This window comes from Equus przewalskii, unplaced genomic scaffold, assembly GCF_037783145.1.
Source record: "Equus przewalskii isolate Varuska unplaced genomic scaffold, EquPr2 ChrUn-3, whole genome shotgun sequence".
Taxonomy (NCBI): domain Eukaryota; kingdom Metazoa; phylum Chordata; class Mammalia; order Perissodactyla; family Equidae; genus Equus; species Equus przewalskii.
Window position 1 is genome coordinate 1,041,509 of NW_027228751.1, and position 288,358 is coordinate 1,329,866.

At 44.2% G+C, this 288,358-nt stretch overlaps 1 protein-coding gene and 1 long non-coding RNA gene across 2 annotated transcripts; both read left to right on the forward strand.

Annotated features, from left to right (window-relative positions):
* The first annotated feature begins 13,551 nt into the window (after positions 1 to 13,551).
* Positions 13,552 to 26,937, forward strand: LOC139081666 (uncharacterized). Its single transcript, XR_011536857.1, has 4 exons — positions 13,552 to 13,928; positions 15,753 to 15,787; positions 24,139 to 24,311; positions 24,543 to 26,937. It is a non-coding gene; the product is annotated as an uncharacterized lncRNA (long non-coding RNA).
* A 6,673-nt stretch (positions 26,938 to 33,610) lies between these two features.
* LMX1A (LIM homeobox transcription factor 1 alpha) lies at positions 33,611 to 187,436 on the forward strand. Its single transcript, XM_070608172.1, has 9 exons — positions 33,611 to 33,840; positions 34,620 to 34,717; positions 36,905 to 37,091; positions 141,688 to 141,920; positions 176,025 to 176,197; positions 179,099 to 179,176; positions 180,597 to 180,666; positions 183,194 to 183,364; positions 185,249 to 187,436. The coding sequence occupies exons 2-9, from the start codon at positions 34,642 to 34,644 to the stop codon at positions 185,407 to 185,409; spliced, it is 1,149 nt and encodes a 382-aa protein (XP_070464273.1). The 5' UTR covers positions 33,611 to 33,840; positions 34,620 to 34,641; the 3' UTR covers positions 185,410 to 187,436.
* The last annotated feature ends 100,922 nt before the right edge of the window (positions 187,437 to 288,358 follow it).

A 288,358-nucleotide genomic window follows, 5' to 3' on the forward strand; every position in this document is an offset into this window, starting at 1 on the left:
TGTTGGAGCTTCAGTGGCTACTTCTCCTAGTGGCCAGATCTTACTGCTGAGAACCTAGAGACCTAGAGAGCAAAGGGATTTGTCCAAAGCTGCCAGTGAGTTAGAGGCAGAGAAGGTGTATCTTCCAAAGGTGTGATGAAGAGTTGTGACTTGTTGCTGGATGCTTTCAGCCTGAGCTTCTGTTTCGAAGAGGACCAATGTAAACAGCAGAGATTCAACTCAAACTGGCTTAAGCGAAAAGGGGAATGTATTGTCTCACAAAACAGAAAAGTCTAAAGGCTGGGCGAGCTCCAGCACAGCATGGTCAAGGCACCCAGATGGTGCCTCCAGGACTCCTTGTGCCGTCTCTTCGGTCTGCTTTTCTGTCTCTTGGAACCATTTTTGGAAAGCTTGACCAAAAATGACTAATACAAAAATGCATTAAGTTGGCATCCTTGCAGGCCAGTGACCTATGCCAAAAGAGGGAGAGAGCTTCTCTCTCCCCAAATTCCAGCAGAAAGCCCGGAGCAGGTTTTCACAACCTCCAGTTGGTTGGAATTGAGTCCCAGGTACACCTGTGGGGATGATGGTGGGAACAGCAACATCTGAATCACATGGGCTGAGAATGGGATGGGGGAGTTTCCTAAAATGAAAATTGGGGCATGGTCAATAGAAGAGGTAGGAATGGATGCTGGAGGGAAAAAAGCAAGATGTCAACACAACTGGCAAATTCAACATGCAGTCACATGTGTGTTTTTCTCCATTATGCATCTACTCTACTTTTACGTGACCTATTTTGCACGCACACGGTGTGCCAGACACTGCGGCAGACATTTTATGCACCTCATTTGATCCTTAATGCACTTCTATGAGGTGGAACGCCATGATCCCTACTTGAATGATGAAGATACCAAATCTCAGGGAAGTTATATAACTAATTCAAGGTTATATACTTAGTAAGGGACAGATCCCAAACTCAAACTCAGGAACGCCTTAACTTAAATCACATACCTTTCACCACTACCCTCGGTGGCAAATAAGACAGATAATCCCAGGGAAGGAAGACTGCCTGCATTTTGCAGATAATGTAACATAAGACCCCTTCCTACCACCGCCAAGTTGTAGAACAGAAAGCACAAACCCATACTTTCATTGCCTGTGATTTCTTTATTGAAATTCTGGATTTCCACTCTGTTCACAGATACTTCCTCCCTAGGAAAGAACTGGCCACCCACATGAGAGCTGATGTTATAAGGGGACAGCTGTTTGGGGGTTGTCCACAGCCAGAGATACACTTTACTTGTTTTTCAGCTGAAGAAGGATATTCTCCCCCAAGTTGTCTGATTCCAAGCTGGCCAAACCACTTTTGTTCGAACTTTCCAAGCAATTTCATCCCTGGGGTGGAAACAGAGCATGGAATGATTTGGAGCAAAAGGACAATTTTTGGACAATTAGAAGTGAGTGAAAACAGGAGGTTATAATGGATGTTGTCTTTCAACCCTTAACTCCAGCATTTTGTAACCAAGAATTCTGTCTCTCAGGTTTTGGTGGTGGGAAAGTAACGCTGAGCAGTCGTCTGGTCCTGCTTCTAGATGTTCAATAATTAGAAACAGTGACACTGACTCAGGAGCCCATCAGCTGGGTTACAGAGCACCGACTTACATAAGAAAAAATTGGAAATACGTAAAGATAAAAATTGTACAAAAATTAACAAATATTCCATATATACTTTAAAAGTGACTTATAGTCCTTTCAAAATTGCATTGTCAAGTGACTAATATAAATAAGTCCTATACGAAGAACGAGCTGGAAGCAAAGCTGAAAATTTTTCAGTAATGACGAAAAGGCAAAAATCTCCCACTTGAAGCCGTGCGGTTGATGGAAGGAGACAGTGTGGTTTATTCGTAAGTCAGGTGACACTACTAGGAAGTTAATTTGTCTGCAAAAATGTCTTTTGAAATTTGGTCCAGCATGGGATCAGACATGTTCCAATATTCTCGGAGAGCTTTAAAAGCTGGAAGGCACCCAGCTATTGTCCGTGACTTAGACACAGGCTTCCTGGAGGCAGAGAAAGGGTTTTTGGAGTCCCTTCCAGCTCAGTGATTTCTCAGGGCCTTTCCATCTTACAATGGATGCATAACATGGAGCATGCGGAGAGTGTTGCACACACTCTCACTCCTATACACATGAACACATGCACGTGCGCATGCATGCACACACACACAGAGAATGTCATGTAACCATTTAGGTAGTGAGGCTGCCATTAGGATACAATAGAAGAGAGAATAGAAGGCATACATGGAAACAGCAAATCTCCCCACAGCATGGAACAAGGCTGCATTTGATAGACAAGTAGAAGGGTTTTCTACTCATCTGTGAATGTGTCTATCACAGCATCTGTGAACATCACAGCCACTGTTTTCTTTCCTGGGTCTGTCCAGGGCAGATGAAGCCAGGGGGCAAGTAGGATGCAGACCTCTGGACCTGCCTATGCCACTCTGCTCCATTCTTGGGATTATTCTGCAGGCAGACATGGCTGAGGCCTGGGCACACTGTCTGGCACATAACCTACTCTGTAAGTGACTGTTGCGGGAATAAATGACGCCTCTCAGACCAGGGTGAAGGGCTCTGACCTGGGGTTGTCTCAGGTCTTCAACAGGGAGTCTGAAGTGGGTCTGCTTCCCCAGGGAGTATTGAAGGATGGAGTGCTGGAGCTGGGGGCAAAAAGACTGTCTACACATTGAACTCCGGGTGCCCCAGGGAAGGTGCCACCCAACCTTCCCTCAGGTGGCTGACAAATGTTGCCTTGATCACACCTATTCTTTGTCCCCCAGGGGCTCACCAAAGCACATGCTGTTAACAAAGGGGGCCAGAAGGACCAAGTGCTGACCTTGGACCTTGTCCTGATGCTCAGCGTTAGGTGGGCCTTTCGAGAAGTTTAAGAAATCAGTATTCATCGAACATCTACTATATGTAGAACAGACATTTACTCTGTGTGAAATTCTATGCCAAGTTGCAGAGTGATGCACAAAGTATAATACTATTTATGCAAAGCCTAACTGTAAATGGGGTTATATGGTATATATAAATGCATAGAAAAAGACAGGAAGGATGCCCTTGGTTACTGACGGTTACTTCTGGGAGCGGAGTAGAATTAGAGGTGGGTGCACTCTGACATTTTACTCATTTTTTCTACCTTTTTTCACAAAGAGCATGTATTCATATATCACTTCTGAAATTCTTCAGAGCATCTATCATTTCGTGCCATTAAACACATATAAATGTATATATATTTGTTTGTTTTCTGTCTCCCTCATGAGGACAAGGATGATTTGGGGGAGATCCAGGATGGGGGTGGGAGGGCATCTACGTTGTTTGCCATTGTATCCCCAGAAACTACAACAGGGTCTGGCACAGAGTAAGGGTTCACTATATGTTCACTGATTTCATGAACAAATTATTTATAAAATAAAAAATTGAAAAAATGTATGTGTTCCAAATGGAGGGCTTCTGTTTCTAGAACAGAGTCTGACTTATGCTAAATGCTTAACGTGTGGATTTAAATCAAATACTTGGGTGTAAAAGGCTTGGTGTCTGCATGTAGAGGTTTTAAAATCCGGACACCCACACTTATAACCATGTCACAGAACAGATTTTGGAAAATGGTATAAGGAAGTATAAGCAAAGAGTGAAGGGGCTTAGAAAATGGAGCTGTAGTTTTCATCAGAGGTAATCAGAGCAGACTTCATGGAGGAGGTGAGGTTTGAGAAGGACTTTGAAAGCTGATAGAATAGTCTCCTGGGGCTGCCATAACAAATTACTACAATCTTGGGGCTTAAACCAACAGAAAGCTATTTTCTCACAGTTCTGGAGGCTCGAAGTCCCAAACCAAGGTGTTGGTAGGGCTGTGTTTCCTCGAGGCTCTGGGGAGGAATCTGCTCGTTGCCTCTTCTAGCTTCTCATGGCTGCCCAGCAATCCTTGGAGTTTCTTGGCTTGTGGCTGCATCACTCCAGTATCTGCCTCTGTCTTCGCATCACCTTCTCCTCTGCGCATGTCTGTCTAATCTGCCTCTGTCTCTCTCTTATAAGGTTACATGTAATTGCATTCAGGGCCCACCTAGGTAGTCCATGATAAACTGTTTCTCTCCAGATTCTTAACTTAATCACTCTTTTGCCATATAAGATAATATCCACAGGTTCTGAGAATTAGGAAATGAATATATCTTTGGGGTGGGGAGGCGTTTTTTCTGCCTAACATAGATGGAGAGGACTTCGAGGTGTGGAGAAGAGAAAAAAGATGTTCTAGGTGGAGAGATTAGCGTATATTGGGCACTGGGGGCAGGAAATAACGAGTCATGCTCAAGGACTGGAAGATGGTTTGTTCAGTGGAAACCTGTGTGTTTAAATGGGAGGAGTGGGCAAATCCACTTTCATTCCACCAGTGGAATTGCAAACGGGCTCAAATAGATATTTGTGTGCTAATGTTCATTGCAGCATTATTCACAATAGCCAAAAGGTGGAAACAACCCAAGTGTCCACTAACAAATGAATAAATAAAACATGGCATATCCGTACCAGGAAAGAATGAAGTCCTGATACATGCTACGACATGGATGAACCTTGAAAATATTATGCTAAGGGAAAGAAGCCAGCCGCAAAAGGACAAATATTATATGATTCTGCATATATGAAATATCTAGAATAGGAAAATTCATAGAGACAGTAGATTAGAGTTACAGGGGCTAGGGAAATTGGGGAAAGCTATTGTTTAATGATTACAGAGTTTCTGTTTGGAGTGATGAAAAAGTTTTGGAAATAGTGGTGATGGTTGCACAACAGTGTGAATGTAGTTAATGCCACTGCATTGTACACTTAAAAGCGATTACAATGTCCATGTCATTACCCATTTGTCCAAACCCATAGAATGTACAACATCAAGAATGAAGCCTAATGTGAACTATGGACTCTAGGCGGTGACGATGTTCCAGTGTAGTATCAATCATAACAAATGTACCACTCTGGTAGGGGATGTCAATAATGGGGGAGGTGAAGCATGTTTTGGGGAGCAGGGTGCATATGGCAACTCCCTGTACTTTCTACTCAATTTTTCTGTGAACCAAAAACTCTAAAAGATAAAGTCTATTGGAAAAAAAAAGAAGCTTACAGTGGCAAATTTTATGTTATGTATATTTTACTGCAGTAAAAAAACAGAAAGAAAAAGAAAAAAAGGAGTGGGTTTTATGGTTGAGTGGGAGTTGGGTATTGAGTGCCAAGCTGAGGGAAGTAGAGTGGATAACAGGGTCTCTGCCTAGACCCCTACCCAAGGTCCACACAGCCATCTCCCGGCAGCTGCTGGGGATGTCAGCTGCCAATGTCTCAGAGCGGCGTCCCTCACTGGGCATTGCCCCCCGGCTGCAGGGAGGTGCCCTACCCAAGGTCAGGTCCCCTTCCAGAGGGCAGACTGCAACCAATGACTGGCTGATGTCTGGACTCTTGCCTCAGTTCAGGAACACTCTACAGAGCCATCCCAGCTCCAGGACTCCCCATAAGATCAGCAGAGGTCTCAGTTACCATCACATATGGGCCAGCTGCTCCCTCTGGCCCAGCCTGCCTTCCTCACTCCTTACAGGTCTGTCTCGCGAGAGTATGCCCCAGTAAACCTCTGCATGTAGTTCTCCCACCTAAGGTCTGTTTGCAGAGGCCCCAGCCTACAATAGGAACAATTGGGAATTTTGTTTTGCTTTTTAACTTACGGCAGCAGGGTGAGCGTTGTGACTTAGGGAGATCATCTTGGTAGAACCACCTATGACTGTTGGAGGAGGAGAGAGCAGAGGCAGGAAGAGATCCCATCAGAGCAGGAGGAAGTAAGAACCTGAAGTAGGACATTGGCAGGAAAAGGGGGAGAATGCACAGAAGAATAGAAGCAGAATTGGCAGGCAAGGGCAGTTAGCTGGATGGAGGCTGTGAGGTGGCGTTGAGATTCCAAGCCTGGGCCACTGGCAGTGTTGGTTTTGAGAGACACGAGATATGCAGGGCAGGACAAGGTTTGGAGTGAGAGGATAGTGAGTTTCAGATGCTGGTGGGGCATCCGGGTACACTGGCAAGGAGAAGAGAGGCCACCACAGTGGGAGGGCTCCCTCAGGATGAGCATGGAGGCTCAGGACAGATCTCTGGGGAATGTCCCCATCTGAGGAGAAGTAACCAGTGAAGGAGGTGATGAAAGAGTGTATCCACCCAGAGAAACCCAAAGGAGAAGCTGAGCCAGAGTGTCAGATGCTGCGGTGAGAACCAGGGAGATTGTAGGCGTGTTTCTGCATATGCTTGTGCGTTAACAAATTTTCTGATGTAGAACAAAGATGGCATGCCCCTGGTTGGAGTAGAACGTGGCTCCTGAACATTTATCCCTTAACAACTCTCAGCTATTCTCCTATACTCCACCCAACCACACCCCCAGCTCTTGGAGGTTTGTGCAATTTGAAACCCACATTACCATCATTGGTTTGACTCCATAGAAGTCATTCCAGTCCCCATAAAAATATATCCATCATAATAAATATCCAGCCCAATCACTACAAACTATAATCCTAAAATATATGCTCTTGCTTCCTGTAGAAATATCACCGGAAAATCATAATTTATCATTATTCTTTCTAGACAGGGCCATTTTGGTGAAACTACTTCTGGAGATACTGTTTTATTGTTCAGTGATATTTATGCAAAGATATTTAAAATAAAATGTTCTTATCCTTTCATATCTAGGAAGTATTTGCCTTTCTACACCATCTGATGTATTTTCTTGTATAGGCAACTAAAGGCATTGTAATATAGCCTAGTTCCTATTTTTACTTTGGCAACCAGGATGCTCAGGGTCAAGTTTTGCACCACATTGCAGGAAGATGTTTCATCTGGTTTTCTGGTACAATCATTCTTATTCTTCACCTTCACCCTAGTCTTTTTCAATACCTGCCCCTTGGTCTCTTTCCTTTCTCTTGATAGTTTCATGGGTAACAGCATCATTTATTGTATGTCTTTTCAAATTCCCTTTGGAAGTTGGCAAGACGTAGAAACTAAATAAGTGGCATGGTGAAGGTGGATTTTAGTTCCACAGTGGGCAGATGATTGAGTTATTTGGGGACTTGGGCTTCCTCAATGCTTCTCAAATCACATCACAGAGGTAGTGGCCAAAATATGGATGTGGCTCATGGTACCGGGACTGTGTGCAAAACCTGAACCTCCTTTACATTGTGTAGCACGGAGAAGTTGGAGGTTGCAAGAGGTTGATATGCCAACAAGAGGAGCAAATGCAGCTGATGGGTACCAAAGTAACTCCAGGCAAGAGAGACTGGTCTTGTAGAGAAAGACCACGCTGCTGCCACCCGTGGATGTTCCTTGTCTGGCTCAGGATCCACAAAGAGGGATGTAGGAGCTGGGTGAGGCTTTATCTCTATTATATTAAGCAATCCTGCCTCTGTTGATGACAAGGATATTAGTCTTTGATTGCCTTAATTGGATGGCTAATTTGCAGTGATTCAGCTAGCCTCCTAGGAACCGGAATGTGCTCACCCACCAAAGCAGCCACACGCCTTGCCTTTGGCTGTGGAGTCTGGCACTAGGGCCAGGCAAGTACCTAGCAGCCTGGCTGCAGCATGGCAGCCAAGAGGCCTCCCTGAGTTCTGCCAGGATGCTGCGAGGAAGCTGGAGGTCTTCTCTGCTGGCTGCCTGGCATTGCTGCAGTTTCTCCTCAAACCAAGCCCACAGCTAATGCCACTGGTGTCAGGATGACAGATGCAAAGGGGATGGAGGTCATGGAGCAGGGCTCTATTGAGAGCCAGATCTGAAGAAGTTTTGGAGGTTGGCTGACTAGTTCTCTGTAGGCCAGGAAAGCACTGCCTGGTAGATGGGATCTGAGAGTGAGGGCAACGTCCAAGGTGGGAGTACAGGGATCCTCTTCATGATGAAACCTCTCTGGCCTAGAAGCACCACCTTCCATGCAAGTTTAGGTGCTGTTTACTAACTGCTTGCTAATCTTCCCAGCCCCACTAGCTCTTTGTACCCAGAGAGGGAGGCCTTATTCACAATGGCATCACTTAAGAAGTGGGTTTGGAACCCCTAGGAATCCCACCATCCCTCTGGAGTCTCTGACTTTGAGTGGCTACTGGAGTTCTGGCAGACACCTCAGATATGTTTCTCTCAGAGGGCTGAGGTGGTCTCTGGAAATGGCTCAAACACCCTTGACAAAAACAGACCCCAACAGTACTCATCTGGTGGCCACTGAAATAACAGAAAGGTGTCCTAGAATGATCTAGTCCAGTGACACCCAACTCTGCTGGTGCCTCAAAGTCCTTTCAAAAGACTTTGAAAACTATGGAGTCCTATGCACTGCCCCCGATCCACTGAATCAGAATCTCTGAGGGTGGCTGGATATTTCTCTTCTTAAAACTCCCCAGGTGATGCTCATGTGCAGGCAGGGTCGAAGTCCAAGATGCTTATCCTACATCTGGGCAGTGGGCCCAGAATGGTGACTCACCACGGCTGGTCCAGCCAGGCCTGGAACCCCAGTCTCCTAGGACCCAGTCCAACTTTTCATCCCCCATGACTGTCAGGCTGCCCCAGGCAAGGCTTGCATGCCACGGCATCCTCAGGGACCTCCTGACCTTGCTCAGCCGCACAGTGCTGCTCTTCCACATGTCATGCTGTGCCTGCTCTTTAATCTGCTTTTTAGGGGGAAAAAAAAAGTGTTTACATGTCTCTCTGATTCCCTCGTTAAATCATAAAGCTTATGAAGCCACAGACCACAACAAATCAAACTCTAACTCATAGTTCCAGCACAAGGGCTTCGGGCCCCACGGAGTCTGGAGACACGTGACAGCTGAGTCTCTTCCAGGGTAGGAGACATCATAGTATAGTGGGGAGGGAATCAGCTTGGGAATCAGGCAAGTCGGCTTTGGAATCACAGTTTTTGAATCTAAGCTTTGAATCCTGGCCCCGCTGAGCTTCAGTTTCTTCAAGCGTAAAATGTGACTCACAAGGCTATGGTGTGATGACGTGGGTTAACGTATGTGAAACCACCTGCTTTATTGGGCATATGATATTAGTCAGGATAGGCTAAGTTTGCCGCTGTAACAAACAATCTCAAAAATCTCAGTGTACAAAATAAAGTTTTATTTCTCCTACACACTACATGCTCAAGGCAGGCATGGTGGAAGGTGGGACTCTGGATGGTAAACACTCCGGGACCCAAGCTGACAGAATCTGCACTACCATCTCAACATCAGACTTCAGGGTTCACGGTGGTGGGCAAAGTAAACCTGGAGAATCCCATGCTGGTTCTAAAATAATCTCCCCAGAGGTAATGTACATCATCCCACTCACATTTCATTAGCCAAAGCACGTTGCAAGGACACATCTAAATCTGAGGAATGCTCAGAAGGAGAAGAGAATCAGAAACTTTGGTGAGTAATGTCCAACACTAGATGTAAGGATTTATTGTTGTCTAGGTGGCAGAAAGGGACGTTACCACATTAAGACTAGAGCCCGGGTTTCTGGGCTCCCTTCTGAGGTCAAATCTTGTTCCTTGTAATCTACAACTGCCAATGGACAGTTTTCTGTTGCATAAACTCTTTTCCCTTCTGAATCATTTGCCTCTCTTCTAGTCAAATACTGGAGAGAAACATTTCCAGTGGGTTACAGAAATGTCTGAGCAAATAGAATGAAATTCCACTGTCAAGCCTTCCAGTTCAAGGATTGTTCCTTCTCTCAGGGTTCATAACTCCTGTCATATTTCTAAATGGCTTATGCCTGTCAGCAATAGTACTTCCTCCGTAAACAGTGGAATTTGAGGTATGACTTGCAAAAGATATATCATGCTTTTGGCTTGGGGGTGTAAGTTTACATTCTGGGTCCCTGGGCAGTCATTTGCAAAGAGTTCTGTTTCAGCCAACCTCCTCCAGAAGCATCTTCACCATTCTCACTGGGGGAGCCCTGGATTTTGGGGGTGTCCCAGCTCTGCAGAAGCTGCTCAGGCAACAGGTCCACTGAAACACTGATCCATTAAAATAAAATCAAAGAGCTCAGGGGGAAGAGGGGAGAGATTCAGCAACTGAGCCTCTCCCAGTTTACATAAAATCCTCCCCTAGGAACCAGAAACACACCTGGAAGTTCTTTAAGTGACTGATTATATATGCAAATTACATTCACCTCCTGCTATGAGTCAGGTTTGATTCTAGGTTTCAAGATTCAGCCATGAGTAAAACCATTTCCTGCGCTCATGGAGTTTACATTCCGGGGAAGGAATTGAAAAACAAGCAAGGAAACCCATGAGTAAAGAATTCTATTTTAGGTGGAGTATATGATGAAAATAACGCCAGGTAAGGAGAGAGGGGATGAAGTGCGTCGGAGAGGGGGATTGCTATTTTAGATAATGGTCAGGAAAGAATTTTCTGAAGAGGAAACAACTATTCAGAAACATGAATGAAGAGAAGGGGTAAGTTATGCTAAGATATGCCAGAATATTCCATTCAGAGGATGTGTACGTGTGTGTGTGCATGTGTGTGTATGTAAGTAGCAATGTCCACGGGCAGGGCTGGTTATAGACCATCCTGTTTTGTGCGTGTTGATACATATTTGAGGAGCCAGGTTAAGCATGCTATACAGACAAGGGTAACAGCAAGTGTAAAGGCCCTGAGGCAGGAAGGAACTTGGCTTGTTTGAGGAGCAGTGAGAAAGTGGCAGTGACCTGGGGACCTGGTGAGCAAGAGGATGAGAGGCAGGAGACGAAGGGCCACATCAAGATGGGCCTTGTCATCCAAGGTAAGGGTCAAATTCTGACGCACCACAGTACAGCCCTTTTCAAAGCCCACACTGGTCTTCATCACCTATACCACCACGCTGCTGTACAAAGGAGCATGGTTGCACTAATCCGTTCTGTAACTGGGGAGATGCTGGTTATCCCAGGCTCTGGGGGTCTGGGCAGGACAGAACCGAGCTCCATGATGAGGCTCCGAGGGAACTGAGCATCACTCTGTAGCTGGCCTGGGAAGAGGGTAGATCCTCCTTCCCAACCTACTCACTTCTATGCACCCCACCTCACCAGCCAGCCTTACAATTCTTAGGAGTTTTGAATCGACTTCATTTTTGGGAAGTTTCTGGGGCTCTTAATGATTCCTGCTAAGAGCCTGAGGGATTTGAGAGAAAGAAAGGACCCTCTCCCTGTTTGGAATGGATTGTGGGACCCTGGAACTTGGTATGTGGAGGGGGCTCTGGGAAATTCCAGCAAAAATTCCTACTGGTCAGCCCTGAGGTGGAACAGGAGTTCAGAAAACACACCCCTCCTTGCCCAGCTCATCCACGTCCACCATCTGCTCGCTGCACACCCTCGCCCCAGTAATTGTTTTTCTTGGCATTCCAGGGGAGTAGGTCACATTAGACTCTTTTCTTTTAAGTATTCTCCTGACATCAAAGCAGAAGGGATGTAAGGTAAAAAGAAAGAAATCGGGGAGGATTCTGCATGTTTCACAACTGCTTTCATGTCGGGATGTGCAGGAATGCCGGGGTGGGCACAGATTCTGTTATCTCCCCCAGTTCAAGGAAGCGTGGTGGGTGGGAGTGTGGGGTCCAAATGCAGAAATGATCTGGATAGATAACAGGGCAGCGGGCTGCGTGAAAGCAAGAGTCAAGGGCAAGATTTTTCAAATTGAGATAGCGTGGTGGATAACACTGGGCTTAGACTGAGCAATAAAACATGCAAACTGGTGGGGGGCGGCTCAATGGCAGGAGGAACGTGGAGTGACAGGGAGTGTCAATAGAGAGGGCTCTATTGCAGGGCCACAGCCCCTGCTGGAGTCCCAGTTTTCTCACCTGCAAAGTGGCATCTTTCAGCACGGCGTTCCCATGTCTCAGATCTGCCTGGAAACTTCTGACCTGAGGACAGCTTATTGTCTTACAAAATAGCAAACGGCTAACGAAGGAACTAAAAGCCATTTTAACTTCATGGCTTAGCCTTGGTCCTCGACCTTCAGAAGTTTACCGGTTGATGGAGGGGATGGTGGGAGCATGTGGCAGAGATTGCAAAAGCCTGAAGCAATGCAAAGGGAAGAGGCACCTGAAGTTTTCAGTAGAGAAGGGTTTCAAAGAGAGGTTCCCAGGATTAAGTTGTAGAGGATCGCTCTGGACATACTCCATGGAGGAGACACTTTTAGAAGAGGGAGGGACTGGCTCTGGTGGAAAGATGGCTGGTGAACAGTTGGATTATCACATCTGAGGGTAGGGAGGGTATCGCCCACATCTGTGGCCCTGAATGAGCCCCTTACAGCATTGGCACATCGGGCTCAATGCAAGTTTGATTTTTACAAATTTCTCTGTCTCCTTTTAAACGAAATTTACGCACCTTTTCTTTTAAAAGTGCAATTTGGCAATATGCCTCAAAATACTTCAAAATGGTCAAACCCTTTCATCCAAAAGTCCTACTTCTAGGAATATATTCCAAGTACATAGTCAGGGCTAACAACTACCATTAGTTGAGTTCTATGTGCCAGGCATGGCCAGAACAGTTTCAACGTATTGTGGTATTTTGTTCTCACAATACCCTTCTATGGAAAATACTTTTATCACCATGTTGTGTGTGAGAAAAAAGGACCTAGGAAAATGTAGTAAATTTGCTTAGTTATCATAAGCAAGTGGTATAGCCAGGATTTGAATCCAGATTTGAGTGATTCAAAAGCTGATTCCCAACCTCCACAAGTTTCTCCCTCTTTAGGGACAAACACAATGATTTCTGTATATGGGTTGATTAAACCAATTACGATTCATAAGCCAAAGATTATGGAGACATGAAAAATGATGTTATAGAATACTTTGATGCCATGGAAAACCATTTATCATATATTAAGTAAAAAATAGGTTATGAAATATTGTGTGCAATGTGAGCCTAATTTCATGAAAAAATATGGCAGTGGTTAGGTGCTTATAAAATAAAATGATATGTGTTGCGTGTTAATATTGAAATTGTAGATGATGTTTGTTTTTTTATTCATGCTTTCCGTAGTCTCAAACTTTCCTTAAAAGAAATGGCATGGCTTTTTAAATCAGAAAAATGTAAGAAATATTATGAAACAGTTTGCTTTTTATTATAAAATTAATCCCTGACCAGTAGTGAAATTTTAGAAACAACCTAAAAGTAGTAGGAAGGAAAGAGTTATCCTGATATCTCAATACTTAGCTGTCCAGGGACAACCATTCTAGTGTATTTCCTTTCAGTCTTTCATCTGTGCGTGGTCTGTTTATTGGTTTATTTTGCATAGTTGGGTTCAGGTTTAAATATGAGCTATGATGTTTCAGTGGCAATTGGGAACAGGAAAATTTCATTTCCTGTCTAACTGTCTTCCTCACTTGACAGTACAGTCTGTGAGGGTGGAGATGATTTTCTTCTCCTTCCTTACTGTATCTGCAGCCCAGAGTCCAGGGCCTGGCGCTTTACAGATGCTCAACGAATATTTGCTGAATGACTAAGAGGTGGGGGAGGGGAGGGAGTGGCTATTAAGCTTTGCATAATCTGAGCAGAAGTTTTGCATTGGAAGAATTTAGAGAGAAGGCCGCTGAGCTGGGGCTGGCAAGACTTGGGGGGGGGAGGGGTGCGTGCCGGAGGGTGGGCATGGAGGAGGATCTGAATGCTCACGGTGAGAAATTGACATCTGACACATAAGGGCACTTGGGACTCACTCCGGTCTTCGGGAGTGGGGATGTTACAGGATCAAAACCAGGGACCAGAAACGCCATTCTGGCAGCTGTGCCAATGGATGGCTGGGGCAGGGGAGCAGCAGAGGGAGGAGGCTGGAGACAGGGAGGCAGGGAGGCTGCCCTCGCTTGTTCCAGCCAGAAGACACTTCACTGATCTCTGCCTGGGGAGGCTGGGCTTGCACGGAGGCTGTGACAGCGCACATTTGAGAGGAAAGGTAAATGCGAGCTCTGCTTCCAGGGAGCACCGGGGCGGGCGAGCAGGGAAAGGAAGTAGAGTCAAAGACGATGCGGGAGGGCGGTGTGAGAGCGGGGGAGGCGCCGGTGCCAGCAGCAGAGTTGAGGCTGCAGTTGAAGCACACCCCAATCCCCCCACCTCTTTTGGCTTCTTGGTTGCCTGGGTGTACAGAGGAACAAATTTGTGGTGTGGAAGGATTCCAGGCCAGTCATCCATCATCCACAATGAATTCTCACTAAGCACTCATCGCGCACTCGGCAGCCTCACCCTTTCCAAGAGAGAGTTCTGGAAGCGGTCCAGGGGTCTGCCCAAGGTGACGTACCAGATTCTCCCTTGAACTTTGCTCCCTCCCTCGCTCTGTTCCTCTGTTTTCTTTTAATTCAGAAAAAGCAACAACAAACAGTTCCCAGCCCCCTCCCTCCGCCGGCCTCGTCCCTCCCTGTGGTTTGGCAGGCAAAGCGCCTTGGCTGTCCCTGAGATTATCTAACGCCGCGTGCTAAGGGCTGGGCGGGCCGCGCGCCCTCCGAGCGCCCAGCCCCGCCAGCGCCTGCCCTCTGCGGGAGGGGCTCCTCCCTGCAGCCTTCGGAGGAGCTGGGCTGCCGGCACCGGAGCCCTACAAACGGGCCACGGTGGGCAAAAGGGAGCGGGCCGGGCTGGCCTCAGCCGACCAAAGGCAATCAACCTCTCCAAGCCTTAGTTTCCAGATCTGTAAAATCTGAGTCATAGAATCCACCCTACTTACTGGGTCTTTGTCAAACTCACGTGCAGAAAGACTTTTCAGCAGAATGAGTACTGTAATATGTCTTAAACAAGTACTAGCATTTAATGTTATTAATTATTAGTATGAATGTGCTCAAGTACTACCTTTAAAGCTAACAGGAGGCATGCAACTGGCGGTTTTCTTGTCATGGGTTCTTGGAATGCTGTGCTGCTTCTCCTGACCATGGGCTATGTTCTGATGTCTTAGAATGTTTTATGATGGTGTTTTCCACTGATTATTTATGCCATCAATATTATGGGCCAGCAGAAATAAATTATTTCATGTTTTAAAAAACAAGAAAATGCAAAGCACCATAAAAAACCCATAAAATTATAAATCCTTGCCTAATAGGCTTATAAAATTTAGTTCAATTGACATATAGGACAATTGAAAAATGGAGATATAATACCAAGGAAAAATTCTAGCAAAATGCTAGAAGGCAAAGCCACGTTTCACTTTCTTTTTTGTGAGGAAGATTGGCCCTGCGCTAACATCTGTTGCTGATCTTCCTCCACTTTATGTGGGATGTCGCCCCAGCATGGCTTGAGGAGGGGTGGTATGTCCACCTGGGATCCAAACCCATGAACCTTGGCCACTGAACTGGAGTATATGAACTGAACTACCGGCCACAGGGCTGGCCCCTCACAACCACTTTTTTTGAGGGTGTCATTCCATGCTGCTTTGGAATGACTTGAAAACATACCTGGCTGGGTCTTACTTAAAGGCGTCGCCCTGTGCTCCCACCACACCTGTGTCTATCTCAAAGCACCCACTGCACTGTCCTGAAACCTCTGCTTTCCTTGGCTGTCTCCCCCAGCAGTCTCTGGCTGCTGGAGGGCAGCGGCTGGCATGAGGCAATCTTGCAGTCCTTTGGGCAGCAGCATTCGGAGCCACAGAAAGTGCCCCAGGACCATCTGATACAGAAGGGGCGGGTGGGCATGGCCAGTGATTACAGTGAGGGTGTGGCTCACCGCGGAGGTGGGTGGATGAGAGGACCTTTTACCTAAATGATACCCTCGCCTGTCCTTTCTTCTCTCCTTTCAGCCCCCTGGATGGCTGCAACATCTCAGCAACTTCAGGTAAGAACAACAATAGTGAGATTTTTACTAGTGGGGTTGACTCCAAAGGAAATAAAATCTAACTGTTGCCAGGCTTATCTTGTGATGAATTTGAGTGACTTCATTTTGGAAGGTGATTAACTGGTAAGAATTCATGAAATATGTTTTTCATCCCTCTCCTGTCAGGCTGATGGAGGTCGCCCAGGATGACTCTAGAGGGAGTTGGGGAAATCTATCAGATGATCACAGCCCAGGGGATCTGTCTTAAAAGATAGAACATGAAATGCGCTGTCAGTACTTCATGTAACTGGGAAATCCAAGGGGATTTCACTCCCAGTAGCTGGGTTTTCTCACCTGAAAAACCAAAACGACTGTGTCTGGCCTTTGTGCATCTCTCAGGGTGAGGGAAAATGTGAATTTATAAAATTTCCCACCAGGAGCTTTGCTGAGGGAACACGCTGAGTCTGAGGGCTGTGTGCTTTGCCCTGACTGACAGCCAGCCCGGAAGGGAGAGATGGTGCTCCTCTCCCTCTCAGGTGGACGGAGGGGAGCAAGTCTGATGACAGACGTGCACAGAGCTGGATCATGTATCATCCAAGTACATGAGTTAATTTTGTCAAATATGAATAACTCAAACAACACAAACTTGGAATGAGCTATTAAAAACTTTTAAACTTTAAAATAGAAAATCTGTTGATATCAAATCTAAGCTCTATATCTTTCTTTTGATTAAGGAAAGACTTTTTTCTTTCTGAAAGTAATGGATGTACATGAACAATTCTCATTCGCAGAAAAGTAAATGGAAGGGGGAAAAAATCCATCCTAAGTTGTGCTACTCAAAGTTTAACCCTTGTTAACCTGAAGTGATCAAGATCATTGGCAAAAGTATTGGAGGGGTGCAAAACCTCACCAACGTGAGCTCTAAACCGACACTTCAATACGAGACTTCATTTGGCTCTGCCTTTTGGAGGTTGAAATAATTTGGGGGTCCACAGTGGAGTCAGCAGTGCTCTGGGGTGTGAACTAGGTTCCCTGGACTCTGCTGGGTCACCTGCAGAGTACCAGAAGATTTGAGGGAGAAGGTCAGCTGCCACTGGAAGGGGCAGTGACACCCCAAGTTCCATCCTTGAAGGGGAATAGGGTTGGAAAAAGGAATACAAACCTCTAGAAAACGTTAGTGCCTATGGGGACCATGAAGCCACCAAGACTTTGAATATCCATGACTAGATTGAGCTCCACTGGAGTGGTGATGGTGGAGGACCCATCCCAAGTCCTGGCTTATGACCCTCTCCAGTGCCCCTGAAATAGCTGAGGCTGAGCCGGGCTCCTGCAGCGTTAGAGACCTGGTCCTACCACAGACATCACTTGCTCTGACCATGTCCTCCAGGAGCAAATGGATGCATTTTAGGCTTGGGTTCTGCCCTGAGGTTGAAGTCCCTGTGGCATGTGTGAATGTGGGTCTTGGCTTACGTGGGGTACTTTGGGACCACACTATAAATTAGCGGAACAAGTGAGACCAATTTGTAAATGGAAATAATTACTGAGAGCTGCCTCATAAGTTACTCAATGAAACCTGGAGGAAAAATCAGTCCTGGGCAAGAATGTCCAATATCCCGTGGACCAGAAGAGAGCTTCTTTTAGGGGTAAGTTAGGACATTTCCCAGGAATTATAGCTTGGGCATCCCACTGGCTCTGCATGAACAGCTTGGAGAGAACCATGGCAACCTAGAAATTTCACTCGTCCTGCTTATGATTCCAGGCTGAGCATTGACAGATTTCACATACCCTCTAAATGACCACCTGCTCCTGCCCCTTCTTTCTCCAGAGCCAAGAGGAAACTCACTTTTGTGTGTGGTTCCTGCTTGCAGACCAGATATCAGCCATTGTCAGAGGATTACAGTCGGCCCAGGTTTGAAGGAGAAATATACACTTACACAGGCGCAGGGTCTACTGCATTCAGACTTGGTGATCATGCAGGAATGTTCCAGTGTGAAATCCACATTCACACTGAAAAAAGAGAACGAAATGTAGGTGAATAGTGAGAACGAAATCATGGGGGTTTGCTTAAAGTACTTGAGAACAAGCAACATTCAAGGCATTTAAAAAATATTCTTTGCAAAGTATGAATGTGCTGGTTACAACAATGCAAAAATTTAAAGGAGCTCCTACAATAACTTGATTTGTTAACACATCTAGATGAGGAATTCTAGACAAGTGATGTTCTGGATAATTGCTTTACGAAAATCCAAACAAACTGAACCCTCTTGTTTTAGTAATCACTCTTGAGGGTTTATGGGAGAGGGTTCTCTTAGAGACACGTTACTGACCTGTCCAACAGAACGGTGGTCCCCTCAGAGTCACCGAGGAGTCCCGACGCTGAGCTTTCTGTAGTTGATATATTTGATTTCTCTTCCCTCTTGGCCACCTCTGTGCTCCATCATCCTGTCCTTTGATCGACATTGTATTTGCTGTCATTTCTACTTCTGTCATCATAGCTGTCTAAAATTTGATTCCTTGTTCTCTGTTTTTCTCCTTCATTATTTTAGTCTCCGTGCCTCAGTGTCCTTATCTGTAAAATGGGAATAATAACAGTACCGACCTGATTAGATTGTTACATGGATTACGTAAGTCATTATCATCATGCATCATGTAAAGCAGTCGAGGTCAGGCCTGCCATGTAGTAAATGCTCAATAAATATTAGCTGTTACTGTGATGTTTGATATTATTATTATTACTCTTATTATATGTGTTTCCTCCTGTTCTCCTTGACTTGGATGTTGGCAGAGTTTCACTTTTATAGTCATTGACAGTCAACTAGAGTCCCACTCTCTTTTGGTTAACAAAATAAACAAATTTCAGCAAATTTCCTGCTTTTGGCTATTTTGGGATATTTTCATTGCTGCTGATGCCTGAAGGACTCTTTGATTACTTCTGGGTTTGTGGCTTTTCTTGGCAGTTGAACTGAATTGAGATATTGAGTGTCCGAATGCTGAATAAGGAGAATGCCGCTCAATTTGAAAATAATAAAAGTGTATTTTATTAACAATTTTAATAGTCTGGACTTTCCAGTCATTCACTTTTATCTTATTTCCAATTAGTCTGAGTTAGTGAGGAATTTCTACGTGTTGAGGATGTACTTTTTGTATGTTTGTATATACAGTTCATCTTGGTGTTTGTTTCAGTAAAAGGGAATAGGAATATTTATATTTACAATTAAATTGTCCAAAGTAAATGGTAATGCAGTGCAGGGACGTCCACTTTCTGCCTCTTGCTTCTGTTGCAAGCCACTCCATGCGGAGAGCAGCTGGTTCCCTTTCAGAGTGAATTTCCCCTTTATGAACTTCTTCATTCATTTATTAATGGACTCATTTATTCATTCATGAAGCAGGTACTTATCAATGGCCCACTGGGGGCATTGTGGAAACAGCAATAAGCAAAACAGCTCCTGCTGTCATGGATCTTACCTTCTAGCAGGAGAAACAGACAGTCGACTCGTAAATAACCAAATAATAAATCCGGTGGGGATAAATGCTATGAAGAAAAACTGGGTAAGCGGACACAGAGGGAGGAGGGAGGTAGAGAATGCCTGTTTATCTAGAGAGGTCTGGGGACGCCTTCTCTGACAAAGCAATAATTGAACAGAGACCTAAAGAAGAAAAGGCCTAAGACACAGTGGTAATAGGGGAAGAGCAGAAGCTGCAATAGGGAAGCAAGCGCAAAGGCCCTGAGGTGAGGTCATGTTCAAGAACACATTGAAGGAACTAAGATACCCAAATTTTTAAAAGGCAGGGAGGGATTTGAGATATTTACAAGGCCGTGGTTAAGCAGATTTGGAACTCAGCCTTGGAATAGCGAATATTCCAGATGACAATAAATCACATATTTATGTTTACATTTTTGTTTTAAAATAGGCCAGGATTGGCAAGAAGGTTTTATCTCATGTGTCAAATCCAACTGATTTGAAGTGGCTTTTTGGAGCTCGCTGTGGAGCAGGAATCTGAACTGCCTCTCAGCTCACTGCTGTGATCAATCGTGTCATCCATGGGAGTGCATGTGTGTGGGGGGTGGGGCAGGATGACATGGGGTCCTCATATTTGCCATCGTGGAAGTAGGACCATCTCGAGAGAAGGCATTTGTCTTACATTCAGGTTTCCAAGAGGTCTCCTTGTTAGTGACCCTGGAACAAGAGCTGGGGAGATAGTATCAATAATGATTCCTGCCCTTTTGCCCTGACCGTGTCCACCCGACCTTGATCTGGCCTCCTCACGCACCTGCACCCGGCTTTGACAGCTGGAGTGAAGAGCGAGGAAAGATGGCAGAGGAAGGTCAGAGAGGCACTGGAAACCTACTTGCATTCCCCCAAATTTCTTGAGAAGGAGGCTAAAGCAAGGGATTTAAATTCTTATTGTTCATTAGGAAATGAAGTGAATTCTTGAAACAGCAATCCATTTCTAAGTTGGCTAGGAGTGGGCTGTGTTTATCCAGGGACACAGCCCTTCAGAGCCATATTCCCTGGTCCCCAGAAGAGGTGGTTCCTCTGGCCCTGGGCTCTGGGAGCCTGAGGTCAGCAGGAAGAGTGGGCCTGGAATGACTGGCGCAATGTAGTTTCCATGCTGTAGTCCCTGGGGGTGGTTCTCTTACACGCCTCCAAAACCAGAAAGCCTGCAAGCTGGAAGAGATTCGCCTTCCCCATCCCACCCCACCCCTCAAATGAATACAGTCACTTCCACCAGCGACCCAGGAGCTACTTCTGGTTGTTTGAGAAGCCGAGGCTTGGCTGGGTTGAGTAGGTAGCCTTCAAACTAAAAGGGGGCTGAGGGGGGTCAAGCAGGGCAGCGGCCAAATGGAGAAAGAGCTGGATAGAAAAATCAGAAAGGAGACAGAGATGAGGATGCTGAAATTTGTTGAACCCCATAGGAGTGTGGAAAGAGAACATAAAGATTTGGGTAATGTAACTTTGAAGGCTGGGGGGGCACTCAAGTGGGCATGGAGGCTGGGAACCTGGCCTTCATGCCTTTGCAGCGACCTGCCACCAGAGGGCGCTCGAGCTCACCGCAATGGTCGGTGGCCTTCTGGGAAAGGATGGGCAAAGACTTCATCAAAAGGAGCTCCAGTGAAGAAACTGGTTGTGTTTGTGCTTCCCAGTGATGACTGCTGAAGAGTTTCTGTTTTCTAAATGCCATAGACAGCATCGTTTGTCCTTTCAGTGGCTCCTGAAGAGACGGTTTGACTGCGTGGTGGTGCTGGTCTGCAGCCTCCAGCTTGGTTTTGAGCAGACACGTGGACCATCGACCTCCCTGTGTCCCTCCGCAGCCCTTGCCACCCTTCTCTTCCCACTCTTCCCCTCCCTCTGATCCACATCTACCGATGAGCATTTTTAATTTTTATTCACCGGAAAAGAATTTTTATTGAGATCCCACCAGCTGCACATTCTGCTCCTGTCGTTAAGCCCCTTCTTTCTTGCAATTCGGTCTTTCTTAAGTGGTAACTACCAGGCATTTTTATCAGGTTCCAGCCGCGTAGGGAGCTCTATGCCCCCTTCTCTTGTGCCCAAGGGGGCTTCTTTCTCTTTTCCCTATTTTGGCACTGCCTGGAAGGAGTCATGTCTGAGAATTAGGACTGTCTACCAGAGCAGAAACAGTTTCAAAGATCTGTGAGACTTTGACCATCTCACCAGGCCATTGTGGGGCATTGGGTACTTTTATTTTTCTGGGTTACTTTGGATGGTGGGGTTGGGTGGGCTTGGTGAGAGTTGGCAAGAGGGACAAAGGCAGGCTAGGCTGCATTCTTCATCCCTCGCCTCCAACGGGCAGTCTTGGAGCTGCCCTGCTGGACAAGGCCAGAGAGAGCTAGGGTCAGAGGCCGAGCAGAGGGCCTCAAGAATATGAGACCTGAGACCGTGGTGGTGCCCGTCCTCAGCTTCAATCCCAGTGTCTTTAGCATGTAGGTGCACAGTAGGCATTTGTAGACATGAAAAGAGTTAAGTTTTAGTCTGAGTCTAGTTAGGAAGCAGAAGCCACCCTCGTTAATTGAACAGAGAGAATTTAATATAAAGCCTCGTTAAGTAGGCATAACATTGTTAATTAGGTCACTGAAAAGGCAAGAAGACAACACTAAGTTTTCATAAATTGCAGGAGACCTACCATTGTTGGCTCGGGGGAACAAAGGGAAGCAGTTGGAATTATAAAAATGAGGACTTTGGAGGAGAGCCTGGTGGCCCTGGGACCCAGCCCTCTGAGCGTGGCGCATGGCCAGCTCGTGCAAGTGTCTCTGAGGTGGGCACCTGAGAGCCAGCTCTGCAGTGATGGGGAAGATGCAGACTGGGTTCAGCTGCTATCAGGAAAGGCCTTGCTACGACTGGGGTCAAGAAGCATTGCTGGGGTGTCCCTCAGAGCAACAGGTAGCAGTAAGGAAGCCCAAAGAAGCGAACTTCTAGGAGGAACTTAGTCCCTTCTTCCTCCACTCTGATCTCGCAGAGCCTGACGTGGAATCACCAGGAAAAACAATAATTCGGCTTGCAGGGTTCTAGCCCCAGCATCACTAGGGTGTGTTTAGAACTGAGAGACCACAGCTTAAAAACTGGGACAGTATGCATGACTGGAATAGCAGAACGGGCGTTCGGAGTGGGCAAGGAGAGGTGAGAGGGACTCAACCAGTATTTTTTTCATTTCCTTTTTCTATTGCTGACACTTCAAGACTAACAGTTTGATGATCAACCGCTAAGATATCAGACTGACTGCTAGGGACCAGGAGACTTATGTGGGTTCCTGTAGAGTAAGAGGGCTCCAATCTAGAGAAAGTTCTGTGGAGGCTGGCAAGGCACTGAGGTCTCTGGGGGCTGCCCTCCAAGGCTGGGAACTGCAAACAGGGGAGCTGCTGCCCTCTTGTGGAAACCTGCAGTTCTGCAGGAAGGTAATATGACCTGTAGTTGGCCAGCTGACTGCACCTGCCCTCCTTGAACTCCAGGAATGACCGGCTGGGAAAGGTCAATTTGATCCTCTGATGCAGATAAGGGAGCTCTCAGCACTGGGTCAGGGAGATGATGCTTTTCTTCAAATGGAATAAATGTCTCATCGCTGAGGTCTAGATCTGCCACTCGAAGAACCTAAAGGCCTATTTGAGGTACAGACAGTCAAGGCTGAAAGAGACAAACTCATCTCATCTAGACATCTGCTTCAGGTCTTGGCGTATCCTTTAGAACAGAGGTCAGCAAACTTTTTCTGTAAAGGGCTGGATAGTAAATACTTTGGGCTTGTGACCAAACCACCTCTGTCTCAAGTACTCAACTCTGCTGTTGCAAGGCGAAGGCCACCATAGATAGTAATCAAATGAAAGAGCAGGTTGTGTTCTGATACAACTTTATGAGGGACACTGAAATTGGAATTTCATGTCATGAAATATTATTCTCCTTTTAATTTTTTGAAATTATTTAAAAATGTAAAAACCATTCTTAGCTAGCAGGCCTTATAAAAACAAGCAATGGGCTGGGTTGGACCCATGGCTAGAGTTGATGGACCCTTGACTGACAGCCTTCAACAGTTCAAGTCATTGGGTGGTGCCATTGTGAGCTAAAGTCATTGAAGCGGCTTCTGCACGGCCTTGTGATTCCCTGGAAGTAACTGTGTACCCACAGGCTCTGGCTCCTGGGATCCCACAGGCCATGGGGTCAGCCTGAGCTCTCAGCTCTCTGTTTTACACGTTTGGGGGTGGTTTCTGTGGGAGAGACTCTGGCTCTAAATATCACCCTTTTCCTAACTAAACAGAGAACCTCATTCTAATTTAAATCTGTTTTACTGGGTTCTGACAAATTGAGGTGTGTTAATTAACAAAGCTGAAGCTAATAGATGGTTTGAGGAGCAGCGTAGTGTACCATTTCCTCATTGATGAGAAGAATCTCTCGTGGATATCTTTAAACAACGTGCCCCTTCAATGCACCGAAAATATGACAGGTTTAATGACAATGTGATTGTCACGTGGTTTCCAGGAACTCAATTCTGTGTACCTGTCCTGTAACTTATGTTAAATGTGTGATTTTGTTTCATGGATATTTAAACCTACTAGTTGGAGATTTAGATGGAGACAGGATGAAATATGAGGAACTTTGAAGGACTTAAAATGGCTTTTTGTGGAAAAAAAAGTTTAGAGAGGTGTTACCTTTTGGGTTACAAAGAGAGGAGTTAAGGATCCATATTTGTGTTTTCTTCAATGTGCGTAAAGAAACTCTGGAAGGATACGCAAGAACCGAATACCTGATCGATGTCGGGGAGAAGCGGAGGCTGGAGGGTGATTCCACTGCATCCGTTTTTATTCCCCGGCTTTTGAACCCTATCAGCATCTGTCTTTTCCCTTCTTTCCTCCCACCTGTCAGCAGGGCTGACCCTGCCAGGCTTTGAGGACACAAAGCTCCGTAAGACACAGATGTGTGTGTTTCCAGTGAAGGAGGCAGGCATCGAAAGAAAAGCTGGTAATATCATGTGATAAATGCTGAACAGCCTGCGAAGAGACCTAGAGGAAGTGCTAATTACCTGTCTGAGAGCATAAGAGGTAGGTATTCAACAGGCCAGAGAAGAAAGAGGACTCCTGGCTGAGGACACAGGCTGTCCTCAAGCCCAGGGGGTGTATGGGGGGGGCGGGGGGGGGAATGGCTGGGCAATGTCTGAGTCATGGGCGAGAGGAGCTGAGGGGGAGAGGGAGAGGAGAGAACGGGAGTAGGGGAGACGAGGCTAGAAAAGTCGGTTTGGGCCAGTTTGTGAGGAGAAATTTGGACTTTTCTAGGGACAGGGGAATCCATCAGAGGACCCAACATGTATGTCTGAAAACCAGTGGTGACAGCATGGAGCAGCAGAGGCTACAGACTGGAGGCCCCGTCCTCTATGCATTGCGAGCTTGGACGAGCTGAGCCCCTGGGGTCCCTTCTAGGGCTGACTTTTCAAGACTAGGTTAGTGTTTCTTCTCTCTACACAGTGGATTGCTAGACCCATCCAGCTGAGGCTCAGCCAGGTGCACTCTGAGCCCTCTCATTAACTCCCTGCCCTCCAAGGAGGTGAGAAGTTCTATCTGCCCTGTCGCTCAGGGGAGGAGATGCAGCCTGGGTGAAACCAGTTGCCTGTGCCTGGGAGTGAGTCAGTGGTGGAACCAAAGCTGGCTACCCAGCGGGAAGAAAGAGGAGACACTAAAGAAAACTCCGATGGATGTGCTCCTCCCTCCCCACCCTGCCCAGATGTTCTGGGAGACTCTGGCTGAACTCTGGGGCACACCCATCCGTGTTCCTGGCAAGCATGGCAGGCCGGAGTGTTTGCGCTACCCGGCTTTGAGCTGCTGCTGGCGCAGAACCAGGACAGGGTGGCTTAGCCCTTGTGAAGACTCCGGGCTGCCTGGAGTGGGTAAGGCAACTGCAGGTGGGTGCCCTGCTGTCACCAGATCTCAGGCAAAGATTTGGTCATTGAAACTTGGCAGCTCCAAATAGGGGCAGAGTACTTTTCAGGCTGACGTTCAGGGTGGGTCTTGCTCCACTTGCATGTGAAATCAATGAGATAATGGATGTGCAAACATTTTGAAAAGTCACCAAGCTTCTTATTGCACCCCATCCCGCTGCTCTTCCTCCTACATTTTCTGCTTCTCTTACTGTCCCACCATTCCCCCAAACCTCTTGGATTCTGTTTCTCTTTCCTTTCTCTCACCTCACAACCAAACAGACACTGAGCTTTGTTGACTTGGTTTCTGGCATGTCTTTTACGTTCATCCCTCTTGATTTCATTTCTGCTGTGCCTGCCCTGGTCCAAGCCCTGGACTTCTTATTTATACTAGAGTAATAAAGTTTATCTGTTCCACCTCCCCTTTCTTCTTCCTTTGAATTATCAGCCACACTGCTACCAGATTTAGTCATCTTAGACCATGCTCCTGATTATTTCACTCCTCCAGGTCCAAAGCTTTCAAAGGCTTTCTGTTGCCTACAGAGTAATAAACTCTCAGGTCTGGTATTGAAACCTCCTGGCTTGCCCTCCTTCCCCATGCTCACAGAGATGCTCCAACTCGCCTTGGCTTTCTGCCCTTCGTGCTTCCCCTCAAGCCCTGCCATCTGCCTGGAATGCCTTCGCTTTCAATAACCTCCTGGCAATTTTGTCTCCATTCTTCAAGGTTCAAAAAGGGTTGTAGATAAATTATTTGTGGGATAAGAAATGTGGAAATGATTATATTTTAGGCGCATCGAAGAATCTTTCTTTTTAATGATCTCATTAATGTATTCATGCAGCAAATATTCATTTTGTGCAGGACACTGTGCTGAGGATTGGGGTGGCAAGGCTCCCTGTTTACCACTTGGGCACAGGGATCTAGAGCTATGAGGATTAAGGAGATACTTTATTTTTTGCTTACTCAAACAAATCCACAACCACAACTCTAATACTGCTGCAAAAATATCTGTAGAGTGGCTGTTTCCCTTTTTGCTCTAGCTACCAGAAAGCTCAAAAGCAAATGTGACTGGCAGTCACAGTATTCATTTACTCATTCAAACATTCACAGGGAACAGGTGCCAAGTGTATATCATAACTATATTCGATCAAACTGTGGTGAGCAAGACAATGATGTAGTTCCTGCCCTCAAAAGGCAACTATGAACTCTTATATTTAGTATATCTGCATTATTGGTTTGCTCTAGTTCTGAGCTTGTAGTTCTATTTTATTAGCTTGTTTACACATCTTTAGTTTTATGGTAACTAAAATTTTTTTCAGAAGGGAAGAGATACAGTCAATATATGAAAGTAAAAATGTTAACACCGTTAATGAGGTCACTGATTTGATCTCTGTTGTCATGAGTTATATATTTTTGTTCTTTTATTATAGATTCTCTCTTAAAGCCGACTAGACATAGAAATATAACTGATACATAGTTTGATGTGATCACAGCAATTTTGTAGGGCTTTACTTTTCTCTGTTTCATCTCAAAGTGACATTTAACATTCTATCACAATTAAAATATTAGCTGCAGGTTATTATTTGGGGGAGTTATTTGCTTCTCTGTTCCCAGTAGATAATTTTAATTTTTTAAAAAACCCATTTCAATATCAATCGTATTTGTATGTTACCTCAAATCCTTTTTGGAAAGTAGGTGGGCTATATTATGTAAATAATTAACAAATGAATAAACATGGCATATATCCATCAGGAGAAATGAGAATGTGTGTAGGTTCGTGGATAAGGGGTGTGCTCACAGCAGCCACCTTGGTTTCATGTCCTTGGTGGGTGGAGATGCAGGTGGGGTCCTTTCTTTCCCAAAAAATACCTGTAAGTAGCTGGGGTCTTGATGCTAGGTTGGTGGAGGTGGTCTCTGCACCTGCTCAGCACAGAGCTGCCTCTGCGTTGGGCATCGCCTGCCCAGGGAGCTTGTTCAGAGCTGCCGTGAGCCAGCACTGGACACCCCAATGCTGCAAAAGGCTTTAGCCAGGCCCCCCCAGTGTTCCTCTGGGCATTGTGTCCAGGGACCTCTTCCTAATCCCCACACACGTTCACCGCATGTCAACTGAGGTGTGGTGGGCACATGAATCAGTGAATCGGGCCCAGGATGTTAACAGACCTCACCTCTTCACAGATCTCTCTCTGTTTTAGTGGCTGGTGAGTTCACTCCTTGTGTCCTTCACCCCCAATATTTCCAGGTTCTTGGTATTTAGTGTGAAATATCACATGTATATGTCAAAGATGGGGCTTTTCAGGGCCCAGGAGTGAGACATTCATGCAGGAAGCTTGCAGTTTGGGGACTTGTTATGGAGCATGTGGGATTGTTCCAAAAGAAATCCCTTCTCAGGTGTGGGTGGAATCAAGAACCAGACACCATCTGACCTCACTCAGTGCCAGTCACTGTCTTCAATTTGATTCAGTTCAGTTTAATTCAAATCACATTCTCTGGACACCTATGGCCCATGTTAGCTACTAGGGCTACCGATGTAACTACAACATGGTCTTAGAGGTGCTTATTGTCTGATGACGATGATGAAGCAACTACAGTTCATTGAACTCTTTCTATGTGCCTAACACTGTGCTAGGTATTTTGTATGTATTATTTCATTTAACACACACAAAAACAGCCCAGTTATTCCCTCAATTTATTAAATGGGCCAAGAAAATTAATTTTAAATTAGTAAATTTATTAAATGAACTGAGGCTTGGAGAGATTAAGGAACTTGCCCAACCACAGTATTCATTTGCTCATTCAAACATTCACACATAATAGGTGCCAAGTATATATCACAACTGTGTTAGATCATACTGTGGCGAGCAAGACAATATGGTGCCATCATAAGTGGCAGAGTCAACGATCAGTCCCGGGGTCTACGGGATCCCAAGACCCATCCTCTAGCCACCCTGCAGTACCACCCTCCCCGCCAGTGAGCACAGTCCATCCTGGGCACAGAAACATCTCAGTTACCCAGTGACAACTGCTACCATTAGACACACGGACTCTGAGTGCTGCTGTGGCTCCTCTTTGCTCAGTAGAACAGGGCAAAGCCAAGGTGATTTTCCTTGAACTTGTTCCTTGAATGAGCTATATCTGCTCATTCATGGGGAGGTTAGAGGGAGATTTACAGGCTATTTGAACATTAGGTTACCTAGAGAGATTATTAGATGTTTCATATCCATCATCTCTATTAACTCTTGAGGAATATTTTTTTCCTTTCTTTGTACAGACACGGAGACTGGACCATGGAGAGGTTGAGTGATTTACGATTAAACAGCTTACAAATGTCACAGCTGGGATTTGAACTCAAGCCTCTGTTTCCAAAGGTGGAGCATGCTCTTTCCAAGACACCCAGTGACGCCTTGAAGTAGACTAAAACTTTAGGGCATTCTCTATGGAGGCAACAAATGCTTGTTGGGTCTCTGGTATGTGAAGCCTTGTGCTGGACACAGGAGAAATACAGATGAATCCGACCTGGATCCTTTTCTGAAGGAGCTCCAATAGGGAGATAAAGTGGGCTTGTAGATGATTCTACTACAAGATCCAAAAAATGTGCTTTAAATGGTGCTTTTGTTAGCCTGAATGACTCTCCTCCGAGCCTAGGGTCCTCCTTGCCATGTTGGCGGGAGAATCTGGCTTATGCTTAGAGAGCGATCCACATCTGTATCGCCTGGTTTCTCTCCTATTCCAGCAGCTGGTTTGGGGTGCCCCCTTTCACCCTAGAAAGTACTGAGGCACCTGGTCTTCCAGCTCCTTTGAGAGATCTGAATGTTAGGAGCAGGAGATTCCTGGGAAAAGAATCCAGAGGTCAGGAGAGTTTGTAGTTCCAGTGTGTCCCCCACCACACTCATCTCTGGCTGCCCCCGTTAGAGTACCGCCTTCTCTGTCTAGGCAGTAACGTGTCTGCTTTTTTTCCTCTCGCTTGAAATGCACTTTGACATTTTTTAACAAATAACACAATTTTCCCTTTGTGTTTCCCTTAATAAAACACAGAAATGAGAGCAAGAAAAGGAAAGTAAAAAAACATGTTCCTGTCATCTCCACTCTGCAGCAGGATGTCCTTCTCCCTCCCTTTCTGTCTCCCTCCCACCAAGCATGGGTCTCTGACTCGCCTGTCCTCGCTCCTCTCCCCACATCTCAGCCGCAAAGATTCATGAGTCTGATAGTGTTGCTTCTATGTTTTCTGCATAGAAAGGGCAGCTCCAGACTGGTCTGCACATCTCACCCGCCTCTTCCACAGATTGCTACTTGACTGAAGACAGATCATGGGAGAGAAGTGGAACAGGATCAGGGGCACCTCCCACTTGAAGAAGTACCCCCAGGTTACGAGGTCCCTCCACAGCCTCTTTGGGTCCCACAATTACTCCTTATTCATTAGTCCTTTCCTGTTTTCCTCCAATAGTGGCAGCTTCCAAACCAGCCTGGCAAAGGCCCCGCATTTCCTCCCCAAAGCAAAGTACTAGGCTTAAGACATAGTCCCTGGATCTCTTGGAATCTGCTTGAAGTTGTAAGAGTCCTGATGTTTGCAGCAGCTGCCTATCTCTTAGCAGGAATCAATGTAACTTTCCACACTTGGGGCCAAATGCCAATCATACAATTGCAATTTGGGGAAGATGTGGCCTACCAGCAGCTCATGTGGAAAAGGACTGAGGAGGTTTTGTTAACAACATATACAGTATGAGTCAAAAGCAGCCCCTGAAAATGCTAACACAAAAGCAGACCACATTAATGGGTGATGAGGCTCTGAACACGCTATCACTGGAAAGTTGCGACAGGTCTGGGTGCCATAATTTATGGGACAAAGAGAAAAACTGCCGCAGGTCCAGAGAAAAGTGAACAGGATGGAGAGGGTAGCTCTGCCCACATCTGGTAGGTCTGGGAAGTAGGATTTCACATTTTGAACGGCCAGCCCTGAGCAATCAATAGACCAGAGGTGGCAGCTCTGGAGAAATGAATTTTGACTCAATATAAACTAAATAGTTGGACCAGATAAGCTTTAAGGTTACTTCCAACTCTAAAAGTCTGTAATTTGCGGGGGAGGTCTCTTCTAAAGTCGGGGGAGTGTTTACCTCACTTCCACAAATTCTCAGGAAAAAAATACTTCTTTCTGATAAAATGGAGAATATGGCTAATTCTTCATGAAGCGTTTCTGGGCAGTGGCTTGGTGGCAACTTCTTTCATTAAGAAGGTGAAATAATCGCATTTGAGTTTAAACTGGAAAACCATGAGGCATGATCAGGAGGCTCTTTCACAGATGGGAAGATGTCTGTCCACCTATCCACATCACTGAGTTGGCTAAAGACAAAATTAAATGATACCAGGGTATGAGCAGGATTCATGATCCCCAGTTCACTGGGAGACGTAAAACAAATCATAAAAGACAAAACTCCAAATAAGCAAAACAAGGTGTATCTTTACTGGTTTAGACACATCAGCCAGTCACACCTAGACGAATTCTGCAAAGCATTTGATAAGGGTCCACTGGTTCTACTGCCCAGCCTACTGTCCGAAGCCAGTCTGATTTCACAAACTTCGGGCCATGAGGGCCTTACAGACTATAGTATATAGCCTCTTCGTTTCAGAGAGGAAGTGTTGTTGCCCAGAGAGGTGAACTGATGGCCCAGCTGACTCAGTGGCTGAGCTAGGAATGGAACTGAGGTCTTTTGACGGCCTACCCAAACTGTTTTCACCTTTACTGCAGGGCTCCCCCACCACAGTGAGCCCATCACTCGTCCATCAGTTCAGTAAGTGGTATTTGTTAATCACGTATATGTGCCTGGCTCTGCACCAAGGACCCTAGGGCTTCTAATGTGACTATGAGACACAGTCTCCATCCTGAAGGTGCCCAAGGACCTGCTGGGGAAAGACGTTCCCACCGATCGCTTGTGCAATCTACACAGATCAGGCAGCCTTCCAGATGCAAGGACCATCTGAAACATTTGGGTCCAAGATCAGATGAGAGTCTACCCACTTTCAAGATACTCTCTAAAAGGAATATTCTTACTGCTAGGGAAACATATTTCATAAATTCAAGAGCTTCAGTGAAACCAAAACTCTGCTGGACATTTAAAAATATTCCTCATGATTCTATTTGCCCCACTCAGTTTTTTTTCTTGTGTAACTTCTATTTTATATATTATCCTAAGAATACTTGTAATTCTTTTTTTTTTCACACCCTGGTCTACCTAGGGTGGCAGAAAGGACCAAAGACAGGTGTCAGGGGACAGGCCACATCTGGGCAACATCAGAGAAATCTCTCAGCCCTGCTAAGCCCCAAAGATTCATCAGAAAAAAATGGATAAAACTATTTGTTCTGTCTACTGCACAGGTTTGTCGTAAAGATCAAGCAGAAACATATATGTGAAAGCACCCTGAAAAGTATAAAGTAGCATTCACATGTAAAGTATAAAACTCTTTGCCCTTTTTCTCTTGTTTCTCTGAAGTCGTATTTGGTGTTTGGCTTGTGCCTACTGGCAGAAAGCACTTTTAATTGCAAGTGGGGTCACCACCCCTAAGCACACTGGATCAAGTGCTGCCAGCACTTTTTCTTTCTTTCTTTCTTTCCTTTTTTTTGGCGAGGAAGATTGTCCCGGAGCTAACATCTGTGCCATTCCTCCTCTCCATTCCTCCTCTATTTTGTATGTAGGATGCTGCTAAGGCATGGTTTGATGAGTGGTGTGTAGGTCCGCACCCAGGATCTGAACCTGTGAACCCTGGGCCATGGATGCGGAGCACTGGAACTTAACCACTATGCCACTGGGGGGGGGGGGGGCCCAAGTAGATACTCAATAAATAAATCATTTATTTTGCACCAGGCTTGGTTATGTAGTTAACTCATTTAATCTTTGCAACACCCTATGAAGTGGAGATAATTATTACCCCAATATTCCAGGTGAGGAAAACGTAGCACAGAATGCACCCACATACCACGGGAAGGCTCCATTCAATGGGTTCTCTGGGGACCCCTAGGTTCCTGAATTAAACAGAACTGAGTCAGAATTGCAGGTTCTTTGGCAAAGCGAATCTGAGTAGGCAAGATGCGAGCATTTAAAGAAAAATAAGGAAGTGATCCTGTCTTTAAAGAAAAAGTTAAAAATATTTATTTTTAAATATTTATTTTTAAAGAAAAATAAGGAAGTGGTCCTGTCTTTAAAGAAAAAGTTAGAAATAAGGAAGTGATCCTGTCCTTGGAGAAGGTAATAGAAAATGTTTGCATCTCGCCTGCTCAAATTCACTTTGCCAAAGATCCTGTAATTCCAATTCAGTTCTGTTTAGTTCAGAAATGGAGGGGTCCCCAGAGAATCCAGTGGATGGAACTTTCCCGTGGTTTTCGGGTGCACTTTGCGATCCGTTTGCCTCACCTGGAATATTGTCTCCACCTCATAGGGTGTTGCAAAGATTAAATGAGTTAACTAAGTAACCAAACCTGGTGCAAAATAAATGATTTATTTATTGAGTATCCACTCGGGGCCGGGCACCGTGCTAAACTCCAGGGCTGCACGGGAGACCCTGTTTCTGCTCCTGCAGGGGCTACAGTTCTGTCACGGTAAGCTAAGGTTAGGAGGTGTAGTGAGTTAACATTTCCCCCCAGACATTTCACCCCTCCAAGAATGCCCCCGTAACTGACTGCCTGTCAGTGTCATTCCGGGCTTATCGTCTGGGGGTCGGATCCCACCTAGTCTCTACCAGGAGCCTGATTCAAGCTTTTGCCATGGGTCCTGTAGTATCTGCATACCCCATCGGTGAACTAGTTTCCATCTGAAACGGTGAAGGGGTTTCCAGCCCAACGGAAGCTGGGAAGTTGCAGGAGCCCCGGGGTGACGAAGAAGGGGTTCGAGGAGCTCGGAGCTGCAGGGGCCCGCAACCACACGTGGCAAATAGCTTCTTGGCGTTTCCGCGGCCCGGGTGAGGATTGCGGCGCTTTTGTCTCTTGCCGTGGTTGAATAGCGGCTGGGGAACCAGCGTGCGGGCGCGCGGTCCAGGTGGCGCGGAGATGTCCGCGAAGGCCCAGCGGGGCCGCGGGTGGCGGCCGGGCCAGCGCGCCCTGAGGGAGCAGTTACACGTGGAGGGGTGGAAACCTTGCGCGCCCGGGAGGTCGCAGCGGCGGAGGGGCGCACCCGGCGGTGACCGCGAAGTGGGCTGCGCAGGCGGGATCCGGAGGAGAGCACCGTGGCCCCTCCACGGGACGCGCTGCCAGTCCCCCTCCCTGCGAACCCCACCCCCTTCGCTCCGTCGCGCACGCAGCGCCGCGGCCCCTGTCGGAAGCGGCCGGATCCGCCCCAGCGAAGCAGGGCCCGACTCGCACTCAGGACCCTGGGCCTCTGCCTTCCCTGCTAGCCTTGGAGTAGCATCTGGCCCTCCCCTCCCCCTGAGGAGCGACGCGGGCGGGCAGGACGTCCCGAGAAGGCCGGCCACCCGCAGCCACGTCCCGGCCCGGCCCGGGCGCGCCAAGGAGCGGAGCCAGGGGCCGGCGCTCGCTCGGGCTCCCTCCCGGGCGCGCCGGAGCCGGGGGCGGCCGCTCCGGCTGCAGCTTCGAGGGCCTACCCCTCCCCCGGCCGAAGCTTCCCGCGGCGTCCGGCCGCTTCATTCCGCTCCTGCCACGAGGCGCGAGCTCGCCCATCAGGTAAGGAAGGCTGCCCGTTCCTAGGCTCCAGCTCGGGCGGGCGTGTTTCTGAAAGTTGATTTGAAATGCGTCCAAGAGTGAGCAGGGCCAGCCACGGCTCCTCCCCGAGGCGACTTCTTTGCTCCTGCAGACATTCCCGGCACCGGCCGACCGGCGGGAGGACCTCCCCGCGCGCCCCGCACGCCGGCTCCCGCGCGCCCCCCAGCAGATCTCAGCGCCCCGAGTCCGAGAGCAGGCGGGACGCTCTCTGGGTCGCTTGCTCTGCCTCGGCCAGGGCAGGTGAGGGACGCAACGGGGCCTGTCGGAGCGCGGGCTGTAGACCTCGGAGTCCCGCGTGCCTGGGCCCGGCCCCGCGAGGAAAAACACCCACTCCTTTTATCCTCATCTTATCCCAGTAGCTGGGTTCCTGCGGAGACGTCCCTAGGGCCCACTTTAGTATAGCTTGGGGCGGAGTCGGACTCGGGATGGGAAACCTGGGACTGGGGATGGAGTGGGGGTAGGGACTTGGGGGGGGGAGCAGGGGAAGGAGAAACGCAGTTGGGGGGCGGAGGCCTAAGTACATAACGCGCTGACTTCGAGTGAAATCAGATCAGTCAGAGCAGTTCGCTGTGACTGTCTTTCTCCTCCCACCCCACAGTTCCCTTGGTTGGACTCTACCCTCCTGGCTCATTCTGGTCACCCCGGACACTCCCTCTGTCCTTTCCCAAGAGTGCAGTGGCTGTGGGCGCCGCGTCCCAGAGGGCACGGACGCCAGAAGCGTCGTTTCCTCTCCTCTACAGGTCCTCCCGGCCCGGCCCGAACATGCTGGACGGCCTGAAGATGGAGGAGAGCTTCCAAGGCGCCATCGAGACCTCGGCCTCCTTCTCTTCGCTACTGGGTGAGTGTTCAGGCCGTGAGCCTCGGGCGCACCCTCCTTCTGCCAGGCCCCAGCTCTGGAGCCCAGCTCTCTGAGACCGGGTGGGCAACAGGGGAGCTAAAGCCCCGCTTCCTGCACTCAACTGAGCCCACTCTCTGTCCTTCCTACCCCCAAAGGACAAGCCGCCCCAGGCCTCACGCGCCCGGGCACTGAATTCCCCAAAGCCACGAGGGGCGGGCAAGCTTGCTTACAGGCGGCTGAGTGGCAAGTGATTAAAAATACCCAGGGCTGGATTTTTAATCACGGAGCTGATCGACATCTCTTAAAAGCCGCCTTCTTCTTGGCGGCCTAGGGGCGAGCATACGAAACCCGAGGTCCGGAGCGCCCAGACTCGAGGCGGCTTCTCGCGCCCACCTACCCCAGCCCCAATCTCAGCCTCCGGCACGACCGAGAGGCTTTTCCGGGCCGGTGGGCAGCGCAGCGCGGGGATTAGCCCGCGCGGCGGGGCCCTCGCCTCGGCTTTAATTAACTGGAGCCGGCTCTTGGGTCCGGCGGGTTCCCCCCGCCTCCCCAATCCCTTCGCAGCGATCTCGGAGGAGCGGTGAGCCAAGGGCCTCGAGAGAGGATCCACACGCGGATCTTCCAGAGCTGAGGCCAGGGATTCCCACCCCCAGCCCCCACCCTGGTCTTGGTGCTTTTCAAGTTTGGGGAGCGGGTGCTTTAATTTTTTTAGCGGGAAGAATTTTCGTTTTATTTGAACCTCTTGCCTCTTTCCCTCACTCGGAACCGCTAGAGCGGGGTGAAGGCGGAGGATGAGACAGTCCCACTGGAGAAACCGTATCCAGAGAGGAATCCCACCTCCCCCATTCCCTAGATGAAACGAAATCACGCGCACTGCGTTCGCCTCTTTCACCTGCCCTGTCGGAAACTTCCCGACTCGGTCCATCCTCGGAAGAGCGCTGGGGCCGGAGCCGGCGCTGGCCTGGCGCAGCGCGCGGACATCTGCGTTCAGCGGACGTCGCGGCTGGCTGGGGTGCGCTCTGCCCGGCCCACGTCCGCTCCCTACGCCCGGGTCGCGACCCTGGACGCTGAGGCAGGGCAGAAAGAAGAGAGGATTTTTAAACTGAGAACTCTCTCACTACTTTTCCTAGCCCAACCTGCCCGTGCCTCGAGGTGACTGGACTTGCTCACGAGCCGGTGGCCGGAGCCCCCAAGGGGAAAGCGACAGGAGGGTAGCAGGGAAACGGGGAAGGGTCAGGCCCTTTGGGACGCCACGAGCAAGGGTATTGTTACCAGGGGACAAGGCCGTCTTTAAATAGCTGTGAAATGTGCCTACAAAGGCGGCCAAGCGTCCCCCCACCCTGAAAAAAAAAAAGCACTCCTACCCTGCAAACCAAAGGAACAAGACAGACAAAAGTCTACGGGGTAGGAAAGAGGATTCCCTGTTTGCGCTGAGTCGGTTTGGGGTCGGTTTCGCCCTCATGCCTGGCTGCTGAGCGCGCCTGATTCCCGGAAGCCTGGCCAGGACGCTCCGCGGAGGCTCCGCGCCCTGCTTCTTTTCTTTATTTTTTTCTTCTATTCTGATGTTTCTTAATTATGAGGAACCCATCTGCAATTTGCACGCCAGCCAAGACACAGCAATTTGGGGTTCATTGGGTTGAACAATACTGAGTTTGCCTGGGGCGAGACGGTATTTTTCTGTATGCACGGGACCTTTTAGGAGGAAAAAAAAATTGTTTTCCCTAAAAAAATAGAACAGAATTGCGTTTTAGCAAAAGACAAAACCAAACAAAAAAATTTTTTACACACAGTTCTAATAGTAATCAACAGACAAGCATAGTGAATGATTTAATGATTACGTGATAAATCGGGGAGCACAAATTTATTTGTAGTCTCATTTTTCAGGATGCGCTTACGTTTGCGCTCATACCTAGGCAAGTTTGACTAAGGCTTCTTATTGATTTGCGCCCTCTCCCCCGGTGGAATTTAAACCTTCCCACATGGTCCCTGTTTATTAGAAACGACACTTGGTTTGATTTTTCCCTGCCCTCCAAACCTCAGCTTGGTTGATTGGCAGGGGGCTTTCCCTGGTGGGGGGCGCGAGGGAAATCCGTGGGTGTGGAGTGGTCCAGAGCGCGTCCCGCGGCCGGGTTTGGCCGGGATGCTGGGCCGGCGCAGCTCACCCGCGAACGTCTGTTGCTGCCGTAGGCAGAGCGGTGAGCCCCAAGTCTGTCTGCGAGGGCTGTCAACGGGTCATCTCGGACAGGTTTCTGCTGCGGCTCAACGACAGCTTCTGGCATGAGCAGTGCGTGCAGTGCGCCTCCTGCAAAGAGCCCCTGGAGACCACCTGCTTCTACCGGGACAAGAAGCTCTACTGCAAATATGACTACGAGAAGTAAGTGTCGGCGCCTCCGGAGCGAGCCCCACACACAGGCATCAGCGGGCGCGGGAGACTTTGTCTTCCTTTACTCCTGTCCGCTTCTGGAAGGCGCAAGGGGCATCCGCGTGCCCAGAGACGCATGATGCCTGTTCACCCTCATCCTATATACTCCCCTGGGCGGCGGAGAACTGCGCGGGTGCGCGCAATCACGGCCCGGGGCCCTCAGAGCGCAAGCGGTGGCTCCCCTCTGTGGTCTGCTCGCCTAGTTTTCACTCCTCCCAGGCCCCCACCCCGACGTGGCCATTCCCAGAGGACATTCCTCTGTCGGGGCTCCGACCCCATCAAGCTTGTCCCCGTCCTTCACTGGGGTGCCCCACGGGCTGCCAGTGGCCCTTGTCTCCTCGCCGGTTCACACTCCACCTTACCCACATGTCCGCGCCACCCGCGCGCTTATCCCCAGCGGTGAGGCTGTATTGCTCCCACGACTTCTGTCCCTTGTGAGTGTTTCCCACTTGGCTTTGTCCACTGGAGTCCCAGCAGATTGGGCTCAGGAACGGCGCTGGTGCCCCTCTGAGTTCCTCGCACACCCTGTTTGCCTTTTCTCTCACCGTACTCTCCACCTCCCCATTTCTCCAAAACCCTTGGACAAGGGGCTATTAGGCCAGAAGTTGGGGCCTGATTTGAGGCCCCGTCGTCCATCCTCCACTTCCTCCCTAATTCCGGCCTGGGTATGCGTTTCTGCTATGCAGCAGGTTCAGTTCCTTCCTGTCGACATGAACGTTCTGGTGTGATTTGAGAAGAATTAGGAGGCAGATCTTTAAGAAAATGGATTCTTTCGAATCTAGGGTTCTGTAATGTCTAAAGCCTGGATGAGGCCAGGGAGCGGGAGTGAGAAGGATTTGCTGGTTCTCGTCAGGCAGGGCCTGAGTTGCTTAGTGGACCTAAGGAGAGGGAACTGCTTTTCCTTGTCAGAATGGCTAGTTAGTGGGCACACTGTGCAAGGCATTGAATGAAAGAAAAGTGGCTGAAAAAGGCCTCTGTTTTTGTAGACCAGGAGTCGTGTATGTGACTGAGCGGGCGTGCGTATACGCGCAGAATCCCGCATTTGTTACAGGCGAATAAAAGGGACAAGACTATATGTCAATAATCGAGGAAGGGCCCGTGTGTGAGAAAAGCAGTTTCTCTCACGTTATTAAAAGCACCAGGAAAGGAGGTGTGCAAGAGAAGTCTCAATATAACAAAAAGCTCCGAGAAGGAACAGAAATATCTTCTCTTTCATGCTGCCTGGGTTACTAAAAAGTGACAAAGCGATTAGACCTAGTGACCACACACATAAAATTCTTTCTGCCACTCAGTGCTCCTTTGCCATAGTATACTTGATTTTTACCCCATATGGAAACAGTATGGGGCATTTTTGTTGTTGTTTTGAAAAGACAACTTTACGTTTTCAGCACTAAAAAAAATACATGTTCAATTTTGGATGAGTTGCGCAATACAGAAATATATATATAAAGAAGTAAAAAATGCATGACCGCTTCCCCAGGTGGTAATTATGGTTAACATTTTTAAAAGAAGATGTGCCTCTGTCTGTTCTTGGCTGGCTGTTTATTGTCACAGTATCTGAGTCAAAGTGCAATTTTTAGGTAATTAAGCAGATTTTGCCCACACCACTTCAAGTAACACCAAAGCTTCTGGTTGATTGCTCGCTTTTTTTCCTCTTGCTTTTTATCTGAAGGTTTTGGGATTGTGGAGACCCAATCTTCATCTTTCTGCTTATAGGTTACTGAAATGTCCACATCCTTCAGGCACAACACTAGCAAATTCAAAAGTATTGGAGCTTAGGAAAGGATTTGGGTTGTGAATTTCGATTCTGTTTGTTAAAAAAAAAAAAATCACGAATCAAAGAAGGCTTAAGGGTCAACACAGCTGTCTGGCCAGTCAGATCTTCTTTAAGGAAGTCAGGCTGTGTCAAGAGGAGAAGAAACAGTTGTTGTAAAGTACTTAACACAACAATGTCCCTTCCATTTCAGCCTCCAGGTTTGGCGCGGTCTGGGCTTATTAGCCCAATAGGTCAGTTCTCCCCTCACAAAGCTGTTTCTGCGAAGGGAAAATTGCAGGGATCAACTTGCCAGCTGTTGGCCAGAACCAGAAGATTTTATAGACCGAATGTGAGCTTCATTGTTCAGAGAGGTGTTGATGTTACAATGAGGGTTTTTAATTTGAATTTTAACATATATTTAGGAAACACAGATGTCCAAAATGGAGTTGCTTCTCCTCTTTAGCTAATGGCACACGATCAGCACTGGTCTGTGCCTAGCCCCTCTATTGTCTCTTTAAGATTAATTTCTTTTCTCTTCTCTCTCTCATCCCAATCCCATTTTTCTAACAAAACGGGGTTTCAATATATTTAATACTTTTAACGATATTAGTCTGCATGGTAGGTACTTTAGGCGAGAAAGGAGAGGTTTGCTTTCCTGTTTGTTTGTTTGTTTTAAATTAAGCTCAAGACAAAATGCTGTTATTTGAAAGCTTTTATGGAGCTTCTACATGTAAGGCGCTTGGCTAGGTGATGAGAGGACATTGAGCAAAAGTCTCAGAGCCTGCCTTCAGGAGGCTTATAGCCTAGCACTTTTTCCATCCGTTTTATCCTAACTATCAAGTATTTCTCGAAAGCCTCTTCTGCTTAGAGTGCTAGACTAGGTGTTGAATAGAAACTATGCAGAATGACCAGATAGTTATCCTTCAGAGGGATTCACTTCCGTTTTAGATAATAGTCATGAAACAGTTACAGAGAGCACTTTTGCTCTTTAAGAAATATATTTGTAAACATAATTTTTCCCTTTCTGGTGGATATTTTTAAAATTGGAGGCCCAACCAACGCAAATGGAGAGGAAAATAAGATGGAAGTTAAATTGGTTGGACGATGCTGGTGGTAAATTATGGAGAACTTCATACAAAAATACGTATTCAGGTGGGACGCTTGTCTCCAAATTCATAGAGTTTAAATGCTATTTCTACACGTTACAATGGAAGAACATATAGCTAATGTGCAGGCTTCACTGTAGGTCATAAACATAATATTAACAAAGTGAGTTTGTCATATTTATTTTAGCCATTTGTATGTGCATTTCTGGCTGTTGGGCAGTTCTGCATTTGAATTATTAGATGCCTGTTCATGGTGTCAGGCAGCTAGTTAAAAAGTGAAAATTCTATGCTATCAAATACTTGTTACACCTTCTTGATGTCAAACACCAAATTTGTCTAAGTAAAAAAAGTTGAATTGACAGTGGCATCTTAGACACAGCCCTTCATTTGAAGACCTCGGGGTGTTTTGTTAAATATTTACCTCATGCACTATGACACCCTTAGGAAAAATTTATCTTCTGATCATCCAAAACAAATAAGCATTTAAGGCTGAAGTGTAGAAAAGTGATTTATGGATGTCTAGAAAATAAGAACTAGAGGTGATCTTTATTGTTCATGACATGTCATCAAAGAAGGATGACTAGTTAGGTGGGATGATGCATTTACAGAATTGATGAAGCTGTATCATGTCATAGAAGACATCAAGATGCTATAGGTATGGGTGTTTTAAAACGGGACTCAACTGTCTTCAACGTTCTTGAAAGTTAGCAGACAACCGAAATATTTTCTAGCCTAGGAGACTTCTATGTATTATAACTGTGTTCCCTATTTAACTGAGTCCTGTATGACTGGGTCGGTTGGTTTGGAGTTTTCCCTGAATTTGTTCCAAACAAATACTGTAGTTGGACTTACATCGGAGACAGAAGAGGCTGCTGAATAACAGGAATGTGGTAATACAATAGATAATTAAGCCTTCTGGAAGGGATCCCACATTTAAATCAAGTTTATATTGTTTCTTTCATGTGCCTGGCAGCTGGTTGTGTCAGGCGGGGCCCTCTCCCCTCCCGTATGAAGTTTATCATTATCCCTTAGATTGTTCTGGACATCCTAGGAGCGGTGTGGGATAGTATCGCTGTCATCAGGGCTGTTCTCATAACATCATAACTCCCCACATGTCAGCAAATCACTGGCCTTGGGAAACCTTTCCTCAGAGGACCCGTCCATGTTTTCTCCTTTTCTTTTGGAGCAAACCAATTTTCTGAAGAAAGGGACTGAAATGGGGCAAAGTGCCTAACACACTTTGAGCTTTCTCTGTCTTTCTTTGGACCTACTGATTGGCAGCCCTGTGGAGAAAATGGCTGAGGTAATGATCTCTATTAGGATCAGTAATGAACTAATTCTGCATTTTATCAGGTGGTGTAGGATATGTGTGTGTAGGGAGGAGAGTTCGTTTGGTTTTTATTACTGTGACATTACTTGGAGATCAAAACTGAGCATGCGGTTACTCATAAAAGGAGCCCAGAGATGAAATTACAGAGGCAATTGTTAGAGTTTTGCTGTACTTTATCTTTTGTTGGCCCCACTTCTGGCATAGTAAAATTTAAGGAATATAAAAATCAAACCCAGCTAGGTAATAAATTGATGTTGGCGTTAAATTGAAGGGGGCCTTAGCTTGGGATAAGCCCCATCCATGGGCTGTGGCTGTGTTTGTGCAGGCCGATTTATCTGCTTTTTTATTTATTTAGAGGTTGATTGGAAACAGTCCTTGCTTAGAGGTGTTTTCTCTTTTTTATATGTATTGGTCCCTGGATAGGACTTTCTTGGAATCTAAGACAAAATTTTGAAATACAATTAGATAGCAGGAGCAGATATTAATAGTATTCTGGGAATTAGATATGAACATTGCTTTTCAGAATAAGCTTGTGGGATTCTTTTGATCCTTACATAAATGGAGCACATTAAAAATAGTTATTTATCCAATCCAGTTTTACATACTGTAGAGTTCTGGGACTTTTGTCACTTACCCGGCTAAGGAGTTGTTTTTGCCATTCACATTTCAGCGACAAGAGCTTTTCTGAAAGTTCATTGTTTGTCTTGCTTTTTAGTTTCATTTTTCTTAATGTATAACTTTTGTATTAACCAAAATACTCTTACTAATTTTAGAGAGGCCTCTTTGTTGTTGCTTTTTAATTCTGGAAAATTTTGGGGGAATAATGAGCAGATACTGTTTCTCTAATGAGAACAATTCCATTTATTAAATTATCAGCTAATTGTTTTTTCTGGTCAAAGCAATTATTTTGGATCAGTGTTTGGACGTGAGAAAATAGACAAGGATTTAAAATATTCGTTGTCTTGCCAGAAATTTATTAAAGCTTCTTAGAGTAAATGCATCTATACAATGTCGTTGTTGAATTATATCAAGTTCAAAATAACCAATATTGAATCATGTTAACTTGATTATTAAGTACAGTTGTCCAACGCTGGGAAATGAACTATGGGGGAAAAAGTGCAGTCACATCTACCATAGAGAGGTTTAAAAATAATTTCTGCCTTAACTATGAAATCTTAGCTCTACTTTAGTGCTTTTCAATTTTTTTTTTTTACATCTTTCTAATATGGATTTTTAAAGGCCCTTTCACATCTCCAGAGGGGAATTCTTAGCAAGCTATTTTTGGGGATAGATAAGGAGGTTTGGGGGCAGCTGGGGACAGGGAGTGCCTCTCCCACAGAGCAGAAAGGTCCCTATGTGCAAACACCCTGTCCTGTTTCCAGCATGCCTGACCTTCCTGCTAGGAATACCATATATGTTTTTCTGAAAGCGTCTTAGGCACAAGTAGAACAGTGTTGTTGCCAGCAGCATTTTCAGATTTGGTTTGGGGATGTTGGTAATTTTAGGAGCAAAGCGTAGAGAAGGTTCTGGAGAAAATATCAATTGAGGACAGAGAAAAGAAGCCCTTTCCTCCTTTGTGCCTGTTTTCTGGAACTGCCAGAGAAACTGGCTTGGTGTTCAGAAGGATTTACATTTTCTCCATAGTCTCCTTGACTAGCATGATGTGGGACATTTTAGTCAATTTATCACAATTAGAATTAGTTCTGTTATCATTGACCAATGTCGGCTGCAGCTTTGTGTCTCTTTGTCATAGATTACAGGAAACCTGGCCAGCCAGCCGTCTTGCTGAAATGAAGCGAACACCTTCCAAATGTCAGATTGTTATTTTAGTCGAGCATGATTATCTGTCTCTATATTTTTAACCAAGATGAAATTAATAAAATCGCTATGGCCCTGGCATTAATTAGTGGGAGGATTAGAGCTCTATCAGCTAAAAAGGAGGTGTAAACACTGTAATCTTGCTACATGTTTGTTTTCACACTACTGAAAATAAATAAAATGAGACTTAGGATAGGGATTAAGTTTCTTTTGGCATTAGACAGCAGATGCAATTGGAATGCAGCAGAAACACTGAAGGGTTGGTGAAGACATCATGGAAGGAATAAAACTATGGCGCCACGTCAGTTTCTCACCTTGAGGGTATACTTGGTCTCATCATGAATAGCCCCAGCTGGGTAGTTAAAAAAGGATTTTTAAAACCTACTTCTGTGCTGTTCTTTTCAGTGGTGAACCAAGGCAACTGGGTCATCTGTAGAGCTTGTCACCTGGCTGCCATGCTTGGATTAGCTAGAATTTAATGAAACCATTGCCAGATTCCCCATTATTGCACCATAATGTCATAACGACTAAAAATACAAAATGGACTGTGTTTTTCCTAGTCCTTTAACTGAAGTCACATGAAAGAGTTTGGTCTCTTCCAGCCTTTCAAGATTCCAGTTTGGGGATCCTATTTTTGGGTAACAGTAAATATGTCTGGCTTTTTTGATTCTCTAGGCCTCCAGTGTCTCCCCACCCTACTAGGCTTGTGTTTCATCATTATTATCATATAATGAACAAGCCCTGATAGATCTCTGGCCACTATGGATTGAACTACCTTGTCTGACAGGCCCAATTAAACTCTGTTCATATGACAAATATCTTTAGCATCCAGCATGGCTGGGAATGACCTGTGCTATATCTAGATTTCACATGGTCCCATCCCCTTCTGCCACCCCCTCACACCCCCCTGCCCTGTGGAATTCTATTAACTTGACTCTTGAGCATCAGCTATTACTTAAACACCATCTCATCAACTGCCTCATTTTTTTTTCCCCAGGCCGTCCTTACAGACTGTTAGTCTTCTTTTGATTTACTCACTTGGAGGAAACAAATTCATCTTTTAGATGCACAAAATAACAGTCCTGCCACATGGCCACCTAGTTATGGAGCAGGCTCAGCTCCATAGTTGGCAAGGGGTGTTACTCTCAGGTTTGCATGATTCCGTGACCTTTAGTCTTTGGGTGACCATTTAGGGACCCCTGAACATCAAGCTGAGTGTGCCTGGCACCTTAGTGGGTGCTGGGTCGTGTCCTGCCGCTATCGGTGTGTGTTTTTGGTGGGTCAGAGAAGTGCCTGAGTCTGATGCGATCACCAGTAAACCAGGAGAAGGAGTCATTTGGTGAGAAGCCTGGCTAACATTCTGATAGGATGTAAATGCTTTACTCACTTTCGACTTTTTTTGCTGCTTCTCTAGACATCAGGCTTCTCCAGCTTGGAAAGAACCATCCCTTATCGCTGGAGCCTCAGGTTCTGCGGCTGCAAGGAGAAAGGCTCTTCGGAGCAGCCTCCTCCCCTACTTCTACCCCGCCCCTTCAGTTACAGGCAGGCAGGCAGCCACTCCTTGACTCACAGTTCTGTTGCCTCCTCCTTATCAAGCCTCAGGAACTTTTAAAAGGATTTTTCAAAACAAAACAAAACAAAACACCCCCTCCTGAACTCCAGATTAGCCTCTTAAGCTCATTAAAGTTCCTTTAAATACCCAAATGTTGGGCTCCTGGGGACTATCCCCCCAAACCATATTTTCATTCTTCACATTGTTGTCATTCACTGTGCAGCAGATTAACGCCAGCTCCCTCCGTGCCCAGAAGCGGTCCCCTCTCTCTCCGCAGGAGGGTCCGAATATGGCTTTGTTTGAGTCCTGGATAGCCTGAACCTGAGTGGGAGTGGATGCCAGCTTGGCCTGGGGCCCCCAGCTCCAGGATGGAGAAGAGGTTGATGTCTTTGGGGACAGGAGGGGGCCCGGGAAAGGGAATGGGCGGTTGAACGGAGAAGGTGAGGTGTGTCCAGTTTTCAGGAGCTTGGTCGTCTTTGGGCCTCCTCCCAGTGACTGGGGAGAACCAGAGAGGGCGAGTGCTCTGATGGCCGGGATTTAAAGGACTGTCCTTGCCCTAGAGTGTCAGGGTGGTTTTGGGAGCCCTTTTGTTTGGAACCCAGCAGAAACCCTAGAGCCCAGTTTCTATTCATCCCTAGGCATTGCTGGCTCGTCACAGTCCAGGGGTGGAGTTTTATGGCCATACCTTCCTTTTGCCTTTACTTCAGTCTCCTTTCCAAAGAGCCTCCTTAATACATCCCACCCCCTCTCTGTCATTTCAGGCTTCCTTCCCTAAAGCTGGCTCTTGGGGAGAGCTTTCTGGTTTTGACAGTGGAACAAATCCTTTTTAACATAACCATCGAGAGTTTCCTCCCCTGCTGCTGGCTCCCCTCACATTTCTCCTGCTGCCCCTCCTCGCATTGTGTCAGGGATTCCTTTGTGCATGTGTTCCTGCTACACACACGCTCATGTGCGCGCGTGTACACACACACACACTTACATGCACTCACGCACAGTGACAGCCACTGCCTTTGCAGGAAGACAGGCATGGCTCTTCAGAGATGAAAACCAATTGGCAGTGCCCAGAGGTAGACTTGGCATTCCAGAGGGGAAGAACACCCCAGGAGACCCCTCCCTGCATCTTTTTGGCTGGAGTGTTCCTTGGTCCCTGCACCTCTCTTCCCCCTGGGGCTCTGTGCACCTGGAGTCCCTGGGTTCAACTACAGCACTGGTCTTCCAACCCCATTTTCAGGATCTCAGCTCAGCCTTGCCTTCTTGCTTGTCTTATGCTCTGAACCCATCTTGTGACCTTTTAAATTTCAGTTTACCCTGTGTGCAGGCTAGAGCCCGCTTTTAACTAGCTGTCAAATTGGACAACATATTATGAAATAATTCACATTTGGATGTACATGATAATATGGTATACTTCCAAAGATACTTTTTAACTTGAAAGGTGTTTCGTCAAAGGAATAATTATCTTATGGTAGAATTTTGAGCCCTAGAGTGGGGCCAGTAAAGGAGATAATTTTGGACGGAATGCAAATAACACTTCGTAGGGAGCTTCCCTGTTTGTGTCTATGTAGAGCTGGCTGTGGTTATACACCGACTCCTTTTCTTCTGAGTTTTACTTTCTCTGTGCTCTGTTATTGGTTGGGGTCTTTCATTTCAAGAGTCCATGTCTATAGATGGACGGGGCTTGGACAGGTGGAAATGAATGGTTTGGGCACTGCACAGCTCTCTCCAGGACTGGAAAAATAATTTGAAACACGTATCCTGCTGTCAAGAGATGTCCAAGCCACAGTTTCCTCTTCTATACAGAGGAATATAATAGTAACAACCTCATAGGGTTGTTGTGAGAATTAAATAAGATAATGAACATGAAAGGCTTTTGGTAAAATATGGAGAGCTATGCAGGCTTGGGTATTATTATTGTTGACTTTTTTTTTTTAAGATTTTATTTTTTTCCTTTTTCTCCCCAAAGCCCCCCAGTACATGGTTGTATAGTCTTCATTGTGGGTCCTTCTAGTTGTGGCATGTGGGACACTGCCTCAGCGTGGTTTGATGAGCAGTGCCATGTCCACGCCCAGGATTTGAACCAACGAAACACTGGGCCGCCTGCAGCGGAGGCTGTGAACTTAACCACTCAGCCACGGGGCCAGCCCCGTGGCTTTTTTTATATAAGTAAAAGAATACATATTCTCATATTCTTAGAAGCTGTGTATGATAACCCAACACAGTGTAGTGGTTATGAGCATAGACTCTGGACCCAGCATGTCTGGGATCAAATCCTTGCTCTGATGTTCACTAGCTGTGTTACCTTGGGCAAGGGTCGTGCTTTCTCTGTGCCTGTTTCCTCTCTCTGAAATGGCGATAATAATAGTACCAACCTCATAGCATCATTTTGGGTTAATATTTGTAAAGCATACAGATCAATGCTTGTTTTATAGAAAATGCCAGAAAAGGAGATGTGGAAAAAAAAGTATCCTTTTCAATTTTCAAAGAGCCTTCACATATATTCTCTCTTTTGGACCTCACAACAATTTTAAAAGTTCAATAAGGAGAGTTTTGTTTCCCCCCTGCATTTTATAGTTGAGGAAACTGAGGCTCAGAGAGGTTAAGAACATGTCCAAGGTCATGCTGTTGGTAAAAAGAGAAGCTGGGATGCTGTCCCCAGCCGCTGACTCCTGGTCCAATGGCCTTTTCTCTAAATCACCCCATCTGCTGCTTGAATTCTGGTGTTCACACCCCAGTGAGATCACAATTCTCAGTTTGTCCTGTTGAACCAGCATTTGGAAAACAAGTCCCCACCTGCTAGATACTTGAGCTTTCAGGCAGCCTTCTGACGGTCAGCTGTTTATATATTCTGTGGGTTTAGAGGAAGTGTTTTGGATTTGGGGATTGCCTGAGTGTTTGTGTGTGTGTGAAAGCTGCTAGTGTACACTCATCCCTCCTGTTTGTCCAGCGCCTCCACCGGTGCAAAGCCATCCTATTCGATCCTTTCCTGTCCCATCCCATCTGTACTGGTGTCCATCGTCCCTCTACCATAGCTGTTCTTCCCCACAGGAAGAGTGACAAAAAGGCAGACAAGCATCCATTTTCCTTCTCTCCAGCTCCCAGAGTTCACTATTGGTGGATTGTTCTGGGAGCCTGTCTGCACATTTGGCAGCAGAACTGTTAAATATCAGATATGGAGCCTTCCAGACATAACTTCCATTGGGACTAGCCAGCAGCTGTCCATCCATTTCTTGGATAACCCTTTCCAACTTTTCTTCTGAACTGTGCTGTATTTTCAAACAAGCCCCAGCCTCAGCTAGAAAAGATCCCACTGTGTCCCATATGAGGCTGATTTCCAGAACTGTTGACTCCCTCTTGTTTATTACTTGGCCTGGCTGGATTGAAAAAGGGATAACAGAATCTTGGCTTTAAGGAAGTCAAGTATTCTTGTATGGTATTATTTCTCTCACGACTGCTGACACTTGATTCTCTTAAAACTAGTTTCAGTCAATTGTATTTTTATTTTTTACTGAGGAAGATTTGCCCTGAGCTGACACCCATGCCAATCTTCCTCTACTTTTTAGTATGTGGGCTGCCAGCACAGCATGGCTGCTAAGAGAGCAGTGTAGGTCTGTGCCCAGGAACCAAACCCAGGCTGCCAAAGTGGAATGAGTCAAACTTAACCACTAGGTCACTGGGACTGACCCCGGCCAATGTTAAAGAGGTGAAATGTACATCTGAATTTAATCTCTGTAAACTGATATTTAATGAAACTAGATATTTCAGGTAATACCCGAGCAACTAGAATACACTTTACCTAGTTGTATGTGGATTTCCAAAATTTAGAATTAAGTGAAATCTTCTAAACACTGGTTTATTAATTAAATCACTCCTTCCTTCATTTAATCATCAAACAGACTTATTAAATTCCTGTATGTGCCAAGTATGTAGAAATGAATAAAACAAAGCACTGATGTATTAACAATCTAGCGGAGATTGCTTAGAGATATAAATTAAACGAAGCTTGAAGGAAGAGTAAAATTGTTTTAAGACAGGCATGGCTGGTGGGATAGAGAATCAGCTTATCTAAATCCCTTGATTCTGTATTACTATGTGCTATTCATTATCTTCACAGTGCTTATCACAATTTGAATTATATATTTATTTGTTGGTTTGTTGTCTGTGTCACTAGATCAGAAGCTCTTTGAAGGCAGGGACCTTCCTGTTTTTTGTTTGAACTCCTGCATCTCTAGCATCTTGCATGGTTCTTGACCAATAGTAGGCATGAGACAAATACATGTTGGTTGAATGGATAAATTAATCAATGAGTGGGTTGGTTGGAAAAGCTTCAGGGAAGAGGTAATATGTTAACTGGCTCTTGGAGAATGAATAAGAAGGTGTGACACCCAGGTGGAGATGTCCAGGAGGCAGTTGTACGAGAAGATCTGGAAACTAGGCTGGACACAAAGCTTTAGGATATATTATCATCTAAGTATGAGAAGAGGAGTATGCCCAAGGGGATACTATGTAGAATGAGAAGAGGGCCAAGGATGGAGCTATGGGAAGCACCAGCATTCAAGGAGCCCTGGGAGTGTCTGATGGAATGACACAGAGGCAGGAGAGACAGGGCAGTGGTGAGGAATTTCAAGAAGTAGGGCCACCTATTTGCCCACGGAATTGGCAGTTAGTCATTGGTAATCTTGTCAAGAGTAGTTTTGTTAGAGGCATGGAGGGGACAGGATAGCATTTTAATGGGTTGTACAGTAAAAAGAAATTGAAGAAGTAGAGGCAGTGATGTGTCCAACTCTTTTGAGAAGATGGATAATGGAAGAAGGATGAGAAGGGAAAAAGATAGTGCCTACGGTAGAGATAGAATGAAGGGAAGATGTTTTAGGATGGGGTAGTTTTGAGCCTATTTGATAGCTAAGGTGAGTTTAGCCAGGAAAGGGAGGAGGGGGAGGATCCAGGAGAGAGAGGGGCATCCAATTGATAGAAATGCCTCAGGGTCACATCTAGGGCACAGGTTCTGCCTCTGCTTTGATCTTTCCCAGCCATTCATTCCCTTTGTTCTTTTGTGCATTTCTCTGTGGATTAGCCAGAATTGATCGCCACAGGACAGAGGCTGGCAGAAGGTGGGTTTATTTTCAACCACTCTTCAGGAGTCTCTCCACTGCAGCTTCCCACGTAGCTTCTTTCCCAAGGTCACCCTGGCTATGGGCCTGAGGATGACAGTAGAGTGAGGCTCCAACCTATATCCTTCTTCAGATACCGGCTGTTCTTAGTGTAAACCTCACTCGTCTGTCATCTTCCTGTTTCCGCTTCTCATCCATGCAGAATTCTGTTTGGTTATAGCATGGTCCAAGGTGTACACTCTGTGGCTGATTCCCCAGGACAGGTGTGCAAGCCTCCCCAGACCAGGAACTAGTCAGTAGTCCTTGACAACTAGATCATCCACATGCCTGCCAGTTGAAGGGTTTTTGCTTCCTGTTGTACTCAGGAGAATTCTCAAGAGAAGGGAGTCTAGCATGGGGACACTGTCTTCTGAGTTGACCAGACCACAGTGGCCGGGTCTCTGTACCTGGCTGTCACTATGTTTTACAGTCGTCTTCACATGGTTGGTTCATATGTTTACTTCCCCAGACTGGAGGCTACAGTGATCTAATGGATAGCAGTGGGTTTTTCAGACTTCCTGAGCTTTAGTCCTGCCTTTGCCTCTGCTTTGGCTGGATGGACCTGGGCAAATCGTTTAACCTCTTTGAGATTAGCTCATTATCCCCTCAGTGCCTCTACCTTGAGCTCTTGGAGGCATGGAGCATGATCACAAACTGCCTGATGTGTGCAGTGGGGGAGTGTTAATGTTTTTGACAGGGAGTGGGAGAGCAGTGTGTGGTCAGGTGAGAATCCTTCCTTAGGTCTAAGGCTGTCAGATCCATATGACCCTAGAATAGAAAAGGTGACAGAGACATAAAGGCAGATCTCTTAACATAGAAGGGAATTAAACTGAAATTGGTGCTGCCAAGGAAGCTGAGTATTTTCCAATGGCTCCGCCTCTGTGGCCAGTAAATTCGGTGGAAAATACATCAGTGATAGGTTATTTGGTATCATAGACACTCACCTGATTCATGGAATGAAATTTTTCTACTCATCAAATGGTGTAGGGGCCTAGTATAGATTGAGTCAATAGTACTATAAGGGAGAATTGGGTGGAGAACTGTTAATACAAACTGTGATACTTAACGATGTATTATTTTTCAATTTCCCTGTTGACAGTTAAAGAGGAAGGGCCAAATGGACTGCACTCTTTTAAATGGCAACATGGGCACAGTGGGATTGTTGGAAAGCCATTAGTAGCCAAACCTAGTTAATATCAGCTCAGGTAAATGCTCTCCATCACTGGCCCCTTTCCCCCAACTCAATTATTGAAGGATTAAAGGACTTCCCCAATGAACTCCCTTAAAAGTTTAATGATGTGCAGTATTGCAGAGGTCGAACTCTTACAATGAAGTGATTTCAGCTTTGGCCTGACACTGCTGGTTAATCAGAGAGGAACAAGGGTTCCGAAGCTCACATTACCTGTAATATGGTGAGACCCACCGTCAATAAAGTCACATGGCGTGGAATCCACGGAGCTCATATTCCTGACTTTTACCACATTGAGCTAATTTCTGGGGGCAAGATGGAAGGAGAACTTGTCTTGCCTGTGGCCCTCCGATCGGTTGTGGCTTCCATATAGATAGTACTTATTCTTTCTTAGAATTGAATAGTGTTTTTAGGAGAAGCTAATGGAGAGATATGTGTCCAGGGCTTTGGTCTGATGTTGTAATTGTGCCTAAAGTGGTCGGTTGGTCCTCAGTGGCCATTGCAGCATCTTGAATATGAAGCGTGTTTTTGTTTGGAGTTGCCCTTTTTTTGGGTAATAGTGCACACACACACACACACACACACACACGGACACATTCTGTCCCTTTATGTAACTGAGGATGTGCATATGTGGGATCATGGCTGAGGTCAGAGGTGTAACCTGTGGCCAGAGAACCAAGTCGACACCTCTTGGTTTTTGTGGAGACCTAACCCAAGTCCTCAAAATCACCGGCACCAAGGGGTAAGTAACTGAGCTAATCAGCCACAAACAAGCTTACGATCCACAGGCATCAGGACACAGTGAGTGTTATGGATATGTAGGTGTGTAACAGAGAGTGCATTGAGGGATGAGGATGTCATCACACAGTGACTGGCACTTTCTAGGCTGGTGGCATCTATCTTACTTGCCAGGTCTCCATGCACCTCACTGACATCCTAATTAATGAATCATTCAGTATTCAGAAGTCCAAGGGTCAGTATTTCAAGGGTCATTTCTAATTTTAAAACCCTATCTGGTATAGGATTTCCTAGGTTGGTTTGTTTGTTTGTTTTGTGTTTTAAAGCCCATTGCTTATTTGGTTGTTCTAAAGTTGGAGTTTGGATGACTACCATTTTTCATGTATAATTGTTTTCAATTTTCTCTTCTAAAAAGTGAACATATCTTGCCACAATTTCTTTCTTTCTCTGCTCCAAATTTACCATTTAATTGAGAATATTGTTATATTTAGGATAAGATTTAGAATTGTGCCTCTAGCCCTCACTTTTAGCCAGCCTGAAAGGTACATTTTAATTACATTCACTTATTTACCTATTCAGCTAATATTTACTGAGCACCTGCCATGTGCAGGGCATTGCTGTAGGTACTTGGGATGGAGCCGTGAACAACAACAAAGACAGAATCCCTGACTTCATGGAGCTTACGTTCTAGAGGGGAAGAAAGACAATAAAGAAAGAAAATATATCTTCTCCTAGATATCCACAAGTTTCCTTTCTCCTCCTACTTAAATATCCATTTATTTAACATTGCAACCCACCCCTACAGTTGCCATTCCCCCATAGCTTCTATTTTCTCTTTTCCTAGCCACTAATCACCTTTTACTATATGCTGTAATTTACTTCTTTATTATGCCAGTATCTTGTTTCCCCCTTAGAATGGAAGCCTCATGAGAACAGATCTTTATTTTGTTCATTAACAAAAGCCTGGAACATAATTTTGTTCACTAGTCTAATGCCTGGAACATAATAGGTAGGCAGTGATCCCTTTGGGAGGCCCGGAGTGACTGATTCACTGATAACGCTGTCTCACCCTAGTGGTGAATGGAAGTGATGGGAGGGTGATTCGAAGGTATTCCACCTGAGCTGGGTACCCTTTACTGAGATGGCGAAGAGGTGAAGGGAGCGGCGGCAGTGGAGGCAGCAAGACTTGGATGTGGACAAGATAATAGATCTGCTTCTTAGCACCATTATTTTAGTCCTTAAAAATTTCCCTAGAAGCCCAAAGGAGGGGGAAGTATAAAGGAGGCAAGTGAGTGAAAAATCCAGCAGTGTTGATATTTGGAGACTCTGGAATAAAGGTTTTAAACCTGGGCTTTGCTTCAGGATATCCATGAATCCCTTGAATTACTTTTCCAGAAGTATGTGTGTATGTTTTTCTGGGAGAGCGGTTCCATAGATTTTACCAGATCTTGGGAGCTCCCTATGGTCCCAGAATGGTTGAGTTAGTGATCTGGAGGAAAGGGAAAGCATTAGGCACATTCTCACATGAAGATAATAACATTATAAGAATGGACAGCAGGAAGACGAACATACCCTCCCACCCCGACACGGACCAGGGTTCAAATCCCAGCTCTGTCGCTCTGCAGATTAACCTCTGAGGAATCCACCTCCTTATTTCTAAAAGGCAGAAACTCTCTTTACATACGTGATAGGGAGTAAAGATTATGTGTATTTATACAGCATCTAGTAAAGATCCTTAATAGATGGCAGCTAATTATACTAATAATTTACTCACTAATGTTCAGCAATGCCAGCCAACTGTAGACTGTGCCTGTATGAGCAGTTTTATTTTCATACCAGTGGTTTATTTCTTTCACTACTTTTAAACCTCAGCATTACTTTTCTAGGAATTCTCCGTAGATACACCTAATATTTTAAAGGATGTAAAGGCAGACGGATTGCCTTGTGAAGTTGAAACACACATCAGATTCAAGAAAGAAAAATCAAGAGCAAGGAATACTTGGTTTGAGAACAGGAGATTTAAAACAGATAAAATCTACTTCCTATTGTTGGTTTATATGAACTGAGTGATAAACTTAAGCTGCAGGCATCCAGTATTTATTTGTTTCATAAACCCTAAACTGAAAGATAAGTAGCAAATTTGTTAAGCAGGTTTATGTTTACCCTTCTTTGCCAACGTTATGATCACTCCTTGGCAACTGAAGGTTGAGTTGAGTTTTAGAAATTTGATTACAGCCATCAGGAGAAAAGAATGTATTTGAATTCCACAAATGTGTGAACTTTCCAGGTCTCATATATTTAACAGAAGCTCGTCTCTCTCAGAAGGTACCAAAATGACAGGACTTATTAAAGTTATTGATCATTCTTTATAAAGAAGGCTGTAGAATGGACCCTAGTTAACCAGTTTGCTAATAGTAATTTAGTGAATGGGTGAACACTCCAATTTTCAAATGTATCTATGACACTAATTAATTTGTGCATACATTGTGTGAGTGTTTTAGCTTTTATGAGGAGATTCAAAATCTTTGAATTTGTGTTTTCTTTCTAAAATCACATACAGTTTCTCTCAACCTTTCTAATATTCACTTTGAGGCTTCCAGGCAAATCTACTGGCAGTGGGCATTGAGAGCCTAAAAGAGAGAAACACTTAGAGAGTCTGCGATAACAGATGCTATAATCACATAATCATCACCACAGTCTCATTCGAACTGAGGAAATTGATGTTCAAAAAGGCTAAGTGACGGTCCCGATGTCACATGGTTTCTAAGTGGTGTAGATGGGAATCAGGCTCAGGCTTTCTAATGGCAAGTCCAGCACTCTTTGCACTGTGTCACAGCTGCTTTGTCTGGATGGCAAAGCCCTGGAGATGCTGCCTGTTCTAATCAGCAGGCTGTGTGGAAAGGTCATGCTCACCCCTTCCATGGAAATTTAAATTCAAGCAGTACTGGGACTATTGCTGAGTACATAGTTTTAAGTCACTCTCTAAGAATCACTGAAGTGATCTTCCTGGACTCAATTACACAAAACTCCATCTGATTACCCAACAGAATGAACATTGATTGAGAAACAGAATCAGCAATGATGGATGGGTTAACTTGGTAAATTGTCCCTTTCACCATTTCTTCTGGGTTTGGGCACATGTAATCTCGACCATTAATTATTGTAATTATATCCTGAGCACAAGAAATATTTGTATATTATATATATTTTTTGTGTATGTGTGCATATACAACATACATGTGGAATCATTGGATTTTAGAGATGGAAGGTACTTCATGGGTCATGGATAGTATAAGAGTTAAGAACACAGGGTATATTGCCTGATTTCTAATCTTTATTTTTAAAACACATCTCCTGTAGATAGTGTCTAGCTAAGTCTTGCTTTTTTCTCCATTCTGATAATCTTTTTCTTTTAATTAAAGTGTTTAGTCCATTAGCATTTAATGTAATTATTAATACAGTTGGACTTTGGTCTACCATTTTGCTATTTGTATGCTATTTTATTTTCTATTTTGTTTTTACTTGCTATTTATGCACTCTACTTGTGTTTTGCATTTCTCCATTCATGCCTTCTTTTGGTGAGTGGGATTTTTTTTTTTAGAATGTCATTTTAATTTACTTATTGGTTTTTTAACTAATCTCTTTAGACTATTATTAATTTTTTTTTTAGTGTTTGCTCCCAGGATTACAATATGCATCCTTAAGTATTCACAGTATACTTAGAATTAATATTGTATTATTGCATACAACGTGTAAGAACCTTGGAACTACGTGCATCTATTTACTCCCTCTGTTTTTGCTATAGCTGTCAGAGTTTATATCTCTGCTCTTCAGATTGGGTAATTTCTATTGATCTATATCTAAGTTAATCAATGCTTTGTCATCTCCAATCTGCTGGTAAGCCAATCCAGTGAATTTTTTATTTCAGATATTGTACTTTTTAGTTGTAGAGCTGCTCTGCCCAGTACAGTAGCCATGAGCAACATGTGGCTATTTATATCTAAATGAATTAAAATTGAATGCAATTAAAAATTCAGTTCCTCAATTGCACTAACCATACTGTAAGCTTTCAATGGCCACATGTTCCTAGTGGCACTGTATTGGACAACAAAGATATAAAACATTTCCATCATGGCAGAAAGTTGTATTGGACAGTTTTGTTACAGAATCTCTATTTGATTCTTTATTACAGTTTGAATTTCTTGGATAATATTTCTTATCTTTTCATTCTTTTTGAGCCTTTTTTTTTTCTTTTTTCACATCCTTGAGCATAGTTATAATAGATGTTTCAAAATCCTTATCAGCTAATTCCAACATCTGGGTCATTTTGGGGTTGGCATCTGTTGATTCTCTTTTCTCTTGAGTATGTGTCATGTTACTGATTTTAGATTATTTCCTGGACACGATGCATTATAGATAACCTGAATTCTTATGTTCCTTCAAAAAGTGTTTGTGTTTTATTTTAAGAAATTTCCAGTGGGCGTTTAACTTGGCTGGACTCAAGCTGCAACCTCTGTCTTCCCTGTGGTGGGAAGCATCCCAGTTTAGTCCTTTGATCCTGAATCGGGCTGCTTGGAGTCACCTAGTGCACATGGGGTTCAGGGGGCAGCTAAAAATTTGGGCAGAGCTCCTCTGTAGAATTTGGGGCTCCCCCTCTCTGGGTCTTTCCAGGTTTCTTCTCTCACTTTTAGCAGCTGTGGTTGCCCTGAATTCTGTCCTCTGGTCCTCCCAGCCAGGAAGACTGTGGCTTTTCCAACTAAGAGTTTCTTAGTCATTCTGTGTGACTAAAACCTATACAAACAGGAAAATCCCTCAGTTCTAGTCCCTTCTGCCACATGCTGACTGCCCTTCAATGTCTGTCTGCTTTTGGTCATTGTCTGGTGTCTTCACATAGTTGTTTTCTATATTTTGTCTAGTGTTTCTAGTTATCTGTGGAAGGATTTGTCTGATAGGAGCTACTCAGCCATTGCTGGAAGAGGAACCTTGCTTCAGATCTTGACTTGGCCACTTAACTGTGTGACCACGTTACTACCTCCTGTGCCTCAGTTCCCTCCTCTGTAAAATGGGAATAATGATACCCAGCTTACAAGATTGTTGTGAAGATGAAATAAGTGCACTTAGAGTTATTCCTGACAGAGTAATTGCGCTGTGTTAGCTGTTGTTAATATTATTAGGAGTTCAATCTTCTCATTTTGCATAAGTGGAAGTCACATAGCTGATTGGTGGCAGAGCTGGCACTGGTACCCTAACCCCTAGCTGGGCTGCACATACACTCCGTACGCATACGCAAGAAGTATGTTAGCCTTAGAGATAGTTGTTTGCCTATCAATAACATTTTTGATTATTCAATGTGCTATAACTCTTTATAAATTATTTTTTGTTTCCATGGGACTTTTTGAGAAGTAGGTGAGAGGGCAATCTGACAGATTCTACTAATAACAGCCTTTTTTGTCAGACTCCATCAAAGTTTTTTGTTTCTTCCATTTTGTTACCTTTTATTCATCCACATCACCGAAAGGCTTTTTGGGAGGAGTTATTTTGGCATGTGGGCACTTACCGCCTTCAACCACATCGCTCTGTTCTCTTTCCCCGTTTAGTGAGACTGTTCAGTTTCACTCCCTTTACTATATGCTTGAATTAGCCTTCCCAGACTCACGTCATGATATTTGCCCTTCACTCAGCAGTCTTCTGGGTGCTGACATGTTTTGGGGACAGAGAGGCCCAGCCTTGCTTAGAGATCAAGCCAGGTACCTCAGCTCTTTGCACATCTGCAAAGGTGTGGGTGGGAGACCCCTACAGTTCTCAGCTCGGACGGCTCTCTCTCACCATGGGGTGAGGTGTACCCTGATGCACATTGATACAATCATAAGCATCATTTTGTGTTTTGAGATTTCTGCCCCAGAGAAACAAGTTGCTTCTTCTCTCTTGACAATTGCCTTGTGAGCCAAGATTGTCTCAGGAAGGCATGTTCTTTCCATGTGCATTTGAGATAAGACAGGAGACCCAGGAGTGCGAGGGAATAGGACATGCATTTCCCTTTGTTATTCAGCAGGAAACCTAGAACTCATTGGAAAATTAAGGTCTGCCTTAATTGTCTCTGTGAGTATGGCTGAATTGCGTAAAGCTGAATCTCTCCATCGGTCCACTTCCCTGGAGACTCATCCACACAGTTGTGCTTCTAGCAGGATGCCCACCATCATGGGCACAGGTGCACAAGCCCTAAAGGTGGCCGCACCAGGTGAATCATCCCTCTCAGTCTTTGCTGGGTTCCTGGCCAGCTGCTGGAACAGACTTGTAGGTGGGTGCGAACACTGCAGAGGTATAATAGGAAGCTTGCTTTCCAGACCCATGGGGCTTGTATTGGGCTCCCTTGTCGCCACATGTTAACTGTCCACACCAGGAAGGTCTCACTGTGGGGCTGCCTTTGTGCCCACCGACAGAATGAGAAACATGCAATCTACCTGTGCCCTGCTTCAGTCACATGCTGACAGGTTGTTGCTGGAGCTGGGACTGACATCTAACAAGTGAACACTGTCCCCAACACTAATCACAGGAACAGATTCTTGGCCCAGTGGGCAACTGATCAAAATACAGAGGTTTCTGTGTGACATCGTGAGAAAGAGCTAAACAAGACACAGCTTGGTGTTTTTGTTAATGAGTTTTTGTTTCTCCCAGTTTGTGTCTTAGGCTCTTCTCCTCTCTCCTTCCACCCTCATTGCTCTCTCTTTCCCCCCAGACTCGACCCGAGAGCCAGAGTGAATGAAGCCATGCAATTTCCAGGCCTCCATACGAGATGGAAATATTTTTCCATTAAAGCTCCTTGTTGGACTCTCTAAGGAGAGGTGGTGGCTGTGGCAGCTTTGCCCTCTACCCACCTTTGAGAATTCCCCAGTAAAGGCCTCTCAGGGAGAAGGATTTACAATTGAGACAATGCCGCTTTCACAGCTTTTAATTACACTTGACTCCTTCCAAAGCCTCCTGCTGGCAATAGCTACCTTGTTGAAAAGGGCCTGGATTTGGGCTGAGAGCAATGTGGGAGGCACTCCCTGGCTGGGCAGTGTGTCCAGACCCGGAGTGGCTCCTGCAGTCCAGCAGGAGTTTCTCTCCCTGGCGGTGGAGTGCTGGGGGGACAGAAACCTGAAACTGCCAGCGGGGAGGTGGCTCCTAAGTGTAGAGTATTCAGAGCAACAGGGAATGGCTGCCCCGTGTCTGATGTCTTTTTTGTGGGTGCCGGGATGGGATTTGGGGTTCAGTGCTAGGCCCCAGGACTCAGCAGCGGTCCTGCTCTTGCCTCCTGGCTGTCCTGCTTACCCAGAGGGCTGGCAGTCTCTCTCACAAGTCAGGCTTGACTGTGTTGAGGTCAGGATGACCTGGGGCTTTTTCTGGGTGTCCACATCTGCTGCAGCAGCCCCTTGAAACATGGCCTGCACCTGTGGTTGGTTCTGGACGATGTGCAGGTAGAGTTAGCCCATGTTTGGCTTGGATTGAGATCTTTTCTCTCCTTGAGGTACTGCTGTTCCTCCTTTTGGTGCCTCTGTGGTCCTTTCTCATAGTCCTCTCCTTATCTCTCTTTTGCCTTCTCCCACCCAAGGAGTGCATCCGCTCCCCTAACTTCAAGTGGCATCCTGAGGAGAGTGAATGTTTAATCTTACACGTAGCAAGCTCACCTCTACCCTAGTCTCTAGACTCATGTTTTCAACTGCCTAGCAAGGAGATTTGAAGCTAACTGAGTTGTTGAGCCAGAGTAGGTAGAGTAGGCTTTCTCCATCTCAGCACTGTTGACATTTTGGGCTGGATAATTCTTTGTTGGGAAGGGGCTGCTCTGTGCGCCATAGGACGTTTAGCAGCTTCCCTGACCTCTACCCCCTAGATGCCAGTCTCAGTTGTGACAATCAAGAATATCTCTTAACATTGCCAGATCTCCCCTGAGGGGCAAAATCTCCCCCAGTGGAGAACCACTGGGGTACAGTGATGTTAGTAACTTAAATAGGAACTGCATGCAACTGAGCACGTTTTGGGGAAATAGATGAGTTAGGTTTTAGAGATTTGTTACCAAGGGTGTTGGCAGAAGACAGAGTGAGGAGGGCCTGGGAAGAGGTGGGAAGGAAAAGATGCAATCACTTGCAGAAAGAAGTGCTGGAGATCAAAAGGTCAGCGGTCCAGTCTAGGTTCACCTCTTGACTAGCCAGCCCAGTCTCTTGACTTAGCAGGCTGTTTCTTTATCCATAAAATGAGAAGTTGGCCTGGATGAATTGTAAGGCTTTGTTGCCCTGTGACTCTTTCTCTACTAGTTTCATACCCTTGACCAGTTCTAAAAGGCTGCTTTCTTCATGGATGGAGCTGTTCCTTCAAAGGGAAAGAAAGCAGGTGGAGGAGGAACACACTTTCTGGGAGTCTGGAAAGCAGTGGTGGTTCATATTGCCCTTTTTTGCAGATATTCCTAGCTGATCCTCAGAGAACCATTCATTTGCCTAGAGGGTGCAGAGAAATACTGATCCTCAGAAGGCATCATATGGAAATCGGACTCACTGACAGCTCAGGCATGTCCAGAAACCAAATATCTTCCCTCTCATCTCATCTGCCCGCTCCCCCTCCTCCCTCTCACCAGCTCCTTTAATCATCATTTCCATCCAGCCTATTGGAAAGATCTGGGAGGCCAGTGATGGATTTGACTGAACAGTGTGTAATATAAAAGGGCAGAGCTGAGCCTGAAGGGACTGGGGGCTGCAGGAGCTCCAATATTGCTTCCTCCAAGAGGGCAGTGCTGGGGAGCCCCGCTGGGATTACTCACACAATATTACTGCCACCGGTGAGGGTGGAGGGAGGAAGGGGAGGCGGGCAGACACGGGGGAGGGTCTTAGGATAGCTGCGGATGAGGCCCAGAATAACAACAATAATAATGGCAATATTTTCATAATAGTAAAAATAGTAATAATTGTGTTTTCCAGGTTTATTAACTTTGGGAAGTCTGGTTTATTAACTCTCTTGGCTTATTAACTTTGAGAAGTATTTGCTCGTCGCAGCATATGCCTGAGGCTGGCTGGTGTGTTTGAGTTCATCAGTCTCAGGCTCTCCAAGAGAAAGAGGGGCACAGGAGGGGGGAGGAGGGGGGGCAGTGATATTTGAAGTAATTAGAAAGACTTTATTGAAATCAAATGCACAGGCAAGAAATGGTAATTAACTGAGAGAAGAGGATGCTCTGTTCTCTCTCACCCAAGGACCGAGGGGCTGTCACAGATAATCCTCATTTGGGGACACTGGAGAGCTTGTGAAAATGCAGTGGTGGAAAGAATATTTTTTTAAAATAGAGATCTAAATTGAATAGTGCAGAAAGGAAGCATACCTTTCCTCCTATAGTTACCATTGGTACAAAATACAAAAAGGAAATAAAATAACCAAGATAGAATGGTTTAATTGGAAATTCAAGTTCTGTCTCTGAAGTTATTCACCAGGACAGATAATCCAAGATTTCGCCAAGTAAGGGAAGAAACTGATTATACCGGTCTGGGGAGGTCAGATAAAGAACTTTTAATGAGAATTATGGTGGGGAGCAGGATCTCAGGGGCAAATTTCAGTGTTTTGAAACTGACATCATGGTATTGGGATTAGGAATCCAGTAGGTTGGGTTCCCGTTGGGGGTTGTGCAGTCACTCTGGAGGTTTTTGGAGATGAGGGTGTGGTGGCCATTTGGGGCTAAGGAGTGGGATGGGCTCCATGGAGAGATGGTCAGCTCAATTTAAGGAAGACTAGCTAACACTGCTTTTAAATTTAGAGAGTCCTTTATTATGATGATGTCGTAAAAGACATACAAAAATCCTTATATTAAACATTTATTTACTATCTACTATGTTTCAATACAAAGAAGAAAATTGGCTTAACTAGATGACTTTGAAATCAAAAGAACATTGGATTTGAAGGCAGAAAACCGAGGTTTAAGACACTTTAAACCTCAGTTTCTTCATGTGTAAAAATAGGGCAAATAACGTCTCTGACAGGGTTGGTATAAGGGTCCAATAAGATGATAAAATCTGAGTAACACTTGGTAGACTGTTAAGAACTGTATATCTTTAAGGTTAAAAACTATTGTTGTTATTAATATGTATTGTTGCTTTATGAATACGAGGCTGCACGGTTCTGCAGTTGCAAACATTCTTTTTCTCCCAGCATCTCTGGTGGTTTGGCTTTATGTTGCCTCCCGGAGCTGGACGATAAAGAGCTGCTCTGTCAACATTGACACAGGGATTGCTCTGTGTCTGGATGTATTCAATCAGTAATTTCACTTGCAGCTTCTTTTGTCAGTGCTCTGAGACTCATGGCCAAAATGCACTGTAGACATGCAAAGGCTCTCCCGTATTACAGGGATTTACTTCTAATTAGGAGAGTGTCAAATTGAGAACCGGGTGCCTCATCAGGGTAGAGCCACTCTTGGGCTGGAGAAAGGATGCTTAGTTTGGAGCCCTGAGTTGAACTGTGTGGTCCAGGCCCTGATAAAGCCCAGACGTGCAGGTCCAGGTGGGCCTTGGTCTTCCGCATGCTGACTCGTCTGTGCTCATCCCTCTCACCTTCTTCAGATCGTAGGTCCAAGAAGGCAGGGCTTTCTAAGTAATTATCCTACTTATTCAACATTCTGTCTCCCAGATCTACTGAATGCCTGCTATGTGCCAGGCTGTAGTCTTATTTTAACAAACCATTCTTCTCACCGATTGGTATCTGAATTAGATGGTTAATACAGCTACCCTATATATTAGGGAATGATGTAGGTGAATTTTGCTCTATCTTTAGGACACCGATGATAAAAAGATAACTATAAGCATTTGATGGGCACTTTTCATTCATTTAAACTTTTGTCCATTCAACAAATGTTTGCTGTACTATAGTTGGGCCTATGGGAGGGAATAAAAGAAATAAGACAAGATCTTGGCCTTTTGGTGTTTTATGATTTAGTGCAGGAGTTGAAAGCACAGATGAGAAAGTATCCAGAACAGTGAAATCAACACGTGCAAAAGTGATGGAGAGTAAATTAAACACACGGGGGCTTATCGTGAAGGAACAAAGGGGGCTCCAAAATAGGCCAAAAAGTAAATGAGAGAAGGTTTTCTAGAGAAGGTAAGTTAAAAAAAATTGTTTTTATTGAGGTAACGTTGCTTTATTTAATTAATTAATTTTTAATTTTTTAATTGCAGTAACATTGGATTATAACATTATATAACTTTCAGGTGTGCACTGTAATATATTTCTAGTTCTCTGTAGATTATATCATGTTCACCACCCAAAGACGAATTATGGTCCATCACCATACACATGTGCCTAATCACCCCCTTCCCTTCTCCATCCCCCCTTCCCCTCTGGTAACCATCAATCCAGTCTCTGTCTCTGTGTGACTGTTGTTTTTATTTTCTACTTATAAATGAGATCATATGGTGTTTGACTTTCTCCCTCTGACTTATTCACTTGGCATCTTACCCTCGAGGTCCATCCGTGTTGTCACAAATGGCCAGATTTCATCATTTCTTATGGCTGAGTAGTATTGTATTGTGTATATATACTACATCTTCTTTATCCATTTGTCCCTCGATGGGCGCTTAGGTTGCTTCCAAGTCTTGACTATTGTGAATAATGCTGCAATGAACATAGGGCTGCATATGTTTATGCATTCATGTTTTCATGTTCTTTGGATAAATACCGAGCAGTGGAATAGCTGGATCATATGGTAGTTCTATTAATTTTTCGAGGAATCTCCATACTGTTTTCTATAGTGGCTGCAGCAGTTTGCATTCCCACCAGCAGTGTATGAGAGTTCCCTTCTCTCTACATCCTCTCCAACACTTGCTTTTCCATTCTTGTTAATTATAGCTATTCTGATGGGAGTGAGGTGATATCTCATTGTAGTTTTGATTTTCATTTCCCTGATAGTTAAGGATGTTGAACATCTTTTCATATGCCTGTTGGCCATCTGTATATCTTCTTTGGAGAAATGTCTGTTCAGATCTTTTGCTCATTTTCTAATTGGGTTGTTAGTTTTCTGTTGTTGAGGTGTATGATTTCTTTATATATTTTATATGTTAACCCATTGTCGGATATATGGCTTGCAAATAGCTTCTCCCAATTGTTAGGTTGTCTTTTCATTTTGTTGATAGCTGCATTTACTGTGAGGAAGCTTTTTAGTTTGATGTAGTCCCATTTGTGTATTTTTTCTATTGTTTCCCTTGCCTGGTCAGACATGGTACTTGAAAATGTGCTGCTAAGACTGATGTCAAAGAATGTACTGCCTATGTTTTCTCGTAGAATTTTCATGGTTTCAGGTTTTCCATTCAAGTCTCTAATCCATTTTGAGTTAATGCTGTAAGATACTGGTCTATTTTCATTCTTTTGTGTGTGGCTGTCCAGTTTTCCCAACACCATTTATTGAAGAGACTTTCCTTTCTCCATTGTATGTTCTTGGCTCCCTTGTTGAAAATTAGCTGTCCATAGATGTGTGGGTTTATTTCTGGGCTCTTGATTCTGTTCCATTGATCTGTGTGTCTGTTTTTGTGCCAGTACCATGCTGTTTTGGTTACTATGGCTTTGTAGTATATGTTGAAATCAGGGAGTGTGATACCTCCAACTTTGTTCTTTTTTCTCAGGATTCCTTTGGCTATTAAAGGTCTTCTATTGTTCCATATAAATTTTAGGATTCTTTGTTTTATATTTGTGAAAAATGTTGGAACTTTGATAGGGCTTGCATTGTATCTGTAGATTGCTTTAGGAAGTATGAACATTTTAACTATGTTAATTCTTCCAATCCAAGAGCACAGAATATCTTTCCATTTCATTGTGTCTTCTTCAATTTCTTTCAGCAATGTTTTATAGTTTTCAGTGTACAGAGCTTTCACCTCTTAGGTTAAGTTTATTCCTAGGTACTTTATTCTTTTGATTGCAATTGTAAGTGGGTTTGTATTCTTAATTTCTCTTTCTGCTACTTCCTTGTTAGTGTATAGAAACTGATTTTTGTATGTTGATTTTGTATCCTGCAACTTTACCATATTCATTTATTCTAAAAGTTTTCTCATGAATTCTTTAGGGTTTTCTATATATAAAATCATGTCATCTGAAAATAGCGACACTTTCACTTCTTCCTTTCCAATTTGGATCCCCTTTATGTCTTTTTCTTGCCTGGTTGCTCTGGCTAGGACTTCCAATACTCTGTTAAATAAGAGTGGTGAAAGTGGGCATCCTTGTCTGATTCCTGTTCTTAGAGGGGTAGCTTTCAGTTTTTCTCCAGTGAGAATGATATTAGCTGTGGGTTTATCATATATGGCCTTTATTATGTTGAGGCACTTTCCTTCTTCCCATTTTATTCAGTATTTTTTTAATCACAAATGGATGTTGTATCTTGTCAAATGCTTTCTCTGCATCTGTTGAGAGGGTCATGTGATTTTTATTCCTCATTTTGTTAATGTGGTGTATCACGTTGATTGATTTGCAGATGTTCAACCATCTCTGTATCCCTGGAATAAATCCTACTGATCATGGTGTGTGATCTATTTAATGTATTGTTGTATTCAGTTTACTAGTATTTTGTTGAGGATTTTTGCATTGATGTTCATCAGTGATATTGGCCTGTAATTTTCTTTTTTTGTGTTGTACGTGTCTAGTTTTGGTATCAGGGTGATATTGGCTTCCTAGAATGTGTTAGGAAGCCTCCCCTCCTCTTCAGTTTTTCGGAAGAGTTTGAGAAGGATAGGTATTAAGTCCTCTTTGAATATTAGGTAGAATTCACTAGGGAAGCCATCTATTCCTGGACTTTTATGTTTTGGGAGCTTTTGATGACTGTTTCAATCTCCTTACTTGTGATTGATCTATTCAAATTCCCTGTTTGGTCTTGATTCAGTTTTGGAAGGTTGTATGATGCTAAGAATTTATCCGTTTCTTTTGGATCCTCCAATTTGTTGGTATAGAGCTTTTGGTAGTATTCTCTTATAATCCTTTGTATTTCTGAGGTGTCCATTCTAATTTCTCCTCTTTCGTTTCTGATTTTATTTATTTGAGCCTTCTTTCTTTTTTCTTGGTGAGTCTAGCTTAAGGTTTGTTAATTTTGTTTATCTTTTCAAAGAACCAGCTCTTAGTTTCATTGATTTTTTTTCTATTTTTTTTTTTTTAAAGATTTTACTTTTCCTTCTTCTCCCCAAAGACCCCTGGTACATAGTTATATATTTTTAGTTGTGGGTCCTTCTAGTTGTGGTATGTGGGATGCCACATCAGCGTGGCTTTATGACCAGAGCTAGGTCCATGCCCAGGATCCGAACCGGTGAAACCCTGGGCTACTCAAGCAGAGTGTTCAAATTTCACCACTCGGCCATGGGGCTGGCCCCCTCTATTGTTTTTTTAGTCTCTATTTCATTTATTTCTGCTGTGATTTTTATTATTTACTTCCTTCTCCTGATTTTGGGCTTTGTTTGTTCTTCTCTTTCCAGTTCCTTTGGGTACACTGTTTGATTGTTTGTTTGAGATTTTTCTTGTTTGTTGAGGTAGATCTGTATTGCTGTAAACTTCTGTCTTAGAACTGCTTTTGCTGTATCCCATACATTTTGGCATGTTGTATTTTCATTTTCATTTGTCTCCAGGTATTTTTTGATTTCTCCTTTGATTTCTTCTTTGATCCAGTCATTGTTCAGTAGCATTTTGTGTTATCTCCACATATTTGTGGCTTTTCTTATTTTCTTCCTGTAGTTGATTTCTAATTTCATACCATTGTAGTCAGAAAAGATGCTTGATATTATTTCAGTCTTCTTAAATTTATTGAGACTTGTTTTGTGGACTAATATGTGATCAATCCTGGAGAATGTTTTCCATGTACATTTGAAAAGAATGTCTATTCTATGGTTTTTGGATGGAATATTCTGTATATATCTAAGTCCATCTGGTATATGTGTCATTTAAGGTCAATATTTCCTTCAATTGATCTTCTGTTTGAATGATGTATCCATTGGTGTAAGTGGAGTGTTAAAGTTCCCTACTATGATTGTGTTACTGTCTATTTCTCCTTTTCTGTCTGTTAATAATTGTTTTATATATTTAGCTGCTGCTATGTTGGGTACATAGAAGTTTACAAGTATTATATCCTCTTGTTGGATTGTTCCCTTTATCATTATGTAGTGCCCTTCTTGGTCTCTTGTTACAGTTTTTGTTTTCAAGTCTATTTTGTGTGATATAAGTATTGCTACCCCAGCTTTCTTTTATTTGCCATTTACATGGAGTATCTTTTTCCATCCTTCACTTTCAGTTTGTGAGTGTCTTTAGGTCTGACGTGTGTATGTAGCATACATATGGGTCTTGTTTTTTTATCCAATCGACCATTCTATGCCTTTTGATTGGAGCATTTATTCCACTGACATTTAAAGTAGCTATTGTTAAGTATATACTTACTGCCATTTTGTTACTTTTTTCTGGGTGTTTTAGTTCTTCTCTGTTCATTTCTTCTCTTGCTCTCTTCCCTTGTGGTTTGATGGCTTTCTTTAGTATTATGTTTGAGTATTATGTTGAATTTTTTGTGTGTTTATTATGGGTTTCTGGTTTGTGATTACCATGAGGTTCATATATAATAACCTATGTATGTAGCAATCTATATTAAGTTGATGGTCTCTTTATTCTGACCTCTTTCTAAAAGCTGTATTCTTTTATTTCCCTCCTCCCACATTTTATATTTTTGATATCATATCTAACCTCTGTTTTTGTGTGTGTTTATCTGTTACCCTCTTGTCATGGAAATAGGTAATTTTATTACTTTTGTCTTTTGACCTTCATATTATCTTCAGAGGTGGTTGATCTGCTACCTTTACTGTATTTTTGCTTTTACCCGTGATTATATTGGGGTTTTTTGTGTGTATGTGATACTTTTCTTATTCCTCTTTGTGGTCTTCTCTTTCCCACTTAAATAAATCCCTTTAGCATTTCTTGTAATACTGGTTTCTTGGTGATAAATTCCTTTAGTTTTTGCTTGTCTGAGAAACTCTTTATCTCTCCTTCCATTCTGAATGATAACCTTGCCAGGTAGAGTATTCTTGGCTGTAGGTTTTTTTCCTTTCAGCATTTTAAATATGTCATGCCACTCCTTTCTAGACTGTAAGGTTTCTGCTGCGAAGTCAGCTGATAGCCTTATGGGGTTTCCTTTGTATGTGACTTATTGCCTTTCTCTTGCAGCTTTTAGGATTCTCTCTTTATCTTTAATTCTTGGCATTTTAATTATAATGTTTCTGGGCATGGGCCTCTTTGAGTTTATCTTGTTTGGTGCTCTCTCTGCTTCCTGTACCTGGATGTCTGTTTCTTTCCTTAGGTTATGAAAGTTTTCAGCTATTATTTCTTCAAATAGATTCTCTGCCTCTTTGTCTTTCTCTTCTCCTTCTGGGACAACTATAATACAAATGTTAGTATGCTTGATGTTTGTCCCAGAGGTCCCTTAGACTGTTCTCATTCTTTTTAATTCTTTTTTTCTTTTATCTTTTCAGCTTACGTGATTTCCTATAGTCTTTTTCTAGCTTGCTAATCTGTTCTTCTGTATCATCTACTCTGCTATCGAGTCCCTCTTGTGAATTTTTCATTTCCAGTATTGTATTCTTCATTTTTAATTGGTTCTTTTTTATATTTTCCAGTTCTTTGTTTGTGTTATCACTGAGTTTATCTGTTCTTCTACCAAGATCAGTGAGCATCCTTATGACTTTTTGTTTGAACTCTTTGTCAGGGAGATTGTTTATTTCTGTTTCATTTAGTTCTTTTTCTGACGTTTTGTCCTGTTCCCTTACTTGGAACATCTTCCTTTGCCTCGTCATTTTAATTCTTTTTCTGTGCTTATATCTATGTATTAGGTGGGTCAGCTATGTCTCCTGATCTTGGAGAGGTGGCCTTATCTAAGAGATGCCTCATGAGGCCCAGCAGTGTGCTTCCCACTCGACACCAGTTCCAAATGTTCCAGGAGTGACCCCTATGTGGGCTAAATGTGTCCTTCTGTTGTGGCAGCGTTGCTCTTGCTGAAGGTGCCTAGGGAGGCTAGGCTGTCCCTCTTCCTGGCTGGTTGTCACACTTAGTTGCATGTGGCTGCTATGGATCCCTCAGTCACTTTATCAGGCATGGGGAGCCCCAGCACAGTTGGCTAGGGCCTAATAGCACATTCCTGTTGCAGTTTTTCTGTTAAGTGAGTGGGCCCCCAGTGTGACTCAGGGGCTTATAATTGCTGTAGGCTCTTGTCAGCACTCTGAGGATTGAAGGTGAGTGGGAATGACCCCAGGCATGGGAGCATCCAGTTGTTTCAGTCTTTGGAAGGTGGGGCAGATCTCCTATGTGGCTGTTTGAGAAGCACAAGTCTGCTGCACCTGACAAGCCCCACCATGCACAGGGCCACACACACCGTCAACACAGTCCTGCCCTGTGCATGCACCCTGATCCCTTGAAGCAGACCCATTCGCCCCACTACAGAGGCCTCACACACTCCACCAACACCCCAAACATTCCACCTGCTCCTCACACACACCCTGCCCCACAGAGGCTGACCTACTTGCCCAGTTGCATTGGTTCCAGGCACTCAGCCTATGCAGGCCCACAAGTTGCCCAAGCACTTGCTTTTGGGTGGGGCCAGTTCCTAGGGCAGGCTGCCTGCCCTGGCTGAGGTGGATTAAATCAGTGCTCTAGAGGGTGGGGCAGACCCTGGGCTAACTGGCTAGGGGAAGAACTCCAATGGTGTCTGCCAGTGTCTGTGTCAGCACACCTGTACTATGGAATAGTAATGGCTGCTGCCAATGTCTCAGTCCCTGGAGAGGTCTCACCTCTCACTGAGATGCACCAGAGCCCATCAGGTATGTGTCTTTTCATCAAAGGACTATGCTCCTTTCTTTCTGGTGATTTTAGGTTGCTTTCCAAAAACGGGTGAATTTGTGCCTGGCCCTTTAAGAGCTGGCTTTTTCCCCCTTATGTCCAATAGCTTTTCTGGGGGTATTCCCCATTGTTGTTAGTAGTCAGCAAAGCCAGACACTATGACACTTGTCTCGGTTGTGCTGAGTCCAAAAGATGCTTGTAGTGGTAACACTACCCTACTCAGGTCCCCAGCTCCTCCAGGGAAGGCTTCATACCTTAGTATTGCTCCCAGCCAGCTATGAAGCACCACGGCTTGTGAAGGTGGCTTTTTTCCTCTCCAGAGAAGAATTTCTGCCTCCTCCACCTCAGTTAGGACTGACCCTTGTTGCAGGGGTTCTTTTTTATCCAGTTTTCAGTTCTCTCTCAGGGATAATTGTTCCAAGAGTAGTTGTAAATTTGTGTGTCCATGTGAAGAAGAGAGTTCAGAGTCTGCCTGCACCGCCATTTTGATACCAACCTCTAGAGAAGGTAAGTTTTGATTCAGGTCCTTAAGAAGGCTGTTGGCAGAAATCAGCATTTCCCAGGTGTGCTGCTGGTGGTGGTACAGAAGTGACTTTACATGACATGTAGGCACACATTTTTTATTGTAATGGCTGTGTCATTACTTCTAAAATGTATAGAAAAATAACATATATAGTTTCTATATTAAAATAAATGTGTGTAAGTTAAATAAGTGAATTGATTATGAATAATAGGTTACAGTTTTGCAGGTGGTGAGACACTTGGCATAAACCATGAAAATTCCTAAAGCTTAGAAAACACTGGCATAGAGGGTATTATCACCTTACATAGGTGTGGTGCTTTGTACTTCACAAGACATTTTCATATTTTTTTTGTGGCTTATCATCATAACTGCTCTATATAGTAGACTGGGAAGGTATGTTACGCTGGCACAAGTTAAAATTTTAACATATATATTTATTGGATTTAAAAAAAAATCTTTTCTTTTTTTAAAGATTGGCACCTGCACTATGATCTGTTGCCAATCCTTTTTGTTTTTTTTCTTCTTCTCCCCAAAGCCCTGCCCACCCTGGTACATAGTTGTATATTCTAGTTGTGAGTGCCTCTGGTTGTGCTATGTGGGATGCTGCCTCAGCATGGCCTGACAAGTGGTGCCATGTCTGTGCCCAGGATCTGAACCCTGAGCTGCTGAAGCGGAGTGCATGAACTTAACCACTTGGCCATGGGGCTGGCCCCTATTAATTGGATTTTGACTACCCATTTTACATATAAGAAAATGAGGTTTGGAGAAGTTGAGTTACCCAGAGTGAGACAAGTACTAAGTAGTGGACTGGGATTAGATCCTGGGCCTTTTGATTCTGAAATAATTATTCCATGGTAGAGGAGTAAGGGAGGTGTTCCAGGAAAGGAAATGGCATTTGAAGAAATGGAGTTGCAATTATCAAATTGTGTTCTGACCTAAGGGGTACAGCAAGAAGCTCGTGTACTGAATTAGAACGCGATTACACATGAATTGAAAAACCAGGAAAGACAAAGGTGGGAATAATTGGAAGAGGGTTTTCAAAGTCTAGATGATAAAGAAACATGGTAGATTATTATTATTATTACTGAGGTAAAAGTCACAGAATATGAAATTTACCATTTTAACCATTTTAAAGTGTACAGTTCAGTGGCTGTCAGTACATTCACGATGTTGTGCAACCATCACCACTATCTAATTCCAGAACATTTCTATCATCCCCAAAAGAAACCCTATACCCTTTAAGCAGATGCTCCTTTCTTCCCTTTCCCCAGCCCCTGGCAAATACTGCTCTGCATTCTGTTTCTATGGGTTTGCCTATTCTGGATATTTTATATAAATTGAATCTTACACTATATGGCTTTTCATGTCTGGTTTCTTTCACTTAGCATGTTTTCAAGGTTCATCCATGCTGTAGTATATATCAATACTTCATTCCTTTTTATGGATGAACAGTATTCTCTTGCATGGATATGCCACATTTTGTTCATAATTCATCAGTTGATAGACATTTGGGTTGTTTCCAGCTTTTGGCTGCTATAAGTAATGCTGCTGTGAATATTCATGTACGAGTTTTTTTGAACATCATTTTCAATTCTTTTAAGTATATACCTGGAGTGGAATTGCTAGGTCATATGATAATTTTATATTTAACTTTTTGAAGAATTATCAAACTATTTTCCATGGCAGCTACACCATTTTTCATTTCCACTCACAATGTAAAATGTTTCAATTTCTCCAGGTCCTCACCAACACTTGTTATTTTCCATTTTCTTTTGATTATAGCCATCCTAGTGGGTGTGAAGTGGTATGTCATTGTGGTTTTGATTTGTATTTTCCTGATGACTACCATGTTGAGTATCTTTTCATATGCTTATTAGCCATTTCTATATCATCTTTGGAGAAATGTCTAAATGTCTACTCAAGTCCTTTGCTCTTTTTTTTTTTTTTTTTTTCTCTGAGGAAGATTTGCCCTGAGCTAACGTTTGTTGCCAATCTTCCTTTTTGCTTGAAGGTGATTGTCCCTGAGCTAACATCTGTGCCATTCTTCCTCTACTTTTGTATGTGAGTTGCTGTTCCAGTTTTCCTTTATTTTTGTATGTGGGTTGCTGCCACAGCATGGCCACTGACGAGTAGTGTAGGTTGGTGCCAGGGAACTGAATCCCAGCTGCCAAAGGGAACTGAACCTGGGCCACCAAGCTGGTGAGTGCCAAACTTTAACCTCTCGGCCATCAGGGCTAGCTTAAAACGTTCTTAATTTTGATGAAGTCCAATTATCTATTTCTTCTTTTGTTTTAACTTTAAAACAAGGGGGTCCATGTGGTTGCGTGTTACAATGTTGTAATGGTTAGAGACGCTGAATTATAAGGTAATTAAATGCTTAGTGGGGAACATTTGGAAAATATTAAAAATATAAAGAAAATGAAAATCATCTATGATCCCACTATTCACAGATTACCTTCTTAGTATTTTAGTGTCTTTCTTTCTAGTCTTTTTTCCCCCCTTAATTCATGTGTGTTTATGTGCTTCTGCCTGTATGATTGCTATTTGTCTGTTTATTCATACTGTATGTACAATCTTATAACCATCTATTTTCATTTGACACTATGTTGTGAATATTTTACCATATCATTAGTCTTTGAAAGTATGGTTTTTATTGGTTATGAAACTTAATTATAGCATTATTTGTTTAACTATTTATAGTATTATAGTTAACACTTATGTTACTTTCCTGATAATACATTTTAATATATCTTGGATCATTTTCTTAGATTACTGAAGGGAGAATTATAGCATAAGGCATATTAGCATTTTTTAAGGTTCTTGAGATCTATTTCTTCTTCCCTTTTTTCTGGCCTTGAAAGGGGCCTAGGCAGGTTCAGATGTCAGTGAAAATCAGTTTGGAAACAGTGTTCAGCTCGGGCCGAGCCTGGGCATTTGTTGGTGAGGGGTCAAGTGCATGAAAAAGGGGACATACTTGAACTGTCTTCTTTACCTGCCTCAAGGTGTGATCCCAGAGTGTTTCAATACATTGCTTTCTTTTCTCTCTTCTCACCACAGTTTACCTGCCCTTGATATGAGCTATTTTTGGAGAATCTACTCAGGAAGGCAATCACTTTTCTCCCTGCCAGTTCTAGGTCTGAATAATAGGATCAGTGTGGTTTTCTTCACCTGCCTGTCCCTTTTGTCTCAACCATGGCCTATATTAAAATGACGACTGCATATTGTAGGTTCTGTTCCTGAAATGTCTCTTGGATTTGCTCCAATTTTTTCTGTCCCAGAGAAATAGCTACTAAATTGCTGACCTTGCTCATTGCCTCCTGCAATTCTCTAGTCCTTCCTCTACCAGTTTTGGCTAGTTACTGTAGTAAAACTAATCCATTCTACTCACTCACTTGTTTAAAATGCCTGTGCTGCCTCTCTATTACTTTCCAAATGGAGTCCCTTGCTCATAAGTGGATATTCACGGTCTGGTTTCTGTTGGGACGTTAGGGAAAGATTCTATATTCTATTTTTTCAATGTTAGGATGTCATGGATATTAAGTTGCCCTATCTATTTAATGCAACCTTTTCAAGGAGAAATGATAAACAATAAATAAAAGGGCAGGCTTTGTTTTGTTTTTGAAACAGAGGTCTGCTTCTCAGTTACATTCCAGAAAGTTTCTACCAGCTTGTACTCCCATTAGCAGTGTGCAGAGGTGTCAGACTCTTCTCATCTTTCCCTCACTGATTCTTTTTTTAAAATAGATTTTATTTTTTAGAGCAGTTTTAGGTTCACAGAAAAGTTGAGAGAAAGGTACAGAGATTTCCCACATCCCCCTGCCTTCTCACATGCATAGCCTCTTCTGTTATCAACATCCCCCACCAGAGTGGTACACTTGTTACAATCGATGAACCTACATTGAGACATCATTATCCCCCAAAGTCTATAGTTCATGTTCACTCTTGGTGTTGTAAATTCTGTGGTTTTGGACAAATTTACAATGACATGTATCCACCATCACACAGAGTATTTTCTGCCCTAAAAGCTTTTCTGCTCCGCCTATCGTCCCTTCCTCCCCACAACCCTCTGGCCACTACTAATGTTTTTACTGTCTCCATAGTTTTGCCTTTTCTAGAATGTCATATAGTTGGAATCATACCATATGTAGTCTTTACGTTTGGCTTCTCTCATTTAGTAATATGCATTTAAGCTTCCTCCATGTCTTTCCATGACTTGATACCCAATCATTTTCAGCACTGAATAATATTCCATTGTCTGGGAGTACCACGTTTATTTACGCATTCACTTACTGAAAGATATCTTGGTTGCTTTTAAGTTTTGGCAGTTATGAATAAAGCTGCTATAAGCATATGTGTGCAGGTTTTTGTGTGGAAATAAGTTTTTAACACCTTTGAGTAATACCATGGAGCACAATTGCTGGATCAGATGGTAGGAGTATGTTTCATTTTGTAAGAAACTGACAAAGTGTCTTCTAAAGTAGCTGTAGCATTTTGCATTTTGCATTCCCACCAGCAATGAATGAGAGTTCCTGTTGCTCACTTCCTCGCCAGCGTTTGAGTGCTGTCAGTGTTTGGATTTTGGGCATTCTAATAGGTGTGTAGTGGTATCTCGTTACTTTTCATTGACCAATTTTTATTTACACATATTTGCTGAATGATGGCGTTAAATTGCATTTTAGATTATGTATGAATTTGAGTAATTTTTCAAATGTTTAATGGTCATTTGTATTTTTTGTGCTTTGTATTTTTCCTTCTTTTATAACATACTTTTTCTTCTCTTTCATGTGTATATATGAATTAGCCCTTTATCATATTTATTGCATATGTTTTTCCTAGGTTGTTATTTGCTTTGTAATTTTTTATCATGTACGTGCATTTTATTTTACAATGAAACGTTCCCTTTTTTTGATGGTTTCTTCCCTGGCATTAATGCCAGTTAGTAAATAAATATGTGTGGTAGCCTTTCTCTTTGCCAGGAACTGCGCCAAGCACTGGAGAAATAGGAGCAAAAGGCACACACAGTGTCTTGTCTTCGTGGAGTTTGGAATTCCTTAGATGACCTAGACTTTGTTCTTGCTTTTAAGCTTTCATTTTTTACATTTAACTCTTCCATCCATCCAGAATTTATATTACTGTATATTGTCAAGTGAGGAAATAATTATTTTCCAATATCCAATTTTCCTGATTTCTCTTGTAGAATAGCTTTCTTTGTAGAATAGCCAGTGCCATACTATTTTAACTTTTTAAATTTTATAATGTATGTCTTAATATCTCAATAGAGCAAGGCCTCCCTCGACACAATGTTTTTTAATAAAGACTTTTTTATTCTCAATTCATTCTTCATGCTGTACTTTTCATTTATTTTGTCAAATTAGGAAAAAACGATGAGGATTTTGACTGGGATTGTGTTAAACTTTGGGGAAGGATTGCTTTTCATTAATGAACAGGACATGTCCCTCCATTTATTCAAACCTTTTTCTCTTTCTCGGTGAAACTGCATTTTTATCATAATGGTCCCACATATTACTTTTTAGGGTTATTCCTGGAAATTGTTTATTTTCTTGCTGCTGTGAATAAAATCCCCCTTTCTCTCTATTGTAAATTTTGTTTGTTACTAACACCATAGAAAAATTATTAATGTTTACATATTGTCGTGTGTCTATATTTTACCACATCTATTAATTTTAAGAGTTTTTCATTGCTTTCTTGGTTTTATTCATTTTCAGATAATGACTATTGTATCTCATTTTTTCCAGCAGTTTGATGTCTATATGTCTGTTTTGTCTGTTGTTTTAGACAGAATTTCTTAAGTATTTAAATAGTGGAGGTAATAGGGAACATTCTTGTCTTTTGCCTGGAGTTTAAGGGGACATGAATGCCTTTTGATATTTTGAGTACGATGTTGGCTGTAGGTTTCGAGTTGATATTCTTTATCATGTTAAGGAATAGCTCTATTGCCTGCTAAGAGGTTGGTGGGCGTTGGTATGTGTGTATATAAGGTGAAGAGAGAGAGGGGGATGGAGAGAGATCTTAGCTGAATTACATTCAGCTCCAAATAACAGAAATCCCAATTAACGCTGGCTTAAATGGAAGGGGAGTTTGTTTTTCCCACATTACAGGAAGTCTGGAGGTAGGCAGTACAGAGATGGTGCGGCAGGTCAGCAACACCATGCGCAGTCAGGCTCTTTCCGTATTTCTTCTTTCTAGCCTTAGCACACAGGCCTTTTATCCTCATGGCCATAAGAAGACTGTGCAGATCCAGCCTCACAGGCAGGAAGAGGAGGGGAGGGCCAAGGTGAAGGGTAAAAGGCCAGGGTCACACCAGCGAAGTCTTTTCTCCTTTAAAAAGCTCTCCTATGAGCCACCCAGGGGCTTCCCCTTACATCTCATCAAGTCAGATGGACAATCCCTAACAGCGGAAATTGTCTAGGAGAGGGGGCATGAGGATGTGGTTTGGGTCAGCCAGCTAACAGCAGCTGCCCCAGCTTGGAAGCAAATGGCTTGGAGCCCCTGGAGAAGAGAAATAATATAATGCCTTAGCCAGTGCTCTGAACAGGGAGCCGGCGCATTTTGTTTGAATTCAGACTTCTTTTTCAACCCTTAACCTCTCTGTTCATGGGGTGATAGCTGCCTGGGCTGCCTCGGAGGGTTCTTATGGAGTGCAGATGAAGTTAGATCTTGAAAGAGCTCCTATTTTCATTTCATGTTTGCATTATAATAATTTTTTTTTTTTGGTTAATGAGCAAACTGCTCTTTCTCTCTGATTTTTATGGTGTTATTATTAAATTACTTTTGCCTGAACAGAACCGTAAGGTGAACAGGATGTCAAAAAGGTAGCATGAACAGCTGTTAGCAACGGGGATGATTCCTATGAAAGGGAGTAGAAATAAGGTGCTAAGAGAAAAAGCCAGAAAGTCATCTCAGTTTGTCCCCAACCAGGGGAAGAGAGATAGAACATGTCACAAAGTCATTTTGTACTTTTCCCAGGTCTGCTTGGCTTCTCTTCTCTGCCTTGGGGTAAGAGGAGTACTTTGCTTCGCAGTTTTGTTGGGGAAAGCACCCTCGATCATGTTGCTTTTGTGGCAACTATTAATTGCTTCCTGAATTTATACAGCATAAATAAAGTAGGTTGCCAGGGAGTGAATTACCCAGTGGATAAATGGTGGGTCATTAATGTAGTGTTGACCCTGAACCCAGAGGATGACGCGAGATCTGCGAGAGCACTCAAGAAATTTACCAGAACCCATTTCAGCTGGAGGTGATGTGTTTTAAATCCCCCTGTAATGCAATGAGGGGAATCAAATTAGATAATCGTTTGCAGAAATCTTGTGGCCTGGAGCCCCACTCTGAGGATTTTAGCCTCTCATAGGATCATGCTTCACATTTAGGGGCTATACCTGTGTCCCACTGGTTCTAGAATGGCTTTATTTTTCCCCATGGGGAAAGACCAAACTGGCCCATGTGAAATGCCTTGGTGTGCAGGCATTGTCTGTGTCCCTATTTTTTTATAGTAATTTTGTATTAATAAGTAAATTCCAATTTTGCTTTATTCTGAAGCCCAAGGTACAATAGGAAGGGTAAGTTCAATATGTCAGTTTATCCATCCTGCTACCTTCTTTACAATTTTCCGCTCTGAGAATATTCAGGGTGTCATTCCTCGGGTACCCCGTGGTTGGAGGAGTTGGAGCGTATGTGTTAATCGTATTTGTCAATAGTTGCATTTTTGTGGGCTTTAAAAAGTAGAATTGGAACGATTTGAGAATCTCATCTCTTTACTCTTCTCACTCTGACTGGGTTCTACAAATTCAGATCACCTCTTGATGAACAGAGTAATTAACCCTGGTTGAGGGCTGTGTGTCATGTACATGCTAGGTACTGTGGTGTGGGTGGGCTGGGGTCCAGAAATGTATGAAAGTTCACTTTCTTCTTGGGCATTTATAAGTATCAAATCCATAAATGATCGTATCAAGGTAGGTTTATTTTTCTAGTTTTTACAAACTCATTGTCACTGAACCAGATCCTGATCAGAATTGTAACTAGACCAAAAGGGCAAGGAAACCTCAATCCTGATGAGGGGAGAAGCCTTGCCCAGGCCCAGTGCACTGTGGGACCCAGGTAGGAATGTGCTGACTTGTGCTGGCTGCTGGGCTTCCCTCAGGCTCTCCCTCTCCAGCACATCGATTTTTTCTTGTGCTATGAAAGACAAATATATCTGAGTCCACTGCCAGCTTCACACGTGTAACTCAGGTGTCCCTGGGGGCCCCACCTCCCTGTGCATGCAAACGAGAGCATATTGACATTAAAGATGTCACCACCACCTTCTGGCTCCACCACCTATACAGGACCTTTAGGACTCTGCAAAGACCTTGACCCCCAAGTATTTCTGTCTGTGGCTCTACAGCAGCCCGTCAGCTCCAGTCTCCAAGTGGACTTCCTCTGACCTTTCTCTTCTGTCCCAGCTCCTGGCCGCAGTGCTCCGTACTCATGAAGCAGCTTGAGGGAGAGTCACAGACCCTACGCCGAGGGCATCTACCTGCCATGAGGCCACTAGTGTAGGTACCGAGGGGGGCCATGCTCCCCAGGACCTGTAGTGCTGGTTCCACCAGGAAGCTGGTGTTGTGCTCTGTCCCTGGGCCCTGAAGCAGCAATGCTTGTGTTCCTGGGCTTCTCCACTCTGCCCTTGCCCATCAGCTCTCAGAACAGTCCCTGAGGCTGGGAGGGGGACACCCCCTCCATTGCCCTGCATGTACCTATCTCTCTCTCAGACCTGTGTGTACACTCTCTCTTTCTCTCTCTCTCTCTCTCTCTCCACACACACACACACACTTGCACATGCACAGCACAAAAACCACCATAACTGACTAAGTCACCCAACTGAAAAAGAAAAACCTTCCTCCTTCTATCAAAAAATGAAATGCCCCCCATGCCACCGCATCACGCCTTGGGGAGGGTTAACTCTCAGCTGCTGGAGTCAGGGTTTTCTAGGAGAGGCGCAGAGGTATTTGGTGGGTCACACGTGTCAGAAGATGTGTCAGGAATGGATGGGACTCACCAAAGCCTCTCTTGCCACTTTAGTGGTTTTGAGGTTCTGCCAAGGGCCCGAGCCGGGGAGAGGGGCCACATCTCAAGGTTGTGGGCCTGAGTGCAGGATTGCGAAACCCTGTGCTGCGCTTCAGACTAACACGGAGTCAGGGTGACGAGGATTGCATTCTACAGTGTTGGATTAAGGACCAAATACAAGATGACTTGGATAATTTTCTCTTTGCTGGCTCCTTAGCTACAAGTAATTTATTCTAACCTTCTTCCATAATGCCAATTACAGCTGTTAGCACATACTTCAAACCGGGATTCCAAGTACAGAGCTACGGTTAGGATTTCCTGTGCTGATGTCCCAGGAGGCTTTAAATCCAGGTTGGAGTTGGTGGAGATGAAAGGAAGTGGGGCTTTTCCTGAGTGTTCTTTGCTTAGTGTGGATGTTGGGGGGAGTTTTGGGAGGGTGGGTGGAGCCAGCCCAAAGAAGGGCATGGCTGGCCGGAGGGAGGACCCGTCAGGAGTTGTGGGTGTGGCCTGCGGTGAAATCACCTCCACAAACATGAAGGCCGTGCCTTACTGGAACCCTGATTTTCACTAAACGGGGAGGGGTGGAGAACAGAACGAAAGGAAAAGATGGAGGAGGAGGACAGGCCTATGAAGAGACAGAATTAATTGACAGACATGTCTTGTTGGCCGTGTCAAGAGGGACAGACGGTGGGACTGCCGATTGCCCTTTCTTGTGCAGGGTATCTGATCAGTCACTTAACCTGGGGGGTGGGTGACAGAAAAAGGAGCTATGTAGCCAGTCCACCAGAAGCCTCTGGGGTGTTGATATCCAGGGCTTCTGTCTGGGAGGAAGAGGTGCTGCCTGTGAACTCGGGGCTCCTACTGTGAAATGGACACCATTGTCTGTTACCTGCTGGCTGTGCCCTTAGTTCGTCCAGTAATTCTCATAATTATTGGGTGCTTCTTGTGAGGAAAGACAGCATGCTAGGCCACTAGAGAAAAGGGAAAGTGCCAGTTTTGCATAAAGGGAGAAGGTCCTAGAAGTCATGTGGGTCTGGAAACCACGAACATCTGTGCTCTCTGTTCAAGCACTGAGAGACGAAAGAAAAGAGAAAAGGGAATAAATCCTTAGAATGAGAGTTAAAAAAGAAAAATGAAGATATTGGAAGAAGATATAATTTTAAAATGTAGAGGAAAAACTAGCAGAAATAAAATGAGAAAGCGAAGCTAAGAGGCAAGGAAGAAAAGCAAGATGCAGGACGAGCTAGAAGGGGGCCAGCCTGTTCACTGACGTTAGGGCTACTTCACCCTGTGTCTTGTCAGATCTTACCATCAGGAGAGGGTCAAAATGCTGACCTGGACCTGGTGACCACACACCTGGAGGAACCCCACATTTAAAATGCAAGCACAGGGGCCGGCCCGGTAGTGCAGCGGTTAAGTTCGCACGTTCCGCTTCTCGGTGACCCAGGGTTCACCGGTTCAGATCCCGGGTGCGGACATGGCACCTCTTGGCACACCATGCTGTGGTAGGTGTCCCACATATAAAGTAGAGGAAGATGGGCACAGATGTTAGCTCAGGGCCAGGCTTCCTCAGCAGAAAAAGAGGAGGACTGGCAGTAGTTAGCTCAGGGCTAATCTTCCTCAAAACAACAACAACAACAAAAATAAATAAAATAAAATGCAAGCACAAAAAGTGGCTTGAGCCCATTTTGAAGCATCCTGGGAAGTTTGGCTTTTAAAGGCCAATTTGGTGAACTTCTGCATCCCTTCTGCCACGCTCACTGCTTTGGCCTCCAAGGGACAAGCTAACATTGTGTTCTGAAGCTCAGGAAACTCACATGTGGTGACTGTTCCCCGTGCCCCCCCCCCTCGCCCGACATCTCCCACACAAATGGCCGAGACAGCAGTTACTGCTCAAGGAGGTGTCAGCTTGTGGAGCTGTTGGCTGCGTCTCTTAGGGAGCCGGCTTCATGGCCTCTCTCTGTTCACTGTTAACCCTCCTTCTTGGGGATGTGGGGTGAGGGCTGGCCCTGGCCAGTTCTAGCATAACCACTTGCCGCCTTCATCACTTCAGGGACCCAGTCCAGCCCTGGTTTCTGAGGGCAGCTGAGGAAATGGTAAACAAGGGTTCCCTCCTCCTGTGGCGCTGAGCTTGTATCTTCAGAGGAAAAAGCGGAACATGTTGAGATTTTCTAAAAAGGGCTTTTCCAACTTCCTTAAAAATAAGCTTGGTTTTCATGTATGTTCCTATGAGACTGACTTACATGCTTTGGTTCAGTGGACTCACTTGGTCTCTGGCTTCTCTTGGGTTCGACCAGTAAGAGGCACTGGTAGGAGAGCTGAGGGCAGAAGGAGAATGATGCTGAGTATCGATTCGCCTGGCTCCTTCCTTGTGCGGTGCCGACATGTTGGTTTTGTCCTTTCAGGAGAAGCCATAGCTGCTGTCAGGTGTCCTTTCCACACTGCTCTCTCTCTGGGTTCTGGTAACTGTTCCCTGCCCTTGCCCCCTCAGGCCTAGGGATGGAGAGCCCTGGGGTTCTATGCCCTCCATGGTTGCTTTCCTTAAACCCTTCCCACACCTTTGTAAACAGTGCCTTTTAAAAACTCTTCTCTGTTACCTAAGTCAACAACAACCAAAAGGATAGGATGTGTGTGTGTGTGACTAGGTATGAGGTTGGTTGGTCGTTTCTGAAATGGTTCGTGACACTAGGCATCTTTTCTGCTCTTTTGCCTCGTTTGTTCTAAGTGGAAATGCCAGAATGGGTTCGCGTAAGAAGACAAGGAGATGGGTTTCTGGGGTTTGGGATACGCATGCCCACGATGTGAGTCAGCTCGGCCATTAACCTGGGATGCAGTGTGGCTTCATGGGTGTGACCTGTGCTCAGAAGGGCCTCATGCTTGGTTTACTTCTCTTCTGTCCCATCTTAATAATTTTTAAAGTATTAGTTCTAAATTAATTAAACTTAATTAAAATGATTAAGAATGACATTCTTAATAATTTTATATAATTAGAAAATTATGATTCTCAATTTTTGAACAAAGGGCTCTGCATTTTCACCTGGTCACTGGGCTCCATAAATTATGCTGGTCCCGCTGGGATGAACATGCTCATGGACTCTATTTTGTTTCCAATGGGCACAAGTTGAGGAAAACTAATCCTCTGTCAGTGGTGGAGATATAAGGCCATTGACTAGAATGTTACTTCTTCAGGGCCCTTTTTTCCCCTGCTGTACAGCCTCTTTGAGGTAGAGAGCAACAGTTGAAAGATAATTCCTCTATATTTTGTTCAGTCCTCTTTTCTCCACCCAAAAGTCTGAATATAAGTTTCCATTATTGCTGCCTAACAAACCAGCCCAAAAGTTAGGGGCTTGAAGCGACAGCAGCCATTCATTTTGCTAATGAATCTGCAGTTTGGGCAGGGCTCAGCAAGGATGGCTTGTTGCTGTTTGCCGTGTCAGCTGGGGTGCCTGAGCTGGAGGCAGAGGATCTGTTTCCTAGATGGCTCATGTGTATGACTGGCAAGTTGATTCTGGCTCTTGTCTGAGAGCTCACCTGGGGCCGTTGGCTGGGGGTCTTGGTTCCTCTTCATGTGGGCCTCTTCACAGGGTTGCTTGGGCTTTCTTACAGTGTGGTGGCTGGTTTCAAAGAGTGAATGATCCAAGAGACAGGAAGTTGAAGCTGCCCGTCTTAAAATCTGGGCTTGGAATCTGGTGCAGTGTGACGTTCACTGTCACAGTGCCCACCCAGATTCACAGTGAGGGGACATAGTCCCAGTTCTTGATGGGAAGAGACTCAAAGAATTTACAATCAGATATCTTTAATCTGCCACATAAGCATATCTGTTTTATATATAAAAAAATTCAAGGCAACAATGCGATTAAATCTTTCTCAGAGCAACCACAAATATGGAGCAGAGCTGGACTTAGGGCCTATAAGCTCCTGATTTCCCGGACTTGCTCTGTCTAGCATATCATACTGCTATTTTGCATAATCTCATAAACAGCAATTACTCTTCTCTGTCCTCATGGCCCCAGTTTTCAACCTCAAAGCACATTAGAATAAGTAATAAGGGAGATAGTCCAGTACATTTTTTTAAAACAGCCGAAATAGATTCTAGGCATTTAGAAAACAAAGGAAAACAACCAAATCATAAAAAGAGAAACGGTTCTCAATTGTTTTAATTGATTAGGTGATGTGGGAATATAACAGGACAGGGTAGCCTATTGTTCTAGAGGCAGAGTGGGTAGCTCAGGACCCACCTGCCTGAATGGCTGTGATGGCCCTGGGAGTCTTTTAGGTCACTTTGAGGCTATGAGTTAAGATTGAAGGCTCTTAGGGAGCTCTCAGCCATCCTGAGTGGCACACAGTGATCCAGTGATTTCTGAGAAGCTCCTGGGGGAATTGGGCCTTATTGCAATAGGTATCCCCAATCCTTTTACAAAAAGCTTGAATGCCTTTCTGCGAGGGAGCCCAAAGATGAAGAGCTCACTTTCCCAGGAGCCTCTGGGGCAAGCATACCCTTCTCTTCTCCCTCAGCGCAGTGTTTGCAAATTAGCACTTGCTCAACAATTGATGACAATTCTTGGAAGGAGGTTGATGATCTCCAGAGTTTGGAGCATATGGCCCTTTGGTGTGGCACTTGGGATGTATTTCCTATCTTCCTGCATGTCTCTGCAGTAACTCCCGGGACATGAATATGTTATGAGCCAACCAGTGACCTCCACATCTGTCAGGTGTAGTCCCTGGGGTTCTGAGGAGCAGGATACTCCTGTCATGCCATCTCTTAGGTGGAAGCAGAATGGGCTTGGGACTTCAATGGTTTCAGAATCCAGTTGAGTAGAGGTTTCTCGCCACACAAACGCACATGAAGCTGGGAATGTGATATAAGGACGACTGGGCCCAAGACTCTTTTTACACACAGGATATATTTTTCATGTGATTATGAACCTCTAATAAGGTATTTATCACTTCAGGCCTGTACGCCCGTCATCTTGAGAAACTCAGATGAATAGATGCAGTCTATGCTGACCACTCTGATTCCAGCCAGGCATTCCTAGGGAAGAGTAAGGGGCCCCGGGGAAAGAAAAAATGTGAATCCTGTTGATGGAAACGCTTAGTTCTTGGGATTCCGTTACATCTGCAGATGAGAGTCCAGATAAGTCTTAAACTCCTTGAATGTTAGAACTAAAAGAAGTGGAAAAGTCAGAATAGAAATAGACACTCAGACTTGGGGGACAAATACTATCATAATGGTAGCTTTTGTACAAAAAGTGCTTTCATTGTCCTGTGGATGATCAGATTTACCCAAGATTATTCTAGGAGTCATAATCAAATACAATATCCTTTCCCAGGTCCTCATCCACACAGCGTCCCCTCTGTATTGCAAGTACCTGAGTGAGTGCAGATGAAAGAAGAGCTGAGTTCTACAAACTCTTGGTTCTGTCATTCAGGTGTAATTGCTTTCCCACAGCCCTCAGTGACCCACTCCTCACACATCCCAGGGATTTCTGACAGAAGTACCTGCATAGCTCCCCAAATCATTCACTAAGATAAGACAAGATCAAAAATACAGGAGCAGAGAGAAGGGAAGTGGGGAGAGGAAGGTGTGTGGGCCACATCTCCACCTCTGGGATGTTGGATGCAGGACCCCTCTGTTAATTGTTCATTCTGCACAGAGACTGATCTGCTTTGTCTCCAGTTCCCTCAGGGGTTGTGATGATGTCCAGCTACCCCTGATAACTCATTTTTACTTACTGCTCCATCTTGGGTGCCCTGTGGATTTTGATGGAGGCAACTTTGACTTTGTAATGCTTCATCTGACGCCTTTCTAAAATTGAGGAAGAAACAAAAGGACCAGGCAAAGGAGGTGCTTCTGATATCCTCATACTACGCATTTATTTTATACTTTGAAGCATGCCAAAACCTCCCATCAAGTAAGAGAGCTTGGGCGGAGGGGAACAGAAAGTTAGGAAGGTGGCAAGAGACCAAGTCTGGGTTGGAGAGCAAGTATCATAGTCACCCATCACTGATGAGAAATCCAAGTTTATACTGCATAAAGCTAGGATGAATTGGTGGGATGCTAAGGGTCCCTGCCTTCAAGAAACTATCAGGCCACTGTAAGGGACAGAATCGAGAGAGCCTGAAACTCTGTGAAACGAAGCAGAGAGCAGTATAGCCTTTAGTCCCCAAACCTGGATTCGAATGATGTCTGCCACTTACTGGCAATAGAGCGTTGCACAACATTTTGCATTCCTGAGGCTTTTATTCATTTGTAAAATGGGGACAATATTTGTGCTATGAGATTGTTGTGAATCTCTAATGACACAGCTTTGAGGAAATGACCATTCAGATAGGTGGACGAGTATTTTCCTCATTTCTATTTTTTTCATGGAGGCAGTGGGATGGGATGTCTTCTCTCTGGACCCATAACACACAGTGATTTTTGCAGAGGTTGAATGCTGTGATTTGGTTTGCCAAGACCAGCCTACCAATAAGCTTCTGGCTCCAGACACAAGAAGGTGATGGTTTTCATGGGTCATGGGAAAGATGGGTGGTTCACTGATCTTCTTGAGCACCTGGCAATGTCAGGTACCCCAATAGTTTTGGATTCCTCCCTGGGGAAGCTGCTGAGAGCCATGCAGGGAATGCAAATTACCCCAAGAGTTTATAGCATGAGCTGAATCTACAAGAAGGATTGGGTGGAACTTGGCTGGAGGTGGGGGGTGGGGAAGAGTTCCTCCAGGAAAAGGGGAAGAAGCCACCTTGCAGACAGTTGCTGCTGTTATTAGATCTGAGGCAGAAGGCCTGGGAGAAGGTCACAGGATGCCCTTACATCTTGGGTGAGAGGTAACAAATGAGCTGACAGTCTGCCCTCCAGCCCTCCACCAGGACTTCCTCAGTTTTGCCACTGGGGGCTCTTGCTAGGCAGAGGTGCCTTCCCTGCCAGGTTTTTGTTATTAAAGCTGATCCCATGTATCAGAGAGTGGGAAGTGAGCCTTGGAAATCGGCATCCAAGTGGGATTCGAGGCTCTCTATAGCAGTGTGTGCCAAGGGCTGGGGGTGGGGATATGCGGTGAGCTCTTCGCTCAGCATTCAGGAGCAAGCCCTCAGCATCATTCACTCTGTCAGGGTATCTCGGTGGTAATCACTTCCAAATGGTGGTGGGGTGGGGAGGGGGCTCCCCTCCAATCACCCAAGGAATGTCTTGACTTAGGACGGAAAAGGAGGTTTTCCATAAGCAGCTCCTCTTTCCAAACGGGGCTGATGGTAGAATATGAGACGCCCATGAGCCTCTCTTAGCATCATCTATAATAATATCCATGTCAACAAAACAGAGGGGAGGGAAAAATAACCCAGGGTAGAGGCAAGGTCCCATCGTCTGACCTGGAAAGTGCTTTTAGGATGAGTGGCTCATTCCTCCAGAAATGACACATTACCCTTCAAGCGTCGTCTGAGGCAGAGATTGTAAGAATGTACCCAGGTACAGATTCTGTCTCTACATGGATAGACTGGCACAGTAAAAGTCACTCATTACACATGCACAGACCCCAGTTGCAGAACGTAGTGCAAGGGGATCCACCTCACAAGTGCAGGGGACCAAACCTGCATTGCCACTAACTAGATGTGTCATTTTAATTAAGTCAACCTTTCTGAACCTTGATTTTCTTACCTGTGAAATGAAGATTATAATGTCTATTTTATAGAATCGTTGTGAGGACAAAGTGATACAACTTTTGAGAAAGTGTGAATCACCAAGTAGGTGCTCAGTAAAATTTTAAAAAATTATATCAAAGAGATTGTGTATTTCCTATTGTTTTATCTTAGAGGCTTTGCTTTCTTCTGTTCCTACCAGACAATTTGCAGAGTCACACGTAAACATTGTATCCAAAATTTGTATAGAGCTTGATTGCATTAAAAACTATTTCATCTGTTTCTCACTGCAACTCTCCTTGCTTTTATTTGCAAGGAAATTGCAAGTTGAGGAACCTGAGACTGAGAGCTGGAGTGACTTGGCCATGTGGCTCGTATGTAGGGTGTCTTAGGCATTCTCGGCTCTCCTCCGGGGTGTCTCGTTCTCAGAGGGCTGACCGTGGGGTCTGTGGAGTCCAGTGAGAACCCACCAGTGGCCCCTGGACCAGCCTCCTGCACTGTGGATGCACTGAATACCATAGTATTGATGCATCTATTTCAGACTTGGACTAATCATTTCCTTATGAATATGCTGACTGGTTTTTCTTCGAAACTATTTCTTCCATGGGTGATTCCTTCCCTTCTTTTTTCCTTACATTGGCAAGCAGACTCCTCTGGCTACTCGACCTCCAAAACTGGTTCTGTGTCTCAGCCTTTATGGAACCAAAGAGGAACGGGGAAAGAGCATTTGTAACCATGGTTAGTGGCCTTCACAGTTATTCTTTAAACTTAAAATTTAAAGTGTGCTGTTGCTCAGGGACTATTTTCGTTTAAGACGTGAGCCCAAATGTCAGTTCAGATATAGATGGCTGAATGGGGGTCATGCTATTAACTCATTGTAGTCCTTCTCAGTCCTGCTATCTGTGGGCCAGGCTCCTATGGATGGAAATTCCCTCGAGCTGTGTGCAGAGTGTCAGGACCAGCTGACTTAGGTCAGCGTGGCTGTGTAGTTGCAAACTCGGATGGATTTGGTGTAAAGTATTATTGAGGTCTGGATCACAGGTGAATTAACTAGCATCTAACAGTATCTTTATTAAATATGTTCACAATGCACACCACCCAGAATTTCTTTGGTGTGCATGATCCTGAGGATGGAGGTCCTGACAGCCTTCTGTATTCTGTCTATGGCATGGGCACGTTTGTGGCTAAGTACTATCTCAGGTTGTGCTGTGGTCTTGGGCTTGCTCAAACCAGCCCCGCCCTGCCTCTCTCCCCCCCTTTTCTATCTGGCACCTTGGCTATCCAGAATTCTTGTGGAATGGCAGTCAAGTTTTCTGGATAGCAGGAATCTATAAGAGTTAAGCCTTTTTGGAACTGGATTCAGTGAGGTTTGGATGGTTCGAGTTCTGAGGGCCAATGAAGTAATATAGATTGATTTTCACACAGAAGTTGGAGTCTTTCCCTCACTTTCTTTGTCTCTTGCTCCCTATTATCTTTCCTCTTGCTTTCTTTCCACTTCCAGAGCTGTGCCCTGGCATTGCTTCCTGTGTTGGTCAGCAGAATGAATTTCCTGCCATTTGTTTCACTGTCTTTTCTGGAACGAGAAGGGAAGTTTGGCCTGCCTTGCGTACACCGCCTGATTCCCTTGCATGAAGCCACAGGGAGTTCTCATTACCACTGCCCATATGCACAGACACAGCATCTGTCTTCTGCCCGGGAGGAGACAGGGCAAGTTGTTGCCAGCAGCTCAGGGCTGAGCCCTATCTCCTGCTGACCCCTTCACTGTGTGTGCTGCCTGGGCAGGGGAGGAGAAGGAGGAGGGTGGTATGGCACACACACCTTCCAATAAGGACTGGAGTAGAGATCTTGCTGATGGTGGGAAGTCAGGCAGAGGAGGCCAAACCACCAGCCATCTTATCTCTGGGAAGTATCGGGGACTGTGTACTGGATGTGTGATGGTGCGAGAGCCACCAACAGGTTAGCAGTGAGATTCGGAGACCATCTGCACTGACTGCATTTGGGAAGGAACGGTCACCATGTGATCCAGACAAAGAGAGAAAGAACAAGCTGCAGTCAAGGTTAGCCTTTACACAGTGTATTGGTTAGCTATTGCCATGGGAATGCTGCATAAGAAAGCATTCGGAAACGGAAGAACTTAAAAACCCAAACATTTATTTTTCTCACCCATGGATCACTGCATTGGTAGGGACAACTCTCCTTTAGTCTGTGGGTCCCCTGGACTTGGATTCAGGCTGGGTTCAGGTCTTGTCTACATTCCCTTTGGATCAGCAGCCACTTAATCATGTTTTCTTGGAGGATGATAGAAGCCAACCACACACGCACATTTTACTCACATTCCATTAGCCAAACAAGTCACACGGCGCAGTCCAAATCAATGGCGGAGGGAAATTTACTCTATCTCAAAGGGAAGTGTTGGGAGGGAGTGAATATTTATTGAAGGAAATCTAAAGTATCACACAAAGTTATACATTCATAAATTCCATCAACCCAAGTTGTGAAGATTGAAAATGGACAGGTGGGAGGAAGGAGGAAGAGGTTGAAGGAGTGAAGGATGTCTGATGGGTGAGTGTGGGTTTACCTGGGAGTGGCAGGGGGACAGGCCCAGGCAGGGGTTGGGCAGTGAGACAGCTGGCTTCTTTGTATGCACATCTGGGTGAGAGGGCTGTGCTGGTTTCTCATAGGTTGGTCGCTGTCCTACTTTCTATACCTTATCACTGGCCATAGCTCTGGAGTCTTGGTATTGTCTCTGCTGTCGTTTTTAAGGAGCTGTGAATATGGGCTTTAAGCCTGTCAGTGAGACCAATAATAAAGATAGAGAGAAACCAGGTTCGAGTTGGATGCTGCCAACACTTGGATTAGATTTCTGTATCTCTGTATTTCTTTTGAGCAACCAAGGGATATCCAATTTGACTTTCCTGCTGTGGAATGTGTAGTTGGCCGGCTCTACCCAGGAGCCGTGTCAGGAAGAACAGTTGTTATAGGGACTTCTCTGCTTCCTGACACTTACACAGCTCCCTGCTCTTGCCTCAGCCCTGAAGGGAGAGGTTCATTTTTTATATGCAATATTTGGCCTGCTAGGTCCTTTCAAACTTAGGCTTCACAGTTTTCCTCTTGATGTCTTTTTCCCCTTGTGCTAGTTTTCCAGAACACTCCAGCCCAGATAGCATCATGTGCCAGAAGTTTTCCCCTTCTTCTCTCTTCTTCCTCTCCCCCTTGCTCAGTCATGAATTTCAAGTAGAGGGACCCTTCCTCCAGGACGCTGTCACTCCTGGGTGGCAATGTGTGTCAATGAGTCAATCAGACTCCAAGTCTGATACTTGGGCGGTGTGCTATTTGGCTAAGTCACCCTACCTGTAGACCAATCTAACTACGCACTTCTGCCTCCTCCCTTCCTGTCATCCCCTCCACAAACACCTGTGTGCTGGGCACCTGAGACCACACACATAAAAGAAAGAAAGGCATATTCTTTGCTGTCAGGGGGCCTACAGTCTGGAGGGCCTAAGAGACAAGGGGTAGAGATCAATATAATGTGAAGTGGTATATTAGTGGTGAAATGATGTGCAGGTTATAACCGGAGCATGAAGTAGCTGCACTCCAGCCTGCTGGTGGGGTTGGGGGATGGTGGCTGTGCATAGAAGGTGTCTAGGAGGACGTGATGCCTAAGAATTGGCAGGAAGAGAGAGGAGAAACTTTCCAGGCTGCTGGGACAGTACAAGTAAAGGCACCAGGCAAGGAAGAGTATTCTGTGCACCAGAGAGAAAGATGGAGTTTAGCATTGCTGGATTATAGATGTCACAATGGGGACTGGCAGGTGATGAGGCAGGGAAGGTTGACTGGGCTCAGATCATGGAGATCCTGGATGTCGTGCAAGGACCTTGGGTTTGGGGACCCATTGAAAGTCTCATCTGAAGCAGGGGAGTGACATGATGAGATTTGCATTGGGTTCATATAAGAACATTAACCATGTATAGTTAATTCTTAATTATCTGGGTTGAGGGAATAGAAATAAGACATAGACCCAATAACAAACAATTTCCATCTTTCACTGCACATCCAAACCCGCCCTGGATGCCCCTGTTGACCAAGTTTAGAGGAGGCATATCTTGGGTGAGATGGTCCCCAAACAGGAAATGTAATGTTTTTGCACACAGTTGAGAGAAGGCTGAACTAATTCTTATGGCTGTAGAGTTCCTTTTTCTTTCTGAGACTGGACAATAATCTTGGGGAACAAGACTTTTTTTGGGAGGGAGAGGCAAAGTTTATATGGTCCTCCCAATCGCATGATGTGGGTTCCATTTTTGTTCCCACTTTACAGATGAGGAAACTGAGGCCTGGAGAGGTTAAGTAGCTTTCCCAGAGTGACCCAGTTGGTAAAGAGTGGAGCCTGTCTTCACCAACTCAGTTCTGAGCACTTCCAGAATCAAGCTTTAAACCAGTATGTCACACAGTGTCTACCTGTGACCCCCTCCTCCCTCGAGGCCCAGGGTCTGTACACTTTGGTTGGAGGGAGCGATAAGCTCTGCATTTTCAGAAAAAAACAGCATCTGGTCTGGAATGATCCTACCCCTGTACCAGACAGGACATCCTTTGTGGGAGACGTGGCAAGTTTTATGCTCTGTTCCTACTGTCTTGAAATCCACCCTGAGCTCCCTAACTTGGACCAAGGCTACTTAGAGAGAGAATTGTTAGGCAGAGGGGACTTAGAATCCAGCAGGGCACCGAGTATGGGGAAAGTGGCTTCCTTCTCAATCCTACCTTGACCCCTTACATTCCCATCTGGTACCTGTCTGCTCCCCATCAGGCTTTGCCTCCTCGGGACTCAGAGGGCTGGTGGTCTGAGGGAAGAAGGCGTAGGCGTAGGCGCTGTCTGGAGGAACAAGTCATTGGGCTGCCGAAGCCAAGTCCGTGACCAGCATGATCCCAAGAGGGCCAGCAGTTCGTGGTTACTTGGCCACTCTTCCAGCTGAGGAATGCGCTTCCCCTTCTCATCTGTCTTGTGCTTTTGTAAATTTTGATGAGGATCCATGAACAACCCACCAGAGTGGGTACAAGGTCAGCCAACCACAAAGCATTCCCAGCCCCCAGTACATTTGGAATAAGTCCGATGCCGCTGGTGAGCCATGAGGGAGGTGATCATTTGTGGATAAATGCAGCAGGAATGCTGTAGGCTGTGGAGAGGTGGAGGCACAGGGACCCCGGCCCAGATTTATCTTCACATTTGGGAGCATCTTGGAGTTCTCTGTCTGCTTGGTGTTGTAATCTTGGCACAAAAGGAGTGTTCTCACCAGCTCTATGTTCCTGGTTTTGGCTCAAGATGTATGAAAATTATACCTTATCTTTCTCCTCAAAGCTTGAGCATTTCATTATTATTATTTATACTATACCCTTCCAAAGAAGATTTGAAGCAATTTACGATAACAACAAATGCTATGGACTCAATGTCTTTGTCCCCACTGCCCCCTAAATTCTTTGTTGAACCCTACTCCCCAATATGATGGCATTTGGAAATGGGGCCTTTGGCAGGTAATTAGGGTTAGATGAGGTCTTGAGGGTGGAGACGTCATGATGGGACTAATGCCCTTAGAAGAAGGGGAAGAGACCTGAGCTAGCTCATGCTCTGCCATGTGAGGACACAGCAAGAAGGCGCCATCTACAAACCGGGAAGCAGGTGCTCACCAGGAATCAAATCTGCCAGCACCTTGATCTTGGACTTTTGAAAGAAATAAATGTTATTGGTTGTTTAAGCCACCCAGGCTATGATGTTCATTACAGTCGCCTGAAATAAGACAACAGAGATACAATAGAATGAAAGGATGAGAATAAAGTCATGAAGGGGGTGGTGTGGAACAAGAGGTGTTCCAAAAAACACAGGCTCAGAGAAGTCATTCAAGTGAACATATGAAACTTAGTTCTGAGCTTCCTAGAAGCCAGGGGGAAAAGCGGCTGTGCTGAATTACAGGTGCTCAGTTGCTACCTACTGGCAGCCTCCCCATGCATCTGGGGAGAAAAGCCTTCCCCTGGCGCTTTTCTCTAAGGAGGAGGAATCAGAGGGATGATCAAGGGTCACTGGGCAATTGAGTGGACAGTGATTTTGTAAAAGTGACTTTACCAAAAATTCAGTGAGAATTTCTATCTCGTTTATCTTCATGGTACTCAGGTGAAGTAAAAAACGATTGGGCACAGATATTTTTCTTGGACAGTAGGGGACACTGAGGGCAAGGACATGGAACATTGTTGTCACAGGTCATGAGAGAGTGAGGAGGAAAGGTTTGACCAGCATCACCAACATCTCAGAACATTCTCTTCTTTCAGTGGTACAGTGTGGGGGGAAGGCGGGGGAGGGTTTCCTATTGTCTCTGCTGCTCCACTGTCTGTCTGTGTGGCCTTGGGAAAATCACTTAACTGTGTTTGAGCAAAATGTGGGCCTTGCCATTTCCTCTTCTACAAAATGAGAAGACGAATGATGTTTTGAAGATCCTTTGTACTCCAGCATTCTCCGATTTGGTATTTTCCCCTCTTCCCTGAGAGCCATAAACTTAAGTGGAACCAAGTGAAATAAGTCCTCTCACAAAGAAATACTTCACCTTGAACAAGTAAGTGGCTTTCCAGGGATAAATAACTTGGCAACACTTGAAAACAAAGGAAAAAGTCAAAGAACTGATTTACTCTGTTTTCTTTATTTTTTGGTTCTTTCTGTGTTCACCACTCCATTACTGTTGCTCCTGATTTTGTTTTCTTCTTAAAGTACATTGTCGAACCTGGCTGTCATTTTTGACACTGGAGGATCATATTTAGCAAAGCGTTCTCACCTTTTTTTTTTTTTTTTTTTTGGCTTTGAATTCCATCAGGTTGGAAGCTGCTTGTCTGTGTAAACAGAGAGGAGGGCGCTTCACAGAATGGGTGTTGACTAAGCAGAGAACAGTGTGGTATGAAGCAGTGCATTTCCTGGCTCCTTCTTCTCCTGTGTGTGTGCATGTTTTAAGTAAACTTCAGGTCTTAGCAAAATCATAGTGTGTTAGAGTATTGCACTGGCAGAAGAGTGTGTGTTTGGGGGAAATGCGTCTTGGACTCAGACTAGTTTTAGGATGAGCCAGTGCTGTGTAAGTGTGTGTGTATGGGGGTGGGCATCTGGGGTTGCAGTACTCAATCATACAAGTGCCAGGTGGGATGATAGGCAGGTGGGCGTAACACCCAATAGAACTGGAGGTGTAGAAAGTTCACTTGTTAAAGGGGAAGGGATATTACATGGACCATCAGGGGTTTCTGCAGATGGCACAAGGAAGCTGTCCCACGGCTTCTCACCAGGTTTGGAATTGTGTTAAGCCAGTCCTGAGACTTGGCGGTTTTGAGTCAGCATCGTGCGTATTTGCACAGTGGGCAGTGAGAAGAATTTTACTCTGATTTCATGTGTAAGGAAAACAGATATCTGGGCTCTAATTCATTCTGGATGAGAACCTACTGTGGTCAAACTCCTGCCCCTCGGATTCCGTCACCATTAGATACCACCCAAGAGCTTCTCCAGTTTCGGTCCACAGGGTGCTAAGTCCCTCTGTTCCTGGGATTCGTGGATGAAGAGAAGCAGGCGGGGTGGGAAGGGGGAAGGGAGAATTCTGGGCATTTCTGCAATATTATATGCAAGTGCTGTGCAAATAAAATGCAAATTAAAACAGAGCGCTCCAGCACTGAGCAAAGGTGATGCAAATTTGCTTTTAATTTCTCTTCTGTGCAGTTGCAAGCACTGTGGAAGCATCCAGGGAGCTGCTGGGGGGAGTGGGAAAGCAGGGAACAGCAGGGAGAAGCTAAGGCCGCTTTGTGGTCAGCTATGGACTTGAATGCGGGTCTTCCTGTTTGATGCGTGCGTAAAGTGCAGGTCTTCTGAGAAGAGCTGATGAGAACCGCTCTCACTGCGGAGTTTTCTCTGCACTTAGAAACGAGGGAGGCTTGGGAGGAGGAGAAGAGTGCTTCATTGGGGTCAGGTCAAGGTTCTGATGCAGAAGAAGGATGTGTTGGCACTTTCTTGCCTGTTTGGGGAACTCTGTCGAGGAAAGCCCTGGAAGCTACCCCAATCCGAGTGAATGTTAGTGATGAGAGAGCCCTTTGAGAAGGTCAATAGGAGAGTCAAGTAGACATTCATGCATCAGGCCTAAGGTTGTGAGCACGTTTTAGTTGTTGGCAGGCTCTGGTCAGCTCTGAGCTCAGAATGATTTGGTGAGAACTCAGGATGTCAGCTGAGGATTGTATGAGTTCAGAAGATAGGATTGGTGAAGGTGCTGGCCTGCTGCTGCCTGTCGGTGTCATGCTCAGCAAGGCTTCTGGTGAACCAGAATCACCATGTGACTCTTCCCAAGGGACTCTGAGGTCCAATCGTTCTTGTGCCACAGAAGGTTCTTGGGCACTCAGTCCTAGGTGTCTGAACCAGTGACCTGACAGTCCTGCCAGGTCAAGGCTAGGCCTCAAAGCAGGGCTTAAAATTTCCCTGCCTGTGAGAAGGTCTGACGGGGAAAAGAAAGGGTTTGGGAGATGAAGTCAGGAGTCAGTAAGAGCTAACTGCCATCTCTTGAAAGTTGCTAATAGTGTAGCTTCTTAAGAAACACTTTTCTTTGTTTTTTTTGCTCCCCCAGTGTGTTTCTTGGTTGCCCTGTTAACAGTCATACATGCAGAAGCTCCAAGAGAAATATGTTTTAACATCTTGAAACTGAATTATTAAACGGAGATTAACTTGGTGTTGACTTTTCTTCATGGCTGATTTGTAGTATAAACTGGGTTTAAGGCATCTTTTGCTAAACCTTCTGGATTTCAGTAGATCACATTGGATGAGCCATTCATTAAAGATTTCATGCTGATGTTATTTGTTTAGGCTTTGATGCCCCTTTTCTGTTTTCCCTCCCCTTTTATTCAATAATGATATCTTTGAGGCAGAGAATACCTTCCAGCCTGTGGTATTAAGGGCTTTCCATGATACAGAGCATGGCCCTATGGACAGCAGCTAGGCAGGAAATCAGAGGACTTGGTGCTCCCACTGCTTGATCCCCAGATAGCCATATACCAGGACTGGCTGCAAGGATGGAATGGGTACCAGATTCTGTCTTTGGCAAATGCCTCCTCTAACTGCTCTTTGAAACCTCAGATCCATTAGCAAGGGAACTCACCTTTTCATTTTACCGCTAAATACCCAGAGACAAGTAAAGGCTTAAATTCATATGGCTATGTAAATGTCCATTACCACATTCTTCTCAGAGAGTAGATTTTGAAGGGAAGAGGAAGGATGCGGTGCCTGGGGCTGAGATATACCAGAAGGACACTGGCTTTTTAAAATCATGGGTCTGAAATATACGACCCTTGGACAAGTTATTCAGCCTCTTTGAGTCCCATTGTTTTCTTCTACAAAATGGAAAAAGTAAAAAATAACTGGGATTTGTTGTAAGGATTAAGTAAAATTATTCTTGTAATGTTCTCAGCTTATCATAGATGCTCAATATCCCTCCCCACATGCAGACACACTTCATAGAGCTGAAATCCTAGTGCTGGTATCGTCTTAATATGTGAACCGTATAGAATAAGCACCTTCTTTGATTCTGCAGTCTCTCTTTTTCATCATTGTTTCATCAGTGGTTGCCCAAAATTATGTGTAGTAATTTGCTCCATTTATTATTGTTGGTTATATTGATCATTTCCAGAAGCTACAGCCCCTTCCATGGGCCTTGGAGCCTCTTCTTTCAGGAGCGATTAGACCTCATGGAGATCCAGAACAGAGAGTACTGCCTCGGTTTCTTTTGGAACACCATGATGAGAGATGATCTCAGATGGCATGGCAGCATTTCACATGGACCAGCCACCTTGCCCTGGCTAGAGGTCAGCTGCCAAAGTCCAGAATGGCACCTAGAATATCATTCCCAACCTTTGGGCCCCATGTAAATCTGTACATCCTGGCAGCTGCGCCTCCTGACTGTGTGTGTCTGAGGCCTGGCCTGCAGCACCATGGATGTCCTGCACTCTATTTGTGCAGAATTCCTCCCTTTGACCCTGCTGACAGCAGCCTCAGCCCTGCCTGTGCTTTCCCACTGACTGGGCCACACGCCTTTCAGCTAAAAGTCGCACTTAGTCTCCAGAGTCATTTCAGTCTTCAAGTGACAGAGGTCCTCGCCAGCAATAAATCCACTTTCATCTCCCCAAATGACTGCATAAAAACCAGCCCTGGCAGGGAAAAGCACGCCTGCACTGAGGCACATGTGTCCCTAATGAAAGGCAAGGAGGTCAGCCAAGCTCTTTCGTACCTGCACCCGAAAGATGCCTCTCTGGAACATTTTGGGTTTCAACCCTTATCTCAAGTTTAACTCTTTCAAGTTGACACCTTGAATTGTCTTCATCCCATACATCTTTGCTTTCCTGGCTTAGGAAACAGGAGTTAGCTTTTAAGAAGGTAGACACTTGACATGCATTGTCACATGGAAGCCTTTTCACAGCTCGACGCAGTTATGGGTTTCATTCTCCCCATTTTACAGATGGAGGAATTTTATAGATGAGGAGTCAGACTCTGAGAGGCTGAGTGATTTGCCTGAGTTCCCATGGCTATAAAGCATTGGTGCTGATCATGGTACTCAGTTTGGCTAACTCCAAGGCTTGGAGGTGGTAGAGCAAGGTGAGCCTTCTCCCTGGCTTCATGGGCTGCCCTGGAGACTGGTTGTGCAGGGTCTCAGAAAGGGTCATGTGGGACCCAGCCCTGGAGGTCACAATAAGAGCCTGAGTTGGGGCCTGGAGTCTGCTGGGAATCCCTTTCTATTTCTGCCAGTGTCCAGCCACTAGCCCACCCTGACCCCCACTGTCTCCATCTAGAATGTAGAGGCCATAGGACCTTTGCCCACTATCTTGCTTTTCAATGTTGACTGTTCTTTTGCTTAGTGCAAACTAGGAATATCCAGAGACTTTATTTTAGATCACTTTAGTCTCCCTGGGAGGCCAGGCTTTCAGGGCTGCTTTTAGCCCCATGTTTGCTTACTGAGATAAAGGACACAACATTCTCTCCTTGGGAAGCTTTAGAAAATACTGATGCCCAGATCCTACCAGACCAATGACACCAGCATCACTAGGGATGTGACTTGAGCATCTGAGTTTTTTAAATTCCCCTGGTGATTCTAGTGTGCAGCTGGGATAGAGAGCCTTTATTTTCATCTCTGAAGGAATGAGATTTCCAGTACCTGGGCAGACACAAGAGCACAAGTGGGAAGGGTCTGAGTGAGCAGAGGTAGAGAGAGAGTTTACATGTTCATTCATGCAGGACCTAGTGTTCAAGCATGTGCTAGACACTGGGGCTCTAGAGATACCTAAGACACCCCATCTTCACAGTCTAATGAGGGGGACAGACACACAGAGAATTAACTGGGTTAGCCCAGACCAGGGCCCCTGTCTGTGATTTGCAGGCTTCCATGCATGTCTGAGTCACCCGAGGAGCTTGTTACAAACGTGGAAGCCCTTTGGCCAACACGCATGCACTCTGGGTTTACCCTCCTGCTTAATGAAGCTAAGTCAAACCCCACAGCCGTTCTTGGAACCCGCAGAATAATGGAAAGGAAATGCACATTCTTTAAGAGCATGGAGATACATTGCTTGCAACACCAGCCAATTCAGGAAGCCCTGTCCTTTGAGATGTTTACTCATTCATACAAGAAAAAGCATGTGTGAGAGGGAAAAATGTCAGAGGCCTGGACCCCACTGTACGAGATCTCACTTAGGAACTTTGTGGTGGGGCCCAGGCATCTGTTGTTTATACTACACTCCTACACTCAGGTGCTCGAAGGGAGCACAAGGAAGAAGCAGTTAATTCTGAACAGAGACAGTGAAGAAGCCTTCACAGTCAGGTGATACTTTGGACCTGGCTGTCTAAGAACGGGCCCTTCTCCAGAGCCACACCCCTCCCTTGTGGCACTCCAACACTACGATTGCATTTTACAGGGTGTGCTGGTACCTCTGCTCTGAGTTGGTCAACTCCAGCGTGTCCTGCAGGCCCTTCCTGGTCTCCTCTCCTGCCATTCCCTACCTTGCTTCTCATGCTCTCAATGCATCTCTGTGCCTTGCATATGCTCTTCCCCATCTATAATCCCCTTCCCACTTGTCCTCAACTGATTGCCTCCCACTTGTTTGACTCAGGTCAGGCCCTTTCTTTGGCAGGAAGATTTTGCTACAGGTGAGCCTTGGACTTTGAGGAATATCCTACATATGTTTGATGCTCACTGTTTCACCATACCTTTTGAAGAGAAAAGTGTTAAGGACATACAGAATTTGATAGGAGGAGGGAGGGGAAGGTTGGGAAATGGCATTCCACAAAGAGGAGAGTGTAAGCAACACAGGACAGAGAGTTCTCAAGGACCAGCAAGCCCCGGCAGGCCTTGGGCACAGGGTTTGGTCAGGGTGTGGGGCATGAGGCTGGGAGGGGGTTAGCACGCTCTTGTGCGGATTTTTCAGCTGTTCTGTGATATGGTCAAATCTGTTTTAAAAGAAAAAAAATGCACTTTTGATGATAAAGTGGAGCATCTGGTTGCTTCAGCAAATCTCTATAGACTGGAAAGACATTTTGGAGTTAATTTATAAGTAAGGAGAAGAGGCCGTGCCTTTCACATGTATGTTCCTTAGGAATATGTTGTGTGTGTTTATTTAAGCAACTTAAAAGGACTCACAAGCAAGTTCGATTTATCAGTTTCCATTTATGTATGTATTTTGAGTGGATTGCTAAACTGGATCTTTAACCAGCTCTCTAAAGGTGTCAACTGTTTCCAACCAAGCTTTTCTGGCCAAAGAAATACTTAGAAAGAGAGCAGAATAAATGTGCAATATCCTTTCCTGTTGTTCGGCATGGCGCCGCAGACCCAGGGCGCAGATTCCAGGCCCATCTGTTCATTTGCTCCACCAGCGACGTGAGCGTTATGTTTATCCTGGTTCTCCTCCTGTCTGCCTCTGGGGAGGTAGTTTTCTCCTGGGCATACGGCTGAGAACTGGCACTTGAGGGTCCTCTCCTTAAAGTGGAGGGTCCCCTCGCCTTTCTGGTTGTGGGTTTGATACCCACTGTTTTATCCTCTCTTGAGGAGGAAAGTATCTCTACTTTTCCACACAAGTGGGTGGCATTTATTGTTATCCACTGATCATGCACTTTGGTTTCGGTTAGATGGCTGTGACACGAATGCCCTTGTCCTGGGAGGGCTGGGAGCTTATATCTGGGAGTGGGAAAAAATGAAACTTCAAGCTTGTCAAGGTGATGTCATTACGTTATTTCTCTTTAAAAAATAATTACATCTGATTATAAAAGGACTACGTATTTGTTATAGAGAATTTGGAACACACAAAAACATCATAAAGAAGAAATGAAAATCATCGATCATCTCACCAGAAATAATCACCATTAATGTTTTGGTATCTAACCTCCCATGCTTTTGTTTCTTCTTTTTCCTGCCTATATATTTTTGTAGGGATCATGTTATATATATTATTTTATAAGCTGCTTTTGCATTTAACAATTTATCACGAACACTTTCCCATGTCATTAGACGTTCTTTTACATTTCCAGAATCCATTTAAATGACTGCATAATATTAAACTGAATTTATGTATCATATTATCCAGGTGTTAGACATTGCTGATTTTTTTTTCTTTAGGGATTTACAGCTGAAACCATAGATAGGCTTCAGATCGACATCCATGCATCCTCTGTAATTGCATGCAAACATTCACGTGCATTTGATTTTTATGGGGAGATGGACCATAGCTTTTATTAGATACTCAAAGGCTTAACTGCTGAAGGTTCAGAAATGGATAAGAAATTTACTTAAGTTAAATTCCTAGAAGAGAAAGTGCTGGGTCTAAATGGTCTGTATATTTTTGAGGCTTTTGATAACATAGCCAGATTGTCCTCCCAGAGGGGCCATGGCAGTTTACACTACCACCAGCAGTAGCTAAGTGTGCCTGTTTCCCTGCCCCTTGGTCAACCTTGGCCAACCCTGGGAATTAGCCCTTTTGAATTTTATCATTAAGTTATTACTGGCTGTACCAGCTCTTTACTTATAATTTACCTTCAAACATGGTAGAGTTAGTGTTACTGTTGGAGTCATAGCCACCCAAAAATACTGTGGAGGTTGCTGAAGTTCAACTGAAAGAGCCTGGGTTTGTATCTAGGTCTGCGTTTGTGCCCTAAGTCATCATGGCCACTTCCCTTGCTGGCCTGACCAGACAGTGTGGCGGTTGGGAACTTAATTGCTAAGCTCAGACGTGTTGTGTTTCCACCTTGGTCCCTCTGTGTTACCTTGCACAAGGTGCATAAGCACTCTGTGTCTCAGTTCTCTCGTTGTGGAATAGGGATGTAACAGTAGTGCCTGTCTCATTTGTAGGGCTCTAATGAAGACCAGGGGACACTTAGCTTGTATGGGACTTAGTGTCTAGCACATAGAACATGCTCAACAATAGTTACCATCATTATCAGGTAGATAATATTCTTCAGGTCACTTCCTGTCTCCAGTCTTAGTTGTATTGCTGAGAATCACAGCATTTTACAGCTGGAAAAGGTCTTCATGCTCTTCCAGCCCAAGTCGCTTCCTCTACAGTTGAGAAGACTGAGGTAAGAGTGGTGATGTAACTTGCCCGCACTCAGACAGGAATAATCAGATCTCCTAGTTCAGAGGGTTGTTTTGAGGACCAAATAGTGTATGTAAAGCTCTTTTAAACTCCTACATGTTATCAATGTTAATTAATTGTGCACTGTCTGTATGGCCCATGAAAAACAAAATAAAACTGAAATAGAAATTGGCTACCTAGAAACCTTGGTTATCTGGACTCTTCTTTTTTTTTTGAGGAAGATTAACCCTGAGCTAACATCTGCTGCCAATCCTCCTCTTTTTACTGAGGAAGATTGGCCCTGAGCTAACATCCATCCCATCTTCCTCTACTTTATATGTGGGACTTCTGCCACAGCATGGCTTGACAAGCAGTGCATGGGTCCGCACCCGAGATCTGAACCAGTGAACCCTGGGCTGCCGAACTGGAACGTGTGAACTTCACTGTGCCACCAGGCTGGCTCCTAACTGGACTCTTCTTAAGTCCTGTTTCCCTGAGGGCATCTGGTCCAGTGTCTCGCATGTGGCTTTAACCCAGTAAGTGTCTTTGATGTTGACAATGAGTATGACAAGGGCATAAATCCCTAGACACCAGGCTCGGGTGGAGGATCATCAATAGCCCTGGTTGTATTTGTTTCTCTGTTCCAGTTCCCTGGGTCTTGTTCATCTCTGAGCCCCAACATCTTGGACACATTTTGAGGGATGGGCAAATGAATGCTCTCTACCAGAAGAATTAAAGAGGAATAATTTTCATCATCAGGTGCTTTAAAGTACAAAATACTCAAAGTCCATTGAGTACTCTAGATGCACAGGTGGCCCTCCAGGTGAGAGGCTGCCCGTTCTGCTCTGAATGGGCTACATAACCGCCTCATTTGTCTAACTGTCTTTTCCTTCCCTCTCTGCCTCTTGATATGTAACAACTACTCCTACAGCTGACTTGCCCCAGCTTTGCTTGCAGCCTTTATCACACACCTCTCTGTGTGATTCTCAGAGCTTTTGAAATGAAAACAATGTTTCCAGAATGGGCAACTATGAGTCTAATGCTGCTATGAAAGATATGTTCCCAGTAGCTGTGCTCGTTTTTATATACTTGTTAAAAAAAGAAACCCCGCAGAATCCTGTAGAAAGATCATATCAAATTATGCTTTTTGCAGCTGGTTTATGTTGGCTGTCTTTCATAGCCAAACGTAAGTGTGACCTTTTTTGTGAGGCATTCCTGCTCATCTTAGTCTACTATGAGCAGCCGTATAGCATAGTGGTTAAGAGTACAGGTTCAAATCCCAGCTCGACCACTTACTAGTATGATATTGGGAAAGTCACTTCACCTCGCTAACAGTTTCTCATGTATAAAATGGAGAGGATGACAGAACCTACCTCGGGGGGTTGAAATGAGAGTGAAATGAAATGAAATGTTTGAAACAGCACTTGCTGCAGGCAAGCATTCAGGATTAGACATCGTCATTATTTTGAATTCAGGTAGCACTCATGGCCACACTAAGAGTCATAGATGATTAGACACTGTCCAGTTCACAAGCCTCGTTTTCTAGATGAAGGAACTGAGGCACAGAGAGGTAACATGATGGGCCCAGCTGGTACCTCACGTGGATGGAAAGAGGTAGGCCCAGCCCTTGACCCCTCCTCTTTACCTCTAAGACAGGGATAGGTATCTGCTGCTATTTTATGTCAGTGCTTCACACACCTTTGATCGCTTTCTCCATTCTGATGGTCACATCCTTTAAGTCAGCACCTGTATGTTATATCCCTTTCTATCCCCTTCAGTGCCCAGAACAGCACTGCTAGGAGACCAGAAGCTGGCATTCATCATTAAATGCTGAGTTACTCAGCCACTGGGCTGCACAAATCAGAGCTGTTGCTAAGGTGGAGAGTGCTGGCGATGTCTGGAGTTTGTAGGATAACTGTAATAATTCTTAGATCTTATATTAGTAACTTTAAGCCACTTCTAACCATTTTAACTGTGAACGCTGGAATGGCAGGTATATAAAGTGGTGATATTTAAGTGGAAGCTGGTTATAAGTTTAGCAGAGATTTGGGGGAAGGAATGCTCGAATAAAGGAACTCCATAACCTCTAGTCCAGTGCTTCTCAAACATTAGCATGCATTGGAATCACCATGTGAAAGCAGGATTGTTAAAACAAAGATTGTGGGGCTGGCCTAGTGGCGCAGCAGTTAAGTGCACACGTTCTGCTTCGGCGGCCTGGGGTTCGCCAGTTCGGATCCCGGGTGTGGATGTGGCACTGCTCATCAAGCCATGCTGTGGCAGGCATCCCACATATAAAGTAGAGGAAGATGGGCACAGATTTTAGCTCAGGGCTGATCTTCCTCAAAAAAAAAAAAAAAAACATTGCTAGACTCCACCCCCTGAGTTTCTTATTCAGGTGAGGGGAAGGGATGAGAATTTACCTTTCTGACAAGTTCCCAGGTGATGCTGATGGTCCAGGGACCACACTTTGAGAACCACTGCTCTGATGTCTCTTCCAAGTCTGCATGTCTGTAATTTTTAGCGTTCCTCATGAATACAATAGGATCTTGTTTTCTGCGGTGTTTTCAGCACTTAGCACAGTGTCTGACCCACAGTAGGTGTAGTGGACTGAAAACGTCCCCTAAAGGTATCAGGTCTTAATTCCTGCAACCTGTAAATGTGACCTTATCTGGAAAAAGGGTCTTTGCAGATGCGACTAAGGATCTGAGATGAGGAGATTATCCTGGATGTTCCAGCTGGGCCCTGAATGCCATCACAAGTGTCCTTATAAGAGAGAGGCAGAGGGAAGTTACACACACACTCACTCACAAAGGAGATGTGAAGACAGAGGCAGAGATTGGGGTGATGCAGCCACAAGCCAAGGAATGTCAGCAGCCGCCAGAAGCTGGAAGAGACAAAGCATGGATTTTTCTCTTGAGCCTCTGGAGTGAGCATGGCCCTGATGATACTTTCATTTCAGCCTAGTGAAATGGATTCCAGACTTCTGGCCTCCTAACTGTGTGAGAAAAAATTTCTGTTTTTTTAAGCCACCAAGTTTCTGGTGCTTTTTACAGCAGCCATAGAAAATGAGCAGAGCAAGTATTAAGTCAACATCAGTGAAATGAGCAGGGGAGCTAGATGTAGGTCTTAGGATGTCCATTTCACTGATACATAAAGCGAGGGCTTCATGAATCTGGTCCAAGTGTTCTATGTATGTTTACTGAATGAAGACCCAGGTCTGTCATTTACCTCCGTTTTCCTTGCACTAGCCTGGTGGCTTTCACTCCCAACTGCACATTAGGACAATTAAATTAGAATCCCTAGTTGTGGGGCCTATGCTTTATTTTTAAAAAGCTCCTCAGGTGATTCTAATGTGCAGCCAGGGTTGAAAACTGCCTGGACCAGGTTCTTCATAGAAACTGCGGATGCTTAGCATGACTCTAGGAGCTTAAGTGTGTGAGCAGCTTCAGTGTGTGCCAGCTACTCCTATCAAATTTAACCCCACAGTGGCCCTCTGGCCCCGCCAGGGTGGGTGCTGTCCTCTTTTTCCAGATGAGTGATGAGGTCTAGGAGAAGTTAGATGACTCAGTGTGGCCGATCCTCACCCCAGACTCAGCACTCTGACCCACACCCAGTGCTGCTTGTACTACATGGCACGGTCACCACCCTGGGCAGTTATTTGTGACTCTGTGCACCTAAGGACATTCACGTTGGATTGTCAGTCCCGAGATTTTGGACACTGGAAACAGGAACACTTTTATATATTGAATCACTTAAAATGTCTGATGGTAGAAGAGGTAGATGAGATTTGAGGCCAGGGAGGCTTAGCGACATTTCTTCAGAAGGAATTTCAAATTCATTCCCATATCAGTTCCTGGAGCACTTTGCATCTGACTCTTTGGCCAAGCTTAGGTGACAAATGGCCCCAAACACATGTGAGAGTGCTCTCTGGGACACGGATCCCCCTCTGGAGATAACTAGATCTGCAGTGCCATTTTGCTTGTGTGAAGATCAGGGCAGCTGGCTCTCATTTTTCATCAACAATCAGAGAAAAGCAGTTGAGCACACATTTCAGTGACTTTGAGTCAGTGGTTTTAAAAATGTATCAGCAATGCCCCTCCCCCTTCCAACTCCAGATGGACACAAAACCATAATTTCATAAATGTGACCACAAAAGATGAGATGAAGGCACAGGGCAAGGAGGCCAGAGGCTCTGGCGTGGGTGTTTTTTAAGACACCCTCCGTGGGGGCCAGAAGTCTGTTTGTTCTGTCCGCTGGGCCAGCTGCTAGCTCCAATGATTTGCTCTGCCAATCGGATATTACCTAGTGATTTTTATGGAGTTAAATCTAAAGGAAATTTGAGGAGGAGAACACTTCCTCTATTTTAATTAGAGTTCTGAGACTGTTTGCCTCAAACGCAACTGCACCACCGCACATCTGTAGCAGCCTGGCTGCTGGGGCCGCAATAAGGCATCGTGAATTTTAAATATCTGGAGAGGGTTATTTGAAGAGCTGGGTCGTGATGGCTGCTGCCGCCTGAGCGTGTGTGAGCACAGTCGTACACACGCACACACACACACACACACACACATGGTGTACCTCATACAGATGTTTGAACAGTCCCTGGAGAACACACGTTTTCTGTTGTAATAAAGGAAAACACAGTCCTCAGCTGTAACCTAGGAGACATGGGATCCCACCAGAATTGGAATCTTTAACCACATCTTGGCTGTGTGCAGGACCGGCCCAGGAGGGCCTTTCCTAGCGCGGACTTCACGTTGCCTTGTAGTTCCCGGTGGCAGGCACAGCGGAGGAGACAGCTGCCTGCTGTTCGCTTGCACATCAGTCCCTGGGGAGAAATAAGAGCTAAGTGGTTGTTACAAAGGGGCGAAGGGTTTGACTCCCACAGCTCGTCACAGAAACGTTTCTGGCTCTTCCTCACGACACTTCTCATCCCGAGACACCTTTCTGCCCCTGATCTCTGCGCATGTTTTGGAATCACAGAGCTAGAAGGGGACCCCAGGGGCCACCTACCCGTTCCTCCACTGCCTGTCAATTCTTCCTCCATGCTGGCCTGGCTGGGAGAGCTGTCCGTCCAGTCACCCCCTGGGATGGGCATAAATATTGTTATCTCCATTTAATAACGTGGTGCTGGAGCAAGGTAGAGCGTGTTTGTTCCAGGGGAAATGACAGCGGTTTTAAGCTTAGTGACTTGAAGGTGATTTAAACCCCCTCATCTGGATTTGTTTAACACACTTCAGTTTTATTATTTGGTTTTCATACAGGAAGTTAATGAATAACTCCGTCCGGCTCTATAGCTATACAACCAAACAAGGGACCCTGGCTGGGAGTTCATTCTCAGGACAGGCGTACCTCGTTTTACACAATAGCTGCAGTCCTGGGAAGTGGTCTGTACATCACATTTTTGAAAAAAAAGAGTCTTTAGAAGAATATAATGGTCAGTGGATTTGTTGTTGTTGTTATTGTTTTTTAGTTTGAGTTTTGTTTGTTGTTTTTTTAGCAAAGCCAAAATGCATTTTGGAACATAGATAGCTTTCCCCTAATTGACTTTTTATAGATTTGTTGGGAATAGAGTATTCCTCAACAAGACTCTGTTTTAGGCCTGGGGATGACAGCTTAGGAGGCAGGTGTGGCCCTTGTAGGAGGTGTTGCCTGGGAGTTGAATGAAGCAATGCTGGTAGATCCTAGGATGTTTGGGATGGGAGACCTGGGCAGAGGGACCCACCTTCACCCTTCTCTGATGAATCATGGGAGCATCCCAGGGCTCTGGAACACAAAGGACCAAAAGAATTCAGAGTAACCCACTCTGAGGGCCCAGTTCCAACCACATCTTTTCACTGCCCCCTTCTTGGCAAATTGCTTCCTGAATTTGGGCTTCTTTCATTTAGCAGAGGTGTAGTCTGTGCTCCAGTTTTCCCTCCAGGAGTGGAATGGGAAAAGTAGTGCTTCAAGCCCTTAGAGAAATGGACTTTCTCGTGTGTGAGGAGGGTTCCTAAAGTTGCTGATCATGTTCTGCCCCCAGAATCATCTTCAGGGTATGATAAATTGGGCTGGGTCAGATGGCTTTTATGGCAGGAAGTCCACCCCACACTACCCAAGGCAGCTGGCTAGGCAGTGGAGTAAGAGGTCATTCAGAAATTACTGGTTTGCATTTTTAAAGATCTTATACTTCCTATTATCAAGACAGATACAATCGGACTGTCTTCATTTATTTTTCCTATTAACCTTGTCTTAATATTAATTCTTATTGTATTTACCTCCTGGATTTTAACCTAGTTTTGTGATAGGAGGGGGCAGAGAGGTAGAGATTTAAGGTAGATACACCTGGGCCTCTTCAGTACTTAAGAATTGTCAGCTCCCTTCCAGCACCAAACATTCTTTATAGTGCAGTATTATCATTTACTTTTCTCTAATTATTTCTAGACACAGTTTTGCAAATGCTCAGGGCACCTCTTAGAGGTGTGTAAAAATTGGAAAAGGTCTTGTCTTTAGAACTGGGTAGGTTGAATTTGAATCCTGGTGCCACATGTGATCTGTGTGGTCTCCAGCAGTTTACTATTCTGAATCTCAGTTTCCTCAGCTGTAAAATGGCTCAATGGTAATAACTCTGGAGGGTTCTTGGGAGGATTAAAGGAGAGAAAGTATGGAAAGGGCTAAGTTTAGTGCCGGTACATGGTGGGCACTCTCTCCTCCACCCTGGATGTTCTCATTCCATCTTTACTGAGTTGGGGGAAACTGAGGCACAGAGAAATTAGACACTTGATCAAGGCAAAACCAAGTGTGGAATCCTCAGATTCTGGTATTTTTCCGAAGCCGTGCACTTTCATCATCCGGGTGTACAGAGTTGAGGCAATTTAGACTGGTCAAGGGTCCATCGTACAGTCAAAGGAACTAGCAGGTCAGGCCCACTCTGGCTCTTCCCTGGCTCCTGCCCTCCAGCCGTGATTTCTGCAGTCTGTCAGGGCTGCAGATCCAGGGCCTTCCAGGAATAAAAGGACACTTAGATTTATTGAGTGTCCACATAGCAGTTGCTTTTACATGAGTTATCTCATCTGATACAAGAACCTTCCAAGGTTGGAATTATTGAACCTGTTTTACAGATGAGGAAATTAAGGTTCAGGGGTCTTAAGTGGTTTGTCCACCGTCACAGATAGTGAAAGTGGTGAAGGCAGGAGTCAATGCAGACCCCTGGACCCTAGAGATGGGGAATCCTGCCACCTCCACCTCCTTCTGTACAGCGACTGCTCAGGGGTCCTGCTTCCTCCTAGATTTTAGCCATTGAGTCTGGACAAGTCCTGGCCTCTGTTTTCTTTACTGGCCAAAGGGAGGGGCTGCCATTTTTCCAATTAGCTAGTCCATACTCTGACTAACTCCAGTGAGCAGTGTTACACAGCTGGCAAAGGTGGGCTGTCTTGCAGCCCCTGCTCTTCTGCCTACTTCCATTCCCAGACAACTGAGCTACTTCAGATAGACCAGGGCCCATCAGGCCAATGAAGACATTTGGAAAAGAAGCTTATACTGCTTCTCTTAATAGCCCGTCCCTGTGTTAACAACCCATCCTGGTTAGCAACACTTCCCTACTTCTGGCCTAAGCCCTAGTCCATCAGGCAGAGGCCATACCTTTTCATTTGGTCCTCAGTGGAGATGGCAAACAGCTGGTCCTCATGGGCTCTGTACTAATCCTCATGAAGAAGTCCTTGTGCATGCATTTGCCTTGGAAATTGAAGCCTTCTCTTGTGTTTTGGACAAGAGGACTGTGCTCCCAGGCAGCCATGACACACAGAGCAGCTCTTAGACCAGAAAAGATCTGCAGCATCTCTGAGCTGTCCCTGATTTATTTTCAGAATGGTCCCTGATTTTGTGGGTGTCATGACAAGGCACAAGAAATCAGAGCTTTTAGAACTGGAGGGAATGTGAAGCACAGTCTCCTCCAAACTCTCATTTGATAGATGAAGCTGTTCCACAGGGTCCAGATTGACCCAGCGTGGGTAGGTAAGTAGGGTCTCGAGTTCCTGCAGAAATTTCTCTACCTGAGGCTTTCCTTCCAGGTGCATGATGGGCTGTAACAGTGCAGTGGAGGCAAGAATTCTTTTATTTTCCTCAGGGATCCTTGCATCCAGGCCAGAGATCCTGCTTCCTGCTTCACATTAACATTTAAATCAGAGAAACACATTTATTCTTTTTAAGAATAGCCCTGTGGATGTATCGCCAAGGTATGAATGACATTCTTCCAAACATCAAGCACTTCCTGTGTGTCAGAGCTTAGCAAGGTCAGCCTCCATTTTTCCTGTCACCCAGTTTACAGACAGAGGGACTGAGGCACCCTGGCTCTCCTAAAGGCAACAGCCCTGGGTGCTTTCCCACGTCTGTGGCTCTTGGTTCTGGTGGCCATCGCAGGCTGGTCAGAAACTTGAAAACTTCCTACCATCTCTCCACACACCCTTCCCTGTGGGAAAGAAGAACACCCAGATGGAGTCTGCTTTTCTTCCCACTTGGGTGCTCAGGCGGGTGCTAGGCGGCCAAGGCTTTGTAAACGGAAGGACTTCCGTGCTGGCAAACCCGCTTGCGCTCAGCAGACGCGCCTATAAATCTTGCTGAAAACAAACGCTTTAACTAGAGAAGGAAAGTTTAAAAGGCCCTGTGGGCATATTCTAATCACTACTCACTAATATCAGCCAGCTTGGATTTAGAATGTGGTGTTCCCAGTGGAGGGGGCCTGGGTAGGCACCATGTAATATGCCGCTGGCTGTAATTAACTCTGACCTCCGCTGCCTGCCTGCTCACACGCTCTTAGTATTAGCTTTGACTCCCAGAATGAGACCTCGGCGTTTGTTGTTGAGATGTGTTCTTTAAAATTCTTCCTTAGCAGCCTTTCTTTAGCTCCTGTTCCAACCCCAAACACACACACACTGAGCCAAGGTGATCAGATGATATCAAATGAAATCAACAACCAGATAGATTTTTTGCAGTCATTGAAAATTCTGTTTATTTCAATAATGCTAGGAATCCCTACATTTACAACTCACACTTTACCATGTGCAAAGAGCTTTCATATACTTATCTGTTCCTCATTAGAACCCTGTCATGTGGGCAGGGCTGAGATTATATTCATCTAATAGCTGAGGAAAAGCAAAGCTCAGAGAGGGGGCGGCTTGCTTGGCATCCCCTGTGTAGTAAGTGGCTGAGCCCCTGATTCTGCCTTAGGTCTTTTGATCTCAGCTCTGTTTCTTAAATACTGTTGTATGAATGGACCATAGAGATGGTTTGTAGTGATGGAGGTTGGGGTGAGGGAGAGCGAATTTGGATCTTTTTTTTACTTCCCACCAATGGAGGTGATGATTCTTCAGCAATTTCTTTCTTGTGCCTCCTGGCAACAAAGGGTTATTAGATATAAAGTAAAGCATAGGCTTATGGTGCATGATGGATTGTGGATGATGGGAAGGATGAGGGGAATCCCACCTAAATGTTTGTGCCTATGAGTGTGTATTTTATTTGTTAGAAAATATTTTTTGAAAAATATTTTGAAACCTGCTGCCTGCTGGGCTTTGTTCTAGCCACTCAGACATGATTTCTCTACTCATGGAGTTACATTAGAGTTGGAGGAGACAAATCGGGAATAAAGATGCAAATAAGAAAAGCAGTGCTATGTAGGTGATGTATAAAGTGACCAGATGGGTACTTTAAGGTGGGTGACCCGGGGGCCTATTTGAGTTAAGATCTGAATGCCAGAGGAGCCATCCATGTAAAGGAGAACGAGGAGGAGGAAGAGGCGGTTTTTCCAGGCAGAAAACATGGGCCAGTGAAAACGCCCTATGTTGGGAACAAGCGTGAGATGTTTGAGGCACAGAAAGAAGTCAGTGTGGCTGGAGCTAAATGAAGGAGGGGAGAGTGGCGTGACTTGGGGCTGGAAATGGTGGGAAGATCAGCCTGGATGTTTGGCAAATTAGAATAGCGATTTTGTATTTTCTTCTAAATTCATTGGGGAACCACTGGAGAGCTTTATGCAGGGGAGTGAGATCTGATTTACATTTTCAAAAGATCCCTCTGGCTGCTGTGTGGCAGAGTTTAGGAAGGCAAGAGATGTAGGTATCAGCAGAGGTGGGGAGAAATGGAAGAACTCTGGACATGATTCGGGCCTCACATGACAAGTTGACTTAGATTGTGGGGGGTGAGGGATGGACTAGAGCCAAAGATGACTCCTAGGTAGATGGTACAAACTGCCATGTGGATGACATGTGGCCTGGCAAAGAGTTCTTTTGGCCGTGTAGAGTTTAAGATGTCTGTATCCAAGTGGAGATGTCAAACAGGCAATTGCACATGAGTTTGGCATTTGGAGGAGTGGCTAGAGGTAGAGATTTGGGATGCATCAGCCTGTAGATGGTATTTAAAACCATGGGGTTGGATGGATGACCTGGGCAGAGTGTGTGGAGAGGGAAGAAGCAGAGGCCTAGCACCCAGGGTTCAGTTTCCAGCAGGAAGTAGAAATGTCACGGCTGTGGGCTGGGGGTTGGAACATGCCATGTGCTTCCTTCTATATCTGTTGCCTGAGGTGTCTGTGCTCCTAACCCTAGGCAGCTGTTTCTCAACTGTGGGCCGTTAATCACAATGGTCTGAGAGAGAGGTTGATTTATCAGTGAAAACCCATTGCCTTCTCCAGGGAAAAAAAACCCCTTAAATCATAAGGATAATCTAAAAGTCAGCAGAATTGCTGATCAGTCAATAGGTATCTTACTGAACATTTACTATTGGTTAGGCAATATTCTAGGCAACAGAGCTTCATTTTCAGAGGACAGTGCATTGTGGCTTTACACACGTACATACACACACACACACAAGCGTGTGGACATGGTTACCTGTGGGTGCATGTGGCTGAGTGGGCCGTCCTTAGCAAACAGTCACTGTATACACATAAATGCACACATCCATCTCCCATGCACAGTTGTAGCCATTTGTAAAGCCTCCTTCCCGCTCTGTCTGTGGTCAGCAAGTTCCCTCATCCACACCGCCAGCAATCCTGGAGTCTTGCAGATAGAAATGGACTCTATTGCCAAGCTCTTGTATTTGACATGTTTCCTGGCCTCCATGCTGGCTGTGGCCACCACTTAAATCTGTCAGACCTTAATCCATGAACATTTAGGTTTTAACTCCAAGCAGACTTCAGCTCCCAGGCCTGTCAGAGGCCCTGGTCTGTGCTTTTGGGTTGGGTATACTTTCTCAGCTGTAACTTTTCAGTAGAGACAAGGGGTTCAGGGAAGTCACATACAAGAATCTTCAAGAACTAGCAAGTCCTAGAGATTTTTTTTTAGAAAGCTTAATATCTTGTATTTCTGCATCTTCTTTCTCAGAGGCACTAAAAGTGTTTTCTGCTCCTTATCCTGTGCATCCCTGGGAGAGCTCTGGGAGTTCAGTGAAAGGTAGGAATTGCTATTCTTGTTTTGTGGAGAAGGCCCCTAACAGAGAATCTTGCCTGAGGTCACAGAGTTAGCAAGGGGTGTTGGTGGGACTCCAGCCACCGGGGCCAGTTCTCCACATCCTGGAGTGGAGAGGTGCCTTCTTCTGCAGGAAAAATGTTTATCTCATTAAATTTGCAGATGGTACATGTGTAAGGAACCAATCTAGTCTCTAGATCTTAAGTTCTTGCTCTCCACCAAGTGTTAAAAGGGCCCATTTCATACAGAGATGCAGGAATTTGGGTAGGGGATAAATGGGATGCCCCCCTGGGGTGGAGGGGGCGGGAGGGGGAGTGAAACGGAGTGAAAGCTACATTTCGTCATAATGAAGGTCGATAATGTTTGTGTTGGATCTCAGATAGAGAAGCCTGCTTCCACACCTTTTGCCATTTCCACCGAACCCTATAAATTCTACAGTAGAAAAACAAACTGAACCACAAAATCGTGCCTCCCAGTGTATTAACTTGGTTTTCTATGTGGGTGTGCAAATACTAATAATACTAACTATAGCACTGGTTTTAAAGGTAACAGTGACAATGGCATAGCCAGAAAAAAAATAACATCAAGTTCACACTTTCAGGATCATGGTAATAAACAGCCTATTATAGCGTTGAATAAATATGAGAGGTGTCGTTTGAGGTGGAATGGCGAGACATGGAGGTGAATCCCAGAACTCCACACCCTTCATCTTTAAGAAGTCAGCCTTCAAACCACTGAGGAGTGGCCTCAGATGATGGCTCATTAGGATGGGGGGCTTTGGGGTGGAGGGCCGTTGTTTTAAGGGTTAGGATCAAATTTAAAAGCACCATCATTTTCCTTGGTTGCTAAGCCCCCCTGAGCCTGAGGTGAGGAATTCTGATTGGCAGAATCTGTAGGAATTTAGACAAGGAGAACAGCACGGAAAACCGAGAAGCTTAGGACGGGGACCCTGGCTGCAGAGCAACTCAGTGCTTCAATAAAGCCCGAATCTGCTGAGAATACATTTTACGAACATGCAGCTAAGTTGGCTGCCTTTGTTTGGGGGTTTGTTAAGCATTATCTAAAGAATGCCATGGTTCAGCCTGCTCGGTGTGAAGCCTAATTCTTCCCCTTTCTGGAGCCACGGCCTGGTGTGTTCAATTTTTCTCTCTCCATAGGGCTGCAGGCTCTCTGGTACTCCAGCCAAAAAAACACTCATATTTTAGCAAGCTTAGTCCCAGTCTGGTTGCCAGGCAGTAAAACGAGCACTTGCCTGCCCCAGGGAGAGGGGACCGCGAGATGGAAAGGGGTCATGTAAACGGCTCACTCAAGCCCTCCCCACAAATGTCCACTTGAGAGTCTTTGGGGCAGTTGATATGTTTATTGATATGGAGAGACGCTGCCACATAGGCCCAAACTGTGGTCATTTGTCGGCACTAATGATGCAAATTATTTGTGTTATTATAGAGATGCTAATAGTAGGATAAGTTTGCCCTATGCCACTTCTAGAGAGTGTTAGAGATACTTCTTTGACTAATGCTCTGGACAGATGGCATTGACCCTGTTTAACTGAAGGGGAAACTGAGGCATGAAGTAGTTGAGCTTCTTGCATGGAGAGAACGTATGAGCCAAGCATCAGCACCCCCCTTTCCCTCGAGGGAGGACAGCATTGCAGATGGGGTTAATTCTGGCTTCTCTCTTAGATCTTCTCTCCAGTTCCTTTGTGGTAGAATAGCCTGCAAGAGAGAGAACTAATGTGCACTTCAGTTCTGGAAATACTTAACTGTGACCGTTATTATGAATAGAGCACAGAGCTGGGCACGCTGGTGCATCTTCCAAAGCTCAGCTGGAACAGGAAGCAAACTCGGGCCAATGATGCTGACCGCAGTGGTGGTTTTCAGGGACAAGGCCTCATCCTGCTGGATGGAATCTCCACCCGCTTATTTCTCACAGATTACAGAGTCCTTGTCAGGGAATAACTGATTTCAGCCTCTTTTGGACAGGTTTGGTGAGTTTGCAATCCACAGTGGAAAGGCTCCTAATTTTGCTCTGGAACTCACTGACAAATCAAAATGCATTGAATGCCCGCAGGATATGCAGCTGATGGTGGAAGTTTAACTTCTCAGGCGCTCAAGCTGAAATTCCAGAAAAGGCTCTCACAGAGAGGAGCTTGCCTCCTGTGATGCAGGGTAGCTTCTATCTGGTACCCTCCTGGGCTGAGGTTCCCTGTGGGGCCATATAACAAGGCTCGCCCCTCAGCCTGGGGCTGTTGCCCTCAGAGCCCTCAGCACTAGGTCCAGGGTTAATGCTCTGGGGCCTCCCTTGTGGCCTCTGCTCTGCTGCCTGGCAGGTGAATTTTCTCTGGGTGAGAACCAGGCTTTTGTTAGGCTGTGCTTGAGACACTGCTCTCCCCAGAGGGCCTGTGTGCTGAATTTTGTCCAGTCCTGCCACCTCCCATCCGCCTGTCAGTTAGACCAGGAGGTAAGTCCAAAAGTGGGTGATGTGGACTGTCCCTGGGGTTTATGGAGCCAGTGAGGTTTGGAGAGACTGCACATGAAGAGGGAGGATCAGGAAGAGAGAAGAGAAAGAATGCAGCAGGCAGGCAGAGAGAAAGACACCTGTGACAGTGAAAATCCAATGTTTGATGAAGGACTTGGCATTATGGAGGTGCCAAGAAGAAGTGGGCGAATGTGAGAAAGAGGTTACTCCGAAAGGAAGAAGAAAACTGCCAAAGAGAGAGCCTGGATTATAGTCTCTATTCGTTCTTTCGTAGAGTAACTGCTGAGTGTCTACTGGATGCCAGGCATGGTGCTAGATTCTCACTGTACAAAGATGAATAAGTCATAGCCGTGTGTTAGATGTTGATAGCTAGATGCTTTTAAGACCAAGATGGTTGAGCTTGGTGAGGTCATGGACCTCTCTGAGATTGCAAAATAAACTGGGGATGGTACACCAGGGTGATTTTGTGAGCGGGGGCCCTGAAGTCAGATGGCCTGGGTTTGAACCCCAGCTCCACCACTGATTAGCTCTGTGACCTTGGCAAGTTATTTAGCCACTTGGTACCTCCATCTCCCCATCTTTAGATGGAGGGTAAAACCAGTTTATATCTGTGATGTGAGGATTAAATTAGCTGATATGTGTTAAACCCTTAGAATAGTGACTGGCATGTAGTAACTGACATTATTAGCTATTGTAGTTATTCTCAGAAATTGACATGAGCACTTACATACAGAGCCATACAATTTCTGGGTGTTCATAGAGCTCTTGATGCCCAACCATAGACCCCTGAATAAGAATCCCACTTTATTTCTTCATTTATGTCCCCTAGCCAATTGGAAGAAGCTGAATTCTTGCCCCCCTTTCTCTGCCATTCTAGCAGAAAGCATTTTAAGTGCTGCCAGGTGCCGTGGTGGGGTGGAGCTGGGGTGCACCCATCCGAGAGTCATGCCTGCCTGTGGCCACAGTGGATGGAGTGAGGGATTCCAGGAATCTGAAGCCTAGAGAGGGCTAGTGGAGCAAGGGAGGATTTGGGTTTTCCTGGCAGCCAGGTACTTTGCAGGATTCCCATGGAGCAGTGACGACCTGGAATAAATTCATCTCTGAAACGAACATACTTTCATACATGGTAAGAGAGAATGTGAGATGAAGGAAGACCCAATGAATGACCTTATCCCCAGGGCTGATTTGTGGCCCCTGAGCAGTCTCCCAGACCCTGGCACGGTCCTGGAATGCTCCTTCCTGAGCGGAGGATTTGGCAGAGATGCCCTCTTGGAGCTGGTGCTCCTGTTATTGAGTGCTGGCGGAGAGTGGAGGGGTGGGCAGATGCCAGGACAGCTTCATCGAGGGGCATGCCACCCAGAGCCTTTCTGACCCCCTCCTCCTTCTGTCCCCAGTGTCTTCCCACTCTGGCCTGCCCTGCATTCCAGATTCCTCCAGCCCCAGCAAACTTGCCACACCTTCTCCACTTTCACCAATGAACCCATACAAATCCCTTCCTCAGGCATTCACCATTCCTGTCCCAAATAGTCAAATTTAAGTCCCCAGAGCTGTTGGACTATTGTACCCTACTTGCAACTTTTAATGCTTGCTCATTCATTTACTGCTTAATGTCCTGTTTCTCCTCCTAGAAGCTGGCATTGTGAACAAGATAACAGTATCAAGTTTCATGTCTGGAGGCCCTGTGTACTTCATAAAACACGCTCACCTTCGTTATCTTACTAATATTGGCCTCCTTCTTCACTTCATGTGCATATTCGTTTTTCCAACCACTCTTTTAAGAACTGAGGAATTTATTCCAACCAAAGAAGATTGCCATCAGTCACATTAAAAAAAATTTGGCTTTTCTATACAAATACTGCATGATATAGAATAACATGGTCTAAGGGGATTTTAGTGGCCGACTCAGGACAGGGTGATTATAACCTCAAGTTTTGAGTCCTGTGTTCACCCTGGGTTAGAGTGTAAGGTGATGGGACTGCTGGCTGTTGATCCTCATAAGTTATCCATCAAGTTATGTGGGCTGATTCTTCCTGGGACCCACAGCTTCACGCTTGGGGCTGGGCTTTGCCAAAGATGGCGACAGTGAGGGTAGAGGGGCGGCTGCCTCTTGGGCAGGGCTGTCTGGCTGGAATCTTTTTATGTTAAAAGAGCTCTTCATTGGCAGAGTCTGATTTAAAAATCCTAGCAGGCTCTCGTTATCAGAGAAGGAGGAGCTTATCCCAGTATTAAAGACCTCTTGATGGGCAGGAAAAGGCAGAGAGGGTTTCCAAAATATGCTGTGAGCCAGGAGTTTAAGTTTGGCAAGGAGAATCAGAAAATGCCTTCTCAGGACTGTAGTTGGGGATGACTCGCTCTGAAGGATCGCCCTTTTGATTTTTCCTCTCTCCTTCCTGGCATCCCTTGTGCCCCTCCCCCTTCTCATCCCCCTTCCTCCTCCCAGCCTCTCTGATGTGTGCATCCCATCACTCACGCTTGGCTCCCCTTTGTGAAACCTCAGTGACATTCCCAACACAGTTGTGGTTATCTCCTGGCCTGGCCCCAGTCTGCTCTTGTTCTCTGAGTTGGCTGGTGTTCAAACTCACAGGGAGGAACTCGCTCTCGCACACACACGCCCAGCACCATGAATGTACTGGAGCACAGTTCTCCCTGTTGTCTTTCCTGAATACTGTACTGTCTCATTTCTGCTCTTTTCCTTCCCTTTCTATCTGCTCCCCTTCCCACCACCCCCTTCGCCCCGCCCCAACCCACCCATCCCAAGAGCGTTGACCTAGCTGCCTGCATAGCAGCTCTTCTTTTCCTGGAGAAGGATGACTTGATGTTGGATGTCTGGGTTTGTTATATAAAGGGAAGGAGGGAGTTTTGCTGGGGAGCTGGACATTGGGACAGGGAGATGATATGGAGTGTGAAGGACGGGGGCCCAGCAGGGGTATATGTGAAGGAAGGTATTGTGAGGTGACTAGACATCACCTGGAAGTGAGTAGACCTCTGTCACCCTAGTCAGGTTTAGTGTGACATCCTTTGGCATTTTTACTGGGGTGTTCCTCCCTAATGCTAATGAGCACTTGCATTGGGCTCTCCAGCAGAGCCCAAACTGCTGCTTGTTGGGGGGTGTTATTCACACTTGCTAATGAATAACTGACATTAGTGTATTAACCAGCAAGGTCAAACAAATGACTACAGGGACCCAGAAGCAAGTTACTTGCGTGGTAAAGGCCCAGCCTAGGACTTGGGTCTGTCGGTGCTGTGAAGTTGGGAGGAGTTGAGCTCTGTAGCTCTTCAGTGGCAATTTCAGATGTCAATCTGGCTGTGTTTGATCAATGAGAAGCCTCATTTGTTGGAAACCATAGGGTTTCTTCCATCATTAACCCTAGAGTTCCTACAAATCCTATGCTAGTATATTTAAATGAAAAATCAAAACAAGACCAACAAATCCTCACTCTGACAAGATGAAATAATACTAGAACTCGTATTCCTAAAAACAGGTAAGGAAATAGGAATTGCTGTCAGTTATCAAGGGCCTACAAGGTTGCAGCCACTGTGCTTTGTGTATATTACTGTAGTTAATCCTCCCAATGACCTTATTCGGTGTTATTATCTCCATGTTACAACGGGGAAACTGAGGCTCAGCGAGGTGAAGTAACTCACTTTTGCCTGTGAATGGGTTTCATCTCTAGGGGAATTTCATTTTTTGCCTCCCTGGTGTTTTACATCCGTGACCACCATGGCAACAATGCCATAAAGTTTCAAGGGACTTAGCAGCCCCGAGGCTGTGGCTGGAGACTGTGTCCCACAGCTCTTTATGAGGGGGGTGGCCATCCATCAGTCCCGCTGCCACTTCTGATTTCCGCAGTAAATACTCACCCCTGGAGTCCAGCGCTGGGAAGGTGGATTAGCTAAGGGCACTTTGGTCATTCCTCAGTTCTTCGAATCAGCAATGAGCCCTGACTTCCCTGCCCTAAAACCTAAATCCCAAATTAGTTCAATTCACTTCAATTTCATTCAATCTGACCAACAGTTGTTAAGTACCTACTGTATACTGAGTACTATGCTATGTGCCAGGTGTACAAAAATGAATGTTGTTCCTCTAGGGGTACAATGTGGTGAAGGAGACAAATAAACCAGTATTGATAAATACAGTGATATAAGCCAAAGTAGATGTATAAACTGTTCCTAGAAAATGAAGATGAAAGTGCAAATATATGTGTGTAGAGGTGCTGAGGATGGGAATGGTCAATGTCCAGGGAAGGCCATAACTGTACCTGAAAGGTAGAGAAGAGAGAAAAAGTCATTCCAGGAGCCCAGGCAGGTGTGCAGTGCCCAAGACCCAGGGCAGATACATCACAGTCCAGCTAGGATGAACGTATATGGTCACGTAACATCTCTGTGCCCAATTTCCTAATCTGTAAAATGGGAATGATAATTCTGTCTGACTCAGGGTGGTTATAAAGAATAAATGACTTACTCTAGTGTCTTGAGGAGTGTCTTGGTCATGTAAGGCTTCAGCAGGTGTGATGATGCTAGTGTTGGTTGTCTCGTGTCTCCATTCAGCACTACTTTGTGCCATCTCTCTGTGGTCCTGTGTGTTCTCCCAGTGGTGCCACATTTGTGATTGGCTTTCAGCTGAATATTCTTTTGCACCCTCATTTGCACTCTCACTTAACTCTTGTTTTGTCTCTTAACTTTTCTCATGTATATGCTCTGAACCTCCAACTAGATGTTAGACTTCTCCTGATAAGGGACCATATGTGTTTTTGTGATGCTCATAGCATGAGGTGACTCAATACAGTGAGTGCTTATAAGTATTTGTTTATTCAAATAAAAAAATATATAACAAAGTGCTGCAATGTGTTTTGTAGGGGCAGCATTCATATTAAAAGAGAAAAGAGAGTGAGGCAGGTAAGTGCTCATTATACAGGAGCCCAAACTGGAAGGTGAGGTCTGCCTTGGGGGACAGGCTCCAAGGGACCCCTGACGGACTGACCTGACTTTCTCGACAGATTTCTCCTCTTCGAGTCAATTGTATATTTGCATCTGCTGGATAAATGGTCTTCGTAGGGATGTGGATTGAATGTCTCTAGATTTGCTGTTAGGAGGTGCCCACTGGATGGTGTTGGGTTCCCTGTGGAGCTGGTCAAGCAGGCTCCCCTCTATAGACCACAGACCCTACTCCCTCTTTGGAAATGGCTGGGAATGAGGCCTTTGGCAGGACAGGTCACGCAGTGATCACGATGGCTTCTCACATCCCTCCTCCAAGAGCTTGCTCAGAAAGAGTTCTCTGACCACCAGACAGAGCACATTTGGCCCTGCCTGAATGGCAAATGCAAGGACTGCTCCTTTCACACCCTCCATTGTGTTCTTACCTGAGCCAGAGCACCTAGTGCTGTGGCTCCTTCCAGCTTGTGTCTCCAGCTGGGTTAGTGCAAATCCAAACCATGAAATGTTTCTCTTGGGACAGATGGGAAGGTGGGTGCAGTGAATAGGCTGAGCCATAGAAAGTTTTCCTATTTCCTCTTCATGCTGCCAGGGATGTGCTTATAAATGCCTCTCTGTGGCCCATCGAAGAATGTTCACGGAAGATGTTAAGTCCCGCCTTCTTCCCAGCCATCCACTCTGTTCGGGGATTTTCCCAGGCTGCATTCTAAGCTGAGGGCCTTGTCAGCCCCAGGTTTACCCTCACTGATCTCTTCCTAAACCACACTATCAATAATTATTGCTCATAGATCCCATGCAGACCCCTAGCAAACTAGCCTGACTGCTCTGGGCCTCCTGGGGGCTCCTGGGTTTCTCTGTGCCTCTTATTTCAACATTCACCAGACAATGGAACACAGCCAGCTGACTTCCCAGTCCATCCTCAGCCTTCCACCCCTTCCTGCCATCATCTCTCCCCGCCCCCACAGCCCTGGCCCTTCCAACTCCCCTACAGTGGTTTTTGGTCTGTGTTGATGGAGGGGTTGCTTACTCTTGGACGTGGGATTTGCACTTGTTTGAGCCCTGTGGGGGTGGGGACAGACTGGATGGGAGGGGAGGGAGGGATGAGTCAGGGTCCCTTCTATAATTTGATTGCCACCGTCACATTGGCCCTGCTGCTTTCAATGAGCGAATGAGGCTGGTTGATGCTTCAGCCACTGGTGTAACCAGATCTCTGTGGGCTCTTGAAAAATGGAGCTCTCTTCAGCAGCAAATGTTTGCAATTAACTTTAACATATGGTGGAATTTGTTTTTGTGTCCATAAAGCATGATAGGCAGCGAGGATCTGGCAGGGAATGCACCCGGCTTGTCACGCCCTGGGCCTAGCTGGTGGGCGGGATGTTTCCCCTCAGTTGGGAGTACTGAGATGCTCAGTGAACTAAGTGGCCATTGATGGGTCAGCCGGGGCCCGGAGGCCCCCATTTGGCTTGCCACATCCTCCTCCTGCCAGGTGTTTCTACCTGCCCAGCAGCAGGGTGAAGTGTGGTTCCCTTCCTTTTATGATGGGGCTCAGCAGCCTCTGGCTTTAGTAACCCTTCCTTCTTAGTTTTGGCCATTGCCCAGCTGTTTGCTCTTGGTACACTGCGCCTTCTATTGTAGGGATGTCCTACAGCATCCACAGGATTGCCCCAACCGGAAGTTCCCTGAGTGTCCTATGAATTTCTTTAGCCTTGTTATCAGTGTACCTACATGAGCCACGGAGAGAGCTGGATGGGCATAGATGACGTTATAGCAGGGTACAAGATTTGAGCTGACCGTTGAAGGCTGGGGCAGATTTGGATTGGTGGAGAGGACAGAAGCCATGCCAGGTTACTGGGGGGGCATGATGAAACTGTCGATAAGAATCATCAGGGTCTTCACTGTCCTACTTTTGCTTTACCTTCAGGCATCTTAATGCTGTTCCTCTGGGAGCATGTAAAATTGGCTCATGGTTACCATATTGGACGGCACAGAGAGAGAACATTTGTATCATCACATCAAGTTCTGCTGGACAATGCTGCTCTGGTGGGTCACCTGGGGAGGTGTCTAGTGGGGCTGAAATCCTGATGCCCTTTGGTGCAGGGGGAACTCCCACGTTTAGTTTATTGGTTCCCTGAACTCTGACTCGGTGATCTCTATTGTAGGGCTGGAAATGTAGAGCTGTGCAAACAGGCCTTTGGGGAGCTGGTTCTCAGCAGGATGCTTCCAGGCAGCCTGGCTCTCAGCCCTGGGATAGATAAGACCCTCTGGAGGCAATCTCCAAAGAGAGAGTCTAGGCTCAATATCTCACTCTTTTGTCCCAGATCGTTCAAGGCACTGAAGTGTGTTTGGCGAGTTAACGGGAGTAAATGATGAAACAGGAAACTTGCCTCTGGGTGGCTCTTGGCGAGCCTTTGGTGGCTTAGATGAGCTAATGAGTGTAGACTGTTGAAGAGGCCACGTGCTCAAGCTGTTGAGAATTTCTCTCTGCCCCATTCCTTGACTTTGGGTCTAGTACATAGAAAGTACAGCTCCCCTTCTGGGGAATCTGTAGCCTGTCATATGGTCTTGGTGGAAGCTTTAAAAAATTTCATAGAAATGTACAGCATATCAACACAGCCAAAGCCAGGTTATGTGGATAACCATGGACTATTTTACAAACTGTTTTTAGAGATATCCCCTCATTTAATGCTGAAAACATGGTGACATGGGTATCAATAACCCCGTTTTCAGTTGGAGAGATTCAGGCTCAGAGAAGTTAGTTAGTTGACTGATGTCTCACAGCTAGTAAGGGGTAGAGTGGAGTCTTGAACTCAGGCCTTTCTGTGCTCTTTTCACTATACTATCATTGCCCCCTTGAATGATATTATAAAAAGACATTTTAACGCACCTTCTACTTTACTTCCTATTTGTACATATTGGCAGTACATGTGGGAATATTTACTAGCCATCCTACCAGAAGAGTAGCAATATCTCTCAATGCTGTTCCTAAGACCTCAGTATTTTACGTGCTGTGTAAGGTACAGGGCTTGGTGTTTCCAGTCACTCTCTTCACTCCTGAGCCAGTTGCTCTACCATCTGTGATCGTGGCTTTAACATTAGCCCAAGAACATCACAAGAAGGGTAAATCTGAGGCAAAGGAAAATGATTTGGAATATTATACAGTCAAATGTGAGTGCTTTGATTTATGTGACGTTTTGACTTAAGCTTGGCTTCCCTCATGATTAGATCAGATAATCCAGGTGGTCCAGACTTAGGCTCCTTCCAATATGACTTTCTGAGAATTTTACCTACAGCATCCAGGAGGCTCACCTTGCTCTAAGTTAAAGCTGACGCTCACTCATGTATGCTATATCCCATCAGATTCCCTCTCATTTACCTGTGGGTGTCGCTCTAGATCTTCTCTCTCACCTTTCACCCACATCCTGAAGATTCATCTCATGACAAATCATTCTTACCAGCAAGCAGTCCATAATGACTCCCGTTAAAACAGTCCTTTGGGGGCCAGCCCCATGGTGTAGTGGTTAAGTTCGGTATGCTCTGCTTTGATGACCCAGGTTCGTGGGTTTGGATCCCAGGTGTGGACCTATACCACTTGTCAGCCATGCTGTGGTGGCCACCCACATAAAAAATGGAGGAAGATTGGCAAAGATGTTAGCTCAGGGTGAATCTTCCTCAGCGAAAACAAGACAAAGCAAAACAAAACAAACAAAACAATACTTTGACCCTATATTCGCCTCCATCTGTCACTCCATTTCTCTGTGCCATTTCACAAATGCTTTGAAAGAGCTGTTCATGCTTGTGCCCCATGTCCTTCCACTCCACTGAGGCTTTCCCCCCAGCCCTTCACCTTCACTCACCTCCACATTGCCAAGCCCAGTGGTCAGTGCTCAGTCCCCATCTTACTGGATCTGTCAGCAGCATTTGATGAGTTTCATCCTTTCTGTTTCCTTGAAACATTTACTTCACTTGGCTTCTGCTCCACTTTCCTGTTTTTCTCCTGTCTTTCTGATTGCTTCTTCTCAGTCTCTATCTTTTCTTACCTGGTATATTTCAATAATCTCCTAACTGGCTTTCCTCCTTCTGTCCTTGCCCTCCCCACACATAGCTCTCAACACAGCACTGACAGTGATCGCATTAAAACTTCATCATAGGTATATACCCCAAAGAATGGAAAACAGTAACTCAGACAAATTCATGGACATGCATGTTCATAGCAGCCCTATTCCCAACAGCCAAAAGGCGGAGATAGCCCACATGTCCATCAGTGGATGAATGGATAAACAAAATGTGGTACATCCATACAATGCAATATTACTCAGCCACAAAAAGAAATAGAGTACTGATACATGCTACAGCACAGATGAACCTAGAAAACATTATGCTAAATGAAAGAAGGTAACACAAAAGGTCACATATATTATATGATTACATTTATGTGAAATATCCAGGATAGGTAGATCAAAAGAGACAAAACACAGATTGGTGGTTGCCCACATCTAGAAGGAGAGGAGAAAGGAGGAGAAACTGCTTAATGTGTACGGAGTTTTATTTTGGAGTGATGGAAATGTTTTGAAACTAGAGGTAGTAGTTGCACAACGTCGTGAATATACTGAACACCCCTGAATTGTTCCTTTTGAAATATGTTATGTGAATTTCACCTCACTGAATTAAAAAGGGGAAAAAAGAACTTCATCCAGCATGTCACTCCTCTGCAAAACACCCTCCACTGGCTTCTGGAGGAAAAGTTGAAGTCCTGCTGTCATTCACAAGGCCCTCTCTGGCCTATCAGAGAGGGACCAATGACTGCCTGATGAATTCTCCAATCTCAGCAATTACCACTATTCCTCTTACCCATTCCGTCCAGCCACATTGGACTCCGTGCCAGAGTCCCCAACATGCTGGTCGTGCTCCTACCCCAGGGCCTCTGCACCTGCTGTTCTCTCTGCCTGGAATGCTCTTCCCACAGATAGTGGTGAAGTGCACTCCTTACGAGCTCCTTCAGAGCTTTGCACAAACATCAGCTACTCAGTGAAAATTACAACCCCTCATTCCTGGCACTTCCTGTCCTCTTTTACACCTTCATTTTTATTGACTGCACTCATCTGACATTTTATTGGTTTCTCTTTGCTTTCGATCAAATGTGAACTCCAAGGGCAGGGATTTTCCCTGGTATGTTCACTGTTATACTCCTAACACCTAGAACAGTGCCTCAATATTAGCAGCTAGAATAGTAGGACTCAATAAATATTTGTTATATGTATGAATAAAACCCTTTCCTTGAGTGATCTATAACTTGCATTTCCTAACTTTCTTTTCAGCACTTGCTAGTTTAAGGACCTTATGTCCCTTTGTAAGGAATGCTTGCAATTCAGTTTTTTCCCCAGGCATGCCCATAAATTAGTTAGTCATGACATTTAGGTTGTTTTCTGGTTGATGAAGATGTGTTGCAGTATATGTCTACCCTCTTTGTCTCTGGCCCTCTCACGACTGCAGTTTAGGGGAACAATATTTTTCTTCTTTGAGGTACTGACCTGTTCTGAGAGGGATTCAGCCCATGACTGTAGTCTGGATAGCAGTATGTTTCAATGACGATAACAATTGCCGGATTTTCTTCCAGTGTAGCTCTTCTTGGTACAGTCAGGATGGAGGTTGATGCTGGTGCATGCAGCTCTTTCTTCACGGTGGAGAAACGTGGAGAACTCAGAGAGGCACTTGTGTTTGAGTGAAAAGTAGTTCTTGCCTTTGCCACAGAAGTCCCTTCTTCCTGGAGGAGTAGGGCAGTTTCTACAGGTCTTTCGAGAGGGAGTTTCATGAGGGCTCCTCTGCTTTCTCTTTTGCCAAAAGGGAAAAGCAAGCCCCTGACTTTCTGTCTCATTGTAGGTAATCTGCCTGACACCCAGTGATGAAGGCAGGCCTTTCTCCTACAACTGGCAAGAGGGGTCTCTAGCCTTAGGCGTTGGCTTGGAAGAACAGGTCTTTAGCTTCCTAATTATTCTTAAAATTGTAGCTGGGAATCTGAAGGTCTCCTGGAAGCAGGGAAGTAGTGGACTACTTTATCAGCATCGTCCCTGTGGCCCTGCCTCATAGACTCTGAGAGCTCATTGCCTGAGCAGAACAGTGACGGCCCTAAAAGCTCATCTCCTCTTCAAGACTTCCCCTGGTTTGGGCTCACCTGAGCTTATCATTATTTATTTCCATGGTGGGGAGAGGGGTTGTTATGCATTATTTTTTCTAAACTTCTGGTTGTAGTATGCTGTGAGACTAAACTGGATCACCAGTCTAAGGGAGCATGTGTGTGTGTGCATGTGTATATGTGAGCACACACTTGCATCTGTACACATAACTTGTCACTGTGATTCCAATCCAGGAATCTGGTTTCACAGAGATTCTTGTGGTTCTTTAGCTCCTCATGCCTGTCCCTTTTCTCTAATCCTTTGAATGGAGCTGGATATGAGGAGCAGAGCCATGTGAAAGGCATCCAAGATGAAAATTATATCCCAGACTTGCACGTGAATGTTGTGGTTGGGGGTAGTGGGTATGCTTGCTGGCGTGGCACACTTGCCACCATTCCTTCTGGTTTTTCCATTTCTTCTCAGTCCCCACTTGCTTGTTTCCACCCAAGTTCCAAGGTTGATGCTCTTCTGGGTTATAACCAGCTTGGATTATTGATCTCAGAGCCTGAGCTCTCTTTCAAGAAGTGGAGGACGACCTCTGGCCTTTCCTTCCTAGGTAAAATACAGGTGATAACCTCATTTATCCAGCTCTACCTTATTAGGAGCTTAGGTTAATAATGGTAGTAGTACTGCCTTGTAGTCACATAGAGCTTTTAGTTTGCAAAGTACCATCCTACTATTTGATTGAGACAACCCTCAGAGTAAGTTAGGCAGCAATTATATAATGGAGCTTTGGTGGGTTTTGGCATTGACAGACTTGATTTGAATCCTGACATCCCCAATTACTAGCTGTGTAAAGTTGAGCAACTTACTTAAAGCTTCATGAACCTCTATTTTCTCATCTGTAAAATGGGAAGAAGTTTTGAGCTGATAAGTGACATGATCTAATTTAGTTCTTAGTGGGATCACCCTGGCCGCTGAGTAGAAAATCAACTTAGCAGGTGACAGGAAGAAGCAGGTGGTCCCTTTAGGATGCTGTTGAGGTAATCCAGGGAAGAGATGGTGGAAGCATGGCCTACAGTGAGAGCAGTGGAGGTGATAAGTCATCAGATTCTGGTTATACTTTGAAGGTGGAGCAGAAATGGTTGTTCATAGTTTGGATATAATGTGTGTCCGAGAGAAGAGTCAAGAATGATTCTGAGGTGTTTTTCATGAGCCACAAGGAAGATGTAGGTGCCACCTATCAACAGAAATGGGGAGACTGTGGTTGGTTTGAGTTGATTTGAGCCAGGATGAGGTGGGTGGGAAAGGATCAGGAACTCTATTGTGGTTTTGTTAAGTATGAGACTTTGATTAGAAATCCAATGAAGAAATTGAGTAGGTAGTTGGATATTCAAGTCAGATTTGAGAAAGAGATCTGGAATGGAGATAGAAATTTCAAAGTCATTTGGCATATACATAATATTTAAAGTAATGAGACTGGATAACCGGATCACCAACAGAAGTGAGTATGGATGGAACGTACTCAACATTTCAGGGTTGGGGAGACGAGGAAGAACTAGCAAAGGAGACCAAGAATGAGTGACTAGTGAGGTAGGAAGAAATCCAAGAGAGTGAGGGGTCCTGGAAGCCAAGCGATCAACAATGTCAAGTATGGCTAATGGGCTCGGTACAATGAGGACTGAACAATGTACAGGTCATTAGTGACCTTCACGAGAAAGTTCTGTTAGAAAGAGTGGGGCAAATGCCTGATTGGATTGACCTTAAAAGAGTAGAAGGAGAGGAGCTGGAGATAGAAAGCAGAAGTAATTTCTTTTTGAATTTTTCTATGAAGTCTATCAAGTAAATGAGGAAGTAGCTGGTGGAGAAAGTAGGATCAACAGGGTATTTGTTTTTTCAGTATGAGATAAATAAGAAAAAATATATGTAAGAATATTTACAAAGAGGGAAAATTTATGATGTAGCTTTTGAGTAAGTGTAAAGTGCTGAAATCTAGTGCCTAAGAGGAGAAGTTGCCCTAGATAGGAGTGCAGCACACACCAGACTTGAATGGAAAGGGGAAGAGCCATTAGCAAGTCAGCATCTAAGCCTGGAGCAGGATTGCGTTTGGCTTCACATAACTTTATCCTGACTAAAGTGAGTTAATTAAAATAAGCTTTTAGGGGCTGGCCTGGTGGCATAGCGGTTAAGTTCATACGCTCTGCTTTGGAGGACTGGGGTTCGCCAGTTCGGATCCTGGGTGTGGACCTATGCACCACTTATAAAGCCATGCTGTGTCAGGAGTCCCACTTATAAAAAATAGAGGAAGATGGGCACAAATGTTAGCTCAGGGCTAATCTCCCCCCCGCCCCAAAAAAGAGATTTAATTTTTCTCACTGAGAGGAAGTCTAAGGATGGTATAACTGCTCAAGAAGGTTTTTGAGGATTCAGGCTTCTCTCATCTTGCTCTGCATCCTTAATAAGTGACTTCAGTTCTCTTAGCATAAAGATGATTATTTCATTTCCAGGTCTTACGTTTTAATTCCAGGTAGAAATAAGGGAAAAACTGAAGAGCAAAATTTATGTTCCAGCTGAGTCTGTCTAATTTTATCAAGAGAATAACAGCTTTTCCAAAACTTCCCACTCTCAATCCCATCCCCAGGAGAATTCCATGTACTGCCTCACATGGCTACTCCTAGCTGCAAGGGAGTCTGAGCAGGTGATTTCTTTTTTTCAACCAGGAACCCAGCCATCTGGATTTTGGTTACAGGAGGTAGAATATGAAAGATCATTGTGTCTTCCAGTGTTTAAAATTAAAAAGAAATTTCTTTTACATTGTGGTAAACTGCACGTAACATAAAATTTACCATCTTATCATTTTTATGCATACAGTTCAGTGGCATTAAGTACTTTCACATTGTTGTGCTACCCTTACTACCATCCATCCACAGAACTCTTTTCACCTTGAAAAACTGAAACTCTGTACTCACTAAACAATAACTCCCCATTCCATCCTCCTTTCAGCTCCTGGAAAACACCATTCTACGTTCTGTCTCTGTGAATTTGACTCTAGGTACCTTATATTTATGGAATCATACCATATTTGTCCTCTTGTGACTGGCTTACTTCACTTAGCATTATATCCTTGTTATAATGTAGCATGTGTCAGAATTTGCTTCCTTTTTAAGGCTGAATAATATTCCACTCTAATACATTCCAATGTATCTACCACATTTTGTTTATCTATTCATCTGTTGATGGACACCTGGTTTGCTTTCACCTTTTGGTTATTGTAAATAACACTGCTATGAACATGGTTGTACAAACGTGTCTTTGAGTCCCTGCTTAAATTATTTTGGGTAGATACCTAGAAGTAGATTTGAGCTGTATCATATGGTAATTCTATTGTTAATTTTTGAGGAACTGCCATACTGTTTTGTATAGCAGCTGCACCATTTTGCAGCCAACAGTGCATAAGTGTTCCAATTTCTCTACATCCCCATCAAACATGTTATTTTGGTTTTTTTTGATAGTAGGCATCCTAATGGGTGTGGTGTCTTCCAGTTTTTAATGAGTAGGGAGAGAGTTGAAGAACGTGGGGAAGAGAATTGAAGGATAAAAAGGGTAGAAAAAAATTGAAGGGTAAAAATAAAAATAACAAGAAGTAAGAACTATCTCACCTCCCTTGGGTCAGACTTCACTGAAACCTTTCTGGAGCTCTCAAGACACCTGGAGTCCAACTTGAGAAGAAGGCAATGCAATTGTATGGAAAAGGGGCCACATCGGAGGTTCAGGACACCTGGCTTTTTTACTCCTGACTCCAGCACTGCTGGATTTGAGTGGTGTACACAGAGTGCCACACCCTTCTGTGGTACCAATTTTTCCTTTTGTGTGGTGAGGACAGTAGAATCAGAAAATAGACTCTGACCCCCCTCCTCACTTACTTCAGAGCTGAGATGCTCTACAAGATTGTACATGCTTTGAGATCTGTGAACTAAAGGCATCTGGAAATTCAGATTACCCAGACGTGTTTTCCACCCCTCACATGGAAAGGGAAGTCCCACATGGCAGCTCCTTGTGCTTTTTGTGCCAAGACGGGAGATTTTCACTCAGCTTGTCAGTCATTGTTTGTCTTTTCTTGTCTCCCCTAGATGACTGGATGACCCCTGAGAACAGGCTGTTATTTGTGAGGAGAAAGAGAAGAGTAGCAACTGTCAATGTTTTGAACATTATCACGTGCTAGTCACTGCATGAGATGTTTTAGGAACATAATCACTGTTCTTCGGAATACGTCTAGTTTCTAATATAGTGCTGTTGGTATCGTTGATTCTGTGAGGAGCTCTTAGGATGTAACATTATGGCTTTTTTTTTTTTTTTTGACAGATAGCACAATGGTAATGATGAAAAGTGATGGTGACAAAAGCAACAGGATTCATGGAGAGCTTGGTGTTGCCCCCTGCTGGGATCTCAGAATCTTTCCCATCAAAACATCATCAATAATGCCCTTGTCGTTCCTACTATTATTACACACATACACACACACACACACACATATACACACACAGAGCCTAAGAAACATACATTCTTTCTAAGAGTATACATTGTATTGGCCACGTGCCATCCAGCCAAGCCAAAAATTGTGGAACAATAGGAATCTGTGCCCAGAATATCAGCTAAAAATACCTCATTCCCCTGCTCTGTTGTTTGCTGGGTATGTTTAAGAGCGTCCCAGGAGGCTAATGAGGATAAAGGAAAAGAAAACTGACATTTTCAAAGGAAACCAAATCTTTAACTACGTAAAAAGGAAACATATATTTTCCGTATGTCTGTTTTATGTTTCTTGCCATTTTTGCATATCTGTGTGACAGCATGGAAAGTCTGTAATATAAGTCTTGCCACCTTGGCTTGGATTATTGGAATCCATGCTTTCACCACAGTCTTGCTCTGCACCCTGACTCATAGACAGCTTTCCAGGTTTCTGTAAAGAAGAAGGAGGGGAGGAAGAAGAGAGAGCTTCTGAGTGGTAGAGATTCACTGTCCCACACAATATCCACTCATTTAGCTGGTTAGGGCACTGCTTAATAGCCTGGGGGACACATTTCTATCCCTGGTTGGGCCAAATTTAGCCTCTTTTATTTCTTGACCATTGACTGAGACTCAAGCTCTTGCAGGTTCTCTTAATAATCCTAACTTTCTCTGTGGTCAGCGGTAGGTCACTGCTCCTTCTTGGTCCTTGGTTTCTTTCCATTTATAAAATGAGAGGAGAGGTTGACTGATCTCTTGGGGGATCTGACAGGGGAGCAAGGCAAGAATGTGTATGTCTGAATGCAGATCCACACGGTGGTCAGCAGCCTTAGTAAGAAGCAGTCATCTGAGAACTGAAATGATACAGGGAAAGGGTCTGTTCCAAATATTTGCCAGACAATGTCAGCATTAACCAAATAGCAACTGTTGGCTGTGGTTGGCTAAACATGGAGCTGCCGACTTCCTGAACATATGCTGGGTGTTAGGCAGTAGAGTGGGTGTTGGTCAACACTAGTTGGCTAATGTCAATATTTACCTTGGGTTGGGGTAGACCATAACCATAGTTGCCTAAATGAAATGTACCCCTAGTTTCCTCTCAAGCATTTGTCCTTTCATATCTGTCTGTTGGTCTCTTCTCCAATAACATCTGAAAGGCTTGTTGAAGTTTGATTTAATATGTTAAAACAATGAAGAACAGAGACTGAGATACACATGAAGTTCTGTTTTTGGCTCAGTTGACTGCCTTAAAATAAACGATCTTATACAAATATTTACTGGGGCAGATATGTTAAATTGATTTCAATAAAGAGACTTAATAGCTACTGCTTGTTGAGCACAGCTAGTCTGTCAGACACTTGAAATACATTATCTTATTTAATCTCCAGAACATTTTGTAAGAGAGTTATGATCTCATTTTATAGATAAAGAAGCTGAGGCTCCAAGAGTCTATTACTTGCTCAAATTCTCAAAGGTAGAACTGAGATTTGAATCTATCAGACTGCAAAAGCCACGCTTTTCCCACTTTGCCTTGCTGACTCTGGAACAGATGCTTTTTGAGAACAAGAAAAGTACTCAGTCCACCATTTCAAGGTAAAGTCTGCCCATTGCCAGCAACATTTGCAATAGGCTATGAGTCGTGTGCATTATTACCCTGCGCTTCTTGGTGAGGCCAGCGCCTCACAGAGCCTCTGGGACGTGCAGACATACTTAGCAGTTCTCATCCCATTGTATGGTCCTCCTTACTGCTCCCCAGGAGCCCCAGGGAGACAGAGACTCTGATTGGCTCCGCCAGCCACTTATTGTTTTCCATTTTCTCCCCACTGCAGAGTCTTGAGTCTGTCTCTTATAGAAGATCCTGCCACTTCTATTGTCCCTGCAGACTTTCCCACCGCCCCAGGACCACGGGCTCAGTCGCTTATTGTGGTGGTGTTGGCTCAGCCTCAAGGACGGAGACCTTGAGCCAGCTGACAAGGTTGCTTGTGTCACTACTTCTAAGGCCACAAGCCATGCTTTTGGTTCCCAATACTTTTGAATACTCTTCTCTCACCATCTCTCCTTCAGTTTAGCCACATGGTCTCCCAGACTCCCACAGCAGATTTCGCCGGCAGACAGTTTTGGCTTATGGCCAAACCCTGTCTCTGTGCCTGGATGACCTCAGTTACCACGTCAACATGGCACTTAATGAATGCTGCTATGCTGCCCCCTGGTGGAGAGGGTGGAAACTGAATGATACAAAGATTACTGCCTTGTTAAAGGGCTATGCAAAGACCCTCTCCTACTTTCTAAACCAGAGGGTTTGCATACCTGATTAAAACCACTTTCAGCAGTGTCAGTGGAAAGCTGGCATGATCTGTAGTTGTGTGCTGTCCAAGGCTGAAAGCACCTATGATTTCTTATTTTGGTGGGGCAAAAATGGTACACCACCCATTGACGTCAAGTTGGAATTAGGGTTTTTCATGTGTATTTTGTCTTCCATTCTTCTACTTAATTGTCTATGGTATGGAGGCTTAGAGAAGCTCCCTTTAAGGTCTACAGGACTCTGGGTCAAGGTTAATGAAGATTTCAGTCTTTCCAAACATACCCTTGGTTCAGGAACCTTCTGGAGTGTCATAATGGGAGCTCTCTTATTATTCCTGCTCAATCGTCATGAGTCTCAGAGCCCTGGCCCTGGGATAGCTCAGGGTTTGCATGAGGCTGCAATATTCTGCAGTATTCCTGTATATGGGAAGTTGTGTCATCAGCCTGGAGGGTAGATGTAGGGATGACATGGCATCTAGTATATGGTATCTAGAGGATGGTGGGGCAGGGGGTGAAACGGATTGGAGAAAGACATGGGAATTCATGGATGAAGAAGAAAATTAGGCATCAGTTAACCTCTCAGTTTTTACTCTGATATGTAGAGCAAGAAGGCATTTCATCCAACCATGCCAGAACTCTTAGTTGGGTAAATCTAGACAAATCCTGTGTGGATAGACTGCCTGCAAACCTTAGCCTGAGGCCATTACAGCAGGTGGGAACCCAGACTCTGGCTCCATTATGTTGTCAGGGCTGGCCCCCAAGTATACAGCCGGCACCACCAAAAAGCTGACCTCTGACGTTCTTGCATTGTTCCTGGCCTTAGTCCTGAGCTACTTGCCCCAACCCTTCTCTCTCCATCCTCCTTTATCTAATCCTGATTCTCCAAGTTTCTAACATTATAATTCATCTTTTTTTTTTTTTTACTAATTTCTTTCTTATGTTTAATTCAGCTCTTTTTTCCCCATCGTCATCATCACCATTGTAATAGTTACTGTTTTATTGAGGATTTAGCATGTGCCAAGCACTATGCTAAGCAGTTTTAATGTATCAGTTCAGTTAATTCGTTTTGGGATATATGAGGCAGCTCCTTTTGTTATTTCCATTTTATAGAGGAGTAAACTAATGCTGCCATAGCCTGTTCAAGATCACATAGCTAATAAGCGGTGGAGAAGGGATGTGGACCCAAATTTATTTGATTATACCATGTTGCCTCCTTGTCCTCCTATTTCCACAACTCAGTCTCTCTCTGGCTTCCTTAGGTCTTCCTGGGTCCAACCCCATTGGCCTACATTTCTGCCTATACCTTGAAAACAGTGACCCACTAGTTTCTGTACTAAAGGGGGTTCCAGCAATAATTGTCTTGTTTACCCATGTTTTTAGAGTCAGAGTAGACTCTTACATGGTGGTGTTGGGTCAAAGAGCGTCTCCCAGACACTGTTTGTTCTTAATCTGAATCCATAGAGGACAGACATCTTTTAGGGATCCCTTCAGATGCTTTGGGACTGAGGAGCTGAGTAGCCTGAAGGGATCAACTTGGTTCCAAACTCCTGCCTTTCACCCACGTGCGGGCAGCAGAGTCTCAGGTCCTCCTCAAGCCATGCGCCTATCCGGAAAGCCTCTCACGAGCCATCTCAGGTGGCTGCTTGATATTTCTACGTATTTTTCCTGTGAAATCAGTGCTAGAGAGAGTATAGGAGAGAAATGGAGAAAATAAACTAGGAGTCAGCCATCCCAGAGTCTCTCTCTCCTGTGGAAGAGAGGCATCATGAACCAAGCTGAGCTGAAATACCGTGAGATTCTCTTTGAGGTCATCAGATAGTTCTATTTACTCCTACCCCACAAATTTAGTGAGGTAATAGATACAAGAAATAGCACAGCTGCTGGCACCAAGTGGGTATTCAATAAAGATTCATTCCTTTTTTTCCTGTGAGCTTCCATGAGCATCTTTTCCTTTGAAGTAAAATAAATTGGGAGCTGAAATATTTCTAATGATGAGGACCCCAATATTCAGAATGACAGAGGGACTTTTTCCTAAGATCACACAACTGGCACCAAAGTCCAGGTGTCCCTAGGGTGTCTTGGCACGTGGTCGTCTTTCTGTTGTAATTCCTCAGTGCAGGGGGTGCTGTTGCTTCTCACAGGTCTGTGCCTCTTTCTCGATCACCTTAGAGTTATTCTCTAGAAGTTTCTCCGGTGTCAAACCTTCATATCTGCTTTTGAAACATTCCTGTTTCCTTAGCTACAGTGTAGGATTCTCAACCCTGGAATAAAAGCATGAATAATAAAAATGGGGGTGAATTAAGGAATTATCCAGCCTAGTGAGTTTCAAACATGCCTTAGAAGCATAGTGCTTTATTCAAACAAAATCTTTTCTAGAAATATATAAATCTTTTCTACAAATATATGCATATATTTTTCTATATATATATAGAGAGAGAGATGGTTTTAGCTGGTGTGTCTGTGTGGTGTGTGTGTGTGTGTCCATACCCATACATAATCCAATCCCTTTTGGCCTTAGCTGTTTTATATTTATATATACATGAATGGTATGGTTCTGGAAAAGACTTTGGAGAATTACTGTGGCAAGGCAGTGTCGTGTTGAAACACTGTCTGGAGACCTGGATTTGGGTACTGGCAGAGGGGACTTCTCTGGTTGAAAAGTGAGGAGTGAGGAGACATGGGGAATAAAGACTTACCCCACCTGACCCCCTAAGTTCTTGATATAACACTGATCTAGGGCAGTACTTTTCTATTAAAGATAAGAAAACTGAGGCCCTGCGGAAGACGGTGGCCTTTCTGAGGCCCCTTGCTAAGGGAAGAACCCTCGAGCCCAGGTCTTCCTACTCCAAGTCCTCTGTTCTTGCCTGAATCAGGTCGCCTTTCCTTTTTCTTCTTCACTGTCCTCCGTGGCACCTGGCAGAAGGCTGGGGGGAGCTGGTGGTCAGTTACAGGAGACACTGCCTCGCTCACATCATCTTGGCTCCCTGTGGTGGGAGCTGTGGTAGGAGGATGAGCATTTTCTAAGGAGCATGCTCTGCCTGGCAGCCCACGAGCAGCAAGTCCCTGGGTTCATCCCCCGGCTCAATGCTGCGCTCGAAGAAGATGAAGTCATGTTGCTGTCACAGCTGGGAGGAGTCAGCAGAAGGGCTCACACTGCTGAGGAAGAAGTGTTCTCTTAGGATAGGGCTCAGGAAACTCCTCAGCACGAGAGCCACCTTTGGGGCAAAAAAACATCCACAAAGGTCAAAAGACAGAGGCGGGGCAAGTAAAAATGACTAAAAATTATGCTATACCTTATATAGGTTGCAAAGTACTCCACATATACTTTCTCATTTAATCCTCACTTATCTAGGCATGTAGGCATTGTTACTGCCTTCTACATCTGAGCAGACTGAGGCTGCAAAAGATCTAGTGATGAGCTCCACGTCATGTGGACTGCCAGGAAGTGGCGGAGCCTGCCATCTCAGACTCTCCCACCTGAGCTACAAGTTGTGCATCTTACAGCTTGTGGCTGTACAGGAAGAGAGGTAGACAAGGTACCGAGTGGAATTTCAGCTAGCCTCTACTTCCCTGCCTGGCAGAAGGAGTGGGGAAGGGCTAGAGGGAGGAAGAGATGGGGTGGGGGGAGAGGGAGGGAAGGAAGAGGAAGAAGATTCAGTGACCCTTAGCCTAACTCAAGTGGATGAGTCTCTGCTTTGCGCCATTCTGGCTGTTTCCCTCCTACAAACTATGCACCCGGCCCCCCCCCCCCACCCCCCTGCCACCTCCTGTGGTCGTTTGTTTAGAGCCTGCTGGCTGCTGGAGGATGTGAGTTTCCTGAGGACAGGGCAGCCTTTATCTTTCGTCCCCATGCCTTCCCCACAAAGGGCATTCAATAGAGGAAGGAGAGCACTGACTGAGGGCTTAGTCTCTGGGACAGATGCTGCACTGGATGGTTTCTCACCAGCTAGAAACTTTATTCCCATTTTACAGGTGAGAGAATTAGATGCAAAAAGGAGATAAGGAATCATTCAAAGAGCTTTCGGGAGTAGGAGTTTTTGTAATGGTAGGAAGAGTTGAGAGTTATTACGTATGCCTAGAAGAGCTGGGTATTTCTGGAAACTGTCCCTAGCTTTCCAGGCCACAGCCAATCTGCCAGGCTCTGAACCCGAGTGAGGTCTCATTAGCATTCAGAGGGGGAAGTAACGGTGGGGGCCGCCATCCAGGGCCTTGGGAAGAGACAGGCTGTGTTTTAATTACGACCTGGACTTTTGAACAAATCCCTTTCTCTGCTTGTCTGAGCCTTAGAGAAAACAACTTGTGGGAGGTGTGTAGTCGGCAGCTGGCTCCACAGTGGTACCCGTACAGCTGTGTACACATCTGGCACACAGGTGGTAGACTGCATGTGCCTTTTCTCCTTGAATTGCTCTGGGGTTCGTGAGGGTAACAAGAGCCAAGGTAGTAAGGTGAGGTTGACCTGGTCTTTATCCAGAGGGGGAGAGCTGATGGAAGAATGGAGAGAAACAGGACTGCCCCCCTCTTCCGGGTCTGTAATCCCCATTGACCATGACCATTTCAGGATTTGAGCCCAGACAACTCACGCCACTTCCTCCAGCCACTCCTGAGTCAACATGGTGGGTTTTCTTTGTTGAGCTTGCCCTAACCCTCCCTTCTCCAACTTGGGGGACATTTTTGGAGTGGGGGATGAAATTAAGAAGGGAGGAGATTAACAGGGTAGAAGTTAGACAAGCACAGATGCTACCACCTGCAGCTGCAGATTCTCAAGTGCTTGTTGACTCCCTGGGAGCATTTGCCTTGAGTCTGTTGAACAGTTCATTCCAGGGGAAGGGGAGGAGAAGGAGAGCTTGGGGACAAAGGGCCTTTGACCGGCTCCTGGAAAAGCATTGATTAGTTTGCTCAGGTTGGCAAACAGTGGCTAGGGACTTGGGGCCAGGGATGAACTGGGTGGATTTTTTGCCTGATGCACAGCATCCAGCATGGGGGGAGGGAGTCAAGGCAAATGTTCAAGGGACTGGTGTGCCCTGAGGTTCATACGTGGAGAGCAAAACCACACTGGGCAGCTGGAGGAAGGGGGTTGGGGGGCAAGGCTGCTGGTATCTGGATTTCTTTGTTTTGGGCTGTTGCATACCTTGTTAGTGGTGAAAGAGCCACACCAGCCCCTTGGACTGTCCCCCAACCTCCCCTCCATTCTGAAGTTGAGAGGCAGAGGGAAGGCATATCAGATGGGTGTTTCTAAGCTCTCCCCATGGCCAAGGGCAGGGGGCTGGGTGCGGTGGCCCAAGGCCTGGGTTGAGAGTGATGCAGCACGTGCACTTCTGATCTGTGCTGCGCTGAGTGACCTGCAGGCTGGCCTCTGTCCTGGGAGGCCATTCCCTAGTGGATTCATGGGAGGCAGCTTCATTCTCTTCTCCAAGCCTTGGCTTCCTTCGCTCGAAGAGTTTGAATGGCCTGCCTTTTTCTTGTACCAGTCTGTGTGTAATGCCTCCTTGGGAACCCCTCCTTGGCTTCCTCTTCACTCCACCCTCAAAATTCTTCCCTTCTTCCAGGATAAACACACTATGCACATATGTAGACTTAGAGTTATAACCAGTGCAGCTTAGAGCTGGGAAGCGATTAATATTATAAACAGACTTTATGCCATTCTGTTTTGTACTCATGAACTGTTGCTTTGTATTGCCCTTGTATTCTGTTTCCCAAGGTAAATCCCTACAGGTGGACATTTATCTGTTCATTGATTTGTTTGTTTGCTGTTTCTCTCACTAGCATGTGAGCTCCACGGGGTTGGAGACTTTGTTTTGTATCATTTTGTGCCTACAACTGTGCCTGACATATAAGAGACTCTCAAAATAGACTTGTTTACATCTACAAATGCTGCTGGTGCTGGTTTCTTTTCCTTGTCCCCCTAAGTCACCAGAGTATATGGGGTAGTGCACAGTGGATGCTTCTGAACAAATGAAAGGATGAATGAAAAGAAAGCTAAGTGAGTAAATGAATTTGTGAATGAGCTTTTGAGATGGAACTGGCCACTATGAGGCCATTGTGGTGGTTGGCCTGTCTATAGGAAAATGGTTTTCAGTTTTTCATGGTTCCTTGGCTTCTGCCAAGGTGGGGCTCATGAGCAGAGCAATATGGCATCAGCTCCCTGGATATTCTGAGTCAGCTTGAGTCTGCCCTTGTGAAGAGAGGAGGGCTGTGGAGGTATGAACTCACTCTGCCCATTTTGTTCCCGCTCACCGCCATCCTCTCCTGGCACCATCTGACCTTTCCATGTCTTGACCCCTCTCGTACATGGGGACAAAAAGAGAGTGGTTTTGAGACAGAATTTTTCCCCTTATTGTGCTATTACTTTAAAAAAGAAAATAGCTCTTTATTTTGGAAATAGCAAAATGAATGCTATAATGAATGAATCCCAGAGATATTTTGGGGGTATATTATCTCTGTGCTTATACCAAAGGCTTTGACAAAGGCAATTAGATTATCATGAGGTAATTTAAAAAAGAAAAAAGAAACAGATCTACTTTAAATTTTAGTCTTTCATAGACTACTCTGAACTCTTATTGATCTGAGGTGACAAGGAAGAGAAGAGCCACCTTCGTTGGGAACCTCCTGTGTGTCAGCTTCTCTGGTAGGCTCTTTGCAGATGCTATTTCAGAAGAGGGTGAGCAAGTCAGATCCGTGGGTCAAATCAAAGCAACTTTTATTGAGTACCCGCTGTGTGCAAGAGGCTGTGGGCTATATAAATATTGTATAGGCCTTGTTCTTGAAATACAAGTTATAAACATGGAAAAAGTTAAATAATAAGCCAAGATTAAGATATCTTAATAAGAAGCAATGATCATAGGACTTTGGCAGCTGGAAGAGATTGCCTACCCTAATGTCTTTAACAACAGCCAGAAAAAAGGAGGCACAAAGGGGAGAAACAACCTCGGCAGAGCTGGCAGCAGAGCCCAGGCCTCCAGATGTCACCATCTTTTGTGTCTTGAAACATCTCCAGATAACTGCCGAATGACCAGCACAGACAGCTCCCGGTAAAGGTGTTCAAAGGCGGGCCAGTTGCTTCAGACTAGGGTAGGGGACGTCAGCGCAGAATTCAAGGAGAGGGCCGGAGCTGCTGTGTTCTGAAGGGCAGGTTGGATTCAGATAGATTAAACAGAGAAGGAAGGGCTTTGCAGGAGGGCGGAATGGCATAAATAGGCCCAGAGGTGGGAAATCAGAAAGCTTGTGTGCAGAGTGGTGACATTATCATCATCCACGAGCTCCGACCACAAGAAGCCTGGGAGCCGACCCCCATGCTTCCCTGTTTCCAGGTTGTGGGTTCTGCCCCTTCCTCTCTGGTTTCCCTGCTGCTGCCTTAGTGCTGACTTTTGTCACTGCTCAGCTGCTCTCCCTCACTCATCTCTCTAACTCCATTTCCACTCCACCTTTCATACTGCCAACAGTTCCTTTTCTAAATCAGGGCTCTTATCATGTTAAAAATTGTTCAGCGATGCCCTATGGGTTACCAGATGATGTCCAGCCCAGGTGTGCAATCAGGTCATGACTTGCCTCACCTGCCACCCCTCTCGAGGCCCCCTGTCTCCAACCTGGTGGACAACACACCGTGCATGCACTTTCATGACTTCAGGCCTTTGCACAGGCTGTTGCCTCTGCTGGGGATCCCCTGCTCCCGCCCCTTTATGCCTGCCAACCTGCCTGCCTTCCTGTCTTTCATTTGACCAAGATTTATTGAACACTGAACAAAATGCAAGTCCCCCTACTCTCTCCCTGACAGATAACTGTTTCCTTCTCCGTGCTCCTGGAGCCTTCTACTTTAATTATTTGGACATGTCTGTCTCTTCCATTAGCCTGAGCTCATTGCTGGGAGGGATTTTTTCTTTTATTTACCTTCACATTACTGGTACCTACTGCTCTGGCTTGGCATAGACACCCTTGATGTGGTTTGTTGAAAATAAGTGAAATGAAAGAAGAGCTAAGTCCTGAGAGAGAGGCTGAATCCATGGAATGTCAGGCTGGGAAGTTGGGATGCAGTCTGATCTCTCAAAAACCAGATTACACATCAGAATGCCCTGGGGAGCTTGTTAAGAATTCACATTCTGGAGCCCACCCTGTTACATGCTGATACGAGTGGGCTGGACATTTTGGTTGTTATTTTCTTTAAATAATAAGCTCCCCCAGGGCTTCTGGGCAGCCTGCCTGGCACCAGTCTGTAGACCACCCTTTGGGGACACTGTGTCATAGACCGCACCAAATACACCCCGGGCATCAGCTCAGACTTCTTCCAGTACTTCTCATTCTGCTTTTCTTAAGCTTTTGAGAGAGTAACTCAACCAAATTCTTTGGTTCAACCTCCTTGGGGAATAAATCATCAGGGTTTAAAGTGTATTCCATTCCAAACATCCTCATCTTCATCCCAGTTCTGGAAGTTTCCTTTGCTGTTGACTTGAGGGGAGACCTGGGCCCAAGCCAGACCTTTCTCACAGACCTTGCTCTCCTTTCTCCCTCCCCTGCTGCCAGGCTGTTTGCTGTCAAATGTGGGGGCTGCTTCGAGGCCATCGCACCCAATGAGTTTGTTATGCGGGCCCAGAAGAGTGTGTACCACCTCAGCTGCTTCTGCTGCTGTGTCTGTGAGCGGCAGCTCCAGAAGGGGGACGAGTTTGTCCTGAAGGAGGGGCAGCTGCTCTGCAAAGGGGATTATGAGAAGGAGCGGGAGCTGCTCAGCCTGGTGAGCCCAGCAGCATCAGACTCAGGTGAGTGCCCTGTGCTGGGCAGGGGGTGTGGGGAAATGGAGTGGGCTGCCAGTCTGCTTTTCTTTCTCCCTAGAGGGCCAGCCACCAGGGCAGCCTAGTTCTATGACAAGGCAGCTCTGTGCACTCCAGGAAGTTTCTTTGTAAGCTGGGAGTAATCTCTTATCAGTCAGGTATTTCCATGATGAAGATGTATAACAAATTGCCCCCAAATTCCATGGCATACAACCATAAACACTTAGGCACGCATTCTCAAGTCTCTGGGTCAATGGGAGTCACTCTGCTTCAGGCTGAAGGTCTTCAAGTCACCTGGAATCTGCTGATCTCAGCTGAGCTGAGCTCTAGGCTGTAGACCAGGTTCAAGTCTGCTCTGTGTGATTCATTCCAGGGCCCAGGCTTGAGAAGCAGCAGCTACAGGTCATGCTCTTCTCCTGGCGATGGCAAAAGTACAGGAAGGCATGTCCAACCGGACAAGCACATTTCAAGCCTCTGCTCACATCATGTCTGCTAATGTTTCAATGGCTAAGGAAATTAAAATCTCAAACCCAAAGTCCATGGGAGGGGAAATACACTGCATACCCCACAAGGCCTTGCTAGGGAGTAGATGCATAATACTATTAAAGGGAATGATGAATTGGAACCAATAATTCAGTCTGTGACTATTACTGACCTGCTCTAAGCCTTTGTTTCCTCATCTGTCTAATGGGAAAGCTAGAATCTATCTAAACCTTGGTGGGTCACATAAAGAAAGGAACTAGAGTCTATTTGTTCCACCCACCCAACCCTCACCCTTCCTGCCTTGGGTGGAGAGGGAAGAGGGGAGATAGGAGAAATTCAGAGGTTTTGTAGAGCAAGTTCCACGAGGCCAGAGAAATTCAATTAAAACTGCCCAAGTTGAGCATGGAATGCCTTTTCAGGGTGTCAGTCCTTGTCAGCCTTTGTCTTAGTCTGGCTTCCCTTTTCCTCCAAGAATCCGTGAGATCCAATGAGGCGATATCCATGTGACCTTACTAGTTCTTGCCCATGCCAATTCCAGTGCAATTCCAAACCCCTTAACACAGCTTACTAGGCCCCCTGCAGTCTCACTCTGCCCATCTCTTCAGTCTCTTGGGAGCCTCTGATCCCTTCCACTCTACATTCAGCCTCGCTGGACTCCAGCACTTATCAGTGTCTCCCACTCACTTCCCCATCTTAAAAGTTGATTCCTTCTCTGCCTCTCTCCCTGACTCTTTTGTCTTGCTAGCATATCCTTTAAGCTTCTCTCTAGGGAATACTTCATCGAGGAAGACTTTATTCCCATGTGCTGGGTGAGTTTATCCTTAACCTCTCCTGCCATGACATGGATCCCACTTTATTGTGGTTGTTTGTTTGGCTGTTTGTCCTTCTTGCCAGAGTGCTAAGCCCCATGAGAGACAGTGTGTGTCTTTTTTATCACTGTATTCCCAAGGCTTAGCACAGGCCTGGGATGTTGAGGGTGCTTGATAAAGCCTTTGTTAAAGAATGAACAAACACATGACACAAAAGCATTGTGGCATGATGCTTGAGTACAAGAGCCTTGGGGACAATCAGGTGGGGTACCCCATCCTACACCACTCATATCTGTGTGACTCTGGGCAAGTTTCTGAACATCAATCTCCACAACTGTAAAATGGTGATAATCATGCCTTCCTAATAACTTTATTTGGGGGAATAAAAGCGATCGTGTGTGTAAGAAGCCTGGTGTTCAGTAAGTGCTGATGCTTAGCAAATGCTGGCTGGAGTTGGCTCTTCACAGCAGTTGTGTTTCCTTCCTTTACCTCCCACTCAATTTTTCTTGCCTAGCACTGCTTGCAGCCATAAGTATGGTGACACCAGGACAATTCCAACTCCTGTTGTACTCCTTGGTCTTAAGTTTTCCTGGGTGTTTTAATTTGAGGGAAATGTCTCCTTGTCAGGAACACTGCCACTGACATACTGAGTATCTCCTTCTGCGCTATCTGGACCCATTTGGTATAAGGCCTCCACTGAGTATAAGGTCAGCTCATCCTGTCTTTCTCTTTAGGTGCCATGCTGTGCCCACCCACTTAGGCCTCCTCTGCAGAATATTGCAAAATCCTCAGATTCCCAAAGGGCTTAGGAGCTATGGTGATCAGAATACAAGCCTGATCTTAGAAAGACATGCACACCCAGGAGGACATACCGTTCCTTGTCACATGGGAATAAACACTGGGGTCTAGTCTTTCTTGTTACACAGTTGGGTGGGGCTTGATCACTAAGTTATCCAATTACAGATTTTAATTGGCTGCAAACTTAATATGAGGCATCACTGTGTTGCCACCCCCAACCTCCAAATGTGCAAAAACAAAAAGAAAAAGCTAGATATAAGCAGCATTAATAGAAGTATAATGTTCAGAGCAAGGCAATTACAATAGGTCCACTTTTCTGGCCACATTTTCAGCAATATGTTCAGTAGTTCTGGGCATTTCTTTTTGAGGCTGATATTGACAAACTGGAGCTTTCCAGTTCATTGATTCATGTATTCATTCAGTTGACATCTCTTGAGTGCTTGCTTTATGCCAGGCACAGAGTCATGATATAAATGACAAGACTAGTGGGGGGGCTGGCCCTGTTGCCAAGTGGTTAAGTTCGCGCTCTCCACTTTGGGGTTTCACTGGTCCCGATCCATGCTGAGGTGGCATCCCACATAGCACAACCAGAAGTGCCTACAACTAGAATATACAACTATGTACTGAAGAGCTTTGGGGAGAAGATGAAGAAGAAGCAAAAAAAAAAAGAGAATGGTGGGGGTTGGGGAGGTCTCAAAATCATGTCCAATGATGGGATTGTAGATATTTAGGCTAGAAAAGTAAACACTGAAGGAAGACGTAATTGTTGCCTTCAAATGGTTGAATCAGACTTATTTTTGTTTTCTAATTTCAGAGAGCAGAATAAAAATTCATTCGTTCGATTATTTAACGTAATCATTGAGTGTTTAGACTATAGCTAGAAAACTAAAGGGAAGCAATTTTGACTCAACACAGCGAATGTTACGATGTCATTCTAATTGTTAGATCTAACAAAGAGTAAAACTACTCAAAAGGTAGACCCCGACTTCTTGAAACTAATATTGATGAGGTGGGAGAGGAGGATGGTTCTAGAAGACCTCTCTTGTCCCTTTCAACTCTAAAAATCTATCACCGTTCTTGAAGCTTTAAATGAAATGATGTTAAAGCCTCAACTAGAAGCAAATATATTGTCTGTACCACTCATTTTGTCAATTATATAAATGCTGCCTGTCTTGCATCATAAAATGTTTTGTATGCCAAAGCCTGCCTCATTTGCCAAAGCCTGCCTCACTAATGAGAGGACACGCTTCTAGAGAACAGGGTTGTAGCTTTTAATTCCTTTGTTCCCTTAACAAAGCTTAGCATAATGCCAAGAGATAAGTAACTGATCAATAAGTACCTAATGAGTTGAATTAAGTCTTAAAGGAAAGAAGTCCACCTCATATTAGGGATTGACAGAAAGCAAACATTTTTAGGATCTGTCCCAGTACAAATACAATTCCTTCTCTGGTTTCTGTCCTGAGCACTTTACATATTGTAGGTGCTTGATAAATATTTGTTGAGTGAATGATTGAGCGATCTGTCATCTTTAACGTTTTTATCAATGGCTTGAATGAAGACACAGAAGGCAAGTTTATTCGATTTGCAGATGACACAAACCTGGCATGGAATGCTGGTGTGGCAACTGATATTCCCAGTGTTCAAAAAGATTTTGACAAGCTAAAAGAACAGCACAAGGTCAGAAAGATGAAATCTAACCATTGGGTTCCAAAATTCAATAGTAATCATTTGTAATGGGGCCTGTTTTGATGGAATTTTATGTGGAGTTTTACTTGACCATAAAGTCAATAGGAGCCAAAAGAACGTATATGCTGCATCAGTAGAACTATAGTGCCCTTAACATGTCATTATAGTTCCATTAGTTTCCTGCATTGGTCAGAGCACATGTAAGATATTTGGTCTAATTTTAAGTGATGCATTTTAGGGGCTGGCCCGGTGGTGTAGTGGTTAAGTTCACATGCTCTGCTTCAGCGGCCCAGAGTTCACGAGTTTGGATCCTGGGCATGGACCTACACACCGTGCATCAAGCCATGCTGTGGCAACGTCCCACATACAAAATAGAGGAAGATTGGCACAGATGTTAGCTCAGTGACAATCATCCTCAAGCAAAAAGAGGAAGACTGACAACAGATGTTAGCTCAGGGCCAATTTTCCTTTCCAAAAGAAAGAAAAAATGATGCATTTTAGGAGGTCACTGACAAACTAGAGAAAGTCTTGAGGAGAGTAATTAGCTTGTTAAATGATAAATAGCTAAAAGAAACTCAGTATATTTAGCTTTGTAAAAATAAGTTTAAGGGAAATATGAGATTCATACCCAAAGGTGCAGCCCCATGTACTGGGAGTGAAATGACAGATTTGGTTCAATATAGGGTCGAACTGTGTCTAACAAGGGTGCAGACTAGACTCTCTTTGTGGGACGTGAACCTGCTTATCTCATAACGTTTTAATTACTCTTGGTGGGAGGCAGGGTCAGTGACCTCTAGGGTTGCTTAAATCTAGTATTCTAGAATCTATAGTATGCTGCTGAGTATTCCAACTTGCACAAAAACATGTGACCCATTTACAGCTATGTGGGACACAGAACTCAGGAGATATTCAGCTGCTGGATGTTCTTTTCTGGTGTGACCAGGAAAGCCTGTTTTGTTCTGGTTCCTGCTTTGCCGGTGGCCTTGATGCAGCCTCCCAAGCAGTGGAATGGAATTTGTAGCCGAAGTTGGACAATTTTCTTTGGATTTACTGGGCAACTTGGATGCCCAGGACCTCCAAGTGACACCTAGCAGCATTCATGCCTCTGCTTTTCTTGATGAAAGAATCACAGGCTTTTGCAATTGGTAGGCACATTAGAGGTTGTCCAGTTCAAACTCCCACCAGATGTTCATCCAGCCTCTGTCTGAGCCTCTCCGACCCTGGGGAGCTCTTGACCTCACGTTCTGAGTGTGGATTGTCAGAATTGTTATATTGAGCCCCACTGTCTGTCTCCATGTGTGTAACCTCAACCTTGGCCTTAGTTCAGCTTTCAGGAACTCACGAAATAAGTCAGTTCTCCCCAGCATGTGGCAGCCCTTTGAGGTGAAGACAGAGATCCTCATACTCCCTAAGTCTTCTTTTTTTCTTTCTAGTTCTTCCCTGCTCTTCCAGCCACCTCTTAGAAGAGATTTTGCTCTATCTGTGAAAATACTACAATCTCTTTAGAATGTACGACCCAGAAGGGGATAAAATCTTCCATATGTGGTCTGAACTGACACAATGTTATTGTTACTCCTGTCATGGACATCATATTCTATTGATGTGGCTCATGATTGCATTAGCTTTTTTGACCCACCGGTGGGGGTAGGGGCTTGGCGGCTGACTATAGGTAACCGTGGCTCCTGGCTGGTCTGTGTTGCATTTCCTAATTATCTACCCCTCTTATCTTCACATTTTCTTTTAACACCAGAGGTCATCTGAGAGTGTCGTGTGCAGCAATTTTTTAAAACTTTTTTTTATTTTGGAATAAAATTTTAGGTTTACAGAAGAAGCAAAGTAAGACGGAAGTCCCCATATACCCTTCATCTGGCTTCTCTTAATGCTAACATTTTACATCTAAAGGTACATTTTAATAAATGTACCACGTAAACGAAGAAATTAACATTGGTACAGTATTATTAACTAAACTATAGATTTCATTCAATTTCATGAGATTTTCAACTAATACCTTTATCCATTCCAGGATCTAATCCAGGATACCACACTGCATTTAGTTTTGTGTTATTTTTATGTTAAATTGCCTTGTCTCTTCATTTTTGGGATCACTGAGGAATGTCTAGTCAGAATGTCACCCCTCCCTTCAACAATATCTTGTATGTTTTATTTCCTTTTATCGTCTCTTACCATGTGATCAGACTGTGTTTTTTGCTTGTTTGTTTTGGGGTTTGTTTGTTTACCATTTAAGATTTTCTTCCCTGAAGACCAGCATGCATTTTAGATTGTGCCCAGGATTTATTCCTCAGCTATTATTTTCGCCTAAGGTTCAAACCATCACATCCTCTTGGTTTGCCAGCTTTTCCTTGGCCAGACCAAAGTCCAAGAGCAGCTGGCCCGGCATTCCTTCCTTTTTCTTTGAGTTGAAACTATCAGCAGGCTGAGGCAGGGTTCTTTTGGATACTCTGCTTTTGTGGAGGTATTTTCCCAGAGGAAGCCTGGGTCATGAAGTCCCCATCATGAGGATCCCTTTCTGCCAAGGAGGTTTTGTGTTTTGGATCAATACAGCGATTCCGTGGCCTCTTTGATCGGGTAGTCTGGCCTGCCCTGGGAGGGTTATGTTGCTTCTCATAGTGTGCACTCACTTGGCCCTAGCACCATGCCGGGCATGCGGTAGGCACTCAGTAAATTTTTGTTTATGGTGAAAATAAATTAACTTTGTCCTGTTCATATTAGCTTCTGAGGTCCTTAGAGAAGCACCAACCTCCAGTATGACTTTCTTCTTATTGGAGCCGGAATGAAGATTCCTCACACATTCTGGAGTTTGTGAGTCCTTCTTAATTTTCCTTAGGATATGGGATAGTGCTGCCTTGGAAGATCCAGGTGGCTGTCTTGTCACTTTCATTGTGTGATACATCTCTTTCTCCTTCTCTTCTGAGTCAAGTTCATCATGACTGGCATTTAGGCACTGGTTTTAATTTCCTTATACAACTTTGGAACTGATTTTTTTTTTTTATTCATTACAGAAGTATTTCAACCTATCTTGGAACTCTTCTTGTTCTCCAATAAATTCGAATAGAGAGGCAGCGGTTACCTCATGAGTTCTGGAAAATGCCTGACTGTCCTATGGGATTATCTTGTCAGTTCATAGTCATGAATTTTAAAATGCAAGCTATAAGAGGAGAAGTCAGCAGGAGGTATGAGGAAGTCTCATTCTCCATATTGTAGTGCAAAGGGCTTGGGATATCAAGTTAGACAAGTCTGAATTTGGGTCTTGCCCTATATTCGCAAGCAGTGTGACCTTGGGAACATTACTTCCCCTCTCCAGGACTCTATTTTCTAATCAGTAAGAAGTGGATCATACTACTTCCTTTGTGTGTTGCTGTAAGAACGCAAAGAGGTAATGCATATCAAGGGCCTGAGACTTGGTTGATACCCAATAAATGGCAAGTATCACTATATCTCCTGGTGCAGGGGCTAGTGTACTTGTGGGTAACTCATGCCTCATGAGCTTATTTCACCAACGATCCATCATTTCACAGACGTCTCATCTTCTGTCTTTGCTCTTCTCTTTTAGATGCTTCTGGATAGCTGGGCTGGGGGCATCTCAGGATAGTAAAGAGAGAGAGAGATTATCATTTGGGGTATATGAACTGGAGATGGAGTGACTGACACCATGGGCCTGCATGTCTCAGAGGTGCTCTCCAGTCTGTAAACATTATAGCTCATGTTGCGTCCTAGAAAGTCAGTGCAGAAGACCAGTCACTTCTGGAACTTAGTAGAAATTTCAAGAAAGAATGGGAAGACTGTGTTGAACTTAGCCACCATTCTTTTATAGACTAGGAAACTGAGGCTTAGGGTGGTTTTAATTTGCGCTCTTTTGAATGCCCAAGTGTCTTCTTATTCCTGAAAATAACATTTTCTGTAATACGGTTATCCTGAGGGTGGATCTCTCTGTGCCTCTTGGTCTGAGGATGGTGGTATGTCTCCCATCTTTGAATGAATTTCTTTTGGAATAGATTATATTTCTGTCCCGCAACACTAGTCTTTGAGTCCAGGAAGGAAATTGAACCTGACAGTTACCTGTTAGGGAATGCACTGTATTCCTGAAAAGGCCTGTTATCATTGCTCTGTTACACACCATAATCTATTTATGTCCTTCCAGGCAGCCACCTTACTAACCTTTAATTCAGGAGATATTTCTTACAGATGCCTATACTGTGTCAGGCTCTGTGCTAACCTCTGTGTTTTAGTTGCAGAAAAAGAAGGGTAGAGGAGTTAGTGAATACTGAGCAACACAATTGAGAAAAACATCTCAAAGCCAGAGTCCTAATGTCAAGGGAACAGTGGGGCCAACTTTGTGATATAAAGGGGCTAAGAGCTATGAAAAAGGACATTGCCTGGAGATCAGTCTTGTCATTCTTTCCTTAAAGAAACAAAGGGGTGAGCCATTTAAAAAAAACAAAAACAAACCTTAAGTACTAAATTACTCAGATAAACATTATAGTTGTTAAGAAATATATTTAAATCATGTTTTAAATTTCTCTCTACAGCAGTTTTTCAAAAGACTGTGCTCTGCAAGAGAATTTTCCAGGACATTTTAACTGGAGCTCAGTAAAAAATACATTTTTATCGTGACCTAGTATACACATTCATATTTGCGTGTTTGAAATAAAAGTTTCAACACTTTAAGTGACTTAGAGCTTACCCTCTGTGGTGATATTTTCTATTCTATTTATTTATTTATTTATTTATTTATTTATTTTTTAAGATTTTATTTTTTCCTTTTTCTCCCCAAAGCCCCCTGGTACATAGTTGTATATTCTTCCTTGTGGGTCCTTCTAGTTGTGGCATGTGGGACGCTGTCTCAGCGTGGTTTGATGAGCAGTGTCATGTCCGCGCCCAGGATTCGAACCAACGAAACACTGGGCCGCCTGCAGTGGAGCGCGCGAACTTAACCGCTCGGCCACAGGGCCAGCCCCTATTCTATTTATTTTTTAATTCTAGTCTTAGCCTACTCTATTAATTTCATAACCCACTGATGGGTCATGGCCTGAAGTTTGAAAAGTACTTCTTCAAAGGGCAATTACTTACAAACTTATCCCCAGGTTTTGGAATTGGTATAAATTCCGCAAATCTCAAGCCACTAAATATGTTTTAATTTCCTACATATACCCGCACTGTGTCAGGTGCTGAGAATAAAACCAAAGACACACAAGATATCATCTGGCCCCAAAGACTTGGCTCAGTGCCCTGCATGGAGAAAACACACAATATCTGTTATCTATTTTCATTGTTGTTAGTATTATTAAGGAGACATGAAGAGCACACATATTTATATCATGACTAGCTCAAAGGTCTTCGTGGACATTTTCTGATTTATTAATCTGGTGTCTCTAGATAGTAGGCAAGAGGCAGTTATAATTGCCTGGGCCTTTCAGGTTGTTTTCAAAATCAAGTTTTGTCTCTTGTTAGTATCATAGCCCTGAAATTGACTACCAGAATTATCTGTTGCCCTCCGTCTAAGGCTCGGGCGCTTCTTTTCTGTTCTGAACCTTTGTCTTCAAGTGTATTTGTTTTGTCTTCATATTGTAGATAGAGAAATAAGGACACAGGATACTCGAGTCAGGGATAAGCCAGAATAAGAACTTAATTCTACCAATTACCGACTCAGGACACTTGATACCCAGCGTTTGCTATAATTGTGAGTTGGGTAGAGTTTATCTTTGGTGCTTGAAAAGTTACATGCAATGTACAGATTCAGACAATGCATTGTCTCTTTTCCATTGACTATAATTTAATTTTGGATATGTGCTCACACTTAATAATTTTGATTGAAATGAATAATAAAAAACATAATTTAAAATTAGTGCAATTGCTTCAGAGTGTATTAGTCTGTAGTAGTGTATATAGCAGCTGTATGCATTCATTTCTCTTGCATAATTACCCTTCATATCAAGCTGATGTGGAAGGCAATGTCATGATTATTCCCCTTCTACAAATGAGGAAGATGAGCACAGAAAAATTAGTAATTTGCTTAAGGTCCTACAGGTGGTACTTGAAAAAGCCAGAATTCAAACTCAGGCAGTCCAGTTCCTGCTGTGTTGACTAGTCGATAAAAATGAACATGTGTATTAAAATAGACCACACATTTTGTTCTCATGATTCACTGACAGCTCTCCCTGGCTGGCTATGGCAGTGTTCCAGGTACTCAGTAGGACTTACTACCTGAGAGACCCCAACTGAAGAACATCTTCACATATAATTAAAGCAATGAAAACACGGTGATTTGAACTGAGTTTACACTCCCTTTCAAATCAGTCACAAGTTCACCTTCTGTTCTAACTTCTGGATCCTCCTTAATAATTAATCACTGTCATTATACTTCTCACGGGCATCTCCGATAAGGAAGTAGGAGACTTTGAAGGATCCAAAGACAACATGGCGTGTGAATGTGGAAGTACTTTAAAAGTACACATGAGATGCTATTATTATTTTTTTTTCTCTTCTTTTGTTGTGTTTTTACAATTACTCAACAAACTTCTGTTCTGCTCCTGTGGCTTATTTGATGGTAGCACGACAAACCAATTGACCTTTTTATCTAGAGGAGAGGTGTCAGCTGTGCAACCCACAGTCCTCATTAATTAAATGAATAAAAGCACAACAGCTGAATAAATCAATACATATCAAAACTTCTTCTAACAGGCTTCTACAGGCTGATCTGTAATGTCCTACCATCTGTTTTAACCCCACTCTTGGAAGAAATGCACTCAGATTTGTTTTTCCAGTGGCAGTGATGACCTATTGCCTCTATCTGTCCATCTTTATATTGGATACTTTAAGGGTACAATGTTGGGACTTTGCAGTATGACTGGTGAATGTTAAGGAGTGAAGTCTCTGGCCATGCAAAGCCAACCCATGACTTGGACCTTTCATTACCTGAGCTAAATGACCAGAGACTCACTTTCCTTCATTGTTGTCTAGTAAAGGTTGGGGAGGAGGTGCAGGGAAGATGCTAGTTTTCTTGCACTGATGTTTTAGCAAAGCCCATCAACTTTTAGATTTCCAAGCAAGAGGTTTCATGATGGACCTGAAGACGCTTTAGACAGTATACTGAGCAAAAAGAGGAGTCACCTTCAGTATTTCTCTGTGCCATGGCATCAGTGACCTAGGAGAAACCCCACAGTCAAGTTTACTAAGGATTGGTGGCAAACCAGGTCATAGCTTCCTCTGAATACTTTGGTATTTGGTGCTGAAAAAGTATATGGGAAACTGGATGATTTAAGAACCATTTGGATTCTTAGCAGTCCAAATCCAGGTTTGCACCCTGGGAGTCAGAGGCATGCCTGTTTTTTCTGGGTAATTCTCAGCAGGAATTTGAGTTATTTGTACGTACATGCCTTAGGTGGGATGAGTGGCCCAAGCTGGTGTTTGAGGTAAGTGTCCAGGTACTCCTCCTTAGGAATCTGTAGGGGTGGGAAAGCAGTGGCTGAACCAACTCAGCATCCATTCCATCTATAGGCATTTGCTGAGCACCTGCATCAGGCAAGGATTGGATTTGGGGTGTGGGGGAACTTATAGAAGTATATGAGGTTTGATGAATGAGCAAATATTTTTGAGCTCAGACTATGTAGCAGGCCTATTGTAGGGGCTGGGGTAAGAGCTCTGCTCTCATGAAGTTTATATTGTAGTGGAAGGAGACAGTTAATAACAAAAGGAATAGATAAGCAAGATTATATGGTCAAATGAGGGTTACTTTTCAAAGCAGTCACCTTATAAGACTTATTCCACTTATGTATTGAAAAAAATACTTTAGACTCCTGTGGAATGGGCCTTGAGGATTTAATTGGTCTGGAGTGCAGCCTGGGCTTCCAGGTTTTCTTTTTAAAGCTCCCTAGGTGAGTCTAATATGCAGCCAAGGTTGAGAACCAGTGCTCCAGCAGAAGCTGAGCCTCAGGGGGATGGAGTTGGGGCACTTCAATCAGCTGTTTTTCCCAAGTGCAGAGCTTTGGTGCTGAACTAGAGAGATTCTGGAGTTAAAACAGAAGGCAGCTTTTCCGTTAGAGTGAGCAGGGTTGTGAGATTTAGCAAACAAAAATTCAGTTAAGTCTGAATTTTAGATAAACAACATTTTTTGTATATGTCCCACGCAATATGAAAATTGTTTATTGGAAATTGAAATGTAACCATGCATCCTGTACTTTATCTGGCAGCTCTAGATATAGTGAGAATCTGGTGGGAGGTGAGGGGGACCAACATGGTGGCGATCAGTGCTGGAGTCTGCAAGAGTGTGTAGATAGATGATTGATTGCTTGCTTGCTTGATTGATAGCGAGACCTGTAATTCTGTCCCAAGACACCCGAGTTCCCATTTCTCTTCTGTACTCGGGCTTGGCTCCAACCAAACACAGGGAGGCTTCTTCTCTTGCCTTGGAGGACAGAAGCCAGTGGGAATCTCCCGTTACCTCGGCAACTCCCTCCTGCCATTAGCTTACAACAGTCTGAATGACACCCCTGCTAGGCAGTCACCAGTCTGAATTCTTTTCTTTCTCACTCTCATTTTTCCTGTCCGCGCTCAGGCTGGAGCCAGCGTCGGGCTGGGTCCGAGCAGCGAGGCGGGGCACCTCGGTGCCATCCAGCCCGGGCAGAGCCTCCGCTCCGGGCCAAGGTGCAGGGCCCCCCCAGCCCAAGCCAGCATTCCCTGCGCGCATTCTGCCCGCTCTTCAAAGGCCTTTTAGAAATGCAAGAGGGCGAGAGCAGAAACACACACGGACGGCAGTTTTATGAGAAAATGCAGATAAAGAGCCCGGCGGTAGGGCCATATGTTCCCCATAATCTCCAAAGCCGTCACTTCAATTAGAGCCTCCCCTGAGTTCTAATGCCCAATCCTGAGTAAACAAGCCGCCCTGAAAGAAGAACTCGGTTTCCAATTAAAAGTGTACTAACATTTCTCCTTTCCTTAATTCCCGCGGAGCAAAGACCCGCGCGGGCGGAGGCGCGCCCGGGTCGGGGCGAGGTCGTCGCCAGTGCCCGCCGCCCCGCACCACCGCGTTCCCAGGTGACGTCAGGCGGCCCGGGATTAGGGCCCACCCCGCGCTCCCGCGCCGCGCTGCCGAGTTAATTAAAAGTAATGCCACGGTAAAGCCGCCGGCTCTCTGCTGGGGGAGCCGCGCCTCCGGGCCAGCCTTGGAGAGAGGGCTTTCCGAAGCAGGTGCTGGGGATTTGCGTGTGTGTGTATGTGTGTGTAAAGGGAAGGACATGTTGATTTTTTGGAGACTGAGATTACCTTTTCACACCCAAGCCTCCATCCCTGCACGTGCACCCAGAAAGAGACAGACAGACATGCCACCTGAACTGTGCTTTCCTTCTGGTTCCCAGGCCCATGACTGTTGGTTTGGGTTTTGCTCCCGGGACTCATGCATACCGTGCTACAGATATCATTGCATAGTCTCTCTGCTCACCCTCTCCTTCACATCTCAGCCGTGAGAATTCTAAGCGCATAAATGTAGCCAGATGTGAGGCTGTTGAAATAGCAGGAAAGCAACTTAGCGTCTGCTGGCCTTCTTTCCAAGCTCTTTAGAGTGCTGAATCTGAACATGGCTGGCCCTTCAACCTCGACATTATAGCATTCCAAAAACTTGGTTTCTATTGAATTTTTCTGTTCAGAACTAGTTGAAAGTTGCCTGGTTTCAGATGGGAGAGTGATTGATAGATTAACTTTCTGGCCTATTCTCTATACCATGAAAGAATCAAAGAATTGAAGCCATTATCTGAAAAATTCCAGAAACATCAACAAGCAGAAAATCCTCACTAGATCATTCAAATGCAAATGGTTTTCCTTCTTTCATGAATTATCTACCCAAGTAATTACTTTAGTTTTTACTTTGGCCTTGGTGGTGAAGACCTCAGAGAATTAGTCTCACTAAGTCCGTGGCTGTTTGTTTATTCTTTACTCTCTGATTGATGCTAACTAAATTAAATTGAGGCCTGTTCAGCAGACATTGTGAGGGCCTATCTATCTATCAGACACTGGGGTAGATCCTAGTGATTACAAGAGGAAGGGAAACAACCTCTGTGTTATGAGCGCCCAGGTTCCTCAGTGGATAAGAAACTCCTATAACAGAATAATTACAGTAAAACATAACAGGCATATATTATAGTAGAGATACAAAGTGCTGTGATTACAGAGATGTGGTTGCTAATTCCCTTTGGAGTGTGTATATGTGTGTTGGGGCAAAGAGATCAGGGAACTGTTTGGAGAATGCATCACAATGGTGGTGACATTGCGGCTGGGTCTTGACAGAGTAGGTCATTTTCAGATGATAAAAGGCAAATGATTATATTGTTAGAAAGAATGGTGTGGCTTTGAGTGTACACAGTTGCCGAAGTAGGGCTGTATCCCCGGATGAGAGAAGGGACTAGAATATAAGGTTCCTCTGGGGGACTGAGACCCTGGTGTTGGTGAATGGCAAGATTGATGCCAAAACATGAAGAGTTTTGTGTATTTTGTTTGAATATAGGCTGATAGTTTTGGGAAGTCTGATCAGAAATTTGTAAATACAGTTGTAGCGTTACTCAGTTTGTGCTTTCCACCGAGAAGTGTGGAGGATGGATTGAAATAGGGGGAACGCTGCAGGCAGGGAAGCTGGGCAGGAGGCTCTTGCAGTGTTCTCAGTGAGAGATGAAGGCTTGAACCACAGAAAGAGGTGTCAGGGGAATTCATTCCTCTATTTATTCATTCAATACCTAGTGAATCCCTACTGTGTGCCAGGCATCATTCTAAGAGCTGAGGATACAATGGTGAACAGAACAGGACAAGCATCTGCCATTGGGGAGCTTAAATTCTAGAATTAAATGATGTTAAATATAGGAAGAAAAGTTAAAGTCAAGGATGACTTTGAGGTTTCTAAATTGTATAAATGGTGCTATCACAAGCAGAGATAGAAAATTCAGAAAAGAAAGAGAGATCTAGGTAATGAATTCAGGTCGGGCATGTTGAGTCTGAAGGTTTTTGTGGACCACGCGGATGTGGATGTCTGGTGGGCAGTGGAACACATCTGTCTGGGGTTCAAGATGGAAGTCAGGAGTGGATTTGAGAATTACAGAAAAGCTGAGGATTTAAAACTAGGTGGTTTTTCACTAGTGTCTCCACTGATGCGGTTGTCTGAGTTTGTGTGGCTCTGGGAAAACACGCAAACATAACAATAACCACAAACATCAAGTAGAGCAGTGGTTCAATGGTGTCCCAGGATCAGCAGCGTCAGCATCTCCTGGGAACTAGTTAGAAATGCAAATTCTTAGGCCCCACTCAGATCTACTGAATCAGACACTCTTGGGGTGGAGCCACAAATCTGTGAGTCTGTTGTCCTGTGAAGTTTGAGAACTACTGAACCAGAGCAGCCCGTAGAGCCCATTATGATACAAGTCGTAATGACTGTGGCTCCAGCAAGAGCACTGGGTACCTGTGCTTATTAGTGACCGTCGTCTACAGAAACTCATCTGTCTAAATCCAATTCTGGGACAGCTGTGGGTTGTTCTGATTCCACCAAGGAACATGTGGACCCAGACGTTAATTGAGCCCTGAAGTGTTATAAAGTGATTCCCAACTTTTCTTTTCATTCTAGAATACTCCTATGACATTGTGGGGCTTCTACCCTGTCCCATCCGCCTCAGATTCTGACCAATGCAGTCTTTTGCTTGTCCATGTTTTTGCCATTTCCCCAACCACACTATGAATGAATGGATACGAAAGGACTTAGGCATCCAATAAGGCTTGAACAAATAGTTTCTGACATTCCCTTTAACTCTGATTCTATGGTATAAATGATGCCACACACACCCACTCTACAAGTCTCTCTTTGTTACCATTACCTCCAATATCATTCATTCAGGCAACACTTGAGCCCATCCTCTGTGACCAGCCTCAGGCTGGTCACCTAGGGAATGTGAAAGATAGAAAAGACACTGCCTCTGTAGTCCAGATGGACTTTAACACACTTGAATCTATCAGTGAATAATACATTATTGCTGGTGAATAAATTGACAGTGATCTGATGTACATTCTAAGTGTTTAAATGATTTTAGAGAAGGGAGAACTTGGTGAGGACAGGAGTAGTCAGAGATTCAGTTATTATGTTGTTCTAAAACAAAGCTTTGGGGTTATGCACACCTAGATTTAGTTTCCAGTTCTTCCATCTGGTAGCTGGTGACCTTGGGTAGGCATTTTAAGTTTCTCTTCCCTCACTTGTAAAATGGGTTGTTATGAGACTTGTATATGAATAATGTATATAAGTATATGAAAAGTGTTTATCATGGTGCCTGACACAAAGTAAGTGCTCAGTAAAGAAAATTCGTCATTATACACAAGCATTGGGGACTCTGCCGGTCCTTTCAACATCCTATTCATACATTGGCAAAGGAGAGTGAGGAAATCCAAGAAGTGATGACACTCCAAGGACGTCCTCCTGACTTGCCACAGTGCCCTTTTCATATGGTTGAGAAGCTGTGTGTTAGGCTGCTTGACAGTGATGCAAGGAACCACAGCTGGCATTGCCTAATCTAACAGCTGGGGTGTGACGAGAGGGAATTCAGGTTCTTGAAGGAGGGACAAAGGACACCAGACACAATCTCTGCAAAGTGGAACATGCCAAAGGGAATGTGACATTGGTTCTAGCACTTTCTCCAAGAATTCATTTAGATTTCTGTATTTGGGGCAGTCAGTTTATTTTGGATTATGTTTATTTTCTTCATAAACAATGACCTACAACTTGGGAAACTCTTCCCCTTTGCAGAAGTATGCGCCTCCCCAGAGCAGGTGCGGCAATGATACCAGCTGCCTCCTCCCTTGAAAAAAGTACAAAGAAGTGTTTACCCTCCACCATTCATTCCTTTGCTAGTGTCTTGTGACTCTCTGGAATGCTGTAAGCCTACTCCATATTATATGTATGAAAGATCCATGGAGACCTTCTTTTCCCTTCAAGAGGCTAGTTGAATTGTGCACTGGCATTTTCTTGTGCTTTTCCTAGGTTGAGAAAAGGATTGGCAATGCCTCCCTCTCTTTGATGAACCCTGGATCTTTGAGCCTAGACACAGTAACTCCCAATGAAAAGGCTCGGGGCAGGGCTGTGCATCTCCCCAGAGTGTTGAAGCTCCCATGGGCCTCTCCACACCCTCATCTGAGGCTCTTTGCTGCTCCAGCACAGGGACATATCCAAGTTTTCCCTACCCCATGGTCCATGGAGGCAGGTTTTACAGAGCCCTCTCCCACCCTGTTCGTGTTCTTTGACCTTGGATGTGCCCAAGGTGCAGTGGAACAGATTTTTCCTTCCCCTTCTCTGAGAGATTGCCCTTGAGAGTGCTTTGTCAGATGCATATGACATAATGGTTTCAGTCACTGTGATGCCCTCAATGTATTTGGATAGTCTGCGTAGGCAAATTTCCAGTAATAACAGGTTTGTAATTATTGAAGTTTCAGAAAGGTGGTAGAAACTTGTATCAGAGTATCTTGAAGGCTAGAATTCTCAAGTTACAAGCTTTAGAACTTATGATTTTCAGAACAGGTAAAAAATGCCTATTACATCAGTTTAAGTAGGAGGAAAAGGATTATTCAGACTTAATAACAACAACTGTAATTTTGCATCAAACATATGTTCATGGAACCCAACTAACTGGAACTCTCAGTTAAGCAGACTATGTCATTTGAAGCCCTCCTTTAGTATAAAGAAGGAATTAATCAGAAAATAAGCTGATATCAAAGATTTATTTCAAACAACAACCTTGAGAAAGTGTTTTTCAGAGTCAGTCCCCACTCAGCCCGATCTGTACTTCCTGCCTGTGCAATTGTATAGAGCAATTGCTTATGTTTAAAACAGTCCCCCTCAGGACTTACTAAAAAAACAAGAACCATACAAAAAAAAAAGATTAATTATATCTACAAACTCTAATTAGTGAACCAGAAAGATGGAATAATTTACTTTAGAAAACGTTTTATCAACAGTTGTTAAGAGTGTTGGTGTTCAACCCTTTAGATTAAGGGCACGGAATTAACCAGAATAGCCCTTTTCTGCACCATCACTCCGGCGGCTCCTGCCAAAAATGCGTACCTTACAATGAATAATGAGAAAGCATCAGACAAACTCAAATTGATCAACCTGCTATAAGGTAACTGTCCTATACTTTTCAAAAGTGAAGGTTTTTGAAAGTAAAAGCTTGAGGAGCTGTCCCAGATTGGAGAAGATTAAGGAGACACAAGAGGTAATTGCAGTGTGAGTTCCTGGGTTGAATTGTGGACCAGAAGAAGGACATCAGAGGGACAATTAGCAAAATTTGAAGGAAGGTTCAAATTTGTATTCTATCAATGCGGCTTTTTAACTTTGACAGTTGTACCATGGTTAGGTGAGAATGTCATTATTCTTAATACTGAAGTATTTAGAGGGGGGAAAGAAAAGAATAACCCATTCCCTGAGCAGTGGGTCAATAAAGTTTTACACCCAGGTGTTTACCAGTCTTCTCAGCAGGAGCCTGAATCAGAAATGTCTAGGGCTTTGTCCTCTCCCCATCTGTGGCAGACACTTGGTGTGGGGAAAAAGCACTGGGCTCTAAGCCGAGAGACTGGAAGCCTGGATTGCGGCTGCTACTACTAGGTATATGATCTTGGACAAGCTCCTTCACTTATCTGGGTCTCAGTTTCCTCACCTGTAATGTGAAGTTGTTGATCTAGATGTTCTCCAGGTTTCTTTATTTTCTGATGCTGTTCTGTTTCCACCATGTTCCACCAAGAGGCAGCTGGAAAGTAAGCCATAAGTCCATGTTCACCTGATGATTTGTGAACAATTTGGCGCAGCAATGGGAAGCCTGTTGGTTCCACTTATCTCAGTCCATGCAGGGAATTATTGCTTTGTATGTAGGGTTGGTTTCAGAAGTTTCTGTTCCCCATAATAAACCTTTTCAGAAGGTTTCAGTCAACATTTTGCATTATGAGCATCTGTTGGCATTTTGGGTGAGACAGGTTGCTGTTTTTCAACTATGGCCTCTATCCACTGAATGCCAATAAGGCCACCAGTCATTGTCACAACCAGAAAAAGAGCCCTTATCCATTTGCAGATGACCTTGAAGGACAGAACATTCCAGACTGAAAACCATTGGTCACATTAGTGATCATAACCAGACTGCAGATTTGCTGGTATTTTCCCCTTTCATTTAAAAACACAGAACATTAAGTTAAAAGGAATCTGAGACATCATCTGTCACCACTCCCTCACTGTATAGTTGAGGAAATTGAGGTTAAGTGCCTCGTCCAAGGCCACATTATAGTTATTGGTGGGGACACATTTAGTATCAGGCTCTCTCCTATCCACTGCCGGGCTCGCCCATTGACATGGTCAGAGAGATGTCTGGAACTAATAATGGAAATGACTGGGGGGCTATCTATAACTTCTGTTAATGATACCCTCCCCCAGGTCCTGAGCCTTGGGGTTTTCTAGAATGACGTGTCCCTTAAACAGTTTGTCTGGTTCAGGGGGACTTAGGTGCCTAAAGCAGAGCCAGTGCTGTATTTCATATTCTAAGACACTTTTATTGGTTGCATTTTAACATTTCCAAGATTGAGATGTGACTCACCATTGATGTGATGGGAAAGCATTGTATCAAAGCTTAATTGGTCACATTTTTTTCTTTCTTGGTGGTCCATAAAATAATGATATTTTATAATTAAATGCATCTTCTATTTGATAAAATATAGCAGATAATTTCCAAAACAAGTTGTACAGATCATTTCAGTTTTAACTATTCCTAGAGGTGTTGCAGCATGTGGCGAAACTTGTTTTTTTAATTGTTTGGTATGTGTATGTCAGAGCAGTACAGATATTGGAGACAAATCAAAGAGAGACTCTACTAGCAAAAATGATAAGCTGTTCAATTTCTCTCTCCCTGGAATAAATTTCCGTTCAAGTCTTTTCTGGCCTCTAGTTTTTGTCTGTGGCCTTTTGGATCTGGCCATGGTGCTGACTGCTCATAGAACTTTAGTATTGATTTCCAGCGAATCCTGTACCTAAAGTCTAAATCCTGGGGTAAATAATTGCCTTGTCTCATTACCTAACTGCTACACTGGCATAAGCCTTTAAAACTAGTTCCAAGGAAAATAACAAAGGGAGTGAGAAGGTGATTTGAGCTAACCAAGGTTTCCGCGTGCCTACTGAAATGGAGTGTCTAGAGATGCTTACCGGATAAAGGAAGGGACAGTTGCCAAACCTGTGAAATCTCTTGCCAGTCTCAAGAACTGTATCATCCAGGGGCCAAGAAAGAGGGCAGAAACAACTGTCAACATTTAAAACAGAGAGTTTAATACAGAGAATTGGTTGCATAGTGATGAGATTGTTGAGATGCAAACAGATCAGGAGGGTGAGACACTACAAATTTGCAACAGTGGGAAGCTGCAGAGTGGCAGGTGATATAACTTCCATGGACATCTGGTGGAAGCTGAAACTCAGTGGGCCTTTTCAGGTGTGACTTGGAGCCATGGAGGAGATGCAACAGCTGCCAGAGACCCCACCCAAGGCAAAGGAGGTTGAGGAAATACCTTGGTTTCTCCTACTACTCTGACTTCTTTGTAAATGCCTCCTATTGGCTGAACCCAGACAGAGGCAGCATCCTGCAAAGTCAGCCCCCAGTGATACAGAGCAGACAAAGGAGAGGCAAGGAAAGCATCTGAGTGCCAAGAAATGGCCCTTAACTTACGAAATCCATAAAACAGACAAGGAAGAAAATTAGAGGCATCTAAAATGGTAGAGAAAAATTTATCCATGGATTAAGTCACCTCTTTTAAATCTCCCAGTCACTGTTTTAAATCTCTGTTTATTACTTTTCACTATTTAAATTCTCTTTAAATTCTAAAATGATGTAGTGCATTCTTTACTTATTTGATATATTTCCTCAAAGAAAGGTAAATTCTACAAGAGTAAGGAGTCTTGTCTGTTTTATTCACCACAGTAGTCACCAAACGTGGAAGAGCAGTGGCTGCAACATTCTGTGGGGTCAGTAAATGTTTGCTGAAGGAATGAACAAAAGAATGCCTTTAAGTGGTATTGTAATGATCTGCTTGTATGACTGTCTCCCTAGTTTGAAAATAAAGTTTTTTTTCCCCTTTCCTTCCTTCCCCCTTTTTTTTTAATAAAAAGCAAAAACATTTGGCCATTTATCATGTTTATATGACCCTCTTGAATGGAGTATATGATATTACTTTATGATTCTGTACCTAACTAAGAACATTAACATTTTACATTTCTTAAATGTTTACTCTGTGCCCAGTACAGGAAACTGAGATGTAGAAAAACTGAGTAATTTGTCTCCAAAAGAGACAGCATTGAACCCAGGTTTCTTTGACTTCAAAGCCCCTACTCTTAATCATTTCACTGTGTTGCTTCTGCATTTTAGAAAACTAAAAGACAAGGCCTGCCTCGGTCAGCTCCACTTACCCCTCTTTGCCTGTCCGTGCTCCCACTCACTCTGTTATGTCTAGAATAGTCTTGCCTTCTCCTCCTTTATTTTTATTTCATTTTGTTAAGTCTATCCTAGTTTTTCCACATGTCTTCTTGAGGAATCCCACCCTCATCCTCTATGACCACGTTAGATGCTCCCCCATTGATTTCTCCCCAGCATCACACTTTGATGGGGAATTCTCCCCATCAAGACACTTCTCCTGCAGCCTCATAAATGCCTGCTAACTTGTTATCTCCTCTACTAGACTATAAGTTCTTTGAGCCAGGACCTTTGTCTTGTTCATGGATGTTTACTAAGCCCTTTGCAAAATAAATATTTTTAAAACAGAAAGTAGAATGGTGGTTACCAGAGGCTGAGGGTTAGGGAATTGAGGATATTTTGTTTAAGGGTACAAACTGGGAACCAGTAGATAAATAAGTGCTGGAGAACTATGCACAGGGTAGCAATTATATTCAACAATACTGTATTATAAACTTCAAAGTTGCTAATAGACTAGATCTTAATTGTTCCCACAATAAAAAAGAAATGATAAGTATGTGATGTCATAGTGGTGTCGGCTAATGTTATGTTGGTAATCATATCATTGTATATGTTAAACTTACACAATGTTATATGTCAATTATATTTCAATAAAATTTTTTTTGGTTAAAAAAATGTTTAGGTAAATACATGAATGATGGAAATATTAGGACCCCTCTGTATATTGAAAACTATTTATCCCTGAAGATAAAGCATCTATAAAACTAAGAACTCCTTCATGTCAGGAGAATAAAATTCAGCTTTATGGAAGTTTGATCTGTGTATGACTTCTCAGGTGCACATCCATTATATAGAACAAGACAGACAATATAAAGAGAAGCTCTATTAACTTAGAACCTTGATAGCAAAGCTAAGCTGCGGCTACTGTTGTAGCCCATTTGCCATCTACATTTTCTCAAGCTCAACTGTGCCTACAATGGCAAGGTATTTCCCCATTGTTAAGCTTTCTGATAATCTCTTGCTCCAGATCTCTGGCATCAGTGGAGATGAGACATCAGACTGCATGGGAGGACTCATTTAAAGACTTAGTCTAGGGACTGGCCCCGTGGCATAGTGGTTAAGTTTGTGTACTCCACTTTGGTGGCCCAGGGTTCATGAGTTTGGATCATGGACACAGACCTACACACTGCGTATCAAGCCATGCTGTGCCAGCATCCCACATACAAAACAGAGGAAGATTGGCATTGATGTTAGCTCAGGAACAATCTTCCTCAAGCAAAAAGAGGAATATTGGCAAATGGATGTTAGCTCAGGGCCAATCTTCTTCACCAAATAAAATATATATAAATAAATAAAGACTTGGTCTAGGACATTAAGCAAAATGGGAGCATTTGATGACATTTGTGTTTTGTGAATGTGTAGCTTTGAATCATCTGGGTCTTACAAGCAGAAGGGCTGCTCAGCACTTTGCCTCCATCCTGGAAGAGGTGATAATGAACAGAGGTAGAAGAGAGCAACTTGCTGGGAGGAGAAAGGAGAGATGAATCATGCTGCAGAGTCCTTTCAGGGGCTCGCCACTCTCTTACCAGCTTAGGTATCATGGCTTTGCTGTTAAGTAGCTGTCACACTTGACAAAGAGGGAGAACCAACCCCTGTTCTTGGTAGGGGACTTCAAGACAATGCTTACCAAGGGCTGTCTGTGTTCGTGTCAGTCATACTTCCAGGTCACCATATACTCATCCCCACTCTTCTACTATATCCCACCCCCCGTTCTTCTACTCACACCATTATTTTTAAAGGGAAAATGTGATTTTTTTAAACATAATTTTATTCTCTTCTAATAAAAATTAAAATAAGCAGGAATCACTCTGAAGATTTGGAGTAGTTGAAAAGGTATGAAGGCCTCTGTTGACTGAAAGTAAGAATGTGTTATGATTGCCAGACCTCCCTATGTGTACCTGCTGGGGTAGGGGTGGGGAAAGAGAGAGAGAGAAATGTTCTAAATCATTGATTCTCAAAGTGTGTTTCTTGGACCAGCAGCATCAGCATCACCTGGGAAATTGTTAGACATGGAAAGTCACAGACCCCATCCTAGAACTACTGAATCTGGGGGTGGGGCCAGCAACCTGTTTAACTAGCGCCCCAGGTGACCCTGAGGCATGCTCAAATTTGAGAATCACTGCTCCAGAGTCTAGACTATAGTTACCGAGGTTTCAGGTTCAAAATAACGGTATTCTTGTGCTAACCCTTATTTCAACCATAAACTCTATACTTTACAAGTAATGCCAGGATTGAGAAGAGTTTTCAGTGTTACAAATTCAAGGCTAACTAATTACACAAAGTGACCGTGACGGTGCTCAGCATTTCATCAACGTCAAGATCATCTTAGGGTAATGATCCCCACCAATTTCACTTGAGGGTAATAGCCATAAATGCTCTCTAAATGGTTGTAATGGAATTCACCACACACAGTCATACTCATTTTATAGTTAATTTAGGGAAAACTCTTCCTGTGAAAAATACTTGTTTTCCTCACCCAATCTTGTGTTCTCACCTGTGAAGAACTGTGGCCATGGGAATGTCTGTTGAAGATCTCTCCCGTAGGAAGGGCAGCCCAACGTGACAGGGCTGAGGGCCTCCTGGCCAAGTGCCCCCTCCTTTCTGCAGCTGTCCTTGGAGACCACGTGCTCCAGTCACTTGAGGACTGGCTGGAGGACAAATTGTGCTATGGTACCTGCTCTATGATGTTGTCCTCTCTCTGTCTCCATTTCCATTTTCTTTTCTTTAGTCTCCCTTCTTCCTCTCTCTAAACCTGATTATTGTAATTTTGGATTTCTCTTTTTCATGACCCACTCTCCTACTCTTCTTATTGAAGTGTAACTGGATGCGTACTGATGAAACAGTGGACTACCAGTGGGATTAATATCAATGTGAAAGAGAAATTCGGATCATAGTTTAAGGGAAGTAAATTTCATCCCAGCTGAGCCCCAAGTATGGAGACAGCTAATAGTTCTTCAATGATTTCTATATCCACAGGAAGTTGGTTGGCACTGATGAGTAAATTTGTGAAAAATGGAAAGACAGGTCTCCGCAGTGTGCCTGTTAGTGCAATGCATTGCCGGTGTGACTTTTGGCTTCATTCTGTTCATTCTGTATTAATTGGACATAAACTATTTAACAATTAATGATTAATCTCCTAAGTGCTCAGCGTGGTGGTGTGTTGTGGAGGATACAAAGATGATTTAGGTTTGGTCTTTGTTTTCTAGAAACTTATTCTGGTTATACAGAAGATACGCAAAATTATAATCATGGTGATAATTAGCCAGCATTTATTAAGTTCTTAATGGTACTTATGGTACTTATGATACCATGAGCTTAGTACCATAAATACTGTTCATAAATTGTCTCATTTAATTAGTATAATTATCCTATTGGGTAGGTGCTTTTAACCCTATTTTACAGATGGGAAAACCAAGAAAGACTTAAAGCAGAGGCAACTTGGCCAAGACCACTAGCTAGGAAATCATGAAGCAAAATATTTGAGCCCAGAACTCTGCTTTGAACTACTCTGCCATATTGCATCCGGAAGTATGTTATCTCAGAATTCCTATATTAGTCCAGTGCAATTTTTTTCAAAAAATCCACACTTAGAGTTTATAATATTGTTTTCAGCTAAAGTGGTTGGAAAATAATATAAAACAAAATGTAAAATTATCTTCTAATTTGATGATACTCATGTGATTAAGATGAGGTAGACAAACTTGTGCTCTGCGTATTTGAAAAGGGAAGAAATTGATGTGGACAGGAGTTGAGAGAGGCTTCAGGAGAAGATAGATTTGGATCTTTTGGGGCATACAGAATTTTGGAACTTAAAGTAGCTTTCCCCAGCTTTTCCTTAGCGCACTGCTCTTCTTTTATTCCTAGCATTTAACATTGTCAGAGACTAAATTATGTTTTTCTTTATCTCTTCATTGTCTATCTTCTGCCACTGGAGGTAGGAAGGCAGAGATTTTATTGGTCTTGCTCATTCCTCCTTATCCTGTGTCTGGTAGGAATGCTCAAGATTGTGGAATGACACAATTGTGGAATTGTGGTTGTGGAATGACAGGATATTTTGTATGAGGAATGGGAGTTTCATAGTCAGTGGAGATATATAGTAAATTCATGAGCAGTCAAGAGGCATAATAATAAAAATATTTAAAATATCTTACATTTTTATAATATTTTATAATTTTTTTCAAAGTGCTTTTATCTACTCCTATTATTGAGTTCTAACAGTCCTCTCAGGGTATCCTGGCAGGTCTTTATTTCCCTGATTTTGCAAATTAGGAAGGTAGAGCTCAGAGAGGTTAGGTCATTTGCCTTAGGTCACATAGCTAGTGAGTGATAGAAGTAAGAACAGAGGCTAGGTCTCCGACCTCACTTCTTTCTGCTCTTCTGAAACTATCAGTGGTTTGTGGAATGGACTAGAGTCTGAAGGCATAGACCTGGCTGGGTATTGGCCTCAGCTTGCCTCTTCAAACCAGCAGAGGGCCTGATCAGAACCAGGATGTCTCCACCAAGGTCACAGGCTGTCCAGTCAGCTGTGGTCATCTAGGCATGAAGTCTACTATGAATTTGTCTGGGGAAGGTTCACTTCTGCAACGAGAACATTTAGAATGTTAGCCAGCTCACCCCAACTCCCCATTCACCTAGACGATCCTTGTCTGGGTCCTTTTTAATTTGGAGAGATAGTTAACCCTTTGTCTTCCAATCCTGCCTAGAAACATTTTCGTTTTCTCAGATAATTTTATCCTCCTGAAGACTAGTAATTAATGCAGCAAAATTGGGCTACTTCAAAGAGATATGGTATTCCATCCACTTAGGTCAGCTCGTAAATTGGAGCAAACACACTCAAACCTTATTAATATAAACCTAATGCAATGTCATGCATATCACACCCCACGCCTAGTGAATCATCGGGCGGCTGGGTTAAGGAACTTTTATCGAGACTGAGCACTGAGCCCCAAACCTCTGATTCGACTTATTATATGCTTCTCAGTTTCCTGTTCTGAGGCTGGCCAAATCAAAACAGTACAAGTGATGGTTTTTATTTAGTATGTTTATCTGTGCTTGATTTGAATCCAGTACTGTTGCTGTAGAGGAATCTTCTGATGTCCCGATTATCAGTTTTTCCAATATATGACAAATCTGTGAATAGGGGCATTCAGCATTTGTACCTGTGCTTCTGTGTGTGTGTGTGTGTGTGTGTAGAGGGGAGAGGCAGACAGTCAGGGTAGATGTTAGCAAAAGCCTATTCAAAGCTGACATGAATGTGAAAAAGTTAGAAACTGTTGCAAATCCACGGTAATTCCACCAATCAGTACCAATACCGTCATGTTTCCCTACAACCTCCCAAGCACGAGGTTTCCCTTTCATGAGCACCAGCCGTCTAAGGAAAGCAACGGAAGAGGCACCCAGGCTGTGGTGGCTGCCAGCAGTCCCAGAGTAGAGACCCAGCTCTCCTTGGGGGCCTGCCTGGACGTCTGAGCTGGCATCCTCTGGCCCTGACCCGCAGGTCCCTCCATCTGCCTGGCACAGAAACCCCCATCTGCAGTGGACAGAGGTGTCTTCTTGGGACACTTTACCTACAGCCTGACTAGGAGTGCAGCTTGGCCTCTTGTCTGCTCTGCTCTTGAAACGCTTAGTGTGCTGTGATTGAAGATCTTCCGAGCTTGCCTTCCTGGGGAGGAAGGGGAGAGGTAGGGGGGACCGAGATTTAAAATAGGCTCTGTTGCTTTTGGACTGAAAAGAACGGCTTTGCCAGCAGGAGCTCAGGGTGGACAGTCCATCCCCCAGAAAGCCTTCCCCATGAGCCCTTTCTTTCCTCACTCTTTAATAAGAGTGACGCCACCTGCAGTTGGGCAGCACCTGGTATTTTGCAACCACCAGGTATCCTTGGATCTTCACAACGACCCATGAGGCCGCTCACGCAGGCAGAGGACAGAGCATCCCGGCTGTGTGCCCTTGGGCAGGAGATCACCCCCAACCCTCCAAAGTTTACTTATGTGTTAAAAAAAAAAAAACCCACGGTTCCTGCCTCATAATGCTGTGGTAGAAACAATGAAACCAAACGATTGTAAAATGATGCCATGAAAAGTATTAGGTAAGCGTAAGGAATTTTTATGTCATTTTGTAGATTAAGAAATTGAGTCTCAGAGATGAGAGGAATTTCATCCAAGGGTACACAGCTGAGGAGCAAAATTAAGACTAGAATCCAGGTCTCCTATCTCATGGCTGAAGTTACTTTCCACTGCTCCACATGCTCTTCCAACATGAAGAGCGATCTTTCTGTGGGAGACGGAGCATCCAAATTTCCCCCACTCTCAGGCCAGGACATGCACAGGTCACTGTCTCTTGCTTGTATGTGATTTGCTGATTAAAAAGTCTGTTTCTCTCCTCCCTGCAGGGGTGTGTCTGGGCCTGGCTGGGAAGTAGGCAAGCCTTGCATGAAACCTGGCCCTGCCACTTAAGCCCTGAGTGGTGGTAGAGGTTCCTCAACCTCTCTGAGGCTGCCTTTATTCCTTAGGTAGGGGGGAGTTACAAACAACCTTCCATGCCCTGTTGCCATGGAGATGACATGACATGTGTACCTGGACACAGGCCCTCCTGGCACAGAGCTGGTGCTTGGGATGTGGGCGTCTTCTTTTTCAGGCTTCCTATCTAGCATGGGGACCAGAGACACTTCCTCAATCCAGTCTTCGAAATGGACGTGGTGGCCTGGTGTTGTCATCTACACACGGGCACAGCAATTCAGCGTCTGGTGTCTGTGCCTTCTCTGGTCCACAGGGCCCTGTGCTCTGGGTCCACACTGTCCCCCTGTAGGTCCAGCTGCAGAACTCTCCCCGTGTCTCATCAATGCTGATGACATCGGCTCTGGAACAGTAAGACCCCTGGAGTAAGAGGCCTCCCAAGCCTGCGTTTCCTCTCCCCCCAGAATGTGCACCCTGTGCAGAAGCCCTGAGGTCTGAAGGTCCTTCTACTGATCTCTGCATGCACATTCATTCTCTCACCTTTTCTTCAGTCTGAGCCCTTTTCTCAGCACACCTGGTTCCTCCCCTCAGCCTTTCCAAATCCTCTCCTCCCACCTCCATTACATTTGAGCTCCTGCCTTCACTAACCCCTCTGGCTCATTGACACCCCTCTTTTCTAATTGCCCACATTTTTATTAACAGTTTTTACTATGCCTGAAGAACTTAACCAAATACTATTATATAGGCTTTGTTTCACACATGCTAGCTCTCTCTAACCCAGTTTTCTGTTCCTTAAGAGCCGGGGCTGATCTCTGAGATCTTTTTTATCCCCTTCTAGTGACTGAACAGTGCTGAGTAGGTAGTGGCATGCAAGGAGACTCCACGTTTGATGAGCCTCCCTTCCCAGGTCAGTGTCTTGCTTCCAGGACATTAGAAGTTCTGCTCTCTTGACGAAAAATGCCCTCTTTCTCCTTTTCTACCTGGTAACTTCCATTCATCGTTTGTATCATTCATTTTCAATTCAAGTGACACATGCACTGTATCCCCTTTCCCAGTCCCCTCCCCTAGGTCCTCTGAGCAGAGTTATTATTTTGGTGCTGCATCTTTCTCCTCTAGTAATCTGGGATGTCTGTGAGAGCAGAGGCTGGATCTTCATCATCTCTGTATCCCAGAATTGTCCCTGTGCGGTGCCTGACCCAAGAGCCTGCAATAAATGCTAACTGAGCAAATGATTAAATGAACAAGTTCCAAGTCCAATAGTTTAAAAGGAACTTGGCTTTGGTCTGAATCAGTTTCAAAACAGTAGTTGCAGGGTTTTGCTTTTCTAGAGAACTTCACTTACTGCCTCTTGGATTTTAAATGCTGCATTGCATCCTGGGTGGACCACTGCTATGCTCAGGGAGGATGGAATGCTGGTGCTATAACGCAGGGCAGCGACTGAAATAGCTTCCTATGTATCCTGTCTTCATAAATTCCTCCCTTACATCTTTCTCTCCCCCCTCCACTCACAGCAAGTCCCAGACCCTTCCTCCACTCCCCCAGCCTGAAGGACATTTATGAGGCTCATCACTGGGGAAGCATTTGAGGCCTGTTCCTGCCTCTCCCTTCGCTAGCATGAGAATCTCTGGTCCCCCTCCCTCACCCTCCCTCCTGGGCCAAGCTCAGATATCTCTTGCACTGTTTATGGGCCGTTGGGATTTTTCCAACAACTGAAATGAATCTGTGGGGCCCCACAGGTAGTGCAGCCCGTCTCGGGGCCATAAACCATGGCTGGGTCTTTCATCTGCAATTGCTTATGTCATAAACGAGTGGGAGGACCAGGCAAGGGGAAAGCAACAGCCCTGAACCATTCCAGATTTTTTTACAAGAAAGGGGAAAGAAAGGCCCTGAGAAACATGTTCAAACTTCGTGCCAAGCAAATTCATTTCACTCTGGTAAGCTGTACGTGGAGACAATCTCTGGACTTCCCCGCTAGGAGTCAGATTTATGCTGCGTTTGTGTCTAAATGGCCTCCAGGGATGCTGACATTTGTTGTCGGAGACAGCGAGTGGTGTTCCTTTCATCTCCGCTGAGGGGTGTCAGCTTAAATTATGAGGGATTGCTTGGCCTGCATCTGGGTGTGGGAGCCTCTGGCAACGGAGAAGGGCCGCCCCTCCCTCCACTCCCACATCTCTGCCGTTTGAAGATTTTTCTTCATCTTCTGCTCTCCAGTACTCCTGCTGGTTCTGGGAGAAATCTCCCTGCTCTTTTAGAACTTTCCTTTCTCTTGGACAAATCGATAAGGGTATATTTTAGGCACTGCCTATCTTCATGGAGAAGTTGGGATCAGTGAGGCAGGCCTGCCCCTGCTGAGAGAGTAGCCAGGAGCCTCCATGGACATCCCAGGAGCAGCCTGGAAATTCCCCAAGAGAGTCAGAGGGCACAGCTGTGAACACAGCCCTTACAACACAGGGGACAGAAGCCAGGGGATGGTTAGTGATGGTCTGCATTCCCCTTGGCAGCCGGGTCATGGCCTCTGTCTGCACTTTGAGAGTGCCAAAAGGCCTCTCCATCCTTCCGTCTTCAGAATCTCTCTCACTCAGATCTGCCAGGACACCTCAAATTCCACACTGGTGACTCTTTGGTTGGAGCATTTCCCGTTCAATGTGCAGATGTTATTGACTGTGGGAGGGAACATCAAACCATGCTAGTCATTGCCTCCTCAGTGTATCAGATCAGCAGTACTTCCTGCCCCTAGGATCAGTGCCTGAAAGAATGGGATACAGGATATGTAAGTTTTGATGGAGAATAGGAAGTCGTGAGAGGTCTAGAGAGGGGTCAGTAAACTATAACATCCAGGCAAATCTGGCCTGGTGCCTGGTTTTGAAAAACAATTTTACTGGAGCACAGCCATGCCCATTCATATTGTCCGCGGCTCCTTTCCCCCTGCAATGGCAGAGTTGGGGAGTTTCAGTTGAGCCCGTAAGGCCTGCAAAGAGGAAAATATTTACACTCCGGCCTTTTACAAACAAAGTTTATAAGTCCCTGGTCTACAGAATGAAGTGCTTCTTGGAAGACAAAATGGGAGACCCAAGGAGACAGAGGAGAGAATGAGATATTGAATAGCAGAAAGGAGGAATCGGAGGCAGAAAATGCACAACAAAAAATGATAGAAACATTGAAAACAAATCTTAATCTCATCCTCCACCCTCTTCCCCTCATCTCCTTTCTTCCCTTTCTCCTCCTCCTTCTTCTCCTTCCTCTTCTGAAAACAAATGTTTTCATCTCTCTCCTCTTATAGGGATGTGGAGAGAATGAATGAGCAGACACCTGTCGCGCCCTCTACATCCTGCAAAATGGGCACCAAGGGCTAGCCGAGGAGATGGTTCTTTCCCCCTCCTTTCTGTTCCATGAGGGAATAGCAGCTCTTGGGAAATGTGCATGCATCCCAGGCAAGGGAGAATACAATGGCAGCAGTAGGTGGAAACCAGGGACCCTCAGCCATCCTGCTGGGGCGCTGAACAAACTTCAGAATTCACATCTTCCTTCTGGAACCAACCCCACCCCCTCTCCCTCTCTTTCTCTTCCTTCTCACAAGCTCTCATACACTCACGTTCCACAAAACCAACTCTCATTGTTGGCTAGGGTCATGTCTGCAAGGAGAAATGAACACGTGCATTGAAAAACCTTAACGCAGACTCCCATCAATATGTGACTAGTATTAACAGAAAACGTGTCTTGGATCAAGAATACGTCTTTTATGTTGAAATAATAATAATGATAATTTTCTAAGTTCTAAACCCTTTCTAGACAGTGCTAAACCCTTTAGCTATACCATCTCATTTAATTCCAACAACACTGTTCTTTCCCTGATGAGAAAATTGAGTCCTGAGAATTTGTTCAAAATCACACATAACTGGCATAGCCAGAATTTAAATCTGAGTTTATGTAACTCCAAAGTCCATGCTTGGGGATATGATACCACATTGCTTTCTTAAATTGTGTCATCATATATAAGCCATTATTACAGGATCTAGCATTGTTTTAGACTTTAAATTTTCATTAGTTACGTTATCCTAGTTATCACTATATCTTTGCATCAAACTATGTGAGGAATGGTGGTAAAAGAATCAGACTGACTCTGGAAGACATTTACAAATACCATTTTATGGACATAACTAGTTTGAGACATGATGATTCTGATGATAATACAATTGCATTTTAAAATATATTCTATGGGCCGGCCTTGTGGAATAGTGGTTGAGGTTTGGCATGCTCCACTTCAGTGGCCCGGGTTCAGAGGTTCGGATCTTTGGCGAGGACTTACACCACTCATCAGCCATGCTGTGGCAGCAACCCTCATATAAAGTGGAGGAAAACTGGCACAGATGTTAGCTCAGGACTAGTCTTCTTCCAGGAAAAAAAGAGGAGGATTGGCAACCAATGTTAGCTCAGAGCTGATCTTCCTCAGCAAAAAAAAAAATTAGTTAATAAAATATATTCTATACTTTGGACCTTTCACTCATTTGTTCTAGACTTAGCCCCTTTTAGTCACCTGCCTTGTGGGAGATCTACACGGTCCTTGGGGTGGGGTGTCAGCCCCATTTCCTCAGAAATCTCACCAAGACATCACTGGTGCCAGAGGAGCATCCTTTTGACCCTAAGGAGTACATCAGCAAAGAGAATAATTGACCTAACTAAAGACTGGGCTTTTGGGAGGGTCTCTGAACAGCAGGATATAGGGCCTTATAAGGGTGAATCTGTGCAGTCAATGGCTTCCTTTTTCCTACCATTTCTCCTCTTTTGGGGCCTTCTGATTTCTCTGAGGCTTTTATTTCTTATGTGCATATTTCTTCCTTGCCATTTTGAAAACCTCCTTCTAGAAAGATCATAAAATCCCTTCAAACCAAAATATTACTGAGATCAGCTTACTGAATTACCTGCTGGAAAGAGCAGCAGTCAGAGTTGGGGATGCCAGAGTAGCCACTCCTTGTCATGAAGATTCTTCTTCTTTAATCTCTTGGTTTTTTCTTTTTTTATAGGGAAAGATTCGTCCTGAGCTAACATCTATTGTCCATCTTCTTTTTTTTTCTTTCTCCCCAGAGCCCCAAGCATGGTGGTAAATCCTAGCTGTAAGTCCTTGTTAGTTCTTCTATTTGAGCCACTGCCACAGCATGGCAGCTGACAGATGGGTGGTGTGGTTCTGCCACTGGGAAGCGAACCCAGGCCGCCAAGGCAGTGAGAGAGCTGAATTTTAACCACTAGGCCATCAGGACTGGCTTGTGGGTTTTTTCATTTGTACTGTCAAGGGCAGTGAGGCAGAAGGGGAAAGACATCCTTTCCACAACATCTATTTAGAGCCTCCTATGTATCAGGAATCGGGACTGGAGCTGGGGAAGCCCTCGGGACAAAGTTTTCCACTGGAGGCACGAGGCCAGCTGAGCTCCGTGAGGACCCAGAGAGAAATGAGGTTCTTGTTAGAGTAATCTGGGCACACAACCTCCTAAGGCTTTTAATCTGAATGTGGAATTTTAACCTGAATATGGAAAGAAGTGTCTCCCACACAATGTTTCCCAGAGCCTGGAAGCATCTTCTCAGAAGCGTGAAGTCTGCAGGATGCGAGAGGCAGCCTGGGAAAAAATGCCATGTATGTGGGAGGGTTTATGTCCTTTAAAAGTTACCCCTTGTATTGCTCACTCTTAGAGTTGGAGAAATTCACATAAATAAATAAATACAGTTACTTTAATAGAGAATTATTTATTTTATAGACAAGCAATTTTGACTAACTCCCTATGTTATCTGTCTATGCTGGTCCTCTGTGGCCTTTTCAACGGTAATATTTTCTACTTCCTGGAGGTGGCTAGAATTTCAGACATGTCTAGGAAGTAACACACAAATTCTCCAGTCTAGACTTGAATTAAGAACCACCCCTTACTGGGCATTTATTGTATGCCAGGAAGCATTCTGAGTGCCTTATTGGTATAAGCTCCTTAAATCCTGCCGACAACCTCAGTGAAGTAGCTTCTCTTATATCTCAATTTGGCAGATGAGGATGTTGAATCACAGGGAGTTATCTAACTTGTCCAAAGTCACACAGCGAGTAAACGTGGAGCTAGGACATCATCTTGTGAGAAAGTCCTGAGCTGTAGTGGTGGACTTTCTGGTTCTTGTCTCTGGATGTTAGAAGTCATTTTCTTCACTGCTTGCTGGAGGCCTTCAAATCAGTACTGCACAGGTTATTGCACTCATGTGCAAAGCCGTCCTGGGAATGTGCACCGAAGGGCCTGTTGGGGAATAACATACAGCTCCAGGAAGTGGCTTTGAGGGACTCAACACATTGTTTTCTGCTTCTGTTAGGCAAAAGTGATGATGAAGAAAGTCTTTGCAAGTCAGCCCATGGGACAGGGAAAGGAGCTGCTGAGGATGGCAAAGACCACAAACGCCCCAAACGTCCCCGAACCATCTTGACAACCCAACAGAGGAGAGCATTCAAGGCCTCGTTTGAAGTATCCTCCAAGCCGTGCAGAAAGGTACAGAAGGAAAGAAGCGGGGAAAGGGGACCAGGCCCAACTTCTCTCTGTGCATTCATTCCATCCTCCGCTGGGTATCAATGGGAACCTGGGGGTTAGGGCTGTGTGTTGTGGGTGTGGGAGGCTGTTCAGACAGAGTTTGTGCAGGTGACCTTGAACCCCACTGGAAACTCCAGGGATCATGGAAGCTGTGGCCAGGGATATGGTAGAATATCCCTATGCTTCTGTCCATACATAGCCACTCCAATTGGCGGCTTGCTCACACCTTTCCTTCATGGAGAACAATGGGAAGAAGAAGAATAACAGGTATCAGTTGGGGTATAGACTGAGATGCTGTAACAAAGAGAATAAAAATGTAGTGGCTTGTAGTATGCATTCTTTTTTGGTCTAGTTTATTCTGCTTGGGGTGGTGATTTTAGCATTCATCCATGTTGTAGTTCATCCATTTTTGCTGTTGAATGGTATTCCACCGTATGGATGTGCCATGGTTCGTTTGTCTGTTCACCTGCTGATGGGAGTTTGGGTTGTTTCCAGTTTGGGGCAGTTACAGATAGGACTGCTATGGACATTCATGTAAAAAAGAATGCAGTGACTTAATGAGATAGGAGTTTATTTCTTTCTTATGTCACCCTCCAGAGGTGAGCAATCCAAGACTGGCGGGGCAGCTCTCTCATCCATCACATGGATCCAAGGGGCTGCTCCAATTGTTACCATTTTTCCAGCCACCATGGTGGAGAAAGAGGAAGCGGAGGGCAATAGCTGCTTTTTTAAGGACATACCCAGGAACTGTTTACATCACTTCCGGTCATATGTGCTGGCTAAAATTTAATCCCTTGGTTGCACCTCTTCCAAGGGGACTGGGAAATGAGTCTATCTGGGTGACCACATGCCTTGCTAAAACTTGGGGATTCAATTACTAACAGGAGGATGGAGAGAATGGATACTGTGGACAGTCAGCCGTCTCTGCCACAAATAGCTGCATCCATTGATTAAGTACCTGCCATTTATTGACTGCCTGCCGCATGCTGGGTACAGTCATTTATACAATAAAAATAATTGAAATTCTTGGAAGAAATAAATTTTAAAAATTTTATTATTGTTTTTCCTGTATCCCTATCTGTATTAGCTTTTGCCGAAACAACAAAATCCTAGGGGCTCCCGGCAAACATTGGTTCCCTGCTCCTAGGCTGTGGGTTGGCTGTGGCCCAACTGGGCTCAGGTTCTGGCCTGCTCCACCTGTGTATCGTTTGAGGGTCCAGGCTGAAGGAGCAGCAGCCACCTGGGGCACACTGTTCTCATGAGGATGGCAGAAGGCAAGAGGCCGAGTCACACTGGGCAAGCCCATTGAAAGGCTTTCCTTGGATATCACACACATCACATCCACTCACACTCCATGGGCCAAAGCAAGGCACGTGGCTAAGCCCAGTGTGAGTGCATGAGTGAAGCAGACAACCACTCCCACCCTCCCCACCCCTCGCACCCAGTGGGCGGGGGAGGGAAGGGTGGATTTTTGCTGCACAGTAATGCAGTCCACCAGCACTTCTGCCCTTTGGAAGCATTCACCTGCAGAATCTTCCTTTGCCCGCCCTTGCTGCTCTCTAGGCCCCAGGACAGGTGCTGGTAGAAAGTGAAACAGCCTCAAAGTAGGCTTACACAGAACAAATTATCATCTCCCTCATTTATTTACTTATCCGACATGTACTAAACTCCCAGCCTCTGTATGGCCTGTGCCCAGTGCTTGTCCCTGGGCAGCCTCCAGGCCACCAGTGGGGAAGAGATGGGTGCACACTGAACTAATACCCAGGAGGAAGCTCTGAGGATCATAACAGGGGGCAGCTGGGAGCTGAGGGAAGGAAAAGGTCACCTCTGTCTGGGGAATCAGGCAAGGCTTTGTGGAACAGGTGGCTTTTGAGCTGGGCCTCTGATGGATGGATAGGGTTTCAGCAGGTGGAGGTGGGGCCCCAGGGCACACTGCTATTTTAGTTGGCTTAGCAGAAGGATGTATTTTAAAAATCTGGTCTAATCATCCCACTTCTCCTAAGCCCCAGCCCAAGTGGCATGATAAAGGGGAAGTACTTCCCGAGGCCTCCAGTTTGCTCAGGCTGTGTGTTTATTCAAAGAGCCCCTTCGAGCCCATCTCCTCCCCACAATCTAACCATGAGGGCACAGTGTCTCTCAGACCCACTCTTGAGAAGTCTCTGCTCCTTGCCTCTTCCCTCCTGGCCACCTTGCCAGCCCCTCACCCTGTGCCTGTATGGAGAGCGGATGTTTAAATACATGTCTTCATTACATGGTCCCAGTTGTCCTGTCTCTGCACAACCCCGGTGCATGTGCCTGCATTAGAGCCGTCTGCCTTCCTCCGCTGGATTCCAGATGGCTCTTGTCCTATTCTCTTTGGGCAGGGCTCACTCAGTGAATATGAATATTCATGAAACGCCCAAAGTCATCTAGAACTATGAGGGACAACACTGAAAATTGAGGTCAATGAATTTAGACCTCAAGGAGAAGAACAAGAGGGAACCATTTGTTTTTGCAAAGTGATTTTCCCCCTCAGTTCTCCTTAAGTAGGTTAATGCATATGTATGGGGTACAGCTAAAGCACACCAATAGATTTTGCTGGTGTTTAAGAACCATTTGAAGGCGTAATTTCCAGAGTAAGAGAAACCCAGAAACACCTCTTGGAATGAACATCGAAATGAACGATTATTCCTCTCTCTGTTTACCTGGCGAAGGACCCTCTCTCCCCTTGAAAGGAAGTGATGTTCTTGTGTTGGGCTTATGCTAGCCAGCACCTAGATAAGATGGGGCCTGTTGGCGTCCCTGTGCACTGCACGGGAAACGTTCTGCCTCCTACTCTGAGATGCCAATGTTTCTGTGTTCCTAATGTTCCACGTTTTCAAGGTGAGGGAGACTTTGGCTGCGGAGACGGGGCTGAGCGTCCGTGTGGTCCAGGTGTGGTTCCAGAACCAGAGAGCTAAGGTAATCTGCTTCTTACTTCGGTCTGTCTCTGTGGGGCTGGTTTCCTGAAATAATAGCAGCAGGACATTGTACTTGCTGACAGGGTTTCTAACCTGAGCTCATTAGATAGAGTAGTTCTCTTGATTCAAAATTCTCTTAACAATAGTCATTCCAGTCACAGCAACCTGCAGAAGGGGAGAGACAGGGCATTTGTTTTAGTGCAATGGCTTTTATTTTCCTAGTGGCCATGACTGTGAATCTGGCTGGCTGTCTGCATGAATAAATGTTTTTCTGTATCTTGGTTAGAACAGGTTCTTTAATTCATATTTATTTAACCCAGATACCAAATTCTTCTAAAACTTCAAGGATAGACCTACCTAGCACACACATGACTGGTGTACATCAACATTATGGCACGGTGGAATGAATGCCTTTACTTACCTCTCCTGTGCCCCACCCCCCAGATAGGCCCAAACCATCGTATTGTCCTCTGGATCCTGCCAAGGTCGGTATTCCCCTGCCATGGTCTTTTATTTATTTTAGACCTTTTACTGGTTTATTTTCCTACTCCTAAAAATGCATGTATCCTGTAGCCCATTTTTCTAGGACCCTGCTCTTCAGTGGGTGATAAATTAATCTCTCATTATCTGATAAGGTAGCATTTCCCTAAGTGAATTCCTCAGTACAGGGTTGTTGATGTGTATTCCTTCCTGAAAGGACTCTGTGGTTCAATAGATTTGAGAGGCCCTGTAACCTGTGGATTCGTAAAGCAGAGGAGTTTGAAGCTCTGAGAAATCTTTCAGTAAAGAAATTTTTGTGTTAAACCCAGTGTTTTCTCCACATATACATATATCCACACATATATTCAAAATTATTAAAAATTAATGTTCTCAGAGAACCCTAATGTTCTACAGAATGCAGTTTGAGAAAGATTGGGTTAAAATTTTCCTTCCAGGAAGTGTGTGTGTTAACGGTGCTTTGGGAGACTAGAGCATGAATCTCCTGGTTGGCGTTTCAAACACAAGGGCAGCAGATAGAGGAGTGGATGGGGAACAGCCTCATGGCTCGTCCCAGATCACCCTGTCAGCAGCCCCTTGCTGCATATCTAAGCTGGGCTGCAGACCCCACATCCCCACACTGATACCTCACATAAAACTGTCACAACATAAGCAGCAAGTTTTATTTGCTGAGAGGAAATCCCTGCTCTTGCTAAGGCAAGCCGTGTGGTCGCTTCCCGGCCAGCTGTCTTTCCACTGCTGTGAAGTAAAAAGCCCTCAGCTGCGAGGCATCCAACTTAAGGTGCTGTTCCTCAAGCCCAGCTCCTTTACTGAGTAAAAACTGGGGAAACGGTCCTTCCATTGTACTCGCAAGCCCTTTTCCCCTTGGCGGGAAGCTGTGGCAGGTCACCTGACTTCTAATCCTCTCGTCCTCTCCTCATCAGATGAAGAAGTTGGCCCGGCGGCAGCAGCAACAGCAGCAAGATCAGCAGAACACCCAGAGGCTGAATTCCGGTGAGCTGGCAGCTCCTCCCGCCGGTCCTTGCGGGAGTCCAGGCCTCTCCTACCAGAGGTCACCAACCACCCAGCCCCTTGACTGACATTTCTGGGCTCCAGAAAGCCCAGCCCACACCCACTAGGGAGATGGGATCTTCCAGTGAGGACTGAGCCCTGAGGAACGGTGAGAGGGTTGAGGGCACTGAGCTGCAGGCCCAGAACTGCTGATGGGAGGTGGCACTAACCTTATCTAAAGCCCCCTCGCCCTGACGCTGCCACCGTGTCAGGACTGGGTCAGGACCACCTACAGAGTCAGAGACCTGCCCAGTTTTTCATCCTGCCAGGTCCCCCTCCTTCCAGGAGAATCAATTTAACAGAAGACAACTCTGTGACTTTACTTCTTCCCAAAATAACGTGAAATGATAAAAATAAGGATAGTAAAATAATTATCCCCTCCTTTGCTGAGCACTTCTGTAGTTCCCAAGGTCACTCACCCCTGCTGACCTGACTCTTCCAGCCACCCCGCCCCAGGTGAGCGGAGAAGTTACCAGCATCCCCATCTCACAGATGAGCAGACAGAGGCTCTGCAAGACTCACTGTGGTGCTAGATGAGTAAGGGGTGGACCTGGGACTGGAACCCATCTCTCTGGTTCTAAGCTCCACTGGCCATGCTGCCTCACCTTACCCCTACCTGCACGCACCTTCATGTGTCGTTGTTTTTAATAGGGGTGGTGTGAGGATTGGAGAGGGGGTGAAGACGGTTAGGTTGTGGGAGCCTTCAAGGAAGTTAAAGAGAAAAAAATCAAGAGTAACTCTGTTAGAACAATGTCATTCTTAAAGGGATATGCCCCCAACTCAGGCGTCCAGCAGAATTCCCTGAACATTCGGTCGGTCTGTGCCCCAGAGCAGGCATTCTCACACTTGGATGTGAACATAAATCACCTGGCATTCGGTAAACTACAGATTCGGGTTCTTAAGGTCTGGGTGGGCCCTGCAAGTCTGCATTTTTAACTAATTCCCCTTGCTGCTGGTCTGTGGACCACACTTTGAAGGCTGTGAAATGTGACATCGGTTCTCAGGCCCCTAAACAAAGCCCCTTGTCCTTGCTTGGACTCTGCCTTGGGCTTGACACCTGGACTAGGCTCAATCTAGAATTGGACTCTTGCAGCAAAGAGTTCCCTTAGTTTTTTACTTTCTAGGCCAAACAGTATCTTAACAGCAGGATAGATGCTCAGGGAGAAAAGTGAAACAAAGATGTGGGTGCTGGGGAAGGGTGGAGCTGCAAGCTGGTCAGGAGACCTGAATTCTGCCCCAGCTTCACCCTCAGTGCTGTTTGATCTGGGACCAGCCTATCCGTCTCTTTGTACCTCAGGCTATGTATGCCTAGGGTGGGGTGATAAGGCCTGCCAGCCCTATGGCACAGGGCCCCTGTGAAGTTCAGAGAGGTCACAGATATGAGAGGGCTTTAGGAAGAACCATGCATGTTGACTCCATATAGGCCAACACACTCAAAGGGACAAGAGTGCATCAAGGCATTATGAGAACACAAACTCATAGTGCTTGGGACTTTGAAGAATTCTAAGGGCACCTCCTAGGGTCAACTTAAGAAAGCAGAGCCTGGTAGAAAATAGAGTCTCTGGGAGTTAAAGGAAATGTGTTCGGAGAACCACAAAGACGTGGAGGCGGGAACTGAGTCCTCTTTTTCTCATAAAATTCTGCACACACACATAGCAAGTTGTAGTTCTAAAGCACACATGGAGTGCACATGAAGTCTCATGGAGACTTCATATCAGTTTCCTGAGGTTGGCCGGGCCAGTGTTGTGATTCCCACTTGACTGATGGGCTCTGAGTAGCGTAATGCTGGAAAGAGCTTTAGATCATGCCCTTCGGTGGCTGCCAAACGCCTTTGTTTTAATGATATATTTCAAGGAAGCTCTCCAAGGCAACTGCCCGCCCCATCCCTATCCTTGCTAGGGCACAGGCTGGGACCCACTGACGCCACCTCATCCTCTTCCATTCTAAAAATGAGGAAACCAAGACTCAGGAAGTAAAATGATCTCGCCGTGGTCACACAGATTGTGTGGTCACCAACCTCAAGGATGGCCCTCCGTGATTCTTGCCACCTGGTGTTCACACCCTTGTGTAGTCCCCTCTGACACTGAATAGGCTGACCTAGGATGTGACTTCCAAAACTAGGTCATAAAGTGTGGTGATTTCTGCCTTACCCTCTCTTGGAGAAGCTCTGGGGAAGCTGGCTGCCATGTTGTGAGGACCCTTAAGCAGCCCTGTGGAGAAGTCCATGTGTAGGGGCAATGGTGGGCTCTCGGATCCAGCACATCCCACTCCAAGTCCAGGGCTCCCTGCATTCCACTCACCTGCCCCTCTCCCTCTCTTTTCTTTATGGAGCAGTAGCAAAGGCCACTGCTGGGAAGGGACACGTGGAAGGGAGGATGTGAAGTTTAGAACGTGTTCTGTGGCCCTCCCCCGCAGCGGGGGATGCTGGGCTGCATGTGGAGAATGATTTGCCTTCTTCTTTGGCCCACAGGTCAGACAAATGGTGGTGGGAGTGCTGGGATGGAAGGGATCATGAACCCCTACACGGCTCTGCCCACCCCACAGCAGCTCCTGGCCATTGAGCAGAGTGTCTACAGCTCAGATCCCTTCCGACAGGGTCTCACCCCTCCCCAGATGCCTGGAGACCACATGCACCCCTATGGTAAGAGCAACTCAAGACCCACAGGGACCTCTCACAACTTGCTTGTGTGAGTTTCTCATTGCCTTCCAAACATACCTATGCAGTGGATGCTCACTGAAGCTGCAAAGCAGAATAAGTGCTCCATAAAAAGCTGCTAGAAACACCTAACCAATGACTATGGAAGAAAGACCAACACACAGAGTCATCAGTGATGTTTTCATATATTCTCCTTTCAAAGCTTCTTATTTGTTAGTTTTAAATAGGAGGTTTGTGCTTTCATTGTAGACCTGTTTGTTGTGACTGAATTTCCAAAGTCTTTCATTTCATGCCAGGTATCACACTTCCATGTTTGTAAGCAATATTTGCAGTGATATAGACAGAAGTCCTTAATTAAGCAAACTTTTGCATAAAGAAAGAAAATATATAAGAGCACAAAAAAAAGTGTTCTAATTGGACTATCCTGTCATGGATACTAGTAGGTGCTCTAATGTAATTCCTGAAACAGAAACTGACTTGTGAAGTGAAAAGCACCCTCGATCCCCCTCCACCTCACCCCTCCTTGGGTTGCTTCGGCTGCTGGGTATGTGGATAGCTGGGGACTGGGCATCCTGATGGGATGGGCAAGTTCCGGAGTGGAGGGCTGAAGTTCCATCTCAGGGCCAAATATAGGGCACCACGCTTTTATACAAAGAAAGTGAGCAGCCTGTGTAATGCATTCATCCATACTGTGCAATCTGCAATAAATAACCCTGAGAGCTAAAAATAAAGTTTTATTCAGCAAGGCTTCAAAACATTAGTATCAGAGACACATGCCTCAGCTCACAGATTTTGTCAAGCAACTTCTTTTTCACCTTCATTTAAAAAAATTCTATTTATTATTAAAATCACCCCTATCTTCCCATGTGATGCATTCAGCAAATGTTGATTAAGATCTGGCCCTTTGCAGAGACTTCATTGACGAAGCTCCTTCATTCACACACACGTAGATATACAATGCACGCGCCAGTGATGACCATCCTCTTTGCTTCTTTAGAAGACACGTGTTAACATCTGTACTGTCTTCACATGACAGCTCAGAGAAAACAGGACAAATGACTTTTTTGCAAATTTTTAAATTTTTAAAGTCCTAGGGGTCTTGTTACATAAAGGATTCCTATGATGAATCCTTTAGTAAAATGAATAATTAAAGCCACATGACAAGTTTTATAAACTCCACTGTCTCCTCTCCCATTTATTTGAAGTGGAGATAAAATGCATGTGCCTCTAGGTTCTGGTCACAGCGGTCTCCCAGCTGTTCCACAGTGTGCCCTCCTGGCTTCTCTGTCAAGGGTGTAAAGTACTCAAAGGTGGGCACCTGACCTTCTTTTCCTTTGCAGGACTGATCTGGGGAAAGAGCAGACACTCAGTGTAATCTTGCTATTTGAAAGGTCAAGTGTTATCATAGGAGGTTTCCCGACCCTCATCCACAGAGCTGATGTTTATTTTCTTACCATCGCTCTTTCAAGAACCATTTTTGCCTCAAATCCTCCGGGAAGCCTGTCCCTGTCTCTCTGGCCTGAGGTGCTGCCACCTGCCCATGCCCCACACTCACCATCTGGACATTCTGACGTTACTTATGCTGCACTCAACTTAGCCCTTGGTCATCTCCTAGTTTACGTTGTTTTCAGTGCTTACACCTTATGCATGAGCCCCCTAAGGAGACTAGAGATCTTTTGTGGCTAGAGATTAGCTCCCTCCTATTTTCTCTGTAGATGTCCTCCCACCTCCACCCCCTCTCCAGCCGCCAGTAGAAAGCTTCACCTGGGGGGTATGCTTATGCCACAATCACTGAATTCAGGTGAATTTCCTAGCACTGGAGTGAGACTTTTTCCAGGCCCTCATGCCAGTGTTTCATCTCCATTTCAGGTGCCGAACCCCTTTTCCACGACCTGGACAGTGACGACACCTCCCTCAGTAACCTCGGTGACTGTTTCCTAGCAACTTCAGAAGCCGGGCCCCTGCAGTCCAGAGTGGGAAACCCCATTGACCACCTGTACTCCATGCAGAATTCTTACTTCACCTCTTGAGTCTTCCCCCAGAGTTCTGTGGCTAGGCTCCCATATGGAACAACCACGTTATGTGCGGGGTCGGCTGGCTTTAGGATGGGGATGGCCAGGGAAGAGGTGGGTTGGGGAGGGAGTTTTGTTGGGGATGCTGTTGTGAAATGATATGGCATAGCTCGGCATTTCCAAAGACTGAATACATTATGGATTGCATAGTTTAATGTTTCTAATAAGAGTCTTAGCGTTAGGTCTGAAGATGTGTTTATCATTAAGGACAGGGACTTTTAATATAGACATTCTCATGCAAACTAGAAACCTAGAGACTAGAAAACAACTTCCCACCATTTTGGGGAAGCTCTTGTCAAGAGGTGCATATGTCTATCCATCCATACGCCCATAGACAGACAGACAGACAGATAGATAGATGTGTGCGTGAGTGTGTAACCTTTCATACTTTATCATCAAAGTTTATTCCTAATTATAACAGACACCAACTGTACAGCAAAAGTAACTTTATTTTCAGTGTGAACTATATTTAAGGAAATTCTTGATGCACTTAAGTTATAAAATGAGATAATTTACTTTTATAAACTTTAGTTTTAGTTTGAAGAGACTTGTCGGCAGGGCAGAGAGGGCTGCTCCACCAAGCCCCATAGCTTTGAGTGCTTGAGTGAATTCTGTTTTCAGAGAGTGTCGTTGAGGTCTGGAAGGCAACTCTGTGTGGCTGACAGTGTTCTCTCTTGGATTTTTGCTCTCTTTAAGGTTGAATCACTGGGCTTGGGTGGGACAGAATAATTCCTAATGATGTTCCTGGAAAACGTAAAGCCTAGACTCTTTGGCTTTCTTTTAAATTCTGACTTGTGCTTATTGGACAGCGCTAGGAAGTCAATTCTGCTCTTGAACTTCAGCATCTGCAAGTGTGGGATGAGGCTGATAGTATGTACCTACCTCACTGGGGGACACAGAGGCTTAATTCACCCCCAGGACATGTGAGCAGAGCTGAGACTAATGTCTGATATTTGCTTAAAATATGACCAGCCCAGTCACTTGGCAAAGGAGGACACCTGGGCTGCAGAGCAAGAGGACTCCTGCTCCCTGAGCACTGAGGGCAACTGCCTGTCATCGTCCCTTCTGCAAAGGCTGGGCTGAAGATACCAGCTCAGGGCGGCTCGAGGGGATGCCAGAGTCCTTCAATGGGGAGAAAGTTGCGGCTGAGGGGATGAGGGAGGGCATCGTGGTGTTCTATCCCAGAGGCTGGCAAACTACAGCCTGCAGGCCTGTATTTTATAGCCTGCCGGCTAAGACTGGTTTTTACAGTTTTAAAGGGTTGTAAAAAAAGAAAAGGAAGAGAATGTGTGACAAGTGTATATGGCCCAGAAAGCCTAAAATATTTACTATCTGTACTGTCTGGCTCTTTTCATAGAAAGTTTGCTGGCTCCTGTTCTAGAGGGTCTATTTGTGAACAACCTCCTGGAGCTCAAAGGGGCAGAGGGGGTCCGGGGGAAACCCAGGGCTCCTCCTTCCAACTCACTTTTCTGACCCTGAGCACAGAAGACCCAGCTGCCATTGTACACAGGGACAATTCCACACCCTGTTCTCCAATTGTGGTGCTAGGATGGGATACTTCTGTGCAAGGAGGCCTCCTGAGAAACCAGAATGAGTTGATGGGGGAAGACAGAGGGTCAGCTTGGCTCCTCTTAGAGGGGCTGGGATAGGCTTGGCCTCACTCCTGGGGATGTTATCAGTCATCAGAGCCTTGGACACAGGGACTCGTCCCCATCACTGACTGCAAGGCCAGAGGGAGCACGCCCCCTTACAGTAGAGTCTATGTTGTGTGATTTTTGTGCTCTTGTTTATAATTTATGCAAACCATCAAGAAACCCAAACCAGTCTGGCGAGTGAAAATCATGCAGATGCTGCATGCCTCCTCAGGCTTCTGTGGTAAAAATCAGTTGGAGGATGTAGCAGGTACTATGTGAGTGAAAATGAATAGAGATCCTTATTCCACTCCCTAATGGCATACCAAGATGAAATTAAAAACCTCTTACAAATGACCTGTTGTTTATTCAGGGGCAGGGGTGGTGGGTAGGGAACCAGGGGACATGGATGTTTTGCCCACAGAGGCATGGGGAGGGGATTATGGTGAAGCTTTACATGGAGGGAAAGAGTAACTGTAAGAAAACGCAAGAAAGGGGTCTTCACCCTCCTGCCAAGATGGATTCAAAGACCTCAGTCCTTACAAGAACCCCTCCAGAAGGAGGCACTGGGAATATTCCACCTTTACCACCACGTTCACCCGAGGCAGAACAGTTTGCGATGTGCATCGTAAGAGCATTTGCTTGGAAATCAGAGCAGAGTCATGGAGCAAGAGGAAGATTCCTTATGCAGGCCTGAAGACAGATGCCCAGACAGGGTGGGGGCAGAGCAACAGACAGTGGCTCCCTTGGTAGACTCTCAACAATTTTAAATGTGACATATGGCTGGGTGATAGTTACAACTATGAAGAAAAGAAGTAAGGAAACAGTATGGATGTAAGACCACAAGACATACTCAAAGGGTGGCATCAATTTTTGTCTTCTCTCACCCACCTGCAGTGGTTCAGACCCTTCCACCCCAACCTCTGGTTCACCCACTCCATATGAGAAGCTGGCTCTGCCTCTTGCTGAGGGCCTGGAAGCAGAGAGATGTGAGTTATATGGCCAGGCTGGCAGGAAGAGCCCACCAAGGAAGCCTGTATCTCAGACTGGCCTCCACTGGGCTAGCCTGGTTCCATCTCCAGTTCCCAGAGAGAGTTTAGGCCTGAGACCCTTACCCCTCATGTTTGCCTAATTGACAATTGACTTATCCTTCAGACAGTTCTTATCCTTATCCTTTCACAATTGCCTAATTGGCTTATCCTTCCGAATCAACCCAGACTTGGCCTTCTCTCAAAGAAGCCTGCAAAGCCAGGTTAGGTGCCTGTGTGGAGTAACTGGGAAAGGCGACCTGCTGCAACAACTCCCGCCCCCCACCCATTTTATAATAGCTCAAACACAAGATAAACTTATATTTTTGCTCACATAAAAAACCTGGGAGGGAGTTCAGGTTAGAAGGACACCTCTCTTCCACGCATAATGATGGCTCTGCTCATGGCTTCTAAGATTTCCCTGGGGATTGGCTGTTTCCATTCTTCTTTTCTCTTTTCCCCTTCCAGCTGAAAGTGGGCAAGTCTTGATCCAAATTCCAGCTCCTCCGCTCACTAACTGTGTGGACTTGGACAAGTTCCTTCACTCTGCTGAGCCTCTGATGACTCATGCACAGTACGGGCATGGTGTTTGTCACTAGCTGCCACGGAGGGGTTATGAGGACAAGTGAGATAAGACGTACAAAGCACTCAGCCCCGCATTGGGCACATGGAAAGTGCCCAATGTGTGTGAGCTGTGGGGCCAGGGGCCAGACCCTGCTCTCTGGGTTTGGTCATTGATGAAAGGCTTACGGGAGCCTCAGACCATATTTGAGAAAAAAGAACACACCCTGGTTCACCTGAGATAGGCAGGCCCCTATCATGTCTCCCCATAACATCTTTCAGTCTCAGTGTAGATCTTATTTAGCCTCAGTTACAATTGTGGGGAATGGTACGTTTTTGTTTTGTATTGTTTTTTAAAGGCATGCAGATAAAATTCCAATTCCAAAGACACATTAAGAACTCTGACCCCGAGTCAGGTCATCAGAGATTTCTCCAGCCATCTAGTCACTTTCCGGCTCACACAATAGGGCTGAGATGAGAGTGAGAGCCAGGATCCGTCGGCTGACTTTTCTGAATGGGAGAATTTTGAGTTGACCTAACGTAAATCAAAAATGGGAAGAAAGTGGAATTTGTCAATGCCAAACCCAAAGACAAAATAAGTTTGTTTTTAAGTGAACTGCAAGTAAAGTCAAAGTATTTTTCTCTTCTCCCCTTCTCCGATCCCCTCACATATAAATGCAAATATATTCCATCAGTCCAAACTGGGCTGCAGACTGACATAATTTAACCAGGATAAAAACCAAATTAATACCTTGTTTTCCTGAGCTCTTTTGTTTACCATGTTGCAACATTCTGTTCAATGACAAGAAAGGGAGACAACCTTTAGGGCTCAAAAGAAGGCCTTGAGATGTTTATGCTAAAAATATAGTCCCTCTAGACCTGAATGAGGTGGACAATTGGAGATTCCCTGCCTTGAAGTTTATGTCATATTTGAAGTTCCCTACATGCATAACCTTGAGCAAGGCTCTGAGCCTCCATTTCTTCATCTATAAAATGGGGCCAATAACACTTGCCTGTCTTACAGCTTGGTTGTGAGCATGAAAGGAAATAGTTAGGAAAGAACTTTGTAGACCATGAAGTGCTGTGCAAATAGGAGGGCTTCTTAGTATCTTGTCTCAGGAGGCACACACACACGCAGATGGGCCCCTTGGGGAGCACAGCATCCGTGTGAGCAGTGTCCTCCTTGGGTGGATGCCCACAGCAGGGAAGGGATGCCCCAGATCAGAGGGAGAATAATCATTTCCTCTCTCAGCAGCTGTGGATTACTGCTGCCACTGCCTGATGGGCCTTCTCCCCTCCAGGGGAGCATTCTGAGGGAAAAAAAAAAAAACCAGCCTAGGGTGGCTCAGCCCCTAGTGGATGGTGCATTGACTAATCTGTCACTATTTTTCATCTTCCCCTGCCACCCCCTGTGCCTAAGAAGGGAAAAGTTGAGCCTGCCCCTGATCTTTGGTGGGAGTGACCCACCCTAGATAATTGTGCCGCTGACCAATTTATCTGGTCCTTTTAGCAGCTTATTCATTCATTTAGTTCATTCATTTAATTCACTCAATAAGTATCTACTGCACACCTAGAATATGCCAGGCTCTGGGATGGGTCATAGAAATAGAGGTGAGCAGAAAGAGACATTGGCCCTGCCCTCATGGAGATTATAACTTAGTGGAGGAAATAGCCATTAACCAAAAATGCTAATAAATTTAACTTGCATTGTATTAAGAGCCACAAGAGGAAAGTCTTAGAGCTGTAAGAGAGAATGTAGGGAAGTATGACCTAGTCGGGAAAGTCAGAGAAGGTTTCTCTGAGCGAGTGATGATGGAGTGAGGACTTTATTCATGTCTCCTAGTGCCCTCCGCCATCAAGTATAATTCTGTTTCTCCTTTCTGCAAGGCCCTGTTCTAACTGCCATGGGTGGAAAGAATCTGATAAGCTAATGCCCTCCAAGGTGTTCACTGATAAGGTCTAAAGAAGTTGCTTATAGAGTCTTATAGTACAAAATGCCTTCACAATCAAAGGAATGGGACACTGTCACTCAATCAACACATGTTTATTAAGCCCCATGGTGGATATTTGCTGTTTTCTGGCCTCTCGGCCTCCATTCAGTCTATTTCTGATAACATCACCTTGATTTTCTGAGGGACTTGACCTTCCTCCATCATGTGTAGATTTGTGGGACTGTAAATCAAGGTGACTGGGCTGCTGTAACCAAGGAGCAGGCGCATGTAACCAAAGCTAGGCCAACAACCCTCTCCCAGGACTTGAATCTGAGGGAGTGGCATAAGGTGGGAAACTTGTTTGGAGTTGCTTCATTTCTGTAGGTGCACCTGATGAGATGGCCAAACAGTTCCTGTCGCCAGGCCCCCAGAGCTGCTCTGCTCCCTATTTGTTGCCAAGACTGGTCTCCCAGTACCCTGTGATTCCATGAGCAATCTTCTCTGCTATTCCAATAAAGACACTTTTGGGCTGAAATGAGCTTGATTTTGTTTCAGTTGCTTGCAGTCAAAAAACCCTGACAGAAGTTACATACTACAATTTTTGTGTTGTTTTACATTGTACACAGAGTGTGTGTGTGAGTGTGTGTGTGTGTGTGTGTGTGTGTGTGTGTGTTTTAGGTCCTTGCTATGACCCTCTGGATTACATTGGGCAGGTATTACTTCCTTCATTTTATAGATGAGAAACCTATAACTCAGAGAAACTAAGCCTAAGTTTGCAGAGCTAGTTAGGGTCAGAGTTGAGTTTCTAATTCATTTCTCCTGAGTCTTGGTCTTCTGCTTGTTCCCCAGCTCTGACTTCTAAGTGGCAAGGTTGGTAGCAGTCTTAGGAGCACATGCATGCCCAGGTAGTGTGAGAGGTACAAGGAAGTCATGATACCTCTCCTGCCTACAAGGAGCTTATAGTCTAGTTGAAAGTAAAAGATGTGCACATGAACTCAATATGTATAACCACATGTGACAAATGTCAGACTGCTGGCATAATGTGTACCATGGGCATGCAGAAAAGACAGAGGTTATTGGGAAAAGGGAAGGGAAGAAGAGGCTTTACTAAGAAGGTGAGGTTAGAACTGAGCCTTTGAAGATGGGTAGAATTTTCATAGATTGAGAGTAGAAGGGAGGGCATTTTAAACAAAAGGACCAAAGTGGGTAAAAGTACAGAGGGAAGGATGCAAGGCATGTTCAAATACCATTCTGGATGGAGTGGAGGGTTGACTAATGGTGGAATTTGAGGCATTGAGTGAGGTTGATGGTGAAGGTCTTGGTGATAGGAGCTTGTTGCCAATAATTCATTAATACAGATCAAAGACACCCTATTTCAAAGTTTAACTGAGGCTGCTAGTCATTTGCCGTAATTTATTCTTTCCTAAAATAAACCCTCCATTTTTTTAAGCTGGTACAAATTTCCTTGGAATAAAACCTACATTTCCCAAACTCCAGTGCAACTAAGTGTGTTCATTCTGACCAGTGAGATAACCAGAAGTCTCATATGGCATGTTTGAGGTACCTTCCTTAAAAGACAACTAGCATGTGCCCTTTCTCTCTCTATGTCACTTTCTTCTTCCTGGCTGTAATACAGTTGTGATGGCTGGAGCTGGAGTAACTATCTTAGGTCATGAGATAAACTTGTGAATGGAGGCTGCACGTGGTGAAACAGCAAGGTGGAAGGAGTCTGGATTCCGGAGGACTTCTGGGAGCCAAGCTGCCATTCTGGCCCTGAACTATCTAGGTCCTGATTTATATATGAGGAAGAAATAAACTTCTTTCTTTTTTTAAGTTACTGTTGTTTTGTGTTTTTTTTGACTCACCTCAAAATCTAATCCTAAGTGGAACACAAAGCCAAACCCAGTTAGGATGAAATCTAAGCCCATTTTCTTCCCCTGATGCTACTAAGATAAAGAATGAAAGGTCCAGACAATATATTCCTAGGTCACGGGAGTCAACTGAGGCAAGGAGGATAGAGGGTGCAATGCTTATCTTGTGACTTTAGACTTTATATGATCCGAAAGGCACAGGCGTTAGAGCTGAGTCCTCTTATCCCTTTAAGGACAGGAAGTGGCTTGTTTATTCACCCACCTCATCTCAACCAACTTCTTTAATTATCCCTGTAGATTTGTCATGTACAACCAATGTGGAATTTGATCAGATTACCCAGCCTCCTGAAGGAGAGGGAAGAGGCAATTCTGTACAGCCTCCTACAGATCCATTATTCCATACATACTGGGTACGTAGTATAGACACACATGTATTTACATTATTTCCATACACAAATGTATGTACATAGTTTGTATGCACATATACACACATGATTTACATACAGATATGTGTGTACCTAGTATGTATACAAAAATACACCTGCACACATATTTATGAGGAGGTTTGGCCAGAAGTCACACTCCTATGGCTGACCAGGTATTTTCTCTTAATCCTAGCTCTAAGCTATCATTTGGACAAAGCCTGAGAACAGTTATGTGTGTGTGTTGGGATATGGGAGTTAAAGAGAATCAGAATGCTCTTTTCCTCTCCTAGGATACGAAAAATGCTTCTTCCAACCATCTGCTATTATTTGGGGGAGAAAGCAGAAATCGGGAGGTTGAAGCATTACTCTAAAGAAGTTTGCTCTCCTCTGAAGTAGGAAAAATGACATAAAGACACCAAAAGCATCAGGCCTGTCCCATTCTACCTTGAACAGAGAGGCCTGAGAGGAGGACCAGTTTACTAGTATTAGGAGAGGATTAAGATGTTTGGGAGGCCAAGCAGAATTGATATATCACAGATCATACATTATGCCAATCACAAGCTGTGGAGTGATTTTAGAGAAGGATCTTCATTCCCTGGTATTGTGTTTCTGTGAGGAGAATTCCACTACAGAAACACTCCTGGCCTCTCCTCACTCCTAACTTGCTTCTCCTCAAAAGGAGGAGGAGAAAGTATGTGGTTGATTGTTTGGGAAAAGGAGCTGAGAATGCTTGGCTCAGCTCTGCTGGGTCTTTGGTGTCTCTCTGTGGTCTGGACTCAGTATGAGGTGTCCTTGGTTTATCTGTGTGAAAGGTAACTGGGACGGAAATGCAGTTTTGGGGGACAGTTTGATTCAAGGGGATTATAGTTAGGGATCCTCTGACTGTGGCTACAAATCTAAGCTTCACTCTTTAATTAGATTTACCGATAAAGCTGATTTTTAAAAAGATCTTCATTTGGCTGATTCCTTTGTAATATTTGCCATTTAGTCACAAACTTGGGAAGCAAAGACAGTGATGTTATTTATTATTCCTCTAAAACTCAAACAATTAAATACCCTTTAGGCATACCACAAAAAGTTCAGCAGTTGCGTGGTGAATCTAAAGAAATTGTTTATTTACTTGTCTACTCAAGATTTAAGACGAACTTTTTAAGGACTATCTCTATACCAGTCACTAGACTAGGGTAGTGAATATGAATTTAGGTTTGAAAACTCAACTTTGTAAGAAATGCATCTCTCTTTGTTTTCTATATGGCAACCTAAAGTCTAATTTCCATCTCTTTCCCACTGGGCTGGGTTTCCCTCTCCAATCGCATGCCCCTGTTACAGTCTTTGGTCTTGGGCAGGGCCACAGTGGCTGAGGAGTTAGAGGAAGGGGCCCATCTCATGTTGGCCCTCTGCCATCACCCAAAGGTGCCCATCACCATAGTCAACAGCATCAACATCTTTCTTCATAGCTATCATGGGCCTGACACCCCTTGCAGTGATTTCTCTTGGATCTTCTGAAAGCATTGCTAGGAAGCCTGCAGTCTCCCACCCTTTCTTCTTCTCCTACCCAAGCCAGGAATCTCTTTTTAATATGGGAAAAGCTTTATTCATCCTGTTTCTGATCAAGACATCTTGTCTATATCCTGAATCTTTTCTTTCGCCTTTGTTTAATTCTTTCATGATAAAATAAAATATTTTAGAGATGTATGTTTTCCTGCCACACTAAGTTCTGGAAATAATCTTTCCTCCCAGAGCATAATTCTAGCTGGCAAGAAAAGGTTTGTAAATAGGCCATTATGATATAATTGGGCTTTTAACAAAGGTGTATGCAGAGTTCTATACAGGCAAAGTGAAGGAGAGTTAGGAATGACATCATGGCGGAGGTGTTATTTAATCTGGGCCTTCAAAGATGAAGAGAAAGCCAGGAATATAGGGTGGGGAAGAACAATCCAGAAAGAAGAAATCGTTAGATCGTGAGCAGAAGACACTGCTTAGGGGGAAGACAATCTTGGGGCTGAAACACGGAGGCGTGGGGAAGTGAGGATGGGGAATGGCTGATGCAAGGCTGTGGAATTCAATTAGGGCTGTATTGCCTGGGAAGGACCTGAGATGTCTCCTTAACAGATTGGACTTATCCACCAGGCATCAGAAATTATTCAATTCCACAAACCTTTCCTGAACAACTATTAGAGGCACTATTGTGGTATACCATAAAGATAAAGACACAACTTCTATCCTTATAAAGCTAAGGGTTAGTAAGGAGATAAGGCATATTATTAAATATTTTTAGTATACATATTTAACAAAATATATGACAATTTGTTTAACAATCTATAGAAGACAAATAAATATACACAATACAATCAGCAGTATATCAGACACTTAAGTACAGATCCCAAGTCAGGACTCTAACGTGTCAGCCAGTCGGGTCCTACAGCCCCAACATCAGAGGTTTGAAAGCCCTAGGGTTATGGATTAAACTTTTCATTTTTCATTCAGACATTGACCCATGGAGAAACTGACACAGCTTAGACAGACATGGCTGCAGCTCTTCTTATTACACTGAGTTGGGGACACCAGCATGGAAGGAACACAAGGTTTGGAGTCAGACATGCTCGCGTTATCATCCTGCCACTTACAGCCACGTGTTCCCCCCCCCACCCCAAATCTCTGTTTCTTTATCAGTAAATGAGGATAAAGACCCCTATTTGCCAAATTGGTATGAGGAGTACAAGTGCAAGATCAGTATTAGCATGGAATATGGTGGCAATTATTGAGTCATTCCTGGGTGCAAAGTAATGGCCTAGTGTAGGAATGGGAATGGGGAGAAAGGAGGAATAATTTGAGGAATGATTTGGTGACAAAAGTCACAGGATTTGATGACTGATCAGACAAGGGAAGAGGAGAGAGGTGAGTTAAAGACATTTTGAGCCTGAGTAATTGAGAACACAGTGAAGCCTTTAAAAATAGGGAACATGGAGTACATCCTGCCAAATCCTGTCCTCCTTTGTCCGGGAAGATTGCCTTTGACAAATACAAACACAGAACACAGAAGTGGGTTTGAACCAGCCTTTCTGGAGGTCAGGCATGTGTCTGGGATTCAGGTTGGCCCAGTGAGCAACTCAGAGGGAGTTTTTTGAGGGAGACTGCTCCGTGCCTGCCATTATTCCAGGGAGGCTGATGAGCACTCTGACATAGCAGGAAGCTGAGGGGAAGGGAGACGGGGGTGGCACGGACTCAGAGATGAGAGGTCTTTTTTGGGGAGCTTCACAGTGAAAATGAAGGTTTCCTCAGGTGCAGGAGGGTGAAGAGAGGAGAAAGGATGGATTTGGGATTGACCTTCTTCTAGGGATTGGAACATTCCATCAACAACCCCTCCTTTGTTCTCAGATCTTGCCTGATGGCCAGCCTGAGATTTGCTGGGAGATTACCTTTCAGGTGGGAGTTCCACATGATGTTATCAGGAAAGGGCAAGAGCCTGCTCTGAGTGATCTTATGTTAATTACCTCACCTTGCAAAGGCAGGCAGAGACCATGGCTTGGGGTTAAATGGAGGGTTTTCTGGCCAAGTGAACAGTCAGTGTGGGGCAAAGAAATGACTCGAACCAGATCCCCTGGTAACCTGAGCATCAGACGGTGAACTGAGACTGTTGTGTAGATCTTCGGTATCCAATAGGGATATAATATGAGCCACTGGTGTAATCTTAAGTTTTCCATTAGTCAAGTTTAAAAAAAAAAGCAATAGGTGATATTAATTTTAACAATATATTTTATTAAGTCCCATATATCCCTAATGCTATTTTCAACATGTCCCACTAGGCACATTTCAAGTGCTCAAAAGCCCCATGTGGGTAGTGTCTACCATATTGGACAGCACACATCTAGACCTTTTGGAACCAAAAAAACCCTTTCAAACACGGAATGAATGGCAAAAAGGAAGCTGTCATAGTTCTAGCTTGGAATCTCTGAATGGGTGGCTCCATTGCAACTGATATATTAGCATTTACCTGCATTTTACTGGCCAAGGGAACCCTAAGTTGAGTTCTCTAGCTTTCTTGCATCATCTCTTTCTTTCCTTCTTTCTACCTCCTTTTACCCTAATACCAGCCAGAAAGAGAATACTAAAAGGGTGAGAGAACAAGGACTTGGTCAAGTTTGTGCATCATTATTCAAGAGGAATCATGAATCTGGGTAAATCTGACCATCAGCCTGCATAAAATATTTCCTACATTTCATTACCTAGGGTAGCTGACTCTACTTTTTGAATTCCCTGGATAATTGCTTGCTCCTTGGCCTATTTATACTCCAGGATTAGGCTACATTTGGATGCACCTGACCGTTTTATGTGAATTGCCCGTAACTATGGAAGGCAGATTAAGCTCAGACACAAACATGACTAGTTATTTCCTGCTAGACATACCTCCCCACGTGCACCTCTTACCCCCAGTTCCTAGCACAGTGTCTGCCATATAACAGATATTTGAAAAATATTTGCTGAATTAAAGGAAATGTCTAAGAGGTAAACACCTGGCCTTTGCCACGGTAAAGAGGGAGAAACAGACATATTTCATTCAGACATAGAGCCAGCAGGGTGGCCTGGTCAGTCGCTGGGAGAGATCAGTATCACTGGACCAGCTGTTCATTTATTCCTTCAACAAACATACTGTATGCCTGGCATTACATCCTGTGCCAGGGTAGAATGATGAGTCAGACAAGCCACTGCCCTTGTTTGAGAGAGAAGCAAGTACAATAATTGCACTATTATTAGTATATAGCATTATAATTAGTCACTACATGGCACACATCAAATATGAACTTGTACCAGGTGGCATGGGACTATAGGAGAGGATAAACTTAAGTCGGCTTGAGGAGTCAAAGAATGCTTCACAGAGCAACGCCTTGAGAGGTGAGAGGGAGCTGGCCTGGAGACAAGGAAAGGAAGGGTGTTCTAGACTTGATCATTAGCATGATCAGAGATAGGGGAGGGTTCAGGAAAGTTGAGAGACTGTAGGAAGACAGCAGTTAGTCTGGCGTGGCTAGGCCAGTGGCTCTCCGACCTTTTATTCTCAGAGCCCATTTATGCTTTCAAAAATTATCGAGGACTCCAAAGAGCTCTTGTTTATGTGAGCCATGTCTATTGGGATTTAACCATATAAGAAATTTGAACTAAGAAAAGTTAAAAGTATTTACTTATTACCTCATTTAAAATAACAATAATAAACTCAGTATGAAAAGGGAGGAAAAAGTGGCTTAATGGTGGAGAAACCTGACAAACATTCTCTCAGCCACGTGGCTGAGGTCAACATCAACAGTCACGCATCAGGTTGATAGTATGCACCTTTGATATGTTGTGAAGGAAACAGCACTTTACTTCTGTGGTCTTTAATCCCAAAACCATAACCCCAGTCTAATCACGAGAGAAATAGCAGACAAATTCCACTTGAGGAACCCTTTACAAAATACCTGACCAATAATCCTCAAAACTCTCACGGTCATCAAAAACAAGGAAAGTCTGAGAAACTAAATCAGAATAAAGTATGGACCTCAGTTGATAATAATGTATCAATATTGATTAATTAATCATAACACATGTTCAATGCTGGTACAAGACACTAACGATAGCGGAAACCAGGCATGGGTTATACGGGAACTCTCTCAACTATCTTCAGAATTTTTCTTTAAAACTGTTGTAAAAACCAAAGTTTCAAGCCAGCCCTGATGGTCTAGTGGTCAAAGTTTGGCTCTCATCACTTCAGCAGCACGGGTTCACTTCCTGGTTACAGAACCACACCACCTGTCTGTCAGTTGCCACACTATGGCAGTGGCTCATATAGAAGAACTAGAACGACTTACAACTAGGATATACAACCATGCACTGGGGCTTTGGGGAAGGCAAAAAAGAGGAAGATTGGCAACAGATGTTAGCTCAGGGCGAATCTTTCCCTGTAAACAAAACAAAACAAAACAAACAAAACCTGGTTTCTTTTCGAAAAATCCACTGGTCAGTCTTGCACTTTGAATAATTCTTTTAATCCGTGTTTGATTTTGTAACATCCTTCAGTGGTCTGTGGGAAAATATTGATTCTCTGAGCTAGGCAGCTCCTCCCAATGTTGACACATTTCTTTACACCATATTTAAAGAAATCACATTTGTTAATATCACCATTGATCTCATCAGAAAAGTCTTTAAGTATCGGGGAGCTGTGAAGCTCACAGGCACATATGAGTTTTCAAAAGTCATTTTCTTTTAAACACTTGAATTTGATCATTGGCAACAAAAACTGTCAGTTTTTTCCCCTTGAAGTGACAGGTTCACTTTGCTCCTTTTTGAGAAAATGTCTAACAAATACGTAAATCTGAATAACCATAGTTTGTCAGTCATTTTTCCACATAAAAAATGGTACTCTGTGGGGCTGGCCTGGTGGGCATAGTGGTTAAGTTCGTGTACTCCACTTTGCTGGTCTGGGGTTCGTGGATTTGCATCCCAGGCACGGACCTACCACCGCTCATCAAGCCATGCTGTGGCATCATCCCACACACAAAATAGAGGAAGATTGGCACAGATGTTAGCTCAGCACCAATCTTCCTCACCAAAAAAACAAACAAAAAAAAGTGGTATTCTGTGAACGGAGCAGCTGGTTCAGCTCACAACTTGAACAACCACATCAGTGCTTTGTAGGGACACAACCATCAGACTTCAGTGCCTTTTTCCTGCTTCACATAGCATCACACCAAGTAGTAAAAAGATGTGTACTCAGGGGCTGGGATTCAATAAAAGTAATTATTTTTACTGGTTCACCTTTTACATTCTTAAGTGAGAGTGGGTTTTTTTTTTTAATAGGAGTGTGGAAGTGAAGAATGGGATGACTGCTAGTACAGTTTGGGGCTACTAGCTTGATTCGTGCTGAGGCTCCAGCAGTTTCACCAGCCATTGCTTGGAAGAGCATTAAGCAGAGTGGTGCCAGGATATGTTTGATACCAGATCCCTCTGGCAGCAGTGGGGAGGATGGATTAGAGGGGAACAGACATGAGACGGAGAGATGGGTTGCCCCATCGACTGTCACACGCTCTGCTCTGACCTTCCCTGGGCTTGCTCTCTGGCCAGGTGGACCCGCCAGCCCATGGGTGGTGTCTGCCTGTGTGCCACTCTGGCTACTTTATCAAGGGACACATGGGTCAGTCAAGGCAAAGAGTGGGTTCTTGTTCCGGGAGCCTCTAACTAAAAGCCTGGTGTGCCTTTCCTCAGACGGCATGCTTCTAGGGCCGTGGGGCGTCAGTCATTGCGTTGAAGGAAGCTCTGTCTGCCTTCTCTGAGCCCTGCCCCTGCATCCATAACAACAGTTTTTTCCTCCATTGTCCACTGCAAGGGGGAAAGGCTCCTCTTTTCCTGTGTGCAGCCCGAAGCCTGAGTGATCTTTTTTTTTTTTTAAAGATTTTATTTTTTCCTTTTTCTCCCCAAAGCCCCCCGGGTACGTAGTTGTATATTCTTAGTTGTGGGTCCTTCTAGTTGTGGCATGTGTGATGCTGCCTCAGCGTGGCTCAATGAGCAGTGCCATGTCAGTGACCAGGATTCGAACCAACGAAACACTGGGCTGCCTGCAGCGAAGTGCACGAACTTAACTGTTCGGCCACAGGGCCAGCCCCTGAGTGATCTTTCTGAAGGCAAATTTGACACCATCACTGCCAGCTTTCAACATCTACAGCCTGGTCTCCTCCCACTTCCCCTTGCACTCCAAGTTCTAGTCCCCGGAACACCACTTCATCCAGCCTGCCACACTCTCCTAACTCCAGATCTTTGCACACGTTCTTCATCTTACAACCTCCCCCCTCACTGCCCACCAACACACACCTGGCTAACTACTTATCCTTCAGGTTTCACATTAGATATGGCACCCTCCAGGAAGTCTGCTGACCCCTCCTGCCACACCCACAGCCTCTATCCTTCTTATGGGCTCTCAGAGCTCCCACTGGACTGTATCACGGACTGTAGGGGGATGGGACCCTATCTGTCTTCTTCCTTTTGTATTCCCAGCTCCTAGCTGGTGCCAGGCACTTACAGGTGCTAATATCTGCCCATATCAGGGGGTTTGGCCTGCCTCTTTGCTGGCACTGCCTTGCCTTTGGCTCCTTAAGAGCTCAGGGCCTGACGCCCTGTGGTCTCAGGTCAGGAAACGAACCACAGAAACAGACAGCTGTTCTCAGTGGGCAGAAGAGCAGCATGGTGAGGAGAATGGGTTCTGGAGTCAGACACCCTGAGTTCATAAGACTAAACTGGTATCTTACTATCCACGTGACCTTGTGAAATTCCCTCAGTAGAATGGGGATAATAGCAGTACCTACAACTAAGGTGGTTGTAAGAATTAAAGGACACCGTGTGTATAAAGCGCCTGGCCCACAATGATCATCCAACAAAATGTGGCTCTTACCATTTGATTATTATTTCTATTATCTCTCTCCGCTGTCTCTCTTTGACCCTTCAGTGTTAAGGGGTCTACATCCCACATTCCTGGGGACTTTTAGCTACAGCTGTGGTTGTGGCTGCCCCCCACCCTGCAGCCCATGTCCCACTGATTCTAGAAGCCTCTCAGCCATGTCCCAACTCCCGGCCTTTTGGTCTGAAGCACATGTGCTGACCTGGGAGAGGTGCTGGCTGGAGGAGGGGACTGGTGGTGGGGCTGGTATCCCAGCAGTGTCTCTGCCCAGCAGCTGGTCTCAGGCAGACGCCTAGGGCCATGAGGGCTCCTCCTGCAGGTGTGGCCTGTGAAGGGCTGCCCCAATTCTTCTGACATGGGCTCTGCTATATGAACGGGAAGACTGGAGCCACATGGATGATTCTTCCTATCCCTGTGTTCCTAGTGGCTCACCTGTCGGCTGACTGCAGCTAGGCCCAGGTTGGATGACATTCTTAAACTTCCAACCTTTTAGACTCAGGGTGGGAGTAGCGGGGGAGGGAAGAGTCAGTGAGTGGCACAGGTGACGGCCTTTCTCCTAAAGTAAATAATGGGTTTGGATTCCAACCCACACCCTAGTCCCTAGAGCCCTCTCAATTTCTTGACCTGGACCCATTCCTGACCTGGCTCTGCCCCCTGGGGTGAGAAGGTATCTTTACCCATCGCAGTCTTCATTCACACTCATTCAGCAATACAGGACCTGCCTGCTCCCGTGAGGCAGGTGAAGCTTATTGTCAACACCCTTTCTGTATCCTTATCTTTGATTGCAGGAGAAAGACTTTGTCTGCCAGTCAAGGGGTTCAGATAGCAGCCAGCAGGAGAGGGAGGGGTTATAGCCCTAGGGGCCTCCTGAGGCAAAGGATCCAGAAACATGTTTACAGGAGGTCTAAGACCTTGGGGCCAAAGCGGTCCAGAGACCAACTACTATTTGCATAAAGCTTGGATCCGTGACCAGGAGCTTTCTAAGCATTGTTGCACTTGATCCTCACGGCTACCCCACCACCCCGTGATAGGGCCTCTTCCCCTTTAAATGGGAGAAAACAGATTCCCAGAGCTTAATTGACTTGCCTAAACTTTTAAAGTTTGGAACCCGGACTCAGGCTCAGGACTTGCATCTCCACAGACTACGGAATAGAGATTTAAGGTCCCAAATATGCAAACACTTAGGACACAATCTGCTCTTTCAGTCTTTCCTTCCTTCCTCCTATCCCTTCTTCCGACTTTCCTTCCCATGTCGCTTTCTTCCTTCCATCAAATATTTAATGAGTATATGCTAAGTGCCGGGCATTGTAGGTGCTGAGAATATATTGGGAGAAGAAAACCATCCCTCTCCTGGAGTTCACCCTGCAGAAGTTCTTCGTGTTGGCGGCGAACCTCTTGAGAATTCCATGTGGGAGAGTAAAATTATTTTCCAACGTAGTTATACATGGCACGTACATTTTACAATTTACACTTCTGTTATCCAGAGTGCTAATTTTGTTTTTACAATTGGCTAATAATAGTGAAAAGTTCTCTTGCTTCGATGTTAATTTGCATTCCTCTGATTACTAGTGTGCTTAAGTATAATTTTCATATGTGTGTCAGCCATTCCTGTTTCTTCCGTGGAGTGCCTGGGCAAGTTTTCGATCCATGTTTTGTACTGTTTCGTACTGATATGTAGAACACCGTTACTAATCTGGATACAATACTTTATATATGTTACAAATATCTTCTTCCAGTTTGTGGTTTTCTTATCACTCTCTTAATTCTATTAGTGAACAGAAATTCTTAATTTTTTTACAGCTTTATTGAGATATGATTTATATATAAAAACTGTACCTATTCAATGTATACAACTTGATGAGTTTGGACATAGGTAGACACCATCGTACTATTACCACAATCAAAGTAAGAAACATATCTATCACTTCCGCAAGTTTCGTTGTGCTCCTTTATGTGTGTGTGGTAAGAACATTTAACACAAGATTTACCCTCTTAACAAATTTTTAGTGCACAATATTGTATTGTTAAGTACAGGAACTCTTGAATAGCAGATCTCTAGAACTTGTTCATCTGTGTAACTGCAGCTTTAGACCCGTTGAACAACTCCTCATTCCCCTCACCCCATCCCCTGTAACCACCATCCTATTTTCTGCTTCTACATATTTGACTGTTTGAGATACCTCGTAAGTGGAATCATGCAGTATTTGTCCTTCTGTGACTGGCTTATTTCACTTAGCATAATGTCCTCCAGGTTCATCCATGTTGTCACAAATGGTAGAATGTCCTTCTTTTGTAAAGCTGAATAATATTCCATTGTATGTATATATCACATTTTCTTATCTATGTATCTGTTGATGGATATTTGGGTTGTTTACATATCTTGGCAATTGTGAATAATGCTGCAGTGAACGTGGAAGTGCACATATCTTTTCAAGATCCCAATTTTAATTCTTGTGGATACATACCCTGAAGTAGGATTGTTGGTCGTATGGGTAGTTCTATTTTTAATTTTTTGAGGAAATATCAAACTGCTTTCCATCGTGCCTGCACCCTTCTACTTTCCCACCAATAGTGTACCAGGGTTCCATTTCTCCACAACCTCTTGAAGTCCTGTTATCTTTTGGTTTTTTGATAATATCAAAGCTAATGCGTGAGGCGAGATGTCTTTGTGACTAGCAGAAATTCTTAATTTTAATGTAGTTAAATGTATCTGTCTTTTTTTACGGTTGACGCTTTTTGCATCTTGTTGAATTAATTGTTTACTAACCTGGAGTTATGAAGAGAGAGAGTTTTTTTCCTTTCACATTTATATCTACTATTTGTGATATTTTTTTCCTATGGGATTCCATTTAGTTCCTTTTTCCAATCTGTTTGTTTGTAGATTTTCAGGTTTTTATTTTGATTTCTTCAAACTTACTAGTCATCTTTTGTATTCTTGTCTGATAATTCTAATTTGTAATGTATTTGCAAGTTTGATCCTGCTGTCTGCTATTCTGGCAGGCTTTCACCAATGTCGTGTGCTTCCATGTTGATCCCCTCACTTCCATTCAAATACAGACTTTGATGAAATTGATCATATTTTATATTGAGCATGTGGCTCTCTGGGGTTCCGACTTTATGCAGACAGCTTTTGTTAGATTACCTAGGTTGGGTAGGTGCTGAATTTGAACCGTGTCTCAATCCCTGAGAAAGCTAAGAAAACTGATGCTCAAGTCACAAAACTGTCTTGGACTCTTCTTACTGTTCTGAGTTTGCTCTTTCCCTTAGATATTGACCTGACTATTCCTTACATTTTTACCAGCTCATGGCTGCATTTAAGAGGATTGAAAAGTTTATCTAGCATTTTAGTTATATTTAATGGGAGGGTTGATTCAGGTATGTAATCCATCACACTGCTGAACATGAAAATCATGTACAATTTTCAATTATTGTATTTTATGTCTAGAAAGTCTATCTTACTCTTTTTCACGTCTGCCTGGTAATTTTTAATAGTCTCATGCTCCTTGCTTATTTTTAATTTTCTCTTTATTTCTTTAAATATATTTAGCATTCTCATTTTATAATCTGTGCCTGATAATTCCAGCAGCTGAAGTCTTCACAGGTTTGATCGATCTATTGTTTTTACAGACTCTCACTCATGGTGACTTGTTTTCTAGTGGTATTTTGTCTATTTTTCTTTCTTTTACTCTAAGCTTATATTTTTTGGAACATATCTGTGGGAATTATCTGAGGCTGGGTTGAAGATGGGTACCTTCAGAGAGGATATAAATATTTTTCTGCCAGGTGATAGGGTACGCTACCAACCTGGCCTCACTTTCTAACACAATTTTTGACTTAAGATTTTTTAGACAACTCTGGTAATACGAATTTGGACTCAAACACTCACGGGGGTTGGCTAATGCTTATGAGTTTTCAAGGGAGAATTGTTTCTTTACTCACCTCCCATCTTTGAGACCATTAGTTTTCCTTGTTCCCAGGTGGGGGGATTTCTAATCCACTCTTCACCGAGGCTACAACCATTTGTACTTACAGTCTTCGATTAGTCTCTTATTTGTGCGCTCTCAGACTTGTCTCCTTCTCTCTTTGTCTTGTGAGGGATATAATCTAAAACTCCTGGTTACTTGGGTTAGACAAGTGTTTTCAGAGAAAACATCAGCTTCAGTGCTCTGCTCATCTCTTTTCATATTTTTCCCTTATGTTTTGATCTCTGAAGCATCTATGCTTTCCTTTATGTTCTTGAATGCATCTAAAAATACAAAAAAAAAAAAAAGCCTAACTTTTTTTTGTTATTTTTGGTGAGAAGGTTGTCCAAGTAGTTAGTACACCAACCGTCAGAAATGGAAGTGCCCTGCTCACTCTTACTAGGAGTCATGAGTATGTCCAATGAGCCCCATAAAAGAAGGAGCTCCATGGTTCCCCCAGGACATGTGCCTCATTCTTACTATTTCACCACCCGGAATCCCCTTTGGGATTTTCTCCCTCATCTGACTGGAAGAGATATATCCAGTTGCTTGAGATGCTCTGGCTAAGACACACGCCTCCCTCTACACCTCTTTCCACTGTCATTGTGTATGGTACTCAACCTAGAGTGGTGAGAAGTTGTAAAGCTTGCTCTTATTTCATTCGTTTCCAGTGAGGCCATATTCTCTCTGCAAAAAACACTCATTTGGAGAAAAAGAACCAGTTCTTAGTTGCACAATTGGAATGTTATAAAAATAAGTCTTTAGTTAGATATATTCTCTTACATTTCCATAAGCATACGTTTTTCCCATTTGCTGAATGCTGCCTTTGACTCTCCATTGACCCATCCATCTCATACACATGTGTACACACACACACACACACACACACACACACCCTCTCCAAAGGAAATTGATAACATGTGGGCCTTAGAATCAGCGGAGGGATTGGCAAAGACCGTGAATACATCGAACACCATAACACCCACAGAAGCTCATGCAATTTGGTGGTCTAGACACAAGGTCCTCTGACTCGTAGTCCCAATGACAGTACATTTAATTCAGGAGAAAATGAACATACCTTGTGTGGGAGATACTATGCTTGGTGCTGAGAGGCTACAAGGAGAATTGCCCTCTGATCTCATAATATGACTGAGAAGTTAAATAGGTACATAATGTTCCTCTACAAAATAAACTTAAATAAAAGAGATTCCAGCAAGTTTTTATGAAATGACACAAAGGGAGAATTAATTCCAAGCAAAATGATGGTATTTAACTGGGTTTTAAATAAGGGATTTCACCAAACAAAGATTAGGGAAGTGCATTCTAGGCGGAGGGAACAAATAGCTCAGGCAAAAGCAGGAAGAGCTCCAGAATGTTAAAGATGAGAGGGAGCATGAGAATGCAGCATGGTTATGGGCTGTGATGCAGTGGGAGGAGCATGGAGTCTGCAGTCAGATTGGTACTAACGATGGCAGGTGTGTTGAACTGAGGGCTTGGCTCCTCACTTCTCTGAAATGGAAATAATATTTACAGTGTTATTGTGGGTATTCGGGGAAGTTCACATAGCAAATAAGACAATTAAAAATTACAAACATCATCTACAACCCCTACTTTTAAAAGAAGAGGAAACCCGGATCCAGAGCGGATGTGACTTGCCCAAAGCCACATGATTAGTTAGAGGCAAGACTTTTTTTTCACTATATTTTTACTGTTAACTTGCACACACCCACTCTGGTTTTCCCTTCAGAAAAGTTGTGCTCCCTTTTATTGACTTGTACAGTGACTGTCCACACATACAACTGCTCAAACATGTTGACAAACAGATGGGTAATTGGTTGGTTGTTTGGCCCAGCCAATTGTATTACAGGTAGCACTTTAGGGTTTTTCTTAACTGTCTCTCCTTTTTACTCCTGTTGTGAATTTCTTTTGACTGAGAGAAACTGGACTGGATTCTTGTATGCATTCTTAGTGTTAAATGGAATAATGACTTTTCCTAGAAAAACCATACAATATCCAAAAAGAAAGTTTGCTTTGAAGCATGACATGAGCTCCATGTTCGGAAGGCACGTGAGAGCAGGGTATCCCATCTTAGCAGGCAGACAGGAAAGCAGCAATAGGAACAGGAAACCAGATCACGAGTACTCTGTGTTAGCTCCCTATTGCTGCTGTAACAATTTGCCACAAACTCAGTGGCTTAAAACAACATGAGTTTTTCTCCAACAATTCTGGAGGTCAGAAGTCTGAAATGTGTCTTACGGGGCTGAAATCAAGATGTTGGCAGGAATGGTTCCTTCTGGAGGCTCCAGGAAAGAATCTGTCCCTTGCCTCATTCCACTCTCTAGACTGCCTTCATTTCTTGGCACTCTTTGGCTCATCACATCCCTCCAGTCCCTTGCTTTTGTCATCACTTCTCCTACTTTGATAGTCAAATTTCTCTTTATTCCCTTTTAGAAGGACACGTGTGATTACATTTAGGACCTATCTGGTTATATAGAATAATCTCCACATCTCAAGATCCTGAACTTAATCAAAGTCCCTTTTGCCATATATGTTAATATAGGTTCCAGGTTCACAGGTTCCAGGCATTAGGACGTGGTTATCTTTGGGGTCCATTATTCAGCCTGCCATATACCCCAAAGTACCCTCTCAGTGTGTCATCCTCTCCTGGGCACGGAAGATATCACAAAATCTTCCCTTTGCAGGTGTACAGATTGACAGTGTTCTCATGTATCATCTCATTCCATCCCCTCAACAACCCTGTGTACCTTCATACATGAAGCAAAATGATGCTCAGAGAAGTTACATGGTTTGCTCGTTGTCACACTATGAAGCCAGGAATTTGTAACTGAGTCTGGGGCCTTTTTCTCTAGATTTCAGTGAGCAAATAGGTCTACAGCTGGGGCCCCCTCCCCACTAGATCCAAGATGTGACAAGCCCAGTGCTCACATGTTGGGAGTTCTAGGAATTAAGAAAAATCACAAGTTCCTGGGTCTTGGCTGTTTGGGAAGATTAAGAAAAAGGGATTATGAGATTCCTCGGTTCTCCCACTCTTACAAAAAGGAAAGAGACTGATTTTCCCGAATGTTCTCAAGATCTGATCGTTGACCTCCCATGTACGTGGTCCTGGGTAGAGGCAATTCAGGTGCAGAAGTAGAACACGATTCACTTAGGAGTTCAATTTTCTTAAGGCTGTTGTTTCTAAAACAGAAAAAAAAATTAATTTCCAAAAGTAAGAATACTCATATTAATGTGATTTAGGCATCAGATGATGGAGCCTTTCTCAGTTCTGTGCAGTTCACGCCATCAAGTGATCGCTTTAGAGCTGTTTAGACAGGAAGCTGAGATAAATTATACATGGTAATTCCTCTATGTCTGCATCCTGTTCAAGTCAAAAGTTGGTTAAAATGCCAAAAGGTTGGTTAGGAACACTCATAAATGGGCTTACCATATCAACTAGTGCATTTTTAAATTGAATTGATTGGTATTGACCCAGCGTCAGACAAATGACTGACTGATTCAATCAATAAGAAACGGCATAAAGGGAAACTTATTCACCTCAACTCAGTAGAAGACCATCAAACATCTGAGCACCAGACAGCGCATGGCTTTGATTTTATTTCTCACTTTCATCCATTAATTTGGTGTCATGTTAGCCCAAGCGTAGTAAGGCTCTGAGCTATTTATTGGTGTTTTACCACATTCCTAATTCACCAACTATTTGCACAGTCTTTCACTTTTCTATCTGAACGTGACAGGGCATCAAAGTGTGGGACAGTGAGTTGACTGGGTTAAGAACAGAAGCTTTGGAGTCAGCTCCCTCTGGGTCCAAATCCCAGTTCTAGTCTATAGTGTCAATAGGCTGTGTGGCCTTTAGGAAGTTACTTTTTGTCTCTGAGCCTCAGCTTCCTTATCTGTAAAATGAGTAATAATAATAGTACTCTATCCACATTGGAGTTGTTGTGAATATTAGAAGTGTTAATCCACTTAAATATTTTAAATAGAACAGAGAATATAAAAAAAGACCTCCGAAAAAGTTAGTTATTAAACTTTAAATGTGTATATTTCTGAAGCAGCAAGTAAAATAAATTACCCATAAAATTCAATAGAAGATAAACAGGTAGTTCTTAGACTGACTTGGACTAGTATGTCAGAGATTTCCGGTCATTATGATTGAGGATGTAACTATTTTCCTCTTTCCAATGCCTCGGCTTTGAGCACATGGTTACCAAGATGCCCCAAACAAGGTATTTGTTATACCCACTAAAACAATAGGTAAATCCAAATTAACCTAATCAACAAACTGAAATTTTATCTCTTCCAAACTATGGTGAGTGTTGTCCAAACTTTACCAAATAGGTCCAGGTTAGGGGAATTGGGAAATCTAAGGATCAGAAAAAACCTACCACTTGTAGCTTTTCACTAGGAAAGTTTTCTAAGATTCTCTTGTCTCGACAATCTGTTCCTGGTAGGTAGGATGGTCATTAAGATCTCTGTTGTTCTTATTTATGTTGACAAGATAGTAACACATCCAGTTAGTACGTGTAGCACCTTGGATTCTCCAGAATGCAGAGCTGAATCAAAGATTTAACAGAGGAGAAAGGTCACAGGGAGCAGGAGTGGGGAGCAGGCAGAGCAAAGCATGGGAGGAGTGAGCTGGTCACCAATACAGGTGACTGCTTGCTTGATCCCACCAGGCAGTCTGAGAAGTCCTGTGAAGTGTATCGCAAGACCATCCATGTTGGGAGTAAAGGGAAAGCATTTGCCAACTGGCTCTTGTCCTCCATTGGTCAAAGTTCTGCCCATGGGGTATTAACTCTTGCACTCCTGGTTTGTGCAGGTTAGGGCCCCAGGTGGGTTCCTGGGTGTCCCAAGGCACAGCATCAACAGAGAAGGCCAGAGGTAGGAGGCAAGTGGTGAAGGCGTGAGGTGAGGGACAGTCCAGTCTCACCCAGATGAAGCCAGTTGCAGCAGTTAGGCCAAGAGGATCTGAAGAGATACAAAAGGGTGTCCAATAGAGGGCATTAAACACACACACCAGTGAATGCTTTGATTGCACTCGACACACCTGGGCCAAAAGGCTGAAATGTTTTCTTTTCAACTAGTTATTTTGACACTGCATAGTAGGGCTCTGAGAAAAGGTTTGTAACTAAATGTTAATACCTTTGAATTTTTTTCCGCTAGTGACATGGTGCTAAATCTAAACCAAACTCCTTAAGGCAGTTCTTGCCTCCAGTGTCCAATTAACGTGCCTGTTATATTAAGTAGTTACACCCAGTCCAGTACCAGCTGATTTGAGCTTGGTTTCAAGCTGGGTTCATATTAGCGCTCTTCTTTTTTGATGAGGCCCTGATCCCCACCTCCCCATTCCAGTATACTATGTCCTGGGCCTTTGGGTTGTGCTTGATGGACAGTCATGTGTGCCCCACCCCCACCCCATCTGGTAGTTTGCTGGGATCCATCCAGACCTCTCCCACGCAGAGCACACTCTGCTCTCATGACACTGTACTATGCCAGCCTCTCATGATGGAGAATGATGTGCCCAGCATGGTCCTCTGCTCCAGGTGCTCACACACATGATATCTGCCCACCTCTGTGCCACTCTACAAATGTGCTGCCCCTGCGTTTGAAACGCTCTTCCCACACTCTGCCATATTTCATGAACCAGTTACAGACTCTTACCTGTCATGACGCTGTCCTACACTGCCCCATCACACGATGATTCTCTATTTTCTCTGAATTCTAGCACTACTTAATATACATTGTCTCCATTTATACTATATCTGAGGAATCGTCAATCTAGTGGTGTGCTAGTTAGCCTGTTGTCCAATTTAAAAAACAAAAACCTAATTTGCAGTGTTTGCCAATTTCTGTGAAGTGTGTCCTGCTGTCATGGCCTATTTCAAGCTGCCAACAGTTTAACAACCAGCTAGCAAAATTCCCAAATATTTCACAATGGGCTCTCTGAAGAGGACATCACTAATTTATTTCTGATTGAGTTGATTTCTACCATTGCTTTTCACCACTAATTCTAGTTGTACTTAGTAACTATACTGTGGGCATTTGATACTGGTCTAGTTCTCTGCTGAACAGCAGAGTATAAAGTAAGAACACAAGTAGCATGGATTCATTATCCTGGCCCTGGCACTTGCTGGCTGTATGTTCTTGTTCAAGTTACTTACCTCTCTCTGTCTCAGTTTTCCAATCTATAAAATGGGTATATTAGTTTCCCTTGCTGCACAATGAACCACCACAAACTTAGAAGCTTAAAACAACAGCAACTTATTAGCTCTCAGCTCTGTAGGTCAGAAGTCTGGACACAGCGTGACAGTTTTCTCTGGTCAGGGTCTCACTAGGTTGAAATCAAGGTGTTGGCTGGGTTATGTTCTCATCTGGAGGCTTGACTAAGAAGGAATCTGCTTCCAGACTCATTCAAGTTGTTGGCAGAGTCCAATTCCTTGAGGCTGTGGGACTGCGGTCCTTGCCTTCCTGCTGGCTATTGACCAGGAGTTGCTCTCAGCTCCTAGATGCTGCTCGCCCTCCCTCACCAAGTGGTCTCCTCCATCTTCAAGGCCGGCAATGGAGACTCTTTCTTGCATCAAATCTCTCTCACGCTTTGAATCTCCCTAGGAAGAGCCCAGTCTCTTTTAAGGTCTCACCTGACTAAGTCAGGCTCACCCAGGATATTCTCCCTTTCTTAAGGTCAACTGATTAGGGACATTGTTTTGTTTTGTTTTTTGAAATTTGACGTAATTTTATTTTACTCTGAGAGCAATTTTGCTTTGGCTTACAAAATTTCACTAAAAATGGTTTGGCTAGGAAGAATAAAAATTGTTTTATTTTGTGGTTTCATATGCTTGTTTGGTCATGCAAAATGAGACAATAGCTAAGTTTCAAATGGTGGAAAATTGCTGGCACTGGATCCTTACTGTCTGTTGGCATTAGCAAACATTCATGTTGCAAAATGGTTTAATGCACACTTTCCAGAGCATCTTTTCTGAATTATACATTTTTAAAATAAAAATTGTATATATTTAAGGTTTGCAGCATAATTATTTGATTATTATATGTGGGGTTTTCTTAATTTCATTTTCAGATAGTTTGTTAGTGTATAAAAGTGCAATTGATTTTTGTGTATTGATTTTGTATCTTTAACTTTACCAAATTTGTTTATTAGTTATAATAGTTTTTTTGGTGGAGTCTTTAGGGTTTTCTATCTATAAGATTTTGTCATTTGAAAACAGAGACAATTTTACTCATTCCTTTCCAATTTGGATGCCTTAAATTTATTTTTCTTGCCTAATTGCACTGGCTCGGACTTCCAGCACTATCTTGCATAGAAGAGGCAAGAGTACGCATCATTGTCTTATTCCTCATCTTAGAAGAAAAGCTTTCAGCTTTTCACCATCGAGTATAATATTAGATGTGGGCTTGTCATATACGGCCTTTATTATGTTGAGGTATATTCTTCTATACCTGACTTGTTGAGAGTTTTTATCATGAAAGTGTGTTGAATTTTGTCAAATGCTTTTTCTGCATCTATTGACATGCTCATATGATTTTTATCTTTCATTTTGTTGATGTGGTGTATCACATTTATTGATTTGTGTATGTTGAATCACGTTGCATCCCAGGGATAAATCTCACTTGTTTATGATTTAATATCCTTTTGACATGCTGTTGAATTCAGTTTGCTAGTATTTTGTTGAGGATATTTGCATCTATGTTCATCAGAGGTCTTGGCTTGTAGTTCTTTTTTCTGATAGTTTTTACCTTGTCTGGCTTTGATATGAGAGTAATGCTGGTTATAAATTGAGTTTGGAAGTGTTCCCTCCTCTTCAATTTTTTGAAGGAGTTTGAGAAGGATTGATGTTAATTCTTTAAATGTTTGGTAGAATTTGTCAATGAAGCCACCAGATTCTGGGTTTTTATTTCTTGGGAGGTTTTTGATTACTGATTCAATCTCCTTACTCATTATTGGTCTGCTCAGATTTTCTATTTCTTCATTATTAGGTCTTGGTAGGTTGTATTTTTCTAGGAATTTATCCATTTCTTCTAGGTTATCCAGTCCTTTGGCATATTCAGTCTGTTACCGTTCATAGTACTCTCTTTGATCCTTTTTATTTCTCTGGCATCAGTTGTAATGTCTCCTCTTTCATTTATGATTATACTTATTTGAATCTATTCTCTGTTCTTCTTAGTCTAAGAGTTTGTCAATATTGTTTATCTTTTCAAGAAAAGGTATCAATTTTGTTGATACTTTCTATTGTTTTTCTACTTTCTATTTCATTTATTTCTGCTCTGATCTTTATTATTTCCTTACTTCTCCTAACTTTGGCCTTAGTTTGTTCTTTTTTTTTTTTCAGTTCCTTCAGGTATATGGTTAAGTTGTTTATATGAGATCTTTCCTCTTTCTTAATATAGGTGTTTATAACTGTAAACTTCCCTTTTAATGTTTTAATTTCCACATATTTGTGAGTTTGTGAATTTTTCAGTTTTCCATCTGTTATTGGTTTCTATTTCATTCCAATGTGGTCTAAAAAGATTCTTGCTATGATTTCAACCTTAAAGTTGTTAAGACTTATTTTGTAACATAACATATGATCTATCCTGGAGAGTGTTCCATGTGTTCTGTTGCTATTGGAATGAATGTTCTGTATATATCTACTAGGTCCATTTGGTTTATAGTCTTGTTCAAGTCCACTGTTTTCCTATTGATTTTCTGTCTGGATGATCTATCCATTGTTGAAAGTGGGGTAATCAAGTTCTTTATTATTATTAAATTGCTGCCTACCTCTCCCTTCAGTTCTATTAATATTTGCTTTATATATTTATGTACTCTGATGTTGGGTACATATGTATTTATAACTGTTACATTCTCTTCATGAATTGACCCCTTTATTGTTATATGTGACCTTCTTTGTCTCTTGTTACAGCTTTTGACTTATAGTCTATTTTGTCTGATATAAGTATAGCTACCCCTGCTCGCTTTTCATTTCTATTTGCATGAAATATCTTTTTCCAATCCTTAACTTTCAGCCTATGAGTATCCTTAAAGCTGAAGTGAGTTGCTTGTAAACAGCATATACTTGAGTCTTGTTTTTATTTTATCCATTCAGACACCCTAACTCTTTTGATTGGAGAATTTAATCCATTTAGATTTAAAGTAATTATTGATAAGTAAAGATTTACTATTGCCATTTTGTTAATGTTTTCTGACTGTTTTGCAGTTGTTTTGTTCTTTTCTTCCTCTCTTGTAGTGTAATCTCTTGCTGTGATTTGATGATTTTGTTTTTTAGTGGTATACTCTGATTCCTTTTTCTTTTTCTTTTGTGTATATTCTATAAGTATTTTATTTGTGGTTACCATGAGGCTGACATAAAACATCTTATAGTTTTGATAGTCTATTTTAAGCTGATAACTTAATTTTGACTCCATACAAAAATTCTACACTTTAACTTCTCCTCCTCCCACATTTTATATTATTAGTGTCATACTTTAGTTGTTTTATATATCATGTATACATTAACAAATTATTGTAGCTATAGTTATTTTTAATACTTTTGTCTTTAACATTTATATCAGTTTAAAAGAGCTTTACACATCACCATTGCAGTATGAGTATTCTGAATTTAACTGTATTCTTATCTTTACAGTGTTTTTTATACTTTCATGTACTTTTATGTTGTTAGTGTCCTTTCATTTCATTTGAAGAATCCTCTTTGGCATTTCTTGTAAGGCAGTTCTAGTGGTAATGAACTCCTACAGCTTTTTCTATCTAGGAAAGTCTTTATGGCTCCTTATTTATTTATTTTTTTGGTGAGGAAGGTTGGCCCTGAGCCAACATCTGTGTCAATCTTCCTCTATTTTGTATATGGGATGCTGCCACAGCATGGCGTGATGAGCAGTGTGTAGGCTCACACCTAGGATCCAAACCCGTGAATCCTGGGCCACTAAAGTGGAGCATGTGAACTTAACCACTACACCACTGGGCCAGTCCCTGGCTCCTTCATTTTTGAAAGACAACCTTGCTGAGTACAGTATTCTTGGTTGGTGTTTTTTTTTTTCCTTTCAGCACTTAGAATATAGCATCTCACTTTCTCCTAGCCTGCAGGGTTTCTATTGAGAAATCTGCTGGTTGTCTTAAAGGGGTTCCCTTGTATGTGATGAGTTACTTTTCTCTTGCTGCTTTCAAAATTCCTTGTCTTTTACTTTTGAGAATTTGGTTATAATGTATCTTGGTGAAATTTTTATATTTAATCAATTAGAGATTCTTTGGGCTTCATGGATCTGGATATTAGTTTCCCTCTCCAGAATTGGGTAGTTTTCTGTCATTATTTCTTGAAACAAGCTTTCCAGTCAGCCTGTCCAGAGATCTGTCTGGTAGTGTCCATGGGCAGGCTTGCTTCTGGAGTTCTCAAATGGGCCAGTGTGGTGTCTGGATCAGCAGATGGCCAGGCTTAGTGCTTGGGTCCACAGGAGGCAGACTGGTACCTGGATCTGTGGGAGCAGGCCTGAAGCCTGGGTCCACTGGGACAGGCCTAAATTCTGGGTCCATGGGGGCCAAATAGGCAAAAGGGACTACTGGGGTTTGCTTGGTGACTGTGTCCGCAAGGGTCAGCCTAGTGACTGCATCCATGGAAGCAGGCCTGGAGCCTGGGTCTACAGAGGCAGGCTCAGAGCCTATGTACATGTGGGCTGGCATGGAACTTGCATCCATAGGAGCCAACCTGGTGTAAGTGAGCCTTAAGCCTGAGTCTGCAAGGTGTGGCCTGGTGCTGGAGTGGGCCTGGCACCTGGGTCCATGGAGATGGGCCAGGTCCTGAGTTTGTAGGGGATAGCCTGTCACTGGGGTCCACTGGGGGCAAGCTTGGTGCCTGAGTCCATAGAAATAGGCCTGGTATCTGGGATTGCAGTGTTTGACCTGGAGCCTGGGTTAACAAGGGCTGGCCAGGTGCTAGGGCAGACACGGAGCCTGAGTCTATAGGGGTAGTCCTGGAGCCTGGGTCCATGGGGCCCAGTCTGCCCTTGAGGCCTACTAGGGCAGGGCTGGACCCTGGTTCCCCAGAGCCTGGGGCTTTAGGGGGCTGGTCTGCACTAGGTGGTCCTAGACCCTGGTGCTGCAAGGCTGGCCTGGAGTCTTGGTCTGTGGGTACTGGCCTGTTGCTTGGGTGGGCCTAGAGACTGGGGTCTCAAGGGAAGGTCTGGCACTGGGGTGGGCCAGGAATCTGGGTCCCTGGGGGCCAGCCTGGTCCTGGGGCCAGCCTGGAGCCTGGAACTGCAGGGACTAGCCTGGGGCTGGAGTGGGCCTGGAGGCTGTCTATGGGTGGGTGGGGCCACAGGGCCAGCCTGGTGCTGGGATTCACTGTGGCAGGCCTGGTGCTGGGTCCACAGTGAAGTCAAGTGCTCACTTCACTCTTCTTCTTTCACAGGGAGGGTGTCTCATTAGGTATTACTAAATAAGAGTTTTTATCAAAGAAGGGTTCTTGCATTATTTATCTTGGATCCAGAGACAAGTATCATGGAATACACAACAGATGTTTGTCAAGTAAATGAATAAATCTATCTCATACAAATATATAAAATAATATTTCATGGATACAAGCAACTTCGGAGGTCATCTATTCAAACATCTGCATTTTAAGTGTAACAAAGTTGAGGCCCAGTTTGGGGAAGTGATGGCACAATATTACTGACAAGGGGCAGAATGGCCAGTAGATGACAAACTTCATGATTCTCTGTCTAATGTCTTTCATTGCATCCCCCTGCACTGCAGACCTTGACCTAGAATTATCCTCTCAGTTGTTTTATCCAGTAAGACTCTCAGCTGCCTCAGGGCAAGGGTAATGGCTTCTACTTTAGTGTCTCCTAATAGCAGCCAGTGTAGTGCTAGACAAACAAAGGGTAAGTGGACTAAGCTATACTCTACGTGACATCATGGGAGTAATCTGACTACAAAACCAGTTATGGTTCCAAAAAGAAACTCTGCCTCTCCCTCCTTATCAGAAAGATGCCTAGTATGATCTCTCATAGGGAAGTAGATGATTTGAAGAGCATGTAGCCCTTAGACACTTTTCAGTACAGGATTGCCCATCTTATATTTTTGCGCAAAGTTAGGTCTGGAGATATTAATAAGAATTATTCTTGAGGAATATTGATGACTCACACCTCTCTTCTACCGCAGCACTCTTCAGTGATTTATTGTATTCCATAACCCTTGCATTCTCTAATATGCTATATATTTTAATTTTTTATTTTGCTTGTAGTGTCTCCCCCATGAAGATGTAAGTTTCTTGTGGGAAGGCATTTCTGTCTTGTTCCCTGCTGAATCTCCAGCTCCTGGAACAGTGCCTGGTACACAGTAGGTGCTCAATAAAAACTTTTTGAATGGAAGAATGAAAGGAGCTTGGGAAAAGCTGAGTTGAGAGAAGTTAAACTGGATTCTTTCCTTCAAACCCTGTCATAGCTTTTACTATAAGAATACGTGTCAAGACTCTCCAAGATGGGATGTGGTGCACTGCAGCGTTTCCCACGAATGACTACCAACATATCAAAGAACACGGCTCTGCAGAACACAGTTCATGATGCACCCACATTTTCTATCTTATTTTTCCAGTGAGGACACTGAGACCTGGGAGACTGTATGACTTACCCTGGTATCCACGGCTCATTCTTTGGGCTGGAACCTCAAATCTGCTGACATTTAGACCACGCTCTTTCAACGTCACTCTTCCTGAGGCATCATTAAATTAATTTCTCTGCCAGATAATAGCTAACGTTTTAAATGATTACTTGGGTCCAAAAATCTTTTATCAGGTGGAAGTATGAAACTTGATAGAACAGTTCCCAACTATAAGGAAACACATAAGATACTTACATGGACATATAGATCAAATCTCGGCATTAAAAAAAATGTCATCAGTCCTCTAAATTCCTTCCCCATAATGGAATTTAATTATGATTATACTCACCTGAAGCTGTTTTTTTCAGGAATTTAAAAAGAACATGTCAGGCATCTAACCAGTACAATGAATTTAAAAATAAGAGAAAATGTAATAAATGCAGGAAGGAAAAGAAGGAGATCTCTCTTTCTCTCTGTTTCTGTCTCTGTCTCTATCTCTGTCTCTTTCTTTCTCTCACACGCACACATATACACACACACTTATTTTATTCTTTTTGACTGAAGGTTCTGGGACTCTCTGGGTCCTTTGTTAGGTGGTGAGAACTCTGATAGGAAGAATTGAGGACATTTGGAGGGTCAGCCAGCATGGTGCAGTAGAGAGAGAGCTGAAACTGGAAGTAATGAACTTGGGTTTCCTTCTGTCTCTATCACTAACCAAATAACTGTGAGCATCCAGGCAAGTCATTTCCTTCATTCTCAGTGGCCGGTGGAAAAAGATCTTACTGCTATGAATAGTCAACAAGGGTTGATAAGTGCTTTCCTTGCAGCAGTTTAACTACTAAGCTTAACCTGTAAGATAATAGCTCTCAGACTTTAGAGTACGTGAGAGTCACCTGGAATGCTTGGCAAACATTGGATTCCAGGCCACATTCCCAGAGATCCTTATTTAAGAGCTCTGGGACAGGGCCCAAGAATCTGCAGTTTTAACCTCCACTCCTAGACGTTCCGATGCAGCTAGACTGAACTCTGTGCTCTTGGAGGCATTGTTCTGAAGTTGCGGGATTTCCATTCAACATTGGCAAATTGCTCAGAAAAAGCATACGTCTGTATGTTCAAGATTAGGCTGCCATGTTTCAGACTTACTGCAACTTAATTGAGAACACCATTACTGGAGGAAGATTAGAGCCAGAGAAAATGAATAAGAAAAAAAGTAAGATTGGCTCAAGGGAGAGGTTCGTGATCTCCAGTCTGCCTAGTTAAGCAATGTTCATGGGTTCACTGGGTGCTCTTTTTAGGCCCCAGATGGACATAGAGGGGAAAGGAGAAAGGGTTAAGTACAAGCCAAGCATATTGGTGAGACTACATTGAATTTTCACAGCTCCCCACTAGGTTGGTCTAACTCACTACTCCCATTTTCCAAAGGAGAAAAATAAGACTAATGACTTGTCCAAAGTTACGCAGTTACAAGCAATAGAAGTTAGATTTGAAGACAGATCTTCTGGCTTCAAAACTTTTGTGTTGTTTATCACGTTCCACACTGCCCCTATGTTAAAGAATGCCCATGAACATATGTGTGGATGTTCCTCCAGACCTGGGGTAGGTGGAGTAGAGAGAAAAGAAAGAGAAGAAATTGAATGAAAGCAGAGAAATAATGGTGGGAGGGAGGTAGAAAATGCAGAGAAAGAAGAAAAATAAAGGATCCATGGTGAAGAGTATCGCAGGATTACTAATATTTACATGGGTACCACTTGGGACAGGGGCAAAAACACTTGGAAAAATTGAGGAGGTGACAATGACTTTGGGGTTTGAAATCCTCTTTAGAGCAGTTGCAACTCTCCTGACTCAGGTAGCAAATCCTAAGATCAGGAGTAGATTATATCAACCGATATAAAGCGTAAATGACTGATATGGTTCAAAGCACAGCTGCCAGGGATGTTTGTATTTTAACAGGGAAGGAAATACTGAGCCAAAGGAATGCATGTCTAATTGTGGAATTTCAATTAGGAATGAGTAAAGCGTACTCCCCATTGCACCTAAAAAAAAAAAAAAATCCCATGATAAAGGCTTCCTGCTCTGCTTCTGCCTACTGCAGAGGAAAGTGGGACATTATTCAAGCACAGATTAGACACTTTTCCAGAAGAAAAGTTGATTTGTGGGCTACATTCTGTGCCTTAGAGACATATTTTGAGGTTGAAAGAAGGCTGACCTCGGGCCATTGTCTTCTGATTAATGACCCATTTCTTTCCTCCACTTCCATTTCTGTGCTCCCACAACAGGCAGAGTCCTTCTTCCTGTTCAGATTAGCCCCAGGGCTGGCCACTGAGTGGACACCACACCTCTTACAGACACCTGCCACTCCTTTACGTGGCCACCCAGCAATCACGGAGGCCTGTGTTATCAGGGCAGCTGTCCCTGACCTTTACAGGGTTCATTCATTGAGTTCAACAACCTTTGCAAACCCGTTGAGGTCTGGAGTCAACAACTCCAGCAAACAGTGTCCACGCTCCTTGGAGAGGTGCCTTTAGGGAATGAGGCTTTCACCTTCCATCATCTGATAGGAGAAAGTTTGCTTTGCTCTTGAGCCAACCAACTGCCCAAAGATCAATCCCAGAGGATTCCCATCCTTATGCTGCCTCCTCCAGAGGCCACTGGGATTGGAGGGTCAGCTCTTCTTCCTGTTTTCACTTATATACTCATTGACAATCAGTTGCTGAACACCATCGTTTGTTAGCTATTGCCCAACGGACTCTGAGTCCTCAATGAGCCCACAGGCTAGTGGAGGGAGACAGATAAATGAGCAGACAATTAAAATCCAGGGTGCTAAGTGCAAAGATAGAGGAAGGGCAGGATGCTATGAGGACACATGGGAGTATGGGTGTACCTTATCCAGACGAGTGCTTCAGAGACAAGGTCTTAGAGGAAGTGTCAGCTAAGCTATCTCCTGCAGGACTATCAGGAGGTAGGAAAGCAAAGGGAGGGGTGTGGGGAAAAGAGTCTTTCAGACAGATGGACCAGCATGAGAAAAGGCGCAAAGGCCAGAGAAAGGTTGATGATGATGGGGAAATCCCTAGTGGGTAAGCAGCAACAATGGAAGGGGTTGTATTGGAGAGGGAGGCAGGCCTTAGAGACGAGGCGAGGTGGGAGAGGTAAGCAGGGCCAGACCACAAAGGGCCTCATAAGCTTTGATAAAAGCTTGATTATTATCCTGAGAGCAGTCCAAGGTCAGTTCAAAGACTCACTTGCTTTTTTGTCCCCTATGTCATAATCAATGAGTGCGAAGGACACCTCCATTGCCACGTCCATCACCAAATTCATCGTGGGCATGGGAACTGTTTTCTGACTTCGGAGACCTTCCTATCCGTCACCTGACACCCTTCTCCCTGGAACCCCAGGAACAGATAGAGCACTCTCTATTTTATCCCCATTGTACAGATTTTCAAACCAAAACTCAGCAAGTTAATAGACTTGACTCAAATCACTTATGTAGTAAGCGGTAAAGACAGGACACAAAAGCATGATAATGGTAAATAACAATATAATAGATGCATCAAAAAAGAGAATATAAAGAGATAGAGTTACTGTGAAGCTAATGAAGCTTAAATCTCAGGACCACTCATTTCCATGGGTGCCTCCAAAGACCCTTGGAAAGGTCCTAGCAATGTGTTCATGTAGTCATGGGCTTTTGTAAAAGCTGAATAATTCAGATACTTAAATGTCAATCAGTTAAAACCTTCTCTTCCACCCTACCTTCCTCTCCATCCCATTTTCCCCAGTGTTGGGTGGTCCAGCAAGAGCTGTGAGCAATTTTGAGTTTTGGTTAAGGGGAAGTTGGTTTGGATTATAGTTATTTCAAGATTAATGTTTTTCACAGTCATTTCTGTGTGCAGTTTATCTATTGCTATCCATGCTGGTGCAGAAATAGCTCCCAGGAATATTCCTACCAACCGCATTCCAATTCATTGATGAAATGAAGATGCAAGGCCAGAGGTCACATAGCATCTGGCACCAGAAGCATGTCAATCATGGGAGAGAAAGACTTGAAATATATGGAGCCAGAAGCTAGTTTTTGGAAAATTGTTCCAAACAACAAGTCTTAAGTGAAGCATTTGGCTTTTGTAGATGGTTAGTCAAAATGGAACTTTTCTCAGATCAGGAATATACTTAATAACGGAATGTATACAATTTATACACACCCACACTCTCTTACATACATTATGTAGAATGTGTAGGCATGTGGGTGTGCATAATAGGAATTACATGAGATAGAATTTATCAGAATTCCTGATGTCTGTGTCGGTAGGGACAAAACTGTAGCTATAGCACAATATTGAATAAACATGCGTGTTTACATGTTTTATGCATCCCAACTGTCAATAGTAAAAATCAAATTTTCATTAATCATGCTAAAAGAAAGACCCAATTACCTTTTTATTCGCTTTGGTCGAAAATATTGTAAAATTATTTATGCATACAAAATAGTATGCATGTATGTACAGATACAAAATATGCATGTGTACAAAATAATATGGAGCTAAAAATGGAGGGAAAATATAAAAATGCGTCAGCCAGTTAATTCATAAAAATGCATTTTTTTCTGGATTTTGGAATATTTGTTGTACTTGCCAGCTTTTAAAATTTTATAATTCATTATTTCTTTTTTCATTCTAAATAAATACCTACTTTCCTGTCAAATTTTAATCATAATTTCATGTTCTTTCTTTTAAAAAGTCCCTCCCTCCCCTCTTTCTCTCCTAAATTGTACGAATTGACTCTCAGACAACTGGATCTCCTCTGACCACATGTGCTGTGTAAACACTGGGCTATCATGATCTGGGGGAGTTGAAGAATATTTAGCTAAGGAGGCGTTGCTTGAGCTGAGCTTTGATGAAGGATAAAATTTTCTAAGTGTCCTAACCAGTTACGCACCGGTGAGTTTTAGCCGTGAGGACATTTTATAGAATCGTAAGTGGATCCTCCAGCAAGAAGGGAATCCTAAACAGTCGTAAGGTCCAATAAAGCCATAAAGAGGTAGTGGGTCACCTATCTATGTGCGATGTGAACGTTGAGGCTTTTCTCATCGTAGAATTGAAGCCGACTACCTATAATCTCTGTCAGTAGGAGGAGAAGGTCTGACTTAAACAGGAAAGGTGTTTGAAGGCTCACCTGAAATGAAACCCAAACCTGAACCACCCCCGAGGTTTTCCTTCCCTGTTCACAGGCTCTCCCAGGACCCAGCTGAAAACCCCCTGTTTTGTGAAGCCAAGCAGGGATGTTTCACAACAGGCTGGTTGTGGCAATTAGACACTATAGCATAGGTAGAGCCCCTAGCACCTGCCTGAATACAGCAGGCAATAAATAAACGTTCTCTCCTTTCCGTGACCTCTTCTCCAGGGTAATGAAGCATTCACCACTTATTCAAGCTTTCAGTTGGCCTCATTTTCCTCTCCAAAACGTACAGAGGGCTGGTTCAGGGGAGCCCTCTGCCTCCTGCCTACTGAGTGCGATCAGAGGATGCCACAAAATGTGTTTCCCCCCAGTTTCGTCCTTCATTGGCCTTCCTCTTCTTCTAGCCTTGAATTCCACCACCAAAGCCACTTATTTAACAAGTATTTATTGAGCTCTATGTATCAGGCCCTATGTATTCTCACACCTACTCATGAGGTAAGGACTTTTGCTCTCGTCGTTTTACTGATAAGGACTCTGCGGTTTAGAGAGGTGACACTGCTCACCCCCAATCACACAGCTGGCGAGAATGGCAAAGCCAGCATTGAATCAGAGCTGTGTGTTAGCCCAGGCTGAGCTCTTCACCATGGTGCTGTCCTGCCTTGTCTTCACTCCAGGTCACTGAGCTCTCTGATGGCTGGAAGGTGCCATGTGCCTCTTCTTATCCTCTTCATTGGGCCTAGTCTTAGGACGTGCACAGCTGACGTGGGCCATCAGTAGAGTTGGAGGTGGGAGAGTGGAAATCCAAAAATCAAATTCTCTTGCTTTTACATGGCAGCGTCCTTGCCAGGCCCAGCCCTGCTCATATGACATGGGTGGTTTAGTGTAATTAAAATGGTTATGGTATTCAAACTTCTGGCTTTTAAGATACTTGTTGTTTTATTTGATGATTTTCTCCTGATTTATGCCAGATTCTACACTGTACATTAAGACCTTAAGATGTTTATCCATCTGTGTGGTAGGGTTATTGCGACCTATTCTAACAGTTCTGGAGTTGGGGAGGGTAGGAATCGTTTTACTACTCAAGATACTGTTTTTTGAGCACCTACCATGTGCCAGTTTGTCTGTATTTGCTGTCTACAATCATCACGGTGACTCTCCCAAATAGGCACTATTATCACCATTTTACAGATGAGGAAACTGAGGCTCAGACAGGTCAAGAGACTTGCCCAGAGCCACAGAGCTGGTTTGTGTCAGGGAGCAAATACATATCCAAGGTTAGATGGTTCCAAATCTGTAGTCTCTCCTATAAAGAACACTATTTCCCTCTACGATGACCAAATCTTTTCTGATCCAACCCTGCTCTACCAAGCTTTCAATCAAGTCTTACGGCTCGGCCACAAGGTTTGCTCTGCATGATGCGTTATAATGTGCTCAGTGTTCTGACGGGCCCCAAAGACTGAAGCCAAATAGAGCCACATCATCCTTTCCATCCAATGTCAACTCCAGGGGTGATCCACATCCTACAGAAGCCTATACAGGGTTTTGGCGCTGGAAGTCAGGAAAGAAAATGCTCTGATGACTGCAATGTTAATAAGGAATGTACCTAAATATGATTTGTCCCTCACAAAGGCCACTCTGTCCTCAGTAGGCAGCATGGGAGTCCTGTTTCAGCTCTGGGTCGGCCACCCTGGCTCGGCTGCTGTCTCACCGTGTGGAGCAGGCCAGGGCCACCTGATAACATCACCCGGGCATAGTGGCGCTTTGTGTACATTCAGGGCTCTGGTTACCTGGGGCAGGCAGGATGCAGGCTCCGTGCCGGAGGCCAGGAGGGAGGCAATGACTAAGTAAAAACAAGCATGAAAGGGGAGTGTTTTGGAAAACCCAAAGGAAGCTTTCTTCCCCTCTGTGTCCTCGAGGTGCTTCCCAAGGAGGCTGCTTGATCACTGCCATCAAATTCAGCAAAGAAAAGGAATTTGGGCAAGACATTTGGACCATCAGCTGCCTTGGGTTTGTGCGTGTGTCCTTACTCACAGCTGGATGTGTGCCTGCTTGCTGGTTCAGACACTTCTCCTTGGTCCCTGGAGCCTCTCAGTGTGACAAATCACAAACTAGGGTTGAGTTGCCTGCGACTTCTTCGTCTGAAGCCAACAGCCATGTATTTGCCTTCGAGCACAAGTCAGATGGTTCTTCAAGCTTTCATTTCAGAGAAATGCAGCCTGAGCTAGTTTTTCATTAATCTTTTTGCTCAGCCCAGAGCCTATTCAGAAGAGACTGAGTTGGATCGGCTGCTCCTTCGGGGAGAGTGAAGTCCTTTCTGGGGATAAGTCCGATTCTCTGTGCCTTGGGCTGGAAGCTGCAGTGACAGAAAAATGCAGGAACGTAAAGCGTAGGCATGGGGTTGCTTGTCATCACCCATCAAGTGCCCAGGTCCTGCCTCCTCCCTCTTGGCACCACTCACCCCGGTGCCCACACCCTCTCATTCCCCATAGCATTCTGCTGTGACCCCTCTGCCACCTTCTGTGCCCTACTTGGGTCTTCTCTTCACACTTGCCTCCACCAACATTTCCTCCTGCTCCTTTTCCCTTGCCTACGAAACCTGTAAGTGTCCCAGGTCCCAGAGCTTTGAGGTCCAAGAAAGCAGCAGAAGCTAATATAATAAACTAATTCTAAGGTGTCATATTTGTTTCCTGGGACCGCTGAAACAAATTATCACAAACTCAATAGCTGAAAACAAACATTTACTCTCTCCGAACTCTGGAATGCAGAAGTCCAGAGTCAAGGCTCTGGCAGGGGCTGACAGTCTGAAGGTCTAGGGAGGACCCTTCTTTGTCTCTTCCAGCTTCGGGTGGCTCCAGGCATTCCTTGGTTTGTGGTCATGTCACTCCAACTCTGCCTCCGTCTTCGCATAGCCTTCTCCTGTGTGTGTTTTCTCCTTTTCTTTCTCTTACAAGGGCACTTGTCACATTCAGAGGTTCTGGGGTTAGGACATGGACATATGGTTTTTGGGGCCGTGATTCAACTTACTACGGGTGTTAAAAGCAGATAAGACTCTAATGAGTTCTCAACACTGTCATATTTGCACTTCTAAAAACGGAGCTTCACCATTTTAATTCAAAAGAATGATATGTAGTAGAAATGTGGGGCACCCTCACAGGCAGGCCTGTGCAGCATTTTGGAGCAGGGAGTTTTGCTTGTTAATTTTCTTCCAGTCACACCAAGTGCTCGGCCTTATAAGTGCAGCTCCGGCAACAAGCTTCTGGGTTGCCCAGGAGTGAGAGGATGTGGCTCTTTAACCAAGAGGCTAGTAACCAGTGGGAAGTTTATTTTTCTGAGTTGCTTTGGAAGAGTGTTGTCATCCTCCGAGGAGCTCGAAGAGGACGGTGGAGCTGTTCCTCAGGTCTCTGCATGAAGGGACAAAGAGTGCCCATCTGAACTGGGCTCTTGGAAAATCCCCTCCTATGGGCAAGTGGTTGCACTCCAGCTGGTCTCGGAAGGAGTGAGGAAGAAAAGCAAGGGTCTCAATGCTTGACCTTTCCATGGCAGAGCTGGCCAGGCCTTCACACCTCTAGAGTCTCCAAAGGAAGCAGACTTTGGGGGGACCTCTTGTCCCTTTGGAAATGTATGCAGAATGGAGTCCATAAGCTCAGAGAATGTGCTGCTTCTTCCTGCTTCCTGGAATGCTTTTCCCCCCCAAGTACCCACATGTCTCCAGAGGGACCACCCTATGCAGGATATCATTCTCTCGCTACTCTTCAGCCTCTTTCCTAAGTCATTTCTTTCCTGCTAGCACTCACCATCTGTCTTGAGGACAAGACCTTGTCTGGAGCTAGTGGAGTTTGAGAAATATTTTTGACTAAATACATGAACTATGTCCAGACAATAACAAGTACGTACTATGTGATTCTATTATATAGAGCTCTAGGAGATGCAAAATAATGGATAGTGCTGAAAGGGAGAGACTACAAAGTGTGAAGAAGAACTTTTGGGGGTCTTAGATCTGTTCATTATCTTAATGGTGGTGTTAGTTTCATGGGTGTACACACGTATCAAAACTTACCAAGTTGTTTTCTTTAAATGTGTACAGTTTATTGTATGCCAATCATATCTCTATAAAGCTGTTAAAAAAAGAATAAAAAGTAGATTAAAAAAAGTAAATGGACTATGGAACTGGAAGGAACTCGTGAAACCGTTTCTTTGATGTAGCTGCCTGCGATCAGGTAGGCAAAGTTTTATCGTCAGCCTTATTTTATGGTGGAGGCACGTGAGATGAGGAGAGGTGGAGGAATTGCTTGAGGTTCACAAAATTTTAGGAGATGGGGAAATAAAGCTTGACTCTTGTGATTTCTAGTTCAGGGAACTTTCTACTAACCATTGAATTGTTACATCAATTTCTCTTTGGTTTAGGTCAACCTAACTCGTCACATTCCTTATCGAGTGGTTTTCCATGGCGGGTGAGAAGACTGGAGGCGTGGTGGGAAATGTGTATAGAGATGTTCTTCAGACAAGAATGAATGCCCAACTAAACTCAGCGCACCGAGAGCGAGCAAGTTGAATACTTTGAGTTGAAACACGTTATGATGATAATAACATCGGCTGATTCCGTGTGTGTGTGTGTGACAGAAAGAGAGAGAGGACACGAATGTGTGTTGGGAGGAGACTTTATAGAAAACAGACTAGTCAGATGTTTCATAATAAGCCGGTAGTTTTATTGAATCTTCTCTGCCCGTCTTATCTTTGCAAGGATCACATTTTTTCCAAGCAGCTTTATTCCCTAGGCTCTTTGGAAATTAAGATCTCATTTCTTCTCCCACTCCCCCTGGCTGGCCGGCCCTCGTGCCCACTGATCCTTACCAGGAGAGATGACCTGGGGGAGGCAGCTATCATGAATCCCTCTTCCCTCACCACAGCTGCCCACGAGCAGATGCGTTTTTATTTCTTTCCTAATTCAAGAATCACTCTTTACATGAAACTGCTCCTTAGTTGGGCTTCAGAGACTAAAGAGAAACAAAAAAAATCAAGAGAGGCATGTGGGAATGATGAAAGACTTGGATAAGCGCCCTCCAAGAAAACTAAAAGTTCTGATGCTCTTTGCCCTGGGGGACGGGGACCCAAGAGGAGGTGATCGGACAGGACCACACAGGCACACAGAGAAGTATGTGACGAGGCCTTGACTTGGGTGAGTGAGGTGGAGATGGTGCTGGACAGGCTGTCAGGTCTAGTTCCAGTCATGAGGCATTAGCAATGTCCGTTAACACCCCTGGATCTTGATTTCCTTATTTTTAAGGTCTCTAAAAAGTCTTGCAGCTCTCTTTCTTATGATTCTAGACATTGCCTTCAGTAATCTTAAAAATAAAAGCAGGGAAGAAATGCCCTAATTTTTGCAGAGTCTTCTATACCCAATAAACAAGTCACGACGCTTATAGCGTTTGTACAGATCTGAGTTGAAGTGTGACATGTGGTGTGGTGTCATGCACATGGGCTCTCCCATCAGGCAAACTCAGATGAAAATCTTGGACTCACCTCTTACTGGAGACAAATACCTAAATCCTCTTAGACTTGCTTTCTGCATCTGGGAGATGGAAATAATGATGCCTTCCTATCTAGCTTGTTGGGAGAATTAAATGAGATAAGTGACAATAGCCAATATTTATTGTACTAATTTAGATACTGGGCTAAATGCTTTTCATGAGTTTCTCATTTAACCTTGTGAGTTATAACTTTTATGGATGAGGGTACCGCTTGAGATCAGAATAATTGGTGGAAGCAGAAGGTATGCTTCGGTCTGTCTGAATCCAAACCCCAAATTGATAACCATGATGTTATAGCACCTCCACTACTCTCTTTCCAATCAGGAATTTGTCATAAACATACATTAGATTTCTTTGCTAGTCTCTGCAGCCTTCTGGGTCACATTTTATTTTTATGATTTTTTCCATAAAAGGAAAAATTAAGACATTCCTTTTTCTGACTACAAAAGTAATACATGAACAATATTTATGATTTTTAAAAGGCAAACTTAAAAGGCCAAAAGAAGACAACAGAAATTACTTAGGAGCCCATCATCCAGAGAAAACTACTGTAAGCATTTTGCTATATGCCCTTCGACGCTATTATGTATATTTTATTATATACGCACACTATTTTTTCCCAAAAATAATATCAATTTGTAATTTTGTAACTGGCTTTTCCCATAATAATACATTAAGGATAACTTTTAATGTCAATTTTTCATTCAAAAAATTTTATTGAATATCTACTATGTGTCACATGTAATAAGTTACGGAACTAAACAGATTAAAATTGTACCTCCTATGGAGTTTACACTGTATTGTGCTAAGCAACAAACAATGTGCATAACGAAAAGCAAATCCTGTAGTAAGAAGGTGACATGTGCCATCAAAGAGCAGAATAAGGATTGTGTTGCATTTTTAACCAAAAACTTTATTGAGAAGATTACATTTGAGCAAAGTCTTGAAGGAGGTGAGGGATTTAGATCTGTGGCTGTTAGATCCTGGCATTCCAGGAAGAGAAAACAGCCAGTGGTAGCAATGAAGAAAGGGTGAAAGTGATTGGTTTCTGGATACATCTGACAGCAAAACCAACAGGATTTTCTGACAGATTGAATGGAGACGTGTAAGAGAAAAAGAGGAGTCATGCAAGACTCCAGGGTTTGGGCATGAGCACCTGGAAGTTTGAAGACATCAACTCAAATGAGAGAAGGTTGAGGGTGGAATAGGTTTTAGGGGAAAGATCAGGTGGTCAGTTTGGGACATAATGGATTTGAGACGTCTACTGGGCATACAACTGAAGATGTTGGACAGACAGTCTGCAGTCCAGGAGTGAGAGTGAGGCTTGGATGATGGATACAGATGTGGGATTTATCAACATATAGATGGTATTTAACATGATGAGCCTGTATGAGATCACCAGAGGAGAGCAAGTGAGAAGAGAAGAGGACTAAGGATTAAATCCTGGGGGACTCCAATGTTAAGAGTTTGAGGAGAGGAGGAAGAAAGAGTAAAGGAGACTGACAAGGAAGAACCTATGAAGTAGGAGGAAAGCCAGGAGTGTGTTGTGTTCTGAAAGGTCAGGAAAAAAACATATTTAAAGGAGGAGGGAGGGATCAACTAGGTTGAACACTGCTGATGAATCAAGTGATATGAGGACTGTGAACTGACCACACGCATACAACTCTAGTGAGTACTGAGGGTGAAGGAACCTCCAATAGCTTCTCTGATTCTTATTTTATTCAATGAATTATAACCCATTACTATCATTGTTAATTTTAATGTTTATATTGTCCCAGATTTGGTCATTGGGAACCCCTTCCAGCTGGCCCCCATGTCCTTTTCACAAGTCCATACTGTTCTTGGAGCACTTACTCATTTTCTGATGGACATCTCAAATTTTTCCTTATCATAAATGCTCCTCTGAATATCCTTGGAACGATGTCTTTGTATCTTAGGTCACTTTTTCAACTTGCTCTTATTTCAGAACATATACTGACTGTTTTCTTTTAATTTTATCCCATGCATGTTTTTATTACTACTGTCTACTTTATTCCCTTATAATGAGCATCTGTATATTCTTTTCTTAAAACATAAGTCACTTTATTGTCTGTTTCTGATTATCATGCTTACTGAAAGTATGTCAAACAAAATAGGAAAATAAAGTTTAAAGAGTCACATAAAAACCCACCAGACTGAAATAACCCACTAATAACTTTTGGTGAAACACCTTTCCTGAAATTTATTTTCTTTTTGTAAAACATACAACTATGCCTTATGTGATGTGCACATCCATGACTTTGCCCAAATGAGATCATAATCATACTAAACAGATGTCCTGTAATTTACTCAATAACATAGAACAGGCATTTTAATATACTTTAAAACAGGATTGAACTAGCTTTGCAAACAGAAAGATAGTAACAGTGGTTTCCACACATGGGTGCCACATTTTCTCATTTTATTTATCTGACTACCTTGTGCCAGCCTCTCTCCAGTTTAATACTGGGTATGAGAGAGTGTTTGGATAGTCATTATTGCTTTTAATTAATGTTTAAGTTCTCCTCGCTTTCCAGACACATAGTAGGATCACACTAGTTTGGGTTTGGTCATGGGACTTGCTTTGGCTAATGAAACGTGATCATGTTTTGCTTCTAGGCTAAAGCCTTGGGACCAGTGCAAGGCTTGCCACCTTCTTTTCTCCCTGCTGTGGTACTCTGAAAGCACACTCTGAGATGGAACTTCTATCAACTTGACCCCAAAAATGAACCACGTCCTCTGCCACGTCCATTGAGTGAGAAAAATGTTATACTTTTGTAACATTAAGTCACAGGGATTTTGTGGTTGACTGTTACAGCAGCATATCCTCTCCCATGCTGACTGATAGTGTCTAAGCAGCTATTAATTTACTTAACTGTGCTTATAAGAGATTTTGACATCTAGCTTGCTGAATACCATGTATATTATATTTACAATTTGTCACTGATCTACCAGGCTAATACCTTTCTTGTTGTGAAATGGCAAGTTACCCTAAACCCAGAGCATGGTGAGAAAGAAGGCTGAGTTTAGTCACTGTTTATCAGTGTGGTATAAAGAACACCATCAGAATCATCCGGGTGCTTATTTAAAAATGCGAGTTTCTAGGCCCCACTGATAAAATAGTCAACAGATCTGTGGTGTGCATTTCTAACAAACTTTCCAGGTGATTCGTACGTATACCGAAGCCATTGGTGAGGAGTGGGTCAGATCACAAACAATGACACAACATATCATGAACTATTACAAAAGGATTTCATTAATGTCAATTGAGTGTTTCCCCTGTGTCAGAGATTATGCTGGATGCTGGAAATACAAAGACAGACAAATAAAGTTCCTGCCCTCAAGAAACTCAGAGACTGTTACTGTGGGCAACATTTGTATAAATAAATAATTTCTATCAAGTGTTAGGATGGAAGCTTCTCCAAGATGCAGTGCAGGCCCCAAAGCAGAAGTGGTTACTTGGAGCACAGAAAGGCATTGAGGGTATTTAAGCTGAAGTGAACAAGTGTGTGAAAGCCAACATCAGTAATAGTTATTGGTGTGTCTGATGACGAGAGAATCCTGGGGTGAGTTTTGAAAAGAAATTTACATAATTAAGGAGTGGCTGGGCAGTATGTTTTCAACCATGAAGAGAGAGTGACCAAAATCAAATATATTGCCTTCAGAGATTTGTCTTTGGAGACGTCAAGGAAGAGAAGTGCTTGGCTTATATGGGTGCGTTTTGGTGGCATCAAAGAGAGGAAGCTGGATCCAAGGAATCAAGTTTGCTTCGGACATACATATCTTTGCTTTCTGTGTCGTTTCCCCCTCTCATCCCACCTCCCCCTAGACACTCTTGGAGTTCTCCAGATGAAAGAGGCCTGATACTCTAAATGTGCATGGATATACTCACGTTCTGGAAGCATTTTGCAGCAAAATTTCCTGCTTGAGAATAACTGAAATCTTAAAAGATCATAGATCCAGGCAAGACTAGAAATAAATGTGGTTCATTGATCTACCACTAAAAACCTGGGCCTGAGGATTTGACACTAGCGACAATAATCTTCCAAGGGTGGGATGCCTGGCCCTTTGGTCTCAGGTTTAATGTTTCATTCACTGGGACACTGAATAGGAGCTTCCTTTGAGATTGGGTTGGAGGGAAATCAGGAGATGTTGTCTTACTGAAGGACTGCGGCTGGTACTCAGTCAAAGTGTTCACCCTTTTCCCTAAGCCTTCGTATCTGCCCTCTGTGAGACTGAACAGCTGTCACATGCTGTCTGTGAGACACTGCCTTCCAAGGGTGGATAATGGAACTAAACACATGGTTCTGGGTTTCCTTAGCTTTTCCAAGATAAAGCCATCCAGAACAGGGTAAATGGAAAGCAGAGGTCCTAAAGCCGCATTGGCTGAGGAGGTATTGAAGGGACCAGAGAGGGCGAGCCTAATAGGAGAGGATTATGGGAGCCTGCAACTATTGGAACAACGGTTTGTGGGAGAATGAATGGACTTTATGTAAATTTGTCCAGTAGAGTGTTTAGCAACTAGTGGAAATTTGATAAGCTCCAATTCCCTTTGTCCCTTTGCCCAGGGGCAGAATAACGACCACTTTATGGAAAATGCAGGAAGAAGACACGGACTCAACATAAAGATGGATTCTTTAATAATTATAACGGTTTAAATATGGAATGAGCTGTCTTGGGAGAAAGTGCTCATCTACATATTCAACAACCATTATTGGAACCTCGTCTAAGTGTCAGGTATTGTATTGAGAGTTGGGGATACAAAGATGAATAATATGGAAAACTCAGAGACCAGTAGGAGAGACAGATACAGACATAAACAAATTCCAATGCAATATGCTCTGATGGAGCGAGGGGAAAGTGCTGAGGGATCACAAATTATGAAGTAACTGATCTGCCTGTGGGAGTTGGGAGAAGCTTTACTGAGCAGATGACATTTGATCAGGGTCTTGAAGGATGAGTAGGAGTCTGCTATTCAGTGGTATGGAGTTTCTTATCACTGGAAGTGTTCAGACAGAGACTGAATAGCCACCTGTCAAAAGTGTTTCGGAGGGATTGGTGGGGAGGTGAGAGACTGGCCTGGCTGACCCCCAGGCTCTTCCAAACCCAAGATTCTATAAAAGAGCCACAGTAGTGGGACATTAGTGACTAGCGTATATGTTACCATCCATCAACACATTATTCCCAATTCTCTGCCTCATGGGGATAGGGGGAGTTGCCATCAACCTGAAGAGGGTTTAAATTGGGATCAACGAGGGAGAGAATTTGCCTTTTCTTTGACCTAAGGGTATGTATCTCTTTACACTTTGCAACCGAGTGTACTGAAACAGGAAGGTAAGATGGACTTAATGAGAAAAGATGGAGAGCTGGGGATGGAGGAGAAAGCTTTGCTCCTTTGCACACTTGGCAGAGTTGGAGGGGGTTCCCTTTTGCCCAGGTGGGCTCATATCGCTGCTGGCTGTACAGAACAGCTGAAGCTGCCTTCTTTGCTGTAGCCCTGCTTGCCTGAGCCAAGGCAGCCATCTGAGGCTCTCCACCTGCCATCCAGCACGGACTGTGCCCTTCTGCCAAGAAAAGCAAAGGAGACAAAGGAGAAATACCCAAAGAGAAACATGCATGCAGCTTCTCTCAGTCCTTGCAGCTGAGTTTCTCGGCTGGAGAATACTTGAATTGTTCACATTCTTGACTGTGCTCAGGTGAGCACAGGTGCACTCAGGTGGAGCCACCGGCCTTTCTCTTCACCTGCGCGGCTGAGCGGCCCCACTGACAGGCGGGCAGACAGACCTGCTATTGTCGCCTGCATGGCGTGGTATATCAAATGCATCTTAAGAAGGGCTCAGGGCTTGAGGCTCTTGGGTCTCCTAAATACAGACTTAGGAGAAGAAATGAAGAAAGCTTAAAATGCAGGCTTTTCTTCTGGGGATGGGGTGGTGAAGAGCATTTAGGCAATGGAGTCCAGCCACATTCTTGGTGACTTCTCATGGTCAGTCGAACGTAGAAATAAATCACTTTACTTCCAGCCTCTAAAATACAAACCTTGGCTTTCACACTCGTTAAACTCTGGAACTAGTTAACACATCAAGTTTCTTCTGGGATGTCTGTCAAGAAGGATTAGCAGCCAGTTGATGGATGTGGGTTCAGACTGCAGTGAACTTGTAATATCCACTCGGCTCATGAGAGCTGGCTCTGTGTCCCCTGCTGACCCCTGCAGGCTTCTGAGTCAGTAGGAAATGCAACCTGATTTGATCAACTCTATGGTGTGTACACATTGTGCCTTTTCTGTAAACCGCTAATAATCCTAATATGGATTATTTTAAGGAAATATACATGCATCTGCTTATTTTTGCCAAAAGAAACACAGGAGGATAAATGAACAACTAATAAGATTGGTTATTTATGGGGGTGGTGGGAATGGGGTGCAAGGAATTGGGGGGAGTGAGATTTCTTTAAAAGTACCTTTTTGTACAATTTTAACTTTTGGAACCCTGTTAATGGTTTACTACTCAACAAAGTTCAATCGGTAAGGATGGGGAAGACACAAAAGGAAATACAAACAGAAACAAATGGATCTATTTACATTTCATATGAAAAATGTAGTCACACTGAAGGAGGAGATAAAACTAATCTAAATAAATTTTGACCACAGTTTTTTCACTATATGATCTCCATCTAAAGTCAAAAAGAACTATACACACATATTGAACACTAGTTAATAGATTTGTTTCTCATAGTGGTATGGGTTAGCAATTTTGAAATTACTGCATGGGAGTTCTAGGATTGGGCAAATTAGTGTTTTGTGGATGGGAGCCAGAGTTCTCACTGTCAGAGAGGAGAGTTACAAATATGGGCGGGGAAGATATACAATGAACTGGTCATATCGGTTTGAATGGAAGTGCCAGTATGAACTCACGGTTTCTTTCTATGTATATTACGCTGTGTTTAATGTAATATGCATATATTATGTTTAAACATGTATGAGCTGTCTTAGGACAGTGATCTTATCTATATATTCATCAATCATTATTGAAAAATATTTTTTTCCATTTAGTTAATTAACACATCTATCAATTCATTTATCTTGTTTTTTGGTGAGAACATTTAAGTTCTACTCTCTTGTCAAATTTCCATTATACAATGCAGTGTTATCAACTATAGTCACCGTGTTTTACATTAGATCCTCAGACTTTATTCATCTTATAGCTCAAAGTTTGTATGCTTTTACCAGCCTCTCCCTATTTCCCCCACCCCTGAGCCCTTGGAAACCAGTTTTCTACTCTCTGTTTTCCTAAGTTTGACTTTTTTTTTCGATTCCATATGTAGGTGATACTATTCAGTAATTGTCTTTATCTGCTTATTTCACTTAGCATAACACTCACTAAGATCTGTCCATGTTGTTGCAAATGGCAGGATTTCCTTCTTTCTCGTGGCTGAATAATATTTCATTGTGTGTGTGTGTGTGTGTGTGTGTGTATTTGTACCACGTCTTTTTTATCCATTCACCCATTTATGAATGCTTGGGCTTTTTCTACATCTTGGCTATTGTGAATAATGCTGCCATGAACATGGGAGTGCACATATCTCTTTGAGATCCTATTTTCATTTATTTTTAGATATATACCCAAAAATGGGATTGCTGGATCATATGGTAGTTCTATTTTGAATCTTTCAAAAAACCTCTATGTCTATATATCTATATAGTCACCAATCATTATTGGAAAACCTTATAAAGTGATATCTGTTTGCTGAGAAGGTCTAGAAGGAATGATATGCCAGTAGCAATGAGCACACCTGGAGGCCCAGATCCTGACTTTTAAAAACCATTTCTCACTAAAAGGAAGTTGGGCCCCTTAGGGAAATGGCGAATGACAGGGCACAGAAGGTACAAGGTGGACTGGACCACCTTCTTGTGCCAGAAAATAAGGACGTGCTGAAAAACTAAGTGATGGAATTATGTCAAAATGACCAGGATCCAGTTTGAAGGGGCTCCCCCTAGCCAATTCGAGCATCAAATAAGTAATGATAGTAATGGGTTAAAATCTATTGAACAAAAAAATAACCAACGAGTTTATATTGGTATAACCAAATAAATGAATAAATAAATAAACAGAGGAGAAGGAACAGTTCCACCTTAGAATAGGGTTCCAACTAAAAAAAGTAGAAGATGGGTCTGGCCCGATGGTATAGTGGTTGAGTTCCAGTGCTTTGCTTTGGTGGCCTAGGATTCACAGGTTCGGATCCCAGGCACAGACCTACACATCACTCATCAAGCTATGTGGTGGCAGCATCCCACATGCAAAATAGAGGAAGATTGGCACAGATGTTAACTCAGGGCTAAACTTCTTCACACACACACAAAAAAATGTAGAAGAAAATATGGCATTAACAAATTACCATTTTGCAACAATTAGAGCAATAATTCTTTCAACCAAGAATTACCAGTAGATGCTAAAATTAGTCTGTGTTAGTTTTATGAGGAACAGGACATACATATCGATTTAGTGTATCTCCCCACAAATATCTTATTAATTACAAAGGGAAAAAATAGTAACTTCACAGTGGAGAAACCTAGCGGACATCACATTATGTCCGCTGTGACTGGAGTTCACTTTACAAAGCGACATCCTGGGCCTCCTGGTATGATGCATAGAGATTGGCAGAACATTTCTTCTGTGGTGTTTGTTTCAAAATTGCATAACCTGAATCTAATCATGAGGAAACATCAGACAAACCCAAAATGAGGAAGGTTCTACAAAGTAACTGGCCAGTACTCCTCAGAATATCAAAATCACAAAGGAAGAGGAGAGGTGAAGTGCTGGTTCAGATTACAGGAGACTAAACACTCATGACAATAAATGCAATGCTTCGTCCTGGATTGAATCCTGGAAGGAGAAAAAATAGCTGTAAAGGACAGTATTGAGACAACTGACAAAATTGGAACATGGACCGTGGGCTAAACTATAGCATTGATTCAATGTTAAAATTGCTGGTTTAGGTAATTGTACTGGGATGATTTAAGAGAATGTTCTTGTTCTTGGAAAATGTATACTAAAGTGTTTAGGGATAAAGGGACATAACATCTGCAATGAGAGAAAGAGAGAGAGAGAGAATGATAAAGCAAATAGGGCTAATTGTTGCCAATTGATACATCTGGGTAAGGACGTAGAGGCTTTTTTTGTACTTTCTTAGAACTTTTCTGTAGTTACACATTATATCAAATTAAAAAGTTACAATATAAAAGAGAAAAAATTAACTGTCATGATGATAATTATTCTTGCCCATCTTGCACTGTTTTTGGGAGAATTAAATATCAATTACATTAAAAGAACTTCCATTTCTATACTATTTCAGAGTATGCAATGTGCTTTCACATTCATCATGTCATTTGATTCTCCCAACAGCCTTTTGAAGTAAGCAAGGCAGGTATTTTATTGTCCCAATTTTACAGGAAACCCAAGATTAGACACTTTAAGTGTGGGTCTCAAAGTCACACAACGAAAAAGGTCGGGACCTTGAGCCGGACATTCTAACTTCTAGTACCGAGCTTGCACCATTGCGCTAAAGTCGCGCCTTTGACCTCTGTGGCACGTGTGCTCCTTACACATCAGGCATTGAGGACATTGATTAGATTGTGGCAATGTTTGGACACACTGTGACTACCCTGTGTCTCTGTGCCTGCCTTGGACCAGGCGCTCCTACAGTGTATCGTTCTTCTAGCAAAGTGTCGTATGCATTGTGCTATTTCATAGCTGAGTTGTGGTAGCCAGTCATCCCAGTGTCAGAGCACTGACATGATGATACACACAGATTCAGGTCCCTTTCCTCTCACACATGTCCACAGCTTCTGGCTGTGTTTATTAAGTAAAAGACCAGCCTCTTGGGATATACTTGGCATCCTAAATTCTATAGCTCTTTTCTTTAAAGTCTTCAATCCCAAGTAATAAAACTCTACCATTGAGGAAGGGTCATAGGCAAGTGAAAAGGTATTATGGGATGGACAGGAGATGAGGCAAAGGATGAGGCAATGGGAAAGTCAACAATAGGTCGTGGTGATTGGCTTAAGGTGCAGATCTCGAAAGTGTTTATGCTCCAGTTCCAGGCTCTGTGACTTAGAAGAATCAAGATTGGAATTCCAGAGAGCCTCCTCCCAAGGGTAAATGAGGCAGGGAATGTCCTAGAACAAGACCTTTTAAACATGTTACCGAAGCTCCTCAGATTTAACTCCAGGCCCATTGCAAGCCTTGAATTTTCCTGGAAAGACTTTCATGGACCTGCCTGCACTTTCTGTTCTGAATCCTCGACCCTCTGATCATCTGCGCCCATCATTTGATTCTGATCGCATATTTGCAGTTGTCCAGGGGCTTGCAGACAACCACCACACACTCCTAAACCTGCAAGTTAGGCTTCTACTTTCCTGAAACTGCTCCCCAAAAGCTACCTGGTCACCAATTCTGAAGACCTGTTCTCAGTCTTTATCTTCCTCCATTTACCTAAAGTGGCATTCCTAACCTTTGAGGATGTGACCAGAAGGCAGGGAGGGACACACGCATACCATTTTGCCTATAATTTCAATCACCTTATTATTGTTAATCCTCTCTATTACAAGTATTAGAAACAGGTAGCAGATTGTTTTTTGTTTTTGTTTTTTTTAACCATCTTACTTGAAGCACAGACTCCAAATGCGTGGCTTAAGGCAGCAGCTCAAAGCACTGTGTGCATTCCGTCCATCCTAGAAGCAGCCAGCAGGCCCCCTCTTCTGCCGGTCCCTGACCAAGCTTGGTTCTTCACATACCCTGACTTAGCCACAATCCTATCACACTAGACTTCTAGGAAGTAGGCTGGATTGCTTGTTCCCTGGAAAAAGGCGGGCAGTTGAAAGGTGGTGACAGAAAGCACATCTCCTGACTCAACTTCCATCTCTAGATTCTTTTCTCCTCATCAATACAGCCTCAAATCACCTGACTCATTTTCTTCCATGATGCCAAACATCAGGATTGATGGCTGAGGTAAATGAATTGATCAATTGTTTCAATCCTGGGCACACATACCTTTAAAAATTACACTGTGAGCTCCTAAAGTGCTTTCTGCTTCCTAGGGATGTTTGGAGATGGATTATACCCCTCTGGGAATGAACTTCGAGCTTCTTGGGAGAAATTACTACCCTGCACTCTTTTGAACATCTTTTCCACAATAGCCAGGTGGCTAAACTGTATTCATCCTATAAAATTGACCTTAGCCCTATCCACGTTTACCAATGTCACATCTTAATCATCAGGCTGTCTCCTGCTTCTCCTCACTCCATGAGGATGAATGAGAACTCAGGGCTTCTGACTCCATGTCCAGAGCATCTTCAGGGCACAATGCAGTGTAAACAATAGTAACGTGGATACGAAGAGATGCACCCTACAGCTCTGCCTTGAGGAATGTACAACTTAGTTTGAGTGGGAGATTTATGTGTGCCAAATCTAATTTTGTGTGTCAGCGTTTCCTAAAGTAAGTTCTTTGCCATTCTAGTTTCCAAGAAATCTGACAGATGTTACACAGGAGAAAATGCTTACCCATTCATGCTTGGGGGAACCATGGGACAAACGAACCAACCACTAGCCATTCATGGTCAAGTACCATTAGGATGTGCTGCACATAGCAGGAACTCAGTAAAAAATTGTTGAATGAATGAATAAATAAATGAAATCTTGAGTTAAATAAAGTTAAATAGGGTTTTTTGTAGTATGGTGGGTCAGATTCCCCAGAAGGAAACCCTCAGGTGAGGACTTATGGGCAGGGATTTATGAAGGAATTGTTCCCCAGAGAAGTCAGTACGGGAGACAGGAGATAGAACAGGGATGGAAGAAGCCAATCAGGGTGGAATTTCAGGTGAATTTGCAAGGGGCTGGGTTTCCAAACTCCTGCCACAGCCATCACTGGTCATGAGCCTCCTGGGGGAACATGAACTCAGACACTTCAGGCTCTCAGGGCACCCACCAGTTCACTGAAGAAGGTTGTGAAGGAGAGAGAAGCTGGGGATGAGCGTGAAAAACTGTAAAGACATCTCGGAGGTCTGGATAGAGTATTGACAATTTCTGCCACATGCGGCTTCTGAAAGCCTTTAGTATATTGATGTAAATTGTGAATGGCCAGGAGAAGAATCAAACACTCAGTGTTTTCCAAATTTATTTGACCACTGAGTCCATTTTTTCCCTCAATGGTCCTCTCACTGGTTTTCTGTGAAATATTCTTTGGGAAATGCTGCTTTATGTTTTGCTCTCTCTTGCAAATTTTGTTTTAAGTGGTTTAAGGAGACATAAGATTAAGATTGTGTAAATGGCTGTGGGTTGGCCAATAATTCCCTGATTTGCACCACATTCCCACTGATTGCCTTGCATGTGGCTGATTTTACATAGTGCTTTTGAGAACGGAAGATATTTAAGGTCACCTGGGGAAAGTGAGGGAGTGATGACCCTCTGGAAATTAAACGGTATTTTGGCCTTGAGTTTCAAAGACCTTAAGAACATGTATACAATAAAAGAAGTAAAGGTGAAATTTTTATACATACAAAAACTAAAAAATTATATGACACTAGATGAAAGGACAATTTAAAGATATCTCATTTCTAAATATTCAGCTGAATAAGGTCTAGTAATTTTTTCTCTTTGTCATAGTTTCAGCCATCATTAACCCAAGGCCAAAGTCTGACTTTGTCCACTTTTTCTAGAGAGCTGAGAATTAGGAGAGACTGTTCCAATTTCGAGAAATCACTCTGAGATATAGGGAGAGAGAGTAGAAAGGGAAGGAGGATGGGGAAAAGGGTGGGAAGAAAACCCACATTTATGTCCCTGGGTCAAAACAGTCAACCACTGAAAGGGCAGGTTCCATTTACACCCCTGTCCTGAGGGGCTTGCAGGAAGAGCTCTTCCAGATCCAGAAGCCTGGGAGTTTAACCCAAAACATTTCCAAATTGAGGAAGGAAGGAAAAACAGCTTACTTGCCCGAGTACCAGAGGGAAGAAGCAACAGATGAGTCCTGTACAATGTTACTCTGCAGTGTAAAATGGACAGATTGGTTTTTCTCATTTAGATTTGAAAAATGACGGCAATACCAGAGCTCAGCTCTGATCCTGGTTGACTTTCTGATTGCAACAGCTTTGAGACGATCAACGTGAAAACTCAAACACTGAAATATAAATGTTCGCGCTGGCTAATGTCCCAGAAGGGATGATGGTCTTCAAATGTTTTCCTTGTGTTTTGGGATAGTTCCTGTCCTGGAAGCAGACAATTTGTTCACTAAAGGCCTGCTGCCTTAATTAGAGGGTTATCTCCCTGAAATGCCCAGGAAGCACAGTATTTTGGTCACCAGGAGCATTTTCTGGTGGAGTGCAGGAATGGACAATTTCTATGCCAAAAGACTTCAGCTTTTACATTTGCATGTGTATCTGTATATGGACACATCACTGCTTTATGTATGTGTCTGTGTGTATCTGCACACACGTGTGTCGTATGCACCTATTTTTCTCTCAGAGACGTAGAACATACTATGCTACGTTAGCTTAAGCTTCCCGCATACTCACCCAGTTCTCATTGGATTGAGTTCCAATATGACCAAGAAGGAAATTTCCCCAAATTCTGAACAAGTGAGAGTGGGAGAGGTCACGTGGAACCTGTCATGTTAGTGTTTGCTCTCCACGCACTTCTGTGACCGCTAGTTCAGCTCTGGATGCTAAAAGTAGATTCCGATCCTCCCGCTCTAACTTCGGTCGGTGGTCTGTTTTCTGGGGTGCGCGAGTGCCCTCTGGTGGGCATTTGGCTAGAAAGGTTGAGCTGAGGGAGCTGCTTTGCTCTTGGATGGAGAACAGATGTTCAATGGTGTGCATGGAGCTTCTGTGAAGAGCAGAGACCAAAGGGAATGGGGATCCCACTCTCCCTATTCCTCCTCCACCCCTGAAATCTCCCCACACTAGTGTCAGACACCATGCATGGTCTGAACCAGCACTGCCCAATGGAACTTTCTACAGTGATGGAAATGTTCTCCATCTGTGCTGTCCAATATGGTAGCCACCAGCTACTGAGCACTTGAAATGTGGCTAGTGAGACTGAGGAACTGACCTTTTTTATTGAGATGAAATTCACATAACATAAAATTAATAATTTTAAATTGCACAATTCAGTGGCGTTTAGTACATTCACATTGCTGTGCCACCACCACCTCTATCTAGTTCTAAAATAGTTTCATCACCCCAGAAGAAAATCCAGTACCTATTAAGCAGTGACTTTCCATTTCCGCCGTCCCCTCAGTCCCTGGCAACCACTAGTCTGCTTTCTGTCTTTATGGATTACCTATTCTGGATACTCCATATAAATGGAATCGTTCAATATGTGATCTTATGTGACTAGCTTCCTTCACTTAGCATGTTTTCAAGCCTCAACCATGTTGTAGCATGTATCAGGACCTCGTATCTTTTTATGGCTGAGTAATATTCCGTTGAATGTATACACCACATTTTGTTTATCTGTTCATTCGCTGATAGATATTTGTATTGCTGCAACTTTTGACTATTGTGAATAGTGCTTCTATGAATATTCGTGTACAAGGATCTGTTCAAGTACCTGTTTTCAATTCATTTGGATATATACCTAGGAGTGGAATTGCTGGATCATATGCTAATTCTGTATTTAATTCCTCGAGAACCCACTAAACTGTTTTCTGAGAAGCTGAATTTTTAATTTTATATAATTTTAATTAAAATTAAATTAATAATAATTAAATAATTTTAACCCCAACTTTGCAAAAGACCTAATGATTCTACAGCACCTTGATTCTTTCTGCACAGTGGAAACAGGGTGCTCGAGCAATGGAACAGGCAACATTTAAAAAATATGCTCCAACAGGAAAAAAAAATCCAGACATCCATAATCTTACTTTGTTTTTTTCCCCCCACATTATAGAGAAGTAGATTACTGATCATAGAAAATAATAATTGATAGCAACCTTAGAGGACGGTTATTCCAGCCCCGACATTTTGTAGATGAAGAAACTGAGGCCCAGAGAGGTGCCACTTTCTTCATAAACCTTTGATGGACACACCACTCAGGCAAGGGCTGGGAAGATTCTGAGGCAGCACGTGAGCGTTGGGTGGCAGCAGAGAGCACAGGGTAATTGGAGGGAAAGGATGATTGAGGGGGCTGACCTGACACGGTGAGACTAGGCCTGCTGTATGGTGTATTGGCCAGAGGATGGGTGTGGGGCTGTGGCTAACCTGCCTAGCTTTAAATCTAGACTTCATAGTATCCTAAAGCCGAATCCTATTGGTCCTACCTTCAGATACAACCCGTATCCAGCCAGTTCTCACCACCTCTATCATTACCACCCTGGGCCAGGCCTAGATTGCTGTATAGCTCTCTGCTTGAACCACCACCACCACACCCTCCTCACCCCTTCCACTATTGTCCGGGTACAGTCCACTCTGCCCCAGCAACCTGGTGGATTCTCATCGCACTTAAACTCCAAAGTCCTTACCATGGCTTATAAGACTCTCTGTGTATGTGTGCTCTGGTTACTCCCCAACCTCATCTCTTATCATTCTCCCTCTTGTCCTCTCTCCAGGATCAGCAGCCTCCTTGGTCTTCCTTGAACTCTGAAGCACATTTGGCGCTTGCTGTTTGCTCTGTCTAGGATACTCTTTCCAAAGCTATCTGAATGGTTCCCTCCTGCCCTTCATTCAGGTTTCTGCTCAAATGTCACCTCATTAGAAAGGTCTTCCCTGAGCATCTGTGTTAAATCAAAGCCTCTTCACCTGCATCATCACTCTCTAACGCTGTCCAGACATTATTACTCTCCAGAGCCCCCATTACCTGGCACTGTGCTATACATATTACATTCTATTTCTATATAAAGTTAGTTCATCCCCTCACTAGAATGTGAGCTCTGTAGGGGCCAGGACTTTGTGCCTTTTGTTCTCTGTTTTGCCTATAACAGTAACTGACTCATAGAATGCAAAGAAAGGGAGGAAAGAGGGAAGACAGAAGAAAGGAAGGAAAAAAGAATGAAGAAAGGAAGACGGTCTTGGCAAGTTAACTAAACTCTTTTAAGTCTCAGTTGTCTCATTTGAAAACTTGGATTAAGAATCATAATTATCTCACAGGGTTGTTGGATCTTGAAATGGCTCTGGATGTGCTTAATCCGGGGCTGGGCACTTGGTAAGTGCTCAGTAAGTACAACTTCTTCTTCTAACTTTTCCTTTGGCAATTGTGCCCTCATCACACGTACTCTGTGTGTAGTCTCTGCGACAGCCTGGAAAATGCATTGTTGACCCTCATTTCTTCCACTTCATTCCTGCCCAGATTGATCTCTCTGACCTGCCATTTTCTGCCTCTAGATGGCACTCTCCATTCCTCCTCCGTTACCTATGCTTCATTTCTTCACTTCTCTGCTCAGGGTTCATAGTACCTTCAGGTTCTCCACTGATTTCCTGCTACTTGGTACATCAATGTGCTGCTGTGACTGATTTCATATTTAGGATGCATGCACACATGCTCATACACACACGCTTCTCAACTCCTCAGCACACTTTAGAAACGTTGAATCTCTAATTCATATAATGGGATAACAAGATGACATCACTTTCTTACATCTGGATCTCCAGACAGAATGGATCTAGATGATCTTCCCCCAGTAGACAGTGACTAGTCCCCAAAATACCTAAGATTAGCTAGGATATCTACCAGGGGACGGTGGTCTCTGTAGGTCGAGGATTCCTGGGCTGGTCTCTCTCACTAAGAATGGGGCTGTTGGCCTGTCTCCTCGCCAAGACATTGTGTCCTTTGTGACCTTGTTTCTCAAGCTGGAGTATGACAAGTGTACACAGGTTAGCTCCAGAATGAATATAGCAAAGCTTCCTGGAGCATCAATTTTAGGGGCATAAGAAATTTAAGTCATTGTTTGAAGTGGAGCATGGATATATTATGCAGTTGACTGCAGTATCCTTATTAATGTTGAACATAAAATATTAATCTTCAAGGAAATATCTTGCTGTGGAAGACTGTTTCAGTCTACCTTTCCAGGTTCCTTACATTCCTCTTATCCCTCAGAGGTACAAGCTCTCACTCTCTTCCATTCTGAACACTTTGATGGAATAATCTGAGGTGCATTATTGAGATAGCATGTGCCACTGTAGAAATTTGCATGCTTTTCACAATTACATTGTGAAAAAGAGTGGCCATGTGAGTGTGGCTCATATGAAGTAGGACCTGGTCATCCTTAAATCGACATCCGTACCCATCTCCCAAGAGCATCATTGAATTAATAAATCTGGAGCTGATGTAGGTCTTTTTAAGGGGAGTTAGGGGAAGAAACTTTAATTACTTTCCAATAATTAATACCGGAAACAAATGCGTTTCATTAAACCCATCTTTAGTGTTTTTAAGTGAGGCCTAGATATACTTAGCTTTTATGGTTCTAATGATGGATGTTTTACATTCTTTAGGATCCTATCAGGATCTTTTGGCATTTGGACCACCTTGACCCAATGATCACCCAGGGGTTCATAACCCCTCATTTGGTAAGATGATTGTGCATGAAAAAGTATAGCTTTACTTGGTGGTACCTACAGTAGCAAGCTCAGGCCCCGTAGCTTTGTGCCTGCGGCTGGTAATTACAGTTAATAACAAGGTTGGTTCAGGGATTGTATAGTCAAAAAATGCAGTCTGGAGAGTTCAAAAATTCATCTTGTGGCTGCCTCCCTGTTCTTCATTCCTGGACCAGCTTTCTCAAGTTACTCTCCTTTTGACCAAAGAAAATCATAATCACAGGGAAGGCACTTCAACCAAACATCTGCTGGGAAACAAGTAGAGCTATTCACCTGCATAATCAAAGAGGTTCCTAAATTACACAGGGCACAGCGGTGACCTGGAATCCAACCGCAGGAGCAGCCATCCTGGGGGTCCTTCTTGCTAATAGGGAGAAACCGACTGACTGGGGAAATTGCTTGTGGAGGGTGCTTAGGCCATATAACCCCCAAGTCACCTTAATTCAAAGTCCCAGGGCAGTGTAGCTCCTCTCTTGGTTGGAATTACACTCAGGGAAGGGAGAAGAGCAGGTGGTAAGAGGCTGAAGAATGATACACCAACGACAACTGGACTACACCAATGACCAAAGAAAGTTGAAATCTACTTCTGAACTGAAATCACTCCTTTGATCTTCTAGCTGTTGAAAGTTTTCTTTTCACAGAAATTATCTATGCAGGTAAATTGTTTGCTGGGCATTGAGATGTTAGTTGCTTTGAAAAAATTAGTCTTCCCATTACTCACTAGCAGGGTGGTCCTAGGTTAGCTTTCACAGCAGGACACATTTTCTTATGGGGCTCACCTTTTCAAGTTCCTTCCTTTTACGTTGTAGAAGCTAGCTAGTATGCTCTGAAGGAAAAGTGACAGCGTCCGGTCTGACACGTGCACCTCTTAACTGTGCCCCTCTGGAAACACTGAGTCCTGACGTCGCCCTAACCCACGAGTGACTCCTGTTATGGGACTGTGAAGTCAGGCCTGAGGGGAGCACACCAACCTGGGAGGGTGGGGACAGCACACAGGCAGGGACTGTGCGTACCCCTCAAGCCGGAGCAGGACCACTCAACTATTCTCTCTCAACTAGTGGACGTTTGTCTCTGAGTGGAGAGAGAACCAGGAAGATGTTCAGCCATACATAGTGTACTTCCATAGAATATGGAACTTTGCTGTCGTCTGGAAGAATGTCTTTCTGCTGTTATGTGATAGCTGCAGTGTTGGGCACCCCACACCCTCTCGTTCTAGGACTGTCATGTGCAACTATGATGTTCTGCAGACTCTCTGTCACCCCTTCTAAATTCCCTCCACCTTCCTCCCCTCCTGTAGTTATTCCTTCATTCACTCATGACACATGATTAGCGGGAGAGAAGAGGAATGAGAGGCTGCCTTGGATGACCACAGGGAACAGCAAGGAGGGCTTTTGCCTCCTTCGCTCAGGCTGTCTACCCATTTTCAAGTCCCAGCTCAAGAAGTCCAGCTTTATGAAGCTTCTCCTAGGTGCCCTCAAGGAGATCCAGCTGCTGCCTCCTCTGGTCTCATTGTCCTTGTTCAAACTTCCATGGTAGCATTTACTGCTTTGTATTATCTGATTGCATGGGGTCTCCCCACTGAACAATGAACACTTAAAGAGCAGGGATTAACCTTACTAGTTTCTGAGGCTGCAACTGAACCCTGTTCTTGGCCCACAGTGTGTGCTCCATAAGTGTGGATTGGATAAATGAACAAATGAAATGCACAGTTGATTTCTTATTAACCGGAAAATCGTGTTCAAGGCTTCATTCAGTCTGTTCTCAACCTGCTTTATACGGTTCAAACCCTCTGATTCAGCCAAGATAAGCTATCTACTGCCCCCTTGCTGCACTGCATACATTCCCTCCTCCTTTTTTTCCTTCCTTCCTTCTTGTACTGGCCCCTTATCCTCTCCCTCTGTAGAAGATCTGCTTATTCTTCACTCTGTGTTTCCATCTTGCTCTTCTGTGGAGTCTGTCTGTCCTTTGCAGCCCTACTTTCCTACTCTGAATTACTCACAGGGCACTTATTTATACTTTGCAGCTTCTCTTACGGTGGTTTTGAAATTGCTAATCAATGATAAATAACTTCTTATAAGTGCCTTTCTTATCTCCTGTAAGCTTCCTGAGGACAGAGATGGCGTCATATGCTTTTGAGTGTATAGCCTGCCCCCTCCAAGCCCAGCACATTACTGGGAACACAGGAGCTGCTCAAGGCTGTTCCCGAATGAATGAATGGAGGGCAGCTCAGAAAAGGAGACTGAACAACCAAGTCATTGGATTTGAAAGTGGATTTTCCTCTCCTGTGTCAACTGCCCTAGATATCTGAGGGAAGCCACGGGATGTAAGGAATACCTGAGGCAGTGAGAGAAGGCGAAACGATGCCAAAGAGGAGGTTTGAAAGACCCTCAGAGATTCCTCTCTTTCATGGATGCCTAAGTCAGACTCCAGTGGAAAACGGAATCAGAATTGTTTTGTCTGTTTCCTCCACCTAACTGTAAGGTTGACGATGACTCTACTTCTTTCCCTCTGTGCTTTCACTTTCACCCACATTTCCTTCCCCCGGGTTTCATGGATTTCCATTCCACAGTACGTCTTCTAAACATGCAGATCTATTCTACCACTGGCCTAAAAATGTTTTTTTTTTCCTAACAGAGTAAACCATTTATCTGCCAAATTTCCGTCCTACACTGCATATTCCACCAGTTCTTGATGATACCTACAAGGTATTTTTACTTCTTTTTTGTTAAAGTTGCAAACTCACTCTGCTTATTCCCCAAAAGCTCTGTTGGGAAGAAGACTCAATGTAGCGGCTCTTTTGATGCCAGTGGGCTTTATCTGATCCCATTTGTTCTAGAGCTTAGCATGCATCCAGCTGTTCGAGTGCAGTCTGTTATTCATCTTCGTACCCTCAGCACTTAGTGTGGCACCTGACTCCTGCCGACTGTACTAAACTCAAGTGAATCTCATTTATAATGGTGGCATTGAGCATAAGGCTCATATTTACTTCAAAGACCAGTGGTCCTCAAAGTGTGGACCCTGGACCAGCGGCATCAACATCACCTGGGAATTTGTTAGAAATGCAAATTTGCTGAATCCGTCAGTCTGGGGGTGGGCCCAGGAATCGGTGTTTTAACAACTCCTCCAGGTGGTTCTGATGCACACTCGAGTTTGAGAACCACTGACAGACTTTCCTTAGCAGTTGAACTTTTTGGGTCACTAGTTATATATTAAGGGATGCAAGAACTTAATCCAGGTTTGTACGAATCCATCATACAATAACACAGTTCTGGTACCTTGTATGTAAATAGGCAGGGGGCCGTGTGGCAGCTGGAGCTTGTTTTCAGTCTCTGATGTTCTATCAGTTGGAAAGAGAGCTGCTTGTCTGTCACCGCACACGCCCTGGGCTTTCTTTGTTGCCCTCGATTTGCACTTAGCTGCCCTGTCCCCAGCATCCAAAGGATAAGAGGAATAATAAAGACGGCGCTTGATTTGAGCAAGCCCTCCTCTGGCCCCCTGTGCTATGCATGGCATTCCCGTAACCTGGCCAAGCCGCCCAAGCCTCCATTCTGCTGAGATTCACCTGCACCAGGTAGACAGTGAGGGATTGTTCCGAGTGAAACACTGTGCAATCAACTGGAGATAACAGAGGCAGAGGGGTCAGGCGAGCTGCCCGGAGCATCTTTCATCTTTGACTTATATTGGTAGGGTGTAAAGTGTGGCATCAGCCTGGCCTGCCTGGCGGTCAATGGCTGCCTTGTTCTTCCCCCCACTTATCTGCCATCGCTCTGATGTCACAGGTTTCATTTGGGTAGCTGACTTCAAAGGTGCTTTTCAAATATTTTTAATTTTTCTATTTCAAGGATAATAGCCCAGCTTTTCAAAAGCATTTTGCTGTGCAATCAAATCAAATATTCTTAAATGGATGGGGCCAACTTAACCCAGCCCAGGCACAGAGGCTCCCAAAAGGTTGCCAAGAACTTGGTGCCAGTTCTGACAGATGGACAAAGGGAAGCTGTGTTTGCCGTCCTCCTCAACTGTGTTCTTCTCTCAAACCCATCTGTATGCTGAGATTTAAAAACAAAAAACACCCCTCACCATTCCCTCCTCTCTGTGCATACTGACTGCACTGGGATATTTTCCACCAGAGTCTGCAATATGCTACCCAAGAATAACCGGGCAATTGAATCAAATAATGGACTCACTGAATTTTTCTGATAGATTGACTCTTCCATAGAAAAAGCCAAGTTGGGTCCTGGTCCTCTATAATAATAGACTCAGCTTTTGTTTGAGGTCATATCTGTAAATGAACCACAGAATCAACCACTTTGTGGTCTATTCTTTTCTTTGTTTTCTTCCATTAATAGCTGAATGCTCCATTGTGGGTTTTCTGGACCACACGGCAGCCTGACCTGACTTTTAGGTAGGCTGAATTACCAGACCAAGCTTGAGTCTTTCCATGGGAGGACATATTTCCAGTTAATGATAGTGGCAAACAATAATTGTCATTTGTTATTTTCCAGACCCTGAGCTAAGTGGTTTCCAGGGATTCTCTCATGTAATTCTCATAATATCCCTGGCAGGTTCTGTTATTAACCATGTTTTACAGGTGAGAAAATGAAGGCTCAAAAAGGCTGGGCTTTCAACTCATGTCTGTCTGCTTCCAGAGCATGGCTCTTAGCCACAGGGTTTTGTGCCTCCTCAGTCCTGCTTCAGGTTGCATCTGAGTCAAGTGAAGTGCAAGGAAGAGAGAAAGAAGGGGACCACGGTTTTTGACCAGGGAATATTCTTCACTGAGCTTCAGAGAAAAGAACTCTGCAATAGCAAGGGATGAGGGGAGCCATCGCTTTTGGGCTTTCAGGCCCCCAGGGTCTGTCTTTCCTCTGGGGCTGAGGAGAGCCCTCCATGTGGGATGAGAGGAGATTATTTGCTCCTCTAGGTGATGGGGAATAAGGAGATGTTAGGCCAAGGTCATGTCTGAAGAGCTAGGAACGAAACTCAGCTCTAGAGCCTCCAAATTGTGGGCACTTGACTGCTCATAGCACCCAAGAGTATAGGGCAGAGTTAGATAGGCACGTTCAACTTTGGGAATCTGATTTCAAGAAGTTCAGGAAAAAAGAAATTTAGAGGAAGGATAGGAAAAATTCCATAGACTGAGGGAAGAGGATTCATTTACACAGGAGTTTTTAAAAATATTTTCAATATAGAAGAAAAGAGGAAAAGGATGTCCAGAAAAACTGAATGGTCCTCAGGGAATGTATCTGCAAGTTCAGACATAAAAGATACTCAAAGATTGGTGCCTACAAACAATGGAGGACAGAATACCACGTCGTTGACCTCTGGGGGGCAATTTGTAAGTAAACCAAAAGGCATTAGATAACAAAAGACGGATGTTTTTAAATTTAGAATTTGAGCAAGAAAAGCCAGCAACAAAGGATGTTCCTCTGCTGAAGTCAATATTGAAACAGTAACAGGTCACAGAGAAACAGAACTCCCCAATAAATATTTTGCTTCAGTGCTTTTTTTAAGGAGAAGGATTGTACAACTGTGAGGCTTGACATAGCATCGATGGGAGGGGATTTAAGCCCTAGAGAGGGGGAGAAGCAATAAAGGAGGAACAGGGTGTTCTACAGGTGAGCAAGTCTCCTGGGAGGAATAGTCTGCTTTCAGAGTAGGGGAGAACTTGCATATGAGTTGGCTGGGAAGACCTGCAGTAATTTTTGAGGAACCTTGAAATCCATGGTTGTTGGAAAGCTGGCTTGTGAGCACTCGGACAAGGAAGCTGTGAGCCCTTGCATCTGGCATACACGTATTATGGACAAGTGATACCAAAACAGTCTCATCTCCTTTCTTCGTAGGGATTTCTACAGGTATTTAGTGAAACAGTTGACAAACTCACATGGTTTCAAGCTAAGCATGATAACTAATATGCTGAGTGAGAGAAGTAGAATCCCAAAGGTGTTGTTGGATGAGGCCAATCAACCAACCTCACAAGATAAAAATAACATGAGATCCACAACTGCTCCTCCAGGTACAGGTGGCCTGCTAGGCATACACTTGAAAAGGCTTAAAGCTCTTAGGGGATTGTAACCTCCACTTGAGCCTAGGATGTGATATTGTTGCACAAACAGTTCATTCAAACTTGATCTATGTGAATGGGAATGCAATGTTCCGAACAGGGGAAAACGGAAACCAATATATTTTAATGCCTTCCTTCTGCAAAATATTTTCGAACACATTATCTCTGTCTATTTTTTCACAATCTATAAAGCCCATTTTAAAAAAATGAGTTACAAGACCAAGACACAGAAAGGCTAATTAATTTTTCCAAGATCATATAGCTAGAAAGTGGAAATGTCAGAGTTCAAACACAGGTCAGTTCGATTCCAAAGCCCTGTTCTTTCCACTCTCCTACAATAAAGCTTCGACAGAAGCATGTGGGGCTCTGTTTACACCGAAGCATGGTGTGAAGCTCGGTGGAAGAGGGAGAGCTGTGCTCAAGGGAGGCGTTAGTAATCTAGAGCATTTTAGAGGCTGATTCCCTGTCTTCTGCTCTGGAATACAGTGTGCTGTTCAGGGCACCAACTTCTTTTTGGGTGAGGATGAGGGCAAAAATATAATGTAGTTAAAATGATGAGGGGTCTGAAAATTGTCATACAAGGAGACACTGACAATATTAAACTAGCAAACTAAAGATTTAGGGGGGATTTGAAATGTGTCTTCAAATAATTGGATGTCTGCTATAGGGAAGAAAGAAGCAGAGGTATTTTGGTTACTCCAAAGGCAAATCCAGAGCCAGTGGGAGACAGTTACAGGAATGTCTGTTTCCATTCTATATTAATGTCCTATTGCTGCTGTAACAAACTACTCCAAAGTTAGTGGCTTAAACGACACAAATTTATTATTTTGCAGTTCCTTAGGTCAGAAGTCCAACATGGGTTCCACTAGACTAAAATCAAGGTGTCAACAAGCCTGTTTCTTCTACTGGCTCTAGGGGAGAGTCCATTTCCTTTCCTTTTCCAGCTTCTAGAAGCCACCTACATTTCTTGGCTCATGACTCCCTTTCTCCATCTACAAGGCCAACAACATTGCATCTCTCTGTAGTCCCTCTGACATAGCCTGGAAAGGCTTTCTTCTTTTAAAGACCTAGGTGATTAGGCTGGGACCACCTGGATAATCAAGGATGATGTCCCTGTGACAAAATCCTTAAACTTAATCATATTTGCATAGTCTTTTTTGCCATATATTCATGGGTTCTAGAGATTAGGAACGTGGACATTTTTAATGGGCCATTATTCTGTCTGTCACACATTCAGCAAAAGGATGGGTTATGCAGATAGATTCCTAATGGAACTGTACAGTAATGAGTTGGCTGCTTTGACACTCTGCTCTTGGAAATAATCCAACAGACAATGGACCAACTTTTGATGGCAATGCTGTAGAAGAAATTCAAGCACCTGAAAAGAAGTTGATTAGATGTCTTTGTAAGATTGATCCAACCCTGAGATGTAAGGATTCTGTCATAAACGGTGTAGTGGGTTGAATAATGTCCTTCCAAAATTCATGTCCACTCAGAACATCAGAATATGATGTTTTTCGAAAACAGGGTCTTTGCACATGTAACTAGTTAAGATGAGGTCATATTACACTAGGTTGGATCTTAAATCCAGGAGCCCCTTGTAAGACGAGGAGAAGACAGAGACACAGAGGGAAGCAGGCCCTGTGGAGGAGTGTCTCCATTGTTGTTTTAATTTGCATTTCCCTGATGACATGTGCTGTGGAGAATCTTTTCATACGCTTATTTGCCATCTGTATATCTTCTTTGGTGAGATGACTCTTAAGGTTTTTGGCTCACTTTTTAATCTGGTTGTTTGTTTTCTTATTGTTGAGTTTTAAGAGTTCTTTATATATTTTGGATAACAGTCTTTTATCAGATGTATCTTTTGCAAATATTTTCTCCCAATCTGTGGTTTGTCTTTTTGTTCTCTGGATATTGTCTTTTGCAGAGCAGAAGTTTTTATTTTGAATGAAGTCTAGCTTATCAATTATTCCTTTCATGGATTATGTTTTTGGTGTTCTGTCTAAAAAGGCATCATCATACCCAAGGTCGTCTAGGTTTTCTCCTATTACCTTCTAGGAGTGTTATAATTCTGCATTTCACATTTAGGTCTATAATCCATTTTGTTTGGGAGGAGTATGAGGTCTGCATCTAGATTCAGTTTTTTGCACGTAGATGTCCTGTTGTTCCAGCACCATTTGTTGAAGAGACTATCTTTGCTCCATTGTATTGCCTTTGTTCCTTTGTCAAAGATCAGTTGACTATATTTATGTGGGTCTATTTCTGGGCTCTCTATTCTTTTCCACTGATCTTTTGATCTATTCTTTTGCCAATACTGTGCTGTCTTGACTACTGTAGTTTTATGGTAAGTCTTGAAGTCAGGTAGTATCAATCCTTCAACTTTGTTCTTCTCCTTCAATTTTCTGTTGGCTATTCTGGGTTTTTTTCCCTCTCCATATAAACTTTAGACTCAGTTTGTTAATATCCATTTAAAAAAACTTGCTGACATTTTGTTTGAGATCGCATGGACTCTATAGATCAAATAGGGATGAACTGACATCTTGACAATGTGGAGTCTTCCAATTCAGGCACACGGAATATCTCTTCATTTATTTAGCTCCTCTTTGATTTTGTTCATGAGAGTTTTGTAGTTTTCCTCATATGGATCTTGTATGTATTTTGTTAGATTTACACCTAAGTATTTCATTTTTGGGAATGCTAATGTAAATGGTATTGTGTTTTTAATGTCAAAATCCACTCATTTATTGTTGGTATGTAGAAAAGCAATTGACTTTTGTATATTAACCTTGTATCCTGCAAACTTGCTATAGTTGCCCATTAGTTCCAGGAGATTTTTTTTGTCAATTCTTTTGGACTTTCTATAAAGATGATCATGTCATCTGCAAACAAAGATATATGTCTTCCCAATCTGTACATTTTTCTTTTCCCAGTCGTATACATTTTATTTTCTTTTCCCAATCTGCATACATTTTATTTCTTTTTCTTGCTTTTTGCTTTAGACTCTACACCTTTTTAACATGTTCTTCGATACACTCTTTCTCCCACTCCAGCTCTATCATAATGGCCAGGAATATAGGACCTATAGTCGAAGGCTCAGAGCTGACTATTCAGTTTCTTTATGATTCAGTTCTCTTATTTGTAAGGATAAGTAATATTACCTACCTCATAGGAATGATAATATTATCTACCCCATAGAGTTATGGTGAGGATTAAGTAAGAAGTCCATGTTAAAGAAAGTACTCAATAAAGTATATTCACTCATTCTGTGATCATTTATGGAATCTGCCCCTGTGCTAGGCACTATTTTAGGTGTCTATATTCATATTTCAATGAACAAAACAGACAAAAAGTCCTGGGCCTCATGGCGGTTACATTCTACCAGAGAGCAGAAAAAAATGAACAGCAAACTTAATAAATATGTAAATTACATAATACACTGGAAGGAAATAAGAGCAGTGTAAAAAAACAAAACAGAGTAATGGGCATCTGGAGCATATGTGGACAGTTGCATGTCGAAGTTTTAAATAGAATAGTTGGAGTAGGCCTCACTGTTAAAGCGAGGATCAACAAAAACCTGAAGTAGATGAGGGAGTTAGTCACACAGGTATTTGGGGAAAAGTATTTAAGGCATAGAGAAGAGGCAGTGCAAAGGCCCTGAGTCAGGAATACTTCTGGTGTGTTTGAAGAATAGTAAGATCAATGTAGCCAGAACAGAGATATAGTCATAGAGGTAAGGGAGGTGGGTAAATGAGGATACAGGAAGGAGGAAAAGTGACAATCTAAGGATTTAGCTTTTACTCTGAGCAAAATGGTAGCCACTGGAGGGGAGTGAGCAAAAGAGGGATATGATCTGACTTACCTTTTAAAGAAATCACTCTAGCTACACAAGCTAGCTATTGAGAATAGATCACACAGGTCTAAGAATGAAGCAAGGAGGCTACTGCAGTCATCCAGGAGAGAGATGATGGTGATCTGCATCAAGGAGGTGGCATTAGAGGAAGTCAGATTCTGGATAGACTTTGAAGGTAAATCCAACAGGGTTTGCTAACACTGATAGTAAGAAATAAGTCCAAGGTTTTTTGACCTGAGCTATTGAAGAGGAAAAGTTCCCATTAACCAAGATGGGGAAGACTGAAGGTGGAACCCCTTTGGGAGAAACATAAGGAGTTTTTGGATAGGTTAAGATAGTGATGCTTATTATATATCTAAATGTTGACGCAGAAGAGGCCATTAAATATAGAAGTCTGGGGTTTAATACATAAGAAATAACTTTATAATCTCTAAAGACCTCTAAAATTCTAAGTTATTGATTTTGTGGAGTGTAAATTACAGGAGGATGCGGACCATGTAAAATTCATATCTGAATCTCCAGTCTGCATTGCAGAGAGCTTCACAAAGTTTATTGTCCAATTAACATTGATTGAATAATTGAGTACTTACATTTTACAGAATTCGGTGAGTCTGTAATATAACATAGGGCCGATGTGCCGAAAACTTGGTCTAGATGATTTCTGCTCTGCTAGTCATTACTTAACGGCAACTAAAAAAAGCAGACTATCTGGTTTGCTTACAACTAAGAGTCCCTTTTCCTCAAGATCCCTGAGTTTCTTCTTTTGTGACATTTTGAATAACCTTGTTCTCTAATGAGTGCTGTGGAAAAACTTAAGATGCACAAAATTTAAGTGACAGGTAAATTCCTCATTTGTTCCCTACAAATGACTAAGAAAATCCTGTGACTTACCTTTCTGAAATTTCTCTCTGCCATTTATTAGTTTTTTATCTTAAATTCTCCCATCCCAGCACCTGCTCTGGCCCTCAAGAGTGTTTTTCATCGAAGAGCCTCAGAGAAAGTTTGAGCTCATGATCTCTTCAGAGGCTTAAACCCACTATGTCATCTCAAGTATTTAAATCCAGAAGAATCAGCCAATTGCTCAGCATCTTCATTTCATCTTTAGCTCTAACCAGGCAGACTTTTCTGACTTGAATCTAGACAGAGAGGGACTTATTTTCAAATAAGACCCAACCTGAACTCACCCTGAGGTTGACTAAGGTCTCCTAGTCTCGTAATTCCTGAGCCTGGGAATGCAGTAAAATCACCAAGGAGAATTTTTAAAACCACAGATTCCAGAGCCACATCCCTGATGTACAGAATCAGAAACCTCCGGGTCCTGGGCTCAGGAATCTGTATCTTCTAAAGCCTCATTGTTGATTCTGGTACGGCTGGCCCATAGACTTAGACTATGCTTCTTCCTTCTAACAAATGGTACTCGTGCCATCAGAGGTATTTTTAAAGGCATCCCCAAAAGAAATTGTTTAAACTGCCTCTGCAATTCATTTAGTTTTCTCATAAAAATAAATAGCGACATTTTTAATGCTTTGGTAAATTATCTTTTAGTAAAATGAGAGTGGCTATGCTCATTATTCATTTTACTAATATTTACTAAGCTAAGCAGTTTGCTAGCTGTTGGGACTACAAGGATAGATAAGGCACAGTCCTTGGCCTCTTAGAACTCTGCCTATAGTGGGAGGGACAGACAGGCAGCACGTGGTGGGAGGTACTATTAGGAACAGAGAGATGATCTGGAATATTAGTAGACAGATACCCAGATGGAGACATTGCAGACATGCATGTGTCTATTGCTTTTGTGAGGACAAGTATGTGCACAGATCCTTTGTACTTACAGCATCTTCAAACTTCAGGTCAGAAGGAGCTAGCGTGATTTATTTTTTTTCTCTCTTTTAAAATTATTCCTTGGACACTTATCCCACAGCTCACTGGGTGTCGTAGTCCATTCGGGCTGTGATAACAAAATACCACAGACTGGGCGGCTCATAAACAACAGAAAGATTTTCTCACAGTTCTGGAGTCTGGGAAGTCTGAGATCAGGATGGCAGCAAGGCTGGGTAAAGGCTCTCTTCTGGGTCACAGACTTCTCGCTGTGTCCTTACATGATGGAAGGGGCAAGGGAGCTCTGTGAGGTCTCCTTTATAAGAGCACTAATCCCATTCATGAGGGCTCCACCCTCCTGACCTAATCACCGCCCAAGGGCCCCACCTGCTAATGCCTTTGAGGGTTAGGATTTCAACATATCAATTTGGGGTGACACAAACATTGGGACCTTAGCACTGTGTAACCACCACAGCTCCCCTTAAGCATGTGGGATGCATGAATGTTGATGTCCCTGAGGAGGATTTGGGACTCGCCAGCCTCCACCACCTAGACTAGCAGAACTGCCATCACAAGCAAGAACATGGCGTTTTCCATTGTAGTTTTCAAATGTGAATCCAGGCCCCTCTACTGTACTATGGGAATTCATAGCATCCAGTCCACATATCGGGACAATCCTCCTGCGTAACTTTGCGGTATACACGTACCTACCCCATGAACTCACACCTTCACAGTGATTACCTTCCTTACGCATCGTCCTTTGTTTCAGATGTATCAAGGTCCTACAAATGGCACTGTACTTATTTCGTAGACTACTAGTGAATATCCTTAGGGCAGAACGGCAGGGAGAGTTTCCCATTAGCACCCCTGAAGAATTCTTAAAATAACGAAACTAATAAAAATGCTTTGCCTATGTGTGTGTGTGTGTGTGTATAAGCCATGTGTGACTACACACGTGTATGGGTATCTGCATATATTTACTTGCCTTTACCACTTATGTTTAGGGTACTTTTATTTACATTATTTCATTTCACCTTTACAATCCTGTGAAGAAGGCAGGGGCTAGTGGTCTTATACCCATTTTGCCAAATTTAAAAAAACAAAAGGCTCACACAGTTTATGCCATATTCAAGGTTCACAGCTAGTGAGAGTGGAAGCCTGAATTTGAACCCAAGTGTCTCACTCCGGATCTGAGGCTCTTGGCTATACCATCCAGAAACTTAGCGCATTCTGTGGCAATTCATAAGCTACCATACTAAAGAGTGGAGTTGTTGCTTCTATGAACTTGCCACTTTCAGAAGTGGAGTCCAAACCGAAGAGGGCACCCTATTTTCTCCTTGAATATTTCGTACTGGTTCTTTGGGTGGAGGCATCCACCTGGTAATTCATTAGTGCTTGAATGTGGCACTGTTACAAGTACCATTGGTAATGCTGACGGTCTGTGGCCATCACGTTTTCCCATTTCATGCCTACATTGGCAATGGCTCTCTCTGGCTCATAGAATGACTTTTGTAAACTGCTTACATTGTCTACATAAGACGAGTCTGCCATTTAACAACAGGGATTAAGAGTGTCATTGAAAAGAAATATATTTTGTTTGAGACAAACAGGGTAGGGATAAGATCAGGACTCTGGACCCTACAGCTCTGTCCGTGATGGCTGTTGTCATTTACAGTCACGATTTACATGGATTAAGCCTGACGGCTTAGAAGGTGCTGGGTTGGGATAATTTCGTCTTTATGAGATGTCACCCTGAGGTCAGGAAATAAATGTCACAGCCACCTAGAAAAGCGAGTTGAAAAGGTGAGGGACATGAAGTCGTGCCTCCAGGGTGACTGAAGGGTGTTCCCAGCACAAGCTGAAAAAAGCCTGCACTGTTTGCCCTCATCTGTGGGGGGACGAATTCCCTGGAGCCTGTGATTATTAATGGCGCACCAGCTGCTCCGTCTTTATTGCTGTCAGTCACGGTGTCTGCCTCTGTCTGTCTGCAGAGACGTGGCCGTGGTCAGAGTGTCCGGGTTACCGATCAGTGCCTGCCTTCTCGCTGTCCTCTCCTTCCTTCCACACCAGCTTCGGCTTACTTAGGTTAACACTTCCCTTAATTCCAAGAGATGCTTCAGACGCGACTGATGTCCGACTGCGCCACCTGCTGATATCAGGAGTGGCGTTTAAAATTAGAATGCTGTGTGCTTCTAAATGGAGCTGGCCCGCCATGCTGCCTGTCTACCCCACAAATGGGTCTGGGGGGCGGAGATCTAAAGAGTTAGCTGAAAATACAGCTTGAGGTAGAGACAGAAAGTAGAACGGTGGTTGCCAGGGACTGAGGGGCAGGAGGAAGTGGAGTTATTGTTTAACAGGTATAGCGTTTCTGTTTTACAAATTCAAAAGAGTTCTGGAGATGGATGGTGGTGACGGTTGCACGACAATATGAATATACTTAATACCACTGAACTGTACACTTAAAAATGGTTAAGATGGTAAATTTTATGTTACACATATTTTACAATAGTAAAAAAACTCCATAGAACTATATGAAGAAATAGACTTTTCAGTAAATGAAATATCTTATTTGATCATCAAAAATGCATGCATACATACATATATACACACATACAGCTTGAGGATCTTCCGGGTACCCAAACTCCTGTCTCCACAAAATTCTTTCTTCACATCTCATTAATCTTGAAATTGATTATGAGTGGGCACAGTCAATCATTTAGAGATGTGGCAGAGTAATCATTGAAAAAGAACTCATCTCATGAGACCTGGGTTCTGATCCCAACTATATAAACAGCTACGACAAGAATGTAACCTTTCTGAACTTACCTGTCAATTGATCCAGTAAAGGAAAAAGAGATCTGAGATTTCTTTCAGCTCTAAGCCTAAAAAATTCTAATATTTTCCATGAGGGTAAAGATTTGACTCAAATTCTAAGTAGGATGGAAATGAGTGAGACCTTGTTAGGTGCAGGCTTTCCTTAAGGAGAGAGCATGCAGGAAAAGGGCACTTAGGACAAAGGGCTAACACAGACGAGAGAGGACAGTTTGCAGACTGAGAGTGCTGATTCCTTAGTGGGTCGTGAAAACAGTTAACATTCTGTAAAAGGAAATAGAATACAAAATATAATACAAACTCATTTGACTGGTGACGCATGTAGTCATAGCGAGTGTTCTGTGAAACTTTATTTCAGTTCTCTATATGTGCTTTTCTCTCCCTCTAGTTTGTGAACCTGGGTAGGATAAAGCCTGCCAGAAATTCCGTAGAGGGGTGGGCATGAGAAGCTATGACTGCAATCTGAGGACCCAACTCCCAGCCACATTCCTTGCTTGGTGGACCTCCATTGCTTCAGGTTCTGTGTGTCATGTCACAACTAGCCCAGAGTTGTAGCTTTTCATAAACCAGACCTATCTGAAGGGCTGGAAGGCATGGGTGTGAGCAACTAAACAGACCATCAAACTATTGGCCCTGGGTTTTCTAGACCTTGCAAAGTGTTCCTATTAAAAATGTCCATGCACCCAATGGTCTCATTTATTATCTTTCCCAACATTCCATTCAGTAAACTAGGCAATTGCCTATGAAAGACTTTAATTTGCATATATATGCACAAAATGTTTGCCAAAATGTGCTTAATTTGGGGTTATTCTCATTCTTTGGTGAGAGTTTGTTGTGCAAAGAAGGTTTATAAGATCCCCAGAGAGAAGTTCTCACAAACTGCCAATATTTTCTAATAAAGTTATATAACAGTAGAATAAGATCATAATCATGGGACTGCTTGCCTATAATAAATGAGATTTTATAATCCCCAATCCTATGTATTCAATATCAGTCAGGGTAGGTGAATTGCTGTAGCAAAACAATCCCAAAACTCAGTGGTTTAACGAAATATTTTTTTCTTGTTTACACAAAATCCAACGTGGTGTTCCTGGTCGGATGGTTCTTCTGGGAGCATCTCCAACAAGTGGTGACTCAGGGATCCAGGCTCCTTCCATCTTGTGATGCCACTATCTTCAACAGAGTCTCCAAAGTCAACGAGGAAGGAAGGAGAAATGGGAAAGGCACACCGAATACTAACAATCTTGGCTTGGAAGTAACACACATCACTTACACTCACATTGCATGGGCCAGAACTGATCATCCAGATGCACAAGGGCTGGAGCATGTAGTCCTGGCTGGGAGTCACTTCCCAGAAACAACTCAACACCATGGACAGGGGAGACCAATCTCTGATGGTCAGCAGCTGTGGTCACAGCCACATCCTGCGCTTAATATAGGAAAGCAGAGGCCCTCCATAAATATCTGCTGAATTTATAAAGGTATAAATGAATGAATAATAGAGACCACTTTATTTTATAATTCTTTTATTATTTCCAGGATGATAGCTTTATTTCTTATTTCAGATCATTTTAAAGAATAATGCAGAGGAAGAACTCATTTAGCTACTTAATCATTTTGCTGCCTTTCCTGGCAGGTCTTTCAGAGTGATGCTACACCATTTCTCAGGACAGCTTAGATGGAATTTTTCTTAGGAGGTAATGCAGGGATCTGATAAATGAGCTTCAAATCCCTTCCCGCTTGGACTTTTGTAAGCTATACAAACTCCACCTTGGTGTCTCCCATAGCCAGTCATAGCGGATGGCATATTCTCTTGCAGTAACTCTAGTTCAGCTAATTATGGGACTTGGCTGATGAAGCCAAGGTGATGGTTGTAGCCAATATGTAAGAAGTGTCCCAGAATTATTTGAGGCTAAGAAAACCAATTAAACTGCGAACCATTCAATTTTATCATAACTTGCCTCATATTATACACAGGGCTTATGGTGATTTTTAAAACCAGAATTGCAAATTAAAAACTGTCAACAGTTTTTCTTACAAGAGAGAATACAAAATGATATCTCCAATAGTTCCAAGAATTCAAGTCACAAGAGAGATGTACTTACTGTGGGACAGAGATATTCATTGAGACTTTAATTTGAATGACATATCTTATAAAGATATCTAGTAAGCTTTGTTCTAAACCTCTGCTCATTTCAGAATCTGATTACTCTGCAAATGCTCTTAATTAAGTACCCCTTAATCAATGTGCTGGATTGGCCAACACTCTCTATTTCTTCCATAAAACTTATAGACTGATGCCCACGGTATCTTTCATGGAACAAACATCTCGAAGCAAGCAGTCCAGACTCACATCATAGTTTCATGAGGTTGCTAAGGATCCAGGCTCTCTTCAAGTTTCTGCTCCAATGCCCCTGGAAAGTGACCATCATCCTCACAGTCCAATTTGGCTTCCAGAGGTCCAATCATCCAGCCACAGAATGAAGAGTCTATCCCTTTCTTTGTAAGAGACTTCCAAGAAGTATCCCATATATATTAAAATAAATGTATTAATATACGTTTGTATCACTTTTAAATGATTCTTACTTTTATCAACTCATTTAGATTAACAACTAACTATCAATCCTAATATCAGATAGAGCTTCTAATTCAGTTTCCCATGATATTGAACAGGAAGTGGATGCTCTGTAGAATGAATTAAACATTCCTGTTTTAGGAAATGTAGAGTAGATAGGAGGAATGACAAATCGGCATTTAGTTTCCTCATCAGTCACGTGCACATTTGGCAGTCTACTGGTTAGAGCACAGTCTAAGTTATAACAGAGACACAAAAACACAGTGGGTTAAATTAGATAAAAATTTATTTTTCTCTCTTGTCACAGCCCAGTGGTAATTACAGGGCTCAGGGCTGGTAGGGCAGCTCTGCCCTCTTGAAAGGTGTCATCCTTTTGTGGGCAAAGGTGTTTGCTCCTGTGTTTATCTCTTTCAGACAGTTGGAAGAGTTAAAAAAAAAACCAAAAAACAAAGGGGCCCAGTAGAGCATATGCCCAATCCTTTTAAGGGTGCCCAGAAGTGGCATATATCACTTGCATTCCACTGGCCAGAACTTAATTAAATGACCATATCAGGCTGCTACGTAGCCAGCTAAAACTTGGTTCCTGTGGAAGAAAGGGAAAACAGATGTTCTCCAACAACTAGCAGTGTCCCACAGCAATTTGTTGCTATTGAGTCTAACCAAGTCTAGCTCATCTGATGGGCTCCAGTTTCTGAACACGTAAGTCTTAGGATCAAACCTGGGAATATGAGTTTTACAAATGATGAGTCAGTAAGAGGTCAATGAAGGGTAAATAAAGCCATCAATTATTGAGAAGCCCCAGAGTCAACCTTCCCATCATGAAGTACATGCAACAAGCAAGGGTGTGTCACCCCAGGGTTGCCAGATTCACATTGAACTGTGCAGATGGAGACTTGTGGTGTCATGAGGACCTAACATCTCAGAGATTCAACTGAACTTAACATTTCTCCACAACAGTGTAGCCACATCCAAAGGCTTCCTGAAAGAAAAATTTGAACCTGAAGGAAGCAAAATCTTTATTGTTATTGTCATCATCATCTTAATTTGCATAGATTAACATTTACGGAGGGCAAGGTCCTGGGTTAGAGACATGAGAAGATAAAGAAAAAGCTCTTTGTTTTGTTTAAAAAAACCCAGCTTTATTGAGATATAATTCACATACCGTACAATTCACCTTTTTAAAGTACACAATTCAATGGTTTTTAGTATAATCTCAGAATTGTTCAACCATCACTACAATCAATTTTAAAACATTTTCATCACCCCTCTTGAAAGACCTGTAACCACCAGCAGTCATTCCCGCCCATTCCTCTCATACCTCCCTCCCTAGCCATAGGCAGCCACTAATCTACTCTCTCTCTATGTATTTGCCTATTCTGGACATTTCATATAAATGGAATTGTACACTATACGGCCTTTTGTGACTAACATCTTTCACCTAGCATAATGTTTTCAAGGTTCGTCCATGTTGTGGCATATATCAGTACTTCATTTCTTTTATTACCGACTAACATCCCATTATACAGATATACCCCATTTTGTTTATCCATTCATCACTGATGGACGCGTGAATTGTTTCCACTTTTTGTATATTGTGAATAATGATGCTATGAACATTCCTGCATGTATTTGCCTGTGGACATATGTTCTTATTTCTCTTGGATATATAACTAGGAGTAGAATTGCTGGATCATATGGTAACCCTATTTAACCTTTTGAGGTACTGCCAGACTATTTTCCGAAGCAACTGCACCATTTTACATTCCTTACCAGCAGGGTATGAGGGTTCCAGTTTCTCCAAATCTTTGTTCTCCATATCCTCATGAACTCTTGATACTACCTTCTTTTTAATTATAGCCATCCTACTGGGTATGAAGGTATTTCCTTGTGGTTTTGATTTGCACTTCCCTGATGGCTCATGACGTTTGAGCACTTTTCTTGTGCTTTTTAGCCATATGTATGTCTTTGGACAAATCTCCATTTAGATCTTTTGTCCATTTTTAAAATTGGGTTATTTGTCTTTTTGCTATTGAGTTGTGAGAGTTTTTTATAATTCCAGATAGAAGCCCCTTATGAGACATATGATTTGCAAATAGTTTCTCTCATTCTGTGAGTTGTCCCTTCCCTTTCTTGATGCTGTTGAAGACAAGTTTCTTGCCTCCAATTAGCTTTCAGAAAAAGGCATTATGTGAATAGAATACAGGGAGAATTTGCTTACAATGAATGAAAAACTATCACCCCTGGTGGAGGTCATGGATGACTTGGGGACAGGTGTCCATGGCCTCCTCAAGTGGTCTGGGTGAATTCTCTTATGACCCACTATTTGGCCCATAAATTCAGTCAAAACAGCAGTGAATTCAGTCAAAAAGCTGGTTTAGCTGGGTTTTCTTTTTTACTGGACTGACAGAATGTTGACCAAATCAACTGGTTATTTGGTAATGAAAAACTATCCAAGGACCTCACCGCTTTTCATTCAACTTATTAACCACATAGTCTATTCTACCTGGTTAGAAGAACAGAATTACAGCTGGCTTGGAACCAAGAAATCCAAGAGATCCAGATTATAGATGAGGAAGTTAATGGATCATCTCAGGTCTTATATAGTGCTTGGTAGAGCCGAGGACCAGAAGCTCTGACTCCTGAGTTCTAGACTCAGTCTCTTTCCCTATATCACACTATTATTGCGCCATTGCCTGCCCTTCCTGGTCACTTTTTGAACTTTCTGACTGACCTTCCTGAAAAGCAAGATGGAAAGTGAGAGTCTCTAAGCAGTGTTTCGGGGCTTAGACGAAGTAAACTGTGTGGCTGTTGGGTCCCAGGGTTGGAGTAACTGGGCTCATAGATGTGGTCCATGTTTTTCCTCTTATTTAGCAGACAGAACCTTCCCCAGTAGCAAAGGGCTTCTGTGCACAGAATCTGCCAGTGAGGCATTCTGGCTGAGGGTTACTCTAGCACAGGAACAGATGACAGGACGGCAGGCAGTCTGTCCCCTTGTAGGGAAGAAGGCAAGGATTCCTTTAACACAATGTGACAACTAATCTCTCTATAGCATCTGACTGAGAGGTTTTAATTACTACTGTGATATGCACACGTGATTTCTTTATTCATACAAACAGCCAGGGTGTCTGTGTGTTTCGCCAATATTTTGCAGAGCGTAGATCAACACGGAGTGGGTCCATTCTGAATCCTTCTCCCTCTTTCCTCCTTGTCTCTTTATTTCCCTTTTTCCTCCTGCTTTGTTTTCTCCCTCCTTTCATTTCTTCTTAATTTGTGAGAACGAGCTTATCGACTTCCTGCTTTGAACATAAGGCTGGGTCCTTTCGTTCTCCTTCCCCTCCCAGATATGACAGTAAACTCAGTGGTCACGGGGAATGAAGGTGTTTTCACAGCCTTGCTGGCATTCAGATGAAGACCTCTTTGGGACAGTGTATGTGTGCTGGTGTGGAATAGCGTTGTGCAAGAAAAGGCAGGAATTACAAGAGAGAATTTGGGAAGAGCATCCAGATCAGACTTTCTTCCAGCTCAAGAATTAAACTGTGACCCCATTCTGTGCCTAGGTCATCATAATACCAAATATGTGCATTATATGTCATGTAAAAATATATATAAACATCTTGATTCTACAATAACAAATGTCTGAATATTTGCAAGCATCAGGATATTCAAATTAGATTATTTTATATTCAAATATGGGATGATCCAAATGATGAGTTGGGAAGAGTATTTGAAATACTATTTGTAAATAACCCGGCTTCCAGGCAAAACAGTGTCGTAAAAGATGGCAAGAAAAGTTTTACAAAGTGGAAATATTGATCAGACATGGTTTGAACACCAAGACGTTCCACACTGAAGCATTTCTCAACAGTTCAAAAATAAATATGGACACCTGTTTGATTTAAAGAGAAAGAATATAAATTAAAGAGAAAGAATCTGAAATCATCGCTATGATGCCTCCCATGGGCAGAGTGAGGTCACGACTCAGTGTTCCTTTGCATACTCTGGAAATCCCAGGCCTGTGGATGGTAATCCTCTCCCCAAAGTTCACATCACCCCAAGGCTTAGAAGAGTGTTTAGGGTTTATAACTATTATCTCTCAAGTTCAGCTCTCACCAAGCACAAGCCACTTCGGGGAGATGAATTGATGACATAACTTGAAACTAAAAGTTTTGATGGAAAGGAGATTTCATCGCCTCCATCCTCTTCTGCAAGAACCATCCCCCTAGTTAATATCATTCACTGTTTCCACATGCTTTCTTTGGTGCACTCGAGCAATGTTTCCTCTCTGATACCTCCTAAATCTCTAGCATCTCATCCCTCTGTTCCCTGCTGTGCTGCCTCCTCCTTCGGCAGCATGTCTGGCTTTGGCCTGGATGATGTGACGGCCTCCACAGCTCCTGTGTGTGTGCAGCTCAGACATGTCATGCTGACCTGACCTAGCCCTTGCTCTGATTCTTTGGGCCATCTAGAGTCTTTGCTCTACCTATTTTCAGGGTCAGTTCCACTACGAAATTCTCTCCCTTTACCACAAATTGGACTATTTGCCTATTATCCAAACTCACTCTGTACTTACTTATTTCTAAACTTTGGTTTGCTGTCCCATTCTCCTGGAATGCCCTTCCATCCTCAATGCCACTTACAACCTGTCAAAATCCTACACATTTTTAAAGATGTAGCTAAATGCCTCCTTTTCAAAGGCTTTTCCTCTGAACCCTGTGGTACTTTTGTTGCAACCCTTTGGGGCTCTGTTCACACTCCTCATGGAGTAGTAAGAGGAGCCTTGATTGGGGTTAAGAGGACAACGCATTAGCTTCAGCTCTGTTACCAAAAAGGTGTGTGGCCTTACTTTCATCCCTCAATCTCCTTGAGCCTCAGTTTCCTCATGTGTCAATATGATGGGTTTGGCTTATGTGGCCTCTAAGGGGGCTTCCATTTAAAGCCCAGTAATTCTATGATTATAATTTAGAGTTTCCATGTTAAACCTCCCACAACCTGCCAACTCCTTTAGGGCAAGATTGATACCTTATTCACCCAAACCTCTTTTTCTTCTTGGTGCAAAGTATCTTGCACACAGTATGTACCCAATAAATCCTTGCTAAATGAAAGAATGGATGAAAAAAATCTCTCACTGCAATTTGATCTCACTTATTTTGTTTTCACATTGATATGAAAAAGAGTCGATGTGCACTGTTTATTTAATAACTATTTCCTACCTCCTTTTGTTGATACACAGTGCTTGCTTTAGCTAAAAATTTACGTACTGGAGATCAAATTTTGATTAAAAGGAAGGTGACTCTCTCATCCTTCTCTGTTTGATTGTTTTTTCCTGTGTGCATATGACTTTTTTTTGTTTCCCTAAATAAATTGAATGCAATAAGTATTAATTTATTTGAGAGGATGTGCTCCAACTTTCTACCTTCTGTCACAAAAGAGGCATGATTTTGATTTTTGAAGAGATGCCCAGTGAGTCTACACAGCCCTATGGTTACTGGGGCTCTCGGTATTGGTTGGCTGCATAAAGTAGGAGATCACCCATGTGATGTGATTTCAGAGGGACCAGTGGGGCTACCATCTGCCTACCATTGGTTGTCATGAAAGAATTACTCCTTTGGTTCAAGAAGGCTTAGCATCTTCAAGAGTAGCCAGATAAAATGGTATACTTCAAACTATCATTGATGCTACTTTAGGCTGGCAACACTTACCCCAAGTGCGTTCTACAGAACCCAAGTTCCTAATGCTAATAGGTCTTACATGAAAAGGAGCTTCTGTGATGAAATAACTTTGGGCAGCTACGATAGGTAAAATTAAACAGATTTTCCTAGCTGCAGGACTTCTCAGAACCTTGGATAGGCCAATGTGAGAGGGGCCTGCAGTAGTAACATTTCCCAAACTTACATGACTACAGAACCAGAACCCTCCCAATTGTTTATTTTACTATGTATGTTTTAAATAACTATCCAAAGAGTCTAAATTTTCACCAAACATATTCTTGGAAAAGCTGCCTTAGAGGGCTATGAGAGCTCGCCAAATGCCAAATTCAGAGAGGCGAGCAAGGCAGAAGCGAATAAAAAGCTGCATCCAGGACAGACTGTCGCCTCCAGCAGCTCAGCAAAACGCTGCCTGGCAGGTGGAGGCGCTGAACAGGTGGTGGAAGATCCCCATCCTGCCTGAGCCTCAGGTATCACCTTTTCCTTCACACAGTTGCACCTGATTCAGCTTTGATTGGCTGTCCTCACACTTCCACTGGGTGACCTTCAGCGTTCAGAGAAAGCTGTGCTATTTCACCAGCACATTTGCTGAATGCTGGGCTGTGCACTTGGCAGAGGAGAGGGCAGCTATGAGGATCCTGAGCCCTTAAGAAGGCTATACCCAGCAGACGCCAAAACCACTACGTAGCTCATTAATTCAAAAATTGAGTCTGCTCTGGGAGGCGGTGTCAAGAGTAGGGGCGGGGTGACGGGAAATCAGCAGAGCCTATTTCTTGATAATACAGAGTTAAAAATAGACAATGATTGACTATCTCCCCTGACTTTTCAAAAGCTTCTTGGCTGTCTGTCTGCAAAGTTTCTAAGACAAACAGGTTGACGAAACACTTTGAAAGAAAGAGCACCCATCATACAGCTAAATTAAAACTTCTTACATGGGTGAGTGGGCTGCGGTGTAGGAAATGAAGGAAGGTCCCTATCACGTTCACAGGAGACAGAAAGGAGGATGAGGAGCAGCCATGACACCGTCTCCAGCTCTGAGAAGACCTGGTCCGCCCTGCAAAGCCCCAGGTTGAAGCCTGCTGCCCTCCTTCCGTAAGAAGGAAAGGGCACAGCGAGAGGAAGGGTGGCAGATTGTGAAAAGCCCTCTTAGAGAGGGCACCATGCCCAAGCTGTCCTGGCTGCCTGGGCCGCCACAGTCTAGGGTATTCTCCCTGTCACAGCCCCGTCCCACCCTGATCTACTCACTCCCGCAGCTCCTGCTCCTCTCCGCCAGCTCTCTGTCCTGCTCAGTCTGTCCCTCACCTGGGGCCCCTGCTTCCATTGTCCACTCTGCCTGGGATGTCACAAGCCTCAGTCTTCACCTCCCTGCTGGACTGTGGCCTCCTCAGCAGGGGACACACCTTCTGGTAGTCTTTGTAGCTGGTGTCAATAGCACACACAGTCGCTCAGTGAATAGTTGCCAAGCCCCAGCTCCTCCATTTCTTTTGAACTCACTCTGTTACTTGAGCTACTCATTTAGCGTCAGGAAATCTGTTGCGTCGTTGCGCTGCTATTTTCCTCGCTGTATTGTGATCTCACTTCTCCCAGGTTAGACTGGAAGCATCTGAAGGAGCACCCTTGTTCCCTGTCAAGGTGTCTTGCCCACTCTGTGTGGTCCAAACACGGCTGATGTGAGCGACCACTCACATTCAACTAAGAGGGAAGGGCCAGGCGCAGCTCTGTCGCTGGAGAGCCACATGGATGTTTAGCAGGGATGTCTGAACATTTGGACTCAGAGGAGCCAAGCATGAAGCTGATTTCCTACTTTTCCCACCCCAGCTTGTACGTCCCTGCTTCAAGGGCTGGAGGACCCAGAAAGAGGGTCAAGGCGACCGTCTGGGTGCTTAGGAGAGCGGCAGGCCAGCGGTCCTGGGGGTGGAGCAGGGCTGAGGATGCCGGCACCTCCTCAGCTGCCTGCAAGGCAGCCCAGCGGGGGGCTAATGAGAAGTGAAGTGTGAGGCAGGAGCTTGGGCAATTACAGCTACTCAGACTGCTGACAGCATGGGGGCCACTGGTGTGCCCGCTGCTACCTGCGCCACGCAGCCCTCTCCCTCCTAAGGAGGTTATTACTGCCCCATGGCAGAGGGCATCCCCTTCATCCTCCCACCTGTGGCCTGGGGCAGCCCTCCATTCTCTAAAGGGACGACTGTCTTAAGGTTTGGCTCATATACTCATGGGCGGGAAATGCCCCCATCCACCAGCAGCGTTTCTGCTGTGGCCTGCCCTGGGTTGTTCTTCTACACCCAGAAGAGAGCAGAGATGAGCAGAGCATTGCGGTGGTGCCCCCTGCTTTAGTGACCGGTGTCTGCCCCAGGTGTAGGCTTTGAGCTCTCTCTGCCCCAACCCCGCCAGTGATTGCTGACTAACTCCTGCCCACCTTCTGCACTCAGCCCAGGAGTTCCTTCTCCAGCAGGCCTGCCCGGGGTTCCCCCAGCTGCAGCCTGACTGGGAGCCCGTGGCCACCTGTGCCTGGCTCTCCCGCACGCCTCTCCACCCAGCTTGTAATTATTGCTCCCTTTTTGTTTCCCAGCCTCACCTGTGGGCTCCTCCAGCTCTTCTGTACCTCGGGGCCCGGCATGGTGCCTGGCCCACAGGCAGGTTCTGTAAAAGTTGTTGAATGAATGAGACAAATGAACCATTCAGATTCACCACCAGCTCAACTCTGAGTAGCAGGATCTCGAGAGGCCAAGGCTCCCCGACCAAGGGGTATAGACGTGCTTAGCACCTTTCCTGGCACCCCGTGAGGGCTCTGTAAACAGTAGGGCTCTTCCCCTCTGCTCCCTCCTCAATCCAGGCAGCCGCACTGACCCTTTTAGAAAATCACTATCAGGATGAGTTTCAGGATGCTTCCGCTGCCGAGGAGGAAGGGATTCTAAAGCAGCTTCGGAAGACGTTTATTAAAAATGTGTTCCCTCTTGAACCCTATTTGTCCCACAAACTGGGCAAAGCCTTTTGCACTTTTCCCAATACCAGGCCTGTCTCCCTCTGCTAGCGCTTCTCTCTCCCTCCTGTGCTCAAGCCAGTTCCTGGAGGTACAGATCCCCTCCCCACCCTGGCATCTTTCCTCTCCCAATGCCCCAAACTACCCCTTTTTCCTTCCTCCCCTCCTCCCACTGCAGCACATAGAGTCTCTTTCCCTTGGCAGGAATAAATCTGACTGAATTTATTTCCTAATGAGAGTAATAAGAGGAGCACAATGATTTCAGTCCGGGAGGGGAGGGGAGATTCCTGGTTGTTGACGGACAAGGGCGATACTTCATGCCCCATATGGAACCCTGAAAGCTCCCCCTTTCCCTGTACCCAGCCTCCTGGCCGTGACCAGGAGGAAAGCGAGGAGAAAGAAACAGGATGCTAGTGCCGGAAGCCTCCAGCGCGCCCCAGTTTTGGAACAAAGATGCGGTCTGTCGGCAGGAAGCGGAGCGCGTTCTCCGCAGGCGCGTCCACCTGCCCACAGCCTCTGTCCTCGAAACGCCCGCCGCGCTCCGCCTCTCAGAACAGCTGGCCCGCGTGTCACAGCCAATTAGGCTTTGGAGGGAGTGAGAGGGAAAGGAGTGACACCGCATATTGACCCCTGCTGTCTCGGGGCAGATGTGGAGGCCAGCACGCGTCCCCCGCACGGCCACGCCGCTAATTAATCACCTCGGCCACCGAGTCGTGACAGCGCTTTGCGCGGTGCGAGGCGCACGTGGAGGCGGGGTCCCGGCACCTGCGGACAGAGCGGCGGGTGGGGAGGCTCTCGGCGACCAGCCGCCCCCTCGCTCAGCTGGCCTGGCAGGCCTGCTTCTGGCAAGCTTTCACTGAAGCTGTTGGGGTTAAAAGGAAGAGTGGAAAAGACGGAAGAAGCTTTTTAAAAGCCATAGCAATTACTGTACACGGGGCGCAGGTTGGTGGAGCCAGAGAGCCGGGCGGGCGTAGAGATGGGAATTGGATGGGAGCCAATCAGAGAAAGGACCTGTCTCTCTCTGGAGCCCAGGTCTTGGTCTTGAAAGAGTTAGTGGGAGGCTCAGAGATTTGCATGGGAATGAGGCTGGGACCAGGAGGCCCTCAATCTACAGTTTTGCCTTTTTCTTCCTTCCACCAGTTTCTCTGCTCACCCCCTTCATCCTGTCCTTCCTTCATCAGACATTTAAGGAGTGGGTTCAGGTCCTGCGTCATCCAGGTCCTGCACCAAATGCTGAGGCACCTAATTCCTACACATCTTTTAAGACTTGATTTCGACTTCACTGCCTGCAGGAAACCGCCCCAACCTCTCCAGTCCATTGTGGGTGGCCCTCAGTGAGTCCCCCTGCACTCTGCGTTTTCCCAGTCACAGCATTTGAGACACTGAACTGTGATCATCTATTTACTGAGCTCGAGGACCCTGTCAGTACTACCCACCATTGCTACTCCAGTCCCTAACACAGTCTCTGGTGCCAACATTGCACCCGCAAGTATTTGTCAAATGATTCCTGAATGAGGCATGACCTTACCTACCAGGAGCTCAGGTCTGCAGGGGAGGTGGGTCACATGCCGGGGAACCGTACTGCAGCCTGGCGGAGCCTGTGGTGTCGTGGTGCAGGGTACGTGGTGAGGGGTGAGGGCAGAGAAGAGGAGTACCAGCCCCAGCTGCAAGCACAAACCACGTAAATGACCCTGTTTGGTTGATGACTGCTTTTGTGGACATCTTGGGTCAAGTCTACCCTGTTTCCATTAAAGCCCCAAATAAGGCCTGAAGCAGTCCGATCAGTCACCGTATAACTTATTCTTAGGCAAAAACTCTCCTCCTTTGAGATAAAACTTGCCCTGGTCACTACAAACTGAAAACAGGCAAGGCTGCTTCCGGTGACATGAAGCACACATGGGAACATGTTATGTGCATCCATTTGGATGTGGATCATTAAAGATTCATTTGCTCTAATTTTCAGACTCATGAGCCATTTATGCCCATCAAATCAATCCCAAATTCTTTATTCCTTGTGTATGTGGAAATGAAGCTTTTTGCATCTGGCCTCAAGGACCATTTCAACGTCATCTCTTGCCCCGGCCCGAAACACAGCACTGCAGCTTTGCCCTCAGGTCCTGTACTGGGAAAGCTCTCTGCCCTCAGTCCACATGATAAATGTCGGCTTCCCTGCAAGACCCCCTGAAATGCCTCTCCTCAGACTGCCTTTTTAGAAGAGAGCCTAAACGACAAGCTTGAGCAGTAAGTCACAGGAATCATTCAGTGAGGTCAGGTTCCTTCTGTTCTATGAGAAGAGATGTCCTGGGCAGGAAGAGCGGTGCCGGAAGATTCTGACAAACTTCTTTTCAGTTTTTCAACTGGTCGAGTGGATGAAAGAACCTACAAATAAGTGAGGGAACTTTCAACCTCTCTCTCAAAAGTCATTGAAATAACAGCTGATTTTCTCCAATCATTTATTCTCTCATAAAGACATCGAATTATCTATGGCTCTGAAAGAATGAAAATTCTTAGAAAAGAGAATATTTTTACAAGAAATCTCTCACCAAAGGTTTAGACCTTGGGATACTCCAAAAGTCTCTCTGCGTTTCTAGAGAAAAATCTAAGAAAAATACGCAGAACCAGTAAATAAATAAATAAATAAATAAATGGTTTTAAAAGTTTAATAAGTGATCCTTTACAAATGTCAAAACCCGGAATTTGTAGCTTAATATATGTGAAAGAAGTATCTAAATTAGGAAAACAGAACCATGCACACAGGTAATGGCTGTAAATCACCTGAACAAGGTGTGACCAAGACCTAGCATTCATTACCTGCAAGTGTGAGAGAACAGCTCTGGACTGCGTTCCTGGGGTGTTTGACCTGTGACCTCTCTGTTCGCCCCTGTGGTTGTCAGTTTCTGTGGAAAAAATATGTACTTTATAGACAGGCTGGTTGATTTCAAGTGTGGCCGCCTTAAAGGAGGTGGCTTTGAGCCAGTCTTTTATCCAGATAGTACTTATGGAACACACACTCACACACTCACTCACTCATTCCATATTCTTATATTTATATCCCGAGTAAGAAAATAGGGAGTCAGGCACTCTGCTAGGATTAGGGATACAAAGGGGGATGTCCCCGATGGGCTCCTTGCCAAAGAGCTTTAGGTTTAGCGGCAAGCGTCATTTAATTTGTCTAGGTGTTGGTGTTGGTGTCTTTTTTCCCTTGTAAAGTGGGAGTGACGATGCTAATCTTGAAGTCATGCCATACCTTGTTGGGACAGTTTACTTAGAGCAACAACCTGTCTGTGTGCATTTTATTTTGACTTTTGATACTTGTTTTTGACATACGGTGTGCCACAAATTCTAGTTTGGGATATTTATAACAAAGTTTGGGCGAACAATAAATGGACCGGTGTTTGCTCTTTCAAAAATTAATTTAACCAGAAAGAGTTGATCAATTAAATGTTTTTCTTCCTGTTTTAAGTGTTTTGTTTGTTCTTGCTTTTCTCTTTGCTGGATGCCCAGCACCGTGCTAGGGACCACTGGAGATGCAAAATAATCATATTTTCTTACTTGAGGTATATATACGTAAGCATGTGTTATAGGTGTGTGGGTAGGTGTTCAAGAATGCATGTGTGTGAGAATGTGTATACATAAGTGTGTGAGTGTGACAGTGAGTGTGCCTATGCACATGTGTAAGTGTGTGCTTATGTGTGGAGGTAAGTGTGTGTGCATGCGTGAGGGTATGTGTGTGGATGTATGTATAATGTATGTTTAAGCATATATGCATGTGTGTGTGACAATGAGTGTGTGTGAGAGTATGCTTGTGTAAGTGTGTATGTAAAATGAGTGAGTATTCATTAGTATGCACACATATGGATGTGTGCACATATGTGTGAGTGTGCATGTATGTGAGTGTGTGTGTCTGTGAGTGAGAGTGTGTGTATGCATGAGGCTGTGTGTTTGGGTGTGTGTCTGTGAAGACATGGTGATATCTCTTATTGAACGCTCTGAAGACCAGTCGTCTGCTCACGAGGGCTGAGGACAGGAAGTCTTCACGTAAAGTTAAAAGGCCATCAGGCAACTTGTTCTCCAGTACATCTCCAAATGACTTTTTTTGACAGACCGTCTTCTACCTAATTAACCTTTAAATATAAAATCAAGTATAAGGAAAAAAAAATGGAGGGGGAATTGGTCTGAAAAGCGAATGGAAATACATCCCAGGAAACAGAAACCAGCAGTGACAAAATAGCTGACAGGCTGAATCTCGTCGGTAAACTTAAAACTGAGCACAAATAACTAACTCCAGCCGCTTTAGGGAGGACAACGGCAGCCCGGGCTCTGCGCAGCGATGGGCAAGGACCTGGCGTCAAGACTTCAGGACTCAGCCCAGCGGTGGGTGCCTTCCCTGGAAGGCGGGCAGAGCTTTCCAGTCTGAAAGGTGAAGTCTCCATCTAGTGGTCAAACACAAAACTGCAGCCCCTCTGCGCAATTCCAAAACACAATTATGAAAGGGCTGAGAGCACAGAGCAGGACCTTCAGGCCAATCTGCTGGGCAGGATGAGTTGCCAGTGTCAGGAGGCCTCCACTTTCTACAGCCCCTGGATTTCCTCCTGTAACATAATAGAAAATATGTATATGTTGGTCTCTGCCGCCGGTTCCTGGCACACAGCTCCTAAATCCCTTGGAATGTCCTGGGTGATAGGAACATCTGTTGTTCTAAAGAGATGACTCTGGTTGGGCTCCTGGATAGCTTCAGGTTGGGGGCTGGACACCCGAAAGACCAAGCCATGATTAGAAGCATGGCACTTTCCGCCCCATCCCCCTTTCTGGAGAATGGGAGAGGCTGGAGATTGAGTTAATGATCCATCATGCCTATGTGATGAAGCCTCCATAAAAAATCTCAAAGTATGAGGTTTGGAGAGCTCCTGGGATGGTGGACAAGACCCAGGAGGGTGGCACACCCCAGTTCCATGGGGACAGGAGCTCCTGCACTAGGGACCTTTCCAGACCTCGCCCCATGTACCTCTTCATCTGGCTGTTCATGTGTATGCTTTATGATATCCTTTATTATATGATAAACTGATAAACATTAGTGTTTCCTTGAGTTCTGAGAGCTCATCTAATAAGTGATAGAATCTAGGACGTGGGGGTCATGGGAACCTCTGATTTGTAGCCAAGTGGGACAGAAGTCGTGGGTAGCCTGGGGACCTGCTACTTGCCATTGGCGTCTGAAGTGGGGGGCAGGTTGTGGGACTGAGCCCTTAGCCTGTGGAGTCAGCACTAACTGCAGTTAGGGTCAGAACTGAATTGTAGGACATCCTGCTGGTGTGGCAGAGAATTGCTGGTGTGGAACCCCACTCCCCCAGCCCCCCTCTGGTGTCAGAAGTGCTGTGAGTGTGGTGGTGGTGTGAGAGTAGGGAGAAACACAAGCGGTGGCTTTTCTTTTACTCCTCCTGCAAACGCCGTTCTCCTCCCTTCAAAGGCTGCCTCTCTCCTGCCTTCCTACCACCTCATTGGCTAAACCCCTGTCAGTCACTGGCATCTCCTTTCCCCCATTCATTTTTTTCCTTTATAAGGCAGTGCTACCAGTTCACAAAAAAGAACTAGAAGGCCAAGATCAGAGGCTGTCCCAGAGGTGTGACTTTTGGACTTTTCTTACCAAAAGGGTGGGGATTGAGTTTTGTTTAAAAGAGGTGGCAGAGAGTGTGAGCCGTCGACTTCGAGAGAGGAAGTCCACAAAATCTGCCTGTTTGTCAGCATGGATACCACTTCAGATTTGGTCCTTGGCTGAGGTGGCACAGGCCCATGCATCAGCCTCTAGAAGGAAGCTTGACCCACCAGGCAGGTTGCGCCCAGCAGGGACCTTTATTCTGCTGCTGATCCTCTGACATTTTTGCAGTTGCTTCTTTGGGTCTAAGGGAAATTTCTGGCAGCTTCCCTGGCAGCCTTGAGGTTCTAGGATCTAGCATATCTCAACTGTACAAGGAGGGTCCTCGTCTTTTATCACAGACAAACTTTGGGAGTGTAAACTAGAGGGCAGGGTGCTCTCCATAGACTAGAACACATAGACTAGACACCATATTTTTATGGGAAAATAGCAACGACCAACAGATTGAAGTGCTTTCGATGGTACCTAGCAGTTAATAAATATTAGCCATTAAGATTACCCACGAAGTCACTTTTACTGGTGTCAGTGCAATCTTCCTGACAACCCTATGACTAGAAACTAATATTATCTCTATCTTGTAGAAGAGAAAATGGAAGTTGTGAGGGGCTGGCCACCTTGGTTAGACACTGGTTATACTGGGACTCTAATCCCAATTTGAGTCCCCAAATCAGGCTGTCAGAATGCCAAACTATTTTTAAGGAAAATATAAAGACATGGAAAGACGTTGATAATATATTGTTATGTGAAAAGGAAAGGCTTACAAAATAATATTATAGTGTAATCTCAGACTATAAAAAAACATTGTGTGTGTGTGCAATAGATGAATGTAGACTATGAAAGGGCTTAAGAGCACGTGCATTGGAGTCCTTTTTCTGGGTTCAAATTCGGGCTCAGCTGTTTCCTAGCCTTGTCAGGGAGGTACACATGACAGTTCCCTCTCTGTACTTCAGTGACAGTCCTATCTGGCAGGGTTGGCATCAGAATGGAACCAGGTGGGACAGGTGAGCACCTGACATAGGCTGGGGCACTTAGTAGCCACTCGGTACATGTTGGGTCTTATATACCAAAACTTACAATGATGATCTCAGGATAGTGTGAATATGGGGGTCTTTTCTTCTTTGGTTTTAGCTGTATTTTCAAAGCGAAACTTCATCAATGTGTAATAAAGAGCAAACACATTTTAAAAGAATGTGGGTGGAGCAGGAGGGTCAGAGGGTTGCTGCTGATCAGTAGCTGGAAGGCCAAGTGGAGGCCTTGGTGGGGAAGGGAAGAGAGAAGACAGTCAAAGTATTCATGCTGCTGGTTTCAACAGGGCCCGGTGGAACTGAGGTATTAGGCAGATAATCAGATACGGCTGTTGCTTATCATGGTGCAGTGGCAAGAGCTAGCTGTCTCTGAGATGTTTTCACCTTCTTACCTGGTCGCAGTCCCCAACCTCTAGCTGGGTTCATGGCCACCTAGGAGACAGACTACATTTTCCAGCTTTCCTTGCAGTCAGGTGTGACCAGGTGACTAATTCTGGCCCCTGGGTGTATGTGCTGTGTGTCACTTCTGGGAAGTGTCTTTGAAGGTGGAGGACGACGGCTCTTCACTCTCCCTCCTTCCTGTGGCTGGAAGCTATACTTTATCATTGCAGCCAGAGCAGTCATTTTGGACCATGAAGAGGAATCCACGTGTTGCTATCAGAGAGGCAACAAGAAGGAGCCGAGTCTCCGATGTCTTGGAGCCTTCGTATTAGCCAGGCTGCTCGCTTTTGGACTTCATTTACGTGAGAGAGATATAAATTTCTGCCTCATTGTTGCTGCTGTTATTTTGTATTTTCTGTCATCCACAGCTCATTGGTTTTCAGTTGGGGCCTTCCTTAGGGTACATGTGGCAATATCAGGAGACATTTTTGGTTGTGACAACTGGAGAGGTGCTACTGACATCTCGTTGGTACAGCTGCTAACCAGTGCACAGGACAGACCTCCACACCAAAGAATTATCCAGCCCCAAATGTCACTAGGGCCAAAGCTGAACGACCCTGAGCACAGGTGAACTCAATCTTAACTGATATGGGGAGCTTCCTAAGAGCCTATCCACAATGGCTTTGTAACAAGATTTGACCTGCCAAAGCCTGGTCGCAAGGTTGGTCTGAGCCTTGGAGAATCCTGCCAGGTTGATTACAGCAGGCACCGGGGGCTCAGTGGGAACAAAGACACGCCTTATTGAAAAACGGATTGCACTTGCATAGCTGTAACTCCCAGGCAGAGACCAAGGTGGTTCTTCATCTTCCTGAGAGGTCAGTCCACTCTGGCTGTGGGGGCAGGAGAAGGAAATGCTGCAGCCATAATCTTTCAGGGCAGCTTCTGCACCCCTTTTATACTATAAACTCTTCACTCATGCTGGCGCATTTGGATGGCAGGCCAGGGTCTCCCTGGAGGGCTCTAGGGCTCTAGTCCTAGTCTGAGCAGTGAGCTCCTGGCCCACATAAACCCAGTCCCCTGTGCACCAGAAGCTGGGTCTCCTGGCTGAATGGCAGCATAAGAAGGGTCACAGATCTGTGCCAACACGGGGGCAGGTCAGGGGTAGAATGTGACTGTTCCCAAGGATCCAGTGGGTTGGACTCCCAGAAATCCCTGTGGTCATGACAACCCTCCCAGAGAGATAGCATCTCCCAGCCTGGATCTGCAGGGTCGGCTGCACAGGTCATGTGTTGTGAAGTCTGAGAGTAAGTTACATCTTCTAGGTTCTCCTTTAAGGATGGGCTAGCGAGTCTTTCCTGGGCCAGAGGAAACTTTGGCAGAAGAGTCTTACAAAGTATGTGACCCAATGGTCAAACAGCAGTTCCCTACACTGGAAGAGACTGGGTCATCTGGGTTTGGAAGAATCCCCCTCACTCTGCCCCCCAATACCCCTGCCAGTGTGTCTATGAGACCATGGGTATTTCACAGGGATGTTGGGGCTGCCCAGCTCGTCTGCCTTGCCTAGATGTGCCAGGCAACCCCTGATCTGGCTGAGCCTCCCTCCTGCAGTAAGCGTGGGTTGATCAAGTTAAGTTTGGTGCAAGAATCACTTTATCCTAAATATTGCCAGTTTGATTCCAGCTCAGGTCCTGGGTGAGAAGCTTGGACACATGGCCTGTGGATGGACATGTTGTTTTCTGGATGCACATGGTAGATGGTGAGGTTGGCGGCTTCCTGTTCAATTATGCTTATCAGCTCTACCGGAGTTTTGAGGAACTCAAAAGTGTCCTGGCAGGCTTGCTGAGAGGCTCCTGTGACTCCAGAAGCAAAATGATGGCGGTAACCAAGGTCAAACAGTGGGAGTTCTAAGAAACAGAGACTGTGTGGGGGAGAGAAGTCAAAGATCAGCAGTAATTAGAGAAGGGAGGGCGTATAATGGAAATAGTTGCTAGAGCAGTTCAAGTGACTTATTTTTAAACTAAGCTTCTTTAAAAAAATGATTTTAAATCGTAGTATATAAAAGTAAAGAAAGGGGCTGGCCTGGTGGCACAGTGGTTAAGTTTGCACCTTCCACTTTGGTGGCCCAGGGTTCACCAGTTCTGATCCCGGGTATGGACCTACACGCTTCTTGTCAAGCCATGATGTGGTAGGCATCCCACATATACAAAAAAGTAGAGGAAGATGGGCACAGATGTTAGCTCAGAGCCAGTCTTCCTCAGCAAAAAATAGAGGAGGATTGGCAGCAGATGTTAGCTCAGGGCTAATCTTCCTCAAAAAAAATAAAGAGAATAGTATAATAAGCCTGATGTAGCCATCAATTCAGAGCCCATCTTTTTTTTTTTTTGAGGAAGATTAGCCCTGAGCTAACAGCTGCCCATCCTCCTCTTTTTGCTGAGGAAGACTGGCCCTGAGCTAACGTCCGTGCCCATCTTCCTCTACTTTATATGTGGGATGCCTACCACAGCATGGCTTGCCAAGCGGTGTATAGGTCCGCACCAGGGATCCGAACCAGCGAACCCCAGGCCGTCGAAGTGGAACTTGCGAACCTAACCGCTGCACCACTGGGCAGGTCCCAGAGCCCATCTTAATTCACGCACCTGATTCCTGCATCATGCCCTACCTCAAGATTATTTTGAAACAAATTATATTATTTTTATATAAATGATTAGTAACTACCTTAGTAACTACCTCTAAATATAGACCCTTTTTTGAAAACATAACTGTAATGTAATTATCACACCTAAAAAAATGAACAATAATTCTTTAATATCATCAAACATTCAATTAGTGTTCACATTTCTCCAATTGTGATATTTTTAATTGTTTTGAATAAGGATACAGATGAGTTCATGCGTTGTGGTCAATTCATATGTCTCTTTATTCTATTCCAATAGATTCCACCCCCTATATCTTTTTTTTCCTTGCAATTAATTTGGGAACAAACCAGGTTGTTTGTCCTACAGATTTTCTCATAGTCTGGGTTTTTCTGTTTTCACTCCCATGGTGATGGTGAATGTGTTACTCCGTCTTCTTTACTTCCTAAGATTAGTGCTTAGACCTAGAAGATGACCAAATTTGGATGTGTTTTTGTTACTGTTGTTGTGGTTGTTAAGGCTACTTCAGAGGCGGTGGTATGTATTTCCCCAGGAGGGTACATAATGTCTGGTTATCTCTCCTTTTGATAATTATTGCCTAGATCCCTTAATTCCTGGGAGTTGCAAAGTGGTGATGCTGAGCCATCTCTAATGGTCCAGGCTGAGCTGGGCATCTAGAAGGACAACCAGCGCTCTCTACAACAACTCCTTCACTTTTTTCTCCCCCTAAGGAAACATCTTTGTGAAATTGTTGGAAGCAGTGTGGCATAATGAAAAATGTCACATTGACATCGGTTGGAATCTTAGTCCCAGCGCTTACTCACTACATGGTTTGGTATATGAGTTCCTTAATTTCTCTGTGCTTTAATTTCCTCCCGCGTAAGAGGAAAATAATAGGACACACCATATATGAATGTTGTGGGTATTACAAAGAATGTACGTCAAATGCCTGGTACTCAAGTAATCATTTGAAAATGGGTTCTCTGAAGTGAGCATATTCTGTTAATAGTTTCTATTGGCTCTAGAATTTTCCAGTTTCTTTTTTTTTAAGATTGGCACCTGAGCTAACAACTGTTGCCAATCTTTTTTTTTTTCTCTTTTTCTCCCCAAATCCCCCCAGTATGTAGTTGTATATTTTTAGTTGTGAGTCCTTCTAGTTGTGGCATGTGGGACGCCGCCTCAGCGTGGCCTGACAAGTGGTGCCATGTCCGCGCCCAGGATCCGAACCAGCGAAACCCCAGGCCGCCAAAGCGGAGTGCAAGAACTTAACCACTCGACCATGGGGCTGGACCCCCAGTTTCTTGGAGGCTATTCCTTCTAGCATACTAGGTATAGATTCTGTATGTCTTGTTTACAGATCATCAAGGGTGAATTCTCAGGGTTACTTTGGAAATTCTAGTATTAGTATATATTTAGATGTTTAAGACAAAAGACAATAGAAATTGAAAAAGTGAGTTACTTCCTTTTTATAGATCACTTCAGGTCCTTCTCTCATACCTCCTTTCCTTCCTCCTTCTCCCACTGTAAGGAGTTAATCTTGTGGATCAGGTTCGGGAATTTGAATGGGGCCGTTTTGGACTGAATGTTCGTGTTCCCCCAAAAGCCACATCTTGAAATCTAATCTCCAAGGACATGGTCCCAGAAGGTGGAGCCTTTGGGAGGTGATTAAGTCATGAGGGGAGAAGCCTCTTGTATGGGGATTGATGCCCTTAAAAAAGGGACCCTAGAGAGCTCCTTCCGCCCCTCCACCATGCGAGGACAGAGCAAGGAGTTGGCCGTGTGCAACCTGGAAGAGGGCTCTCACCAGAACCCGACCATGCTGGTGCCTTGATCTTGGACTTCCATCTCCAGTAACGTGAGAAATAAATGTCTGCTATTTATAAGCCACTCAGTCTGTAGTACTTTGTTATAACAGCCCTGCATAAGTGTTGCGCCTATGTGTGCCAGCCTCTCCCACCTCCCTCACTTGTGGTCATAAATGGAGAAGATTGATAATCTTCATCGTTCTCGTGATCGTGTCTTGTTTAACTTAACCTCATACCATAGCTTTCCATGCTTCTCAATAGTTAAGTTTTAATAGTTAAATGCTTATAGTTAATACTAAGTTATTTCATTTCATAGTTATACATAATTCAGTTAACCATTATGCTATATGGACATCTTTACATATCTTCACTGTCATAAAAACAATACAATAAACACCTTGACCAAGCGTTTTGTAAATTATTTTGGATTATTTAGAATGGATGCCCAGAAGTAAATTAAATGTAACCGTGGCTAATCAAAGTGATTACTAGGGGGAAAAAAGTATTTTAACTTTTGGTTTTAAGGAGGTCTGTCCAAGGCTGAGAAGAGATTCCGCTAGAATAGGGAAGGCTCGAGGGGCAGGAGTTTGATTGAAGTTGGTGAGTCAGGGCCCCAATCAGTAAGTCATGGGCCCGGTAGGAGCTGATGAGCTGACGATACACATTTTGGGGAGCATTGCCTCTCGCCCAGAATGCTTCACCTTGGGGAATGGTCCTGTCCTAAGCACAAAATGTCGGACCATCTGGAGGGACCCCTTGCTTCCTACACAGGGACGGTGCGCTGGGGCTGCATGGTAATCAGTAAGGAACTCCTAACTGCCAGGTCCAATCAACAAGTTCTGTGCTGTGTCTTTGGCCAAACCTCTACGATCCCCTTCTTTGGGGACTTTTTTTTTGATGACTTCCTGTGGAGGCGGTAGTGAATAGTTCACTGCTCCCTGCAGGTGACATGCTTTCTCATGTGTCCTTACTGTGGTGCATGCTGCTACCTCTGCTTCTGACACCGTTCCTCGCCTTGTTGCCCCTTTTGGTGGACCCTGACACTTGCGTACCAAACAGCCATTTCTCCTGTCACCTTTGCTAAAGGGCCCCAACGTGGTTCAGGTTTGGAACAGGAAAGTGCTGAGTGTTAGTGGGCTCTTCCTGTAGCTCCAGGGGAAGATCCATGATTGGTCTGAGCCAATCATAGTAATACCATGCTCCTTTGTCAACAATTGATTTAGGGCTATATAAGCAACCCAAGTATGGCTAACAGCGCCCAAGAGAAAGTCTACTGGAGACTTCTGGAAAATATTTTTCATACTAATAAATAGAGCTACCTCCTTTTCCAAATTGGTATATTGTTATGCGAGGATGTGTGTTGTATGGAGCTTCAGCAGCCATCTTGTATCATGAGGGGTGACATCCCTGACACACAGAATATGGTGGGCTAGAATGATGGAAAGATCTTGAATCCTTCAGAGAATAGAACTGCCCACTGTGAGTGGATGCTGGCAGCTTGCAAACTAGACAGATAAAAATGCCCGGCACTGTCCCTGATCCTAATGTGTGGGCAAGATTTCAAACCACTGCTCTAGTTGCAGGGGTAGCATCAAGTCATAGTGCAGAACAACGACAGAGTTAAGAAGAGACTGTGTTCCAGGCTCTTTTATTTGGCGATGCTGTTCTGCTGTAGGAAAGGAAATTTGATTACAGTGGATTGATCAAACACAGGCTTATTTTTCACTTCAACAGGAGTCATGAGGTAAGCAATCTAGGGTTGATGCCATGGGTCCATGAAGGCATCAGTGTCCCAGTTTCCTTCAGTCTTGGTGCTTTGCCATCCTTGGCTTGTGGCTTTCCTTTTGATTGTTGCTTCCAGCCTGGTCACCTCTAGCCTTGTGTCCTTGTGTTAAAGGAGGAAGAGACAGCACAAAGGGTCAGAGCTCACAACAAGAAAATGAAAGTTTCCTAGTAACTTCCACATACTGCTTACTGGCCAGAGCTGTCATGTGGCCACCTCTAGGGGAGACTGGGAAATAAGATTTTTGGGGGCACATTGCCATCCTGACTAGAACTGGAAATCTGTGATCAAAGAGCAAGGAGAATAGTTAGGTAAGCAGAAACATTGTTTGGGGAGATGCTTCAACCAGCCTATCGAAATGGATGTGTCTCGGATGCTCTGCACCCTCCAGGGGAGTGGGAAAGTGGGAGGGAACCTTGACGGATGGGCATCAAACTTGCCACCAACTTGGGCTTGGGCCAGATTTAATGAAGCAACATTACATTTCTTATTACCCAGTGCCATGGAGCAAATCCTACCTGTTAGGTGAGAAGGAAGGACTGACTTCAGTTTAAAAAGAGCTCAGCCCTTCTGCATTTTCTCGTCATATTGCACTGCTGGAATTTTCTCTCTCTCTCTCTTTTTTTTTGGCTCCCCCTCCTGAAGACCCAGTGGTCTCAACTTTGACTACCTGCTATCACCACCTGGAGTGCTTCAACCATTCCCCGATGCCCAGATCTCCCAGCAGACCAATGAAATCAGGATCTTTGGAGAAGGGAGCCAGGTCTCAGTATTTTTTAAATCTCCCAGGTGATTCCAATGTGCAGCCAAGGTTGAGAACCCCTGTAAGCAGGTGGTTTGAAATCCTGGCCACACATTAGAATCATCCAAGGGACTTTTAAAAAAATGCTGATGCCAATTCCCACCCCAGAGATTCTGGCTTTATGGGATGGGGGTCATTTTGAAAGTTCCCCAGGTGACTCTAATGTGCAGCTGGGTTTAAGAAGCACCGCATGGGAACCACAAAACCAGGGGAGGAAGGAATCTTTTGTTTTTTGGGCAAAAAAATTGCTAAAATGCTGTCACCCAGCATGTTTATATGCACAGCTGTAACAGTGGTTCTCAACCTAGTTGGCACATTAGAATCTGTGGAGGGAGTTTTAAAAATTTCTAATTCTTGGGGTCTGCTTTCTGATGTTTCAATTCAGTTATGGTGGGGTAGGGCCCTGCACTCTTTCTTGTTTGTTTTTAAAGCTCCTCCATGATTGTCATAGACAGGGTTGAGGACCACTGCAAAATCATGATGATAATAATAAAAATAATAATAATGGCCCATAAAAGTTATAGCTATGCCAGTAGAAGACCATATTAGTTAAGGAGGGGAAGGTTTTCTTTATGCTGGGGGCATTGAACATCAATATCTTTTTCCATTTTTATTTCCATTATTAATTCTGTATACTTTCTACATCCATAAAGAACTATCTTATCTAAGAATGGGGTATACTCATTCCTTGCCTATTTATTCCTGTCACCCAACCTAACAGGAAGTCTCTAGAAGTGTTGTAGATTAACAGTGTGGCTTAAGCAATCAAAAGTCTGAAGTCACCTGTTTAAGGCTGTGTCCAATTCCCTGTTTACATGATGTCAGGTTTTTCTGTCCCTCGCTGCCCTACCCCATCAGTCTTTTTGTGAAGATCTTAGTCAAACTGGTTGCTTGGGTTGTGTAAACAAAACAACTGCCTAAATGTGTTATGGCTGTGACAGATGTTCCTGGTGATAAAAGTGTGCCCCGCATGTTAGGAACCATGGCTGCCACTCGGCTCAATTCTCCCCCTCCCTCTGCAGAGGTGGCAGGTGCCAGCAGGAGGACACCCAAGGACAGGAGCCTGTCTCTTCCTTCCTCTGCACACCACAGCCACTACAGCGAGGAGGATGCGCACGGCCACTGAGAAAGGGTCACAGTGCAAACACGCCAAGGGGTGGGATCTTGCCTGGGCTGGACACAGGCTAGAAGTTGGATGGCGCAGACTCTGTCTGTGGTAGGTGTGACTGCCTACTCTGTTGCCTGGAGACCTTCAGCTCTCACATCTCTCGTCTTATCCTATGGGGTTCCCTGGAATTCCTTATAACTCACCTCGTGGGGTTGTGGAGAGAATTCCACACACCCTCTGATCTGTGCTGTGGAATCGATCTGTGCTCATGGAAAGGAACATGAGCATTCGAACTGCAGCCTTTTGAGACAATGACATCATATCCACTTCTCAAGCAGGTGTCTCTCCATCCTCCTTAATACTTTCAGAACTATTTCTTTAAATTTGATCTAAAAGCCCAACATATAAAAGTTAGAACTCAGCACTTCTCTGGTTGAAGAGTGAGTCCCCCAAAACTTCTGAAAACCCTGGGCTTCTGCATAGCACAGGTTGAACAGCTCCATTGACCTTCCCAGCATGTTGAGGGAAGCATGCAGCCTTTCAGTGCCTCTCCATGACACCATGAAGGATGCTGCTCTGAATGTGTGCCTTGGAACACAACCTCTCTCATGTCCCTCCTGAGAAACAAATCCAGCTGGTTTGAAGGCTGCCAGCCATTCCCACCAGAGCTGGGTTTTGTGGATTTCAGAAAGCCTTGCAAAGGCAACAAAGGTGAGCCCTTCCTGCCTCCGCTATCTGACAAAGAGGACGTGCAGAGACAGCAGAGGCGATGGCATTTATCAGCACCCAGGTGCACATTACAAGAAGATTAGAAAAACCCAATCTCTTTGCTCAAACTGCTGATGTCTGCGGTTTTCCAAGGTCCAGTGGAAATTGTTAATGTGGTAGTTAAATAGCAGTCAGCAGCTCGGAGTGTGGTCATTGACTAGAACACAAAATTAGGCCAGAAATTTAAGAAGAGGGCTGGATTTCTTTTCTCTCTGATATAAAAACAAAACAACAAGTTCAAGTTTCCTGGTCTAACCCAGAGTGACTTAACCTCAGGTCTATTGACACTGAGCAGGAGAATTCTTTGCTGTGGGCCATGCTGAGCGCTACAGGATGGCCTGCAGCCGCCCTGGCCTCTGCTCACTAGAGGCCATAGCACCCTCCAACAAATTGTGACAAT

What these genes read in the sequence shown, in the direction of transcription:
- LMX1A (XM_070608172.1), top strand. Translation starts at nt 34,642, where the DNA reads ATGCTGGACGGCCTGAAGATGGAGGAGAGCTTCCAAGGCGCCATCGAG. An exon ending in TGCAAATATGACTACGAGAA is followed by an intron (nt 37,092 to 141,687) that starts GTAAGTGTCGGC and finishes CCCTGCTGCCAG; the next exon opens with GCTGTTTGCTGTCAAATGTG. An exon ending in TCCAGAACCAGAGAGCTAAG is followed by an intron (nt 179,177 to 180,596) that starts GTAATCTGCTTC and finishes TCTCCTCATCAG; the next exon opens with ATGAAGAAGTTGGCCCGGCG.